Source organism: Sander lucioperca, chromosome 6 (assembly GCF_008315115.2).
Source record: "Sander lucioperca isolate FBNREF2018 chromosome 6, SLUC_FBN_1.2, whole genome shotgun sequence".
Lineage (NCBI taxonomy): Eukaryota > Metazoa > Chordata > Actinopteri > Perciformes > Percidae > Sander > Sander lucioperca.
In genome coordinates, this window is record NC_050178.1 from 1125001 (window position 1) to 1337500 (window position 212500).

General features: G+C 40.4%; 11 protein-coding genes and 4 pseudogenes across 18 annotated transcripts; 1 reads left to right on the top strand and 14 right to left on the bottom strand.

Moving 5' to 3' along the window:
- Positions 1-11863: 11863 nt before the first annotated feature.
- Positions 11864-26487, bottom strand: LOC116050315 (matrilin-4-like). The gene is made up of 8 exons (XM_031300292.2): positions 26407-26487; positions 24051-24126; positions 19255-19352; positions 17250-17381; positions 16561-16744; positions 16309-16461; positions 14697-14801; positions 11864-13603 (listed from the first exon to the last, which is right to left on the bottom strand). The coding sequence occupies exons 1-8, from the start codon at positions 26485-26487 to the stop codon at positions 13545-13547; spliced, it is 888 nt and encodes a 295-aa protein (XP_031156152.1). The 3' UTR covers positions 11864-13544.
- Positions 26488-27014: 527 nt separating this feature from the next.
- Positions 27015-30678, bottom strand: LOC116050316 (odorant receptor 131-2-like). The gene is made up of 4 exons (XM_031300293.1): positions 30533-30678; positions 29516-29656; positions 28680-28947; positions 27015-27425 (listed from the first exon to the last, which is right to left on the bottom strand). The coding sequence occupies exons 1-4, from the start codon at positions 30676-30678 to the stop codon at positions 27015-27017; spliced, it is 966 nt and encodes a 321-aa protein (XP_031156153.1).
- Positions 30679-31854: 1176 nt separating this feature from the next.
- On the bottom strand, positions 31855-34499 carry LOC116050317 (annotated as a pseudogene).
- Positions 34500-35611: 1112 nt separating this feature from the next.
- On the bottom strand, positions 35612-39294 carry LOC116050318 (odorant receptor 131-2-like). The gene is made up of 4 exons (XM_031300294.1): positions 39283-39294; positions 38447-38566; positions 37038-37847; positions 35612-35641 (listed from the first exon to the last, which is right to left on the bottom strand). The coding sequence occupies exons 1-4, from the start codon at positions 39292-39294 to the stop codon at positions 35612-35614; spliced, it is 972 nt and encodes a 323-aa protein (XP_031156154.1).
- Positions 39295-42387: 3093 nt separating this feature from the next.
- Positions 42388-44017, bottom strand: LOC116050320 (odorant receptor 131-2-like). The gene is made up of 2 exons (XM_031300295.1): positions 43862-44017; positions 42388-43185 (listed from the first exon to the last, which is right to left on the bottom strand). The coding sequence occupies exons 1-2, from the start codon at positions 44015-44017 to the stop codon at positions 42388-42390; spliced, it is 954 nt and encodes a 317-aa protein (XP_031156155.1).
- Positions 44018-59929: 15912 nt separating this feature from the next.
- LOC116050321 lies at positions 59930-61784 on the bottom strand (annotated as a pseudogene).
- A 109-nt stretch (positions 61785-61893) lies between these two features.
- Positions 61894-64276, bottom strand: LOC116050322 (odorant receptor 131-2-like). The gene is made up of 2 exons (XM_031300296.1): positions 64124-64276; positions 61894-62706 (listed from the first exon to the last, which is right to left on the bottom strand). The coding sequence occupies exons 1-2, from the start codon at positions 64274-64276 to the stop codon at positions 61894-61896; spliced, it is 966 nt and encodes a 321-aa protein (XP_031156156.1).
- Positions 64277-71149: 6873 nt separating this feature from the next.
- LOC116050323 (odorant receptor 131-2-like) lies at positions 71150-75989 on the bottom strand. The gene is made up of 2 exons (XM_031300298.1): positions 75837-75989; positions 71150-71947 (listed from the first exon to the last, which is right to left on the bottom strand). Exons 1-2 carry the CDS (start codon positions 75987-75989, stop codon positions 71150-71152), a joined length of 951 nt encoding a protein of 316 aa, XP_031156158.1.
- A 3617-nt stretch (positions 75990-79606) lies between these two features.
- Positions 79607-82154, bottom strand: LOC116050324 (annotated as a pseudogene).
- Positions 82155-83989: 1835 nt separating this feature from the next.
- LOC116050325 lies at positions 83990-92409 on the bottom strand (annotated as a pseudogene).
- A 3059-nt stretch (positions 92410-95468) lies between these two features.
- LOC116050326 (odorant receptor 131-2-like) lies at positions 95469-96880 on the bottom strand. Its single transcript, XM_031300300.1, has 2 exons — positions 96731-96880; positions 95469-96257 (listed from the first exon to the last, which is right to left on the bottom strand). The coding sequence occupies exons 1-2, from the start codon at positions 96878-96880 to the stop codon at positions 95469-95471; spliced, it is 939 nt and encodes a 312-aa protein (XP_031156160.1).
- A 7573-nt stretch (positions 96881-104453) lies between these two features.
- Positions 104454-107517, bottom strand: LOC116050295 (odorant receptor 131-2-like). The gene is made up of 2 exons (XM_031300277.1): positions 107368-107517; positions 104454-105215 (listed from the first exon to the last, which is right to left on the bottom strand). Exons 1-2 carry the CDS (start codon positions 107515-107517, stop codon positions 104454-104456), a joined length of 912 nt encoding a protein of 303 aa, XP_031156137.1.
- A 3657-nt stretch (positions 107518-111174) lies between these two features.
- Positions 111175-113592, bottom strand: LOC116050293 (odorant receptor 131-2-like). Its single transcript, XM_031300275.1, has 2 exons — positions 113443-113592; positions 111175-111942 (listed from the first exon to the last, which is right to left on the bottom strand). Exons 1-2 carry the CDS (start codon positions 113590-113592, stop codon positions 111175-111177), a joined length of 918 nt encoding a protein of 305 aa, XP_031156135.1.
- An 11513-nt stretch (positions 113593-125105) lies between these two features.
- matn4 (matrilin 4) lies at positions 125106-160505 on the bottom strand. Of its 7 annotated transcripts, none has more exons than XM_036002064.1 (17): positions 160168-160505; positions 142730-142853; positions 139860-140035; positions 139558-139716; positions 138779-139010; positions 136523-136645; positions 135111-135233; positions 133862-133984; positions 132046-132168; positions 131336-131458; positions 130777-130899; positions 129763-129860; positions 128939-129070; positions 128255-128438; positions 128003-128155; positions 126378-126482; positions 125106-125326 (listed from the first exon to the last, which is right to left on the bottom strand). In XM_036002064.1, the coding sequence occupies exons 2-17, from the start codon at positions 142800-142802 to the stop codon at positions 125268-125270; spliced, it is 2109 nt and encodes a 702-aa protein (XP_035857957.1). In that variant the 5' UTR covers positions 142803-142853; positions 160168-160505; the 3' UTR covers positions 125106-125267. The 7 variants fall into 7 exon arrangements, with proteins under 7 accessions (XP_035857957.1, XP_035857958.1, XP_035857959.1 ...); XM_036002065.1 differs by lacking the exon at positions 160168-160505 and adding an exon at positions 148013-148150; XM_036002066.1 differs by lacking the exon at positions 133862-133984.
- rbpjl (recombination signal binding protein for immunoglobulin kappa J region-like) lies at positions 142759-189747 on the top strand. Of its 2 annotated transcripts, none has more exons than XM_036002067.1 (13): positions 142759-142861; positions 154495-154585; positions 160073-160220; positions 168313-168447; positions 168787-168857; positions 169681-169796; positions 172562-172736; positions 174006-174143; positions 175634-175746; positions 180244-180384; positions 180595-180750; positions 182738-182841; positions 189244-189747. In XM_036002067.1, the coding sequence occupies exons 2-13, from the start codon at positions 154531-154533 to the stop codon at positions 189545-189547; spliced, it is 1656 nt and encodes a 551-aa protein (XP_035857960.1). In that variant the 5' UTR covers positions 142759-142861; positions 154495-154530; the 3' UTR covers positions 189548-189747. The 2 variants fall into 2 exon arrangements, with proteins under 2 accessions (XP_035857960.1, XP_031156131.1); XM_031300271.2 differs by lacking the exon at positions 142759-142861 and adding an exon at positions 153008-153384.
- The last annotated feature ends 22753 nt before the right edge of the window (positions 189748-212500 follow it).

Here is a 212500-nt window from a genome sequence, read left to right on the forward strand (position 1 = left end):
TAAACGAATTGATATCAGATAACCACATTGATTTATTCTGCCTCACCGAAACCTGGCTGGGCCATGACGAATATGTTAGTTTAAACGAAGCCACTCCTCCCAGTCATAATAATACCCAAATTCCACGAGGCTCAGGCCGAGGAGGGGGAGTTGCAGCCATATTTGACTCGAGCCTGTTAATTAATCCTAAACCTAAACTAAATTATAATTCGTTTGAAAACCTTGTTCTTAATCTTCAACACCCAACATGGAAAACAGTACAGCATATTATATTTGTTGTTGTTTACCGAGCACCAGGTCCATATTCTGAGTTTTTATCTGAATTCTCAGAGTTTTTATCATGCGTAGTCCTTCAATCAGACAAAGTACTTATTGTAGGTGATTTTAATATCCATGTGGACGTTGACAGCAATAGCCTTAGTACTGCTTTCAATTCACTGCTAGATTCAATTGGTTTCAGTCAGAGGGTGCATAAGGCCACGCACTGTTTTAACCACACCCTTGACCTTGTGCTAGAATATGGCATCAAAATTGACGATTTAATAGTACTTCCGCAGAATCCTTTATTATCAGACCATTCTTTAATAACTTTCGAATTCCTACTACCAAACTATACGAAATTAAATAAAAGTTTCTACACTAGATGCTTATCTGACAGTGCTATAACTAAATTTAAGGAAGATATTCCAACAGCACTTAACTCAACGTCATGCCTTAATATAACAGAGGACCGTTATGTTAACTTTAGTCCCTCCCAACTTGATAACTTTGTAGACGCTGCTACGGCTTGCCTACGGACTACTTTAGACTCTGTTGCTCCTCTCAAAAAGAAGATGATGAAGGAAAGGAAACTAGCACCTTGGTATAACTCCCAAACTCGCAAATTAAAACAAATCTCACGAAAACTTGAAAGTAAATGGCGTTCCACCAAACTGGAAGAATCTCGTGTGGATTGGCAAGATAGTCTAAAAAATTATAGGAGGGCCCTCAGAAATGCCAGATCAGACTATTACTCAACACTAATAGAAGAAAATAAGAACAACCCAAGGTTTCTTTTCAGCACTGTAGCCAGGCTGACAAAGAGTCATAGCTCTGTTGAGCCATCTATTCCTATAGCTCTGAGCAGTGATGACTTCATGACCTTTTTTAATGATAAAATTATAACAATTAGAGAAAAAATTCATCACCTTCTGCCCACAGCTTCTAACGGCCCACCATTGGGCGCAGGAGGGCTAGAGAGAACGATAAGACCTGATACTTATTTAGACGGCTTTTATCCTTTAGACCTCCAACAATTAATGTTAAGGGTCTCTTCAGCTAAGCCAACTACCTGTCTCTTAGACCCCATTCCAACGAGGCTACTTAAAGAAGCACTACCCGTGGTCAATACCATATTACTAGATACGATCAATATGTCCTTATTAACGGGTCACGTACCGCAGTCTTTTAAAGTAGCTGTGATAAAACCTATTCTGAAAAAACCCACCCTCGACCCTGAGGTCTTAGCCAACTATAGACCTATATCTAACCTTCCCTTTCTCTCCAAAATCCTTGAGAAGGTAGTCGCTAATCAATTGTGTGACTTTCTGCATAGAAATAGTCAATTTGAAGACTTTCAGTCAGGATTTAGAATGCATCATAGCACAGAGACGGCACTGGTGAAAATCACTAACGACCTTCTAATTGCTGCTGACAAAGGACTTGTCTCCATACTTGTCTTATTAGATCTTAGTGCTGCATTCGACACTATCGACCATACCATCCTCTTACAGAGACTGGAACATTTAGTTGGCATTAAAGGAATCGCACTAAGCTGGTTTAAGTCCTATTTTACTGAGCGATCCCAATTTGTTAATATTAACGATAAACCATCCAAATACGCCAAAGTTAGCCATGGCGTTCCTCAAGGCTCAGTGCTTGGACCAATTCTATTCTCTTTATATATGCTTCCTCTAGGCAATATTATTAGGAAACACTCAATTAACTTTCACTGTTACGCAGACGACACCCAATTATATCTGTCAATTAAGCACGACGAAAACGGTCATTTAGCTAAACTTCAAGCGTGCATTAAAGATATAAAATCCTGGATGACCCACAATTTTCTGATGTTAAATTCAAACAAAACGGAAGTTATTGTGCTGGGACCCAAGCACCACCGAACTTCATTATCTAAATATATAGCTACCCTAGATGGTATTGCCCTGGCCTCCAGCACTACTGTCAGAAATCTAGGAGTCATTTTTGACCAGGATCTATCCTTTAACGCCCACTTAAAACAAACCTCAAGAACAGCCTTTTTCCATCTTCGTAACATTGCCAAAATCAGGAACATCCTCTCGCAAAACGATGCAGAAAAACTAGTCCATGCATTCGTTACTTCCCGGCTGGACTACTGTAATTCTTTACTGTCAGGATGCTCAAATAAGTCCCTCAAGACCCTCCAGCTGATCCAGAATGCTGCAGCACGTGTTCTGACAAGAACTAACAAAAGAGATCACATTTCTCCTGTATTAGCTTCTCTGCATTGGCTTCCTGTAAAATCCAGGATTGAATTTAAAATCCTTCTCCTGACCTACAAAGCACTAAATGGTCAAGCACCATCATACATAGAAGAGCTCTTAGTACCTTATTGTCCCACTAGAGCACTGCGTTCCCAGAACTCAGAGCTACTTGTGGTTCCTAGAGTCTCTAAAAGTAGAATGGGAGCCAGAGCCTTCAGCTATCAGGCTCCTCTCCTGTGGAACCAGCTCCCAACCTGGGTTCGGGGGGCTGACACCATCGCCACATTTAAGAATAAACTGAAAACCATCATCTTTGATAAAGCTTATAGTTAGGGAGTGAGGAGTTGCAGCATAGTAGAGTAGAGGGAGGCAGGAAGTACAAGCCCGTTCCGGCAGGGGAGAGTACGAGCCCAGTCCAGGGCCCCTCTCTTTAGCCTGCCTCTCTTAGTTATGCTATTATAACTCTAGACTGCTGTGGGAAGCTCCTTCCAAGGACACAATGAGCCGCTCCCTCTTCTCTCTGTCACTTGTCTCCTTTTGTGTGCATCTTAATCCCAGAAATGCCTGTTACTAACCTAGCTCTGGGGAGTTTTCTCCCCGGAGTCCCTTTGCTTCTTCTTCACCCAGAACATCGCCTTGGAATTGGGTGGCACCTACACCGGGGTCCTGGGTGCAGCTGACACTATGGACTTACTACACCCTGCTACGCTCTGCGATTCCCCGCAGTGTCCGACTGCGTCCTGCCGCGTCCAACCGCGTCCACCCAGGCTGCTGTGCCACACTACACCCCGTAACGCACTGCTGTACCCTAATATGACATGAACTACTACGACTACCATTGTGATCACTGTTTCACTATCTTTATTATGACTATTATTGCCACCATTCACCACTCCCCCAACTGGTGCCGTCAGACACCGCCTACCAAGAGTCTGGGTCTGTCCGAGGTTTCTTCCTAACAAAAAAGGGAGTTTTTCCTTGCCACTGTCGCAATAGCTACTGCTAATGCTTGCTCTTGAGGCAACCACTGTAATAGTTGGGGCTTCGTAAACTACAGAGTTTGGTCTAGACCTACTCTATCTGTAAAGTGTCTCGAGATAACTCTTGTTATGATTTGATACTATAAATAAAATTGAATTGAATTGAATTGAATTGAATTGATCAGTCTTTTAAATATTTAAAAATCATAGTTGTGTCATTGAAGGTCCTTTAAGCAGCAGATGCAGTCATTCTTTTTACTATAAACTAATTTATGTAAAATTAGTGTGTCATGTTTTGTCAAATTGTTTATTTTGAGCTTTTGACCCAATTTATATCTACTTATTGCTTCATTCAGACTTGTGTTTTGGCAATCTATACGGACGAGAGAAGATATATAGAGAACACAAGTATAAACTGTCCTGAAACAGAAAAAAAGAATGACATTAAACATTTACCAATAAAAATTAAAATAAACCACAAACAAGCAATAGGCCTGTGCAAGCATATCTTACATTTGCTTTTTTTTAATTTTGTAGACATGGACAATACGGAACCAACCAACAATTTATGTATCAGTTGTGTCAGAACTCAGAAACAAGTACAGAAATGTTCAAAGAAACATGAATGAACTGATAAACAGTTAAACATGTTTCAATACTTTTTTTCAACCTCCAATCATTTCTACTGTGACATATTTTAAGCCAAATGACTCCACGGTACTTACCTCAGTCAACGCATTTAGACCAGGACACCAACAATGTTCCAAGCTAAGACTTTATATGTAGTTTGGTTGGCAATCATCAGAGGATTCAGGGATGTGCGTATGCATATTTAGATATCTAGTATATGTGCGTGTTTGTGTGTGTACTTGTTTTTAGAAGAATTAATGTAAATTAGTAAATGTACAATCTTGCAAAAAATAGTGGCATTTCCAGAAACACCATGTTGTGGTAAGGATGAGACGGGGAAGGGGAAAAACTTAAATAACATCTGGTCATTCCTAGGTCACATGTCATGGGACAAGAACATCTGGTTACACTTTACTTGAAGGTATCTACATACGAGTGACATGACACTGTCATGCACATGTCATAAACATTATAAACAAGTCATAAACATTTATGCCATAACGCTTCTTTGAGTGTCATTCGGTTTTTGTCATGACAAGTTATGGTTAGGGTTAGGGTTCATGTGTCATGACAGTGTTATGTGTTCATGACAGTGTCATGTCACTCTTATGTAGATACCCTCAAGTAAAGTGTTACCGAACATCTATCGGGCCATACCGTAACTACCAAACCTGTCCTGTGTTCAAGTATGAATGCATGTGTGTCTCTAGAGATTGAGAGAGTCTAGGCTGCTGCATGAATAAGGGAATGTTGTGTCTCAGGAGTCCTTTTGAAAGTCGACAGAAAGTAAGGGTAAAGAGATACTGATGTCACCCAAATCTTGTTGTTTTGCGAAACCCCCACAAAAAATGAATGGAAAGACCTGTGTGACTGTCTGACTGCCAATGCAGGCAGGGTAAATACGGCCTCAGTCATCAAAGTCTCCCGAAATGTGTCCAGAAGTATAGCTGCTCCTGAGTTTTTCCATAGCAAGTATAAATCTCAGTGTACTAAAATATATTTAAGTTATACAAATGAGGAGGAAATCCACAATATTTCTTCTATGTAAAAACATTAATTAGGCCTGCACGATATTGGAACAAACTGACATTGCGATATTTTCTTTTCCTGCGATATATATTGCAATATGAAAAAAAGACTGTAATTTTTACAAGATGACATAAGTAGCCCTATTTAGAAATACTAAATCATTCTCAACTACTGGGGTGATTTTGTAGGGGAGTGCATCTACATAGAAAATAAAAATGAATAAGGAAATGTTCTTATGTGAACCAGTCTTTGTAGAACTTTAATGCTTTACAAACACCAAAGCAAGTAAGTGTTGTGACTACTCTTCTGAAGTGATTTTGGAGAGGGAAATTAGGAAAAAAAACACTGCTTGACTGACCTGACACCATTGTATTAATATAATACTATCAATCCAGGCTAAAGTGAATGATATCAATAATGCATGGAAGTTGCTTCCTCTAAATTTCAGGTTGTGTTCAACTAGCGGGGCCGGCTTTGGTTGTTTCATACATTGATCAACATTGATTGTGATTGGTGGTTTGCTGTGCATGCAAAGCCTGCATGTCACACACTAGCAACAAACTGTGATTCCAAAAGCACTTAAATCAGTGTAAATTAGGTTATATCAGACACAGACTGCTGTTGTAGATTAATGTTACGTTTCCAGCATCGCGGCTCCGAACCGTAACGTTAGTTGGGACAAACGCCTTGTTTCTTTAGGCTACCTATATTAGCTTTAGGCTGGCTGGTAGCAGCTTTCTGCAGTGAAAAATGGCATTGACGTTAGCACTACTGTAGCTTCACTACCCATGGAAAAACATCACATCACATCACATCACATGGCTACGTGTCTTAAAGGGGAAGGCTCAGCCGGTAACAATCATGTAAAAGGCGAACGGAGAAAGTTTACTTTTCTATCAAGCAACAAAAAAGTTTTAGCATCAACATCGCAACGTGCTGCGATGTGACTATCGCACATGCACACATCGTGCAGCCCTAATATTAATTCAAATATTCGGTCTGAGTTAGCCAATTCAACTAGCCTGCATGTATTTTTGGCTGGTTTACTGTGTGGTTGGTCTGTTGGTCGGTCCACCACGTTGGTCCAGACTGAAATACCTCACCAACTATTGGATGGATTGCCATGAAATTTCAAACATCCATTCAATATCCTATCAGGAGAAAATGTAATAATTTTTGTGATTCTCTGACTTTGGTGCCATTATAAGGTGATGATCAAATACCAGAAAAACTAATGACATACTGTACATCAGAAAAATGACGCCAAAAGGGTACCCAGAGCATTGAATATTGCCGCTGATGGGATTACATTGGCATTAGTTGAAAGCCCCCTGCATCTGAATTAGACACTAAAGGAGACTTTTTGCATCAGTAACTAAAGCCAAACGTACCTGACCAAGCGTCAGTTTTTGACACGCTGGGAGTGTGACTGTGTTGATTAAACTGCCCTGGGGCAGCAGGGGTCACTGTGCAGATGCAATCCAGCAGCGCATTGTTTCAAGAAATCAGATACCTGCAGCACACAATTCTGGTAGATTACTTTGTGAGGTAATTGCCGCAATTAAAGATAAAATGATTGTTGCCATTAGAGCTAAACTGAGAAATGGTCAGCTGTCTGTGGATCAACCAGTTCCGGGGTCTGATTTCCTTCATGGCTGCTGTGAAAACATCAAGTAGTATTTTACTTTTTGTGACTAAAACTATAATCTAACTTAGACTGTGCTGTGATATAAAACGTACTCTGCTGTAGAACAAACCATATTGTCTCATTCATCTTTCAGACATCTGCATCCCCGTATTTGTGTTTTTTACTTCCCACTCAGAGTAGAATTGCACAAAGTGTCGCTGCCTTAATCTCTTTTTTTGTCAACATTGTTCAGGACGGGGGCGTCTTGTTTAAAGAAACTTTATTGGAATTATGAATGGACAAAAATCGATCATGGGTTGCGTGCTCACGTTCACTGTGATCTTCCTACCCGGTCACGTCCTCTAGTCAATTGATATGTTCAGTTTAAGAAGTTTAAAGTCGCAGGTTATGGCCATTAAGCAGAAAGGCAGATTAAAACCTGTAGTTCGAATTAGATTCAACGAAGATGCACTGTGTGTCTGCACAGCTTTACTTTATTATTATTGTTATTCATTCCCATTTTATTCTTGAAGAACTGTATAAAATGTTGTGTTACAGGGAGATTATGCCTACAGAATAATATCTTGTTTTGAAACCTCTCAGTGATTCCTGGAACTTTTTCCTGTTAAACAAAACTTGTGACTTCTTCTGTTTAGCAGCCCCGCTCTACACTTCCTCCGGTATTGCAGTAAACTTACTCTAAGCAAGTCTTGGTTGCGCTTTCCACAGAAAAGACTTCTGGGACCTCCTGACATTTTCAATAATCCTCTGTGTATTCAGCGAGTGAGTCATGCTGCAGGACACAGAATGAGCAACTGCCTCATCAGCCCTCATTATCAGTAAAGGTCACGCACACTGGGGCAGCTTGTTGTGTAGCATCCAGTACGCAGTGCGCACACACACACACACACACACACACACACACACACACACACACACACACACACACACACAGCATCAAAGGGATTTATTAGATATGTCTTCTGAGAGACTTTCTCATCACTGTCATTAAAAGAAACTGCAATTAGAAGGCGCCAGAGGCCACTTTATTAGCGGTGATATTTAAGATGAGTTACTTTAAATGGCTTTTTTAGTAAACTAAAAACAAGTTGCGGCCTTCTCAATGGAGAACAAGTAATTAAGTTCACTGACGTTAATAAGGATGTTTAAAAACAAAAAGAAATACAATGTGGACCCGCTCTTTATCAACTAGTAATCCATAAGAACATTGTTCCTCACATGTCTGACTTGTTTGCTCTTTTGTCAAACTTTTTCTTAGAAACTAATTAACAGAAACTTTCCTTTTAGAGCAGTTCAAAGTTAGTTTGCAATGATCACAACTTTGCCACTAATGTTTGCTCAGCTTGTTTCTCTGATAATTTAAGATCCGATCACTAAAATCCTTCATCTGGTTAAAATATAGAGTTAAAATCTACCAAGATCTAAAAAGTGTATTGTAAAAATGTTGCTTAAAACTGGATAAAAAGTCAAATTATGGCAGCTTCAGGCAGACGAGCACAATGCTGACACATGCACAATTATAACCCCCTCAACAGGCGACCACATATAATGTTTTATTTAATGTACCATTGTATAAAATGATTAATCTGGGTTTGAACATTGTTGGAAACATTTGGGATAATGTAGGTACACAACAACATATATAACATCGGTCTAGTCATTTTAGACACTTAAATATGAAAACTTTACATATTATACCTTCAAATATAACATTGGGCTCTGAGAGATTGTAATGGACGTGTTACTATTTTCTGACTTTCAATGCACGTCATGTACAATTCAAACTTTTTCTTTCCTGATTATTATTCCATTAAGTCAACTTAGAATATCTGCCTATACAGAGTACTGATGCAGGACTGTACCAGTGCTCTCTTTTCCCCAAATATAAAACCTGTGTACCTCACTGTGTGGAGTAATTTGAAAGTAAGGTAACATAAAGCCAGAGATTACTGTTGCACTCAAAATGGAGTCGGGCCGCAGTGAGTTCATTTATATAACCGGATGTGAAGGGCACTGACAAAGTTTTTGGTGTGGATCAGTCAGGTCAAAGCCGATAATCAGATCTGTTAATTACAGCCCAAATAACAAATCTGATAAATTTTAGTAAAACTATTGTTATAATTATATTTGTTCAAAAGAAAGAAAGACAGAAAGAAAGAACCACTGGAACAAACATGTCTTGCATCACTCTACTGAGCAACACGCTCAAATAACAAATCTGATCAATTTTAGTAAGACATATTGTTAGTTATAGTCATATAGTCATGTTTTGTTAAAAAGAAAGGATGGAAAGAAAGTTAGAAATAAATATTACTGCATCAGTCTACTGAGAAATTGTACAAAAGGTCATTGTCAGTAACGACGCTCTTTGTTTGAAAGCGGTAACTGGTCCCCACGGAGCTGCTCTTTAAACACAATCCACAAGGAGTTAGCTTCGTGCTCACTTGCATCTCTGCTCACCTTTTCAAAAAACAAACCTTACTGTCGACCTCCTGAGACTAAACTTTGATCATCAGGGCACTTGTCGCCTTTCACTTGAGTTGTGAAGAAATTCTCAACATTAAAAGTCTATCAAAGAAAAGTTTAGTAAAAATGTTTTGAGATCAGTAACTGCTGTTTTCTCCAAAAATATAAAAGCTTGAACAATCATCTTGGGTTATTTTACAGGTCCAAAACTTCCACATGCAAGTCTAATCATTTCCTCAAATAAATGATTTGGTATTTAGAGACCGTGTGTAATTGGTATTTCAAATTATTTAATTCAATTTAGACTCGAATAAAAAGTGAAATTTGTATGCAGGCAAACATACAATTAATAATTTGATGACTGACTGTCAAACTGGATAATAAAACAAAGTTATATGGCGTTCATTGTTTGTGTTTGTTCATGTTTCACAAAAAGTAGAACCTGAACCAGGCCGAACAACAGATAGTGATTATATCACATCCATAAAGGGATAGTAGTATACAGCTGTTGAAACATAATAAAATATAAAAATGGTATCAGACCATTTCTAGTATTTAGTATAATCTTCATCTCCAGTGTGAACTAATCAGTTTAGTTTATGAGTGTTGAAATTAATCATTGCATCGATGCATCACAATGCAGACCTGGGCGATTCTGCAGTGATGCAGTGACAGACCATAATTGATTATTGCCTACTGATGTTACTTGTTGATTTTCCGGTCACCTTTTTTTTGTTTTTGCCTTTTGTCTGTTGTCTGCTGTGTTCAGACTCCACTACATTCAGGAAGAGCAGATACAATAAAAAGGGGAGTTTATATCTATCTCACTGCTTGAAAAATCATGTGTAGCAATATAAAATAATATAGAGGTGATGCATCGTAATATCGATTTGAATCGTTGACAGGATAATTGTAATCAAATCGTGACACCAGTGAAGATTTATATCCTTACTTTAGTTGCAGTTTTTCAACCAACAGCAGCTCCTCAGCGAACTGATTTACCCACAAAATGTAACTGAAAGAGATGCAAAACATCCACAAACACGTTGCCTTAAGGCCAGGCACTTGTTTCAGACTAGTGTAAAGAAAACAACCAATATACACATTTACAGTGCTGCTCATGAGTTAAGGAAACCATGCTAAAGTTTACTAAAAAGAGTATTAAAAAATAATTTTTTGGAAATTGATCTTAATGCCTTAATTAAAGAAATTAGGAAAAATCCAACCTTTAAGGACACAAATTTTCTTTGTGAATGGATAATGTATCGTAAAATAAATAAATGTTCCTCCCTAAAATACAGGGGGCATAAGTATAGACACCCCTATGTTAAATTCCCATAGAGGCAAGCAGATTTTTAATTTTAAAGGCCAGTTATTTCAAGGATCCAGGATACTATGCATCCTGATAAAGTTCCCTTGGCCTTTGGAATTAAAATAGCCCCACATCATCACATACCCTTCACCATACCTAGAGATTGGCATGGGGTACTTTCCATAAAATCATCTCTCAATGCAAATCAAACCAGATATTAGGCTAACTGAAATAAAACCATGCCAATCTCTAGGTATAGTGAAGGGTATGTGATTATGTGGGGCTATTTTAATTCCAAAGGCACTTTATCAGGATGCATAGTATCCTGGATCCATGAAATAACTGGCCTTTAAAAAATAAATCTGCCTGCTTCTATGGGAATTTAACATAGGGGTGTCTATACTTATGCCCCCTGTATTTTAATGAGGAACATTTATTTTTTTACGATACATTATTCATTCACAAAGAAAACTGGTATCCTTAAAGGTTGGATTTTTCCTAGTTTTTTTAATTAAGGCATCAATTTCCAAAAGATAATTTTTTTAGTCAACTTTAGCATGGGTTCCTAAAACTCATGAGCAGCACTGTAAATGTGTAAAATAAACTGTGTTTATTTTACTACACTTTGCATATTTGCGCCTGTAGATGAAATTTTACAATTCATATCTTTTAAAGGTTATGACTCTGAGCCGGAAATCTCCACTTCAGTAGCACTTACAGACACCAGACCTTTCACTTTCATTGCCATCTATATTCTGAAGCTTTTTACACAGGACTTTATTTAGATATAATGTATAGCCTGATTTATAATTTTCAGAAAACTTGTAATAAAAACAAAATAATTGTTGTAATGTCAGTAATCAACTAGGGAAGTTTAGTTTTTACTTTATTCACATGTAGTGTCTCGCCTTTAAAACAAATATTGAATTGTCAAGTGAAAAATGAAACCTGAAATGAAGACTTCCTTCCCCAAGACAACACTCAAAAGTGAAAAGTTCTTTTATTGCCTTCTGTGCTGTAATACATCATCCGAGAAAATACAAAAAGGTAATAATATACAAAACATACAGGCATTCAAATATAAAGGGGTATACATTTGTGGTGGTCTTTTGTTTTTATACAAAACTACAAGAGAGAGACAGACAATCTACCAAAGTTATGTTGGTCATTAATTTACATACAGTGCCCTGTGAGACCTCTCATTCTCCGTTAGTCTGAAGTAACTAAATAATGTCAACAGACCACTTTAGGGCAAAGATAGACAAAATAATCTAATTTGAACCACTTTTGTTGCTATTAATAATACTGAGACATGTTTAGGGCACTGTAAGACAACATCTAGAAAGTGCAGAGTAGAGAACAAATTTGATTAACAAATGTGAGACCATATTTATTTTGAGTAAAATACTGGTTCCTGTCATATCTGGTTCATCACATTTTCTCTGTCAACAACAGACCACAGCTTTAGTGAACAGTGATACTTGAAACTTCTTAGCTTCCCTTTTTGTTTTAAATCTAAACCACTTTCCTCTTCATCAGTCCTCAGACCTGTTATCCAAACTAGTTTAGAGTTTCAAAACTAGTTTAGACGGGGAAACAAGTAATGATTTGGTATGAACATGACCCGAACCAATTTAATATTGGGAGTGGTAACAACACTTCTTTTTATAAAATCTCTTTTCTCTAAATTGCTATTCTACTGTAGTAGTAGAAAAGCAAACAAACAATCTGCTATAAATACATCACATTTAACAAACCGTACAAAACAGATCAAGTATAAACGGCACTAACAGAAGAATGGTGCGTGGCAGCGAATGAATACTGAGCGTGATGAAAACTTGTGTTTTCACTATTATTTTTTTTGTGCTTGTGTCTAATATCTACAGTACATTGATTACATCGAGTTTACAAAGATAGCCAACATGCCTGCAGTCCCATTTGTGTGTGTAACTGTTTATCCTTTATGTAGGTACACACAAATCCCAAAAGTTAAAGGGTAAATTTGGTATTTTCTCAACCCTATTTACTTCTGTTTTTGTGTCTAAGTGACTGATGTCGTAAAAAACACACTTCATTCAAAGTCAACAGAAACAAAATAAAACTATCAAAAGCCGTCTTGGTTCATCTTATAAATGTTCCAACAGTTACCACTCAGGTTTGATTGAAACTAAACCCCTTAATTTACCTAATTACATGTATAAATGTGTTGGCTCTATACAGGCTAAAAGTATTGATTATTTAAATGAAGTCTGGTGAGTTTGGCAATAGCGATTTCTAGGCTGTTTCTGCTTAATCAAAAAGGATCTTATTCTTTAACAAAAAGGTCTATCTCTGTAGGGATCCTCTCCATAATGTTGTCAGACACTTAGAATAATAATCGGAGCCTGTCGGTGGCAAAAACAGAACTTTTAGTGAACTGAAATTGCCGATTCACATTTGCCCTACGTATTTGATTACATTCCAGTTTGTGGCGGCCGGTTACAGCGTTCTTGCTCAATACCGGACCAATTTCAAAGATGTTTGTTCACATCAGCCACTTATACAGCAATGCATGGGAAAATAGGATCCATGTTGGAAAATACCGAAATTACTCATTAACAGATGTCCTGGGGAAACTTGGAAATGTAATCTGTTTTATGAAGGCATTTGTTTAAAGTTGTTTTGCCCAGTGATGGGTGGGAAAGTGGATGTAGTGTTTGTTGTATTTTGTATTCTTTTAAACAAAGTGTACAAATTAGGTAATTTACATCGATACCAGAAATATGATTCTATATCACAAGCTTTCAGATACATGACATCCTCATAAAGGTGAAGAGCAACGAGCCGACTGAAGGCTACAAAGGCTTTGTGAAAAGACACTTTGGTTTTGTCCATTGATTGGGAAGGTTTCTGATGTGCCCTCCTCTTCCTCACTCTGTTATTCTTTCTTTTTCCCTGTGGCATCCCGTCCGCTCACTGTGATGAAGATCACTTCCTCACTTCCTGGAGAGAAGCTGGTTCTCCAGCTTCTCCAGACGAGTAGTCATCCCAGATAGTAGACAGCTGATTAAGGAATAATAATGACATGCACGTGTTAAACAGTGTACCTTGCACGGCAGCTGGATTCTCGTGATATCACAAGATCATGCGAGAGTCAGAGGAAGAAGATACATCAGGCTTTCATACACACATAATACTTGTTAGTAGATGCAGTCATTGTTCTTTGTTGACAATTAGACAAGAGCAAAAATATCAGTGGCCTTATTGTTTAAATGTTCCCATATTTGTTTGTTACATGGCAGGAGGGGTTGATGCATAGAGTGTATAAGTGAAGCCAAAACACCTGGATCATCCCCTGGTGGCTGGCTGCAGTATAGGTCATAAGCCCCGCCCTCCTCCATGTTAGCAGATGGGACATGGACTGAACTAAAAAATATCAAAGTACACGTCAAATCAATTTTTCCCAAAGATGGTTTCCGTCATTTTAGATAGTTCTGATCACACGGTTTGGTCAAGTCTATTTTCTGACCAGTTTGGTTTTTATTAGTTACTTAATGCTATAGAAACGGGCTGAAACATCATGATTGACAGCTGTGATTGAGTTGCAATTGGTCGGGCAGGTGTATGGCCGGGACTTCGATACCGCGTCTCCACTGCACAATCACTACTGCGCAGACTCTGGCTACAAAATTACAAGATGGCAGCGCCCGTATCTGGGAGATTTTGGCTTCACTTTTGTACAGTGGGAGGAAGTGAAGACGTGTCGTCCATCTTTATATATAGTGTATAGGCGAGACCTGGAACAGTTGTGGTGAAGAATTTGGGACTGATGTAAGGTATATGTTTGCCAATAGACGTCAAATCAGTCAAAAGGACGATGTAGCTTAAGCCATAGTTCCACAACTGTAATATCCATTATCTTTCCATTATTATATTACCAGTGAATCAAATGTTGCACAGAGAAATGTATTTCCTGTCTTAGTCATTGGTAACTTTATCTGTTTGTTCCTGTTTTGAACTACCACCAGTTTCTTACCACCGATCCAAATTAGAAACTTGCCTGTCACTGAGGCTTCTAAAGAATATTAAATAATCAGTGTTTTGGTTCCTTGGTGCTTGGACAAAGACGTTTTATTTTTAAAGGATATGTTTCTGTGTGAGCTGCTCCAGGCTGCTCATGGTGGCCTGCTGGAACTCCACCAGACTCTCGCAGGCACACGGGTCCTTCACCTCGATCTCCCCCTGACTCTCCTCTGCAAAGACACAAAGAAAGATGGTTACAGACAGACAAACAATTTCACTTTTAGGTCACTTTCACACCTGTAGTTCGGGAGACTCAATCAAATCAAATCAAAAGAACTTTATTTTTCCCGTGAGGGAATTTCGTTTGTGGTCAGGCACATTCAATCACAACATACAATACATAGTCCGTATTAATCATACCAGAGAATAAATAAATGTTAAATTCTAATGCGACTCGGGTGTGAAGTTGCAACATTGTTGCATTTTTAATTTGGTTTCGGTTTGTGTTCACACTGCACTTTGTCAAACGCACCAAACATTGTAAACAAATGTCACTAAAATGTTTAAACACTCGCTGGTGTATTGGACAGAATATCCGAGTGAAACTCGCCAACACTTATATATACACTTATATAAATAATGGGGAAATACCAAATTTATAACGTCTTGGGTTTTCTGGTTTTGCTTAAGTGTGTTTCATTCAACACATTTTGTTTTTAAGATGCAGTTATTTGTTTATTAAAGAAGAAACTGATGATCATAAAACATAATGCATTGCTGCAGTTTAAACTGCACTTCAGCAGTTTGTGAATTATTTAGCTTTAGTGTCCCTTTGGACCACCTTAAAATGTTCACACATTAAGGCAACAAGTAAAAACAAAAAAAAACTACCTTTATTTTATTACGTTTCTTGTGTTTGACCTTTGTTCTTTGGGTATTTATTTCTTTAAGTGAGTGTTTTGGTTTTTCCAGCTGTCATCATGTACTTCTGTCAGCAGATGGAGCCAAAAAACATCATTACAGTGACTTGTCAGCTTACACTGGGACTGCTTTTACATGTGATCTTTTGAATGTAACTTTATGCTGAACATAATCTTATATTTATATTTTTGGGGCATTTTAGGCCTTTATTTTCATAGGACAGCTGAATACATGAAAGGGGAGAGAGCTGCACAAAAGTGAATTAATCCACTTCGTCCATTGGTACTTTTTTTTTTTTTACTAAACAAACGTGTTACTTTACAACTAATTTTCCAGTACGACCAAAGCTGTTTTCTAATATAAAATTTGGACAATGTAAGGTGAGTCAGGTCATTGACATTATCTTGTTTCCCTTTCTCACACGTTAGCACACAACAGGAGATTGTCCGTGTCAGACACATTCTCACATACTGGAATACTTCGTTTGGTTAAGTCGAGGGGGTGGCGTCTGGGTGCAGGAGGCAGGACGTGACACGGATAGCACCGCGGTCACGTAGCCAATAATGTTATTGTAATGTGGTGATTTCAGTTTTTCAGTATCGGGAGATGCGGCTCACGTACTGTGTGACGACAGGACATAGTCATTTCATGTATAGTTTTTTAGTTTGCATAACTGCAGTGTGAAACCAAAATTTACCAAGTCAAATGTATACAACGTAACAAAAACATGAACTTTGGTCTGGACCTTGGTTCAGACTTTTAGGTGTGATACGGCCCTATGCATTGTACACTGCGTTTGGATCTTGAGTCTTGTACCTGGGCAGACGTTGAGTTTGAGGTTCTCAGTGATGTTGCTGATGACAGTGAAGTCGGTGGTGTAATAGAAATGTTTCTCCTGAGGCTCAGATGCAATCACACAAAGCTCATCTTCCACAGCTTTTCCCACGCCCACGGCGTACATGGTGATACCTGTGTACACATTTCATGTCAGCATTATTGCGCAGCCAGGAACTGGAATAAGAGAATTACTGTAGATGTGGTTAGACCCTCACGGCAGTTGAGTCTTACCGGCTTCTTTGGCCTTCTTGGCATACTCTGTGATGTCGTCCTGCGAGCGTCCGTCTGTGAAGACCAGTCTGATTCGGGGGATGTTGCGGCTGGAAGGACGAGCGCCCTCTGACTCTAAGAAGCTGTTCTCCAGCATGTGTTTCAGGGCCCGACCTGTCATAGTGCCTTTCTCCATGTAGTTAACCTAGACGAGGACAGTAACAACAGTTCAAGTCCCAAGTGTTGGCACTTCTTTTACTATGACTTCAAAATAGACTGAGGAACTGTTCTTGTTGGACGGCCATGAAATAAAAGTCTGTGTAGGAATGATGCATATTATGATTAAGCAATATTGTGCTTCGCTTCCCTTTCACTTCGATGCGGCTAGACCTTGCGCCAAGGTCCGTAAGCATTACTGTCGTGCCAAAAATGACGTTAAATCAAACCCTCTTGTGTAATATTCCAATGAAACAACGATGGCGACCATTTTTTTTTAGGAGATTTCTTAGTTATAACAAGATTGAGCTACTTGTTACAAAATGAATGTAGGCCCGCTCCTGTTCCAACTTTAAATTTAGTTAATGAAGCTGACTCGTTGGCTTCATTTCAGGAATACTTGATAGCACATAGTTTATGCATATGGTATTAAAACATGACATTGAAGATAATTTGTTGTTTGTTTGAAAGAGACAGAAAGCCAACAACTCTACCTTCATGACTGCAGCTTTGATCTCTTCAGCAGTGTGGTACATGTTGAGGGGGAACTCTGTCCGGACCCGGCTAGAGTACTGAACCAGACCGACCCTGGTGCCATGAGCAGACACGTCCAGAGAGTCCACAACCTGAAGGAGGTGACACAAGAGACAGGTACTCTATTAGTGAGCTTCTATTGTTAAGTTTGTGTTTATTATTATTTTTAAATAAAGAAATTGTGATTTTCAAGCACAGTTCTGCAGATTTTGTGCTTTTGTTACTGATATGTTGACTCATTGCTTGTTACACAGTTTCATGTCCTTGTTTTGGGACCTGTAAACTGATGCACAGCTTACAGGTCAAGTAAGGTCATGTAAGCGTACAACTTAATTGGCACAGGAAACAGCTTGATCAGCTGTTAGCTGTAAACCAACAGCTGCTGTTTTGCCGGTGTCGCAGATCAACCTGTGTTCAGATTAACTGGCTGTGGATTCATCCATACACCTATTCTGTGTAGGAATTGGGTATTCTTGCAGATATTTAATAAGCAATAGCTCATGACAGGCCATGGTATGTTGTGATTGTATCACAGCTAAGGGGCGTCGTTTGGTCTGACGCAAAACCTCTTTTGTGCAACCCTAAAAAAAAAGTCACATAACTACACAAGCAGACTAACCGATCGATAGGGCTGGGTATTGTTTAAAGATTTCCGATACCATTTGTGATACCAATACATATATGCTACTTTTTCGACACCAATTTTTTTAACAACATTAGGCTATGTTCACACATCTTTTTTGACAGGAAACTGACTAAGGCGCTTTTGTAGTGAAACAAAAAGCTTGCTGCGTTTTTATTCCAAAAAGCAGCCGAAAGCGTCTTTTGTTGCTATAACAACAGCTACTGCTACAGTAGCCTAGCTAGAGCGCTATGTGGAGCGGTACTAACATTAGGTAAAACTAAGCGGTGGAGCGAGCTAGAGAAAGAACAGAGAGAGAGAGAGTGGTGCTGCTAAAATTACATAAAACAAAGCCAGTTCCCTGTCGAGGGAGAACCCGCTCATACCGTATAACTCGCTGTGCTCCGACTCCATTTTTTGTTGTTGTTATGGAAACAACAGGTCTGGCTACTCCACTTGTCGTTGGTCGGCTGTCAAAAAAGCACTTGACGTAGGGCGTTTTTTTTTCAGAAAAGTTAAACTTTTTTCAACTTCAAAAAGACGCTCAAGCTGCAACAAAAAAGTCGGCTGTGACGTTTAAAAAAGCGCTCAGGACGTTTTTGAAAACACGGTTTACTCCACAGGATTATAATGTTAAACAGACGCTGGCAGCTTAAAAAATTCGCCAAGTGTGAACATAGCTTTACTTTACAAATATGTTTTTTTTCAGCTTCTTTTGACCTATGTGACACACACACTGTAGTCCAGCCTCTTAAAATACAACAACACCCACACATGAGCCCCGTCTCCCGTGTGCGACGTAGTTTTTCCTGCCAGTCAGCAGCATTATTAAATCTCGGTAGAAGCATGCTGCTTGGCTCACTGATGCTGGTGAGACTCCTTAGGCATTATAATTTGGTATTGAATGACATAAATGGCTGTCTGACAGCAAGGTAAAGCGGTGAAAATATTTTAAATATACTGTAGAGTCCACATCCAGCGGGATACTTTGCCGATTTTAAACCAGCTCTGTGTCATGTTGGTGTGTTTTCAGATGAATGGCTTCCCGGCTTTATTGTGCAAAGGAATTCGAATCATAGTCGTTCTATAGACTAGACTGAGCTTAAATGCGCCCTGTCTTTATTTGGTTATTATATCACAGCTACGATCAATCAGATTGCTTGCTTTGATATATATATATATATATATATATATATATATATATATACATTTAATTTATATAAATATTTATATATAATTTTAGATTTTAAATAGTTAAATTATATTCTGTTTTAGGTAAAGTGTAATACATTCTGACAGGAAAATACTGTGGTTGTTTATAAAGTATGGAAAACATGCCTCACCTGGTTAACAAGCTTTTTGACCAGCTCAAAGTTTTGGGGTCGGACACTCTTGGAGCCGTCGATCAGAAGCACCAAGTCGATGTTGGCCGACTTGCAGGCTGAAGGAGAGAGAGAGATGAGAAGGAATACTAACAACATACATAGTCCTTATGTTCTAATTCTCAATGTTTGTCTTGAGAATTCACAGGTCTTTTTTATTTTGTACAGCCCGATTAAAAAAAAAAAAAAGATGGACTGATAAATCTACAGGACATATGCAAGAAACATCTCATGGATGCACTGGGACGCATCCTCAGTGATGTATCCTGGGATCATTGGGTGTTTTGGGTCTCGCAACATCATACACCCTCGCCCAGGCGACCCAGCCGGGGTTGATCAAGCCCCGACTTGGCCGCCCCTGTCACGCCCAAACGACTGAGGACTTTGCAAAGTGAACGTCCTGCAAAGCCTCTGCAGCCGACTTCTATAGGCTCATAGAAGGTTTTCCAGCCTCTCTCCCTGCACTCCTCCACCAGTTCCTGGTACTTAGCACGTTTCCTCTCATTGGCTTCCTCAATACGCTCTTCCCAGGGCACCGTAAGTTCCAGCATGATCAGATGTTTTGAAGCCTCGGAGGTAACTATCATGTCTGGACGGAGTCTTGTTGTTGCAATATGCTGAGGGAACCTCAGCTGTTTTTCCAGGTCGACCTGCACCAGCCAGTCAGAGGCTTTGTGGAGGAGGCCTGTTGTTAATTGTGAGCGTACCCGGGGTTTCTCTCCAGCTTTGATGAAGGGGACTGCCTTCTTTGGAGCATGATGGTGTTTGCTGGTGTTGATGGCTGAGGCTAAGCTCTCAGCAATTGCCTTAAGCACCTGGTCGTGGCGCCAACGATAGCGACCATCAGCCAGAGCCTTCGGGCAACTGCTGAGGAGATGTTCTAAAGAGCCTCTTCCAGAGCAAAGAAGGCAGGAAGGTGTCTCACTCTTCCCCCAGACATGGAGGTTAGCTGGACTTGGCAGGGCATCGTAGACAGCTTGTACCAGGAAAGGGACCCGATGGAAATCTGCCTGTAAGATGTTTGCCCAAGTGATCCTACGCTGCAGTGTACTCTCCCACCTTGTCCACGCCCCCTGCTGCCGGAGTCCCACAGTCCTGCTCACTCGTTCTTCCTCCACGCCTGCTCGAATCTCATCCTGGAGTAGATGGTGTCTTTCTTTGCCACGAGCCTGGCTGACCAGCATCTTTGGGAAATAGCCCAAACCCACTCTGCCTGTCGCCACGGTGCCCACCAATGCCTTTTGTCTGAGGCGTGACTCTGCCACCTCCACTGCTTTCCCAGCCTTCCATTTCCTTCCCGTCCTCACCTCAATGCTGGCTGATGACACCTTACAGTCCCTGGAGTCCCTGTACTGTAGGACTTCTCTGGTGCGTACCACCATGAATTCTTCAGTGAGGCTGCTGAAGGGCAGCTGCAGGATGTTACTTGTCCCATACAGTGCAGCGCTGGTAAGACTGCGTGGAAGGCCCAGCCACTTCCGAAGAAAGCCACTGATCTTCCTTTCTAGGGACTCAACTGTTGTCATTGGGACTACATAGACCAGCAGGGGCCACAGGACTCGGGGCAGGATGGAATGCTGGTAGATCCAGGCTTTAAATCTACCAGGCAGACCGGACTTGTCAACCTTGGTGAGCCAAGCTCTCCAAGTTCTTTATTGAACTTCTGGATGGCGACAGAGTCTTTCAGGCTGGAGTCAAAGAGCTTCCCCAAACTCTTGACAGGTTGCTCTGTGATGATTGGGATGACAGTTCCTGTGATGGAAAAACAGAACTTGTCAATCACTTTCCCCCTCTTCAGCGCCATGGACCTTGACTTGGAGGGCTTAAAACTCATCCTTGCCCAGGTGATGAGTCTGTCAAGTCCTTGTAGGATCCACCTGCTCCCTGGGACCGATGTTGTTGTGATGGTAAGGTCATCCATATAGGCTCTTATAGGGGGCTGTCGTACGCCTGACTTGGTTAAGGGCCCTCTGCATTCCACCTCGGCTGACTTGACCACCATGTTCATGGCAAGAGCAAAAAGAATAACAGATATGGTACAGCCTGTTATTATTCCTTTCCCAATGCGATGCCAGTCTGATGTTCCTGACCCAGAAGTGACCCGCATCCTGAAATTATTGTAGTAATCCAGGATCAGGTCCTTGATCTTACTGGGAACATGATGGAGGTGTAGAGCGAGCTCGACCAGTTTGTGCGGTATGGACCCATAGGCGTTGGCCAGGTCCAACCACAAGACAACTAAGTCACCTCTGTTCTCATGGGCCTCTCTGATGAGCTGTGTAACTACACCAGTGTGTTCCAAGCAGCCAGGAGCTCCAGGAATCCCCCCTTCTGCACTGAGGGGTCGATGTAGTTGTTCTTGAGGAGAAACTCTGTCAGTCTTCGTGACACAATGCTGAAAAACACCTTCCCTTCAACACTCAATAGTGAAATAGTTCGAAACTGGTTGATGTTTTTCGAGTTCTCCTCTTTGGGGATCCACACTCCCTCCGCCCATCTCCACTGGTCAGCAACTCTTCCTCTTCGCCAAATCACCTTCAAGATCTTCCACAGGTGCCGGAGAAGCTCTGGGCAGCGCTTGTAGACCAAATAAGGTACTCCACTGGGGCCTGGAGTAGATCCTGAGCGAGCTGCCTTGATGATCTCCTCAACATCCCTCAAACTTGGCTCCCTCAGGTTGAACTCTGTTGTTGGGGGAGCGGGGCTGATGAGCGCTTTGTTGGGCTCCAACTCTTGCTCTCTCATTGAATCGCTCACTGTATCCTGGAGGAAGCGATTCACTTCATCTTTTGAGCACTCAAGCCGGCCACTGCGCTTGTCCCCAAGCAGTTGTTTTGTGAAGCCGAAGGGATTGGCGATGAAGGCCGCTCGCTTCCTGACTCTCTCTCTTCCCCGTCTCTGGTGCCACTCTGCTCTGCGGATGATCATCAGCTTCTTCCGCAGGATGTTTTGCAGCTCTGGTATTGGTTGCCTCTCCTCAGCAGTAGCTTTCGTACTGTTTCTTGAGGGTGTGAATCTCCTGACGCAGGTGATGTATCCTGGTAGCCCTGCGGTTCATGGTGTAGGAGGTGGGCTTGGTTTTTCCCTTCTCTACCTGACCAAATCTTTCTGAGGCATAGCTGAAGATGATGGTAGTCATCGTTTGGAGTCGGCTGTCAGCATCTCCTTTTTGACATTAGCTTATCACGGATGCGGTATTTGTGAATATTTCGGCCGATTAATAACAAGAGACTGTGGCAAAGACATATTTTAGTAAAAGTAGTCCATATCGACAACGTTTTACTTCCGGGATTGCTCCGGTGCTGCTGGAAAGTCCGTTACCTGCTGCTTTCTTTGTGCCTCCGGTGGATTTATGACTACTCCTCAGATCTCTGCAGGGTAAATCCAGACAGCTAGCCAGACTATCTGTCCAATCTGAGTTTTTTGTTGCACGACTAAATCAACTTTTGAACGTACATGTTCCACCAAAACAAGTTCCTTCCCGAGGCTATTTTGCAGAGATTCTCCCGCCTTGCTTCGTCACCAGGCAAAAAGACAGGGTGCGTTCAGGAACTCCCAGAAAACAGACTCGCAGGCGAAAAACAGAAACTGAGGCAAAAAATGAACTCAGGAGGCGGAATTCATGACATAAATAGTGGGCTACATGTTGATGTCTTGGACTACAGTGATATTAATTCACAGACATGCATCCTCTTCAACTCTTTAATCTATTTATATGACAGGGTTGAGTGGTCTTCATCATACTCACTAGTAGACCTTACTGGATAACTATGGTACCTTGCTCAAGAGCACCTTGGCAGTGCCCACGAGGTGAATTGGCATCTCTCCAGCTACCAGTCCACACTCCGTACTTCGGTCCATACCGGGACTTAAATCAGCGACCCTCCGTTTCCCAACCCAACTCCCTACGGACTGAGCTACTGCAAAAGAACATCCCATCTTTTGGGATCATTTGGTTTATTTTCGCACACACATTTATTTCATCTTACTTCTTTTCTTACTCTAAAGGCCTCGTTCAGACCAGAAAAATAGATAGTTTATAGATCTTGACATTTCCGACCGCACTTGAAGGCAGTTTAATTTCACGGAGAAAGCAGACTGATCTCATTAAGTGGCTTATGTATGACACGCCAATTCGTATGCCATTTTGGTGTGTTATCAGGACGCATAATTGCTTTGTAGCGTGTTTATCAATGCCGTTTTGGCTCCATTGACTTACATTACCTTGCAATTGTGTGTCAATTTACGCCGTAGCGAGTAGTATGAAAGGTCAAAATGCAACGTGCTGTAGACGGCGTAGACATACACGCGGATAGCTCAAAATACGTACAGACAACACACCACTTGGTTTAAGAAAGTGGCATGTATGTTTACGTGAAGTTATGATATCACGTTGGAGTAAGAGAAAAAGAAAAGAGATGGTGGGACTGAGTAAACAATCAGCTGTTCCACAAACTCCCAGGCAGTTCACTGCTTGGGTTTGGTGTTTTGAGAATTTCTTGTGGCAGCAGTAGAGGCAGGGATGTTTCCTGTTTCCTGCAGGGGACTCTCACACCGCCTGAAAACACACTGACTGATTGCCGGTTACATGATTGGCCACCGCTGCAAGCTGTGTTTTATGAATCTGAGTAATCAGTCTTATAATCGGGTCTGCGTTGAAGAACACTGAACCTGTCCTGTTATGCCCATGCTGGGTTTGTACCTCAGCGACAGATGATTTTCTGTAACACAGATCATCAATCAGAGAGTTGACTTACTGCCGCAGCTCTTGCCGTCCTCCTGCAGCAGCTGTCCCTCCGGACAGATACAGTAGTACAATCCTAGAGTAGAGGTCTGATCGGGCCGAATTTTTCCGTCCGAACCCGGCCCGCGTCCGACAGAGCCGTGACTGAACCCGGCCCGAGCCCTACAGGCATTAAGAAATTTGTGTCCGAGCCCGACTCATTTTTTCTCATATTAATGACACACCTACGTTTGTTTGTGTGGAAAGCCCGCTTTTATTAAGCAGCTGTAGGAAGGCATTCAGAAATGTCAACAGATGAGCGCATCAGCGCACACGGGGCAACAAGGGTACGTTAATAAGCTGTTTAATTTAAAATGTTTAATGTGTTAACCTTTCCTGATTGCTTCTTTTCCGACCGTGATCAGAAAACCAGGGGAGACTCGTTACCTCAAGGGCCGACGTTATTCATTTTATAACGTTGGTCAAAATCCCGTTTCTGGAGAGCAGATGAATGAACTTGGCTTTCAGTCTGGAGTTTATCTCGGACACCACACACACTGGGTACAAAACTTCAACTTATTCCACCAACTCTGCTCCAGTCACATCTACACGTCTGCTTCCTCTTTCTCTATCTCTCTTCTGCCCACTTTACACACACACTGAGCTCTCTTAAAGGAGCCACAGCACCATTTTACAGCAAATGCCTTATCGCGCTGATGTGACCGAGCCCGACCCGAACCCGACCATAATTTCTATATATCTGTCCGAACCCGGCCCGGCCCGTCGGGTACCGTCGGGACCCGTCGGGACCCGTTGGGAACTTATACTGTCATATTTTGTGCAGAATTGTGTTCCTTGTCTTTTGAAAATGTTGAAGGTGGAGATTGTGCAACTTCAAAAGTGTGTTTCCTGTTGTAATTGCAATAGTTAAATAACTGGATTCTCTTAAGTGTGTTTTTCAAATGTTCTAATGAAAGCTCTGTGCAATTGAGAAATATAATTTTCTCTTTCACTTATGTTGTCATTATATATATAAATAAATGTGCAAAAAATATATACAATCAGATATATAAAAATTGTAACAATAGCAGAGAGCAACAATAATATAAATAAAATATTAAGAATAATATACAAATAGAATATAGAATAAATAGGCCTATTCTAAATAGCACAAATCCTTCATCACACAAATGTGAAAACACACTAAAGAGAATCTAACTGTTACACTATAGCACTAAGAACAGAAAACACAAACTAAAACTAAAACCTGACCTTTCTGGCCCTTCTTGATGCAAAATCATCAATGATGTTATTGTATGAAATCTGCTCCCCTATTGAATGCTCATGGGCGCATGCCCTTTAAAAAAAAAAGTAGTCAAAAAATTAGGATGTCCAGATCCGATCACGTGATCGGAAATCGGGCCCGATCACGTGGTTTCAGACTCGATCGGAATCGGACGTTACCTTCCGATCAGGACTCTGATATATATGTATATATATTCTCATTATTTTTTTAACACATCTATAGTTATGCGGTGGCACAGAGTTAGACCCTTTTGACTCCACACAGAAACAGCAACGCGTGCGGCATGACATCACTTTGTTGCAGAGACGCTATTGGTTAAATGCCGGCAAAGTAGAACACGGAAGCAGTTTGAAGCGGGAAGTGCGAGTATGTCTGCGGTCTGGAGGTATTATAAAGTTGATGACAACAACATTGCCAAAGCAAACTGTGAGATATGTAAGATAAGTGCTCTGTTTGTTAACAGAGTTGTTGAATGTTAAAATAAGGTGAATTAAATAAAAAATACCTTCTCAGCAAGCAGGGGCGCAAATTTGCCAATTCCCTACACGGTGAAATGATAGATAATACAGTAGAAAACCGCTTCGAGGATTTTTTTTTTTTTAAGTGCTCGTGCCGCCCCCCATGAGTCATAAAAAAATGCTCCCCGGGCGGCTGCCCGCTTCGCCCGTGCCAAAAACGGCCACTGGGTCCATGTCTGCAGACACAGAGACAATAAACACATGTTCCATGTGGTGGAAACTAACTGCCAGGTGTAACCTCATAAATGGCCAATGACCATTTCACTTTATTACACACAACTTAATTTATGGACTTATTTATTTTGATATCTTTGTATGTGTGGATTACTTGGGATGTTACTGACATCTGGTGAAAATTTCATGCCAATAGCCCCATTAGAAATATCTTTACTGAGAAAAATGTTCAATACTTATTTTCCCCGCGGGGAACTGACAAGTAGTTATTTATATCTCGTTGTACATTTGCCATCTTATGGACATAATGTGCAAAAATAGTAATTTCAATCATTTGAACCTGTGTGTCTTTTAGAAGGAACATTCAAATGTAATTTTTGACTAGTTTTGACAGCTCTTATGTGCCGCAGATGCAGAGTCAACGTGTTGAATCGGCCAAACAAAGGCATACGAAGGCCGACGCTTGGCGACATTGCGGGACACACCGCACAAAGTAGGCCGACGGTTGGCCGCTGTCAGCCAAACTAGGACCGAGGGCCGACGATCGGCTTGGTGTGTCAGGGCCTTAAGAGCGTGAAGATCCTCGTAGGGAGGAGGTCGGAGTGGATGTTTGGGTCATAAAACATAGAACTTTCAAGCCGGGGAGCAGAGTTCGTGTCTCTGGGAAAACAAAAGACTTTCACCAAGGAAACACGTGTTGGTAGTGTTTTTATCCAAACCACAATCTTTGTTCCAATCTTAACTAGTCATTTTGGTGTCTAAAGTTAACTGTCGTTGCTGCATGATGCTCACTTTTTGTCGGCGGAACTCAACTGCCACGGCCCCTCAAAGGACCTTCATCTTACGGGCTCCCAGTAAGCTTTCTCAGCAAAATTTAACTCATGTAACTGGCCGGTGGTCACCTAATTTTTAGGGGATTTCATACATGCCATTATGCATGAGTTTTTTGCACGATATCATACAAGCTTGTCCATGAGAATATGATGCCCCTTGAAGCCATTCAGTGTAACACCTGTTTGGATCTTCTCCGGGGTCCCACTCTCAGCTTCACCCTCTTTTCTACAGAAGTGCAGCGTTTACAGCTGAAGTGCAACCTCAGGTGGCGGCTGAACTTCTGGTCTCTGACGCCATAGATGAGCGGACTGAGCAGACGTGGAAACACATTGGTAAACAGGAAGAGGGTATACATGATATTACTTTTTTCATGGGGCCAACCAGTGATTAAAATGAGGGTGATGAACGGAGAGATGTATGACAACATGCAGATGAGGAGCTGGACTCCGTGCAGCATGATGGTGTTGTGGGCGTTTCTGGCCGCGGCCTGGTTTGAACCAGAAGCTGCCCGAGCAACACAGAGGACTTTCAGGTAGGTGATGATCACAGTCAGGAAGACGAAGGACAACAGAAGGACCTGGGGGTAAGACGTAAAGACACTTTAATCTGCCACTTGACATCAGTAAAGTCACGAAAACCAGGGAATGAAAAGAAAAACAGAAATGGATGATTTAAGAAAGAAAATTAACAAATTAACAATCAATATTTGTTCTTCAAAATTCTGTCCTTCCCAAAAAAAAGACCACATAGGTCGTTGAAGTTGTTCAATAACGACTCAATTTATGTTTATAGTGGCAGCGCCGTCTAGTGGCTGTTTTAATTATGACAGGAGCAAAGCAGGAAGTAAGGTGACAAAGTATAAGTATGTAAGTATAACTCAACAGAACAAACGGACCTACGTCACATTTTGCATCACGTGCATGCTGGAAGTGAATGTCTGATTTTAACCCAAACTCAAAAAGTCCTCCAAACCATACGACGATATGGGTTGTTTGTTCCTACCCTCTAAGATGACCCACAGCGTTTTATAAAGTAGCGCCCCCAGTGCTGGCAGGAAATACGTCCTCATATCTAAACCAGAGAACATCAGTCACGTCTTTTTGTTTGGCACCAAAACTGCTTAGTTAAGTTCAGCAAAAGATCGTGGTTTGGTTTTAAATCAGAAGTTACTTCACTTCCTGAAGGTTACTACACAGGTAGTATATATCCAGGATGTTTCACTTCACATTGCTCTACTTCTGCCGGAAATTCCGCTGGATGTCACTCTTTTCGGATGTTCGTTTTCGGATTTCCCATTGCCTTCCGCTTTGTTTGTGTTGTAATTTTAAAATCTGGTGGATTCATGAGGACTATGGTTAACTGCTCCTCAGATCTCTGCAGGGTAAATCCAGACAGCTAGCTAGACTATCTGTCCAATCTGAGTTTTCTGTTGCATGAATAAAACAAATTTTGAACGTACACACATTCCACCAAAACAAGTTCCTTCCAGAGGCTATTTTGTAGCAGCACCGGGGCTCCACTCGGCGCTTAGCACCGCCCGAGACAATTGTGATTGTTTTGTTTTTTTAATTTATTTTTAAACGGGACTCGAACCTCGCTCTCCCAGGTGAAAGTAATGTGTTTGTGTGACCCATTACGCGAAAAATTTGGCGCTCTTATACTTGGTCACCTTACTTCCTGCTTTGCTCCTGTCATAACTACTAGGGCCGCTAGAGGGCACGGCCACTATAAATCTAAATATAAATTGTAATTGCTGCTTGAACAACCAACCTCTGGGAGCGTTTTTCAGTCTTGTTTCATTAGAGGGGAGAAGACTTGTTGAATATTTCACCTGTACAACCACACTTTGTGCCTTGTGGTATGGCGTTGTGTACACGTAGTTAGGGTAACAGGTGACGACGGTACTTGAGAAGACAGAAAGGGGCTCGGTGGCAAGGACAACGATGATATCTGTAAGGCAGGGCATGAAGGAAATGAGCCAGATCAGTGCGATGAGGGCGTAGGCTCGCTGCAGAGTGCAGATCTGGACGTGATGAAGAGGTCGACACACAGCAATGTAACGCTCTACTGCCATGCCGGCCAGGGTCAGAGGGCTGTTCCTGAAGAAGACAATCACAAACACATATTTCATTAGTGTGGGATTTGCTGCTGTATGTGAAAACACAGCCCTTTCAACACGGGGGAGCAGAGTTCATGTTCCGGAAGAAATTAAGGGGAAAAGAAAAGACTTTCACCCATGGGTGTTTGTGTCCCAGGAGTACTACTTAAGGGGATCGGTGTTTTACTCCAAACCACAATTTTTTTTCTAATCTTAACTAGTCGTTTTGGTGCCTAAACTTAACACTCATCGCCCATGACGGTGACCTTTTGTCGGCTCAACTCAACTGCAACGGCCTCTGAAACGACGGACAGCTCATGCGCTCTGTACCCGACTCACAGTCACCTTTTTTTCTGCTAAATTTAACTGTAAAGACGGCTAAACTTAACTTTCACGTGACAGGTCATCACGTTGCCAATTTCGTACGATACCATACAAATTGTTGTGCATAAGTTTTCCTACAATATTATACAAAGCCGTTGATGAAAATGCATTGGTGTCAAACTGTGATCATTTTATTAAGTTCAAACTTGTCTCTCATTATGCATCAGTACAACGTAAAAACTTACTTGTTGGTGGTGACTGACAGGAGCATCATGATGCAACAGGGAGCGAATGTCATGGAAATGGCATAGGTCATGATTTGCAGCGCCACAGAAAGTGTCAGCATTATCATGTCATTTATCACCAGATGGATGTACAGCACATACCTGCAGACGAGTTAGAGGAGGGACAGTATTTGTGTCAAATCTCATCATTTTTATTGTAATCACTGCCTGTAAAGGGCCAATACTGAGTACTGGCCCTTTTGATTTTTGTCCACATGAGTACCCTTACTTCTAATTGTTATTAACAGTATTATTAACAGGCTAATATTTATACTAAAATAGGCTATACATCATGATTTGATGGGAAACATCAATTAATTTTAAACAGCAACTCTATGTAAAATCAGACATTCAGCACCTGCATATCGCTACAATTGATTAACAGATGAATCGATGAGTTGTCAACCAATAAATTAATCGCCAACTATTTTGATAATCAATTAATCGGTTTGAGTAATTTCTTTATTAAAAAACAGGTAAATATTCTCTGATTGCAGCTTGTTAAATGTGAATATCTTGTAGTTTCTTCTCTGTGACAGTAAACTGAATATCTTTGAGTTGTGGACAAAACAAGACATTTTATGACGTCATCTTGGGCTTTGGGACTGGGAACACTGATCCACATTTTTTTTTTACCATTTTCTGACATTTTTTAGACCAAACAAGTAATCCATTAATCCAGAAAATAATCCACAGATTAATTGACAACGAAAATAATTGTTAATCGCAGCCCTAGCCGAATGGAATGATCTTTTGTTTCATAACCAACAACATTTCCCGACACTGCGACGATCAGGCTCCTTAGATCGAAACGACCGGATTGTAGCTCATACAAGGGTCTCCCCTACAAGATATATGCATGAATATAAATCTACTAGATACGTGATGATCATGTCATTCAACTGCTGAATTAGGGTACTGCAACCATCCTCAAATATTAAGAACAGCTCATAGACAGAAATCCCAGCTGTCCTTCACCTGGGGTCTAGCTGGAAGACCTGGCTCTTAAAGTAGGTGTAGACAAACGCTCCGTTGATGCAGTTGATGACAAAGCCGAGAGAAAAGGTGATGAAGAGCTTTGTGAAAGCGACGTTCACGCTGTCCCGAAGACTGGTTGAGTTCATGCCGCACCTCGTCCTGTACTGGAGACAAAATACACACATCAAGAACAAAAAAAGGTTCCCAAGCAGTGTTTCAGTTAAGGTTTGGTTCCAGTGCCTGAATTGGCCCAAAAAAAGGTGTCTGTATCCAAATTCAGCAGTTGCATGACATGATCATTGCATGTGTCTTATATACATTTATATTCAGACGTATATCTTTTAGGAGAGACCCCGTTTAGTCGACTATTTGATTGATCTAAGGAGCCTGATTCGACTGCCAATCTCACAGTTGAATCGTCACAGTGTCTGAAAATGTGGTTATGAAACAAAAGATCATTCCATTCGGGCTATGTGAGGTGCTAAATGTTTGAGTTTAAATAGAATTTCTTGATGCTTCCCAATAAATCCTGATTTATAGCCTGTTTTGGTATACATATCATCCTCTTAATTATAATGTTAATAACAATTAGAGGTAAGGGTACTCATGTGGACAAAAAAGTGCAGATACTCAGTACTGTACTTTCAGGCACTGATTTGTTCCACAAATTAAACTTGCTGTCACATCCACAACTTTCACATCTCATACACAATTTATACATCAATAAGTAGATATGTTTGTCTTTCAGATGCATTGCATTGGAGATGATACAACTAACTTTTTGGATAAAAGCTTAGGGACTTTTCTGGGAAAAGAATCTCAATAATGTTACATGTGTGTTACAGTAGTTACTTAGGATAACAATGTTCAAAAGCCAAAGGTCTTCGTCATTGTTGTTCTCTGTGTGATTTCAATATATTTGCACAGTACAGTGTTTACATGCAATGTTTCTAATCAATAAGTGTCTGCCCTATGTTTCACCCCGGCCTCCTGACCAAGGGCCTCATTATTATAATTATTGCTCAATTTACGAGTTCAACATCATCCACATCCTCTGTTTTCATCAACATATTAGTATTATTACTTATTATCCCTCCCTTGAATGTTTTTCCTTCTTTTTATTTACCTTCACTGATCCTTGTTACATACAAACCTCACCTTAAGTTACATGTCATGTCACATTAGCCAAATCAAAATTTAACCTCCCAGATCAATATGAATTTTTGATTTTATTTGATTTTTTATTTATCTCAACAATCAACATGCTGTAAAAGAAGACAAGAAAAACAGATTCAAACACAAAGATAAAACACAGACATAAATCATATTTCATCAAAGAACGAAAAAGGATAAGTCAGAGAAGGATCTGAATCTAAAAGTTGTACTGTACTTTTCTTATGTCTTGTGTGTATTTTTTATCACCTTCCAAATGTAAACGTCTTCTTGTAATAATTTATTGCACCAAATTCTGATTTCAAAGAGAATAAATAATAGCAAATAGTAAATCTAACAATGCCTCTTACTATTCTAAATGTAATGATGTTGACTTAAATAGGAAACAACATTGTTCTTCTGGCAACATTATTGTAAGATAAACTTTTAAAAGTTAAGTTAAAAGAAAGAAACTCAAACTTACTTCAACACCACGCTGCTCAGGCCGCTGTTGAGAAACCAAACTGTCTGTAAGTTGTAAGTTGTGGAACAGGAAGAGATGCAGTTTATATAGATGCTAATAATGCAGCAAGAGTGTTCGAGAGGCGGGGAATGAGGAAGCTGCATTGTCATGTCTGTACTTAAAGTGTAAATGTATGATGTCGATTATGACAACCCTTAAGTCTGATACTATAGTTGTAAACTTTTAATCCAGTAGGCTATGACCCAACACAAAAATGCAGTTATTTATTGCAGCCGGGCAGTTGTTCTGCTCATTGTCTCATGAACGTAAAATGTGATCTAAAACTTAGTTTATTATCACGAATGTGGTTTGTCTTCATCAAAATGAAAGTTTCAGATATTGTAAAGCATAGAGAGACACAAAAGTATTGATAGGTGTACTATCAACCAGTCAGATTGCTAAAATAAAAGCTTCATTCTGAAAAAAACACCTTGTCGCCAAGGACAAAAGGCGTTAAAGTGCTCATATTATGCTTTTTGCCTTTTTCCCTTTCCTTTATTGTGTTATATTAGATTAAACATGCTGCGCAGCATCTTCATTTTTAAAGCCAAAAAAGTCCCACACAAATGACATGATGTTCCTTTTTGACACTAAAGTTTCCGCAGTGTCAGGTTCTGTCGAGTCTGAGGCCATTGTACAACAGGTGCAGGTACGGCGTAGCGTGCCAAGTTGATGCTTCCTCTGCAGACTGCTTTACACTCGCATGTCACGTGACCAGCTATTATTGCGAATGCAATTACTCATTCAGGTATACTGAATTCAGCTGAACTGAACCAAGAGCTCATGTGTAGACTGACAGTCGGTTGGCTGGATGTGATTGTTTTGCATCCAGGTTCACTGGCAGTAACACCGGTCTGACCCTGACGATACTTTTGCCCCGACAAGCCAGGTACCGGGTCCAGTACTTCCTGAGCTGCTCATCCCAAAAACCGTAGATGACCGGGCTCATGAAGCGGGGGGATGATGTAGACGACCAGGAAGAAGATGTAATGGATCTCTATACTGAAGCTAGGGAAGAGGGAGATGAGATCCGCCTGAAGGGAAGGAACCACGAAGGCAAGCAGGCACAGCAGCAGCTGAAACACAAGACAGATACATCTTAATAGTTGTGATTTAAGAAAATACAACATTTACAAAACCCAATCAGGTCAGCTAATGTCTTTAAACTTGTACAAACATATACATTTTTTACGTGTACCAAAACTTTGTAAACAAACTGTTAGTGAGAAAATTGCACCGACCTGCAGCCCATGAAGCAGCACAGTGTTTCTGGCTCTCTTCACTGATGAGAAGAGAAGTGGGTGGTCGCAGAAAATGGAGGTTTGGAAGAAACTCAGAGGCTGGTAGACAAGGGTGATGAGGAAGTCGGTGACGGGCGGGGCGGCGGTGAGGATGAGGATGACGCCGATGAGGAGGAGGGTGCGAGGGACAGTGCACATCTGGCTGTAGTGCAAAGGGAGGCAGATGGAGATGTAGCGCTCCACTGCCATGCCGGCCAGGATGAGAGGGGTGGAGCGGGTGGTGAGGACCGCCGTCATGATCTGAGGGAAGCACAGAGGTGGAAGAAGAACTCAGCTCTTTCACTTAAGTAAATATAGCAATAGCACAGTGTAGAAATACTCTGTTACAAGTAAAAGTCTTACACTTTTGGGGCGGCAGAAAAATACTCCTAAGATAACAACCCGTTCTCACTCCCAGCGCGTCAAAAAACGACGCTAGTTCAAGGGCCTTTGGTGTCAGATACTGACGCAAAAAGTCTACTCTAGCGTCTTTATGGAACGCACCAGGCATAGCAGTAGCTCAACTGCGGCACTGTAAGATGATGTAGTATAAAGAGCGACAAAGGTAGCAAGTACTACGAAAGGCTAAAGATCTGCGTAAGGACACAGGTTAAGGTGGTGGATGTTGTCAAACAACACATGGACTTTCACCCAGGAGACAGGGGTTCGTGTCCTGTTCTCATCCTGCATGTCACTGAAACTTAGACTTTTTTAACCCCACCCACGATCTTTCCCTAAACTTAACTAAGTGGTTTTATCTTGCATGTTGAAAACTGATGCCAAGTGTCCTGACCAAGTGCATTGAAAACTGACGCCAAATGGCGATACTATGCTGTATATCGACTTTTTTCTCCACCCCTACATTGAGTTGATGACTTACCAGAAAGCAGCAGACGGAGGCGTGGATCATCCTGAAGATATAGCTGACCACATAGATAGCCGTAACAAGGCTGAGCTGCAGAGCGTCGTTGATCACCATGGCGATGAACATGATGTACTGCGGGTTCGTATAGAAGAGACTGCAGTCAAAGATAAACGGGAGCTGAGAGAGATGGCAAAAGGGTTTTTCACCTCAGGCGCAACATTTGACCCACTTCCACCACTGGGTGGCGCTATAGCAGAAAAAAACGCGTTTGGCCCTATAACTCCCACACTTTACACCGGACATTCAAAAACCATCCACGCGTTCCCTGGATCCAACTGAACGATGGTTACGTTTTGTAACTCCAGATTCTATGAGTATAGGCACAGCCCTCTAAGAGCTATTGCTATTGGGTTTATCCCTTCGCACAGTCGTAAAGATTTTCTTTCGCGCCCTGTGCCCCGCACGGGCCTCTCTTACGTCCGCAGATACTGTATATTACAGTGGCGCGACCAGAGATCTGCTCCCAACATCAGCATTTTTCTTCAGCCAAAGCAGGTGGCCCGAATCATGGAGGGCAGTGCCTATATCTAATCTGGAGTTACAATACGTAACTATTGTTCTATTTCGTATAGGCTTCGCCCTCTAAGAGCTCTTGCTATTGGGTTAAGGGCGAAGCTGACGTAGTCAACGCCATCTGCGACACAAGGTCCACAAGCAGAACATAGACTAATTCAACTTCCGGTGGGCGCTTCATAATGTTCATAATTGAATTGAGACAGATTGAGAAGGGTTTCATTCCGCCCGTCTTTCCTGGTGTGAGAAGTAATGGGAACAGAAACCGTCATTCTCTTCTCCTGGAGGGACGCGGGGAAAAAAACATCCTTTGCCCGCAGCTCTGCCAGCTCTGACATCAGAGCAGCTATCTCCCCTGAGATGACACGGCTGTTTCCAAAACACCGTCGAAAAGGAAGGAGGATGCTGGTAAACTTGGGCGTATAGCCTTTTGTGATAAGCTTGACAGCCATGCATTCCTGGGTGGCAATTCCTTTCCCACACCGCGCCCCGCTCTGAGAGCGGGGGCGTGCACATCTGTGTGTTGTCTGTTGCCATAGCAACAGAGAGCACGCCACTATGCTGTGTATTAAGAGAACGCATGGCGGGGCAGTCATCGAGTCAGAGGTCTCCCCGTCCCGCTAGACGGCCGGGAGAGGAATGACTGTGTAGCACGCACATACTGAGTGGGCGCTCGCTCCCGTTGTTTACACAGTGTGGGAGTGACCGGGCTCCGCCTAAGGCACCACGTGTGCAAGGCGTCAGAGCCCTTATCTGAACTCGAGATAGCATGATAGCTTTCACCACGCTGGTAAGAGCCGGGGAAAAGCTGGCGAGTTGAGGCGTGTAGCCGCGTGTTGATTGTTGCCATAGCAACAGAGAGCGCTGAGCCTCAAAAAAATCCCCAGTCAGAGTTGGTTTTCAAATGTTCAAGTGTCCACAGCCAATGTGAACAGGCTCTGCTTTATCACATGTAAATATAGGATGAAATTCAATTGTTGGAGCAATAATAATAATTGAGTTCTCATTTATATGCCACTGTTACATTTTAGACCGCTTATTTGAATTCATCTTTGAATGTTTGTACAAATGTCATGGCTATCCATCCAATAGTTGTTATTGAGTTTGCCTCCTTGCTGCTAGCGCGGCTTATAATTTATATAGAATCAGGGGACATTTTTATTGAAGCAGAAGAAAGTACTTGGTTATCAGTCTTTTATTATTTTTTTTCATTCTAACAATCTGTAATCTATAAATATTCTAAAAACTTACAAAATAAAATACAACAGGGGAAGTTTCATGCTGATATCTAAGGGCGTTTTCACACATACCTCATTTGGTCCAGACTTTCGGACTATTTTTTTTGATCCGAACCAAAATGACAGGTGTGAAACCTTCCCCGCACCACGGTCCGGATCAAAAGACAAAATTTTGGCCCGAAAAAAATAGGTGGTCTCGGTCCGGACCAAACTGAACCATGGTCCGGTTCGTTTATAGTGTGAAAGCATTTTTTGGAAGGTTCGGACTTTCGGACCAAATACAAGAAACTCTGGCAGGCTCTCCTTGTGTTACAAGACCAGGGAAGCTCCTTTAAGGAATAGCTTAGTGCTTAGTGTGTAGGCTACATGAGAGAGTGACGGTGAATGCGCTCAGAGCAGACAGCTGTCGGCTATCAGAGCTGAGAATACATCAGCAGTTTATTTGTTAAGTGGTAGTAAATGTACAGTGTAGGTTTCCGTTTGTCTCTGAATAAATTCTCCAGAAAGAAAGTTTCCGTGTCTTGCTTCTCAACAACACAACAAAACAAAACAAAAAGAGCCGCGGTAGTAGGTGAGAGCAGCAGTCAGTTGAAAAAACTCAGACACAGAGAGAGGATACGAGAGGACGTGAAAGCCCGTCAACAAACCAATCAATTATAAGTCTCTGGAGAAGCAGGTCACGTATGTGATGATGGCAGGACGTAGTTTTGTCACGTTTAGATTTTTAGTGCGCTTGCATAACTGCAGTGTGAAACCAAAACTTACCGGATCAAATGTATACAATGTAACAAAAACATGAACCTTGGTCCGGACCTTGATTCGGACTTTCATGTGTGAAAACGCCCTAATAGTTCATTTTTTTTCTCCTGTTCACCTGGGGTGTCTTAAGGGGGGCCACTGTCTGCAGGTTGACCCTGCACCTGTTGCTTACAAGGTACATCTTGAGGTACTTGAACCTGAACTTTTCGTCTCTGACACCATAGACCATTGGGCTCAGGAACCTCGGCAGAATGTAGACGATTAGGTAGTGTGCATATTTGATTTCTGAGATTCGACCGGGGAAGATTAGCTGTAGAATGATCTCCACACTAGCGGAGATGTAGGAGAGCATGCACATGGCCATCTGGACCCCGTGGATCAGAATGGTGTTCCTGGCTCTCTGGGCGGACATCTTGTCCGTGGAGAGGGCCCGGGCTGCAAACAGGACCCTCAAGTAGGTAAAGACCAGAGTCAAAAACACACAGGAGAAGTAGATGATATCAAAAACTTGTCTTTTGAATGCCAGGATCGGGTCTTTGAACACATTTGGTCGTATGCACAACACAGACTCATGAAAGAAGCTTAGGGACTCCGTTGCTAGCGTAAGAAATAGATCTGTGATATCCGGAGCCACGCATATAAACCACATCCACCCGATAACAATGTAAGTCCTTCTCACTGTGCAGATTTGAGGGTGCCGTAAAGGCTCGCAAATGGCAATGTAGCGGTCTATGGCCATGCTAGCTAAGTTGACCGGCGTGATTCTGGTGGTGAAGACCACCACCAGAATGAAGAAGCAGCAGAAAGTGACGTTAATCTTGTAGAAGGTATAGTTGAGGACAAACAGTATGACTGTGATGGTCAGCTGGATGCCATCATTGATTGATTGATTGAAGAGGATGTAACGAGGGTCTTCATAAAATGTCTGCAGGAAGATAAAGGAAGAGAGAGGGAGTGAAAAACGTAGAGAGGATAAAACAATTCATGGATTAAGAAGGAAGAAGTGTTGGTGTTATTGAGTAAAGTCCTGGATGAAAAGTCTGGATGGCATCATTAACCATCCTGAAGTGAATTATTAATTGTACTATATTAATAATTGTTGATCAGCATGCTGTTTTTTTATATTAAGGGGAAGAAAGAATCCTCCGAGTGAAGAGAGAGAGAAACAAACATAGGTAGGGCTGCATCGATTAATCAGTTTGAGTAATTCTTCAAAGATTCTTTGATTGGATCTTGTTAAATGTGAATATGTTCTAGTTTCTTCTCTCCTCTGTGACAGTAAACTGAATATCTTTAAGTTGTGGAAAAAACAAGACATTAAAGGACGTCATATTGGGCTTTGGGAAACACTGATCCACATTTTTCACCATTTTCTGACATTTTATAGACCAAAATAATAGAGAGAAAATAATCAACAGAAAATAAGTAAGTTGCATTCCTAAAAATAGAAAATCCTCAAATTTAAGAAGCTTTTGTGTGTGTGTGTGTGTGTGTGTGTGTGTGTGTGTGTGCGTGTGTGTGTACCTGGTGTCTTAAAAAGATGACAACCAAGCTGCCGTTGACGTAACCGAGGATGAGCCAGACCATAACTACAATCAGGTTCTTCACCAACGCTGTGGTGAAGGTTTCTCTGACGAGCACCAACTGATCCAAACATAGAGGAAGTCAAAGAGAAAGAAATAGAAATTACTATCAAACACAATGAACCATAATTTATTTTTATTCCATCACTGTTTTATGAGCTGATCAAATAATATTAAAATTTTGTATGCACTATTTCCACTAAAAAGTAAGTTATCTTTCATGGGTCACTCTGTCTCGCCACGATGTAGGACATTAAAAAGTATTTATCAAAATGTTGATGAAATTCTTACACATCAGCCCATAAATGTATATATATTTCTGTGAAAATCAGCTGAGCTGCGAAAGTTATTTTTAAAGCAAACAACCCTTTATCTATTATCACGTTTGTGAATCAGGAGATAGAAGCATGTAAAAGTGAGTTCTCTCTTTAAAGGCTGAATATAATATTTGGGTATGAGGTACCAGACCAGGCTACAAATTGGTGATAGTGTGAGATCAACAACAGTTCATGTGAAGATGCTGTGATTAGACACTGGTGTAATGTTCAGGCCGGAAAGTTTTGCAAAAGCAGGGATTGATGATTAGTTTCAATGTTTATAAAAAAAAAAAGTACTTTTTAAATTTAGCAGTGAACACACCTAAGCCACATCTGCCTAGACCTAGAAGCTTTACATTTTAACATCTAAATTAGCAATACAACTGTACAAGCAAATCAATAATTGGTTATAGTTTTATTAGATGTAAAGATTATTTTCTGAACAATTTCTTCACCAAACCTGATATGTCATGTTGCCTCCAGGACTCACTGATGAACTCATACTTCACTCAGACCTGATAGAGAGGATGAAACACAGAAAATACATACATACATTGACAAATGTATAAAGTCATTGCCCAAAACCGCATACTAATCAATTAAATAAATCTCAAACTTTTATGTATTAAAATGTAACGTATTAAAATTATGATGAATGCACACTACTTTGGTCACAGAGTACGTGTATTTGAGATATCAAAAGTATAATAAAATTATTTGTCTTTATAGGAAATCACATGCTGTAGTTACATAAGTTTCATGTTCTGCTAACTCACTGCTGTATATCTGAGCAGAGACCTGAAGCTGCAGAGCTGAAGGCAATTTGTAAATCTAACCCTAAACCAACGTTGACCTTGTTTTTTAGAAATACATCAAACCACTTTGCTTGGATTTTTTTTACCAAAGAAATTATTTCCTGCTTCCTGCCATGCAGTGCTCTGCCATTATTCTCTTTTCACCTGCAGCCTGATTTGTTTTTTTTCTCCCTTGTCGGACAGCAATCAACCCAACATATTGTTAGAGCATAGTGTTAATTATGTCATTTCTATTAACACAACTGGTGCATAAAGGCAGAGATGTTCTTAAAATGAATATATCAACAACAGTTTGACGTTCCCTTGATTGAGTACACACATAAGAGAGAAAACAAGATTTATGAATATGGATATATCTCATTTAGCAAATTAATCCTTCATTTAAAATAAACCCAAATAACCTTAGCAAAGCTCAGTCAGCTGCTGAAATGTTACAGTTCTGCTGTTTATTTTTCCAGTGCAAAACGAGTAAATTAATCGCAAATGATCACAATGTGACAAAAAACTGGCAGCAGAAAAGTGACTGAGTTTTGGGATGAAAATGCTGGCAAGATGTTAGTCAAATCACTATCAGCTAAAATAATACATCACATGTATGTATTTATCCAAATGAAAAAGCATCTTCTGATACAATGAGTGTTTCAGTTACAATTTAAACACATTGCATTTAAAGTACATTTCTATTATTTAAATCTTGATTTAAAATGTGGACATTTGGATAGAATAGCTGCCAACATGCGAACAAACTCACGTTGTTGTATAGCTTGCCAAAGAGTTAGATTAGAAAGTCAGGAGGTACTGTACCTCACCACCGTCTGGTCCCGCTCCACCTACCTGAGTCCAGGTCACACACTGAAGGCAGACAGCGCGACAGAAGAGTCTTTATAAACACTTTGAAACAAAACTTAATTCATTTTCGCGTCATCGTCAATGTTTGTGAGAGAAGCAAAAAAAGATGAAGATAAGATGGAACTTTTATTAATCCTGAGGGAAATTGTTGTGCAGCAGTCTTGCAAATATACAGAGTTCAAATAAAAACAAAATATGAACACTAAAGATTATCAATAAGGTGCAAAAAACCCAAAAAAAACAATGCCAGAATGTATACATGATGATATTTAATGGCAGTCTTGAGGCTGACAGTGTGGTCAGTAGGACTGCAACTAATGATTATTTATTGATTGATTAAATCTGTTTATTTTCTTGAATAATCGATCAGTTGTTTGATCGATAAAATGTCAGAAAATGGTGAAAAATGTGGATCAGTGTTTCCCAAAGCCCCAGATGATATCTTCAAATGCCTTGTTTTGTCAACAACTCAAAAAAATTCAGTTTACTGTAACAGAGTAAAGAAACTAGAAATTATTCACATTTAACAAGTTGCAAGCGAGAATATATTTCTTTTTTTCATAAAAAAACAACTGAAACTGATTCATCGATTATCACAATAGTTGACAGTTATTTTTATAGTTGACAATTTATCAATTAATCTTTGCAGCTCTAGTGGTCAAAGCAGCGTGTTTCATCCTGTGATGAAACTTTTCTTTTATTCACTGAAGTTCAATGTTGCCAAGTAATGTTGGATGCACTGTAGCACTACAATCGTACCAGACCTAAACTATGTGTGTAAAACCATTTTACTTGGCAGATAGCCACGAGCAGAATAAAAAGAGCTTAAATGCAACTAGTGCAAAGTTGGGATTAGCAAGTTTTCTAAGAGTAAAAAAATAGATTGTAGAGCCTGTTTTTCTTTTACCGTGCAAAAATTTTTTCTAATAAACTTTATTTTTGTTTTAATATTATTGTTTTTAACTGTTTAAATGATAGTTTTAATCAGTCAAGATTCTTATTGTCGGTTAAAGGTCCCATGGCATGAAAATTTCACTTTATTAGATTTTTTAACATTGATATGAGTTCCCCCAGCCTGCCTATGGTCCCCCAGTGGCTAGAAATGGTGATAGATGTAAACCGAGCCCTGGGTATCCTGCTCTGCCTTTGAGAAAATGAAAGCTCAGATGGGCCGATCTGGAATCTCCTCCTTATGAGGTCATAACGAGCAAGATTACCTCCCCTTTCTCTGCTTTGCCCACCCAGAGAATTTGGCCCACCCATGAGAAAGAGAGAGACATCATGGCTTTCAAACGAGCAAAGTGGCAGTTGGTCAAGGCCACACCCCCACCCCCACCCTTCACCTTGCCCCCCCTCCTCAATAGCATTTAAAGCTACAGACACAGAAATGGCACATACTAAGGAAAGCTCATTGTGGGACTGGCTCTAGTGGCTGTAATTCTGCACCTAGGCTGAATTTCGGGAAAGAGACTTCAGATACAGTATTAGGGGACCACTAAGGTCTATATAAAAGAGACTTCAGATACAGTATTAGGGGACCACTAAGGCCTATATAAAAGAGACTTCAGATACAGTATTAGGGGACCACTAAGGTCTATATAAAAGAGACTTCAGATACAGTATTAGGGGACCACTAAGGTCTATATAAAAGAGACTTCAGATACAGTATTAGGGGACCACTAATGTCTATATAAAAGAGACTTCAGATACAGTATTAGGGGACCACTAAGGCCTATATAAAAGAGACTTCAGATACAGTATTAGGGGACCACTAAGGCCTATATAAAAGCATCCAAAAAGCAGCATGTCATAGGACCTATGACGCTAAAATGGTTAATGATTAACATCCCTATTGGTCTTCTACATTCAATTCAACTCTCACTGCAGTTTCATTGTAGGCTTCATGTTTGACATTGGATATTTTCTGTGCGGTTGCGTATGTTCACTTTACAGAGCAGGTACCTTCTCATATGTCTCCTGAAGGTCTGGTCTCGCAGTCCATACACAATGGGACTAACAAAGCGTGGCAGGATCTGGACAATGACATAAAAGGCAAAGCGTATGTCCAGGTACCGTTTGGGCAAAAAGTAGAGCAGACCTTGTTCAAACATGGGCCGCACATACGTAAGCATACATAACAATAACTGAAAACCGTGGAGAAGAATAGTGTTTCTGGCTTTTTTAATGTCTGGAGTTGCTTCCTTGGCAGCAAACAGAATCCTGAAGTAAGTGTAAAAGACAGTGAGCCAAACCAGGACAAGACAAATAATGTGTGACGCGTCCCTCTTCTTCAGGCTGTAAGAGCTCCTGAACACATAATCTCTGACACATAAAACTTCAGAGTGAAAGAAGTGCAGCGGCTCTGTGGCCAGGAGGATGAAGAGATCTGGTAGGATGGAGAACCAACTTGCCATCCAGATCAAACCAATCAGGATGTAGGTGTTCTTGACGGTACAGATCTGTCCGTGGCGGAGGGGGAAGCAGATGGCGATATAGCACTCGATCGCCATGCCGGCCAGGTTTAGTGGCGTGTTGAGGGTGGCGAGGATGGCAACGATCAGCAGGATGAGGCAGAAGGGTACACTGATTGTGTAAAGGGTGTAGCTGATGATGTGGAGAAGAGTTGTCAGGGCCAGCTGCATCATGTCATTCATCACCAGGTGGATGAACAGGATGTACCGAGGGTTTGTGTAAAATATCTGAGTAATAGAGAAGTAACCACACGATCAAATGTTAGACTTTATTAATACTTTCATCATGTTGAGAATAGTCAAATCTTTGTATCGAACAGCCAAATCCAGGTGCAGCCCTACAGTCGGCTATGATTGACTCACAAAATAGTTGAATTACTTGCTAATGATCAGAGCAAGTTTACCACGAATAAATGGCCATTAAATAAAAGCTAACTTGCCGCTCAGAGGTGGATGTTTTCTGTAAATAATGATGTGAAATTTGGTGTTAAGCCTATTTGATTAAGTAACAAAATCACAGATTTAAAGACATGTTTTCACTGAATATGACTGAATGATTCATAAAAAATAGAGAACGTTAAAAGCAGGGACCCAAATCACATGAAAATGATCTAATGCTTATATACACGTGTTTTTGCATTGGAGTAACATTTAGTTTTTAATGCTAAGCCTTTGCTTCAGGTTGATAACATTCTTGTTTCTTTTACAACCTTTTATTATCCTTTATATTTAAATGTTGCATGGTGCCTCATTTTCTAAAAATGTATTTGTTAAAGCTGTGAAAACAATGTACATGAGTTTCAAAATGTAGCACTCGCTTTCTTAAAGCTGAGTGGGAAAGATGAGGGAGAGAAAGTCTTAATATAGTGATAAATATAGTGTAAAAGCTAAGCAGATTTCACACCTGGTGCTTTCTGAAGGTGTGGACCAGAGTACTGTTGATGTAGTTGATGGAGATGCAGAGCGCTGTGACAATCACGTTCTTGATCACTGCTGTGGTGAAGTTGTCCCGCTCATACTCCGTTACAGTTGAAGTGTCGTTGACGGATGAAAAATTCATGTCTAAAATGTCAAAATTCTTTCCCGTCTGTAATAAGCAAAGATCATTATACTAGATTATTGTGTCAAGTTTAAAATGTGAAACGAGACACACTGATCCATGTTATAAATCACTGTTTTCTAAATCTTAATCCTTCTTTAAAACACAATTTGTAATTCCCTGCCTCTTAGTGGAGTATATTCTGGCTCTGTCCCAAACTATTTAACTTATTATGAAATATGTTGTGTTTAAAAACAGATTTTTTGATTCAAATCGATCTTCATTTGAATGATCCAATATTAATTCATAGAATCCTGAGATCGATCTTTTGAAAGGCACTGTTTTAAAGCTGGGGTGAAGATGTTGGTATCATATGAAACTAGACGATGTAAGGAATCCATGTCATGCTAAATACCACTCCAAAGAGAGGTTACATTTTGGCGAAGGAAGAGAAAAAAAACTGCCATGGCATTTTTTACAGATGTATGGCTTTAGGTCAGCTGTCTCTGCATCACATCCTCTGCACTAAAGAAAGCACTTTTTCTGTCTCTATTTAACTGCTTTGGGATCTTCAACAGGGGGTCTGGGACCCTTAGGGGGTCCTCGGAGTCAATGCAGGCGGGCCTCCAAATTATTGTTATTTTTTTTCAAAAATTGAAGTCTTAACATGAATCCAATATATTATCAGCAAATTTAAGTCCCCACTGCTGACTGGCTTATAGGTAGCCATCCACAGATACAGTTAATCATAAGGATTCAATGTGCCACATATTTATGTAACATTAAAACATTATTTATAAAATCATGCCAGCAATTATTAATTTAACAGCTTAGTATTCTATGCACTTAAAAGCTATGTATAAAGGTGTTAGGCCGCCCACACGTTATTGTAGGCCCAGTTTAATACGCAACTTAATTTTATACAATATTAATAGTAGGGGGTCCCTGTTCAGTCTCTCTTTCAGTTAAGGGGTCCTTGGCTTAAAAGCTGAAGACCCCTGGGTTAGAGGGTTCCTTTTACAATTTACAGCATTAGTTCACTGAGAATCTCTTTCACATTCAAGCGAAATTGGTGTTGTAACTGAAATATCAGTGATCAAATTGAATCGGAAATCAAATCGAACCTAGTTATTCAGATTCATATTGATTCAGGAAATCAGTGGCGATACCCAACCCTATTTTGAAATCATTTCAGAGCAGATTATAAAGCTGCACCGAGTATTTGCTTTGTCTAAGATAATAGTTGAGCATAATTCCCTCAGAGGAACCACAATCACTCTGGGAAGCCAGTAATATTTAATTTTACTGAATATTACAGAAAATATCCTTCTCCATCACAGACAGAATACATGATACAAACTAAAGTAATAAAACATGTGATATACACAATAATACAAACATACACGGTCCATATAGTATCAGTTCAATGCAGTTGAAGCAGTAGGCTTGACTAGACTATAGGCTACTTACCCAGCAGGACAACACATAACACCAGTCTGGTGAGGGTGTTGATGTTTATAGATGTTGATGGAACACATTTGGGATTATGTTGGCCCATATTGTGTGGGTGCGTGTATCATTACCAAACCGTCCAAGTCACAATGCATATTTTAGTGTTACGTTCTAATTGGAAAGAGTTGAATCGCCCCTGTCTGCATGTGTAAGATAAGAAGATAAAAAGATAAGTAAAAAAGAATCAGGGCTAGGGCTGCAACTAAATTTTCTCGATCAACCGATTAGTTGTTTTTTATATAAAATGTCAGAAAATGGTGAAAAATGTGGATCAGTGATTCCCAAAGCCCAAGACGGCGTCCTCATATGTCTTGTTTTGTCGACAACTCAAAGATATTCAGTTTACTGTCACAGAGGAGAGAAGAAACTAGAAAATGTTCACATTTAATTCTGGAATTAGAGTATTACTTTTGTTTTATAAAAAATGACTCAAGCCGATTAATCGATTATCAAAATAATTGGCGATTATTTTAATAGTTGACTAATTCATTAATTGATGTAGCTTTGTAGCTCTACTGTCTAGGGCTGGGTACTGAATACAAAACATTTTAAGCATAGACCGAATTGCCTCTAAAGTATCGAGTATCGAAAAAGTATCATTCAATACTCAATTTCAATACCTTTTATTAATAAATCTCATCAGCGTCAGTGAGCCAATCAGCACGCAGCATGCTTCTACCAAGCTCTAATAATGTTTGTGATAGGCTGTCTAACGTTACACATCGTAGAGACACGCACGAAAAACTCTTCGTTACACAGACTGGGCTCACGTAGTAGGTGCTGAAAAATAAATTAAAAGATATGTGCCATGTGGCTGGGTTGGCTCACTGGGTAGAGCAGGCGCATATATACTGAGAGGTTTATGCCTCGACACAGAGGTCCAGGGTTTGAATCTGACCAGTGATGATTTCATACAGTGCAATGTACATAGCGGAAACAACGTTGTGCGACTGCCCTATTTCTGATACTGTAGCGGCACAAATTTTACCGTGGTGGACCGTCGCGGTAATATTAACATAGAGGAAACACTGATTACTGACATTTGGGTGCCTGGAGGTTGCGAATTCGGTTCTGACCTGTAGCACTTTCCTGCATGTCATTTCCCCTCTCTCTCCCCTTTCATGTCTAAGCTGTCACTAATAAAGGCCTTAATGCCAAAAAGAAATATCTTAAAAAAAAAAACAACAACAATAAACATTACTGCATTTTAATCTTGACTTTCATAGGATACCACTCGCTAAGCTTCTAGCTGCCAATTAATTAAGCATATTAATTAAGCATGAATGAGCAGAATGAAAATACAGCGAGAGCAAGTCCCAAACCAACGGCCTCTTATTTATCTGGTGAACTCCAGCAGATGGATTTCATTCGTCAGTTCTTCAACACAAAGCAAATAAAGAGCATGTCAGGGTTCATGTTACACAGCAATTAAGTGAGGACAGACGTAATAACAGGTAATTCAAGCAGGGATCATTTGCACATGAGTAAACATGAGTGGTAGTTTCCCCTGGCCCGTTCTACAAAACCTCCTTAGTTTTAAGATATTCTTCAAAGTCATTTTTCTAGGTTTTCTAAGAAATTGCTCCTTAGTAGGAGTTATCTATTATTGTCCAAGATTAGTTTTATTTTAATAAAGGATTTCAGGGTTCAACAATAAGGGTTGCCCGATGTTCCAGGGGCAAGTAAATGTAACATTTTACTTGCCCGTTTGGGCAAATATGAGCGTTTGTTTAGTTTCCTGGGAAGAGATGAAAGGACAGCATTGCAAATGGGGAATCAATTATGAGCAGACCTAAGCAGACTAACACTGGGACACTACTGGCGAAGCGCTGCAAAGTGCTGAAAGTGCCGTAAAGTGTAAATGCGTGCGCGACCTGGCTGTTCATACCAGCAGCGCATTTCTCCGCACCGGTTACAAAACGATCCTTCTCCACTCTACAGAACGTCTCTCTCTTTCTCTCTCCCTCTGTGTGTGTGTGTGTGTGTGTGTGTGTGTGTGTCACTCTCTCTGTCTGTCCGTCCGTCTCTCTCTTTCTGTGTGCCTGATCACGTGTCTCGCTTTAGACACAGCTGAGAAGTCTAGACAGCCATGAACCTGGGTCTTTTTATTAGGGCCCGAGCGCCGACAGCGGCGAAGGCCCTATTGGAACAGAAGGAATTATTTTCTGCAAATGAATTGGCTTTTTGAGGGGCTTAACATATTCAAAAACTCATCAAAATTGGTAGTTGGGCGCACAAAAATGGCTCGCTGGCGCCCCCTACAAAGTTAAAGAAATTGAGCCCCTGCAGGGCGTTTAACGTAGACTCACGAAAGTTGGTACACATATGTAACATGTCAAGATGTACAACAAACGTCTTTGGTGCCATACCCTAAACCCAACAGGAAGTCCGCCATTTTGATTTCAAAGTTCGAAATTAGTGCGATTTTGGCCATTTCCACATGTCGTACTTTAACGAACTCCTCCTAGAGATTTCATCCGGCGGACTTCAAATTTGGTCTGTACCATCTCAACACCTTAAAGATGAAAAGTTATTAAAAGAACGCCCCCTTTCATAACATTTGAACCGTTTAAGGTAGAGTCTTGTGTGAGGTGTCATTGAACTCAGCAGAGAGTTCCTTCTTCATTGGTGATGGTTTGGCCCGCCCCCCTGTGCCTAAGCCACGCCCCCTTTCATAACTGGTGACCCGTTTAAGGTAGAGTCTTGTGTGAGGTATCACTGAACTCATCAGCGAGTTCCTTCTTCATTGGTTATGGTTTGGCCCGCCCCCTATGCTTAAGCCACGCCCCTTTCATAAGTGCTAACCCATCTAAGGCAGAGTCTTGTGTGAGTTATCATTGAAATCAGCCGAGAGTTCCGTTTTCATTGGTCATGGTTTGGCCCGTCCCCGATGCTTTAGCCACACCCCATTTCACAGCTAATTAACTGTATGACGAAGAGTTTTGTGTAAGGTATCACTAAACTCAGCGGAGACTTCCTTATTCATTGGTCATAGATTGTGCTTCCTGCTTTTTACAGTGCAGACACTTTGCTGCTTGCTCCTGCCTCTGCTTGCATATTTCTGCTGATAATCTTACTTTTCCTCTGAGAGAAACTATGAGCAGCGGCTCTTGGATACTTACAAATCACTGGACTATACATTTTTTGTAGACATAGTAGGCTATTGCCATATTTCAACATTTTTCTGCATGAGCGTGGCCTACCAATAGCTCAAGCCTGTCCTAAAGTGATTGTAGCTAAAGCTAATTAGCAGCAAGATGCCTCCCTTCTCCATGGAGGACTACTACAAACTCCTTCAGAAGATTGTTATTCTGGAAACCAAAATTCAACGGTTAGAAGTAAACCTGGAAGTGAACGGATCATGTGGAAATGACACCACTTTACCATTGACCCAAAACAATGGACAGAAGCATGCCAACACATGGCTAACTAGCACCAGCAAGACTACGGACAAACAGGAGGGCTGTGGAATAGGTAATAAATCAACAAGTGGTAGTCCTCCCTGGAACTCTTTTGGTGCAAAGCCTAAGAGTAAATCATTTTCCTGGGAAGGACGACTAACGGGCAGGGCACAGCGCCCTGAGATTTGTGATATGAACGGCTGGCCTGCATTACCATCCAGGCAGAGCGGCTCTTCAACCCCTGTACTCAGTAGGACACAGCCGTGGACAGCTGCAAAAGGGAGAATTAGCAACTAAATGCCTCCCCAACCAACCCGTTCTCATTCCGAACTCGTAAAATAAGGACGTTTGGACAGTGGCTGTCAGCGTCTGATGTGACGAAAAAGGCGTCTTTCAGCGTGTTTGTGTAACGCACTGGGGAGAGCAGCAGTTAGATAGGATTTAGCGAGTAGTATGTAAGGGCGAATTTCCGCGTATGGAGGTTGGTTGGGGTGGTGGATGGGTCAAACAAACACAGGACTTTCACCCAGGAGAGCGGGGTTCGCATCCCGCTTGTCTCGCTTGCTATAGTCACTTTTTATTTTCCTCCCGCGTGTCACAGAACCGTACGCCCACCCACGACCTTTTCCTAAACCCAACCATCCCGTTCTTCCCGTGTGTCACGGAACCGTAAGCCCACCCACGGCCTTTTCCTTAACATAACTGCGTCAAAAGAGACGGCAATAGTCCCGACCAAGCGCGTTTACTTATAGCGCTAAAGGGACGCCAATAGTCCCGACCAAGCGCGTTTACTTATAGCGCTAAAGGGACGCCAATAGTCCCGACCAAGCACGTTTACTTATAGCGCTAAAGGAGACTTTTAGCGTCAATAAGAACGACAAAGGCACCTCACCAAGCGTCCGTATTTTACGAGATGAGTGTGAGAACAACTGAATGTGCAACTGGATAACAGATTTGCTCCTCTGCTGCAGGACACTGGACATGACCTGGATTGCGTCTCATCGTCACACAGCATGGTAAGGACTGAGAGCAATTCAAAAAGTAAAAAGCTACAGGGAAAGCTAACGACTGGGCACCAAACTTTGATTGTGGGTGACTCTGCTGTAAAAGACATAAAAAGCAGTAAAAACACCAAAATTCTCTGTTTTCCCAAAGACATGGTGTCTGACTTAGCCCAAAGAATCCCGGATATCATGGCAGCACACCCAACTGTGAAAAACGTTATACTGCATATAGGGTCACATGATGTTGTAAAGCAACAGTCTGAAGTGCTGAATCGTGACTTTATGAATCTGCTGAACACAGTTAGCTCCCTAAACGCGAAGGTGTTTATCAGTGGCGCTATACCGCCAGTCAGAATAGGAGCTGAGAGATTCAGCAGACTGTTGGCACTGAACAAATGGCTTTCAACTGCATGTACCATCCACTCTCTGCGGTTCATTGACAATTTTAACATTTTCTGGGACCGCAGACATCTTTTTAAAGCAGATGGACTTTTCCTTAACAAGCCAGGAGTAAAGCTGTTCACCTCTAGCCTACTTTACTTTCTGCACCACAGATCGGCTCCCTCGGCCAAGGACACAGGACAAGATAAATCAACACAAACAAAACAAGAGGAAGACACAACAAAGTGTGGCAGTGAGCCACCACAGCCCCCACCTGAGAAAAGATTTGACCATGGAGGACCACAGAGCGGAGACGAGAAATCTCAACCCCCCTTTTCACCCGTCCAACACTCCTCAAACCCCCTTACCAACACCGACGCCTTTGAGGATCCATCGCTCTCCCCACTCACCCTTTCCCCTGTTTCCCCCTGCCACATGTTGGGGTTCACTGACCGGATGGAGCAGCTGGTAGATGCTGGAACCAAGTTTGCCCCACTACCTTCTCCCATCACTCGCCCCCAGCATCAAACTGACCCTGTTTGGACTCAACCACTGAAAGAAAAACACCAGGCACCTCTGCCCCCTCAAGGACGGCAGCTAACTCCTTCTCCCCAGACTGATAAGTATGCTTGTGTACAGAATGAAACAAGCTTCAACTGATATGTGCTGGGCCCAGGCTGCACGCCTAGTGGCACTCATGACTCTTTCCAGGACAAGCCTGGGCCCTGTGTATTCAATTCTTCGTCAATCAATGTTGTGATAGGTAATAGAAAAATAATGGTGACTCCGCTAAGTAAGAAAAAGAAGCACTTAACTGCCAACTTAGCAAATTTAGCATCCATTCCTCGTCAGCCACAGCCTGTCCCAAAAAACGAGACAGATAATTATTTTAACACACTAACATTAGCCTTACTAAACATCAGGTCTTTGGCAGGAAAATCATTTATAATCAATGATTTTATTATTAAGCACAATCTTGATTTTATGTTTTTAACTGAAACCTGGTTAGACCATAATAATAGTGACGCTGTTCTCATTGAGTCAGCTCCCCCTAACTTCAGTTTTATGAGTGAGAATAGAGCGAATAAGAAAGGAGGTGGAGTCGCCATTTTGTTTAACGACTCGTTCCAATGTACTCAAATAGCTTATGGAAACTTTGCTTCTTTTGAATATGTGGCTCTTCAGTTAAGGTCCCCCTCTCGACCTATATTTCTAATTATCTACAGGCCACCTAAGTACTGTGCATCCTTCTTTGATGACTTTAGTGGACTGCTGTCTTTAATCTGTATTAACTTTGACTGTGTAGTTATTGCTGGTGATTTCAACATTCATGTTGACAACCCCCAGGATAGAGGGACAAAAGAACTGTGTTGCATTTTTGAGAACTATGGACTGACTCAGCATGTGACGGAGCCCACACACAACAAGGGGCACACTCTGGACTTGATTATCTCTAAGGGTTTGAACATTTCCAAGGTTGTGGTGACTGATGCTGCTCTCTCTGATCATTCCTGTGTTTTCTTTAATGGCACTATCTCTGTGCACAAAAGTGTCTAAACAAAGTTAATAAGAAAACGGTATATCACTGACAACACCAGTGAAACATTCATTCAGCTTTTCTCGTTCATACCCACCCTCTCAGAGGTCTCAGTCACTGAGCTTGTAGACAATTGTAATTGTAAAATTACAAATGTTATTGATGCCATTGCTCCCATTAACATAAAAACTGTCTCTGATAAGAAAAGATCTCCATCTAGAAATGCCATACTGGTAAGAACAGAAAAAAGAGAGTGTCGAAAACCAGAATGCAGGTGGCGAAAAACTAATCTCCAGGTCTACTACAACACCTATAAAGAGAGACTTCGCACTTATAATTTGGAACTGAGGAATGCAAGGCGGTCCTTCTTCTCGGACATTATTGCCAAAAACAATAATAATTCACGTGCTTTGTTTGCTACTGTCGATAGGTTAACAAACCCTCCAGTACCAGTAGCATCTGAACTTTTATCCACGAAGGCCTGCAATGATTTTGCCACCTTTTTCAATGACAAAATTCAGAAAATTAGACAGTCAGTGCTTCCATATCGAGTACAGGGTATGTGTTGTCACAGTGTCCAGGCAAAACAGATTCCAATATGATCCAATTTCATATGACTAACCGTAAAAACCTGGAGGACATTATACAACATCTGAAAACCTCCTCCTGCTGCCTTGATATTCTACCAACGGGCCTTTTCAAAAATGTTGCAAATTGTTTGGCTACAGATCTTCTACAGATTGTAAACACGTCTCTTCTCTCAGGTATCTTCCCACAGGCCCTGAAAACTGCAGTCATTAAGCCACTCTTAAAAAAGAACAATCTAGACACGTCACTAATGAGCAACTATAGGCCGATATCAAACCTTCCATTTTTAAGTAAAATCATTGAAAAAACGGTTTCTCAACAACTCAACCTTTTCTTGTCACTAAATAACAGTTTTGATGCCTTCCAGTCAGGTTTTCGACCACACCACAGCACTGAGACAGCTCTTGTTAAAGTCTTTAATGACATTCACTTAAACCAACCTGATCTCACAGAATTCCGTGAAATGAACACGGCCCCTTAACTCAAAATCTGTGACAGTTTCATGGAATCGCTGAAAATTCCGTGACGGGCCCACGGATCCAATGCCTATGTAAGTCAATGACAGGCATCATCCGTGGTCTACACACAGATTCCCGGATCACAGCATGTTTCTTTCTGCCAGTCGGGCTGCCGCAGAGAAGCTGTATAGCTTTGCTATTATTGGTATTTTTAGCCCAATAACCGCTGTTTTAATCAACATTTATTCACCAGATCTTATCATGGTTTATTTATATTTCTTTTAATCTCATTATTTCGGTCTATTTCGGCCAGGGAAGCTGGATTGCTTGTTTGTTTATTTATATTTTTGAAACTATAACGCTAGATCTATCAACATTTATTTAGATGTTATCATAGTACACATTTCTTTATTTTAATAATATTATTTCGGTCTTATTACCGGTGAAATATTACAGTATGCTGTAATACAGAACATTACGATATGAGCCGAGCTACTGACATGCATTCAAAGCCGATATCCCACAATGCAATGCGGCCATTCATTCACAGAATCGGACAGCGATCAGCGGGTCTTAAACGACAGTATCGCTTCAATGTACATATATACAGTCAGTGGTTTAGTCACCAGCAACAACCTTCTTATATACAGTCTATGGCAACAACACGTTGCTCAGCTTTGTTCCAGTAAGTTATACACCGTAATAACGTTTAAAAAAATCCGCGGAAAACTCCGGAAATGACGTGATACGTGCCGCTCGGCGGATACGAAGATAAAAAATAAATAACATTCGTAATATTGATGTTTTTGTCTAACGTTGTATTTGAGGATGTAAACAATGAAGATATTAATAATAATAAAATACAGTTTCATGTATTTGTCTCATGTATTGTGTGCTCTGTCGGCCGGCCGGCAGCAGCAATCTGAAATGGAATGAAGCCAGCAGCCACGGCAGACAGCAGAAACACAAGAGTCGAACATGTCCCCCCAACCAGCCCGGAAGAACTACAAGTGCACACGTTTTGTAACAGGTTCTGGGGCCCATCTATAGTGGGAGTTGTAATTTATAAATATATTGGTATATTTCTCATAATTAGAAGTTGGTAGTGTAGAATTTTTGATACACCCTGGGGTTTTCTGGGATGGGGAACACACTGGTGTCATCAGATTTTAAAAATCTAATCGTTGAATAGGTGAAAATAGCTTATTACCATATTTGACAGTGCTTAGAGTGGGTAAACTTTGGTGACCATATCTACATGAGAGCTGAGGTCCAGAGCTTTCTACAGCTGGTCCTATGTGTCTAGCACCTCCTGTTGCTAAATGACAAGCCTTCAAACATGTACTGGGTTCAAGGTTCAGAGGTCAATATTTCAAAGCAGGAGTAATGTATCCTCTTCAGACTGACATATGTTACTGTCCAGATTGAGAAGTTTCCAACGATGTGTTTGCTATAGTCCTACTACAACGTTTTAATTTTTACACATCATGGAGACCACTTTGCAAGCGATACTTTATTGTCCACAGAGGGATTTCTGCCTTGAGTTCAAATGCTTCACACATAACACTTGGCATATTGTATTATCATACAGATGACATATACTTACAATAAAAAAACAACATAAAGTGATATGTAATCAGACTGAAGCACATCACACAGCCACAATCTATTGCTCATCTTTCACAAACAGTGACAAGAGCATCCTACACACAACCCTATATGCATTATATCATGAAGCTATTCACAACCAGCCTTAAGCATTTAAAGTTTTAATTGAGGTAGGTCCAAATTAGGCCTATAGTTTAGAAATATTTAGTTTACATTGGGGTGCCAGAAGAGGATAAGAGCTACTTGGCATGGAGAATAAAGATCAGACCATATTAATTGCTTGCCTAGAGAGACTGGTTTCTATTCCTCTCCACAACCTTCAGTCACCTGACAACCAAACTTTAAATGAGATGTTTTTGGATATTGTCATGCTTTCTGACATATGAATATGCCCTATAATGTAGCCTTGTATAACATAAACCCTCTGATTCACCGTGTCTGCTCTAAATGATAACACACACTTTGAACACGGGCCTTCCAGCCAGGTGTTGTCCACATGAACACCAAGGTGCCTATAGGAGCAGAGCCGATTAATTGGTTCATCATTTATGACCTTTGATACCCTCTGACCCATGTCACAACGTCACAACCAACTCCTCAGTTTGTGAAAAAAATGCCAAAACACATGTTGTATATGTACACAAACAAAGCTACATGCTTCCTAAAACTACTCCCTTCTTAATTTTGAAGGCTATATGGCTACAAGCTGTAACCACGGTGATTGATATGAGGATCATCTTCTGAATATAATAATTAATATGTTAAGCCTACCATAAATTGATATTTCAAAAAGTCAGTTATTTGCTCATTTTGTGTTTCTCTGTTCTGTGCACCATCCAATATTACCAGGTTCATATTGTGGAATCTGTTCTGTATATCTGAATGATAAATGGTGCTAATAAGAAATTGAACTAAAAAAAAGTAATTTATTTAAAACAACTAATAATGCAGTGTGATGTTAAATCAAAGTAAGTCCCACACATACATATGCTCATGTTTTTTTTTCCCTTTAGTCTTTGTTATTAACATTCATTAACCACAAAATTAGAAAAATTGTGTTTTTAAATAATGATACATGGAAAATAAGAAAAAAAAAATGCTTCTCTTTGTAAGTAGTCTATTTTTAGTTTTTAACAAGTGAACAACTCAAAACAAATGCTAATAAGTCAAACATAAGCACAAAACACTATTTTTTCATTATTGGTATATTTATTGTATAAATTCTCACGTAGGCTACAACATGCAGCAAGCTTTCAAAGACGCCGTGCGGTAATTACTACGTCACTTCCCAGAGTCTTCAGCTGATTTGATTTGTTGTCACAAACTCTTTATATTCTAACATTCACTGGGAATCAACATGGCTTCTACCGTACAAATTTGTTATCCCCAATAAACTTTTTAAAATACTGCACAATATTTATCCTACTAACAAAAAAATTGAAAATTATTTAAATATTCAAAAGAACCATGAAATTAAATTGGAAGCAAAATATGTCATTCTTAATTACGATAACAAAAACAAAACAATACATAGAATTGTCAAAAATTAATTCTACAAGGTAAATTTCATATCCATAAAGCAACATTTTTTAAATCTTTTTTTTCTTACTTTATTAAGTAAGGTTGTAATGTTCCCTGGTTGGAAATTATTATTTTTGTATATCATGCCGAATTGTTCTACACTATACTACATGTTTGTAAAGTTTTGCAAATAAAAACAAAAAAAAAAGATTTGTTGTAACAATACATGAAACAAATACATGAAACTGTATTTTATTATTATTAATATCTTCATTGTTTACATCCTCAAATACAACGTTAGACAAAAACATCATTACGAATATTATGTATTTTTTATCTTCGTCTCCGCCGGAGTTTTCCGCGGATTTTTTTAAACGTTATTACGGTGTATAACTTACTGGAACAAAGCTGAGCAACGTGTTGTTGCCATACACTGTATATAAGAAGGTTGTTGCTGGTGACTAAACCACTGACTGTAGACCCGCTGATCGCTGCCCGATTCTGTGAATGAATGCCCGCATTGCATTGTGGGATATCAGCTTTGAATGCGTGTCAGTAGCTCGGCTCATATCATAATGTTCTGTATTACAGCATACTGTAATATTTCACCGGTAATAAGACCGAAATAATATTATTAAAATAAAGAAATGTATACTATGATAACATCTAAATAAATGTTGATAGATCTAGCGTTATAGTTTAAAAAATATAAATGAACAAACAAGCAATCCAGCTTCCCTGGCCGAAATACACCGAAATAATAATTAAATTATTTAAACATTGTATTTGAGGATGTAAACAATGAAGATATTAATAATAATAAAATACAGTTTCATGTATTTGTCTCATGTACTGTTTGCTTGGTCGGTTGGCCGGCAGCAGCCATCTGAAATGGAATGAAGCCTTTTCACGGCAGACAGCAGAAACGCAGGAGTCAAACAAGTCCTCCCACCCACTCTGGAAGAACTACAAGTGCACAAGCTTTGTAACAGATTCTGGGGACCGTCTATAGTGGGAGTTGTAGTTTTTAAATATATTGGTATATTTCTCATAATTAGAATTTGGCAGTGTAGAATTTTTGATACTCCCTGGGTTTTTTTTTGGGATGGGGAACACACTGGTGTCATCAGATTTAAAAAAATCAAATTGTTAAATAGGTGAAAATAGCTTATTACCATATTTGACAGTGCTTACAGGGGGTAGTTTTTGGTGACCATAACTACATGATAGCTGAGGTCCAGAGCTTTCTAGAACAGCTGGTCTTATGTGTGTAGCACCTTCTATAACAGCTGGTCCTATGTGTAGCTCCTTCTGTTGCTAAATGACAAGCCTTCAAAGATGTACTGGGTTCAAGGTTCAGAGGTCAATACTTCAAAGCAGGAGTAATGTATCCTCTTCAGACTGACATATGTTACTCTCCAGGTTGACAAGTTTCCAACGATGTGTTTGCTATAGTCCTACGACAATGTTTTAATTTTTACTATATAATGGAGACCACTTTGCAGGTGATACTTTATTGTCCCCAGAGGGATATCTGCCTTGAGTTCAAATGCTTCACACATAACACTTGACATATTGTTTTATCATACAGCTGACATATACTGTACCAATAAAAAATATTCTAAACAAAGTGATATGCAGCCAGACTGAAGCACATTATCAGCCACAATCTATTGCTCATCTTTCACAAACAGTGACAAGACCTACACACAACCCTATATGCATTATATCATGAAGCTATTCCACAACCAGCCTTAAGCATTTAAAGTTTTAATTGAGGTAGGTCCAAATTAGGCCTATAGTTTAGAAATATTTAGTTTACATTGGGGTGCCAGAAGAGGATAAGAGCTACTTGGCATGGAGAATAAAGATAGATCAGATCATATTCTCTGTGCTAGCCTGGAGAGACTGGTTTCTATTCCTCTCCACAACCTTCATGACAGTCACCTGACAACCAAACTTTAAATGAGATGTTTTTAGATATTGTCATGCTTTCTGACATATGAATATGGTCTGTAATGCAGCCTTGTATAACATAAACCCTCTGATTCATTGTGTCTGCTCTAAATGATAACACACACTTTGAACACGGGCCTTCCAGCCAGGTGTTGTCCACATGAACACCAAGGTGCCTATAGGAGCAGAGCCGATTAATTGGTTCATCATTTATGACCTCTGACACCCTCTGACCTATGTCACAACGTCACAACCAACTCCTCAGTTTGTGAAAAAAATGCCAAAACACATGTTGTATATGTACACAAACAAAGCTACATCTCGTGAACAAAAACCTCAGCAACAATCTGCTTATCCTTTTAATTTCCTGAAATGCTTCCTAAAACTGGTCCCTTCTTAATTTTGCAGGCTATATGGCTACAAGCTGTAACCACGGTGACTGATATGAGGATCATCTTCTGAATATAATAATTAATATGTTAGGCCTACCATAAATTGATATTTCAAAAAAGTCAGTTATTTGCTCATTTTGTGTTTCTCTGTTCTGTGCACCATCCAATATTACCAAGTTCATATTGTGGAATCTGTGCTATATGTCTGAATGATAAATGGTGCTAATAAAAAAATGTAACAAAAAAAAAAAGTAATTTATTTAAAACATCTAATAATGCAGTGTGATGTTAAATCAGAGTAAGTCCCACACATACATATGCTCATGTTTTTTTTTCCCTTTAGTCTTTTCTATTAACATTCATCAACCACAAAATTAGAAAATTGCGTTTTTAAATAACGATGCATGGAAAATAAGATAAAAAAAATGCTTCTCTTTGTAAGTAGTTTATTTTTTGTTTTTAACAACAGAACAACTCAAAACAAATGCTAATAAGTCAAACATAAGCATAAAACACTATTTTTACATTATTGTTATATTTATTATATACATTCTCACGTAGGCTACAATGTGCAGCAAGCTTTCACAGATACTGTGCGGTAATTACTATGTCACTTCCGGAGTCTTCAGCTAATTGTTTTAAACGTTATTACGGTGTAGAACTTACTGGAACAAAGCTGAGCAACGTGTTGTTGCTGGTGACTAAACCACTGACTATATATATATATGTACATTGAAGCGATACTGACGTTAAAGATCCGCTGATCGTATTCTCTGAAATGAATGCCCGCATTGTATTGTGGGAAACCAGCTTTGAATGCGCCCAGCTCGGATCATATCGTGTTCTGTCTTACAGCATACTGTAATATTTCACCGTTAATAAGACCAAAATAATATTATTAAAATAAAGAAATGCATACTATGATAATATCTAAATATATGTTGCTAGATGTAGCGTTATAGTTTTAAAAATATCAATAAACAACAAAGCAATCCAGCTTCCCTGGCCAAAATAGACCGAAATAATAACATTTAAAGAAATACAAATAAACCATGTTAAGATCTAGTGAATAAATGTTGATTAAAACAGTGGTTATTGGGCTAAAAATACCAATAATAGCAAAGCTATACAGCTTCTCTGTGGCAGCCCAACTTTTTGGCGATTCCGTGAAACTGCTACAGATTTTGAGTTAAGGGGCCGTGTTCATTTCATGGAATTCTGTGAGACCAGGTTGAAAACATTGTAATCATAGCATGAGCAAACCAAAAACAGGACTTTACAGCATCTTTAAAGTTGCTTGTGGATGAGTGTTAGTGTTAGGATAATTATTTATCAAAGAATGGACAAAATCACTGGAGTTCTCTTAAAAGTTTGTTTTTACTTGCAAGTAAACAGTCAGTTTACAGCACTCACAGCATAATAATACAGAACGTGACTGAAGATTGTTCACAGTGTATTTTTAAAGGAGATGGGAGTCAAGTTAGTTATTCGGTTCATATAAGGTTAATGCAATCAGTAGCTTTCTTCTTATCTCTGGTCAGGCCCGGCATCTCCTCCACATTATGCGTTCTGCCCTCAGGGATACATCGTGTGCTCTTTGCTCTTTGACTCAAGGTCACTCAGCTTTCATGATGAAAGGGGACATTAACACATGAAAGACAGAAAATCTAAGACAGAAATACTAAAACAGCAGTTTTGATGCACATGGTTTAACAAATAAACTGAAGCAAAAAACGTTCTAAGCATAATTGTAAATAAACAGTTAGCCCTAGTTGTGCAGAGCAGATATCTTTTCAGGTAATTCCTGAATGTCTTGTCACGTAGCCCATAAAAAATGGACTGATGAGTCGAGGCAGAATCTGGACAAATTCCGAGACAGTGTAGCAAATGGCCAGCAACTCTTGCTTTTAAGTTTGTCAGACCCTGTAACATGAGATCATAAACGCAGGTGAGCATACACAACAGCAGCTGGAAGCCGTGGAGGAGGACAGTGTTCCTCGCTTTCTTGGCATCTGTGGCAGCTGCCTTTGCAGCGAACAGGATCCTGAAGTATGTATAGAATAGAGTGAGCCAAACAATGACCAAAAACACTGAGTTGGAAACATCTCTCTTCATTGTCAGATTAGAGTTTCTGAAAATATTTAGTCTGAGACAAAAAAGTGAAGAATTCCAGGGATTCTGTTGCCAAGGCCACAAATAAATCTGGTAGGATCGAGAGTATACTTATAGCCCAAATCAGGCCGATCACAACATACGTTTTCCTGACTGTACAGATCTGGGTGTTTCAACTTTTCATTCAATTTGTGCAGTATGCCTCATAAGTTTAGTTGGTATCCAAGTTGTAAATTCTAGCTAAAATTACAATAAAATTACATTACGGTACATTGATTTAGCAGATGCTTCCGTACAAAGTGACTAGCTGTAAGACTAAATATAATCTTATTTACACCTGTTACTCAGACAACAATACAACCACAATCATTATAATATGTCGGCACAAAACAAAAAACTATTTGTTTCTGCTTTGACTGTCAAATAGAAAACCCTGTATCAATACAGCAGCAGGTTTTTCCTCACATTGTGTAAACTAGCTGTGCCAGTTGAAAATGTGCCTGTTTGGGCGTGACCTCTAGATCACCCATTGGTTTGTGGCTGTGGCTGATTTGTTGGGTTGAATGCCATTTTGAAGCCAGCACTTAGCATTTTTTTCGGTCGGCATTTTGGAGCCAGATGTGACCATATTTCCGTCCTTCCAGAAAAATGCGGAGGTTTGTTGTGATTGTTGCGGGCAAAAATCCTTGATTATGCGGCACGTTTTCTTGAAAAATGCGATGGAATATGCGGGATATTCATGCAATTTTATGCGATGAAATTGCAGGAACTTGCAAAAATTGTGGGAACTTGCAGAAACTGCGGTTTCATCATGGCTTCATCACAGAGTTTGCAGCTTTTCGATGATGTTCACGTTGCGTAATTACGTCATGTCATAACGTTCCCATGGCAACAGGGGAAAATGGCTGCTCTTGTGTGAAGTAAACGCAACATTTTTCAACTTTCTGCTAAGATATATGTGACTTTTTTGCAACGAAAATGCGGGGATTATGAAATCATGCAAGCCCCACATATTTTGCGCGGAAATCGGCAATTTATGGGGCGAAAGTGCGGCGTATTTGAAAAAATGCGGCCCCCACATAAATATGCGGACTTTGGCTGATTATGCATTGAATTATGCGATCACATAATCACGTTATTCTGGAGGGACTGATATTTGGACAAAAGGCGAAGCCTGAGAGAATGTTGTGTTAACCCAGTGTTGTATATGTCATCTGCATGTAATGCGTTTAGCTGCTGCCTCCCTCCACAGCAGGACATTGCTTAGCTTCCTTGTCGGTACTCTTGCCTGCTTCTTCAAACTGAAAGCCGACCGCATTCTACTGTAGCTAATACACTGACTATCGAAAGGTAGCTCATACAACCACACTTCTAAACATCTGAACTATCCCTTTACTATGAAACCGTGTAAGCATAGCTTGAACAACTCAAAAACAGGACTTTATGCCCTGTTTTTGAGTTGTTAGTGGATGAGTGGTAGCACTAGTTGTACAGAAGAGATATCCTTTCAGGTAATTCCTGAATGTCTTGTCTCGTAGCCCATAAACAACCGGACTGATGAGTCGAGGCAGTACCTGAATAAATATCGAGGCAGTAAAGCGAATGGCCAGCATCTTGTTTGGTAACAAGTATGTCAGACCCTGAATTATGAGATGAAAAACGTAGGTGAGCATACAGAGCAGCAGCTGGAAGCCGTGGAGGAGGACAGTGTTCCTCACTTTCTTGGCATCCGATGCAGCTGCCTTTGCTGCGAACAGGATCCTGAAGTATGTATAGAATAAAGTGAGACAAACAATGACCATACACACTGAGTTGGAAACATCTCTCTTCACTGTCAGATTAGGGTCTCTAAAAACATTTTCTCTCAGACAAAGAACTCTGGAACGAAAGAATTCCAGAGATTCTGTTGCCAAGGCCACAAATAAATCTGGTAGGATTGAGAGTATACTTATCGCCCAAATCAGGCCGATCACAACATACGTTTTCCTGACTGTACAGATCTGGGTGTGGCGGAGAGGGAAGCATACGGCGATGTAACACTCTACTGCCATAAATCCTAGTGTTAGGGGATTGTTTAGACTTGCAATTGTAGCAATCATTACCAGAACGATACATAGAGAGACATTAAGAGTGTACACAATGTAACTCAGGACCTGAAGGAGGGTAAACAGGCTCAGCAGAATGATATCATTGATCACCAGGTGGATGTACAGGATGTAGCGAGGGTTCACGTTGAAAACCTGCAGGGGAGGACACAAGTGATTAAGAAACAAAGAGAAAGAGTAGAAACTGTACCAATTATTGTATTAGAATAAAAATGGTTGTATTTTGGCTCTCTGCAGAACTGATGCTGTAGCATTTGTAATTGACCTACGCCGTTGTTAGGATTTATTCTTCTGCGCTGGTGTGTCTGTGTCGATCTAACGTACCGACTCCGGCAGTGGAGATAGAGAGACAAAGTGTCTCCCCTGCAAATCTTACCATGGTTGGAAAGTTGTAGCAGGAAAAAGTTAAACCTCTCCTTGATTCCATGTTGTTCACGGAGAATGAGAACCCGAGAATGAGTAGGTGCAAAATAGGGCTGCAACTAACGATTATTTTCTTTGTCGATTACTCTGTTGATTATTTTCCTGATTAATCGATTAGTTGCTTGGTCTATAAAATGTTAGAAAATGGTGAAAAATGTCGATCATTGTTTTCCAAAGCCCAAGATGACCTCCTCAAATGTCTCATTCTGTCCTCGACTTAAAGAAATTCAGTTTACTGTCACAGAGGATTGAAGAAACTAGAACATATTCACATTTAAGGAGCTGGAATCAGATGATAAAAGTCACTCAAACCGGTTAATCGATTATCAAAATAGTTGCCGATTAATTTAATAGTTGACAACTAATCGATTAATTGATTAATCTTTGCAGCTTTAGTGCAAAAATGTGACGCTACCAGGTCACAGCCAAGCAGACCAATCGCATTTGTTGTGGTCTGCGTCGCTGTGACGTGTAGTTAAATATTGTGGGAGGTACACATCAGGCTACTCCGTACCTACGGGGTAGATTCAACGCAGAACCATAAATCAAACTTAAAGCCCAAGTTCAACCAAAGAGTCATAATGAGACAAGTTGAAACTTGCAACTACTATCAATGCTCTGGTCTGCATCGTTTTGAAACCTGCCAATTTACACCATTGCTACAAGCTGTATCATCTCCATAGCAATGACTCTCATTGTGCATGGTGCATTCGTTCTAACTTCCAACTTTTCATCCTTTTTTTGTAGCTGGATTTATCATTTTAAAATATGAACGAGGATAACATTAGTGATAGTCAGATACTTGCTACAGTTGCATTTGTAGTAGTGATGAAAAAGTGAAAACCTTTGATTGCTCTGATTCTGATTCGCTTTGTTCTTACACCACTCCCTCTCTTCATTCATTATTGTTAAAAGTTATATTTTAACGTATTTGTTGATGTTACCGTTTCTTTTACATTTTTTGTTTATTTCCTTTATTATGTTTATGTTTGCACCATACACCAAGGCAAATTCCTTGAAGTGTTACCTACTTGGCAAGATATACTTTTCTGATTTTGATGGGATGCAATTAATTTTAACTTGGTACATACATGCAAAATGGATTTCTAAAGATAGACGAGACTCATACCTGATGTTTTGAGAATGTGTACACTAGGGTACTGTTGACATAGTTGATGGAGATGCAGAGAACCACAGTAATCACATTCTTGATTATAGCTGTGGCTAAAGTGTCCTGATACACAGCTGTTGTGAAATTGCTGCCAGTATTTGAGAGGTCCATGAGTCGACTGTCCAAATCTGTTTCACCAGACAAAAACTGTTGGTTACTTTACAGCTGAAGAGAAAAGAATAATAGATTATTATTGATCAGAAGGTTGAGTTCTTTGCTGACAAAAATCAACAGCTGGAAAGAAGCTTCTCATATAAATAAAAAGCTTTACAATGTTACATAAAGAAATATTATATTCAAACTCATATAGGCCATGAAGATTAAATTACATTTGAATAAATATCACTTGCACTGTGTATTTATCAACAATACTCAGCTTTAGTTTAGTTATTTACATTTGTATGCTTGCAGTTAACTTTAAGTAACACTAATCCATTAGTTGATTTAATCAACAGATCTATAAAACTGAGTTTGTCCACAAAGAATCATGTACCGTAAGTCACAGCTTTACATCTTTGTCTACCAGAGATGAGCTCATAAGTAGAGCTGGCATCACCAATAATTTAATTGATGAAAGAGATTCTCAGAAAACTTCTGCTGTAAAAACACAAGAACGAAGCAACCCTCAAATATTCTTCATAATGCACCAGTTAATGTTTACATTAAGAACTGACCCTCAAAAAGTTTGTTTGAAGTATTGTTTACTTAACAGGACTAACTTGACAGTCTTAAAAAAAGGCATACATTAAAAAATATTAAAATATTGATTTCTGGATTTTCTGAATCAATATCAGATACCCAAACTAATGATTATTTTAACCCAGCCCTACTCATAAGTGCCTTGGTATTAAATCATTCAACATGAAAATATCATAAAAACTGACTAATCCACTGAAGATAACTTTTTGTCGACCAAGAGGGGGCAGTCCTAGTGAAGACTCATAGTTACATTTACACTCTGGATTCAGTATTTTCCTGTTACAGATCAAAGTATTTCTAATTCTCCTTGTGTCCCTTACAAGCTGATTAAACCCTTTGAGCTGATATAAAAAAGCTGTGAACTTAACTTAATTAAAATAAATAAAATACTTGACTTAAACCTGATATTTCCATCACTGCACTCCAAATCTGAACTACAATTGTCCATTTTTATAGGAGACATTTTGAAATGTTACAGTAAAACAAAAACACCGGTGTAAATAATACATGAAATAATAAGTACTTCAGTTTCAGGTTCCTGGTTTTGTTCATGCTGACTCACTTTCACACTGTCATAACTTACTGGGACACAGAACAAAGCCATAATAGAGGTTATTAGTAACACCTGGAGATTTCCTAATAGGTCAAAGACAGTCAAACAATCTGCTGAAGAAGGCACATCCCATAAACCCTTTTGTCAATCAGACATTATATGAATCTATAAAATACATGCATGACATTTATGAAGTTAATTTTAAGCAGCAATACAAATGTGACGATTAAAATTAATGCTGGCTTTGTTGCATCTGAAATGCAGTTATTAATTAGTTTTTTATTAAAAATATGCTAGTATATGTAACAATTATGGCTGTTCGAAAAATTGATTTTCTGATTTAAATCGATCTTTACCAATATCAATTCATAATATCCTGAGATTGATCTTTTAAGAGGCTCCGTTTTAAAGCTAGACTGAAGAAAAATAGATGATCTAATGAATTCATGTCAAAATAAATATAAATAATAAATATGTGTATATATATATATATATATATATATATATACGAGCACACAAATACTTCACGTTTTAAAGCAATCAAGAAGGGAAGATTCAAACCATGTTAATGACAAACAAACTGTTTAATTCTAGAGTTGAGAACATCTTTTTTCAAGTCTAATGTACAAAATGAGCCATACACACACCAAGTAATAGTGCAATCAAAATCAAGATATTGTCTCTTAATACACAGATAATAAAATTGAAGAAAGAATATGTACCCACCTTGGCAAAGGTCATATGTGGCAATCGCACAGTTAGTCAGATGTCTTTTGAAATTACCTATATATAGAAGTTCAGTGGAATTGTCACGGGATGGTGAATATGGATGTGGGTGTGGGTGAATGGGTGTGAGGTAATTAGTAAGTGAACATTACGGTAGGCCTAAACCTTTTCATGCCGTTTGTGCAGTATTTTTCATAAGCTTTATTTCCAAGTTGTTTATTGTAAATGAATTCAGAATAAAATAACATTAACGTACAATGATTTGCAGTGTTTCCCACACATAGACAAATTCGTGGCGGGGGGCCACAGAATCAAGACCGGCCGCCACACATTGTGTTTCGTTTTTATTTTTATTTTTAACGCTATTTAAAACACGCAGAGTATTCGTTCAGCTGCATTTCCTTTCCCTCCTCTCCCTCCGTCTGTCCGTCACTCAGGCGTCTCTCTCACACACACACACACACACACACACACACACACACACACACACACACACACACACACACAGCCCTTCCCCTTGGTCTCAAAAGGTTGGTATCTCGTGAACACCTTTACACAATCACACATTAAAAAGTGGTGTAAAAATATTTTATATTCTGAAAACAATGTTGTCAGTGTGTTAATGTAGGAGTCCCGACCCTTAGCAAACAAGCGATTGCGCATGCTTTAGAAAGTTAACTAGTCGCAGGTTTGCGGTGAAATGCAGTTGGGTTGTCAAGGTCAAAACACTATATGTAGTAGCTGTGAGTCAAATAAACATATTATGAATAACGTTATGTCTTTTTTTACTCTTACACTGAATGTTTAATGCTTCAATCCAGATATTGAATCCAGTATTGAAAAGTATTTTCCGCGACTGAAAAAGGCACATGTTGATGATGAGGACCAGCCTGAACTGGAGGTATCAGTCTCAAACAGAGCTGAAAAGTCCGAACAGTGTAGTTAGTTATGTTATTAGTTTGTTTACAATATTTTGAGGCTTCAACCAGTGCTGCTCAAGCAGAAAGACAGGGTCAGCGAGAGAAAGAGAGAGAGTTCTTTGTAATGAATTATTAACGAAGGAATTATTTAGTTAATATTCAGTTTGCATTCTGATGGTCGCCATCTTGGTATTTTTCGTGCCAGAATTGACCATATTTGGACAAAAGGACAGAGCTGAGGAGAATGATGTGTCTAAGCCAGTGTTGTTTATGGTTTCAATGGCACTGCGCTAAGATAAAGGCTAAATAAGGAAAGTAACAGATTTTCAACCCTTGTGACACAAGTATTCAGGCAGAGTTTTGCCGGTGAATAAATGCGGACCTCCGGGCTCTGGCAGTACATGTCGTACTTCAACGAACTCCTCCTAGAGATTTTATCTGATCAACTTAAAATTTGGTCTGTGCCATCTTAAGACATTAAAGATGAAAAGTCATTAAAAGAAAAACTTTTTGTCATACGGCATGGCCATGGCGGGGCGGCCGTTTTGTGCGTTTCGCCATTTAAACAGCAAGTGGGTGTAACTTGGGTGTACATTGTCCAATTGGTTCAAAACTTTTCAGGATTTCATTAGAGTCCAATTCTGAGGACAATTGCAGGCCAAATTTTACTCAAAGAAGTAGGCCCAAAACTATACGTGCTATACTTGAACGAGCTACTCTGAGAGATTTTATCCTATATACTAAAAATTTGCTCTGTATCATCTAAAGACCTCAACGATGAAAAGTTATTAAAAGCAAAACTTTCCTCCAATGGTGTGGGTGTGGCGTTGCCACCTTTTTGAGCATTTATCGATGAACAAAGAAGTTTGTGGAACTTGAGTGTACGTTGTTAGCCTAGAAATCTAGACGCACCCTAGCGGCAGCAAATTTAATTTGCAGCCAGGGGGGGGTCTAGGCACTCTCCGTTGGCTTGTGAGCTGGAAAAACCAAACTCTGGTCAGGCCAATCACATCGTGTATAGAGTCGGTAGGCGGGCTTATGGCTGCTGCTGCTGGGAACAGCGGTATTCTGGAAGACTTGGAGTTAGGCTTTTCTTTGAGAAAAGAACAAAGAATGGCACTGAAATCATTCTTAAAAAAGGAAGATGTGTTCGGAGTTTTGCCTACCGGATACCGCAAAAGTTTAATCTATCAACTAGCTTCGCTACCTTCTTCGTTGCTCTGCCTGGTTGTAGCGCTATCCTATTGCGTGCAGAGGGAATTTGAAAGACAACCGTTTATCCCGCCCCTCGGATTGAGCTCCGTCAATGGTGAGTTCCCGGCTTGTCAGGCTAGTACGTTGTCGTAGCTTCCCGAAATTTCTCACAATCGACAAAGGACCAGGCCTAAATTGACTTTTGGTCATACAGCCCCCCGCTGCCAACAGGAAATCGACCTTATATGACAAACATCATTCAATTTACATGACACTTATAATGTGTGGTCTACATGTGATTCTGAGCCACCACCTATACTTTCGCCACGCACACTTACCAGGCCACACCCCCTTTCATACCATTTGAACCGTTTAAGGTAGACCCTTGTGTGAGGTATCATTGAACTCAGCAGAGAGCTCCTTCTTCATTGTTAATGGTTTGGCCCGCCCCCTATGCTTAAACCACGCCCCCTTTCATAACCTGTGACCCATTTGCAGTAGAGTCTTGTGTGAGGTATCATTGAACTAAGCAGAGAGTTTCTTTTATATTGGTGATGGCTTGATCCGCCCCCTATGCTTTAGCCACGCCCTTTTTTTATAACTTATGACCCGCTTGATGTAGACCCTTCTTTGAGGTATCATTGAACTCAGCAGAGAGTTCCTTATTAGTTGGTGATGGTTTGGCTCGCCCCCTAATGCTTAAGCCATGCCCCTTTCATAACTGTTGACCCTTTTAAGGTAGAGTCTTATGTAAGGTATCAATGAACTCAGCAGAGATTTCATTTATTATTGGTAAAGCTTTGCCCCGACCCCTATGCTTTGGCCACGCCCCCTTTCACAGCTAATGAACTGTTTGACGTAGAGTCTTGTGTGAGGTATCATTGAACTCAGCAGAGAGTTCCTTATTAGTTGGTGATGGTTTGGCTCGCCCCCTAATGCTTAAGCCATGCCCCTTTCATAACTGTTGACCCTTTTAAGGTAGAGTCTTATGTAAGGTATCAATGAACTCAGCAGAGATTTCATTTATTATTGGTAAAGCTTTGCCCCGACCCCTATGCTTTGGCCACGCCCCCTTTCACAGCTAATGAACTGTTTGACGTAGAGTCTTGTGTGAGGTATCATTGAACTCAACAGGGAGTTCCATTTTTATTGGTGACAATTTGTCGCAAGGAGCGGTGTCCGCCAGTAACCCTGACACACGCAGAGGCGTGAGGGCCCGTGTATTCATCAACAATACACAATTTTATCTATTTTTATTTTGATATGTAGTTAACTTTATTACTGACATTTACACAAAAAAACACCATAAAGCAGTGTGATGACTAGGTCTAGAATAGAATGCCTTTTATTGTCATTATACCCATGTGCAACGAGATACTCATATACCCATGTACAACCCATATACAACAAGATTAAAAGCAACTCCTTTTCCATTTTTAACATGTACGTAAGAGAAATGTAACAAAATGGAATAAAATAAGTAGTGCAAAAGAAAGCGGGGTAAGGTGTACAGTCCTTGATTAAAGAAATTCTTAATCGACTAACACACAATTTTGTCGACTAATCAGTTAGTTGATTTAATCAACAGATCTGTAAAAACTGAGTTTCTCCTCAAAGAATAATGCAGAACACAACATCTTTGTTTTTACCAGAGATGTGATCATACGTTTCTTGGTAATAAATTACTCAGCATGAAATCATAACAAAATTACTGATTGATTTTAACAATGTCTGCTGTGAAAAGGCTATACTATGTACATTTGCTGTTGTTCATGGAGCACCAAAACAGAAAGAGTTAAGGTTTTGAAAATTATGAAAAAACAAATATTTAAGCACACAAATAATTTGCATTTCGAATCCATCGAGAGAGCAATATTCAAACCATGTTAATAAGAGATAGTAAAACGTTTTTTCCGAATACATGTACCCATCTTGGCAAAGGTCATATGTGGCAATCGCACAGTAAATCAGATGCCTTTTAAAATGACTTATTATATAGTAGTTGTGGTGTGTGTGTATATATTGAAGTTAAATACAATTGTCATGGGATCAAGATCTGTGTGTTTGTGTTTGTGTGTGTGTGTGTGTGTGTGTGTGTGTGTGTGTGTGTCATCAGTAAGTGAACATTGGGGAAGGCCTGAACTTTTCATGCAGTTTGTGCAGTATGCCTCATAAGTTTAGTTTGTATCCAAGTTGTAAATTCTAGCTAAAATTACAATAAAATCACATCACGGTACATTGATTTAGCAGATGCTTCCGTACAAACTGCCTAGCTGTAAGATTAAATATAATATTATTTACACCTGTAACTCAGACAACAATATGACCACAATCATTATAATATCTTGGCACAAAACTACAAAACAAAAAGCTTTTTGTTTCTGCTTTGACTGTCAAATAGAAAACCCTGTATCAATACAGCAACAGGTTTTTCCTCACATTGTGTAAACTAGCTGTGCCAGTTGAAAATGTGCCTGTTTGGGCGTGACCTCTAAATCACCCATTGGTTTGTGGCTGTGGCTGCTTTGTTGGCTTGACTGCCGTTTTGATGCCAGCACTTTGCATTTTTTGCGGTCGCCATTTTGGACACAGATGTGACCATATTTGGACAAAAGGTGAAGCTCGAAACAATGTTGTGTTAACCCAGTGTTGTATATGTCATCTGCATGTAATGCGTTTAGCTGCTGCCTCCGTCCACAGCAGGACATTGCTTAGCTTCCGTGTCGGTACTCCTGCCTGCTTCTTCAAACTGGGGCACGCCGACCGCATTCTACTCTAACTAATACACTGACTATGGAAAGGTAGCTCATACAACCACACTTCTAAACATCTGAACTATCCCTTTATTATGAAACAGTGTAAGCATAGTTTGAACAACTCAAAAACAGGACTTTATGCCCTGTTTTGGGTTGTTAGTGGATGAGTGTTAGCCCTAGTTATACAGAGCAGATATCTTTTCAGGTAATTCCTGAATGTCTTGTCTCGTAGTCCATAAACAACAGGACTGATGAGTCGAGGCAATACCTGAATAAATATCGAGACAGTGTAGCGAATGGCAAGCCCCTCGTTTGGGAACAAGTATGTCAGACCCTGAATTATGAGATGAAAAACGTAGGTGAGCATGCAAAGTAGCAGCTGGAAGCCATGCAGGAGGACAGTGTTCCTCGCTTTCTTGGCATCCGATGCAGCTGCCTTTGCTGCAAATAGGATCCAGAAGTATGTATAGAATAGAGTGAGCCAAATAATGACCAATAACACTGAGTTGGAAACATCTCTCTTCACTGTCAGATTAGGGTCTCTAAAAACATTGTCTCTGAGACAAAAAACTCTGGAACGAAAGAATTCCAGAGATTCTGTTGCCAAGGCCACAAACAAATCTGGTAGGATCGAGAGTATACTTATCGCCCAAATCAGACTGATCACAACATACGTTTTGCTGACTGTACAGATCTGGGTGTGGCGGAGAGGGAAGCATATGGCGATGTAACACTCTACTGCCATAAATGCTAGTGTTAGGGGATTGTTTAGACTTGCAATTGTAGCAATCATTAGCAGAACGATACATAGAGAGACATTAAGAGTGTACACGATGTAACTCAGGACCTGAAGGAGGGTAAACAGGCTCAGCAGTATGATATCGTTGATCACCAGGTGGATGTACAGGATGTAGCGAGGGTTCACATTGAAAACCTGCAGGGGAGGACACAGGTGATTAGCAAACTAAGGGAAAGAGTCGAAACTGTACCAATTATTGTATTAGAAGAATTGTATTAGAATAAAAATAGTTGTATGTTGGCTCTCTGCTGAACCAACGCTGTAGCCTTCGTAAGTGACCTACCCCGTTGTTAGGATTTATACTTCTGCTTTGGTGTGTGTCTGCATCAATCTAGCGTATCTCTTTAAGAGAATAGCAGAGCTGATGTGTGTGTGTGGGGAGTGTGAGGTAGAGCGAGTGAGAGAGTGATGGGTATTGGCTTTGGAGCGAGCATTTGTAATTGACCTACGCCGTTGTTAGGATTTATTCTTCTGCGCTGGTGTGTCTGCGTCGATCTAACGTACCCACTCCGGCAGTGGAGACAGAGAGACAAAGTGTCTCCCCTGCAAGTCTGACCATGGTTGGAAAGCTGTAGCAGGAAAAGTTAAACCTCTCCTTGATTCCATGTTGTTCACGGAGAATGAGAACCTGAGAATGAGTAGGTGCAAAATAGGGCTACAACTAACGATTATTTCTTTGTCAATTAATCTGTTGATTATTTTCCCGATTAATCGATTAGTTGCTTTGTCTAAAAAAATGTCAGAAAATTGTGAAAAATGTCGATCAGTGTTTTCCAAAGCCCAAGATGACCTCCTCAAATGTCTCATTCTGTCCATGACTTAAAGATATTCAGTTTACTGTCACAGAGGAGAGAAGAAACTAGAACATGAGCTGGAATCAGATAATTTTTACTTTTTTTTCATATAAATGACTCAAACTGGTTAATCGCTTATCAAAATATTTGGCAATTTATTTAATAGTTTACAACTAATCGATTAATTGATTAATCTTTGCAGCTTTAGTGCAAATATGTGACGCTACAAAGCCACGGCCAAGCAGCCCAATCACATTTGTTGTGGTCTGCGTCGCTGTGACGTTTAGTTATATTTTTTGGGAGGTACACGTCAGGCTACGAGGTAGATTTAATGCAGAATCATAAATCAAACTTAAAGCCCAGTTCATCCAAAGAGTCATATTGAGACAAGTTGAAACTTGCAACTACTGTCAATGTTCTGGGGCCTCATTTATAAAACCTGTTACGTAAGAAAAAGTTGTGTGAAGTAGGGTGAAATTTGCCGTCGCAACATTCCTCGCAAAAGTCAGGATTTATAAAGAATTTCCATGCGTAAAAATGTGCCCAGTTTTCCGCAACATTTTGACCATGCGTGTGATCGTGCGTAATGCTCACAAGGTTTTAGTGAACTCCGATGGTAACACAAAATATCACATTAATAAAGTACTCTGGATGCATAGTGCACAGCCTGCAGTGAGCACACTCTAAATTTTAATTTAGTTTTCGTGACAATCCATTAGGTCTATCCATGAATTATAAAATGGATATTTATATCCAACAAATAAATCTATTTAAGGCAAACAGGATTTTGTTTTGATGTTCTACCTCTGTTAGGAGCACCTTGATCTCACAATCACTGAATCGTGTTTTTTCCCCATTTTTCCGTTTCATGATTGGTCATCAAGGGCTTCTTTACAAGGCTGCAATATTCATTGATTGATTGACATGGACCTTATTAGGACAAATATGGGACGACCTCGGGAGGAGCTTGAGGCTCGTGCACGACCGCATAAGGTAACGCACGTCCGCATTTACAACGAGAAGAGTGCGCAAGGTGTTATAAATCAGAATTTTGTTTTTGCATACGAAAAGTTGGACTTTTCGTATGAAATCTTTCAGAATAGAATCTACGCACAGTTTTATAAATGAGGCCCCTGGTCTGCAACGTTCTGAAACCTGCCAGTTTACACCAATGCGACAAGCAGTATCATCTCCATACAGAGTCCTCGCCAGAGTAGATCTACTGGAGGGGCATTAGGTCATCGGCGGGGGGCACTGCCATTTTGAGAAATATTTTAACGCAGTGGCGACATATTCCAACACAGCAGAAATGTTGATCAAAAACGAAATACGTTTTGCTTTATTATTATTTCATTAGCAAATTTAATTAATTAATTTTTGTTGTTATTTTCATATCATGCCACCACGTAGCAGATCTATCTAGCTTTACTTACTCCACTTAATTGGGAACGCACCGCGTGCAGGAGAGAGACAAAGAGAGTGGCAGATTTCAGCTGGCTTGTCATTGTGTATCTCCTTTTTAATATACAGTAAGACACTTTTAAAATTAAATCCAGCAGTGCTATTTGCGCTTGTACTGAGTGATAATTTTTCCATAAACACCTTGTAAAATCCAACTAAAATCTTTAATAAAAATTCGTTATTAATGTCTAATCGGCGCTGTCTCACCATCACAGAGTCCGTTACAGAGCGCAGGAGGAGGAGATGGCCTGACTGCATGAAATACAGGATAGCATCAAATACCCAACCATTAGATAACTGCAGAACACAGTGTAAATAACTAAATATATATCTTTAATACTGTGCATATATCATCAAATGTCAAAATACAGCCGTTAAGCTCTCGCGCAATCGCTCTCGCGCAATCGCTCTCGCGCAGTCGTTACACTTATTGTCCTCATTATCGGTCCTAACTTTAATACTGTTCGTGACTAAACCTGCATGAAGAAAAGTGTGTTTGCCTATTTGACATTCATCTTCAAAGTGTATCTCGGGGTGAGGGATACCACTAGTTGATGCTTTGATTTTGGCAAGGTGTTAACAAATTGTTGTGAACATATAAATAGTGCGGTGATCCCGTGTGTAATACTGCATGATGGCACTGCTGGCCCTGCAGGAGGACTGCAATGGAAGAATCAGGAGAGGATGGGTCAGGGACCATGTCGATGACATTAAAGTTCCCTAAAGCTGTGCTCTTGGATCTATGTACTGAATTGGGTCCAGTAGAGAGGGCAACGCGCCGGAACCGTGCCATCCCGGTCCAAATACAGGTCCTCGCCACCCTGGGGGCAACCGGCTGTTTCCAGAGGGAAATGTCAGACAGCTAAGTGTTTTATATAAATATTATATTTAATCTTCAACTTTATCACTAAGGCTTGTTTGGATAGCCTATAATATATACTTAACTACGTTAAATCTTATCAAATAGGTCTAGTATTTCGAAGTTGTCCGCAAATCCCGTAATGCCTGATGTTTTGGAAGGTATTACTAATATAGGTAGTCTATAGATCAGGTTTCCCTACAATGTTCAAGAACAGGCCAAATTTTTAATTCCATTTGCAGCAATTCACCAGCGTCTGAGAAGTTTTTAGCTTTTTCCCCACCAGTCGTCATGAGGATAGTTTTTTGTCACGCCATGGCCTGTGGTAGGAGGGGCATCAATGACCGCTAGGGGCGGCGCGGCCCTCGAATGCCCCACCATAGCGCCGACACTGTCTCCATAGCAACGACTCTCTGTGCATTCGTCCTAACTTTACATCCTTTTTTTGTAGCTGGATTTATCATTTTTATCATATTAAAATATGAACGAGGATAACATTAGTGATAGTCAGATACTTGCTACAGTTGCATTTCTAGTAGTGATGAAAAAGCGAAAACCTTTGATTTCTCTGATTTTGATTCGCTTTGTTCTTACGCCGCTCCCTCTCTTCATTCATTATTGTTAAAACAGTTATATTTTAACGTATTTGTTGATGTTAACGTTTCTTTTACATTTTTTGTTTATTTCCTTTATTACATTTATGTATGCACCATACACCAAGTCAAGTTCCTTGAAGCGTTACCTACTTAGCAATAAATCCTTTTCTGATTTTGATTCTTTTCAGTAACTCAGTGTTATGAGTTGATTGGCTCGCAGATCTTTGGTCTGAACTGGGCTTGAAGGGATAAAATGAATTTCAACTTGATACATACATGCTGAATGGATTTCTAGAAATAAACGAGACTCAGACCTGATGTTTTGAGAATGTGTACACCAGGGTACTGTTGACATAGTTGATGGAGAGGCAGAGAACCACAGTAATCCCATTCTTGATTATAGCTGTGGTTAAAGTGTCCCGAAACACAGCTGTTGTGAAATTGCTGCCAGTATTTGAGAGGTTCATGAGTCGACTGTCCAAATCTGTTTCACCAGACAACAACTGTTGGTTACTTTACAGCTGAAGAGAAAAGAATAATAGATTATTATTGATCAGAAGGTTGAGTTCTTTGCCAGACACAAATCAACAGCTGGAAAGAAGCTTCCCATATAAATACAAAGCTTTAAAATTTTACATAAAAAAATATTACATTTGGACTCATATAGGCTATGAAGAGTAAATTTATTTGAATATATGTCACTTGCACTGTGTTTTTATCAACAATACTCAGTTTTAGTTTAGTTATTTACGTTTGTATGCTTGCAGTTAACTTTAAGTAACACTAATCCATTAGTTGATTTAATCGACAGATCTATAAAACTGAGTTTGTCCACAAAGAATCATGTAAGTCACAGCTTTACATCTTTGTCTACCAGAGATGAGCTCATAAGTAGAGCTGGCATCACCAATGATTTAATTGATGAAAGAGATTCTCAGAAAACTTCTGCTGTAAAAACACAAGCACGAAGCAACCCTCAAATATTTTTCATAATGCACCAGTTAATGTTTACATTAAGAACTGACCCTCAAAAAGTTTGTTTGAAGTATTGTTTACTTAACAGGACTAACTTGACAGTCATTGAAAAGGCATATATTAAAATATCGATATCTGGATTTTCTGAATAGATTTTAGATCACCCAAACTAACAATTATTTTAACCCAGCCCTACTCATAAGTGCCTTGGTATTAAATCATTCAGCATGAGAAAATATCATAAAATTGACTAATCCACTGAAGATAATTTTTTGTTGACTAAGAGGGGGCAGCCCTAGTGAAGACACATAATTACATTTACACTCTGGATTCAGTATTGTCCTGTTACAGATCAAAGTATTTCTAATTCTCCTTGTGTCCCTTACAAACTGATTAAACCCTTTGAGCTGATATAAAAAAGCTGTGAACCTAACTTAATTAAAGTAAATAAAATACTTGACATAAACCTGCTATTTTTCATCAATCCAATTCTGAACTACAACAGTCCGTTTTTACAGGAGACATTTTGAAATGTTACAGTAAAACAAAAAAACTCAGGTGTAAATAATACAAGAAATAATAAGTGCTTCAGTTTCAGGTTCCTGGTTTTGTTCATGCTGACTCACTTTCACACTGTCATAATTTACTGGGACACAGAACAAAGCCATAATAGAGCTTATTAGTAACACCTGGAGATTTCCTAATAGGTCAAAGACAGTCAAACAGTCTGCTGAAGAAGGCACATCCCATAAACCTTTTGTCAATCAGACATTATATGAATCTATAAAATACATGCATGACATTTATGAAGTTAATTTTAAGCAGAGTCTCAATTTAAAGCTAGACTGAAGAAAAATAGATGATCTAATGAATTCATGTCAAGATAAATATAAATAATATATATATATATATATATATATATATATATATATAAACGTAAATAATATATATATATATATATATGAGCACACAAATACTTTCAAACCATGTTAATGAGAAACTTTAAAATTGTTTAATTCTAGAGTAGAGAACATCTTTTTTCAAGTCTACTATACAAATTGAGCCATACACACACAAAGTAATAGTGCAATCAAAATCAAGATATTGTCTCATAATACACAGATAATAAAATTATGTACCCACCTTGGCAAAGGTCATATGTGGCAATCGCACAGTTAGTCAGATGTCTTTTGAAATGACCTATATATAGAAGTTAAATGTAAATGTCATGGGATTGTGTGTGTGTGTGTTTGTTTGTGTGTGTGTGTGTGTGTGTGTGTGTGTGTGTGTGTGTGTGTGTGTGTGTGTGTGTGTGTGTGTATGATCAGTAAGTGAACATTAGGGTAGGCCTGAAACTTTTCATGCCGTTAGTGGATATGATAAGTTTTATTTCCAAGTTGTAAATTCTAGATGAATTCACAATAAAATAACATTACTGATTTGTCAGATGTGATCTGTACAAAGTGACTTCCCATCAGTAGGGTTGTGTACCTTTCGCATCTGAACCAATATCAGTACCAATAACGGTACCTGAAATTCGGTTCCCGGTACCCAACGGTACTTTTTTCGGTACTTTCCCTCTGTAATTACAAAAAAATTATTTCAGTTGTAAAAACAATTCCAAATCTATTTATCCTATTTACTTAGAACATTGTTATTTATTTAGAATATTTTTCACTGACAGAAATTAAATAAAAATCCAACCCCTCCCTCTCTCCTCCCAAACCTGTCCCTACAACCTATTAAATTGAATAATTATTCAACTTTTATTCTTGTATTTGTATATTATTCTTTTCTAGCTTGTTTTATTTTCATCATTTGAATTGCCTTGTTGCTTAAAGGTGCTATAGAAATAAAGTTACCTTGCCTTAGAACCTCAGCCTGTCAGTCAGAGCCCCGGGCATAGAAACCACTGTTGTGCCTGCTTGTCTCACAGGAAGTCAACAGCACCGCGACTGCTTTCGGCTCGCCATTAATATCATATCACAGTGAAAGGTGTCTGCGTGAGGTTTTGAAAAACTGTAACCACACTTGAAACCACTTTATCGGCATTGCCGTGACTCACTGTGACTTCAACAAAACTGCAGAGGCGACGTAGTTTGCTCCGTCCGCACCTCTGCGCGTGTGTGTCGGAGCTCCCCTCTCTGTCAACATGCGGAGAAGACAGATAAGTTTGCGCTACGCGCTGTCAGGTACAAAAATTTGGCACCGTTTAATTTTACGTGAACCAATACTCGGTAATACTGATGTGATTCGGTCAGTACCGGTAAAAGTACAGGGTTCGGTACCCAACCCTACCCATAAGTACAAAAATAATCTTGTTTATAGCCTTTAACTCAGACAACAACACAACCAAAATCATTTACATGGCACCACAAAACTACAAAACAACAAACATGTTTTTCTGCTTCGACTTTCAAACAGGAAGCCCTGTATCAATACTGTAACAGTAGCAGGTTTTTCCTCACATTGTGTAAACTAGCTGTGCACGTTAAAAACTTGCCTGTTCGTGGCGTGACCTCTAGCTCACCCATTGGTTTGTGCCTGATATGTGTTTGTGGTTGGCTTGACTGCCGTTTTGAGGCCAGCAGTTTGCATTTTGCTGGTCGCCATCTTGGTATTTTTAGTGCCAGAATTGACCATATTTGGACAAAAGGGCGGTGCTGGGGAGGATGATGTGTCTAAGCCAGTGTTGTTTATGTTTTCAATAGTGCTGTGCTAAGCTAAAGGCTAAAGAAGGAAAGTTACAGATTTCAACACTTGTGACTCAAGTATTCAGGAAGAGTTTGGCCGGTGAATAAACGTGGATCTCCGGGCGCTGGCACCGTTCATCTGCATCTGAGTAGCTGCTGCCCTACTGTTCAAGGTGCCATCTCATCAGGAGGGGAGGGATAAACATTCACACTCACATCAATTTGGGTTTCGGTATCCTGCCCAGGGACACTTTGTTATAACCTGCCTGCTTATCCAAACTCAGGGTGTGACAACCGCCATCTACTGCTAAAACACTAACTATTAAAAAGGTAGCTCATACAATCACACTTCAAAACATCTGAAATATCCCTTTATTATGAAAAAAGCATAGCATGAACAACTCAAAAACAGGACTTTATGCCCTCTTTAAAGTTGTTAGTGGATGAGTGTTAGCACAAGTTGTACAGAGCAGATATCTTTTCAGATAATTCCTGAATGTCTTGTCTCGTAGCCCATAAACAACCGGACTGATGAGTCGAGGCAGTACCTGAATAAATATCGAAACAGTGTAGCGAATGGCCAGCACCTCTTTTGGGAACAAGTATGTCAGACCCTGCATTACGAGATCATAAACGTAGGTGAGCATACAGAGCAGCATCTGGTAGGATCGAGAGTATACTTATCACCCAAATCAGGCCGATCACAACATACGTTTTCCTGACTGTACAGATCTGGGTGTGGTGGAGAGGGAAGCATATGGCGATGTAACACTCTACTGCCATAATTGCTAATGTTAGGGGATTGTTTAGACTTGCAAATGTAGCAATCGTTAGCAGAACGATACATAGAGAGACGTTAAGAGTGAAAACGATGTAACTCAGCACCTGAACGAGAGTAAACAGACTCAGCAGGATGATATCGTTGATCACCAGGTGGATGTACAGGATGTAGCGAGGGTTCATTTTGAAAACCTGCAGGGGAGGACACAAGTGATTAGGAAACAAAGGGAAAGAGTAGAAACTGTACCATTGATGATATTCAGTGCCTGAATTGGACCGAAAAAGCTCCTAGTAGCCTAGTTAAGCAGTTGCATGACATAATCCTTGTATGTGTCTTGGATGTATTTTTATTCATAACCATATCCAGGGCTCAAGGCTAACTTTTTAAAGTGGTTGCCAGGCTTGGCAACCATGCATCAGCTTTTGGTTGTCGAAATTGACAATACGGTTGCCATGTTTTAAACTGCCTATATTTGGAGCTATTTATTTTTTTCTGTAACTATACCACACATTTTAACAGTGAAACAATGGAAAATGGCTTGCAATATAATTTTCCAGCCCTCTCAAATGCAACGTATCACAAAACTCACCGATCAGATAACAGTTTTGAATCACAGATTGGATCAATTTTCAAATCAGCACAAAAAAGGGGGGAAATTTAAATCATTATTAAAAATGTAATAATAACTTTTAACAATAATTACTTCTTTCACCAATAACTTGCTGTTAAACGACAAAAACAGATGAGAAAATGGTATTTTACAATAACGTTGAATGCACCACAAGGTTTACCAGTTTTAAGTAAACACAACTTTTTGTCCCGTCTGTGTTGTTTTTCCGACAACTGCAGTGACCAAGTGCGTGCTAGCAAAGATCCTGGTGCTACTTTGTGTCTATTAGCTCATAGCCTTAGCACCATCACAGACATTTAGGTGGCACCATAATGAGGCACCGAAATCCTCGTTGCCATTCCGTCCGGTAGATACCTGGCACCGGTGCCATATTACCACCGGATTTTAACATGGGCCGTTAATGTGAAGACGCGTGTGTGGAAAGCGGTCGCACAACAGCTGAAATGTTGTGTTGCGCATGAACATAGTGTTTAAGCTTTACGGAGACAACCAAATACAATATTGACTTCTTTTGAAATAAGAATTTCCAGTTTTTTATGTTTTTATTTGTTTTTATATATTTAAAAAAAACACTAATATTGAACAGGTGGTTGCCAAAGGGGCAACCAGAGGCCATGAATCAGTTGCAGCGGTTTGCCAGCGCACCAAGCAAGAGTATATGAGAGGACATATGAGTAAACTGCGTGAGAGGGGTTATTGTTGCAGGTTATTATGGACAATAGCAAACATGCAAATACAATTATAGAGCACAGAATATATTTTTGTTTGTTTATATATTTTGCTTGTGTATAATTTATTTTCAAAATGTAATGAATGTGCTCAAAATATACACTGTGTTCCAAATTATTATGCAAATGATATTTTACACAGATTTTCCTAAATAGTCAATGCAAATGACAGTCAGTATAATTTTCAAGTCACCAACCGTTAGGGTATAAGTCGAATTCCATTGAACAAACCACCCAATGAAAACAGTTTTTTTTAAATAAAAAACTCAAAATGCACTGTTCCACATTATTATGCATAACAGTTTAAAAACATTTTATAGGTTATAAAGAACCGAAAATGGTCATTGGCTGAATTTGCAGCTTTTGGAGGTCATATTTACTGAAATCAAAAGCTATTTCAATCAAACACATCTTAACAGGGCAAGTTACATGTTAACATAGGACCCCTTCTTTGATATCACCTCCACAATTCTTGCAACAATTGCTCGCTCAGGAATGAGGCACAAATATAACACCATACTAAAGTGAGTACCAGTCCATTTCAGGCACTGATTATATTAGAATATATCAAAACATACTGTTTAATCCTATGAAGTGATGAAATGATTTTCAACTTGGTACATACACACATACATGCTGAATAGATTTCTAGAAATAGACGAGACTCAGACCTGATGTTTTGAGAATGTGTACACCAGGGTACTGTTGACATAATTGATGGAGATGCAGAGAACCACAGTAATCACATTCTTGATTATAGCTGTGTTTAAAGTGTCCCGATACACAGCTGTTGTGAAATTGCTGCCAGTATTTGAGAGGTTCATGAGTCGACTGTCCAAACCTGTTTCACCAGACAACTGTCGGTTACGTTAGATAAAGAGAACAAAATGATAGAATATTATTGATCAGAAGGTCGAGTTCTTTGCCAGACACAAATCACCATCTTGAAAGAAGCTTCTCTCATAAATACAAAGCTTTACAATGCTAAATGAAAAACATTTTTAGATTTGGACTCATATAGGCCATAAAAAGTAAATTCAATTTGAATAAATGTCACTTTTACTGTGCATTCATCAACAATACACAATTTTAGTTATTTTTATTTTGTTATTTAGTTAATTTTATTACTGACATTTACACAAAAACCATCATAAAGCAGTGTGATGACTAGGCCTGTCCTTGATTAAAGAAAATCTTAATCGACTAACACTCGTATGATTTTGTCGACTAATCAATTAGTTGATTTAATCGACAGATCTGTAAAAACTGAGTTTCTACTCAAAGAATAATGCAAAAACACAACTTTAAATCTTTGGTTAACCAGAGATGTGATTATACTTGAAATCATAAAAAAATGTCTTGAAATGAGAACGTCTGCTGTGAAAAGACTATTCTCTGTACATATACATATGTTATTCATTTAGCACCAAAACAGAAACAGTTGACAGTTTTTGAAAATTATAAGTAATATATATATATTTAAGCACACAAATAATTTGCATTTCGAATCCATCGAGAGACCAGACCAACATTCAAACCATGTTAATAAGAGATATTAAAACGTTTTTTTCCGAATACTTTTTAATTCTAGAGTAGAGAACTTCGTTCTTAATGTACAAAATGAGCCATACACACAACAAAAGTAAAATAAAGATCAAGATATTATCTCTTAATACACAGCTAATAACACAGAAAAATATATGTACCCACCTTGGCAAAGGTCATATGTGGCAATCGCACATTAAATCAGATGCCTTTTTAAAATTACTGATTATATAGTAGTTGTAGTGTGTGTGTGTGTGTGTGTGTGTGTGTGTGTATATATATATATATATATATATAAGTTAAATGCAATTGTCATGGGATAAAGATCAGGCTGTGTGTGTGTTTGTTTGTGTGTGTGTGTGTGTGTGGTGTGTGTCATCAGTAAGTGAACATTAGGGAAGGCCTGAAACTTTTCATGCAGTTTGTGCCTCATAAGTTTTGTTTGTATCCAAGTTGTAAATTCTAGCTAAAATTACAATAAAATGATATTCTCAATCTCTCACAAACTAAATATAATCTTATTTACACCTGTAACCCAGACAACAATACGACCACAATCATTATAATATGTCGGCACAAAACTACAAAATAAAAAGCTTTTTGTTTCTGCTTTGACTGTCCAATAGAAAACCCCGTATCAATACAGCAGCAGGTTTTTCCTCACATTGTGTAAACTAGCTGTGCCAGTTGAAAATGTAACTGTTTGGGCGTGACCTCTAAATCACCCATTGGTTTGTGACTGTGGCTGGTTTGTTGGCTTGACTGCCGTTTTGATGCCAGCACTTTGCATTTTTCGCGGTCGCCATTTTGGAGCCAGATGTGACCATATTTGGAGAAAAGGCGAAGCTCGAGAGAATGTTGTGTTAACCCAGTGTTGTATATTCATCTGCATGAAATGCGTTTAGCTGCTGCCTCCCTCCACAGCAGGACATTGCTTAGCTTCCGTGTCGGAACTCCTGCCTGCTTCTTCAAACTGGGGGCGTACCGACCTCATACTGTAGCTAATGCACTGACTATGGAAAGGTAGCTCATACAACCACACTTCTAAACATCTGACCTATCCCTTTATTATGAAACAGTGTAAGCATAGCATGTGTAAACCAAAAACAGGACTTCACGGCATCTTTAAAGTTGCTTGTGGGTGAGTGTTAGCCCTAGTTGTACAGAGCAGATATCTTTTCAGGTAATTCCTGAATGTCTTGTCACGTAGCCCATAAACAACCGGACTGATGAGTCGAGGCAGAATCTGAACAAATACCGAGACAGTGTAGCGAATGGCCAGCACCTCTTTTGGGAACAAGTATGTCAGACCCTGTAACATGAGATCATAAACGTAGGTGAGCATACACAACAGCAGCTGGAAGCCGTGGATGAGGACAGTGTTCCTCGCTTTCTTGACGTCTGTGGCAGCTGCCTTTGCTGCAAATAGGATCCTGAAGTATGTATAGAATAGAGTGAGCCAAATAATGACCAAAAACATTGAGTTGAAGGCATCTCTCTTCAGTGTCAGATTAGAGTTTCTGAAAACATTTACTCTGAGACAAAAAACTCTGGAAGTGAAGAATTCCAGGGATTCTGTTGCCAAGGCCACAAATAAATCTGGTAGTATCGAGAGTATACTTATTGCCCAAATCAGGCCGATCACAACATACGTTTTCCTGACTGTACAGATCTGGGTGTGGTGGAGAGGGAAGCATACGGCGATGTAACACTCTACTGCCATAAATGCTAGTGTAAGAGGATTGTTTAGATTTGCAAATACTGAAATCATTAGCAGAATGATACATAGAGAGACGTTAAGAGTGAAAACGATGTAACTCAGCACCTGAACGAGAGTAAACAGACTCAGCAGGATGATATCGTTGATCACCAGGTGGATGTACAGGATGTAGCGAGGGTTCATTTTGAAAACCTGCAGGGGAGGACACAAGTGATTAGGAAACAAGAGTTTTCAGTTTCAGTGCCTGAATTTGACCAAAAAGGTCCTATTAGCCTAGTTCAGCAGTTGCACGGCATCATTCTCGCAATTGTCTTTGATATATTCATACCCATATCTTCTTAATGTATCACTTCAAATTAATTGTTGTATGCATTTCATTAGAAACATTTACATTTTTGCTCACCAGCGACTGTAACTTGTGGTTTTCCAACATTAGCCACGCAGCATTTTCACTAGCCACTATTTTGTTTGAAATTAGAAAGTTTTACTTGATCATAGTTGACTGTGGTGGGATACACTGAAGAACTAGATTTACAATCCTTTTAGATGTAAATGACACCAGCCAAATCAATAAGATGTAGGCTATAACACAGCAGTCACGATATATTCAGCTGTGATAGGATTGTGTGTAAAGCTCCTTTTGTATTAAAACGAACCGATTAAGACAGCACAGACGTAAAAAGAGAAGCTTCTTATTGCATACGTGGTACTGGGGTGTAGTAGCTTAATTGAAGCTAGCAGAATCAAGCAGAGTCAGCAGCTGGCACACGCCACAGTGACAAGAAGCAGAGCAAACACAGCAAAAGTCTGTTGTCCTGCTGCACGCGCACTATACTTAATTTACAAATCTCTTGTCAAAATGTTTTTCTGCCACAGGCTCAAACGTAGCCTCGGCTTCACCCCTCTCTTGTGTGCAAGACTAGGCGTTAGCTTCAACACAGGAGCACAGCTGTGATCCAGAGCTTAGTCCACGGTTGGAACACAGCTGTGCTCCTGTGTTGAGTGGTGGCACAGTAGTCTACTACTACTACTACTACTAATAGTCTATCAAATTGTCCATTTTAACAGTTAAACAGTCCATTTCTAGTTCTTTTTTAAGCTGCTATGTGAGAGACGCAGTTGCGCTGGTGTTTAGGGGTGCGTACCTACTCACCATAGGAGGTAAGTAATAAGAAGTAATGGTACTCGTGTATGGCTTTATATTTGTGCCTCATTCCTGAGCGAGCAATTGTTTATTTTTTTAGCACAGAGAAATATTTTTTGCCTGGGTAGGTCAGACCGTAGAGCGCACGCCCATATGAAGAGGTCTCTACCCTGACACAGAGGCCCAGGGTTTGAATCCAACCTGCGGTGATTTCCTGCGTGTCTTCCCCCTCCCTCTTCCCTTTTATGTCTGAGCCGTGATTAAAGGCGGAAATGCCCCAAAGATAACCTTAAAAAAATTATGTATTTTACTTTTTATTTTTTTTTTTTTTTATTTTGCAAGTACATACATTACATTTTGAAGAGAAAGTGAGTGTGTGTGTGTGTGTGTGTGTGTGTGTGTGTGTGTGTGTGTGTGTGTGTGTGTGTGTGTCGGTGTGCAAGCAGTGCGTGCACAGAGTGGAGATGTTGAGAGAGACATGACTGGTGTGCATCAGCGGTTTGCCGGGGCAACAAGCAAGAGTATATGAGAGGACATGTGAGTAAACTGCGTGAGAGGGGTTATTATTGCACATTATTATGGACAATAGCAAACATGCAAATACAATTATTGAGCACCGAATATATTTTTCTTTGTTCAAATGAAATAATTTTTTGCTTGTGTATAATTTATTTTCAAAATGTAATGAATGTGCTCAAAATATACAATTGCTTGCTCAGGAATGAGGCACAAATATACAGTAACACCATACTTGTGAACAAAAATCCAAAGAGAGTATCAGTCCATGTCAGGCACTGATTATATTAGAATATATCAAAACATACTGTTTAATCCTATGAAGTTTATGAAATGAATTTCAACTTGGTACACACATGCATACATGCTGAATGGATTTCTAGAAATAGACGAGACTCAGACCTGATGTTTTGAGAATGTGTACACCAGGGTACTGTTGACATAGTTGATGGAGAGGCAGAGAACCACAGTAATCACATTCTTGATTATAGCTGTGTTTAAAGTGTCCCGATACACAGCTGTTGTGAAATTGCTGCCAGTATTTGAGAGGTTCATGAGTCGACTGTCCAAATCTGTTTCACCAGACAACTGTTGGTTACGTTAGAGTTAAAGAGAACAAAATGATAGAATATTATTGATCAGAAGGTCGAGTTCTCTGCCAGACACAAATCACCATCTTGAAAGAAGCTTCTCTCATAAATATAAAGCTTTACAATGCTAAATGAAAAAACACTATTAGATTTGGACTCATATAGGCTATAAAAAGTAAATTCAATTTGAATAAATTTCACTTTTATTGTGTATTTATCAATACACAATTTTAGTTATTTTTATTTTGATATGTAGTTAATTTTATTACTGACATTTACAAAAAAAACACCATAAAATAAAGTGATGACTAGGTCTGTCCTTGATTAAAGAAATTCTTAATCAACTAATGTATGATATATATATATATATATATATATATATATATATATATATATATATATATATATATATATATATATATATATATATATATATCGACTAATCCATTAGTTGATTTAATCTACAGATCTGTAAAAACTGAGTTTCTCCTCAAAGACTAATGCAAAACACAACTTTAAATATTTGGTTAACCAGGGATGTGCTCATACATTTCTTGGTAATAAATCCTTTAGCATGAAAATAGTATGAAAAATGACTAATAGTAAAAATGTCTGCTGTGAAAAAAGACTATTCTCTGTTATTCTTGGAACACCAAAACAGAAACAAATAATATTTTAAGCACAAATAATTGCATTTCAAAGCAATCAAGAGCGCAAGATTCAAACCATGTTAATAAGAGCTATTAAAACATTTTTTTTTTCGAATATTGTTTCATTCTAGAGTAGAGAACAGCTTTCTTAAAATCTAATGTACAAAATGAGCCATGTACACAAAAGTAAATAAAAAATCAAGATATTGTCTCCTAATACACAGATAATAACACAGAAAAATATATGTACCCACCTTGGCAAAGGTCATATGTGGCGATCATACACACAGTGTCAGATGTATTTTGAAATTGCTTATTATATAGTAGTTAAATGCAACTGTCATGGGATCAAGATCAGGTGTGTGTGTGTGTGTGTGTGTGTGTGTGTGTGTGTGTGTGTGTGTGTGTGAGTGTGTGAGTGATTGTGTGTGTGTGTGTGTGTGTGTGTGTGTGTGTGTGCGCGCACGCTTGTTTTATTATATTCGTGGGGTCCAAAAACCGGGGAATACAGTATACTTGTGGGGTCTGCACAGCCGTGTGGGGCCCAAAATGCTGGACCCCACAAGGTTAAAGGTCTGTTTGAGGGTTAAGACTTGGTTTTAGGATTAGGGTTAGAATTAGGTTATGGTTAGGGTGAGGGTAAGGGTTAAGGTTAGGCATTTAGTTGTAATGGTTAAGGTTAGGGTAAGGGACTAGGGATTGTATTATGTCAATGACGGGTCCCCACAAAGACAGTGAAACAACCGTGTGTGTGTGTGAGTGTGTGTGTGTGTGTGTGTGTGTGTGTGTGTGTGTGTGTGTGTGTGTGTGTGTGCATGTGCACTATGCCTCATAAGTTTGGTTTCAAAGTTGTACATTGTAGATAAAATTACAAATAAAAACGAGACATTACTGTACATTGATTTGTCAAATGCTTCTGTAAAAAGTGACTTAAAATAATCATATTTACATCTGTAACTCAGACAACATACCGACCACAATCATTTTAATGCCAGCACAAATAACAAACTTATAAAACAAAAACGTTTTGTTTTCTGTACTGTAGGAAATCCACTCTTAGTTGTTAAATTCAGGGAAATAAAGAAGAGTTCGGTTGTCACATTAGTATATTCAACATCCGCGGTAAGAAACGCACACAATGAAAGACACTTAGCTGAGTTATTGATTTAAATACGCGTATTGGACGCTGGTAGCCCACAGCGGAAAACATGCTTGAAGTCCACGGAGCCGTGAACCCGCTAACAGCTGTTTGCGTAGTTTTGTTCAGTTTATTAAAATTGTACGCAATTACAAATTACATCAAATTCGACACTGTAGGCCATCGGCTCCCCAGCAACACTCCCGCCACGTGTGAAGTACATCGGATGAACAGTTCTTGAGAAATTTTAATGACAGACACACAAACTCATAGAGATTCCTTGCTTTATAGTTAAGCTCAGTTTAGACCAAATATTTGCAACATGATGAGTTGAACTTGCAACTACTTGCAACGCGCCGGTCTGCAACGTTCTAAAACCTGCCATTTTACACCGATGCGACGAGATGGAGTGTCACCTTTATAGCAACAACTCTCTTCAACTTCAACTTTATGTGTGTCCCCGAAGGGCGATTAGGTGTGCAGCAAGTATAAACACATACTTTATACTGTACTTTAGTTCTAACTTCAGATGTTCAGCTATTTTTTTAGCTAGAACATTTGTAGCAATAGAATTATTCAAAATATGAACGAGGATAACATTAGTGATAGTGAGATACTTGCTACAGTTGCATTTCTAGAAGTGAGAAAACGACGAAAACATTTTATTTTTCTGATTTACTGCTTTGTTCTAACACCGCTCCCTCTCTTTAGTCACTCTCTAGTTCGCTCGATCAAAAATCTGTGCTCGCAGGCGCTCTTTGAGCCTCTGTCTAAAACTCTGCCATTTCGACCAGTTGACAGTTTGTAACATAGAAATAAAATGGATTATGGATCATTTTATTTCTATAATTAGTAGCTGACTTTACAAACAGACTTCTCTACTGGCTGTTGAAACAGGTGACGTCTCTTACGATTTAAAACCAGCCGCCGGCGACTTCACAAGCTGAGTCGCAGCGACACCATCAGTTGGTGTGAGTCGACCTGAGACAGGCCAGTTCAGACCACTGCAGCTTTCCCTACAACGCTCTAAAATAGTTTTATCTGGTCTCGAATCTTTGGTCTGAACTGGGCTTTAGATGACACTATGCATGCAGTCTGATCCTGACACAGGATGATAATTATCTTGTTTTTGGAGGAAACTTAGCAGCAGAAATGACAGGGTTTGATTCCTTAATCATTTTCGCTGCAGTCTATGGTTTGTTTGCTTTTACTGAACACAGCAAATACTTTTTCAAATGCTGTCTGAATGTCTTGTCTCGTAGCCCGTACACAATAGGACTGAGAAACCTGGGGAGGATCTGGATGATGATGTAGCAAACAAAGAGTACAAGTACATAATGTTCAGGGAACCAGTACAACAGCGCCTTTTGTAACACGTGGGCTACGTAGGTTAGCATATACAAAAGTAGCTGAAAGCCATGGATCAGGATTGTATTCCTGGCCTAATCTGGACATGAATCTGCTTTAATATGACTGTGCTATTGCAAGATAAGGTTTTACAGCAGATTCAAAGAGTGTTTCACATGCTTCTGACCTAAAAAACTTCATTGACGTCAATTTTAAAATAAATGGGACTATAATTAACTAAATGGACATCATGCCGTATTGAAGAAGACTTGAAACTAGTGATTGAGGTTATAAACTCATTATGAAAATGTTTACTGCGATAATAAATATAGTGAGAAGTAGGCTTATTTTCTCATAGACAGTGGAGTGGCCCTCTGCTGAAGCTGTGTCCATTATTTTTACAGTCTATAGTTGTAATGGTGTAGCGTCAATATGTCTGTTAAAATTACCGTTTTTGCCATCAGAATTAGAAAATAGTATTTCAACAGTAAGTTCCACACCAGCTGCAGCCTTCACAACTCTCCTCTTTACTTAGCTATGTTAATGCTCGCCACAGTGTCACGCGAATGCTCCAAAAGTTGTCTGGCGTTGTCTGAAGCTCGCCCTATATTAGATAAACGGTTGCCATTGGCCCGACCTGGGCCAGGTCGGATGGAAATCTATGTGAACTGCAGGGGCACCAGACGTATTTGCCGTTTTAAAACAGGAGCTCACATATTTGTCTAACTCCCAGAATAATTGGAGCCTGAAGTTGTGCAAACCTTTTTTCTTTTACTTTTATTGAAAAGACCTATGTTTTACAGTATGCTGACTCTACACAGATACTTTTTCAAGTACTTCCTGAAAGTATTGTCTCGTACCCAATAGATGATTGGACTAATGGATCGTGGCAGGATCTGTACAATAATATAGCAAGCAAACAGAGAGTCCGTGTAATTCGTAGGAAACCATTGCTGCAGAACAGTTAAAAGCTGGGGGGCTGCATATGTTGTCATACACAAGAGCACCCATGGAGGAGGATTGTGTTTCTGGCTTTTTTAGCATCTCTGCTCGCTGTTTTTGCAGTAAATAGAATTCTGAAGTAAGTGTAAAAGATAGTGATCCAAACTAGAACTAGAAACACTGAATATGTGATATCTCTTTTTTTGATGATGATGGGATTTGGAAAGACAGTTTGTCTGATGCAGAATACTTTGGAATGAAAGAAGTCCATAGGCTCTGTGGCCAAAGTGATGAACAGATCAGAAAGAACAGAAAAAATGCTTGTGGCCCAGATTAAACCAATCAGCATTAAAGTTCTCTTGACGGTACAGATTTGCACGTGGCGAAGGGGGATGCAGATGGCGATGTAGCACTACACCGCCATGCAAGCCAGGTTCAGAGGGGTGTTTTCAGTGGTGAAAAGAGCAAACAGGATGAAGATGCAACAGAGGGAGACATTAATTGTGTAGATGGTGTAACTGATGACAAACAGGATGCCGGTCAGCGTCACTTGGAGCATGTCGTTGACCACCAGGTGAATAAAAAGGATGTAGCGTGGATTCATGTAGAAGATCTGGAGGGTAGAAGTATGGAGGAACGTTTCAACCATAGAGGGTAGATTTTTTTAGTATTGACATTAGCAAATTTTTGCTTTCAATTTTTGTGCTAACTTTTGCCCCATTTACAGTCGGAATTAACATGTGATCCAAATCTGGATGCTGAGTGTAATGGAAGGGCGTCATTCATTTTTAAATCACTTTTTTGCATGGAAAGACATGAGAGCTACTGTTACTTCAAGTAGCTTTTGTCACGCTTGCTTGAGCTTGCAGGAAGAAGCGGGGTCAGGTGACCCTTCAAGTTCCAGCTGTGAATTTAAACTTTCATTAACTTGCAGTTTTCTATGTCCAGACAGCATATACAGATACAGATTGCATGTTAATGCCAAGTATAAATGGTGAACTTTTACTTTGTGACTCTGTTTTATCAAAAGTTGACAAATCTATACATACTTGTCTATATGTAGACATGCATTGTCACCACTCAGACATCAAGGAGTGGATATTTTTTCTTTCTGTGTTGGATGTATTTGGTTAAAGTGTAGTTTTACTCTGTTTTGTGACTGACTGTTTCACTAACCTACCTCATCTTATTTATGTTTAAGAATGATCACTTACATTTAATGTATGTGTTATTGAAGAGTAAGGTCTATATAGCTGATGATGTGAATATTCATTTCTACCAAATATCTAAAGTAAATTATGTTTTACTGGTAGCACGGCATGAAAGATGTGTCAGACCTGGTGTTTGCAGAAGGTGTGAATGAGGCCTGCATTGATGTAGTTGATGAAGATCCCGAGAACCACAACAATCACATTCTTGGTCACAGCTTTAGAGAAGGAGTCTCGATACTGTAAGACTGCCGTTACGTTGGCAGATGTCACGTTCATCTCTCAACAGAAAATAAGATGATCCAGCACCTAAGAAACAGTTGCTGATGTCTAGGGCTGCAACAGATTAGTTTCATCATCGCTTAATGTGTTAATTATATTCTTGATTAACCGATTAGTTGTTTGGTCTCTAAAATGTCAGAAAATGGTAAAAACAAACGTGGATCAGTGTTTTCCAAAGCCCGAGATGACGTCCTTAAATGTCTTGTTTTGTCCACAACTCAAAGATATTCAGTTTACTGTCACAGAGGAGTGAAGGAACTAGAAAATATTCACATTTAACAAGCTGAGGATTTTTACTTTTTCATTAAAAATTACTTAAACTGATTAATTCATTGTCTAAATAGTTGGCCAATAATTTAACTTTAATTTAACTTACAAGATCAGGATTTTGGAATTACAAAACATTATTTATAAAGCAAAAGCTTTGAAAATAGTCTAACATATGGTATTGTTAAGAAGTTTTTAAATCAACCAAATCATAATCAAACAAAGTAGAAACAGCTGGATTTTGTAGAAAGTCAATCACTCAGTGATAACAGCATCAGAGACAGAATAACTCACCTCAGGCAGAAGATCAAAGCATCAATCTAAAATATGAAGGAATAAAGATTTACTTACAGGAATTGACATTAAAGCATTGAGACTCATTCAATAAAAGTATGATCATGGAAAAAACAATGAAGGATAATGAAATAAGCTACTCATTAAGTTTGTTAAAGTTTTACCAACAAAGGATTTTTTTAAACCGTGTCCTCAGTAGATTTAAAAATGTACATTCTATTTGCAAATAATTAGTTATCATCTCAACCAACAGTCAAAATTGTATTTTAGAAATGTGAATGGGGGAATTGAAAATATAAAAAGTTCTGCAACAGGAAAACATTTCACAATCGTTGAAAACAGACCTGTGTACACATAATCAACCAACAGAGCAGGTGACTACGAGATGATACACAGTATCAGTTGGAAAGTTAAAGAGGCATGAGTTAACTAGGTTTGTAGTACTTCACGTGACAGTTGTAGTAGATGATTAACCACAGTTACTTACCTAAGTTAATGCATTTAGACAGGGACACCAACATAATGACTCCAGTAAATCTCTGTCCTTATATGTTCGGGATTCAGGAGTGTGTTTGCTGGTTAAGGTGTGTGTGTGTGTGTGTGTGTGTGTGTGTGTGTGTGTGTGTGCGTGTGTGGCCTTGACTTATGACATCCTACTGCAGAAAGGAATAACAGAGCAAAAAAAAAACCCACTAGATATTGGCATTTTTCATTTATTTTAACACGTGATTAAAACATTAAACAGATTCTTTGGACAGCAATACAATATTTGCATATATCATAAAATCTGCCACAATATGATTTTGATTTGATATAATTCATGGGCCTGCGATCAATATGAGATAAAATATCAACACATTCTCATGAGTGAAAATGTAAGGTATCGTACGAAACTAGGAGACTGCCGGCTGGTCACATGACGCCAGCTACAATGGCTGGCTACAAGCTCCATGACACCAAGCGGCGGTTGCTAGTTGTTTAAGCCGCTACAGACCTCCATCTCAGCTCGGTTGTATCAGCGGCAGTAAGTAGATGTGTTTAGACGCTACAGAGCTCTGCGACGCCAGCCACGGTGGTCCACGTGGTGCGGCGTTGTATCAGCGGGTGTTCAGTTAAACCGAAAATAGGTGACTTTGGGCCGAGTACAGAGCACTGCGAGCTGCTGGTCGTTTTTATAGGACATTATGGTTAAGTTTAGGCGACAAAGTGAGCGTTATGCAGCCACGAAAGTTAAGTTTAGGCACCAAAACAACTAGTTAAGTTTGGGGTAAAGATTGTGGTTTGGATTAAAACACTCCCAAGGAACACACATTTCCAGGGCGAAATTCTTTTGTTTTCTCCGGGAAGCGATTGGGGTGCATACAGCAAAAAAACAAAACGTGGAATGCTTGCGAATTATTAACTTTTCATAGCTTTTTGAATGAATTTCAAAATTCAAAATTCAAAAAATATTTTCATGAAAAGTCGCTTATCAAATCACCATTCAGCACAATCAGTTAGTTTTATCAACCAAGTAATGTAACTAAAGATAATTTTATACTAAGCTCTTCCAGACATTAAAATGAAAAACAAACTATTCTTTTTCATAGAAGGAATAAATATGAAGTGGGAATTTCAAAATAAAAGCGCATTCTGTATCAATATTTACACTTTTTGTCGATGATTTTGGATCGTTGATCGATCATTGAATCGATCCACATCCATGTATCGTTACACCCCTACCAATCTGAGTATTTTGCATATTGTACAGCAGTCTCTCAGAAACACTAAATAACTTGACATACCGTACAGCTTCCACATGTAATGAGCCATGTATAAGTTTCGATTCACACAAGTTTCTAACAGCTGTGTGAACTTTACAGTGTCTGCATGTTACTTGGGCAAATTAACTCAAGTATTAATGCAAGAAAAGCACAGGAAGTTGTAGAGGCTGAAGCGTTTGCTTGTTTAAACTTGTAGATGACAAATGATTTAACCTTTATTTTAAAGGTGCACTATGAGTTCCAGCATGGTTTTAGTGCAATTTAATTTTTTTCTCAAATCGTAGGCATCTCTCCTTGATCCGCTAGCTGCCTGCCCCATAAATACACTATGAAAAAGCTTGGTCTCGGGAGACAACACAGGGGTCGTAAACGTCAAACAAACACCAAGTTCCAGCCAATCACCGACAAGATGGTTGGGGGAGGGGGTGGGGGTTAGTGCGCATGCACATAAAGGGGGGGAGGGGGGCAGTGAGCACTAACCCCCACCCCTCCCCCAACCATCTTGTCGGTGATTGGCTGGAACGTGGTTTGTTGTATTTTGGTACACAGCCTGTGCCCCTAGTGTTTGTTTGACGTTTACGACCCCTGTGTTGTCTCCTGAGACTGGGCTTTTTCACAGTGTATTCAGGGGGCAGGCAGCGAGAGGATCAAGGAGAGATACCTGCGATTTGAAACAAGAATGAAATCACGATGAAACCTTGCAGGAACTCATAGTGCACCTTTAAGAGCTTGTCATAATCTATGAATAGTTGCTTTATATGTGCTGAGTTTACATAACAGATATCTTTTCAGGTACTTCCTGAAAGTCTTGTCTCGCATTCCATAGATGATTGGACTAATGGATCTTGGCAGGATCTGTATAATAATATAACAACTAAAAAGGGAGTCTGTGTAGTTCTTAGGGAACCATTGTAGCAGAGCCTCTTTTAAAGGGGGATCTGCATATGTTGCCATACACAGCAGCACCTGAAACCCATGGAGGATGATTGTGTTTCTGGCCTTTTTAGCATCTTTGCTAGCTGTTTTAGCGGTAAACAGGATTCTGAAGTAAGTGTAAAAGATAGTGATCCAAACTAGAACTAGAAACACTGAATATGTGATATCTCTCTTCTTGATGATAACTGGATTTGGGAAGACAGTTTTTGTGAGACAAAAGAGTCGGGAATAAAAGTAGTCCCGTGGCTCTGTGGCCAAAGTGATGAACAAATCAGCAAGAGCAGAAAACATGCTTGTCGCCCAGATTAAAACAATCAGCATTAAAGTTCTCTTGACGGTACAGATCTGCACGTGGCGAAGGGGGACGCAAATGGCGATGTAGCACTCCACCGCCATGCAAGCCAGGTTCAGAGGGGTGTTTTCAGTGGTGGAAACGGCAAACAGGATGAAGATGCAACAGATGGAGACATTAATTTGGTAGATGGTGTAGCTGATGACGAACAGGATCACAGTCACTGTCACTTCAATCATGTCGTTGACAACCAGGTGAATGAAAAGTATATATCGAGGATTCATGTAGAAGATCTGGAGGGTGGGAAGAAAAGCACAAAGGAATTAACCGGAGGTCCCTGTTTACCTGCCATTAAATCTCCACTGGATGACTCGCTTCAGAAGGGTTTAAAATTGTCAACTTTCCCCTTTTAGTATTTAGCTTAGTGCATGATGAGATTGATGCAGGTGTACAGATTAGTTGACTCACTGAAATAATAAATGTCTTCTATAGTCATGAAAAACATTAAATTAAAAGTTAAGTCATAGCACTTGTTACAGCAGCTTCCATGTTAAATGAAAATGGCACAATGGAAACTTCACTGCCCCTGATTGTTTAGGACAGAACAAGGCAAAATCTCCCCACACAAGAAGAAATCTGTTAACATTAACACAATGTAAAGCTGAATTACTGAAGTCAAAGGAAATAGCAGGCTACTGAACTCCAGCCAGACTTAACAAATTTAGTTTTCATATTGTTAGTGCCTGCATGTCACTGAATTTTAGACCTGGTGTTTGCAGAAGGTGTGAATGAGGCCTGCATTGATGTAGTTGATGGAGATCCCGAGAACCACAACAATCACATTCTTGATCATGGCTTTAGTGAAGGAGTCTCGATACTGTAAAACCACTGTCACATTGGCAGATGACGCGTTCATCTCTGTAAATTGAAAAGAAAAGATAAATACTCTTCAGTTATAAGTTAGCATTTACAGCAATTATTAAATATTTGTGTGACTTTCTGAGCATAAGACACACTTTGACCAAAAGAAGTTAATAATAATTAACAATAAAACATACCTGACATTTTATGTTGGTTCACTAAGTTCAGAATTAATTCAGAATGGTGCATTTGTGTAAAAGAAAATGAGAAGAGGAGATCAGCAAAATGCATTCTATTTAATCATCAATACAATTTTAATCATTTCTGAATTATAGGCCCTTTGTAAGGTAAGATACTTTTTAGGTAAATATATTAATATTAACACACAGCTTTAAATAAACACTTAAGATTCAAATAAAAACAATGGACATATTGGAATTGTTAGAGCCAGCCTTAAGGGCTTTACACAAGGGTGACACTTTGCCTGTGTAATCGCGTGGATCCACGGCGTCTACTACGCTCCTCATGTGAAGGAAAATGCTCCGTGATTAATCGCCAGGCGATCAATATATGGAAATTCTGTGCACTACTGTATGCCTGCCATACAACTGAATGAAATTAGGGACCGTTCGGTATTTATGGAATGGACCACCGGAGGAAAATAGGGGAGGGTCATGTCTTTTTATTTTCTGCTGAGGGGAGGGTCATCCAATATTTTTTATTCATGAAAAGAGCAAAATTTCAAAGTGGCTTGTTTGGTGCATATTTATCCATGGAGCTCTCAGTCTCGGGCCCCTAGCAGATGGTCTGACCCCATACAAGGAGTTTGCTGGGGGGGCAGGAGGAGGCTCAAACGGGTAATTGCATTGTTTAAAAAATTTGTGGAATAATTACATCTGGCATGATCAGATATTAAATAAATATTTTAAATAACACAAAACAACTAAATTGTGATAGGTAATACATCTGATTTCATATACTGCTTTAGTAAAAAAAATTATTACCTGGCTGACGATGGGAGCAGCAGGACGCAAAAAACCGAAAATTACTGTTGCACTAGTCTGGACATCTTGCCGTGCCAACCTTGCAATAAAGGTTTCCTAAATGCCATGTATATAAATGTGATGTCAGCGTACTAATTGATTGCGGGTTTTGTGTAGATTTGGACTTTTATATGTTTATTCCACTTTGTTTAAACGGCGAAGTGGAGAGGCCTCGTTCACCTGTTTGGAGCTGGCTGGTGAATGTGACGCTCGTATCGGCCTTGCTGGATACACCGTATCATTTACCTTTTTGTGGATCTACTGATCGCTGTGGATTACTTTTTTTCCGTGTCATTGGATTATGACAAAATACGGGGTTTTTTTCTCAGTGTCTTAACATTTTATGGTGTGACTGTGCTTGGTTTCTGCGTTTGGAGAGGCATCTCAACAGAATGTAGGTCGAACACTGATTGTTCACTGTTACATTTTAGTTGAATTTAAGAATCTGTCTATTGCGTTCCAAAACAGCCGTGCCGCGATTGGATTTCATAAGGGCGAATTGTTAAATTGTTACAATGTAACTTAAAAACTTTTAAAAATAAACATGTGTTTTGGAATATAATGTTCAGCTTCGGCAGCTTTACCTATGTGCTAAAATATACAATGACGATAGTGACAAGTCCATAGCAACCAATGTTGAATTGGTTATATCCCAGTGTCCTTTGCTGAATGGTCTCAATGTTTTATTGTTTTATTTCATATGAATACTAGTTTACTAGAGGAGTAACTTAATATTTGAAGTAATGCAGTAATGCATGAAGTGTGCATTTAGTTTCCATGCTTATTGTGTTTCCACAACAATATTAGTGAGTAAATCTACTGAAATGGCCACCACACCATAACAGAGGAGTGGGATGTGTAAGATGAGAATGCAGAGGTTAACTCCTGCACGTCATGGCTGTAAAAATCAAATGTTATCTGTACTTCTTTGCTAAGCACAAACTTGCATGCAAGGGGAGGGTCATTCCTTTTTTTCAAATTGTTTTGGAGGGTCATAGGAAAATTATTACTGACGAGGGGAGGGTCAAGTCTTTTTAGGTTAGAGGCCACGAAACTCCTCCGGTGGCCCCTCAATTAAATAACGAACAGTCCCTTAGCTGACTGTGGTATAATTTCTTGTTAGTCACGGCGCGTCGCTCACATAGGGAAAAGTTCAACACAATTCAACTCTTGCGGCGGGCATGTGACGAACGTGACAGTTTCACGGCAGGGACGTCGTTAGGACTATTTTAAAGGTGCTGAAGCTACTCTAAAATGTTCCTAAGCCTCCCTAAACAACAACAATAATAATTAGATTTTTTTTACAGTGTACTCTGTATCACTAACTATGGAGAATCAATCTTTCTTCACCATTCATCTGTGTGTGTTGGTGTGTAGTGTGTCTGTTTTAATTGTATTTTACAACGGTCAGCTGGTTGAAATGGCATGTTAGAGGGTCAACGAGCGCCCATGTGCACGGTACCGGTATGTGGACGAGCGAGGTAGAGAGTTAGCTACTGAAGAGAGCCAAGCGGCGTTAAAACAAAGTAGAGAATGAAAGATTCTGCAACTGTATCAAGCATCTCATTATCACTAACTGTATCCCTGTTCATATTTACAAATGATATATATCCAGCTACAAATTACCCGAAAAGTCGGAAGTTAGACAGAAGAGAAAGAGTCGTTGTGCTATCAAGATTATGCACACACACACACACACACACACACACACCGATACACACGCAGATGATGGTGAAGGAAGTTTGATTACACGTAGTGAGTGATACAAAGGGAAATTGTGAGTGTGTTTTTAATGACCTGATTACCTTTTAGCTATGTTTTCTTGAGGTAAAGGAAAGGGGATATTTTGATTTACTATGGAAAACAATAGTCTAGCTCAGGGGTCGGCAACCTTAGGCACGCGTGCCACCTTGGGCAAGCAGCACCTTAACCAATATCACGCTGGCAATATGTGTGCAAAAGAGTTATTGATGTGTTGAAATCATTGGTTGAAATGCTGAAGCACTCTCTCATCCGCATGCCAAATTACAACGTTCACAGTTGCGCGACCTGTTATTTACGGTAGTTTGATTGACTTGTATCCCCACGCCATCGACATGCAGCAAAGACCCACCCTACTCTGTCTCTGCTCTGATTGGCTAGTAGGCTACTAGTAACGCTGCTGGGCTCATAGCGGTATGCTGGTTAGCTGGCTAAGAAAGCTAAAGTTAATGTTTGGGCATTCCAGCCCTCATGAACAGAAGAGTGGGGGTTTGTGTTTCACAAGGACTGTGCTGTGTACACTTTGTCTTGAAAATGTTGTTTGCTGAACATTGAGTGTTAAACGCCATTTTGAGACCAAACATGAGAAAACATTTCAAGGATGCGGCAGTCTTCGCCACGGCCAGTAATCATGCTACCAAAGCAAGCTATCACATTGCTTCAACCCAATAGCTTTGATGGAAATGAGCAGGATTTATGTCTGATGGACTGGCTGGATATACAGAATGTGGAAATGCAGCTGATTGAGCTGAAGACTTTAACACTGTGGGTGACAAATTGACAAAGTTTGCAGAGCTACGGAAAAAGCTGGCATGATTACGGAACTTGCATCTTCACCTGCCGGATATCTGTACCAGAGAAGTTTTGCTGTCGGATCAACATATCTCTGACTGGGAACAATACAAAGAGGATTACCATTTGCCGCTGGGGCAGATGAACTAACGCTAGTCTCGTTACTGTAAGTAGGCTACAATAAAACCTTTGTGAGTAAAAAAGCCATGCCTCACCTGTATAGACAGGCATAAACATGTAGAAATCGATATTTCAATCTGCTCTGTCTGCTCAGTACACTCTTGTCCACCGCACTGTTTTACGCAAACATAGTTCTACTCTGCAAATAGCAAATTTTTACAAACAAGCTAAAACAAAAGCTGTTGGTTTGTAGTCTGTTTATCTTAAACGTGGGGTATACTCGCCGCAGCCGACCTGTCGAGTGACAGTGTGACGTCATGGGAGCACCGTAACTGTTTATACTCGCACGTATTCTCCTGAACAGAGGTGGCGCTAATGAGGAAAGGCTACCGACTTTGCTATTTCTACGGACTAGAAGAAGAAGAAAAAGGTAAACAACGGCAGAACTGGCAGCAGCATTGACGTCAATGCTTCGATTTGATGCGATGACCTACTTCGTCGGATCAAGCCTTTCATTCACCATAAAAGAACTCATCTTAACCCAGTTAGTTTACAAGAGAGACTTGCAGTCACTCTGAGAGTCCTGGCATGAGCTCGTTCATCCTTCCTCTGGTCGTGCACTCAAAATCCTCGCGCGCCAGCGAGATCTACGTCATTTTGACGTCACATTGGCGCGTGCAAGCTTGGCTGCGGCAACTGTAAAACGGCCCTTAGTTTGCCAGGAATCTTGAAATTTGGAAAAAAATGTAAAAACTTAACCTCTTTGACAGTAACATTTTTACCTGACAACAGCCGTTTCTTTCTGCAAGCATTTTCCACCAATCAGGACGCTGCATACTACAACCATGTTTCCGTAATCATAATAATAATACACAATAATAATTACAATGTCCTGATTATGGGAAATAAATGTTATCAAATGTTGCTATGGAATAAAATTACAGATTCCCTGCATATACATTTTTTATGTGATGTCATAATTAAACTTAATGTTGACATGGCACACAACAAGAAATTTTGAAAAGGGCACTTCATATCAAAAAGGTTGCCAACCCCTGGTCTAGCTAGAGTGAACGAGCGAAATAAAGAAATAGTTAACCTAGCAAGCTATCCACAGCTCTTTATTCATTGCCAATAATATAGCCTATCTCTATAGTATTCTAAAACAATATCAGTCCCCATAGAATGTTGTTGTCACTGAAAATTAAATGTCACAGGGTCCCTGTTAATGCTATTGTACTGGTGTATCCTTCAGTTCATTGAGCAGATGGATTTTCAAAGATATTTTAGCAGAGAGAAAGAAAAGCAGGAGATTGGCAGGGCAGTTGATTCTGAGGGAGCTGGCGTGATTGAGGTCAGTAGTGGTCTATAGGTCTAAGGAAATGTGGGGTGTTTGTTTTCTTCTAACACTAAGCATTTTTTGGCTATTTCATTATATTTATTACATATGCTAGCTATATTCTGACCAACCTATCTTCTGCATTCATTGGCTGTGCTAAATTAAATAAATATCTAGATGTTGCCTAAATGTAGGCGTTAAAATTCTTGCTCTTGGGTTATACTGTATGCAAGCCAAACTACACAGCGAAATTACATTCTGATTGAACCAATCCACAGCGCAGTTACAGTAATTAGTGTAATTAAATAGCATTATTTGAACAACTTATCTCATAGAGAGAGGAATTAGATATATTATGCTATTACTTTATCACACATTTACATGAGCAGACAGATATCATTTATGTAATTGCCTACAGAAGAACTCATCAGGAGCAAAGTCTGGCCTAAATAAATTCCCCCATGCAGCTTTGATGTGTCTAAAAGCTAACATTACAGTAACGTTTGTTGAAAAGAGTAGAAATGGAAGAAGAGGATATGTCTGTCACTTTTTACTTGTTAACAGCTTGGTTTCTTGACTGGTTGTTGGCATAAGTGTATCTCTAATACAGTAACAAAATATGTGAGTGCAAAGATTTTGCAAACGCAAGTTACAAATACGCTGCGGGCTAAGCACCCGCAGTCTGTAGCCTAAATCCTAGTGACGTCCCTGTTTCACGAGATTGCGCCCACTTGTTGCATCGCCTGTCAAACTGCCGGCACCCCCCTCCCACCTGCCCGCTCGCCTCTCATTAAAAATGAATTACGAGGCGCATCAATCGCTCCCCGTGTGAAAAGCCCTTCATACTAAATCAAAAACATGAAATAGATCTATGTGAATATCATTTTAAAATGTAGTTACAATATATGCGCGACATACAGTAAACATGTTAACGTACAGGCAACCCACTCATATTTCTCAGTCATTTGTAAAATAATAAAGCGTATCAGAACTAACTGATTGATTGGTGTTTTGAACCACCTTCTTTATCAACATATTATATTTCCATCAACAGTAAAGACAGACAGACAGGAAGGGTTATAAATCTATAATGTCATTTATGTCTCGTTCTTAAAATGTGGTTTTCTAGTCATTAATTTGTCCTTCATAATCTAATTTTAGAAGCTTGGACAATAGGCTTACATCTTTTATTACCAGAAACATTAAGAGCTTCATTACAGCTTAAGGTAGATAGACAATGATAGACACTGTAGGACATTTAGAACTGGCGTTGTGAATTAAACATTTTAATGGATATTCATGCATAAAGCCATTTAAAGATGACACAAGAAAGCAGTCTTCACTCTTTCACCAACTTCAAAACTAAAAATCTAATTGAATTAAATGCATTTACAATCATACAATTAAAATGTAATGAAAATATCAACAGGTGTGTTTCAATGTAATTTCACAGTCTGTATACTTTCCAAACTTTCATAAAACTTATGCTAAAGCTGAGTACAAATTACAAAACAAGATATGGTTCTTTAAACGGCACCGTCAAAAGCATTACTTCCTTTGTTATTAGTATATTGTCTGTAAGATTAGCTGAAGAGCCATGTGTCTTAAACTGTCCATGTTTCAGGTTGGAATACATTTCTTACATTAAACTGATTTAAAACTGTCCTGGAAATCAAGGAACTATATATATTAAAGGTCAACAAGAAAAAAAACATTGAAAAATCATATTTATAATCATAACAAGTGAAAAATACACTACAAGCGTGCATCTTTGTATTCTGTATACCACAGTGATAAAATATTATTCCAGTCAGAACACAGTTCAAAATCTGTCATCAGTTCACAGCAGGTGGTACTTACCTTAGTTAATGCATGTAGACCAGGACGCCAACAATATGACTCCAGGAAATGTTGAACTTTATATATGGCTTGGTGGCGAATGTCCTCAAATTCCCAGGCGTGCATATGCATGTTTAGATGTACATTCATACATGAGTAGTGGGCGTGTGTTTTTAAAATGCCAAATGACAATACAATCTGAGTTGCTTTGAGGTATATGAACATGTTTTTCTAAAGACACCTTTAATTTCTTATTTCATTGAAAAGATTTTAAACAGTTTTCTAGAAGTCAGAGAAAAATATAAAATGTGTATTGAAAAACACATTCCAAACTGGCCTACTTAAGTAAAATTAGGATTCAAACCAGAATCTTTTTGTATACGTAATAAGAATAATTAAAAAAGTAATGTACAAAAAAAGGTTAGGAACATGAACAAGTATTCAATGCCACCTACTGTATCATTAAATATGATATTCGGTACCTAACAAGTATTGAGATTTAATACCCAGCCCTAATTTTAACATACCATTAGTTTAACAACTGTCTATAATTTCATAAACCAATCAAAAAAAATAAATTAAATCTCAATAACTAAATTATGACCAAACAATGGTTTTAAACGTGATCAAAGTAAAGTCAACTAAATAATTGGGCAAATTTTAGGATCTGACTTCATTTAAAGCTTTTGAATGTTTTTAAGAGGCCATCCATATTATATCACATGAATTGATACCTACTGTGGGCTCATTTTACACAACAGATATCTTTTCAGGTACTTCCTGAAAGTATTGTCTCGTACGTCATAGATGATAGGACTAATGGCTCGTGGCAGGACCTGTACAATAAGATGAACAGAAAATAGGGAGTCTGTGTAATTTTTAGGGAACCATTGCAGCAGAACAGTTGATAACTGGGGGGCTACATATGTTGTCATACACAGCAGCAACTGAAACCCATGGAGAATGATTGTTTTTCTGGCCTTTTTAGCATCTTTGCTAGCTGTTTGTGCAGTGAAAAGGATGTTGAAGTAAGTGTAAAAGATAGTGATCCAAACTAGAAACACTGCATATGTGATTTCTCTCTTCTTGATGATAATTGGATTTGGGAAGACAGTTTGTGTTTGGCAGAAGACTTGGGAATAGAAAAAGTCCAGTGGCTCTGTGGCCAAAGTGATGAACAGATCAGCAAGAGCAGAAAACATGCTTGTCGCCCAGATTGAACCAATTAGCATTAAAGTTCTGTTGACGGTACAGATTTGCCCGTGGCGAAGGGGGACGCAGATGGCGATGTAGCACTCCACCGCCATGCAAGCCAGGTTCAGAGGGGTGTTTTCAGTGGTGGAAAGAGCAAACAGGATGAGGATACAACAGATGGGGACATTTATTTGGCGTATGATGTAGCTGATGACAAACAGGATGACGGTTAATGTCATTTGGACCATGTCATTGACAACCAGGTGAATGAAAAGTACATATCGAGGATTCATGTAGAAGAGCTAGAAGGTGGGAAGAAAAGCACAAAGGAAGGGAGAAAAGGTTTGAACCCTTTAAGTATAAAACAGGGACATGCTCAAAATTTAAATGTGGAATTCTTACCACTCTATTAGCCAGTTGTAAATAATTTACATTCGACAGCTACCAAATCTCAGAACTCATCTGATATCAGTGTGATAACAAGTTGGCAAGGGCCAATATTTCTGGGGTTCCAGTTTATCCAGCATATATCCAGGCAAAGACTTTCTCTTCCATGCGCCCGTCATTTTTTACATTACAGTCAGCAACTTGAGTCACAAGAAGAGTTGAGAGATGATGTCTACGACCAGATTGTTTATCTACGTACTGTATGTATGCAGATAAACTCGGAAAAAAAATTGGAGAAAAAGCTTTTAGATAGTCGCTTTTTTCTTTCCTCCCGCGTGTCACAGAACTGTACGCCCACCTACGACCCTTTCCTAAACCCAACCATCCCGTTCTTCCCGAGTGTCACGGAACCGTACACCCACCAACGACCCTTTCCTAAACCCAACCATCCCGTTCTTCCCGCGTGTCACAGAACCGTAAGCCCACCCACAACCTTTTCCTTAACATAACTGCGTCAAAAGGGACGGCAATAGTCCCGACAAAGCACGTTTACTTAAAGCGCTAAACGGACGGCAATAGTCCCGACCAAGCGCGTTTACTTAAAGCGCTAAAGGGACGGCAATAGCCCCGACCAAGCGCGTTTACTTAAAGCGCTAAAGGAGACTTTTAGCGTCAATAACAACGACAAAGGCACCTGACCAAGCGTCCATATTTTACGAGATGAGTGTGAGAACCTGTTGCACTTTTACACCGTTTAGCTGGCAGCATTTTAACCGTGTTTAATCAAGCGTGACATTAGTGTTAACTAGCGTGACATGCAGTGATGCTTCTGTTGCCTCCAACGTCTGTTTCGGGGCACCAGAGAGCAGCGCAGACACTTAAGTGGCACCAAAATCTGCATTGCCATTTTGTCCAGTAGATAACGTTACCGGTCGTTTAGGCACCGGATTTTAACATGTGCTGTTCACATGAACAGAAAATTGCGTTGCCTGTATCTTTTCATGGCTACTCTCCATAGAGATTTATCAACCTACATTAAGTAACAGCGACAGTAAAAATGTATTTCACACTATTATTATGGTTAAACTTTGCAATTAATTCTATTATGTTTACATTCTTGTCTTCTCATAGTCATAATATCTAATAATAAGCTATTGCACTGTTCAATCCCTGCAGTGTTCATTTTTGCACTACCATCATTGCACACACTCTACCATAGCGCCTTATCAGGGCCATTGTATCACATGGTCAGTCCATACCAGACCTTTGTAATCACTTCACAAATTGTTAACTCTTTAAATTTCTGTGAGTGACTTTTATGTATGTGAGATATACTGTATGTGTGTTTGTGTGTTTGTTGTGTTATGGTTGTCTAAGCTACTGGATGCCTAAAATTTCCCTCGGGATGAATAAAGTATCTATCTATCTCTATAATCCGCGGATAACATGCATTCCGAGTGTCGATCCGTACAGACCACGGATCAGAGCATGATTGTGATTGGTTAAAAAAAAACAACCCAGAGCGTTCTTTTCTCCTATCCCAGAATCTATCTGTGATGTGGCCAGACATTACTCCACAGTGCTGTGAAAATAGTTCTGTCCATGCGAGACTAACACACAGGAACCGGAATTGGTGCAGTGATTCATAAAGATCGAGTGTTGCTCCCATTGACAACTAGTTGGACAAGTAATCAAGCAATCTTTTAGAGATGTCATCTCCCTGTCACTTAATAGCTACCTAGATACATCAGTGGAAAAGTAGACAGTAAAATGGCCACAGAAAATTTGCCAAGCGTCAATGAAATTGAAGCAGTTGTTCAGGTTCTGTGATTCGCTGAAATAAAAACTCTAAATGTTCTCCTATAGTGATGAAAAACATTGAGTTAACTTTTGTTAGCAACCACTACAACAACTTCCATGTTAACTGAAAATGACACGATGGATATGTCCAAATAAGCAAAATATTCCCACAATACCAAGAAATCTGCTAACATGAATCCGATGCAAAGCTGATAACTTCTTCTCTAAATTCATTTTTAGTGCCTGCATGTCAAATTAATATCAGACCTGGTGTTTGCAGAAGGTGTGAATGAGGCCTGCATTGATGTAGTTGATGGAGATCCCGAGAACCACAACGATCACATTCTTGATCACAGCTTTAGTGAGGGAGTCTCGATACTGTAAAACCACAGTTACATTGGCAGATGACGCGTTCATCTCTTGAACTGAAAAGAAAACAAATATTCTTTAGTTTACAATCATTATAGACTATACAAATTACAGACAATGACCCTATAAGACAACACTGATTTTAAGACCTGTTTGTGGTAGACTTACTTAGAATCCGAGACACTTTGACCAAAAGAGGTAGACTAATATAACATATCTGACATTTTTAGTTAGTTACCGGTAGTTCAGTAAGTTCAGAATGAATTCAGAATGGTGCATTTGTGTAAAAGAAAATGAGAGGACATCAGTGTTTCCACTAGGCAGCGACGTGCACAGACATTTTGGGTGGCAGGGGCTCAAAGAAAAAAAAAGGCCTAATAGTTAATAAATAATTATTTATTTGAAATTTAAACAAAACGTTAAATGTATTAACACAACTCTGACTACCTTACTAATTTATCTTATTCCCCTTATGCAATTGTTTAATATATAATAAATACTCAACAAAATAATCAGTTCATACAGGCTTTTTAGATTCACCAGGTTGATCACAAACACCAAAGGGAACTCTGCCACAATGTGCATGTTTTCTGTTTATATTTAGAATAAATGACTGCACCAAGGAGAGGGACATAGTTGTGTTTATTTTGCAAATGGCCATAAAAAATCTCAACAAAAATCTAACCTGAAAAAGGCTGTTGCGGATATTTTGTTAATTTTACAGGAAAAACACTGCACCACTAATGAAAAAACATTTAGATGGTATTTGTTTTATTCTGAATCTGTACATTTCTTCTAAATTAATCTACGTATTTAAACCTAACGTTTAAGGGGGAAAGACTATTAACTCATTAACTGGGCAAGTGCTGTGCGGATATGTTTTAGTTGTTTTGTTTATCCTGTTCACCTGCAGTGCCTTGTCAAATGTATGCATATTTGTGCATTTTAATTAGTTAATGCCCAATTTGCATATCAATGTGGCAATTGTAATTACGTTATTAGACAGATTTTACTATAACTGTTCACCTGGCGTGTCTCCATTAAGTACAGTACATTAGCCTGTATGGCCATGATATATATATATATATATATATATATATATATATATATATATATATATATATATATATATATATATATATATATGATAGCACATATCAGTGTTTTCCCTAGGATTCTTTTTTCAGGGGGGGTGGGAAAAAGGTTTTTCAATAAAAAATGCAATTGTACATAATTTTGCACCGTTATTGTTACCATATCTGTGTCTAAAAAGTTGGAAAACCTAGAGCAGATAATAAATAAATAACTCTCAAAAAGCTTAAAAACATGCCAAAGAGCTCTGCTGGAGAACAACTACTATCATTAGATCAGAAAAAAGTCATTAAAGTACTCATATTATGCTTTTTGGCTTTTTCCTTTCCTTTATTGTGTTATATATCTTTTTCGTGCACGTTATAGGTTTACACAGTGAAAAAGCCCTAAGTCCACCCCAAAGGGACTTACCATCTCCAACAGAAAACACTGTTCACAAACTGCTCCAAACAGCTCTACTGTAGTCCAGCCTTTACTTTAGAGACAAACATGGTCACTTTGTAACACACATTATAATGCTCACCTAGTTGCTAGCGTGGCACGCCCTCATACTCTGCTTCTGACTGGCTAGTAGTCCTTACCTAGCTCCTGCGCATGTGCGACTGCCAACAAAGATGGAACAGAAGTGTGATACCTCACTCCGTAGCTAAAACAGAGAGCTCAACACACAGGGTGAAAAATAAGGTTACAAAAAATGGTATTTTTTGAAAATGAAACTATGTAAACCTCTCCTGGTACAACCTCTAAACACAATTATGAACCTGAAAATGAGCACAATATGAGCACTTTAAGTTTTTATGCTCACATTGATTGTACATTCATTTGGCTTAGGTGGTACCCAAAACTGCTTGGGTGCTCTTCCTAAGCTTTAAAATGGTAGGGAATAAACTCTCAACATCATCAAAGTGTATTGTGAATCATTATTTTGAGTTCCAAAATAGGCCCTTTGTAGGTTAAGTTACTTTTTCGCTGGATATTCAGAAGAAGTGTTATGAGTTAAAAGAAAATTATGCATAGTCCTACATAAAGCCACTCAATAACAATAATGATGCAAGGAAAAAGTATTCACTTATTCATCAACTTAAAAACTGAAAATCAATATATTTCTCTTGTAATTGAATTTAATTCATTTAAAATCATACAATTAAAATATGATAATGTATATATTAAGAAGTGTCCTCATTATATAATTTTCAATGTAATTTCAGTTAACATGTTTATGCATACATGAGAGTAGTAGGTGTATGAATGTTGTTGCTTTCTTGAAATACAAATGTGAATTTTCAGAATGTTGCAAATCTGCATCGACACAATCATAAATATAAAAATAAATAAACTTAAAAGCGTCGGTTTCCATGGACAATCACATGTTTAACATTCCACACATAAAGGGACAAGATGTGATTGAAGTATACAAAATTTATTTCATGAATTCATACAGAATTCACCCTGCAGGTCAAATGAAAGTGTTATTTCAGGGTTTTAATATTTAAATAGTTCCGGGTATTGTTTGAAATGTTTTGGTGCAGAACGACAATACAATTTCAGTTACTTTAAATTGATATGAACAGTTTTTTTTACAGAAACCTTTCATTGCAAAGATAAAAGGTTTTCTAGGAGTGGGTGGAAAAAACAAAAGTGACAAATACCACAACCAGGCCTTGGTGTAAAATGATGACTTAAATGGGAATCTGTTTGAATTATTGGGGATACGATTAAGGGGGAAAAAGTCAAGGAAAAAAGAACATGAACAAGCATTCAATGCCATCTAATGCATCAGTAGATATGATATTCGGTTCCAAAAAGTGTTGAGGTTAGATACCCAGCCTGAACACCGTTAGTTAAACAACTGATTTTCCATGATTTCATAATTTCTAAAGAAAAAAGGAACAATTTTAATAATAATAATAATAATAATAATAATAATAATAATAATAATAACTTTTATTTATAAAGCGCTTTTCATGAAATCCAAGGACACTTTACAGAATTACAGTGGCTATACTAAGGGAGGTTGTAGGCCGTGGTAAACAGGTGGTGTTTCAGGAGTTTTTTAAAAAGGGATGTAGCATTTCAGATATCTGCGGGGGGGTGTTCCAGAGGAATGGGGCTGCAACACTGAAGGCTCTGTCTCCAAAGGTGCAGAGTCTGGTGTGGGGAATGGAGAGCAGGCCAGCGTCTGAGGACCGCAGGTTTCGGGGTGGGGTGTATGGATGGAGGAGGTCGGAGAGGTACTGTGGGTGTGGGGCCAGGGCATGGAGCGATTTGTAGGTGAGAAGGAGGATTTTATATGTGATGCAGGACTTAATTGGGAGCCAGTGAAAGTGGATGAGGGTTGGGGTGATGTGCTGCATACGTCTTGGTGTGGGTGAAGACCCTGGTGGCAGATTTTTGGACATACTGGAGCCTGTCTAGGGTTTTGCTGGGGACTCCAGACAGGACTCCATTACAGTAGTCCAAACGGGAGGGTTTTAAGGCTCAGTAACTCAATTTTGACCAAACATAGTAGTTTCTAACTGGAACAGAGTAAAGTCTGAAGAAATCATTGTTTGAGCATCCGACTCCATGTAAAGGTTTTAAATGTTTTTGAAATTATACTCCATGAAGTGATTCTTACTGGTGGCTCATTTTACACAACAGATACCTTTTCAGGTACTTCCTGAAAGTCTTGTCCCGTACGCCATAGATGATTGGACTAATGGATCGTGGTAGGATCTGTATGATAATATAACAAGCAAACAAGGAGTCTGCATAGTTCTTAGGGAACCATTGCAGCAAAGCAGATCTTAACAGGGGATCTGCATATGTTGCCATACACAGCAGCACCTGAAACCCATGGAGGAGGATTGTGTTTCTGGCCTTTTTGGCATCTTTGCTAGCTGTTTTAGCAGTGAACAGGATGTTGAAGTAAGTGAAAAAGATAACAAACCAAACTATAATTAGATACACTATATAGGTAATGTCCCTCTTCCTGATAATGTAGGGATTACAAAAGACAGTTTCCCTGAGGCAGAAGACTTGGGAATGAAAGAAGTCCAGTGGCTCTGTGGCCAAAGTGATGAACAGATCAGGAAGAACAGAAAACATGCTTGTCGCCCAGATTAAACCAATTAGCATTAAAGTTCTCTTGACAGTACAGATTTGCACGTGGCGAAGGGGGACGCAGATGGCGATGTAGCACTCCACCGCCATGCAAGCCAGGTTCAGAGGGGTGTTTTCAGTGGCGAAAAGAGCAAGCAAGATGAAAGTGCCACAAACGGAGACATTTATTTTGTAGAGGGTGTAGCTGATGATGAACAGCATGACAGTCAGCGTCACTTGGAGCATGTCGTTGACCACCAGGTGAATAAAAAGGATGTAGCGTGGATTCATGTAGAAGATCTGGGCAATGAAAAAAAGTGCACACAGGAGGGCAGTGAATGTTTTTAATCTACAGTAAATGTAGAAAAGCATTATACATTAAATTAGCAAATATCAGCTTACGTTAATTTATTGTTTGTTCCATTTCTGACAATCTGTTGTGAAATAATTTATCAATGAATACTTTTAAATCCAGCATAAATTAGTTGGACACTATGAAAATATTTATCACGAGACAATAAAACTTAGAGAGAACGTAGAGATAAGGGTTGGGTATTGTTTGTTTTTTTTCCCCGATACCGGTGCTGAAATGATGATGATGGAACGGTCTCTGAACTGATATTATTAACATTTAAGGATGATTTCTTTATTGCTAGGGCCATATGGTCATAGAATTTCTGCTAAACAACAAAAAGAAGAACAACTAGGTGGCAGAAGAGTGCTTTACATCAACAGCTTGAGTTTCTTGAGGTGCACTTGAATGCACCATTAATTTATGAGATGCAATTGAATGCATCTCCATTAGGTCCTGTCAGGGTTGTTTCTTATTTCCGACTCTGGCAGTTGTCCATAGAGTCTCAAGGTGCAGCCAGTCTCCTCTATGTCTTTAGCTGCAGACTGTTGTACGTCCTGGTGTTGGAATCCTTTCCAGTGAAATACAGCCACACGTTAAACTGTTTAGCTGTCAGCATTTTAACCATGATTTAGCCAGTTACTAGCTAACGTTAGGCTAACGTTCCCTGCTGCCAAGTGTAGGGTTAACTAGCGTCACATGCAGCGATGCTTGAGTTTCCTGTAACGTCAGTTTTGGAGCACCAGAGGGCAGCGCAGGGATTTCAGTGTGACCGAAATGAGGCAAGGAAATCCGCGTTGCTATTTGGTCCGGTAGATACCAGTCATTTAGGAACCTGTGCCATATTAGCACGGGGTTTCTGTGCCCAACCCTACTCAGCGATTGTTTGTGAGGAAAGCTGACTGGCTAGTTAAATAACGCTAGCTTACTAATTCCACAAAGCTTCCATGCTACACTAAATGAGTCTGACAGAGTTGTCCCTCATCAGGCGATAGAAATCCTGCTCTCCCCGCTCTGCTCGCTGAGAGATCCACAGCCTACGGCTACAGGTACAAACTAGTTTTGCACCAAATGTATCGCAAGAAGTGTTGCAAAATTCGAGGCGCGCAGATTTACCACTTTGTGATGCGAGAGAGCACATATGTGAAGTTGCAGTGACAGATTCTAGAGGTTGTAATGGTTCTGATGGAAAATGGACAAGTTAAAAAAAGAAAAATGAGTAAATGTTGCAAATGCAAATTTTAACATACAAGTTCAGGTTTTTTTTCTGCAAGTTCTCACATCGTATTCTACAAGGACTCACATCAGGTCTACAAGCTCTCGCATTTTGCACCATATTTACCTTTGTTTGTAAATAGACTGGGATCTGGCCCAAAAACACTTGGTCTAACATAATTCTTCAGGAAATCTTTCATTTCTGTTTTCATTTATTTAAAGGAATATCAGACCTGGTGGTTACGAAAAGTTTGGATGAGGCCTGCGTTGATGTAGTTGATGGAGATGCAAAGAACCACGACAATCACATTCTTGGTCACAGCTTTGGTAAAGGAGTCTCGATACTCTATAACCACAGTCACATTGGCAGATGACACGTTCATCTCTCGAACGCTGAAGATCTTGTAAAGGAGAAAATATTATTATGGAGTTCAAGGAATTGCAGTATAGACCCAAATATAAGACAATGTCATTTTGCGGTCCTTAAATCCAAATTCCCCAAAAAGAGTTTCAGTCCAAAGGTTCGGAAACTCTTGCCACAAAAGCTTGGTTGGGTACAGATAGATGTTATTTGGTATGAAGGGTGTGGAAATAAAATATTCTCAGTTCGCATAATAATAATAATCCGGTTGAAATTCATATTTTTTAAAGTGCTTGAGGATCCAATCATCACTTAAGCGTGTGTCATGCAAGAGAGACAATAAAAACAAGTAATGGTCAAAGTTGTCATAGTGTGGCATAGGTGATATCACATAGTGTGATAGTTGTGTTGATTCACGACGTCAACTCATGCATTGAGTAACATGCAAGAAAACATTCCACCTTAAACGTTCTACCAGCGGTAGTTTTTGAGCAGCCATTTAATTGAGTCATTTTTCTTAGTCCATAACTAACTAGTAAAGATGACAGGGCAGCAAAAATAACCTTTCATTTTGTAGCTATAGTTGAGTAATGTATGTAAATATGCCACCGTAGGAACAGTGGTTACATAACCTTTCAAAGGAGCCACAATTTAACCGTGCGCATGCATGAAGGGATGGATGTACATCATAGTTACGCACCGGTACTTAAAAAAATAACATCCCTGTTAATGGACTGACAAATCACAATTTAAACCTCTTCAATCTAACCACTGAGTAGAGTGCAGAGGGCCCACAGAAAAACTCTTACGCTTTTCTCCCATCATGCAACACTGTGGGGACATCCTCTTAATGGAATTTTGAATCATTTCATTCTTCTTCTTTTTGGGCCGAAACTATTTCAAATGGAAATAATTTATTTGGTGTCTGATTTATACTCTTTATCACTGTTGAAAGAGTTATTATTGAAGGAAAGAAGAAAAATGTCAATGCAACAGCTGAGTCCAAACTTTGGAATGGTAGTGTATGTACTCATTATTTTCATAACAATATTTATTGTTATACTGAGGAAACATTCAAAACGTTTTTGTTGAATGTATTTCTATTAAATAAAGAAGCACTACACATTTTGAAAAATACTATTAATAGTCAATCATTTAAATATGCAGAGAAAGTTGTACAACACACTCTTGTGTAAATCATTATATTCCATTAAAGCATCAATTCTCATTACTTTATGATGCATTGAATCTGAGATATACACTATTTAAACTGGATCGTGACGATTTCCACAGTTCTGTCATTTATCTCACTCATCGACAGTGTTTCTATCTATATTAATTATAGATTTTCAAATTTAAAACCACCCTTAATATTTGCACTACCAAAACATCTGAGGCAACTGTTGAAAATTTCGGGTGTGAACAATAATTTCTTATTAACAGTAAGAAAAAGAGTCACTCACCTCAGGCTTAGCATCAGGGCGTCAACTTGAAAGATGAAAATAAATGTATTATTTCATTTAGTTTTCACTGTTTTCACCTTTTCAAACTCATAAAACAAGCTGATTCGGAATTGAAAAATACTAGTAATTTAAAGCATCTGCATTTGGTATAACTCAAACATTTATTTGGTGATCAGTCTTTTAAATATTTAAAAATCATAGTTGTGTCATTGAAGGTCCTTTAAGCAGCAGATGCAGTCATTCTTTTTACTATAAACTAATTTATGTAAAATTAGTGTGTCATGTTTTGTCAAATTGTTTATTTTGAGCTTTTGACCCAATTTATATCTACTTATTGCTTCATTCAGACTTGTGTTTTGGCAATCTATACGGACGAGAGAACATATATAGAGAACACAAGTATAAACTGTCCTGAAACAGAAAAAAAGAATGACATTAAACATTTTACCAATAAAAATAAAAATAAACCACAAACAAGCAATAGGCCTGTGCAAGCATATCTTACATTTGCTTTCATTTAATTTTGTAGACATGGACAATACGGAACCAACCAACCAAACTCCAACATGGTTATACAATTTATGTATCAGTTGTGTCAGAACACAGAAAAAAGTACAGAAATGTTCAAAGAAACATGAATGAACTGATAAACAGTTAAACATGTTTCAATACTTTTTTTCAACCTCCAATCATTTCTACTGTGACATATTTTAAGCCAAATGACTCCACGGTACTTACCTCAGTCAACGCAATTAGACCAGGACACCAACAATGTTCCTAAAGCTAAGACTTTATATGTAGTTTGGTTGGCAATCATCAGAGGATTCAGGGGTGTGCGTATGCATATTTAGATATCTAGTATATGTGCGTGTTTGTGTGTGTACTTGTTTTTAGGAGAATGAATGTAAATTAGTAAATGTACAATCTTGCAAAAAATAGTGGCATTTCCAGAAACACCATGTTGTGGTAAGGATGAGACGGGGAAGGGGAAAAACTTAAATAACATCTGGTCATTCCTAGGTCACATGTCATGGGACAAGAACATCTGGTTAAACTTTACTTGAAGGTATCTACATACGAGTGACATGACACTGTCATGCACATGTCATAAACATTATAAACAAGTCATAAACATTTATGCCATAACGCTTCTTTGAGTGTCATTCGGTTTTTGTCATGACAAGTTATGGTTAGGGTTAGGGTTCATGTGTCATGACAGTGTTATGTGTTCATGACAGTGTCATGTCACTCTTATGTAGATACCCTCAAGTAAAGTGTTACCGAACATCTATCGGGCCATACTGTAACTACCAAACCTGTCCTGTGTTCAAGTATAAATGTATGTGTGTCTCTAGAGATTGAGAGTGTCTAGGCTGCTGCATGAATAAGGGAATGTTGTGTCTCGGGACTCCTTTTGAAAGTCGACAGAAAGTAAGGGTAAAGAGTATTTGTATTGATGTCACCCAAATCTTGTTGTTTTGCGAAACCCCCACTAAAAATGAATGGAAAGACCTGTGTGACTGTCTGACTGCCAACGCAGGCAGGGTAAATACGGCCTCAGTCATCAAAGTCTCCCGAACCTTCATGTGTCCAGAAGTATAGCTGCTCCTGAGTTTTTCCATAGCAAGTATAAATCTCAGTGTACTAAAATATATTTAAGTTATACAAATGAGGAGGAAATCCACAATATTTCTTCTATGTAAAAACATTAATTAGGCCTGTACGATATTGGAACAAACTGACATTGCGATATTTTCTTTTCCTGCGATATATATTGCAATATATTTTCTTTTCCTGCGATATATATTGCAATATACTTTTACAAGATGACATAAGTAGGCCTATTTAGAAATACTAAATCATTCTCAACTACTGGGGTGATTTTGTAGGGGAGTGCATCTACATAGAAAATAAAAATGAAAAAGGAAATGTTCTTATGTGAACCAGTCTTTGTTGAACTTTAATGCTTTACAAACAACTAAAGCAAGTAAGCGCTGTGACTACTCTTCTGAAGTGATTTTGGAGAGGGAAATTAGGAAAAAAAACACTGCTTGACTGACCTGACACCATTGTATTAATATAATACTATCAATCCAGGCTAAAGTGAATAATATTAATAATGCATGGAAGTCTCTTCCTCTAAATTTCAGGTTGTGTTCAACTAGCGGGGCTGGCTTTGGTTGTTTCATACATTGATCAACATTGATTGTGATTGGTGGTTTGCTGTGCATGCAGAGCCTGCATGTCACACACTAGCAACAAACTGTGATTCCAAAAGCACTTAAATCAGTGTAAATTAGGTTATATCAGACACAGACTGCTGTTGTAGATTAGTGTTACGTTTCCAGCATCGCGGCTCCGAACCGTAACGTTAGTTGGGACAAACGCCTTGTTTCTTTAGGCAACCTATATTAGCTTTAGGCTGGCTGGTAGCAGCTTTCTGTAGTGAAAAATGGCGTTGACGTTAGCACTACTGTAGCTTCACTACCCGTGGAAAAACATGTGCATCACTGTGTCAGTGGCACCTGCCGCTTACGGTACTTTTCTACACACGGAGAGCCTCACTTCCCATAACAAACCCCGTCGGACTAACGTTACATCACATGGCTACGTGTCTTAAAGCAGCCATATTATGCTCATTTTCAGGTTCATAATTGTATTTTAAGGTTGTACCAGAATAAGTTTACATGGTTTAATTTTCAAAAAACACCATATTTGTGTTGTACTGCACCGCTCTCTCTCACTGCTGCAGATCCTCTTTTCAGCTGGTCTCTGTTTTAGCTACAGAGTGAGACCTCTTTTCTTCTTCTTCTTCTTCTGTACTATCTTTGATTGCACTGCACATGCCCAGTAGCTCAGATGTAGATCATGTCAGCTAGCTAGCTCCATAGACAGTAAAAGAAAGGCTGTTTCTACAACTTCGGTCAGTTACAAGGCAGGATTAGCTGGGAGACTTCTAAATGAGGGTGCACATGTACGTAGTTCTTTTGTAGATTATGGTGAACTTGTGTGTGTTGTAGTAGTGCTTTGCTATTGAGAACGAGGTAGCATGCTAGCGTTAGCATGCTAGCGTTAGCCATAGCGTTAGCATGCTAATGCTACGAGCTAATGGTTGCGGTTAGCCTGCTCGTTTCGGCTTGTGACATCACAAGCCGTGCCGATTTTGAACAGCTCACCCAGAGACTGAAGGCAGGACACATTCAGAAACCGTATCTCACTCTAAACAGCATGGATGGATTTTTTTCAAAGTTTGTATGTGTGTGGAAGCACCAGAGACACAAAATAACACCCCAAATCCCAGAAAAAGTGATTTTTTCATAATATGGGCACTTTAAAGGGGAAGGCTCAGCCGGTAACAATCATGTAAAAGGAGAACGGAGAAAGTTTACTTTTCTATCAACCAACAAAAACGTTTTAGCGTCAATATCGCAACGTGCTGCGATGTGACTATCGCACATGCACACATCGTGATGTGGACGATGAAACAAAATATCGTGCAGCCCTAACATTAATTCAAATATTTGGTCTGAGTTAGCCAATTCAACTAGCCTGCATGTATTTTTGGCTGGTTTACTGTGTGGTTGGTCTGTTGGACGGTCCACCACGTTGGTAACATCCATTCAATATCCTATCATGAGAAAATGTAATCATTTTTGTGATTCTCTGACTTTGGTGCCATCATCAGGTGATGATCAAATATCAGAAAAACTAATGACATACTGTACATCAGAAAAATGACGCCAAAAGGGTACCCAGAGCATTGAATATTGCCGCTGATGGGATTACATTGGCATTAGTTGAAAGCCCCCTGCATCTGAATTAGACACTAAAGGAGACTTTTTGCATCAGTAACTAAAGCCAAACGTACCTGACCAAGCGTCAGTTTTTGACACGCTGGGAGTGTGACTGTGTTGATTAAACTGCCCTGGGGCAGCAGGGGTCACTGTGCAGATGCAATCCAGCAGCGCATTGTTTCAAGAAATCAGATACCTGCAGCACACAATTCTGGTAGATTACTTTGCAAGGTAATTGCCGCAATTAAAGATAAAATGATTGTTGCCATTAGAGCTAAACTGAGAAATGGTCAGCTGTCTGTGGATCAACCAGTTCCGGGTTCTGATTTCCTTCATGGCTGCTGTGAAAACATCAAGTAGTATTTTACTTTTTGTGACTAAAACTATAATCTAACTTAGACTGTGCTGTGATATGAAACGTACTCTGCTGTAGAACAAACCATATTGTCTCATTCATCTTTCAAACATCTGCATCCCCGTATTTGTGTTTTTTACTTCCCACTCAGAGTAGAATTGCACAAAGTGTCGCTGCCTTAATCTCTTTTTTTGTCAACATTGTTCAGGACGGGGGCGTCTTGTTTAAAGAAACTTTATTGGAATTATGAATGGACAAAAATCGATCATGGGTTGCTCACGTTCACTGTGATCTTCCTACCCGGTCACGTCCTCTAGTCAATTGATATGTTCAGTTTAAGAAGTTTAAAGTCGCAGGTTATGGCCATTAAGCAGAAAGGCAGATTAAAACCTGTAGTTCGAATTAGATTCAACGAAGATGCACTGTGTGTCTGCACAGCTTTACTTTATTATTATTGTTATTCATTCCCATTTTATTCTTGAAGAACTGTATAAAATGTTGTGTTACAGGGAGATTATGCCTACGGAATAATATCTTGTTTTGAAACCTCTCAGTGAGGAACTTTTTCCGGTTAAACAAAACTTGTGACTTCTTCTGTTTAGCAGCCCCGCTCTACACTTCCTCCGGTATTGCGGTAAACTTACTCTAAGCAAGTCTTGGTTGCGCTTTCCACAGAAAAGACTTCTGGGACCTCCTGACATTTTCAATAATCCTCTGTGTATTCAGCGAGTGAGTCATGCTGCAGGACACAGAATGAGCAACTGCCTCATCAGCCCTCATTATCAGTAAAGGTCACGCACACTGGGGCAGCTTGTTGTGTACGCAGTGCGCGCACACACACACACACACACACACACACACACACACACAGCATCAAAAGGGATTTATTAGATATGTCTTCTGAGAGACTTTCTCATCACTGTCATTAAAAGAAACTGCAATTAGAAGGCGCCAGAGGCCACTTTATTAGCGGTGATATTTAAGATGAGTTACTTTAAATGGCTTTTTTAGTAAACTAAAAACAAGTTGCGGCCTTCTCAATGGAGAACAGGTAATTAAGTTCACTGACGTTAATAAGGATGTTTAGAAACATAAAGAAATACTCTGTGGACCCGCTCTTTATCAACTAGTAATCCATAAGAACATTGTTCCTCACATGTCTGACTTGTTTGCTCTTTTGTCAAACTTTTTCTTAGAAACTAATTAACAGAAACTTTCCTTTTAGAGCAGTTCAAAGATAGTTTGCAATGATCACAACTTTACCACTAATGTTTGCTCAGCTTGTTTCTCTGATAATTTAAGATCCAATCACTAAAATCCTTCATCCGGTTAAAATATAGAGTTAAAATCTACCAAGATCTAAAAAGTGTATTGTAAAAATGTTGCTTAAAACTGGATAAAAAGTCAAATCATGGCAGCTTCAGGCAGACGAGCACAATGCTGACACATGCACAATTATGACGCCCTCAACAGGCGACATATAATATTTTATTTAATGTACCATTGTATTAAATGATTAATCTGGGTGTGAACATTATTGGAAACATTTGGGATAATGTAGGTACACAACTTAACAATATATATAACATCGGTCTAGTCATTTTAAACACTTAAATATGAAAACTTTACATATTATACCTTCAAATATAACATTGGGCTCTGAGAGATTGTAATGGACGTGTTACTATTTTCTGACTTTCAATGCACGTCATGTACAATTCCAACTTTTTCTTCCCTGATTATTATTCCATTAAGTCGACTTAGAATATCTGCCTATACAGAGTACTGATGCAGGACTGTACCAGTGCTCTCTTTTCCCTAAATATAAAACCTGTGTACCTCACTGTGTGGAGTAATTTGAAAGTAAGGTAACATAAAGCCAGAGATTACTATGGCACTCAAAATGGAGTCGGGCCGCAGTGAGTTCATATATAACCGGATGTGAAGGGCACTGACAAAGTTTTTGGTGTGGATCAGTCAGGTCATAGCCGATAATCAGATCTGTTAATTACAGCCCAAATAACAAATCTGATCAATTTTAGTAAAAATATTGTTATAATTATGTTTGTTCAAAAGAAAGAAAGACAGAAAGAAGGAACCATTGGAACAAACATGTCTTGCGTCACTCTACTGAGCAACAAGCTCATATAACAAATCTGATCAATTTTAGTAAGACATATTGTTAGTTATAGTCATATAGTAATGTTTTGTTAAAAAGAAAGGATGGAAAGAAAGTTAGAAATAAATATTACTGCATCAGTCTACTGAGAAATTGTACAAAAGGTCATTGTCAGTAACAACGCTCTTTGTTTGAAAGCGGTAACTGGTCCCCACGGAGCTGCTCTTTAAACACAATCCACAAGGAGTTAGCTTCGTGCTCACTTGCATCTCTGCTCACCTTTTCAAAAAAACAAACCTTACTGTCGACCTCCTGAGACTAAACTTTGATCATCAGGGCACTTGTCGCCTTTCACTTGAGTTGTGAAGAAATTCTCAACATTAAAAGTCTATCAAAGAAAAGTTTAGTAAAAATGTTTTGAGATCAGTAACTGCTGTTTTCTCCAAAAATATAAAAGCTTGAACAATCCTCTTGGGTTATTTTACAGGTCCAAAACTTCCACATGCAAGTCTAATCATTTCCTCAAATAAATGATTTGGTATTTAGAGACCGTGTGTAATTGGTATTTCAAATTATTTAATTAAATTTAGACTCAAATAACCAAGAGTTATTTAGTCGGTGCACAGCAGATCAGCTGAAGCAGAATAAAATGTGAAATTTGTATGCAGGCAAACATACAATTAATAATTTATTTAATAATGTTATGACTGACTCTCAAACTGGATAATTGAACAAATTCATATGGCGTTCTTTGTTTGTGTTTGTTCATGTTTCACAAAAAGTTGAACCTAGCCATCTTATCACATCCATACAGGGATAGTAGTATACAGCTGTTGAAACATAATAAAATATAAAAATGGTATCAGACCATTTCTAGTATTTAGTATAATCTTCATCTCCAGTGTGAACTAATCAGTTTAGTTTAGGAGTGTTGAAATGAATCATTGCATCGATGCATCACAATGCAGACCTGGGCGATTCTGCAGTGATGCAGTGACAGACCATAATTGATTATTGCCTACTGATGTTACTTGTTGATTTTCCGGTCGTGTTTTTTTTGTTTTTGCCTTTTGTCTGTTGTCTGCTGTCTTCAGACTCCGCTACATTCAGGAAGAGCAGATACAATAAAAAGGGGAGTTCATATCTATCTCACTGCTTGAAAAATCATGTGTAGCAATATAAAATAATATGGAGGCGGTGATGCATTGTGATATCGATATCGTGGGTATCGTTTGTGTTTTTTCCGATACTGGTGCTAAAACGATACTTTTAAAACGGTGCCGGTGCCTAAACTCTGCCTGAACAGAAATATATATAATATATTTATAATGTATATAATATAAAATATTTTAAAAAAGGAGCACAAAATGACAGTTGGCGACATTAAAGAACGTCTTGTTTATTGCTAAGGTTATATGGTCAAAATTAAATGATTGATTAATGATGATACATTACATAATGACAATGATACATTGCTTAATGTAAGCTGTCAGCATTTTAACCATTGTGTTTAATCCAGCTTCTAGCTAACGGTAACGTAGCGTCCCGTGCAGCGATGCTTCTGAAAAAAAAAAGTCAGGCACCGAAATGAGGCACCGAAATTTTTGTTCTTATTTGGTCTCGTTACTACTGTTTACGTCGGAACTGGTGCACTATTGGCACCGCGTTTCGGTACCCAACCCTAGTCAGCACAAAGAAACAGGGATTTATAACCTGGCATTATCCAATGTTGACATTTCTGTTCTGGAAATGTATGCAAATTTGTGCATATTTAATGAGATAATGCCATTTCAGAAAACTTGTAATACAAACAAAATAATTGTTGTAATGTCAGTAATCAACTAGGGAAGTTTAGTTTTTACTTTATTCACATGTAGTCTCGCCTTTAAAACAAATATGGAATTCTCAAGTGAAAAATGAATTGTCAAAGACTTCTTTCCCCAAGACAACACATCACTTAAAAGTGAAAAGTTCTTTTATTGCCTTCTGTGCTGTAATACATCATTTGAAAAAATACAAAAAGGTAATAATATACAAAACATACAGGCATTCAAATATAAAGGGGTATACATTTGTGGTGGTCTTTTGTTTTTTATACAAAACTACAAGAGAGAGACAGACAATCTACCAAAGTTATGTTGGTCATTAATTTACATACAGTGCCCTGTGAGGCCTCTCATTCTCCGTTAGTCTGAAGTAACTAGATAATGTCAGACTGGTCAGGCATTGCTGATGATATAACGGACCACTTTAGGGCAAAGATAGACAAAATAATGTAATGTGAACCACTTTTTTTGCTATTAATAATACTCAGACATGTTCACAACATCGAGAACAACATCGAGAAAGTGCAGAGTAGAGAACAAATTTGATTAACAAATGTGAGACCATATTTATTTTGAGTAAAATACTGGTTCCTGTCATATCTGGTTCATCACATTTTCTCTGTCAACAACAGACCACAGCTTTAGTGAACAGTGATACTTGAAACTTCTTAGCTTCCCTTTTTGTTTTAAATCTAAACCACTTTCCTCTTCATCAGTCCTCAGACCTGTTATCCAAACTAGTTTAGAGTTTCAAAACTAGTTTAGACGGGGAAACAAGTAATGATTTGGTATGAACATGACCTGAGCCAATTTAATATTGGGAGTGGTAACAACACTTCATTTTATAAAATCTCTTTTCTCTAAATTGCTATTCTACTGTAGTAGTAGAAAAGCAAACAAACAATCTGCTATAAATACATCACATTTAACAAACCGTACAAAACAGATCAAGTATAAACGGCACTAACAGAAGAATGGTGCGTGGCGGCGAATGAATACTGAGTGTGATGAAAACTTGTGTTTTCACTATTATTTTTTTTGTGCTTGTGTCTAATATCTACAGTACATTGATTACATCGAGTTTACAAAGATAGCCACCATGCCTGCAGTCCCATTTGTGTGTGTAACTGTTTATCCTTTATGTAGGTACACACAAATCCCAAAAGTTAAAGGGTAAATTTTCTCAACCCTATTTACTTCTGTTTTTGTGTCTAAGTGACTGATGGGAAGAACAATCTTTATCATCGTAAAAAACACACTTCATTCAAAGTCAACAGAAACAAAATAAAACTATCAAAAGCCATCTTGGTTCATCTTATAAATGTTCCAACAGTCACCACTCTGGAAACTGAAACTAAACCCCTTAATTTACCTATTTAAAAAAATAAATGTGTTGGCTCTATACAGGCTAAAAGTATTGATTATTTAAATGAAGTCTGATGAGTTTGGCAATAGCGATTTCTAGGCTGTTTCTGCTTAATCAAAAATGATCTTATTCTTTAACAAAAAGGTCTATCTCTGTAGGGATCCTCTCCATAATGTTGTCAGACACTTAGAATAATAATCGGAGCCTGTCGGTGGCAAAAACAGAACTTTTAGTGAACTGAAATTGACGATTCACATTTGCCCTACGTATTTGATTACATTCCAGTTTGTGGCTGCCGGTTACAGCGTTCTTGCTCAAAGATGTTTGTTCACATCAGCCACTTATACAGCAATGCATGGGAAAATAGGATCCATGTTGGAAAATACCGAAATAACTCTTTAACAGATGTCCTGGGAAAACTTGGAAATGTAATCTGTTTTATGAAGGCATTTGTTTAAAGTTGTTTTGCCCAGTGATGGGTGGGAAAGTGGATGTAGTGTTTGTTGTATTTTGTATTCTTTTAAACAAAGTGTACAAATTAGGTAATTTACATTGATACCAGAAATATGATTCTATATCACAAGCTTTCAGATACATGACATCCTCATAAAGGAGCAACGAGCCGACTGAAGGCTACAAAGGCTTTGTGAAAAGACACTTTGGTTTTGTCCATTGATTGGGAAGGTTTCTGATGTGCCCTCCTCTTCCTCACTCTGTTATTCTTTCTTTTTCCCTGTGGCGTCCCGTCTGCTCACTGTGATGAAGATCACTTCCTCACTTCCTGGAGAGAAGCTGGTTCTCCAGCTGCTCCAGACGAGTAGTCATCCCAGATAGTAGACAGCTGATTAAGGAATAATAATGACATGCACGTGTTAAACAGTGTACCTTGCACGGCAGCTGGATTCTCGTGATATCACAAGATCATGCGAGAGTCAGAGGAAGAAGATACATCAGGCTTTCATACACACATAATACTTGTTAGTAGATGCAGTCATTGTTCTTTGTTGACAATTAGACAAGAGCAAAATATCAGTGGCCTTATTGTTTAAATGTTGTGTATAAGTGAAGCCAAAACACCTGGATCATCCCCTGGTGGCTGGCTGCAGTATAGGTCATAAGCCCCGCCCTCCTCCATGTTAGCAGATGGGACATGGACTGAACTAAAAAATATCAAAGTACACGTCAAATCAATTTTTCCCAAAGATGGTTTCCGTCATTTTAGATAGTTCTGATCACACGGTTTGGTCAAGTGTCTATTTTTCTGACCAGTTTGGTCTTTATTAGTTACTTAATGCTGTACAAACAGGCTGAAACGTCATGATTGACAGCTGTGATTGAGTCGCAATTGGTCGGGCAGGTGTATGGGCGGGACTTTGATACCGCGTCTCCACTGCACAATCACTACTGCGCAGACTCTGGCTACAAAATTACAAGATGGCAGCGCCCGTATCTGGGAGATTTTGGCTTCACTTTTGTACAGTGGGAGGAAGTCCATCTTTATATATAGTGTATAGGCGAGACCTGGAACAGTTGCGGTGAAGAATTTGGGACTGATGTAAGGTATAGGTTTGCCAGTGGACGTCAAATCAGTCAAAAGAACGATGTAGCTTAAGCCATAGTTCCACATCTGTAATATCCATTATCTTGGCCTTAAAATCACATTTTTATTATATTACCACTGAATCAAATGTTGCACAGAGAAATGTATTTCCTTTCTTAGTCATTGATAACTTTATGTTTGTTCCTGTTTTGAACTACCACCAGTTTCTTACCACCGATCCAAATTAGAAACTTGCCTGTCACTGAGGCTTCTAAAGAATATTAAATAATCAGTGTTTTGGTTCCTTGGTGCTTGGACAAAGACGTTTTATTTTTAAAGGATATGTTTCTGTGTGAGCTGCTCCAGGCTGCTCATGGTGGCCTGCTGGAACTCCACCAGACTCTCGCAGGCACACGGGTCCTTCACCTCGATCTCCCCCTGACTCTCCTCTGCAAAGACACAAAGAAAGATGGTTACAGACAGACAAACAATTTCACTTTTAGGTCCCTTTCACACCTGTAGTTCGGGAGACTCAATCAAATCAAATCAAAAGAACTTTATTTTTCCCGTGAGGGAACTTCGTTTGTTGTCAGGCACATTCAATCACAACATACAATACATAGTCCGTATTAATCGTACCAGAGAATAAATAAATGCTAAATTAAAATGCAAATCGGGTGTGAAGTTGCAACATTGTTGCATTTTTAATTTGGTTTATTTGGTTTGTGTTCACACTGCACTTTGTCAAACGCACCAAACATTGTAAACAAATGTCACTAAAATGTTTAAACACTCGCTGGTGTATTGGACAGAATATCCGAGTGAAACTCGCCAACACTTATATATACACTTATATAAATAATGGGGAAATACCAAATTTATAACGTCTTGGGTTTTCTGGTTTTGCTTAAGTGTGTTTCATTCAACACATTTTGTTTTTAAGATGCAGTTATTTGTTTATTAAAGAAGAAACTGATGATCATAAAACATAATGCATTGCTGCAGTTTAAACTGCACTTCAGCAGTTTGTGAATTATTTAGCTTTAGTGTCCCTTTGGACCACCTTAAAATGTTCACACATTAAGGCAACAAGTTAAAACTCTAAAAAAAACTACCTTTATTTTATTACGTTTCTTGTGTTTGACCTTTGTTCTTTGGGTATTTATTTCTTTAAGTGAGTGTTTTGGTTTTTCCAGCTGTCATCATGTACTTCTGTCAGCAGATGGAGCCAAAGAACATCATTACAGTGACTTGTCAGCTTACACTGGGACTGCTTTTACATGTGATCTTTTGAATGTAACTTTATGCTGAACATAATCTTATATTTATATTTTTGGGGCATTTTAGGCCTTTATTTTCATAGGACAGCTGAATACATGAAAGGGGAGAGAGTTGCACAAAAGTGAATTAATCCACTTCGTCCATTGGTACTTTTTTTTTTTTTTACTAAACAAATGTGTTACTTTACAACTAATTTTCCAGTACGCTCTACAGACCAAAGCTGTTTTTTAATATAACATTTGGACAATGTAAGGTGAGTCAGGTCACTGACATTATCTTGTTTCCCTTTCTCACACGTAGCACACAACAGGAGATTGTCCGTGTCAGACACATTCTCACATACTGGAATACTTCGTTTGGTTAAGTCGAGGGGGTGGCGTCTGGGTGCAGGAGGCAGGACGTGACACGGATAGCACCGCGGTCACGTAGCCAATAATGTTATTGTAATGTGGTGGTTTCAGTTTTTTAGTATCGGGAGATGCGGCTCACGTACTGTGTGACGGCAGGACATAGTCATTTCATGTATAGTTTTTTAGTTTGCATAACTGCAGTGTGAAACCAAAATTTACCAAGTCAAATGTATACAAGGTAACAAAAACATGAACCTTGGTCTGGACCTTGGTTCAGACTTTCAGGTGTGATACCGCCCTATGCATTGTACACTGCGTTTGGATCTTGAGTCTTGTACCTGGGCAGACGTTGAGTTTGAGGTTCTCAGCGATGTTGCTGATGGCAGTGAAGTCGGTGGTGTAATAGAAATGTTTCTCCTGAGGCTCAGATGCAATCACACGAAGCTCATCTTCCACAGCTTTTCCCACGCCCACGGCGTACATGGTGATACCTGTGTACACATTTCATGTCAGCATTATTGCGCAGCCAGGGACTGGAATAAGAGAATTACTGTAGATGTGGTTAGACCCTCACGGCAGTTGAGTCTTACCGGCTTCTTTGGCCTTCTTGGCATACTCTGTGATGTCGTCCTGCGAGCGTCCGTCTGTGAAGACCAGTCCGATTCGGGGGATGTTGCGGCTGGAAGGACGAGCGCCCTCTGACTCTAAGAAGCTGTTCTCCAGCATGTGTTTCAGGGCCAGACCTGTCATAGTGCCTTTCTCCATGTAGTCAACCTAGACGAGGACAGTAACAACAGTTCAAGTCCCAAGTGTTGGCACTTCTTTTACTATGACTTCAAAATAGACTGAGGAACTGTTCTTGTTGGACGGCCATGAAATAAAAGTCTGTGTAGGGATGATGCATATTATGATTAAGCAATATTACGCTTCGCTTCCCTTTCACTTCGATGCGGCTAGACCTTGCGCCAAGGTCCGTAAGCATTACTGTCGTGCCAAAAATTACATTAAATCAAACCCTCTTGTGTAATATTCCAATGAAACAACGGTGGCGACCATTTTTTTTAGTAGATATCTTAGTTATAACAAGATTGAGCTACTTGTTACAAAATGAATGTAGGCCCGCTCCTGTTCCAACTTTAAATTTAGTTAATGAAGCTGATTCGTTGGCTTCATTTCAGGAATACTTGACAGCACATAGTTGATGCATATGGTATTAAAACATGAAATTGAAGATAATTTGTTGTTTGAAAGAGACAGAAAGCCAACGACTCTACCTTCATGACTGCAGCTTTGATCTCTTCAGCAGTGTGGTACATGTTGAGGGGGAACTCTGTCCGGACCCGGCTGGAGTACTGAACCAGACCGACCCTGGTGCCATGAGCAGACACGTCCAGAGAGTCCACAACCTGGAGGAGGTGACACAAGAGACAGGTACTCTATTAGTGAGCTTCTATTGTTAAGTTTGTGTTTATTATTGCTTTTTAAATAAAAAATTCCTACGTCACTTCCTGTGCGGCAAAACAAAACACAACATTTGTGATTTGCAAGCACAGTTCTGCAGATTTTGTGCTTTTGTTACTGATATGTTGACTCATTGCTTGTTACACAGTTTGATGTCCTTGTTTTGGGACCTGTAAACTGATGCATGTCCTTAATCGGCGCAGGAAACAGCTTGATCAGCTATTAGCTGTAAACAAACAGCTGCTGTTTTGCCAGTGTTGCAGATCAACCTGTGTTAAGATTAACTGGCTGTGGATTCATCCATACACCTACTCTGTGTAGGAATTGGGTATTCATATATCAAACAACACAGGACTTTCACCCAGGAGACCGGGGATCGTGTCACGTTTCCTAAACCTAACCGTCCTGTTCTTCTTTTCCTAAACCCAACCCTAACTATAGACTGGACTGAGCTTAAATGCGCCCTGTCTTTATATGGTTATTATATCACAGCTACGATCAATCAGATTGCTTGCTTTGATTTATATATAATTTTAGATTTTAAATAGTTAAATTATATTCTGTTTTAGGTAAAGTGTAATAAATTATGACAGTAAAATAATGTAGTTGTTTATGAAGTATGTAAAACATGCCTCACCTGGTTAACAAACTTTTTGACCAGCTCAAAGTTTTGGGGGCGGACACTCTTGGAGCCGTCGATCAGAAGCACCAAGTCGATGTTGGCCGACTTGCAGGCTGAAGGAGAGAGAGAGATGAGAAGGAATACTAACAACATACATAGTCCTGATGTTTGCTCTTGAGAATTCACAGGTCTTATTTATTTTGTACAGCTCGATTTTTTTTAAAAGATGGACTGATAAATCTACAGGACATTAGCTTATCACGGATGCGGTATTTGTGATTATGTCGGCCGATTAATAACAACAGACTGTGGCAAAGACATATTTAAGTAAAAGTAGTCTATACCGACGAGGTTTCACTTCCGGTGCTGCTGGAAAGTCCGTTTCCTTCTACTTTCTTTGTGCCTCCGGTGGATTTATGACTACTCCTCAGATCTCTGCAGGGTAAATCCAGACAGCTAGCTAGACTATCTGTCCAATCGGAGTTTTCTGTTGCACGACTAAATCAACTTTTTAACGTACACGTTCCACCAAAACAAGTTCCTTCCCGAGGCTATTTTGCAGAGGCACTGTGGCTCTGTCCGGCACTTAGCGCTGCCCAAGACAATTTTGATTGGTTTAAAGAAATGCCAATAAACGAGAGCATGTTTTTCTCCCATCCTGGAATGCTGTGTGGATTAGTCTGACCCCCTTCGCAGCGCTGTGGAGGAAGGTCTGGCAATGCGAGACTAAAGTAAAAGTAATTTACAAACAGTCGGCATTACATATTTTTTTTTCAACTGTAAAATGTCCTTTGTACACATCCTGGTCTCAATGCTTTAACAACTAAATTTACAGGATGTTCATTTAAAATATGTGTTTATGTTAAGGGGGGGAGGGGAAGTTGTGTTTTATGAATCTGAGTAATCAGTATTATAATCGGGTCTGCGTTGAAGAACACTGAACCTGTCCTGTTATGCCCACACTGGGTTTGTACCTCAGCGACAGATGATTTTCTGTAACAGAGATCATCAATCAGAGAGTTGACTTACTGCCGCAGCTCTTGCCGTCCTCCTGCAGCAGCTGTCCCTCCGGACAGATACAGTAGTACGATCCTAAGGTGCTCACACACTGGTGCTCACAGCCGTGCTCCACTGTGTTACACAGGTCCATGTCTGCAGACACAGAGACAATAAACACACGTTACATGTGGTGGAAACTAACTGCCAGGCGTTGGGGAGTAACCTCATAAATGGAACGGCGAAACTGCATCTGGTGTGTTCACATGTGCCACCTGGTGGTTGTTGGTGCACACTGCAGCTACTGTAGCTGCTACTTGAAAAAATGATTTCCCCCCCTTAACTGCCACAGCAATACCACGTCATTACAGCAAATATTACGTGAAATGAAAGCATTAACTTCTGTAGAGGTTATATATACACATTCAATGATGGGTGTGCAGACTCATGTTAGTCAAACACCTGGCCCTTTTTGGCCTTTTTCTTAAAATCTAAAAACAACAAAATGAATGTGCATTTTAAATCAGAGCAGTGACAACACACATCAGATGAGCTGAGGTGAAACACACAACATAAAGAACGATTTACTGACTTGTGCAGGTCTTTTTGTCTTTGTTGAGTTTGAATCCTTTGTTGCAGTCGCAGGTGAAGACACCAGGAGCACTGATACAGATCTGTTCACAGTCATGCTTCCCCTCGGCACACAGGTCAATGGCTAAATAACACACACACACACACACACACACACACACACACACACACACACACACACACACACACACCAAGTTATTTCCCATTTGTCAACATTTTTCTGTTTCTATGTGCGTTTGGTCCTACTTTTGTGTCTTCAAGTGCAAGTAAAGCCAGACGATCGTTTAAGAAATATGCTACTGACCAGCAATACAATTTAATTAATTTGTTCATTTTTTTTTTTTTAGATAACATTTTGTAGTCCTTTTATCCAAAATGGTGTTTTCAAACTGCTTATGTACTCTGATTAACGGTCCAGAGACCCCAAATGATTTAATTTACAGTGACATGAAACAGAAGTAGCAAGAATTCACATAAAGAAGCTGGAGGCGCTATTTTGGATTTTTTTACTTTACTATGTTACTAATTGATTATCAAAATGGGGAAAAAAAATGTAGCTACACTCCTGCTGCAGGAGACCGTAGATGCACCAGGAGCGATTTCCTTTCATTGTAAGTGTGCGTTGTTGGTGTGTGTACAGCTGTGTGTGTGTGTGTGTGTGTGTGTGTGTGTGTGTGTGTGTGTGTGTATTTGCGCAAGGGCCTGACTAACGTGTGCAGGTCTTCTTGTCGTTGTTGAGTGTGTATCCTTCGTTGCAGTCGCAGGTGAAGACGCCTGGCGCGCTGATGCAGATTTGTTCACAGTCATGTTTTCCTTCAGCGCACAGGTCAATGGCTAAATAACACACACACACACACACACATTGAATTAAATTGTGTGTTTTCTGGGCATTTATTTCCATACATACCCTACATACTCTCTCTTTAAATAAGCCAGTAATACCATATTCCAGTTTGGGGAGGGTTAAAGCTAGCCTGGCTGGCTCAATTTTAATTTTACTTCAGTACACCGTCTGGGTTTGCGGTATATTCGCGGGTTTTCTCCGGCCAAATCTTTACCGGTCCAATCAGCGAACAGAGGGAGTGGCTGAGAACGATGACATTGAGGTTGTGCGCTAGTTTGAGTTGTAGTTCCATAATGGCGGCAGAGAAAGATGCGAGCGAAGCCATTCGGTCCGTTGTGGCAACGCTGTCGAATATCCAGAAGTTAAAGCCCGAGCAAGAACAATCTTTGCTGAGTTTTGTTGGTGGCCATGATGTTGTGGCCCTCCTCCCCACAGGGTTCGGGAAAAGTTTGGCGAACGCTAGCGATGCTAAGCCGACGTCACAACCAAACGTTAGCGATTGGTTATGGCAGATCCAGAGTGGCTCTGGGCAGATCCAATAGTTTTAAACTTCAACAGAGTACTCAGGAAGTTAACACTTGTCAATGGAGTGGCCAGACTCTCTGTACAAATGAAACATATAAGCGTCTGATAGGACCAGGCTAGGTTAAAGCTGCAGTAGGCAAAAAGCAAACCAGAATTTGAAGTAGAGTGAGACCTTCTCTTCCTGCAGCTCTCCCTCTCCCCTCTCTGTCCAGTCCCGACCATAAGACAAGCACTGGCTTCATACAGTAACCTGTACGAGTACTAATCGTTCATTTCTTCCTAATGCCGTTATATAGCAGCAATAATATGAGAATTACCATCCTGTTTTCATTGGAAAGCCAATGTTAGATGACATACTGTGAATTGAGGCTCTAGTTAGCTACAGAAACATGAACTCGGTTAGCAGAAGGCTAAACTACCGGCTCGGCTACCGCATTCACACTTTCCTCTCACACGGCTTCCGGTGTCTCCTCATTCAGATTGCAACAGTAGGCGATGCTGCTCGCTGTGAGAGGAAAAACTTAAACCTGGTAGACACGCTTGTAGTTTAGCCTTCTGCTAACCCTAGCTCACTTCGAACAAGCCGATAGTCATGCTAGGCTAAAGGCTAATCCCAGGAAACCAGCTCTCCTGACTGATTTCACGGCAAACGTCTGCTCTCTGGACAATAAACTGGACTACATTTTTACACAGTTTCAATCCTCTATGTACAGTTCTGCACTACATATAGATACATGACAATACAGTCTCTTATCTACTAGTTTAGCCTTTAATTAGCTGCAGCCCTGAGTCTTTGGCCACGGTTAGCAGAACTTTCACCGAAGGGATGCACACGTGCATCTGCATCTGTAGAACAGCCAATAGGAAAGCTCTATGTATGCTCTATACCTGTGATTGGCCAAAGTCTCCCGTCACAAGCTAGATTATCTAAAGCCTGCAAACTGAGCCCAGAGGAGGTGCAAAAGTTTAGACCATTTGAGGTACAATTTGCTCCCCAGCTTTAAATCATCCTACTTAAATCATGCATGTGTGTAAGCAGCTCCATCAGGCAGGTTTCATTGTATTAAGATCTGACCCTCCCCTCCATTATATCAGCGGCGGATAACATAGTTCTGTTTTTATTTGTCATGAGCTTTGTCTCATGCATGCGGTACTTACCCTGGCAGGTCTTGCCGTCGTCCAGCAGCCTGTGTCCCTGGTTACAGCGGCAGTGATAGCCATTGAGCACACTCACACACTCATGATCACAACTGTGGTTCCCAAACGAACAGTAGTCGATCACTGAGGGGAGGAAAGCAGCGAGGCCATAAGCAGCAGGGCGACCAGCAGCAGCATGTGTGGGATTGCATCTATGTTCCCTCTGTCTCACAATAAATCTCGTCATAAAGAGTAACTTAATTTTTTTGTGTCGTAAGTGACTGACGGGAACAACAATCTTTGAAATTGGTGAAACAAGCTGCAATGTAACGTTAATGGGCAATTGCGCACCTTCAATGTATGTCCACTAAAAGTGCTTGTTTTACCACTGACAGGCTCAGATTGTTAGCCTGATTGATTATTTAAATAGAGTCCATTGGGTTTTTTGAGCCGTTTCTGGTTAAACAAAAAGGATTTTACTCTTCAACAAAAAGGTTTATCTCTGTAGGGATCCTTCTAATCTGAGCCTGTCAGTGGCAAAAACAGAACTTTTAGTGGACGAAATTGACGATGTATATTTGCATTATCAGATAACATTGCAGCCCGGTTCGCGGCTGCTGGTTACAACGTTCTCGCTCAATACCGGACCAGTTTCAAAGACTTGTTCACATTAGTCACTTAGACACCAATGCATAGGAAAATAGCGTCCAGGTTGAAAAAATAAACTAAACTTCCCTTTAAAAAAGCCAAGATTACAATATGTTAAGAGTTCTGTTAACTTATCTTAAATTGATATATCCTGTGAAAGCAGAATGAGAAATTCGGTTTCAAAGCCCAAAATTACAATTAAAGTTATGGCTGTACGGAAGTCAAGTCTTTAATATTTAAGAATGAGAATTAGGCTAGGTTTTTTTTTAAAATCTTGATTCATATATTTTACTGTTTCTAAATATCGTTCTTTTGGTAAAACAAGATGTACAGGAGTATAAATGATTTACAGTAAAGGGCCTTTTTTTATTAAGACTGACAGGAGGAACAAGAGTCAAACCCACACTCAGCTTCATGAATCAGCAGAGAAATCATGAATCGGCAGTTTGTGAAGGTTGAAATCCATTTCAGCATGAATGAACATGAATTCAAGCCTATCAGCAGTTATTACGGACATGTATATTGTGTAAAATGATGTGCTGTGTTACAGTTACTGTATGTGTGTGTGTGTGTGTGTGTGTGTGTGTGTGTGTGTGTGTGTGTGTGTGTGTGTGTGACTAACTTGAGCAGGTCTTCTTGTCATCATTCAGTTTGTATCCTTTGTTGCAGTCGCAGGTGAAAGACCCAGGTGAGCTGACGCAGATTTGTTCACAGTCGTGTTTCCCCTGAGCACACAGATCTATGGCTGTAACACACAAGCCATTTATTGAGTAACTATGTTCATTATAATTACTTGTGGATTTATGAATAATTTCACTTTTTGCATGCAAGCATCTTAACTCCAGTTACAAGCCCTTGTTTCTACACTGCCAGGGTAAATGTAACTTTCATCATCCCTGTGTCAAAGTGACATTTAAACTGCTAACAGTGTATACAGTCTTTCTCTATTATATTGGTCCATTGTGCCTTATTTACACCTTTAGCCAAATTAATATTATTGAGATCAGAGGGCTACATTAACGGAACATTGTAGTTTCACCCGACAGACCCACGTCAGGGTGTAAGTGCAGTCGGATTCACTGCGGTTGTCTCTTCCTTAAAGTGCTCATATTATGCTTTTCCCTTTCCTTTATTGTGTTATATTTTCTTTTTTGTGCAAAGCCCAAAGTCCACCCCAAAGGGACTTACCATCTCCAACAGAAAACACTGTTCACAAACTGCTCCAAAGAGCTCTATTGTAGTCCAGCCTTTGCTTCCGTGACGAACGTGTGCCACTTTGTAACACACGTTAAAATGCTCGCCTAGCTGCTAGCGTGGCACGCCCTCATACTCTGCTTCTGACTGGCTAGTAGTCGCATGTGCGACTCCCAACAAAGATGGAACAGAAGTGAGATGCCTCACTCTGTTGCTAAAACAGAGAACTCAACACACAGGGTGAAAAGAGGAGCTGCAGCAGTGTGCAGTACAACAAAAATATGGCGTTTTTTGAAAATTTAACCACGTAAACCTATTCTGATATAACCTCTAAATACAATTATGAACCTGCAAATGAGCATAATATGAGCACTTTAATGAATTCTCCTTCACGTCTTCTTTCCACCTCGATGGAAAATGTCATCAGGTCAAGGAAAAGGAAAGGTGGGAGAACGTAATTATTTTTTATTTTTTTCAACAGCTATGGTACACTTGCTTGGAGTCAAAACTTGGTCAAATCTGAACTCGCAGACATATGATGCACACGTTTTTAGATTCTCCTTATCACTCCAGAACTTGTCTTGAGAATCGTAACATTTTTAATTCTTCTTTAGTATCAAACAGGACCTGCTAATAGCTTATTCGGCATACATTTAATGGAGCCAAAATGTAAACAAATATAGGCAAAAAATGTGGCTAAAGTTGTCGCAGTTGTCTCGATTACGTCTGCCCATGATGTCAGAGCAAATTGTGCCACTAATGTAGAAACAACATGTTGTCCATGAATGTGTGGACCCAGTTTTCTATTGTTCTTTATCTCTGGTGCGTGTCTTTTGTTACCTGCACATGTTTTGCCATCTTCATTCAGAGTGTATCCAGGCAGACAGAGGCAGTGGAAGGAGCCCGGGGAGCTCTCACAGATGTGCTCACAGCCGTGGTCCGACTCCAGACACAGATCCATGCCTACGGAAGAGAGGATATCCACAATGCGTATTATCTCAAGGTTAAGAAGCTGCATGGTCATTATCAGGTTCTACATGAACTCAACATTTTCTGCCCAAGTTAAAAAAAAAAAGTTTTGGTGATTTCACTTTTGAAATTTGAAATAGGCTCAGTTAAAAGAAATGTTGTACTCCTGAACCGATCAGGAATCTAACATTTGAATCAAATCTTATGACAAGTTGTCGGGTTGTTTATGTTGCCGGGCCACCATCAGGTGCTTTTAGCTTTAAACTCTTGATAAATCATAACTAAGGATGTTTCTTCTGAATTTAAACTTTGATTAACTAACTTTTCTATTTAGTTATGAATATTTATTCCACTGAGTATCAAAAACCTAACCTCCTACATTACCCACAATGCCACTGCCATTACAAGCTTGTTATATTTCTTTCATAATTATTCCCTGTGTTAGGGGTCAGCCCATGTCTGCTACGGAGTAGTGTGGTTTCAGCCTGAGTGACAGGGTCAGACTGACGTGCACATATGAGCGGTGTTGTGTTTGAACCCAAAGAGCTGTAGGCTAACACACTGGAAGAGGACACTGATGAAGACTGAGGGGTACGTCCCAGGTCCTTAAATTCCATCCATGTTTCCTTCACTTGCTTTCCTTCCTCGCGTCTTAGTCTGTCCCCCTGAGGAAGCATGGGAGAGGCGCGAGGAAATCATTGGAGGAGAGAGGAAATGTGTTTCCAAAGGGATGAGACGTCCTTTCCTCTGAAGCGTCACAGGGAAGGCTGCTCTCGTGTATCCTCGCTCATAGCTCCTCGGAGATCCCTCCTCCATCCTCGCTCCTTGGGTCGAATAAGAGCTTTTAGACTACCTTTATGTAGGAGGGCCAGAACAACTTCTGTGTCAAGCGAGGAGATATCAAATAAGAGACTTGAGAAGCAGCCCTTGCTTTTTTTCCTCTCTCCTCGCGTGATTTCCACCCGTCTCATGCTTCCTCTGTGGGACGGACTGAGGTGAGAGGAAGGGAAGCAAGTGAAGGAAACAAGGATGCAATTTAACCACCTGGGACAGACCCGTAGATCAATAAAAAGAAGACTGAAGCTGTTCTTGTTTCCCACACACAACTTTAAACTGAACAACTACTCTCAGAACAGGCTGGTGGACTCTGCTGAGAGACAGTGGAGCGAGCAGGCCGTTTCAAAGCGGCAAAGAGAAGTACAGTAGCTGGGTGAGTCGCAAATACAGCACAACCCCTCTCACATGTGGGGAAAAGTGACACACTCACCCTCAACCTATTCAGCCTGCAGGAATAGGTATCTGCTAGGCTAGCCTTTCGTATGTGGGTCCTTAGGAGCCTAGGTTAGCTTAGCAACCACAAACTTTATTTGTCTGCTTTTACTCTTCTTTTCCATCTCCCACTGAGGGAAGCCAGCAACAGCCTAGAATAATAGCAGCACAGGGAAATATCTTGCACTTAAGGGATTTATAGAGGCTGTGTTGAAAAAGTATTAGGTTCTGTGGGGTTAGACGGGCATGGGATTTTATTTCTATCCAGGCTAGACATTCACTGTGTTTGTAATTCCAAAATCCAACAGCATGAAATTCCAGACTTGGCTCCAGGTTTGAACTTGTCTTATGTTAAGGTGACTTCAAATAAAAATAATCCATTAGTGGCATAAAGGTCTTTAGTTTTAGATCTTACAAAAAATATGATGTCAAATCCTTGAAGAATAACTCCTTTCATGGGTCAGGTATTTAATTTGATATATGAGCTGTATTTTTTTTAATCTGTATTTAATATGGTCCTGGGAGAGTGAAGATTTAAGTTTTCACATCCCAGTAAAATTGAGTTTTGTGCAATTTTTGTTTATTTCACGTTTTGTATTCTCATAAAACTGCACTTTCCAACAAGAAATAATGTAAATAAACCTTAAATTATACACTCAACCAAACCAAGTCAAAGTACAGCTCAAGCCAAATGTGATTTGATCTTTTGTTGTGAATGACATGTTAGTCTTAGGCAACCAGACATATTTTAAAGATCCTGCTGTGATTGGAAAAAAAGGTTTTGGCAAAATACGATCATAAACAATTGTATTCTTTGGGTTTTTACAGACAGTGAGGTTACTTCCTGTCCAGTCGTACCACAAAGCTTGTCCTGGAACTGCAGTCCAAACTGATGAATGAGGTCAAAGGACTCCACCAGGAAGACGTGGTCTTCGAAGGGCGGGGACGCCATGGCCCTCAGTGATGCCATGTCGGCTCTGGCCACCCCCACAGCGTAGATCTCGATGCCTTTCTCTCTGGCTTCAGCAGCCACCTCCGCCACGCGATCCTGAGGACGCCCGTCTGTCACGATCACGGCCACGTTGGGGACCTGAGGGAGAGAAAAGCTCAGGATCAGTGCTCAGGTAAGGTGGGGAGTAGGGTGGTGTTATAGTCTCGGAAAGACTATTTCATGGTCGGAAAATCTGACTCTTACCAAGTCGTTCGTTCAAGCAGAAAGTACAACTTATATTAACGTTGTGACGGGAGCAAAGCAGGAAGTAATGTGACAAAGTATAAAAGCGCCAAGTTCCTGCGTAAGGAGGGATGTTGGGGGGGGGTGGCCGGGGATCATTTCCCGTTTGAAAATATAAATAAACAGCAAGTTTTTTTTAACGTTATGAGCCGTCAAATTCAGCTCCACATGCATAACAGGAGGAGAAGTAACGTCTGATTTTAACCCAAACTAACGCCGTATTTGTGAATGTGTTGGTGAATGATGTCAGATCAGCTCTACTCTATGACAAAGTTTGATGGAAAGTAATTCAATCAAACCACTCTAACAAACTAAATAAATGTAATGAATCAAAATGCTGGCAGTGAGTCTGGAGTCTATGAACTAAATACATTTAAAAAAACTAGTGTCTTCATTGCACTACCTGTGGCCTGTCTCCCTCCTCGGCGATGAAAGCTGAATTCATGATATATTTAATGGCGAGTCCGGTCATGGTGCCCTGAGCGAGGGGGATGATCTCATTGATGCCTTTCACCATGGCGTCCAGCTTGGCGTGCGTCTTCAGAGAGAACTCATTGCGGAGCTGAAGAAGAAGAGCAGAGAGACAGCAGTTTGTATCCATGTCCTGCTCATCATCATGTTCATCAAAGTATCCTCCGCACCTTTATAATGCAAGCTTCACTGAAAACCATGGTTGAATGAATAAAGATCTGGATTCTACGGTACCTGGCTGGAGTACTGAACCACGCCCACTCTGGTGGCGTTGAGCCCGATGTCCAGGGTGCTCAGGATGTCGATCATGAACTTCCTCATGGTCTCAAACTCATGTGGTCTGACGCTGCGGGAGCTGTCAATGAGGAAGACCAGATCCACTGGACCAGACTTGCATTTCTGCTCAGGACCTGAGAGGAGGGACAAAACATTGAACACGGACGAATGAAACTGGAAATCTGGGGCTAAAAAATTAGATTTTTACTTGGGTTTCTGAAAGAGGCGAGGAGTACTAAGGACATGATTATTTTACAATTAATAATTTATTTATTTTTATGGGCGGAGTCAGTTGGTGTTGGAGTAGTTAGGCTTGGGAGAGCTGTGTTTATGTGTAAATGTATTTTGTGTTTTGTATTTTCTGTATATTTGTCTCAAAAATGTGATGATTCATCTCAAGGCGTTTTTTTCGACATTTTTGACACCTTTTTTTCACAGTTTGTTTTTGCTTTTTCCAACGTTTTAAATTGTTAAATTTTTCTTCTACACATTTTCAGCGCTTATTTCTACGTCCCATATTTTCTGATATAAAACAAAAATTGAAAACGGGTCAATGTGACCCAAAGTCAACACAAGGGTTAATCTAAGTCATAATCTGGGGAACTTTCTTGGTGACATCTGTTAAATAATCATTGATTTTACCCTATTCACCTGTAGTGTCTCGCCTGAACAAACAATGCTATACGTGGGAGAGGAATGTGAATTTTTCAAATCCTCACAGGTTTATGTGTGTGGTTTTCAGTTTGACATTTTTCTGGGATAAAGCAGCTGTTGAGGTCTTTGCACTCTGGTATAACGTTCAGATATACCATCTGAACTCACTCCTCCATGACTTCAGACACCTGTTTTTGTCTTTAATTGTTCAGCGTTACTGTGAACACACTCCCGTGTTGTAACATCATCTTGGTTTAAAAACACAGCAGTCATAGATGAGGTGAGTCTGTGTTCGTGGTGTGGCTTTATGAGTTATGGAGGAATTGTTTGATCATCCAATCTTCACAAAGGCTTCGACTGAAAGTCAGAGCAGAGACTCGGTGCCGGTAAAAGCAGACTTGTGGGATTGTTGTGGAATATGTCTTTAGTTTCAAACAGACATGAGGCTGGTTTTTAACATCTTATAAATATGTTCACGTCATTGTCTGGCCATATAAATCAGGTCAACCTTCAGCTGCAGATGTAACGTAAACCACATCGGATGAGTCAAAAACATTAGGTCATGATTCACATGAGACGACTCCTGTTGAGAACCCACGGAGGTGTCTTTCTCAACTTATCGGTCAAAGTTTCTTTCTTTAACTTAAGTTATTTTACATATGCACATCAATACAAAGAAGCAGTCGTTGGCAATCTTGGAAATCTTAGATCTACAGTATAATTAATTGATATTATTTTCCAAGTACATTTAGACATACAAAGAATTTAATTTAACCCATCTTACTATAACTAATTAGGATGGGTCCAGTTGTAATGCCAGTGTCTACATCAGGGCAATGGCAGGAGTTACGAGGCTGTCCTTCCCTGAGAAACGACCCCATAAATCGTTTGTTCCAGCAGCAATTACTACTCATATTTACGTTTATAGTGGCGGCGCCCTCTAGTGGCCGTAGCAGTTGTGACGGGTGCAAGGCAGGAAGTAAGGTGAGGAAGTATAAGAGCGCAAAACAAGCAGAGGACTTTCACCCAGGACCCTGTGGTATGTGTCCAGTTTGAAAATAAAAGTAAACGTTGAGTTTTTTTTTTACTTTACGGAACAAATGGAGCTAAACATAACCTAGTAGTTTTTGTGCCTAACTGTAACCAAACTGCAACCGTTTCACAACATTAACGAGGTGGTTTAATCCTGCGACAGTTACGTTCTCAGGTTTACATACGAGGACGGGAAACACTCCTGTGGGTCGTATTTCCTGCCACTGCTAGGGGCGATAATTTATAAATGGTTCTCCATATCGCCGTATGGAGGACTTGTTGGGAGTTAACCCAGCATGCATGTTTTTACGGTGGGAGGAAACCAGAGCACCCGGATGCATGTTCTTCACGCAAACACGGGGAGAACATGCAAACTCAGAACCCAGTACTCAGCACTGCTAACTTGCTGTCAGCCACTGTGTTGCGATCTCAGTAAAATTAAATATCTAAGACAAAAAACAGCGCATGAGTTAGAATATAGGAATAAAATATAACATGAAATAGAGCTGGGCAATATATTGATATTATATCGATATCGTGATATGAGACTAGATATCTTCTAAGATTTTGGATATCGTAATATGACATAAGTGTTGTCTTTTCCTGGTTTTAAAGGCTGCATTACAGTAAAGTGATGTCATTTTCTAAACTTACCAGACTGTTGTAACTGTTCTATTATTTGCCTTTACCCACTTAGTCACTATATTCACATTACTGATGATTATTTATCAAAAATCTCATTGTGTAAATATTTTGTTGAGAGCACCAATAGTCAACACTACAATATCGTTGCAGTATCGATATTATATAGGTATTTGGTCAAAAATATCGTGAAATTTGATTTTCTCTTAAATGAAATCAAATATATATTTGTGGTAGAAAGCGTGTTGTGAGTTTTGTCTGTTTTTTTGGTTGTCTAGTATTTATTTATTAAAATGACAATATATAAAATACATAATTGTACACAATCCTATAAAAAAGTAAAAACAGCAAAGTCTATTTATGTGGTCTCACTTTAAAAGTGAGATATATTGTATGCTAAAAACTTCCATTGTCCCCCATTTGGGAGGAAGATAATAAAAAAAACTTTAAAAACACAGTTTCTCTCTCTTTTTTTTCTCTCCCAGTATCAGCAGACTGACCTGCTTTGGGCCTGGCGGAGGCGAGGGCGGCCAGGGTCAGAAGACACAGCGCTCCGAGCTGTCTCATCTTCATCCTGATGATACCGATCTAACAGCTGGACTCCGGAGCTGGAACTGGATCAAACTGTGGCGGTGAGATAGACGGGAAGAAGGGAAGCAGAGAGAAATGCAAAAGAGGTTATTTGTGGGAACAAGAGAGGACCTGAGTTTATAACTCCTGCTGAAGTGTCCTCAACAGAACTGTACCCGCTTATTTAGTGATGTGTCAAGAGAAGTCCAGACATCAGGTTTAAAAAGGGACCAAATGTGTGGCCGGGTTAGTGCAGTTGGTAGAGCAGGCGCACATATGTGGAGGTGTATACCTCGACGCAGAAGGTCCAGGGTTCTAGTACCACCTGGACGATTTTCCTGCATGTCTTCCCCCTCTCTCCCCCCTTTTATATCTGGCTGTCCTTTCCATTAAAGGCTGACTATGTGAAACCGGTTATAACCACACAATGCACGTCAAGTTTCACCTTTTGTCTTGCTCCAGTTAGAGATGTTTATATTCAAAGTCTGGGTTTGGCTTGATCTCAAACAGATGCATGATGCTCTGTGCTAATTCTCATCTTCAACCCTGTGTTTTAGTGTCATTCTCAGTTTAGAGGAAAAAAGAATAAGTAACTGTACGATGGATTAGCTGATGGTGGAACAGAAACCACATATAAAAGTGTTGTGTTGAGATCACATCCACATTTAATGTCACCATCTACTGTTATTTTTTTTTCTTAACTTTATTCGCAGGGTGTTACAGTTAACCGTCAGTGGTAGGAACAATAGTGAAACATTATTGTTTGGAAAGGAGAGAGGTGAAGACTGAGACCATTACTGCTGAGGTGGGCCACGAAAAAACATTGTTTTCAACCATTTTTGTGATTGCTCACAAACCAAATTATTGTAGTTAGTTAATTAGTTTATTTAAATGGAGTCTGGTGGGTTTGGCAATAGCAAGTTTGGGGCTGTTTCATGGATCCTTTCCACAATGTTGTCAGACACTTGGAATAATAATCTGAGCCTGTCAGGGACAAAAACATTACGTTACGTCTTGCTTAATACTGGACCAATTTCAAAGATTGTTGTTCCCATCAGTCACTTAGACACAAAAAACATGGAAAAATAGAGTCCAGGTTAAAAAAAAATACAAGTTACCATTAAAGGGGGCCGGTGTTTTACCAAACCGCAAACTGTTTTCTAATCTTAACCAGTCGTTTTGTGGCTAAAGTTAAGGCATGTGGACCGCTCACCGTAATTTTGTAAGATATCATACGAATTGTTGTGGATAAGTTTTGCGTTGCACCAATGAGGCTATCTTAAGTCTTTAAGATAGTACATATTATCCGTTTGGTTTTCTACTCTGTAATCGCTTGTTGACGGGTGTGTTGCAGAGGGACATTCCAGTCCGTCCCCATCGTAAAACCCTCTGCTGCAAACACCTGGAGAAGGTGCACAGCAATTCCTGCTAATAGAGGGCTGTGGATAGACGCACACAGAGTCCCTAATCTGCCTGTTTGTCTGTCAGTATCCCTGCAGGCTATCAGCGCGAACCAGCAGCAGCACAGGGGTAATGATAACGTCTGTGTTTATGTTCAGGGCACACAGTCAACTCAAACAGGCATCATAAAAGCCACCTTCCTCTGGTCCTCCAGGGGTTTATCTGTGTCTGAGTGGCAGCCAGAGCATGTGGTCATCATGGCTCAGGCTGATTTTCTGGATTATCGGCTGGAAAGCCTACTCGCAACGTCCCCGCCCCCATATAACCCTAGACCACAAATTAATACAATAAATACAACGGTGTAAACTAAATGACTTTTAATGAGCCTTAATGTTTGCTATAATGAGTGTTTGCTAACTCAATTTTTGCTGAGGTTAGCAGCTAGAAACGGGATGGTCTCGCACCGAGAGGACAGATGTTTTGACGCATACACCATTTCATCCATTTTCAATTCAGTTGACTGAAGGCAGATTTATGGCTTTACACAGAGCCGACGGCGTAGCCTACGTAAGTAGCCGACGTCGTTGTGAGGATTTATATATGTGCGCTGGTGTGTCTGCATCGATCTAGCGTATCTCTTTAAGAGAAAAGCAGAGCCGGTGTGTCTGTGTATGCATGGGGAGAGTGATGGATATTAGCTTCGGAGTGAGTACCGACTCAGGCAGTGAAATGTCTCCCCTGTGCTTTATGACCATGGTCAGAAAGCTATTGGAAAAGCTATTGGAAAAGCTATTGGAAAAGTTAACCCTCTCCTTGATTTCACGTTGTTTTACGATGTGTAGTAGTTACATTTCTGAAGAGGTTCAAGCCAGGCTACGGCGTATGGTCCATATCTTTACGTACCTACCCAAACAACTCGCCTGACGTGCCATGAGTCACACTCAAGCTCACGTACGAACCATACCCAATTTATGGTTCTGCGTTGAATCTACGCCGTGGGTACGTACGTAAGCTCGAGTGTGACGAGTGACGCATGGCACGTCAGGCGAGATGTTTGGGTTGCCAGGTAGTACCGTGACATATCCTGCAGTCTGGACATATCACAGAAACCGTGAAACACCCATATTACTATGAAATCAGGAGATTAGCGGTACAAATAACCAATCTGGAGCAGGGCAGGAGAAAGGGTTAAAAGTAGGGAGACTCCGGTGTAAATCTGGAGTGTCTGCAGGCATTGTAACGAGTCAACAGATGTAGACAAGCACAGCGGCTCTTTTCTCTGTTGATGTCTCTGTTTGTCTCGTTGCCTTGCCCACTTTCTCTCATCTCTTCCACATATTTTCATCTCTGTAGTGAACAGACGGTCAGCCAAACATTTTGGAGCAAATCATTCATGCTTTTTGCAGTAATATCTCCTAAATGTTGGCTGTGACCGGACACAGTCGTCACCGGTCTTATATATGTATAACACCTATTGTTGATTCCTCCGACTCACTTCACAGGACGTATAGATTTGATTCAACAGATCTCGCAGACTTAAACAAAAGGTAACTGTTTGTGTTTCCACACACATTAAATCGGGAGGATCTGTTGAACTGTTTAAAACCTGAAATATCATTTTTGTCCAACTTTTTATACCATGGTTGGATGTCCTGTGGTTCCATGTGTACTCTGTGTGCATGTCTATATGTTTTTCTCATTTCCTCCAGCAAGAGGGACACGTTGGACCTGTTTATTTGTTAGGCCGCAAGATGTCCCAAAAACCACCTCACATAAAAAAAGTTGCTTGGCCAAAAGTACAGATTTTATTTCTTAATATTGTGATACATGGATCATATTTTACATCTCTTTCCCTTCAATCTAATACAAAGTCAAACCTAATGCCTGACAAAAAAATTTTTGGAAATTGATGAGTCTGTGGATCTGTAATAAAAAAACAGTTTTTGTGAGAATGGAATCATTTCTAATAAAGTTATTCCTCAACATTAAAACTAGGACCAACCAATAGAACACCACACAACAATGTCCACATTCTGCAAAGGCTAAAACTAAATATCTGAAGTAAAAAATGCAGAGACGCCTACACGCGCTCTCCCATGCCAAAAGATGTCATAGGTAGCCTGTTTAATGTCGAACATAAGAGAGTGGGAAGAGAGAAGAGAAGATAAGGAGTGGGAAGAAGAGACAGATGAGGGGAGAGAACCTGGTGATGAAAGGGAGGAGACAGGAAAAACACATTTTTAAAGCGTCATTTTCGGTATTTTTCAACCTAGACCCAGTTTTCTCACGTTTTTGCGTCTTAAGGCAGATATATTTATTTCCGACCACAGTTTAGAAAGCTGTTGCAGGAAAAGTTAACAATGATGTTTCACAACCTTAACGACGTGTTTGAAACTACGACGGTTACGTTCTCTGGTTTATATATATATATATATATATATATATATATATGTGAGGATGGAAAACGCTCCTGTGTGTTGTATTAGGCCGGCTGCACACTGGCTGCGTGGCGTGAGCGTGGCGTTTCTGTTGCGTGTCAGTTGCGTGGCGGCTGCGTGTCTTTGCACACCAGAAACATGTCTGACTGCTGCTAGCCGTGTCTGTACACATGTATGTTTCCCATTGATAAAATTAACAAAATAAACAAACATCGGCAGTATTTACGGCAAAATAGGCTACAGAATATTTCGTTCTGTATTGACAGGTGCACTATTTCGAATTACATTTATATCTGCATTTATGTCAAAACCTAGAGACTTTCAAACATCAAAATGTCATTTATTAAATGTATTTGTGTCAAAATGACATATAAACATCTTTTCGTATTCTATTTTGCCTGGAAACGCTTCCAACACGTCGCATGAAAAATAGGCGTCGGTCCTATTTCTAACATGCACGCGTTTTCGGCGAGGCTCGAGCCGCGCCTGAGACGTGCTCTAAACTGTTAACATGGGAGCCAAAATAAAAACGGACACGCCACGCAGCTGACACGCTTACGCCACGCAGTGTGCAGGAGGCCTTAGAGGGAGGGAACAAACGACCTATAATATCGTTGTATGCTTTGGATTAGTTGTTGGTATTTTTGAAAATATTGTCCGTCTACGTGCCTATCCTTCAAAACTCCACAGCAGTAATAGAGAGAAATAATCAGAAAGAAAAGGATGATTTGTTTGGGCAATTTGGAAATGAAATTAAAATGCACTGAAGCTCATTTTAACACACAGAGGAGAGTTTTCAACGAAACAACAGATTACAGAGTTTGGTCTCATCCAAGCCGTGTGTGTGTGTGTGTGTGTGTGTGTGTGTGTGTGTGTGTGTGTGTGTGTGTGGGACAAAGAGTCCTCAGTGTGACTTTCTGAAGCCCCCCCCCCACCTTCACCCCCAACACCCCTTTCCTGTCTCCCTCACCGGCTCCTCGCCGAACAACAATCTACGACCATCCCGCTGCTACTGAGCACGTGCACCGCAGACGCACAACCTCCCCCCCCCTTAGCGTGGGTCACAGACCAACATATGTTCTATAATTATCCACAAAGAGAATCATTCAGCTGAGATATTTTCTCATTAAACGTTTCATTGACTGGCTGGTGACGAAGGCTGCTGCGAGTCAGTTAACGCTGTGTTTCTTACTTAGCTGCTGAATATAGAAGTGGAGATCCTATTTCTTTCAATTAACACTTTAAACAAATTAAAACCATGTCTGCTCTCTTGCCACCTCTGGGAATACAGTTTATTTAACCCCCCCCCCCAAACTTTAAATGTGAACTGTGATGCACGTTTCATTCTAAGAACTAAAATTATAGGATCATTACCTGAATGATGTTTAATCTGGAAGAAAATGTGCTTTAAATTTAAAAAAAAAAGTTAAGCAAAAGAACAGCGGGTAAATGCACATCAGGGAGCAGTTTGATGCAGTTGATTGTTAACCAAGCGCAGAGTTTATAGAGCTGGTTGTTAAAAAGGAGTCCAAGAGCCGCAGCACTTGTTGACGTTGGCATGAATGTGAGATTACCGCGACATATCAAACAGTGGCTGTTTCTTTTAAAGGGTCTTTTCAAGTGCAGGCAGTAAAAATAAACTGTTGCTGCAGCAGAGATTCAAAGGAGTAGATGTTCAATTAATCAGTTTGAGTCAGTCTCTTCTCTCCTCTGTGACAGTAAAGTGAATATCTTTGAGTTGTGGAAAAAACGAGACATTTGAGGACGTCATTTTGGACTTTGGGAAACACTGAGCCACATTTTTCACCATTTTCTGACATTTTATAGACCAAACAACTAATCAATTAAACGAGAAAATAATCAACAGATTAGTCCACAAAGAAAATAAAAGAACATTCAAAAGCACACAACTCTAATAGTGCACAGACAAGTCAGTGGCACTGGCTGGCTTTTTCTTTGTGAGGTCAAATTGTTTTTTTCAAAGGAGTGTGGTGGCTTTGAAGAGAGCCGAGATAACGGCTTCAGTTCCCCGTCGTAAAGGGCTGTCTGAAATCCAGGCAAAGCAGTGAAAATATTCTAAATATAGCGTACACTTAAACTAATATAGATTTTCTTCTAGATGTCTGCTTTCACACTTAACTCGTTTGGTCCAGACTTTCGGACTATTCTTTTAGTTTTTAGGCCTTTATTTCCATAGAACAGATGAAGACATGAAAGGGGAGAGAGAGAGAGGGGGGAATGACATGCAGCAAAGGGCCGCAGGTCAGAGTCGAACCCACGGCCGCTGCATCGAGGAGTAAACCTCTATATATGTGCGCCTGCTCTACCACCTAAGCTAACCCGGCCACACAGACTTTCGGACTTTTCAGTTTGACCCGAACCAAAATCACAGGGTGTGATACCTCCCCCGCGTACCGGACCAAACGGACGATATTTGTTCCGACCAAAGGAGGTGGGCTTGGTCTGTATCAAACTGAACCATGGTTTATTACTAGTATGAAAGCATTTTTTTTTTGCATGGTTCAGACTTTGAAACCAAATACAGGAAGTTCTGGCAGGCTGTCGTGTGGTATAAGAGAAGCGTAGATCCTTTAAGGAATAGCTGAGTGCTTAGTGTGTACACGAGAGAGAGTGGACGGTGGATAGGCTCAGAGCAGACAGCTGTCGGCTATCAGAGCTAGAGAATACATTAGTAGTGTACAGTGCTGCAGCTCCTCAAACCCAAGTAAAGTTCCCGTGTCTTGCTTTTCAACAAAGCAACAAAACAAAAAGAGCCTCGTAGCAAAAAACTCTGACAGAAGAGAGGATACGAGAGGATGGGAAAGCACGTCTACAAACTAATCAATTCCAAGTATCGGGAGACTAAGCTTACATATGTGATGACGACAGGACGTAGTTATGTAATGTAGAGTTCTTTAGTGCGCTTGCATAACTGCAATGTGAAACCCAGAGTAACCACATCAATGTATACAATGTAACAAAAACATGAACCTTGGTCTGGACCTTGGTTTGGACTTTCAGGTGTGAAAAGTCCCTGAAACAGCCTTTAGCTGCTGCCTCCGTCCACAGCAAGACATTGCTTAGCTTCCGTGTCGCTACTCCTGCCTGCTTCTCCAAACTTGGGGGCGTGCCGACCGCCATCTACTGTAGCTAACACACTGACTATGGAGAAGTAGCTCATACAGCCATACTTCTAAACATCTGAACTATCCCTTTAAACAACTGCATCATCTGCCGCTGAACACTAACAAGTGCATAACAGGCCTGGAGTTTGTGCTGCCCCCGATGGAGCGGAACATGTTAATGTATTCTCCAGACTTCCTGTGCATCTGCCCCTGATGTCCACTCAAACCACAGTCAGTGGACTCTGACCCCAAAATCACTCTGTGGCTCTGCAGAACACATTACACACATTAGTACAAGAAGTTAAAACTTCATCAGGTGAGATGTCACAGTTCATCAGATTTAACAGCTTAGACGTGTGTTCGAGGAGCTAATTGTTGATTTATCTGGCGATTATTTTCTCAATTAACTGAGTTATCGATTTATAAAAAAAAAAAAGCCTTTAATGATTAAATAAAGATTACAGATTAAAAGATATCAGTCTAAAATCTAAAAATGTTCAATTTACTATTACATGTGCAGAAAAACTTCAGTTGAGATAAGCCTAAATGATGACACTTTCTATTTGTGTCTGTAAACTCCCTGAGAGTTAATCATTTAACTCAAAGAAGTATTAGTTGCCAATGAAAAAGAAAATAAATTTTCTTAGTGTTTTTTCCTCTTCTATCTTACACAACATTCAACCCCATTTTTGCACAATTGAATATGCTGATACACAATAATGATACATTTGGAACTTTGATCTGTTAATGTGCATTCAGGGCCAAAAAAAGAGCCAGAGACAAACACATTTCAGTCAAAACAGATTATTCTTCAGCGCAGTTTAGATCAATCTTTTTCTAACCCTTCCAAAAGTCTTTCCATTGCTGCTCGATTGAGTTTGACTGATGTGACTTCAAATTGTTCCTCTGGCGTCTCGTATCACCTCAAACAAAACAAATCTCTTTCACAGTAATGACTAAATACCCAGTGAATCCACAATTGCTCACAGTAAATAAACTGTAGCATGTTTCAGGTATGTATTTTTGGATTGATCACCACAACTGTCATTTGTCGTTTTTCTGCCTGCTGTCTGATTGGAAACACAGACATCTTGTTGAGTTCTTCTGTTGGTTTTCATCACATTGGGATGTTTCTAGCGGCCTCTGACTGTAAGAGACAGCAGGGCACGTCCGCCTGCAAGATAACAGTGGCTGAAGGTAAACAGGAATTATTGTTTCTCTGAGGGTAAAGAATTATCAACCTTGTTGCCTTTAAAATAAAGGGTTGGGTTGTAGTATATCACTGGTGGCGTTTGCTGTTTTAAAGTGCTCATATTATGCTTTTTGGCTTTTTCCCTTTCATTTGTTGTGTTATATATCTTTTTTTGTGCACATTATAGCTTTACAAAGTGAAAAAGCCCAAAGTCCACCCCAAAGGGACTTACCATCTCCAACAGAAAACACTGTTCACAAACTGCTCCAAACAGCTCTATTGTAGTCCAGCCTTTACTTCAGAGACAAACGTGGTCACTTTGTAACACACGTTATAATGCTCGCCTAACTGCTAGCGTGGCACGCCCTCATACTCTGCTTCTGACTGGCTAGTAGTCCTTACCTAGCTACTGTCAGGGTACACCCTCATACTCTGCTTCTAACTGGCTAGTAGTCCTTACCTAGGTACTGTCAGGGCACGCCCTCATACTCTGCTCCTGACTGGCTAGTAGTCCTTACCTAGCTACTGTCAGGGCACGACCTCATACTCTGTTTCTGACTGGCTAGTAGTCCTTACCTAGGTACTGTCAGGGCACGCCCTCATACTCTGCTTCTGACTGGCTAGTAGTCCTTACCTAGGTACTGTCAGGGCACGCCCTCATACTCTGCTTCTGACTGGCTAGTAGTCCTTACCTAGCTACTGCGCATGTGCGACTCCCAACAAAGATGGAACAGAAGTGAGATGCCAAACTCTGTAGCTAAAACAGAGAGCTCAACACAGGGTGAAAAGAGGAGCTGCAGCTTTTTTTTTATTAAACCATGTAAACCTATTCTGGTACAACCTGTAAATACAATTATGAACTTGAAAATGAGCATAATATGAGCACTTTACTATCCTATCCTAATTGCTTTTAATTTAATGTTAAAGGGATAGTTTGGATTTTTGAAGTGGAGTTGTATGAAGTACCTGTCTATAGTTTTAGACACCTAAAACATCTATCTCAGTTTAAGTGTACACTATATTTAGAATATTTTCACCGCTTGACCTTGCAGACAGCCCTTTCCAACGGAGAACTGAAGACGTTATCTCTGCTCTCTTCAAAGCCACCACACTCCTGACAAAAAGTAATTTTACTTTGCAGAACAAGGGAGTTGCTGCAGTCTACCACTGCTTCTGTCTGTTAGTTTGTTAGTTTCATTAGATCCTAATTATAGAAAATAATTGAGGGTTGCTTCTTGCTTGTACAATTTACAGCTTACGTTGTATTGTAACTGAAATTTCCCTAACCTAACTGAAATTAAATTGAAAATGTAATTGAATTGGGATGTTGTGGATTGGAATCAAATCAATAATTTGGGAAATCATTGGCCCTAGTAGAACTATTATGCGAATGCAGCATCTTTCAAAGTACTGTGATGATGTAGGTATGGCATAAATGAAAAAAAAGAGTAAATCTGGGCAAACATTGGTGCAATTATATGTGGTGTCATTCATTCTTGGTGTTTAATTACTAATCCTACATGTAGGCGCTCCAGTATATTCATTAACTACTGCATACTGACAGCCATGTCTGAAGGGCATTTGTGTGGAGTTATCTCATATCTACAGTATCTTGCATTAAAAGAGCAGACTTCAAACGGCTGCATGTTGTCAATTTATAGCAACTGGAATTAATTACAGCATTATTACAAATAAGGACACCTTTTATCCAGAGCCACATTTAAATTAATACCTAAAGAATGTCTCTATGGGTGTTATTAGAATCAGTTTATTGGCAAAGTGTGTATTTGTATTTAATAATACAAATGTAACGAACCAAATGTAAGCACCGCATGCAAAGTTTTAGTCTTGGGTTTAAGTTATAAATAGAAAAGAGCAGTGGTCAACCGAAAACCATTTTAGATCCAACAGATAACTTTTAAAAATAAAAAAGCTGTTTGCCTAAGAGAAAAGGTGTGTGTGAGAAAGCTGCCGTCCAGCAACAGGTGATTATCTCCTTATCCACACAAACTGAGAGATAGAGTAATGTGCGCACACACACACACACACACACACACACACACACACACACACACACACACACACACACACACAGAGCAGTGGTTAGATAACAGCAGATCCGGGGTGGAGGGCAAACATGAACACACGCACACACACACACACACACACACACAGAGTGACACACGTCTTTTCCACTGAAGTCTCTGTTACTGTAGTGTAGTACTTCGTACTGTACGTTGAAGTGGTAACATGTAACTGGTGAAAGTGACTGATGGACATTGACATCCTTTAAATAAACTAACGTTTACTGCTGTGAGGACTGTGGAACTGAGCGATAACTGTTACAGCATGTGGAACATCTGGATGGATAGAAACTGAACCTGCGCAGAATGAGAACAACAAGAGGATCTTAACCAACGTGATTTCAGGTCAGCTCCCACTAAGAAACCATGAAAGGAACTTCTTATTTGTTATCAATTGTAGTGATATTGTCAAAATGTGCAATTTAGATCTACAAAGGTTAATCAATTAGGGTCAACTATTAAATGAATCGCCAAATATTTTGATAATCGATTAGTTTCAGGAAAATTCTCCGGTTGCAGCTTGTTAAATGCGATTATTTTCTAGTTTCTTCTCTCCTCTGTGACAGTCAACTGAATATCTTTAAGTTGTGGACAAAACACATCTGAGGACGTCATCTGGGGCTTTTTGGGAAACACTGATCCACATTTTTCACTGTTTTCTGACATTTTATAAACCAAACAAATCAATTAATCGAGAAAACAATCAACAGATTAATCAACAATGAAAATAGTCGTTAGTTGCAGCTCTGATGCAAGTGAATATTAATGAAAATGTCATGTTTTCACTGCTTTTTCAAGTTCTGACCGTCTGCTTTTTGAGTCTGTGAGACATTTAAAGTTGTCTTTGGTTAGGCAGTTTTGTTTAGTTTACACAGATATCAACATTTCATCAGACCATCAAGCTGCAACACCAAGCCAACTTGACGTTAAGTCGACAGCTGCATTAGTTGAATTACGCAGCTCTTGGACCTGCTGATGGACACTGAAGTCATTGTTTTATTCCTCCAGAACAAAATCTGCCATCTGTGCATTTGTTTGTCCAACTATTGCTTACCGTACACCAGAAGACTCTGAAAAGACTAAAGTCTGACATCATCTCACATATAAAGATGATCTGTCATAATGTCACTGAGTTTTCAGTGACAGACCAGAAGAATTTACCACCAAGAGTTAAAACTTACGATAATACTTGATTTCGTTGGAACGCCAAGACGAGTAAAAGACTGACTTAAGACAGCTCAGACTTGGTTTTATGACCATCCACCTTACACCAATTGGTGCCCCAACTTTAGTAAGACTCTCAGGATTTCATTCCGATATTGAAAATGTGTCTGCGACAGTGGAATCGGATGAAAAGTCGTTTGTTGTAAGGTCGGCACAAGTCCACAACACTCATAAATTGTGGTGCAGCTCTGAGATCTTTCACTGTAAACACTGCAGTTCTCTTAAAATCAGCAGAGTGACGATGGACCGGAGCAACATCCCGTCTTAATGTCAGCAGAGCCAATCATGGACGAGTTGGGCATCACAGATCAAGGCAGGAGAGGTGAGTCAAGGATGATTTTGCCATCTTATAGAGAGGTGAAGTCCCTCCCCTTCCGGTGAACAACCATGGAAAATATGTATTTTTTAATCCTGTTTGAATTGAGCCATGAATTACACAGATGATGTTTGTCAGTTTAGAAGATCATTTTGCGAGAGAACAAAGTCTCAGTTTGTCATAAAACTTGTTAAAGTAGAACACTGTGAAAATACTATTAGAAAGACTACACACGTCAAAGTCTCTAAGTCACGTCTCTCGAGCTTCTGTGTTTCGTACCGGGATGTAATGTTACTCACACGAGCAACGGATCTTGCTCCTTCTTTTGCTTCTCTGCTGATAAAACTTTGAAGGATAAAACACATCAGGTAAGATAATGTAACGTGTTGTGGAACAGAGCTAAGCTAGCTAGATAGCGAGCAAGCCGAGCATCAAGCCAGGTGAAGTAAATTGTGCCAGACGAGCGGTTTCACACAAAACTAAGTGGTACTTTGACAAACTGAGACTTTCTTGCCTTGCAAAATTATCTTTTAAACTGACGAACGTTGTTTAATTCATGGCCCAATTCAAACAGGATCAAATAATTATTTGTCTCCCCGTTAACCACCATACATATTCATACATATTTTTCTGAAATGGTCCCATGGGGTCCACTGGAAGGGGAGGGACTTTGCCTCTATTTTTAGTTATTTGTGAGCAATGTGACGTCAAGCATCAACCAACAATTCAGACAGACAGAGCAAAACATCTGACGATGACAGGAACATCATTAGTTTTGCAGCTAGTGTTGGACCAAGCGGCAACTTCAAAAAGTGAATCCAAAGCTGAAGCTCCTTAAAGTTGCATTCAATCTAACTTCCAGCAGAGGGCGACTCGACTTTCTCCAAAAAGTTTCTATAGCAGTCTATGAGAAAATAGTCTCGCTTTGCCAGACCCTCCTCCAAAGCGCCCTGAAGGAGGGTCTAGCTACTCCACATAGCATTCAGGGATGGGAGGAAAACATGCTCTGGTTTAATGGCATTTCTTTAAAAAAAGTCAGAATCGTCATGGGCGGTGCTAAACTCCGCATAGCGCCGCTGCAAAATAGTCATGCGAGAGAAAACTCAGATTGGACAGAAAGTCTGGCTAGCTGTCTCAATTTACCATGCAGAGATCTGAGGAGCAGTCAACAATAGTCCTCAGAAATCCACCAAATTTAAAATTCCAACACAAAGAAAGCGGAAGGTAACGGAAAATACATGCATCCGGCAGAATTTCCTGCGCCACCGGAGCAATCCCGGGAGTGGAACGTCAAGGATATAGACTAATGAGAAAACAGCTCATCCAACCCATGACCCCCTGATAACCATCCTCTGAACCCGAGGTTGAGAAACCATGACAGGTGACAGATATTTGACCCCGCTGTTGAATTCATGTTGGAACTGATTGGACTCGGAAAGACTTAAAATATTTCAGTGGTATTAGTGCACTCAAGTGTTGAAGAAAAAGTCAGCGTGCACAGAGTGTCTGTTTCATATGACTGTGTTATGACTTTTGTTTGCAGATTTGCAGCTCAACAGCTTCTCCCATAGCAGATATTTGTAGTATCCACAGTTTTTGTTTGTCGCTGTGCTTCAGTCAGTGTGTTTCACTGCTTCTTGCACTGAAGTACCCTCTTGTTTGCAGACAATATGATCCTGTTAAATCAGCCAGTTCTGTAGTTTGACTGCATGCTTGTTTAATACTCTGCCGTTTCACACAACACAAATGCTTTTCTATGTCTTTGTTATAATAATAAAGACTGCATAGACTCTGTTAGACAGTCAGGATTAAAAAAAAAAAAGTGCTTTCCACCGGGAGGGTCGTTGGATAAATCTAAGATGATTTTCAAATGGTAAAAAGTAGCGGTGTAAATCAGGAGTTTTATCACGATAGGATATTATATTGATTATTTGGTCAACAATACAATATTTGCTGGTATCTTGAAGTCCGCCTGGATAGGCAACCAAGTCCTTGTGTAGGAGAAAAAGTGTATTTTGTCTAGAGCTGCAAAGATTAATGGATTAGTTATGAACTAATAAATTAATCGGCAACTATTTTGATAATTGATTGAAAAACAACTCAAGCCGATTGTTTAATCGGCTTGAGTTGTTTTTTATGAGCTTGTTAAATGTGAATATGTTCTAGTTTCTTCTCTCCTCAGTGACAGTAAACTGAATATCTTTGAGTTGTGGACAAAACAAGACATTTGAGGACGTCATCTTGGGCTTTTTGGGAAACACTGATCCACATTGACATTTAAGAGAACAAACACTTAATTGATTAATCCAGAAAATAATCCACAGATGAATCGACGATCAAAATAATCGTTAGTTGAAGCCCTACTTTTGTCACCTGTGACCACATCTGAAATCAATGTTCAGAGTGTGACTGAAGAAAAAACTCCTCTGGTTGAAAGAAAGACGTTTAGGATTAAAGCAGCAGGTGAAGGAGTGAAGGGAGAGGCAGGTAGGTCAGTATAAGTTACATAAACAGTAAAAGTCTCTCTGTGAGTTTGATTGACAGCCTGGGTTCACACTGAGATGCTCACATGTCAGCTCTGTGGTTCAGATATTAGAAAGAGAAGAAGACAGACAGACGGAGACCATATGTTCATCCAGAGAGCAGAGAGACGGGGTGGCTGTGTGCAGTGAGACGGGCAGAGAGCCTGTGGTTGGTACTGTAGGTGGTTTTGAGTGACAGCTGGAGACCACACTGAGATGAAGACACAGCACTTCTTGTTAGTAGCTGGAGATTAGAACCAGATGTGGACTCTGCTACTGTTAGCAGTTTCCCTCGCTTCCTGTACGGTCTACCTGCCTGCCTGCCTGTCTCACTGCCTGACTTCCTGTCTCACTGTTTGATTATCTGACTGTAGACCAAACTGAGGCTGCTTTCACAGAGATAGACTCTGACTGTTAAGAAACAGTCAGACTCCAGATAGACACTTGAAATGATCTGTTCAACCTGGACCCTATTACCTTTGGTTTTGTGTCTAAGTGACTGATGGGAACAACTTTGAAATTAGTCCAGTATTAAGCAAGACAGCTGCAATGTAACTTTAATGGGCAACTGTGCACCTTCAATTTGCATCCACTAAAAGTGCTGTTTTTCCACTGACAGGCTCAGATTACTATAAATTACTGACAATATTATGGCAAGGATCCCTACAGAGATTAACCTTTTTATTAAAGAGTGAAATCATTCGGCTCCAAAATCACTATTGCCAAACACACCAGACTGGTTGTGCATTTTCATTTTGCGCATAGAAAATCTGCGTGGAAGTGCTGGAAATTTGAAAAACAACGTTGAATAAATTTAAAGCGTGGCTGAAGTGGAAAAGTGTGTGTATTGTTTCAAACAAAATGTGAAAAAAAGTGCAACAGAAAAGGACTTGTCCACACACACACAGGTTTTTTTTCATTTTTTTCTACGCATTTTGGCATTTCGTCCATGCAAACTGTGTTTTAGATCACTGAAAACTGATTTTTTTTTTTGGAAAACTTCTTCCAGGGTGAAGATGTTCAAAAAAAGTTTTTGTCTTGTAACGAATGCATGCGCGCCGTTATCTCTCTTTTGTGAGTTGCACAAATAAGGCGAACATTTCATGTAATGGCAGATGTGGCCCAAATATTGCTGGTTCTAACCACTAAGAGGACTTTTTACATGTTTACACATACATTTACGGTCAATCTTTCACTTTATTGAGAAACAGAGGTGTCAGAATGCTACGAAGCGATCGATGCGCCATTGCCGCCAGGTAGCATTCAGGTAACAGCTTTTTTTCCTAGGCTTCTCATTGGCTAACATGGCTTTAGGTCATGGTTATTGCGCCACCTGTTGGTTCGGCATGCTCTTGGCTCGCTAATGGGTTTTTGCATTTTTCATTTGGACAGATAACAACAAACAGAAACATCTCATATTTCCATCATCTTTTCTTCCACGTGGTTTTCCATCGTTTATATTTCTACAAATATTTAACGGCACCAACTGTAGTATGTAATACAGTAGTAGTTCCTGGAAGTTGGTTCAAAATGTGCGCTTAACTTGGATGGAAACTTGGCTTTAGTTTTAAGTTAGTCTGAGGGGGGCAGAGTGGCTCATTCTTTGGGTTTAAGATAAGTTTTTACTTTTGTGAAACTGTCTAACTTTTATTAAAAAAATTATGGCTGTCAGTCTGCCATTAACCTGTATTACTGTGTCTGCCTGTCTTTCTTCTCTAACTGATCCGTCTTCCTGCCTGAATGCAGCACACAGAGCATCACCTCCAGGCAACCAGTGTGAACCCACGGCGTTACTCTTCTCTCTCCCCTTTCCCTTCCCTCCTTCACTCCCTCCCTCCGTCACTCACATCGTTTTAGAAACCTGCCAACAGCACTTCTGATTTTTTAGAGTTAGAAGACTAAAAGATGTCAGAAGATTTTTTAATGGTCTCTTTTCCATGAAACACTTAAATTATTTCACATCATTTCAAACACACTAAACAGTGCAGAAATGTGAAGAAATCAAATTAAATTGTATGTATAGTGTCATACCATTACAGAAGTTATCTCAGGACACTTTACAGATATAGCAGGTCTAGGTCACACTATAATAACGGACCCAACAATTCCCCCAAGAGCAAGTATTTGGTGCGACAGCATTGAGGAAAAACTTCCTTTTAACAGACAGAAGCCGGCTCTTGATGCGCAGAGGAAAGAGTGATAATCACAATAAATACAGACGTATTTCTCATAATAGAAACATTTTGATTTATAACTTCAAACTGAGAACAATCACAGAAACAAAGATACACATCTTTACAACAACCCAAATGTTCATGACAGCTTTGTATCAAACATGTAGCCTGTTATTTATACTACCATAAAAAGAGAAACCATTTTTTTTTCAATAATTTCTGATTTTGAATGTTGGTTTTATATGTCAGAAGCAGCTGATGTTGACTGCAGTTAACAGTATATCCTTGAATAATGAATTCATTGTTTTATCTATATATATAAAAAAAAAAAAAATGTCAGAGAACAGAACATGCTTACTCTTCCTCAGAGGTGACATTTGAGAAGCTGGAACAACATTTCCCTTGAAAAGTGACATGATTATCGATTAATCACAACAGCTGCTGATCTCCGATTTATCTTCGTCGACTAAAGATTTCAGCTGCTACAATGAGCATCTCTAATGATGCACCTTCGGTCCTAGTGCAGGCTGCACAGCATTCATATCACCCTGCAGAGATCTCATTACATTACATGTCATTTTGCAGACGCTTTTATCCAACCTTGAAGGTACAAACGCCAGACAACAAGTAGTAAGTACAGTGCATTAGCCAAACTACAAAGAGCCATATGAAAGTGCAACTGTATAAAAAAATGTGTCATCCCCTTCAGCTTCTCTTTGGTTTCAAAAGTTTAAATGGCGCGTCATGTAACAAATAATGCTCTTTTTAAACCGATCTTGTCTCTCTTAATCTGCCAGAAACCTCGACCACCCAACCAGGATTCTCCCAGGCGGACCCCGCTCTGTTTTACCCCCCTCCTCTCTCCCCAGACCCGGGCAGCACGCTGACTCACCTGGGGACGCTGCTGGCCGGACACGACGCACCGAGGACCGGCGGATGGGACAGGTAAGACCGGCTGGGTACTCACTCAACCTCCGCAACAAGAAAGTCCCGTAACACTCTCTCACACACACATACACACACACACAATGTCCCGGGTTACGAGAGGTCAGGTCACGGTTTGCTGTCGTTTATCCCAAACTTGTTTCCCCCCAGAGAAGCCTCGCCAGTGCCGTGAGGAATGAGCGCGCGGACGTGAAAATGCGTTCAGGACGGCGCGTGACCTTTCCTCGGTTTTACTCACTGGTGGAATGAGGCGGTGGAGGGATGTTGTGGAGGTATTGAAACGGCAGGAGGAGAAGTATTTGTGGAGGCAGAGACCCCACCCCGGTACCCCGGTACCCCCGCCCCCTGCCTTCTTTAACCCGAACACCGGGGAGGGAGAAAGGGAGTTTCTGCAGCGCTGAGGGGAGAGGTTTGGAGAGGTGGGCCCGTGGCCCACGAGTCAGGGATTACACCTATTATTTGAATTGTCAATTAATATGTTTTTTATTTTCTGGATTAATGGATTAGTTGTTTGCTCTATAAGATGTCAGAAAATGGTGATACATGTGGATCAGTGTTTCCCAAAGTCCCAAGATGACATCCTCAAATGTCTTGTTTTGTCCACAACTCAGAGATATTCAATTGCTGTCACAGAGGAGTGAAAAAAACTAGAAAATAATTACATTTAACAAGCTGACATCAGAGGATTCAAACTTTTTTTCATAAAATAACTCAACCCGATTAATAAAATAGTTGCCAATTCAATTTATTAAATGGAGTAAAAAAAAATACATGATACCAATTTCGGGTCTGTTTCATGTTAAACAAAAAGGATCTTACTCTTTAACAAACAGGTCTATCTCTGTAGGTATCCTCTCCATAATGTTGTCAGACACTTAGAATAATAATCTGAGCCTGTTGGTGGCAAAAACAGCACTTTTAGTGGACGGAAATTAAAGGTGCGCAATTGCCCATTAATGTTACATTGCAGCTTGTTTATGCTTAATACTGGACCAATTTCAAAGATTGTTGTCTCCATTAGTCACTTGGATGCAAAAACATGGGAAAATAAGGTCCAGGTTGAAAAATACCCAAGTTACCTTTTTAAAGAAATAATCTCAGGGATTTTTTTGTTAAATCACTGTCTACGGCTAAATGAGGTAACACAATGGTGGTTGAGGTCCACTGATGAGATCTTTTACATTTGCAGTATTCTGAACTGGGGTCTGTGGTGACATTCCCCGGAAAAATCAGAAGCAGTGCACACTTAGTGGCATGTTTTCCATCACCCAGCTGTGATTGGCCCTCCAGACAGGGTAGGCAGAGCCAAGCAACAGACTCGTTTTTACATTGTGTGCTTGCGTTACCAGTAAACGGTTACTTTGGCTGAACAAACAAAGAGAAGAGCAATGACTATAGACAAAACTTCAGAAGAAATAGTAAGGTTTTAATGCAGGACTTTTACTTGTAGTGGACCATTTTCACAGTCGGTGCGTTTACATGCACAGCAGTAACCGGGGTATAGTGAATAACTGGGTTGTGCCAGTTTTCCCCGTATACATGAGCAGGGAAGAATGACAGGAGTAACCCCACCTCCGGTGGCGATCTGCCAACGCATGACTCAAGTATCGGCCTCTCAAGTAGTACAATTTAACAACTTAATGTTTCATTAACACACTCTTGTCACAGCGTAGGAAAGCACAGTGTTCCCGCCAGATGACTGACAACTTGTTCGGCTCATTATAACGTTACCTGTAACCAGTGTCGGGCGGAATTATCAAGCTAACTTCGTTAGCTAACTAAAATTAACGTTAGCCAGCGGCCGCAGCATGTGCTGTTCGGTCCCTCCACTTTTTTTGCCAAGACACAACGTTGACAGCCCCGGAGATGGACAATCTGTCTAGCCATCTCCAGGTGTCGGCTGCTGCCTCGGCGGGGAGTAAAACCGATGGACCGCAGGCTTTTTGCTGCCGACGGCCCGCTGATTCGGGCATCGCTGTTTTGTTGTATGGTGTCATAGCAACGACTACGACTCACAGCGCGCTGACGGAGTATGTCCGGTTCAAAAACCACTGCAGGGGAGTGAGGAACCAATCGTTTAAACTGATCATAGCCCGGTTAAGGTGTATACATGGAGGAATACCCAGGTTACTGATGGAGTTCTCTACCTCTGTTAACCAGGTTATGAGAACTCAGATTTTAACCGGGGTAAGGTGTTTACATGGTGTTTGAGAAATCTGGATATTGCCTTAACCCGAATATTATCGTATTTTCAAACTGCATGTAAACGCACTGAGTGTGTTTATGTACTTTTACTGCAGTAAAGGATCTGAATACTTCTTGAGACTGTCCTCCCCCCAAAAAAGGCCCCCATAAGTCGTTTGTTCAAGCAGCAATTACGACTTATATTTACATTTCTGGTGGCGGCGCCCTCTAGTGGCCGCAGTAATTGACGAGAGCAAAGCAGAAAGTAAGGTGAGGAAGTATAAGAGCGCCAAGTTCCGAAGTAGACAGGTCGGGGTGGTATATGGGTCAAACAAACACAGGACTTTCACCCAGGAGACAGGGGTTCCTGTCCTGTTTTAAAATAAAATGTTTTTACTTTACGGAACAAAGAGGAAAAACCTGAGTCACGTCACGTTCAGCTCCATGTACGTAACCTTCAGGAAATGAAGGATCGTCTGATTTTAACCCAGACCACCATCTTTTTCTAAACTTAACTAAGTAGTTTTGGTGTATAAACATAACCAAACTATGACTGTTTCACGACATTACCGTTATGTTAAAAAAAACGCGACCGTTGCATTCTTTGGTTTAGATATGAGGAGGACCGAACCTCGAACCAGAAAATGTACTTTTTTGGAGGTCAAAGTGCATTCATCTCCTCCCCTCCCCCTCTTTGCTCTTCCTTCTGTCCATTCTATGTTGCCGGTGTGAAATGCCAGAGAGTCTGAGCTCCCGACACGCTGACCTCTGACCTTTTGAAGAGGGAACGGTCTAATTTAGACTGAGCACACACACCGCCTGTCAAGTGTGAACTGTGGACCATGGAGAGAGGTGTACTGGGTCAGGGGGATCCCCCCTCATATATGAACAAAACAGTCAGTATACAGTTCACCGGGCAGACTTTCCTCCCTTACAAGGAGCGCTCCTCTGAATACATGTAGCATTGTGTGAGCGCAGGAGCGAGGTGAGGGCCAGAAAGAAGAGTATTTAGCCAAGTTTTGAATGGAAATAGACATATACAGATATATAGCATGTTCAGCTCTTCCCATATTTTTTTTGGCTGTTCACATTACCTTTTAAAATGTGGCCTATATCAGATTCCAGTGTGAACCGTTTGCGGTTTCGAACTGACCCGCATACGCAAAAGAACAATAACAATGACATCAGACGCAGCACGCTGTTGCACCAAAGTTAGGGAGGTTATAGAGGAAGTAAGCATTTTCACTTTTCTTTCAAAATGTTTGTGTAATGGCAGCCGTAACATTAATGAGCATACACTAATTAGGTCTAACACCTCACTCTCCCTCCATGACTTGCTCCATCACTGTTCTCCATTTTGTAGGCCTAGTCAAGTTTTTAATTTTACTGTCTGTGTCTAGGGCTAGCTCCCGCTGGCGCATAATTGTGACGAATGTCGATGTAGATTGACGTAAAAGTCGCATCAAATCCGCCTTGGTTGTTCACACTGTGGCCGCATTGAAAAAAATCAGACCTGGGTCTGATTCCGGCCCACATATGGAAGTGGTCTAAATCTGATTTGAAAAAATCAGATCTGGGCAAGATTTGAGTGTTCACACTACTTGTGAAGAAGTCTGACCTGGTCACTTGACCCCAAAAACAAATCTGATTTGGGCCACTTTTGCCTGCAGTCTGAACGTAGCCTTGGCTTCAATAACAACGCCAAAGGCACCTGACCAAGCTTCTGTATTTACGAGTTGAAAAGTGAGGCGACGACAGCTAAGTTTAGGCACCAAAACAACTAGTTACGTTTAGGGAAAAAGATCGTAGTTTGGTTAAAACACTCCCGGGGGAACAATCGCGTGTTTCCTGGGTGAAAGTCTTTTGTTTTCAGGACACAAACTCCCCTCCCTCCTGCTTGAAAGTGCTGCGTTTAATGGCCCATCCGTCCACCCCGACCTCCTCCCTACACGGTCCACAGCGCTCTACATACAGCAGCAGTCAATGTGGGGCATACAGTGATAAATACATGGAATACATATAAATTACAGGGCTTGTACTTTTAGTATCCCTGAATGTCTGATTCCAGCATTACACTATTACATTCTTCATCTGTTTTGATTGTTGAGCGGTGAGGAGCCGCCCCTGTCTCCATGGAGGCAGGCATACAAAAAATGCGGAAGTACAATCTGTAGTTCGAACAACAGCATTAGAGCCAGCAAAAGTTGGCTGATTTCTTTGAGTGGGGTGCTGTGGGTGATGGGAACATGGAGGCAATTAAAACAACAAACTGCTCCTTTAATATCCCCTTTTAATCATTTGTCGATCATTTGTTTTTATTTTGGACACACATCTGCTGCTGCATGAACAGTTCAGCGGTCTTAGCAGAATCCATCTTACACTGTGATGTTAGAGACCAAGGCAAAGACTCAGTTGGCCTGGGTGAGACTTTTCTCCCTGCGCCGCATTTTAGAATTACTTGAAGAAAGGTTGAAAATGTTTCTACAAAAAGCTGCAGCCACATTTCACTGAAACTGAAGATCTTTGTTGTGACTTTACGAGCAGAGGAGAACATGGACCCTTGTTGTCTTGGCCCTGACCCAGCTGGCCTCTGAATGTCAGATCAGTCGTGTTCTCTGTGTGTTGTGACTGAGTGACGGTCGTGTTATTGGGCTGTCGTCCTTGTTAAAACCAGCACCCTGCTGCTTTTAGAGAGTCGCTCCGCTCTTCCCTCACCAAAACTAAATTCACCAACAAGTAGCCTGAATGTTCTTGTTGTTTTAGTCACACAGTTATGTCACATCCTTTTTCTTGCATTGACTTGCATAGGATTTGCAAAATAGAACTTGTTTTTATTTTGAAAGGACTTTATGGGCTATGGGTCTGATATCCTGCAGAGAGTTTACATCCTTATGTGTTGCGTTGAAAATGGTTTAAAGGAATAGTTATTTATCTGCCTCTTGCTGAGAGTTGGATCTTTAAATAAATCTCATTCTCGTGTCCGTATGTTAAATATGAAGCTAATGCCTGTTAGCACGACCGGTCACATGACAGTTAAGTTTAGCTGAGAAAAGAGGACTGGTAGCTGGCTACAGAGCACCGTGAGGTGACAGTCATTTCAGTGGCCGTTGCCATTAAGTTTAGCCAACAACAGGTGACTGTCTTGCAACGACGGTTCATTTTAGAAAAAAAGATTGTGTTTTGGGTTAAAACACCGGTCCCCTTAAGTAGTAATCCCGGTACACAAACACTCGTTCCCTGGGTGAAAGTCTCGTGTTTTCTCCTTAACTTCTTCCGGGACATGAACTTTGCTTTCCTGCTTGAAAGCCCTGTGTTTTAGGAGCCAAACATCCACCCCGACCTCCTCCCTACGAGGATCTTCACGCTCTTGTACAGCAGCAGTCAATGTGCTGCCGACTGAATTCTTTACTTTCGTAGCTATATTATATGTTTGAATGGTTCATGAGAACAGCCTGAGTCATACCGTACAGCGCTGTGGAGATAGGTCTCGTCCAAAGGCAACATAATCCACCTACCAGCATCTAAATTACGTCACTAATTAACACGTTATATCGTTTGTTTAAAAACCAAAAGTGTAATCACAACAAGTTGTGTTTTTACTTAATGTGGACTTTTTCTAGGCAGGCTGTCAAAACAAATAAGTATGCCTCCTAAAATGTTGAACTATTTCTTTAAGAAAAAAAAACTCTTCAGTTTTCAGCATTATTGTGCTACGAAAATCTTTTCGACAGATTTTTAGTGATGTGTTAATCCTGTTTCATGCACTCATTTTAGAACACTTTGTGACAAACATTTTTTTTTGTCATCATCCACAAAATTCGGGAGCATGCCTATGTTCCCACAGCTCTATGTTCCCACATTTCTAAGAATATTTTTTTCACTGAAAATTAGGCCCTATGTTCCCACAGCCCTATGTTCCCACATTTCTAAGATTTTTTTTCCAAAATTAGGCCCTATGTTTGCCTAACCCACCCTAACCCTTGAAGGGAAATGTAGGAACACAAGACCTAATTTTGAAAATGTCCTAGAAATGTGGGAACATTGGGCTGTGGGAACATAGGGCCTAATTTTCAGTGAAAAAAGAATTCTTAGAAATGTGGGAACATAGGGCTGTGGGACCATTGGGCTATGGGAACATAGGGCTGACCCCCAAAATTCTGCTACATCTTTTCTTCCTCTTTTTCTTCTTCCTCTTTTTCTTCTCCTTCTTTTTCTTCTTCCTCTCATGTCAAAAGTCTTCATTGCGAGTAGCATTCCAGCGTCGGGGCACACACCCTGGGGCAGTAACTCCTCATTACATTGTTACTGCAGAGAACAAACACAGCTAATGTGACAGCTGCTATTGTTAGCAGAGCTACACGGGGCCGCTCGGTCTGCTGATGTTTCTGTTCCTTCGCTCGCGTACCTGCTGTTCAGTTGAACTTTGGAAATCTAATCACACAGATGAGTTTGCAGAACATGTTTCATTTTGAATCAAATCACCAACAAACAAATGTCAAATTAATTGCTCGAAATGTGGAATTAATACAGCATCGAGCAAGACTTGCAAACCTTGATGACAGGGGTTTTTTGATCCAGTAGACACATGAGTAGAAATGTCATATTTCTGTCAGTTTAGAAAGAGATGACAAAAGTTCATCAAAAAGGTCAACCCTTGAAACAGTTTGGGGGTTCGTGTCTTGCTCAAGGGCATCTCGGCAGTGTCCAGGAGGCAAACTGGCACTCTCCATACTTCGGTCCGTATGGTGAATTGAACCGGCAACTCTTCAGTTCCTAAGCCAATGGTCACGTTACAACCTGTCAGTTTACTCACTCTTCACTTTGTCTTTCTACAGACGTGAAATATAGTAAATACAGACAGAAGGAATTTGTTGCTTTTTGTGTTTGAATTAAATCACAGATGCACAAATACTGTATATTTAAAAAAAAGTATACTACACTAATGACAAGTGAAAGCATGGATGATTTCATTAATTTCACAACTGCCTTTTGTCCCAGTTAGTTGTTGCAGATGTTATCTGCTGTTCACCTTGTTGTCAATGTAATGTCTCTGAAGCCCTTTAGTTGTAAATTTGAATAAATTAAGGAGACAAATGATGGAAAGAATAATTAAATCCCTCTGAACAAATGAAATGACCAAAATATTTTGTGAATAAAAGAAAAACGGACATCTAAATTCCCTCAAATGAGGTTTTACAAACAAGTTTTCTGGTACAGTTACTAATCATGTACTTCAGCTGTAAAATAATTTAGCAGATTTGTTTTTATTCGTAGAGAATTGTCTGGTCGGTAAAATGTGTCTTTATTTCTTTCACTGTGACTTTGTGTCTCCGGTGTCAGTCCAAGAACACGTCCAAGATATAAAATGAACTCTTCCGTTGTTTAATGGGTCGCTAATCTTTGGCACGTCTTTGTTTATGGACAAAGTCCATTATGAAGATGGATGGAGTGATGACTGAATGATGAGTCTGAGATGCTTTATGTCCCAGAGAAGAAAACTGAAAAGAAACTACGGCAACACTTTACTTGAAGGTAGCTACATAAGAGTGACATGACACTGTCATGAACACATGACACTGTCATGACACAGTCATGTCATCAAAAACCGAATGACACTTACTCAAAGAAGCGTTATGTCATAAACATTTGACTTGTTTATAATGTTTATGACATGTGCATGACAGTGTCATGTCACTCTTATGTATATACCTTCAAGTAAAGTGTAACCGAAACTACAGTAAGACTTCTTTATTGGCTAAGACCAACGTCTACTGTAGTTAACTTGCGTTTCAGTCAGTGTTCTTTACAGGGAAACACGTTTTTTTTTGTCTCACCATTTTAACCCACAAACACAAATATAGTATATATTCCTGGTTGTTTGTGACTGATAACATTTCTGTCCAATCAGGAGCCTGGACCTGGGGTTTCAAGGCTCCCAGTTACTAGGAACAACAAGGGAACCAGTAAGAGAAGCTCACGCAGACCAGAGTGTCACCATCCTGCACGCCAAGGTCGCTCAGAAGTCCTACGGCACCGAGAAAAGGTTTGATGAGGCTTCTGAGGACAGCTTTTCAGACAGTTAGCTGAATAAACATGAAAGAAATTTAAAATATACTCACTTAAAAAAAACTATGTTTTAAAGCTAGTTCAAATGTTACTGTTATTTTCTTTTTCCAAACTGATAATTCAGTGTTTCCTCTATGTTGATTTTGTAGCGGTGGCCTGTGATGGCAACATTTCTGCCGCCATGGTATCAGAAATAGGGCAGACCCACAATTTAGTCGCGTTGTTGTTCGGACAGACCTGCCCCCACTGCTAAAAAAAACACTGTAATTGATTCTGTAGTTTACGTAATAAGTCTGAACTGTCCCATGACTCACAGGTTCTTCTGCCCTCCTCCTTGTGTTTACATCAGCGGCCATGGATGGAGAGTCATGCAGGACCATCTGAAAGGTGAGAACAAAAGTGAAGTTTAGAAGAAAACATTGAATACAGCTCTTTGTACTGCACCTCTAAAGGGACACAGGGATTTTTTTTCCTGGTGCTCACCAGAAACCATTCTAACATTATGTGCCTACAGTTCATATTTCACATTCACAGCATGAAATTGGTTAACATGTACCTCATCATCTTCAAGTTTGTTGATGACACTATTAGGTACATTTTGTTACATTTTTGCGCTTTTAGGAAGACGAACACCTCCTCCTCTGCAACCATTCTGACTGGTAATCAGATTATTTGTATAGCACCTTTAAAAAATAATAGTTTACAAAGTGCTCTGACAGAAGAAACAAAAGCACATACTAATCAATACTTTAGAATGAATACATTTAATTAAATGAACAGATGATAGGGTAAAAAGACGATAATAGGACGACATCACATAAAAGCAAATCTATAAAAATGTGCTTTAAGAAATGTATTTACTGATTCAGCAAGCCTTATCTCCTCGGGCAGTTTGTTCAAAGCCGAGGAGGCCTGATGGAGACGGCACGATCACCTCTGGTTTTGAGCTTAGAATCTGGAACAGTAACATCTAGTAGGATCTAAAGCTGCGAACAGTCAGCATTTCGTGTTTATAGTTGGGGGCTAGACCCTGATGAGCTTTAATAAGTAATCAGTAAAATATTAAAATCAATTCTTAAACAGACAGGGAGCCAATAAAGTGAAGCTAGGATAGGAGTGATGATGTAGCCTTCCTCTGTTCCTCCCTTGTCTTTTTCCCCTTTCATCCCTCCATTGTTATTTTCTCTCTCTTCCTGTCGTCTCCCTCCAGCGGCTGGGTGCGGAGACTCTGTGTATCGAGTGTGTGGTTACATGTGTCTGGACAGCTCCAGTCAGTCTCAGGCCGACACATTCAAACTGGTCTTCGATGAGCAGCCAAACTCCAGGGTGAGATCCGTGTGTGTGTGTGTGTGTGTGTGTGTGTGTGTGTGTTTATCTGATGTAATGCCATGTGCATACCTGTCTGCTGTGTGTTTGACAGTTTCAGTCTCCAGCCCGTCTGTCAAATCCCTTTTAATGACAGAGACGCCAATTTTCTGGCCTTTGTCCCGGCTCAATTATCCCTTGAATTCCTCTCCAAACATCAGGAGTTCCACTGAATCCACAGTCCTCCTTTTTGTAGAATTATAGGTTTATAATGTCAACACATTATGTGTGTAAATCATGTCAAATAGATTTTTCTATTATGTTTGTTTTTCGATCACTACTGCACAAACTCTGGCTCCAAAATGGCAGCGATGGAACTGTGAGATTCTGGCTTCACTTTTGTACAGCGGGGGGAAGTGGAGACGCGTCGTCCATCTTTATATTCAGTCAGTGCTGTGGAAGAGGATTAGCCTAGAAATCTAGACGCACCCTAACGGCCGTTAATGTAATTTGCAGCCAGGGTCGTCTAGCAACTCTCCGTTGGCTTGCGAGCTGGAAAAACCAAACTCTAGCCGGGCCAATCACATCGTGTATAGAGTCGGTAGGCGGGCTTAACATAATGACGGCAGAGTTGTGACGGTTCTGCGTGGATTCCCTGCTACTTGAAAACAAATAAGATGGCTGCTGCTGCTGGCAAACAGCGGTCTTTTGAATGGGCTTTGGACGACTCTGGAAGACTTGGAGTTAAGCACTGAAGTCATTCTTAAAAAAGGAAGATGTGTTCTGAGTTTTGCCGACCCGATATGGCAGAAGTCTAATCTACTAGTGTTGCTCTGGTTGGTTGTGGCGCTATCCTATTGCATGCAGAGGGAATTTGAAAGACAACCGTTTATCCCACCCCTCGGATTGAGCCTTGCCAATGGTGAGTTCCTAGACCCAACATCTTGATGTGGGTCTGGCTTGTCAGGCTAGAAGAGGATCCTAAACTGTTTACCCAGACGAGACAATCGCCTCTTTTATTACAGTCTGCTGTTGACATTCTGTCTGACAGTAAACTACGCTGCTGTAAACCAACTGTGTGTGTGTGTGTGTGTGTGTGTGTGTTCACTGGCCTCTTCCTTATTTACTGAGAAGGACAAACAGACTTTCTACATCTGCATCACTGTACAGTGTGTCAGTCAGCACATCTTTCAAATGCTTAGGAGATATCACCCCAATCTTGTTATTATTAGTTTTCAGTTTGTGTGGTTATTTACAACAATAACAATCTCAGTTATATATTCCCATAGACTGTAAAAATAACAGACGTAAATTTATTGACGTCACCCATTGGTTTGTGGACTGCCTTTTTGTTAACCCTCCTGTTGTCCTCGGGTCAAGTTTGACCCATTTTCAAAAAGTGAGAAATTGGGGTTTCTTTCAACCAAATTGTCAAAAAAAATAAATAATGTAGATGGTTCCATACAACGCACTTCACAAGTAAAATAAATTGTCAGTTCACTAATTTCATTGAATTTGGGTGTTTAATTCAATTTTATAGCACTTGAAAAAAATAAATGAAACAACGTTGAAAAAAGTGACAAAAATGTTGGAAAAAAAACCAAAAAAAAGTGCAGAAAAAATCGACAAAAACATTTGAAAAGGTGACAAAAAATTGGGTGAAAAAAGTGACAGAAACGTTGAAAAAAAGTGTAAAAAACTTCAGGTAAAGCGACAAAAGTGTCGAAAAAGACGACCAAATAGTTTTAATTTTAGACCCAGAAAAACAAAACGTTGCATGGTTGATGGGAAGACAACACAAGGGTTAAGCAGTGAATTTGGCAATTTGGCCGTCGTCCTCTTGGTATTTTTTAAACCGGTGGTGAGGATTTTTGACGAGTGTGTGGAGCTGGGGGAGGACGACGTGGCCAAGCCAGTGTTGTTTATGGTTTCATGGCGCCGCGTGTGCTAAGCTAAACGCTAAAGAGGGAAAGTCGCTGATTTTCAACCCTTCTGAAGCGAGTCACACAGTGGCGATTCACCTACGGGTAAACATGAACTTCCGGGTACTGCCGCCATTCATCTGCATGTACTACAGAACAGAAAATCATCAAACTTTCACTTAAGTTACCAGCTAACGCTAGCGCTAGAGGGCTGAACAAGAAAGAAAACAAAGAGGGTCAAAGTTTAAGATGAAAACACGGACAACACCCAAAAACAAGTTGAGGTCTGTTTTAATGTCCACAGGGGGTCAGCCCTATGTTCTCACAGCTCTCTGTTCCCACATTTCTAAGATTTTTCTTAAAATTAGGCCCTAGGTTAGGGTTAGGGTTACATTCCATCTGTAGTCCATTGCTACTGGATAATAAGTTGGGTGTAATTGGCTACCAAATTGGGAGAAAGGGGGTTAAAATCTGATACAAATTTATGAAAAAGGAAATGTGGGAACATAGAGCCTAATTTTGAAACATTGTTTAGAAATGTGGGAACATAGGGCTGTGAGAACATAGGCACGCTCCCGTCCACAGTGTTAGCATGGTTAGCATTGCTGAGCCTCTGTCCTGATTGGCCAGTCCTAAAGCATCCCCTGCTTTATCGTTTATTTTGAAATTAATGGGACCATAATTTACTAAATGAACATCATGCTGTATTAAAGAAGACTTGAATCTCCTCTGTTTTATTAACACAGTTTTAGTCCGAAGTTTTCCAGACACATCCTGCTCTCCATCTCTCTCTCTCTCTCTCTCTCTCTCTCTCTCTCTCTCTCTCTCTCTCTCTCTCTCTCTCTCTCCATCTTTCTGCTTCAGATGTTTGCCTGTGCCAAGTCCCTGTTCATCTCTGACCAGGACAAGAGGAAACACTTCTGCCTGTTGCTGCGACTCTTCTTGGGCAACAGACAGGAAGTGGGTTCGTTCCAGAGCCGGATGATCAAAGTCATCTCCAAACCCTCCCAGAAGAGACAGTCCATGAAGAATGCCGACCGTGAGTCACGTTTATGTGTTTGTTCAATCCAGCAAATTGATTTTATTATTTGAGAGCTGCCTTTTTGGAGTCACATTCATATTAGGGATGTAACAATACGATTCGTTTCACGATTTCAAGTTGACGATGCAGTTTTTTTTCAGGATTTTCTTAACACAATGAGCTGCAGTCAAATGACTAATACAGTGTTTCCTCTATGGTGATTTTGTAATGGCGGCCCACCATGGCAAAATTTCTGCCACCACGGTATCAGAAATAGGGCTGTACAAAAAAATGTTGCCTTTTAAATTATCTTGCCGACATAATGCACTGTTATAATGTTGGCTGCCACTCACATTGCAATTTAACAAGTAGAACTATTCAGAGGTTGAGCCTGTCCCCCAATGTTGTTGTTCGGACAGACATGCCCCCACTGCTAAAAATAATCCTAAAGGAAACACTGAAATATTCCTTTATTTATATAAATTGTGCAAAAACAGATGTGTCCTCTAATCAAAAGTGCAACTCAAATTGTATTTGATCTTAAATAACAAAAATGTAATAATTAGATTTATTTTAAACAAATCCCACATTAAATCTTTATCTCGACCGGTTGAAATCTTTTTAACCGATTCATGATACGTTGTCACATGATTCTGGTGTTCAGTCTCTATTTTACTTCTGTGAACAAACTCAGACACTGGTCTCAGGTTTGACTGAGTGATTAATTCGTTAAGTGTCAGTGTTATCCACACACACACACACACACACAGCTCAGAGTGATGTCTCCTTTTAGTGTGAACGTGTGTGTGTTTACTTGTGCATCTATCGTTGTCAGGAACAATTTGAGTTTGAGATCTTTTTTTGGAGGACATTGTGGCCGGTCCTCATTTTGGGACGGACCTTCGACCCTCAAGTGCCATTTGAGGGTTCAGACTTGGTTTTAAATGGTTTAAATTCAGATTCTAATTCACTGTTTGTACTTATACCGACGTAAAGTAATGCATAATTGAGCTAGTACATAACCCACGTAATCTGGGGTTAGGGATTTAGGCATTTACTGTAGTTATGATGGTTAGGGTAAGGGGCAAAGGAATGCATTATGTCAATGAGTGTTCTCACAAGTATAGAAAGACAAAAGGTGTGTGTGTGTGTGTGTGTGTGTGTGTGTGTGTGTGTCCAACAGGTTGCAAATGAGGCATCAACCAATAAAATGCACATTCCTGCACTCAAAAAGGGGACTTTGTCATACTGTGTGTGTGTGTGTGTGTGTGTGTGTGTGTCTTCCAGTGTGTATCTCATCGTGCTCCAGAGTAGCTTTGTTCAACCGTTTACGCTCGCAGACGGTCAGCACTCGTTACCTCTCAGTGGACAGAGGAGCTTTTATAGCCAGCGCCAGACAGTGGACCGCCTTCACCATCAACCTGGGTATGTGTGTGTGTGTGTGTGTGTGTGTGTGTGTGTGTGTTGTGTGTGTGTGACTTATGCCACACTGTAAAGGTCATTGTGTGATCAGTCTCTCCATAAATTCCCTTTAGTTTTTACGTACCACGCTACATTCTTCTTTATTGTGCTGTACACATGATCACACAGTGTTGTTGGCCTATGATGTATGATGTATGATGAACATTATTCCAACAATACACATATTGCATGTGAAAAATAAGCTTTTTCTGCTTAAAATTAGCAGCTTGTTTGTTCAGTTCAACCAAACTCTCTGGCCCCTCCCTAACGGTGACGTAACAGGCAAGACTGTTACGTATGTTGACCCCCCCCCCTCACTGTTGTAACAGCGGTGAGTATAAAAAGCAGAACACTGGCTGACTGTAGCTCCACTTTGTGCCTCTCACACATAAACTTCTGGTAGCGAGACGACGTTCAGGAACTAGATACATTTTTCTTCTGTGGCAGTAAACCCACAACACAGAAACTGTGCTACATTCAGAGCTTTACAGCTGTGACAAACAGCGGGGCTATGACTATTTTTTTTTGGACCCATCCATCCACCTCGACCTCCCCAAGCCAACTTTATTGGATTTTGTTATGCATCAAAAACAAACGTCCAGGGACAAAATAAGTTTACATATTGTATGAACCAAAGGAGCACAATTATAAGCGATGTATCTATCCAACTGAATGTGAATTTCTTAAACCATAAATGATCTTTATTCACTGTCTCTAAGCCAATTTTTGCAGTAATTTATTATAAACCCTGTCATGGACGGGTGACCTGTGCAGCGTGTACCTCACATCTCACCCAGTGCATACTGGGAAAGACTCCAGATCCTCGCTGCCCTGAAACAAGAAAAAGCTGCCAAGAAAATGAATAGATGGGTGTATGCAAACGAGACAATTTCAGACATGTTTGGGTGTGTTTTTTCAGGAGTCACTCCTTTATATAAAACTATAGACATCTTAGTTTCTTCATTATATCTCATATATACCGTATATACACTACATCTGTGGAGTCAACACTACACAGCCTTTGACAAAGACACTGAAACAGGGATGAACAGTTACCTTCCAGTCACTAGACGGCGTCTCCCGCCACCCGGCCAGCCGGAATAAATACAGTCAGTGTGCGAGCAGCGATTCCCTCAAACGCGTCTGGAAAAGTCTGGAGATCTGAGAGGTTATTTATTTAACACAGTGCCCGGTGTGCACGGACCTCCCACCACCAAAAACCCAAACCTCATTCATTCATCCGTCTGCACGCTCTCCTCTCTACTATCACTACACACACACACACACACACACACACACACACACACACACACACACACACACACACACACACACAAACACACTTCTGTTGGTCGAAAAGTAGGCCAAAGTAGGAAAAACTTTTTTTTAAGGGAAAAGATGCTTGTTTGTGTGTGTGTGTGTGTGTGTGTGTGTGTGTGTGTGTGTGTGTTTAGTGCAGGAGCAGCATGCTGACCGAGGGGACTTTGTGCCGAGCGAGGGCTTCATCTGTTACGGCCGTGTGGTCCAGTTAGTGTGCACTGAGTCTGGAGTCGCTCTGCCTCTCATGGTAAAAAACACACACACACACACACACACACACACACACACACACACACACACACACACACACACACACACACACACATAAATGTACAGTAGTTTATGAGACACATGCGATAACATAAACATATTTATTAAAGAGCATTTTTTGCAAATCTTGCATCTACCTGCAAAAGATAATTATAGTGATAAAATGACCTGGCAAAGGTCCGCAGTGATGAACTGTCCTCACTGTTATCCAACTATCCTGTTTTGTGCTCTTCTTCTTTTTTTTGTTAAGTATCAGCTCAGGCACCGTCTTGAAAGTATAATTTTAACTAGATACCCAATCCTAGTTGCTAATACAGAAAACAATACCAAGTACAGAAACACGCTGCAAGATGCACCACACAGCTGAAATGTTTCCAGGGGACACTAAACTACTACTCAACTTTATTGTCAGTGTAGAGTACAAGAACAAAGACAAGGAAATGCAGTTTGCGTCCAACCAGAAGTGCAAAAAAGCAGAAACATGCATATACTTATTACTAGATTGTCAATTCAAATAATCTGATGAAATATATATAATTACAACAAGATATCTGCAATAATATCATGTGACCAAAATGTTAAAATTAATCAAAAAAAAATGGTTTAAAGAAACAATTCAAAAGGGGTACATTATTGAAAAAAGTTTGAGAACCACTGGTGTAGTGCAACGATGGTGCAGGGTGGGTCGATCCTTCTTCCAAAAAGTAATGAAAGTAGTTGTGTCATCAAAGAGGAGCCCCATACAAAGAGAGGAAAAAAAGGCTCTCTTGAGTGAAGCTGTCTGGTCTGATTATACACAGCGTTAAGGACCAATCACCACTCTGATCCTATATGTCTTACAGATGTGTGCCTGTGCAGCTGTTACATAACCCGCTAATCCCCAAAAACGCTGTTATTGCTGAGCGTGACCTCCACTTTAAATTAAACTTAGACCTCTTAGCAGAAGCCTTCACAATCCGCTGACTCTTTCTCCTCCTCACCTGCTGTCATAACAAGCTCGGCCGCTGCACGCTACACCTCCATGTGTTTTTGTGGTCGAGGCCTTTTTTCGCTGCACGCTTTGCTGCATCAGCAGCGGTGAAAAGACTTATATACTACTTCATATAGAGGTTTAGGTATCCTGTGTGCGGTGCAGTAAAGGGTGTGTTTGATTGAGTTAATACTTAGGATTCAGGCTCAAGGTCTGGAGATACCAGAAGTGATTTTTTGTGAAACCTCCAGCGATGTGCAAACCATAGGCGCCGATTTATGTTTTCCTCCGTGGGTGCTCATGGGTGCACTCCCTTTACAAAAAAAAAGTAGTCAAAAAATTTTTGCATTTCAGAACCTTAGGAAATGGACAGCGGCCAACACGAACACACACGCCTATTAACTCGATAGTAAAGCCGTAAAGTAGGCTATCTTTCATCTCAGGACAGCGCCACAGATAGGATTGGAGATGAAAAGTTTAACTGACACGTAACCGCGATCAGCTTCGTGGGAAATTAAGAATCACTAAAGAGTTTTCATCCGAGAGACGCTGTGATTGGTGGATAGGATATGGAGCAGGGGACTGACAGCGACATAACCAATCACACTATGACAGATGCTTCACTTAGCACCAACTGCAATGTTTAATTTTAAATGAATGTAGCCTACTGGCAGTCTGGCACACGTGGGTCCTCAGTATTTTCCGCGGGTGCTTGAGCACCCACGGTATCAGCGCCTATGGTGCAGACCGCCTGGTGTCCTGAAGCTTCCTGAAGGCACCTCTGTCCTGTCTGATTTAACTCTCTTTTGCTCTCCGTACATTTGTAAGCTAAACCAACTTCTTTCTGTCACTTTTGACCTGACTACTGATCTTAAAAAACCTTTTCCTCTTGATGTGAAGTGTGCAGCTTTGTTAATAGGCAAAGCAGAACGATAACTTCATCACAGTTTGAATTATTTGTTTTTCAAGCTTTGTCATATTTCCCTCAATAGCCGTCAGAGTTCAGTTTTGTCTGCCTAACCCAGCGCTCATTATACACACATGAGATTCTACTAAGTATACAATAAATGTGTAGCCTGGATGCCAGCCGAACTTAGCCCCGCCCACAACATTTGAGGTCGGGAAGTTCGGTCTGGACTTGATCCGTTGTGGAGCAACTATGCTCGAACCAGAGCTGTTCGGACCAATCAAATTGTCAGAGTGGGCTTTATACGATGATGGACAGATGATCAACAGTAACGTAATCAACCACGTCACCAAAGAACGCTTGGGTTGAATTTGTTTACAAGATGTGTAGATTCCGCCATCGCGTCTGTTATAGAAGATATCGACAGCGCATCTATCTATAAAATGCAGGAAGCTCTGTCTGTCTATGTGGGTGTTATGCGCATATTTCTTGAAGAGAGTTAGTCCGATGGATTTCAAACTTGACAGGTGTCTTGCTACGGGCACGAGTGCAGTGCCAAGTTTGACGTTGTTTGGATTAGAAATACAAAAGATATTGTTAAATATATAGGTAAAAGAAGCACACATTGGCTTTTGCCGCTCTAGCCGCTGGCCATTCCCCCTCTCACCCTGAGGACCAGAGAGCAGCGAAGTTTTGGCAGCTTAAATGTGATATACACCTCAGACCCACAAAAATGTGCAAAGTTGCACTACTTTGGACTGTCTTTGACTTTGAATAAACAAACTAAATCTCGGAGATTATTCCTTCAGAGCGCTGTGCAATGTGAGAAAATCTCAGAGTTGAACTGGGCAGATACATCAGTTTTCATCATACTCACCCTGGGTCGGGTTAATTAAGTCGCCAAAATGCCCCCGTGAATCAAATCCCCTACTTCACCGTTAACCACCAAACCACTAAACCTGTATGGAAATGAACACCTCTGCTGAAATGTTAAATTCGTTAACGATCATACGACATGAGACAACGTCTCTCTCTCTCTCTCTCTCTCTCTCTCTCTCTCTCTCTCTCCGCGCACACAAACGGTCCGGTTCTGGTGGTTGATGAACGCAGATAGGTGATGATTAGCTCTCATAATGGGCCAGTTGGGTAGCGCACTGCCATGAGTCCATGAGGCTAATGTCTGATTAGTACTCCACATTTTCATTGTGATATTTTGTGATTACATTCTGAATCTGCCCCGTTCTCTGTCAGGTAAATATAGTAGTACAATGTCTTCCTCTGATGTAGACGTAGCCTACACTGTAAGCCAGTAGCATAGGCTATACAGTGGAGTTGCATATTAAGTGATTTGGGGTCTTTCTGTAAGTCATTTTGGGGTACAATTTGGTTTTGAAGAATTGTACAAGCAGCAATACCACAGGCCAAGCAATCGACCGTTCCAAACAGGTACATTTTCAATGGGCACTGCACTAGTTCATTTTAAAAGAGGAACAGAGAACCGCGATCACGTGTGTGTGTGTGTGTGTGTGTGTGTGTGTGTGTGTGCGTGTGTGCGTGTGCGTGTGTGTGTGTGTGCACGCTCAGTTCCTCTTGTCCTCTCACTCATTGCCACACCCGTCCGCACGAAATGGAAACTGCCGCTTCTGCCTTTGCTCTGTCAAAGCCTGCCTTTGACTTGCAGCTTCTGTGGCGTCTCACATTGCTCTGATTGGTTGTAGGTCTATCCAATTGAGTGCAGAGGCATTTTCTAACCTGGTTTGGTTGAAACACGCCCCATAATCACAGCCCAATGGAGCAGTATCAGACTCATATTCTGACTAACCCTAGGAATCAATAAATGTGATTCGTAATTATGTCTTTTTATGTATGTTTCTCAGAAGGAAGATGCCCTCCTCGTGATCTGTTATCAGCTTTCTTACAGAAGCAAATTATTTTTCTCCAGAGTTGCAAAGTCACAAGTCACAAATATAAAGCAGCTAAATAAATATAAGATTATACAGGACTTTACTCTTTTGATTCCTACCAGAGACCTTTGTTGCTTGTCATTCTCTCATCTCTCTCTCTCCCTCCCCTCATTTTCGGTTTGTCTTTATACCATCAGCTGTCCAATAAAAAGGCAAAAATGCCATCAGCCCAAACATACCTACAGTGTGGGTGTGTCAGTCTTGACTGAAATGTCTCAACAACTGTTTGTTGTTTGTACATATAGTCACTGTCCACAGAGGATGAATCTTATTGGCTTTTATCGTATTTATTATATGTGTGACAAATCTAAGAGCTCCTTGTTTCATCACAATATCATCTTGAGTATACAGAGGACATTATATTTCCTGAAGTCCTGAAAACATTCCTGAGATTTTTGATGGAGTCAAGTTGACTAACCGGTCGTTTTGGTCTTTAGTCGATTAGTCATTTTTTTAATTCTTTTTCAGTGCAGTTATTGACTAATTTTCAAGAAACGTCTGAGCACATCTCTGGTAAACACAAGATCTAAAGTGGTGCTTTTTGCATGATTCTTTGTGGAGAAACTCCGTTACACAGATCTCTGTTGATTTAATCACGTTTGATTATTGATCTCGTCTCGTTCGTGTCTGCAGGTGATCCGTAAGGTCAACAAGCAGCACGCCATCTTGGACGTGGACGAGCCGGTCTCTCAGCTCCACAAATGCGCCTTCCAGTTCCGAGATGATCCACAGTCCTACCTGTGTTTATCCAACGACACCATCATACAGCACCGGGTCAGACTCCCCCACTCGCCCCCTCTTTCTGTTCTTTCTGTCCCCTCTTTATCTTCACTCCCTCCTTCTCTGTCTTCCTCTGCCCTCTCTCACTCTTACCTTTTCTGTTTTTCCTCTCCCAACAAATCTTCCATCCTTACCTTCCCTTCCCTCTCTTCCTCCCTCTGTTTCTTCCTTCCCTTCCCTTCCCTTCCCTTCCCTTCCCTTCAGGCCCCGTCCAGCGGCAGAGACCCGGGCAGAGTGGTGCTGAACGACGGGTCCTGCTGGACCATCATCGGAGTGGAAGCAGTGGAATTCACCTTTAATCAGGGTCCCGCCTGCATCCAGACACCAGTTACTCCTTTTCCTGTTATGACCGGGTTAGAGGTGAGTTGGAGGGGTACCAGGACTTAGACCAGAGGTCTGCAACCGGCAAACCCTCTCCAGTGGCTATAGCTTTGAAAAAAATAATGTGGAAGTAAATAACGGATATTCTTACATAATCAATGTACATAGCATTTAAAGGTCCAATGTGTGGGAATTTCTCCCATCTAGTGTTGAGATCTATATATCGCAATCAACTCTCTCACGCCACGCAGTTCAAAGTGCGTATTACAGCTACGGTAGCCTTCACGCTTCAAAAAGCCGGTGTCTTGCTCTTTTCAATATCTTTTTTCTTTTTCTGGGTGAAGAAGAAGACTCCTGTTACTGAAATTTGGATTTTGAATACGTGTGGTCCTCCATGTTTCCTTCTTCAAACTTGCCGGGGCCGGGAAGCTACGATACCCATTAGCAGCATTAGCAGCATTAGCAGCACCTGTGACTTTATCATGTGACAGCAAAAACGCGAAAGGCGGAGCAGTATGTCCTGTATATGTAACGTATTTGAAGATGGCGCATGAATATGGAGCGTCTTCCCCAGTTCCTGCAAACGCAAATGTAAAATTTTAAGCCATTGGAATTGATGGTGGTGGTAATTCATGAAATAGGACAAGTTTGTAAATGGGCAACACAGATTTTGAGAATGAACAACTAAAAACGTTACACGCTGGACCTTTAATTTCACTAAATTGTGTGTCTACGTACCTCTACGGCCTGGCACCTTATATTCTACAGTTTGCCCCTCTCTGCAAAGATGAGTGTGCTATCTTAGTGTAGAGGATCTTTGATATAGCTATGAAAAGTAAAGCACTGTTATTTGTATGTGTTCCACGTATTGATTGCTGTGACTGCCGCGTTATAAGAGCGATGTTGGCCGTGTAGAGAGGAGGTTGGGGTGGAGGTTTGGATCATAAAACACAGGGCTTCCAGAGTTCGCTTCCCGGGGAAAATACAAGACTTTCAGCCAGGAAACGTGTATTTGTGTCCCGGGAGTGTTTTAATCTAAACCATGATATTTTCCCTAAACTTAAAGGTGCTCTAAGCGATGTGACGCGTTTTTTAGGCTACATCATTTTTTGTGACATACAGCAAACATCTACTCACTATCCGCTAGCTGCCTGTCCCCTGAACACACTGTAAAAAAACACGGTCTCTGTAGACAGCCCAGGCTCCACAAACAGCAACAAAAACAAACTGCGCCAACCTGCGCAGGAAACATAACAAACAGTGTTCCAGCCAATAACCTACAAGAAGAATTTGGGGATGGGGGTTGGGGGGTTAGTGCCATGGATGTATTAGTGCGCGGAAGGGAAGGGGAGGGGACGGGATGAGAAGGAGGGAGGGGCGAGCTAGCCTCGTTTTGTTTGACAATACTTCGAAGGTCAACAAGAAGTAATGTCACCCAACATCGCTTAGATCAACTTTAACTAACGGTTTTGGTGCCTAAACGTAACTGTTGTCGCCGCATGACGCTCACTTGGCTAAACTCAACTAGTGACCGGCCGGCTGTCGCCTAATTTTGTGTGATATCATATGAATTGGTGTGCATAAATCTTTGTACCATATTGACGAAACCGTTGATGAGAATGCGTTAAAAGTCGATTAAATAGACTGTGTACCTTCATTATAGGGCTCAAATATGTTTTGCGGCTCTAAAAAGATTCCAAAAATGCTGAAAATGGCTCTTTTCATCATCAAACATAGCAAGATTAATGCGCTGCTCCACACAGATTTGTATTAATTCAAGCACAAAAAAATCATCCTCCAAAGACTGACATACAGTAGATAATCTGTCACCATCATTACCTTTAGCTCTTCAATCAAAGGTACTTCATCACCATGTGGTAATGTGAACAGTTGAAAAGCAAAACGAACGTGTGTGTGTGTGTGTGTGTGTGTGTGTGTGTGTGTGTGTGTGTTTGTGCGTGCGTGCGTGCGTGCGTGCGTGCGTGCGTGTGTGTGTGCGTGCGTGCGTGTGCGTGTGTTCCTGCAGGTGAATGGTGGAGGACACGTTGCCATGTTGGAGATCCAGGGAGACAACCTCAGCCCTCATCTCAAAGTGTGGTTCGGAAACAACGAGGCTGAGACAATGTTCAAGTGAGTTAACAGGAGACAGAAAGACAGCGTGTGAGAGGAGATTTATTCAGTTGAGCAGATGGTAAGAAGTGACCATAAGAGGAGATGAAGGGTGTTACCAGCCAGCTTGGGGGGGAAAGGGACACAACACAGAACCAGGTGGTTTTGATATATTAAAGATATTTATTAACAGAAAGAGTTTTTAAAAAATTTACAAACTCAGGAGCACCTCAATTTGAGCATGTGCAAGTGACGTGTAACAAAGATTTAACACAGATTTCAACAAAACATTACCAGAGTCACGTTGGCTGTTAAAGTGGAATCCCAGCTGCAGCGAGTGACAATCTGACACCATATTGTAACCACAGGTAAGCTTGATTGCTCCTTCTGGATTGGAGGGCGAGGCAGGGTGCAGGAGAAGAGTAGAAGAGACTCTAGAAGTGATGAGGGGGAGACAGGGGCTGTGTCTCAAACCGCCTACTTGCACACTTCAAACACTTAGTTTTAAGTATATAGTGTAGATAACACACTCAGTGTGGAACGATGGAACCTACTCGCACTAAACGGCCGCCATCTTGACTACAAAGTGGAAGGGGAGGGACCAGGGACGTCGGCAAGTTTATATTGCAAGCTCCACGCCCTTGACCGGCAGCTGATTGGACGAACGCGTCACGTGGGTCTGGCTGCTCCCGAATTTCAAAACCTCCCATAATGGCGGCTCGTTCGGAATACGATCTCGTATTTTACGAAAATAGTTCACCAAAACGTGTTTCTGAAAACATTTTAAGCGAGAAATAGGCCATGCAGTTGCAGAATCTGTCTGTTTTTTTGATCGACAAAGGACAGTTTAAAAGATTTTCGTCAGGTTTTGAGAGGTAGTGAGCCGAGCGACCGCTCCTCATTTGCATACAGGAAAGCCCGTATTTTTGGCGGGCTGGAAAATAGCGTTCACATGTGTTGCGTTCGTCGCGTTCGTCACTCTCATCCCGCTCGTCATTTCCGGTAAATGTTTTAACATAAGTGTTCCTGTTGGGAAAATACTAACTATGGAAAGTGGGCACTACGGCAGTAAGTGGTCAGTGCACATTAGCAGTGTACTGACGGAAATATGCGGAATGAGACACAGCCAGGGTCATACGGAGCTAACGGAGCTTTTATGACGTATAGCAACAGATACAAATCTCATCAATCATCAAACAGCCCCTGATAGGATTCATTTGGGAACTGTATGTGTGTTTCTGGTTTTCACGTGTCTGTAAACATGACTTCTTCTGAAGAAACTCCCCCAGAAACCAAACATGAGCGAAAGAAATCTAAACTGGTCTATTAACAAGCGTGCAGTACAGTATTACCTGCAGACACTCGGGCCAACAGTTATCATTATACTTTTATTGGTAGTCTGTTGTCTGCTTGCTTTTTATAGCTGGTGGAAAATACTTTGCTGGGGAAAATACTTTGTGTCCGACTATTTAACACGTCTCGCTCCAGATCTGACAGAAGATGATGATTCTTTAGATGAACAAAAACCTGTAGTTGTTTAAAAATAAACTGGAGAAATATTATATGCATTTTTTTTTGTCTATTTGAGTTCAAAGTGTCATCAAAGTCATGGAAGAAGTACTCAAATTATTTAAGGAAGTCATGTAAATAATACTCCATGATGAGTAAAAGTCCTTCGTTTAATATCCTACTTAAGTACAAGTGAGTTTTCTTGCTGTGTACTGAATGGAATTTGCTGTTTTAACCCGTGTATGACAGCGACTGCATGAGTAGCTTCTGTGTAGGTGGATTTTTGCTTTCACAATCAGTTTAGGGGCCCCACTTCTTGTATTTATGACTGTTTCGTGCCGTTTGCTCTCATGCTGCTTTACCACAGAGGCTCCAGGTGTAGAGCGCAGCAGCACCGAGGGCAAATTAAAGTTTTTGTCTTTTTTTAAGTGAGACCGCTCACGTCTGTGAAGCTGGCTGCTCATAAACGTTTGTTTTATGACAAATTAAGTGGCACCTCCACACCAAATATTATGTAACCAAGCAGGTTGAACCCAAATTATATTTCATTTGACCCAGAATGTGAAAGCAGTTATTTTGTTTGTTGAGGAATTTCAATAAAGAACAGCAGACCTGCAGCATGTCGTCCTGCAGAGATCTGTGGTTTTAGGAAAAGACGTCTGGCTTTCAGTTAGGGATGACCTCTCCAATAAGTTTAAATGTATAACTCACAAAATATAACAATATGTCACAGATGTCCACTCATTCGGAAAGGGAAAGGCGCTTAGCTTAGCAGAAAGACTGCTAACGGGGAAACAGCTATCCCGGCTCTGTCCAAACGTTGTAAAATCTGCCTTTCAGCCTGTCTGAAGTTCTCTGATTAACACATTCTATCTTGTTTGTTTAATCCGAACTATAGCCATTTGTAAAAAGCTAGCTTTCAACCTCGTTTCCAGTCTTCATGGCAAGCTAAGTCCCCAGACGGTCCAGCCAAAACGCAGGTCTTTCCATCCATTTTGAATGGTGGTAGTGCGTTTATAGTAGTGCGTTCCCACAGCCCTATGTTCCCATATTTCTAGGACATTTTCAAAATTAGGTCTTGTGTTCCTACATTTCCCTTCAATTTAAGACCTATCCTCCCACAACATTTTTTAGGGTTAGGGGGATAAAATCTGATTTTTGAAAAAGGAAATGTGGGAACATAGGGCCTAATTTTAAGAAAAATCTTAGAAATGTGGGAACATAGGGCTGTGGGAACATAGGCATGCTCCCGTTTATACTGTGGCGGTGGATGCCGCAGAGGGGAGCCAAAAAAAAAAAAAAAAACAGTAACCCATTCAAATGTTTAAGCGTCTTCATTCTGTTTCAAAAAGTTTTATTATGGCTTTGTTTAGAGACTCAATCTCCTCATTTGTTTGGGACTCTGGACATTGTTGGGGAAAGAAGGTGGGCAGTTTTCCCAAACAAGTTTGACAAAAAATATTCTCCACAGTTATGACATTCAACTTACTGAACTTTCCTACTGACTACTTACCTGCATTCATCCGTTTAAGAGTCTGAGCCAAGCCTGGACCTGAGAAGCATAAAGGGGCTTATGTTATATTCAAAAGTCACCTGGAGAAACTCAGCTCGGCTTCCAGGGAACAATCCTCTCTCTAACTCTTGTGCGGGGGGTCTGTAAGTTACCGGAGGGCCGCGGCAGCAGCTTGACATTCAGGCGTCTCTTATGACGCATCCCGGATCAAAACAACCTCTCTGACGTCAGAGTCCACCTCAGACCCCACACCTAAAGTGCTGAGGCATCGTAAGTCAGGGTCTCTGGCTAGGAGCGGCTCGCCACCAGCTTCTGCAAATATACCTCCCGTCAGCAGCAGCTCGGCAGCGTAGAGGAAAGCCGTATTTATTTAACACAGTCATCCACAATGTGCTGTTTGTACGAGGAGCTGCAGCAAATTAGGAACACGATCCTCCGCTGCCATGCGAGCCAGAGGTGTAGTGTCGGTTTAAATGAAATACCTATACACATGTATATATAAAGAGCATTCAAGATTTCTGCTGCTCGTGTTTCATATCAACCACAGAACTACATGTATGTTTAGTCTGTGACATAACCATCTAATTATTTACTTCCTTAGTTTATTTTTCATTTATTTTCCTTAGTTGTTATTGTTGCTCCTCAGGTTTGAAACAAATCTCCTGAAAAGTCAACAGAAGTGCAGATTAAAAGACCAAAATCAATTGTCAACTGGCGCACGCTTTCTAACTTGCAAAGAAAAGTTGAATAGCTGGCAACATTTTCTGTACTAGATGAAGGTCTAGTTAGACAGTGTGCTGTGTTTCTTTGCAACTTTTGATCTACTCGTCCCCCACCGGTCTCATGTTATAGATGTGCAAAGTACTTTTCTGTTCTGATGTCCACATTGTTAAACATTGTCTCGTCTGTTTGTTTAAAAAAAACAAAAAAAACGTATTTTTGCTGCTGAGCTGGTAGTGAACGGAAGCCTGATGTGGTCATACTCAGATTATAGTCAGAGTATGAGTCTGATACTGCTCCACTGGGCTGTGATTATGGGGTGTGTTTCAACCGAACCAGGAAAGAAAACACCTCTGCACTCAATTGGATAGACCTACAACCAATCAGAGCAACAGATAGACCTACAACCAATCAGAGCAACGGAGCATGTGACGTATGTTGAGCGACGCATAGTTGTCAACAGTGTTGGGGAAGTTCCTTTTAAAAAGTAGTGTTTGCTTGTTACTCGTTACTTCTTAAAAAAGTAATCTGTTACTTTACTTAGTTACCCCCTGTGGTGTCTTAAATAGTAATGCTGTGATGCTGTATGAAGAGGAATCCGCCGACACTGTTCTTGATTATAAAAAGGTTTATTACAAGCAAAGATTCAGCATCAATTTTACAAACTCCTGCAGAGAGCTTGGAGAACGACCAACCCAAATTCTTCCAAAAAGTCGCTCCGCCTTTTCTTTGTGTGAACAACGTATATATCCTATGCATTGTATCAACATAGGACGTGATATGTTCTCAGTAAATGTAGAGTAAAGTTCATAGGACTCCTTATACCAAACCTTTAAGCAAAGTTTATAGAAAGTTATAGAATGGTCATATACTACACCCCTATGGAAAGTAACTTTTTACTTTACTCGTTACTTTTACGTTACTTTTAAAAGCAGGGGTCGCTGGCAGAGACTGAAGTTAATTATACAAAAACTATCTTTGACCATAAAGCCAGTCTCTGGTTTATCAGTGAAGTGTCTGAACTACACTGCAGACTGGATTCTCTGCTCACAGAGTGACGGCTGATTCATTCATTCATTATCAGCGCGGGTTGAATGCACATCAGCAGGTCACCGGCGTTACACGGTGTTAGTGCATGTACCGGTCGCGCAGCCACGATGGTCCGTGCATTGTCATAGACACATTTCTTTCTTTCTTTTCTGGAAATCCTTGCGTGTCCGTGCAACCGACACAAGTTCACAGCGGTCCGCTGCATGTATCCACCGCATCCATCTGTGAGGTTGTCAGTTTTGTGTCTGCCTGGCTCAGAGCACCATCTAGCAATAAGCCATGAAGCTTAAAACGCTCTCAAAAGTTAGCTTTGGCTGCTCTCGCTTGCCATGATTACTTTGCTACCAGCCTCTGTCACGTCCCGTGTGGAGCTTGTGAGCGCGCAGCAGACAAGACAGTGTCGCTGTCAAATCTGTCCCTGGGAAAAGTAACGTTGCGCCGAATTGAAAAAGGAACTACGTTTCGTTACCAAATTTTCAGTAGTAGCGCGTTACACTACTTTTTACCCGAAAAAGTAGTTACATTACTGTAACGCGTTACTTTGTTACTTTGTAACGCGTTACACCCAACACTCATGTCAACAGAACTCAACTGCACGCATGCGCTGTCGATATCTTCTAAAACAGACGCGATGGCGGAATCTAGACATCTCAATTCTCCAGCGGCAGCCATCTTTGTTGTAAACAAATTCAAACCACTCACTCTTTGGTGACGTGGTTGATTACGTTACTGTTGATCATCTGTCCATCATTGTATGAAGCCTGCCCTGACAATTTGATTGGTCCAAACAGCTCTGGTTCGGGTGTAGTTGCTCCACAACGGATCAAGTTCAGACCGAACTTCCCGACCTCAAATGTTATAAATAAAATGAAAGACATAAAACTCTCTTGCGCTGCAGTCAGGTGATGATTCTATGAAATATATTGATTAGCGTAGTTTTTATAACCGTACTTACTTGATTTGGAACATTTTTGTTTACCGTTTCCCCTGGTTTTAAAGTCGTAGCCACCAGTTTCAGCCCTGGAACAGCCAGTGAGTGTGTTGAGTCAGGCCCATATGAAGTGGTCTAGGCTTTGAGGCAAATTGAACATAGCGGCCAAAACGGTTGAATTACACCTCCCGGCCCGTCACGTGATGCCCTCGGGCTCAAAGAGACTTTTTCACATAGACTTACATGGAGAAAGAGACGTCTGTAATAATGCCACAAGCCCCGCGAAATGACTAGTTTCACTATAAGACTTTGATCCATTTGGTCAAATAACATTTGGAAAGTCTAGAAGAGCCACACAATTAAATCATTTATAGATGGTAGAGGTCTCTAGTGCGCCTGCTTTATGGGCTGCATAGTGCGGAAGCAGCAGCGATTATCCGAGTAATTTTTGGCTCCATGGTGGCTTCAAACGCCACTAAGCAACTCTCATAGGAATGAACAGGGCTCCACCTCGATCACTGTATCCAGTTCTTATTATACATCCATGGCATTGAAGTGAAAAATAGGAAATACTTCAACTGTAGGACGGTGATGGCTGCCATTGTAACATGTACTTTATCCGGTTGAAATTGAAGGATCTGTTTTCCAGGTCGACCCAGCACCACCACATTTTATTACATCTTGTTTTTTTTCCTCCCAGGTCTCCCAAATCTCTGCTCTGCGTCGTCCCCGACGTCTCCGCGTTCAGTGACGGCTGGCGCTGTCTGCGACGCATCATCACCGTCCCTCTGTGTCTCATCCGATCGGACGGCCTGATCTATCGCACGTCCTTCAGTTTCACCTACACCCCGGAGCTCCAGCCGCCGCCGCCGTCCATCCGGGGAGCGTCAGGAGGAGGGAAAAGAGAGGGGGGGATGGAGGGGGACGAGCAGGACGACAGCCTGTTAGAGACCATACACCAGGAGTTCACCAGAGCCAACTTCCACCTCTTCATGCAGAGTTAGCTCATTGAGTCCTCAGGTGAATGTTTGGAGCAAAAATCTGATTATAAGCATGAAACTGTTTTGGATCAACACTGTGCAACTTTTGCCCCATGCTGAACTACCGGACTATCAAGGTTTATTTATTGTCTCTGACAGGGTTGCATGAAATTCAGTTGTAGTCCCTTTATGCTACACATTAAAACAAAACAAACAGAACTGTGTTCCTTTTGTGCATATTTTGAAAAATCAGAGCATGTGAGCAAAGTGGAGCTCTTCGCTCCCCCGCTCAAAGCCGCTCCGATCAATATCGCTCCGTGTCTTAGTCTCGCATTGCCAGATCTATCTCCACACGCTGTGGAGTAAGGCCCGGACTCAGCGACTGTGGCTCTGCAAAATATTCCCGGGAAGGAACTTGTTTTGGAGAAAGCAAAGCCTGAAATCCCTTGTGTGAGCCACACGGAAATGTACTTCCGTTGAGCCAGACTTCTCCGAGCTCAACTAAGATTTCACTCCGCTACTACTCAAATCGCTCACCACTCGCTCCAAATAAAAGAAAAAAAGCTGTGTTGATTGTTTATCAGATGAATGGCGCCCATCCTCCCTTCACGCCAAGAGCTCGGATACAGAGATGGGCTCGGGCATGCTTCAAACTAATGGTGTGAATTAGACTGGAGCCAAATTGGAGCGGGTTGGAGCAGGAGATTAGGCACAGACGCTCAAACATTATAAAAATCGTCTCCATCCAAAATCCTCAAGCTTCCCGCTTGTTCGCTCTCTGCTCCAATAAACCCTATAAAGAGTTGTAGAGAGCTATAGTGTGATCAAGAATGTGGTTTCTGGAGAATGGACACGCGAGCTGAAGGCCGAGTGTTGTGAGAGAAAGCAGCAGCTTCCCATTTTATCCTCTGAGAAACAGCAGTCAACTCAATATTCTGTGAAATGATTGTGTGTCTGTGTGTGTGTGTGTGTGTGTGTGTGTGTGTGTGTGTGTGTGTGTGTGTGTGTGTGTGTGTGTGTGTGTGTGTGTCTGTGTGTGTGTGTGTTACAGCCTCTGTAACTGTTATATGTGTTTAGCGGTGAAACAGCAGCACGAGTTTCTCCCGGAGGATCCCTCTGAATGTTTTCAATCACTTTACCATCCAAACTTTGGTGAGTGATGTAAGAACTATTAAAAGAAAAAGATTCTCTGCAAAGTTTGTGAAGTTAAGAGAGAATCCGAACGAGAATCCGATACGAGCAAACCTCACTCAAGAAAGTACGATAAGTTTAGGATAAGAATTTTTAAAATGCTGTCGCATGAGGCCCAATATACAGTATATTTCAGTAGTTTATCATCAGATCAGGAAACTGATAAACGTGTGCAGAACCAAAATCTTTCCCAGTACAGAGCTGCTAGAGCTTTGTGTCAGGAACAAGGAGGTTCATTGTATTCTGTTTTGTGCTGCTTGTGATCTTCTTCTGTACACGTTTATTAAACCGAAGGCCGCAGAGCACAGTGATGACAGAAATCCTTTGGCTCACGTCCAACACGTCCACGCCTGACTCACATTTTGAACCTTAAAGCTCTCCTCCTTCTTCTGTTAATCCAATTATTAAAGTGTCTGGAAGCAGCGAAACTCTACAAACCAACAAATCCGACACCACCCGACTTTGTTCCACACTTTGTTCCCACTGTACGTTTGATCTTTGGGAAGTTGAGTTAAGAGTAATGAAGTTTGTGTGCTTCTTTTGTTCCAAACAAGTGAAGCAGGAGATAATCACACAAGCATGACGGGGCCTCCCACGTGGCCATGTTGCTCGACAGTAAACCCAAAATTTCATTCTCTTTTCATCTGGATACATTCTCAATAACCGTTTATTATCAGATCAGACAGTATGTGAGGAAATCCTCTCTTCTTTTCAGAGTAATTAGTGAGAAACACAGACTAAGATTATCAGATTTCTTTCTGTCGACATGACAGTGTTTATATAAAGTTTGTAATCCCATCGCAGAGATATTCTCTGAGAGCAAACTAAGCGCTCACTCCACCTCTTCCTTAAGAGCACCAGGCCGATATGAAGTGAATGACCTGAGATGAACTCGGCAACAAAACTGATGTGTGAGCAACTTTAACTGGTGCCATCTTTGAACGCAAATACTGCACCAACATAGATCAGTGTTTTTATTGCATTCCTATTGTTTTCCTAACCCTAAGTAAATTATTTGCCTAAACTTAACTAGTTTTTTTTCACAACCTTAAAGATGCAGTAGGTAAGACTTATAAAACTAACTTTCTGTCATATTTGCTGAAACTGACCCTATGTTCCAGTAGAACTACATGAAGCTGGTAATTTAAAAAGAAATCCGGCATCTTTTGCACCACCTACAGCCTGTAGTGTGATTTGCAAAAATCCACAGCTCCCTGTTCAGATGCACCAATCATGGCCAGAGGGGGTGTCTAACATTCATTCTCCCTTGTGGGGGGAGGGGCTTAGGAGACCATTTGGGCTTTAGCAGAAAGGGGGGGAGGGACTGAAAAGTTGTCAATGTTCAAATTATTTGGCTAAGTCCTGGATCTTCACAATCCTACCTACAGCACCTTTAAATGCGTGTTTAAAACTGTAACTTGTTTCTTTTAATAGAACGGTCACATGGTTAAAATTTCCACCTCGGTCACATGTTTAAAATGGCCACTGTGCGGCTGTAAATAGTCTTTTTGACTAAGATTTATTCTGTCGTTCAGAGAAGAGGAAGTGTTGGAACATCAGGCTCCATGGTGTTTTAAGCCCCCAACGTCGACTTCAAGGCAGCGCTACGACCGTCAACTTCAAAGCACTTAACCATTGCCTAATCCTAGTGCCTTCCAGGCAGCACTGCCTGGAAGACGACGTTGGGGGCTTAAAACACTGAACATCAGCTATGGCGGTTGAGCCTTAGCTACTTAGTCCGTATGGGACTTGAACCAGCAACCCTCCGGTTCCCAACCCAACTCCCTATGGACTGAGATACTGCCACCCCCAAAAAGACTGATTATTTACACCCTTTCAACATCTATCTGTGTCTCAAACCGCCTGAATGGTTTCAACAATCCACCTCAGTTTCCCAAAACTCTTTCTGAACTTAGGATTTAATTACTGTAAGAGTATCTGCAAGGTTCCTTCTAATTTTGGACTGAAACAACAAGACATTGATCCCATTTGGGGTCCTGGCCCAAACTTTAGGCCTTAGTGCCCAACACATGTACAGTAGCTTGTCCGTCACGCAGCCGCCCAGACGGCAAGACGCCATGAGGCAGCCTATACGGAGGCCTCCACCTTCCCTCCAAACCTCCCGTGTCTAATATTCGGAGGGGAGCCGAGCGGCATGCGTCTCTCTTCCTGTACTCTTTCTCCCTTCCTCTCCTCCTCCTCTTCCTCGTCATTAGCAAGACAAACATGTGTGAGAGAGGAGGAAGGAGACGGGGAGAAACACAAGACCGTTCGGTCTCAGGGCTCCTAATCTCTATCATGTGGGAGAAACTTCAAACTGAGAGCTTCACGTGTCCAAAACACTGACTCGGCCCGCCACGTTTTCCCTTCCATCCTTCCATCCCTCCTGATGAATGAGAAGCCATATGAAAGGACCCATTCTTAGCTTCTCATCTGCAGGAACACACCTTCATTCTTCCTTCTCCACTGTTACGTAAAGAGTTCAATCACTTTAAACACTCCGCAGTTTAAGGTCATTTTGCGGTTTTGCTTCACGTTGAATATAGTCTCTTTTTGCTACCTAAAAACAGGAAGGACAATCTGTCATCACAACATACATTCTTCATAATCATTTATTGATTGTTTTAAGCAAAATAACAAACAGAAAGACAGCCTTTCTTTGTGCTACATAATGTGTAAAGACAGCGTTGTTTTTTGACCAAAATCTAAGACATCATTTTTATTTATATACTTGATGATGGCGATACTGAAATCTGTATCTTTGACAGTTCTTCTCCCTTTCATTCAGTGTGTTAGGATTTAGGATTTATTGCCATGTTTTCTGTTTGATAAAATATGGTAAAATACATTTCTGGTGTTACTGTAGCAGCTGTTCAGATGTTCATCCAGCACAAGTTTTCTCTCAGCCTGGGTGTATATCACGTTGTCCATAGATTGCCATCTTCTCATATAAACTTCGGACAATGTCTGACAGATCAGGTTGGGACATTGTCACAAGACAGCAGATTGTCCGTGTCAGACGCATTCTCCGTTTGGTTTAGGAGAGGGGTGGCGCCGTTCTTTGAATCCGTCTGATGAGTTCAGCGTCAGCGCTTTCTGACACAAGTTCCTGAATCTCGTCATCTGTTAATGACCCTTCTTCATTACCCTCAGATCACCCTTCCAAACAGTCTTTTTTCTAATCTTAACTAGTCGTTTTGGTGTCTAAACTTAACTGTCATTGCCACATGATAGTCACCTTTTCTCGGCTAAACTTAACCGTGAAGACCACTAAACTTGCTTGCTAAACGGTGAATGTGAACGGAGGGCGTTCACCTTCATTTTGTAGGATATCATATGATTTGTGGTGCATAGGTTTTTGTAAGATATCATACAAACTTATTCATGAGAACGCTTTGTTTTCGTTTCTTTTTTTAAGTAAAACAAGTAGTAAAGGTGAACGTTTGTGTCTGACTGCTCACAAAATGAAATAGCTTGATAGAAATGTTCCGTTGCCGTTGTTGGGACTCAAATCAGCAGACTGATATCATGAAGTGGCGTATGTATGTGTTATGAAGACGCACACTCACTTTTTAGCGTGTTTATCAACGCCGTTTGGCCTCCATTGACTAACATTACCTTGCGATTGCGTGTGAATTGACACCGTAGTGAGTAGTATGAAAGGGAGGTGTCGGGAGAGGTTAGTTGGGGTGGAGGATGGGTAAAACACAGGACTTTCACCCAGGAGAGCGGGTATAGTGTCCTGCGTGTGATATATCCTTTCCACTTTTGTTGTTTTGCTAAACCCAACCCAGTTCTTCTTTTCCTAAACCCAACTCGCGTGTGATGTTTCCTAAAACCAACCGTAGCCTCACGATAACACGCCACGTGGCTTCAGAAAGTGGCGTGTATGTTTACGCTGTGACGTTGCAGACTGCCGTCCGCTGTACACAGCGTAGACATACTTATATATTCCCATCGTCTTCCCCGAATCCTGCTTTGTTCCAGGACATGACTACCAAACACCATAGCTCAAAATGCGTACAGATAACACAAAAAGTGGAAAGCGGCGTGTATGTTTACGCAAAGTCATGATGTCATGTTGAAATCAGAAAGGAGGAAATCACAGAGAGTCCTTTTATGGCTGAAGTTTAGAGTAGAGGTGAAGGGGTTAAGGTCAGGATTAGGTTTAGCATTAAAAATAAGATTGGGGGTTAAACTGAGTGTTGTGTTTAATGTAAGAGGGAAATTGGATTGGAATCAAGTTTTAAATCCTCCCAGGGAGAACGTGGGTGCGTGGGTGCGTGCGTGCGTGCGTGCGTGTATTCTGTGTGCGTGTGTACAGGAGCAGTATTATGCCGGGGCCCTCGGCCTCATATCCCTCACAGTGTGGCCGGGGCCCCTCTGTCTCTCTGGGCTCTCTTTGTGTATTACAGTGGGATAAAGGAGCCTACTGTCCAAACCTGCTCTGCTTTACCACAATCCTTTTCCTGAATGTCATCACCTCGACATCACTGTGATGGACAGGCAGCGGGGCGAAGAAAGACAGGAAACATGAGAAAATGCAGACAGGTCCGAAAAAAAAGAGGTAAGCACTGAGAGAGGATATGAAAAGAGAAAGAAAGAAAGAAAGGAGATTGCTGGAAAGATGACTTGAAGATGCTAAATGGAATTGAGAATGTCATGGAAAAAGAGAAGGAAGACAGCAGATGAAAGTTATGTCCAACGAAAAAGGCAGATAAAAGACAAGTGGAGACAACAGATGACAGTCTTTGTCCAGTCATAGATCGGTCCAACATTAAGAAAGGCAGCGGGGGGTAAAGAAAGACAAGAAAACATGAGAAAATGCAGACAGAAGAGGAGAGGATATGAAAAGAGAAAGAAAGAAGGGAGACTGGCTGGAATAAGGATGCAGAAAAAGATTGGAGGATTAGAAATAGATAATTTGGACAAGAGAAGTAAAGGCTGGCAAAGACGAGACGTTACGTTAAAGACAATTTGTTACGTTACAGATGTTACATCAAAAGAATTAAAGACAGGAGAGAAAAGGACTCAGGAGAAAAGTTACGACCAAAGAAAAATGGATAAAGACAGGAGAGAAAAGGGCGAAAGTTACATTACGGAGACAACATATGACACTCTTTGTCCAGCCATAGATGGGTCTGACATTAGGACCCTTTCAGGTTGTCCTCAGAGCGGAGGACGATAGTTCATCAGCGGACATCGTCCTCTGTTGCTCACAGCTGTTCAGCTCCCGGTGCTGACAGGAGCTCTCAGTGAGGAATCTTCCTGTCAGAGCAACTAAAGAAATATGAGCAAGAATGCTAATTGTGAGGAGCTAACGGAGCATGGGAAATATGGGAGGAATGCTAATGATGGTTAATAGAGATTATACCCAGGTGGTGTTTGGTAGTCATGTCCTGGAACAAAGCAGGATTCGGGGAAGACGATGGGAAGATTGTGTAGACACTGACTGCCAGCTTCTTCTTTTTTTTCCCCTCAAAATGATTCTGTGATTGCTTCAGAGGGGTCAGCCCTATGTTCCCACAGCCCAATGGTCCCACATTTCTAAGAAATCGTTTTTCACTGAAAATTAGGCCCTATGTTCCCACATTTCTAAGATTTTTCTTAAAATTAGGCCCTACGTTAGGGTTAGGATTACATTCCATCTGTAGGCCATTGCTACTGGATAATAGGTTGTGTGTAATTGGCCACCAAATTGGGAGAAATGGGGATAAAATCTGATACAAATTTCTGAAAAAGGAAATGTGGGAACATAGGGCCTAATTTTGGAAAATTTTTTTTAGAAATGTGGGAACTGTGGGAACATAGGGCCTAATTTTGAAAAAAATTCAGACACGGGTTTATTCTGTGTTTTAAGCTTCTTCTTAACCTGCAGCACCAATAATTGATTTGTTTTCCACTTGCAACCAGCGTAACAAGCTGTAAACACAACACTGTCTTATCACCTTTTAAAGTTTTTTGCCCACACATGTGTTTTTGTTCTCCTAGTTTCGTCTTGCATTGCCAGACCATACTCCACAGTGCTGTGGAGTAATCATCTCGGGCGGCGCTAAGCTCCAGACGCAGCGACGGTGGATCTGCTAAATAGTCTCAGGAAGGTGGAACATTTGCACCCCACCAAAGAAAACGCCACATACAATATTAAATAAAGTTAACTGTTGACACAATATAGTAACATCAGCTATTTAAATTAGCTGGATACATGGCTAAACCTCATTAGCTCTTACCAGCGTATCGCTGTGTGTACTTCGTCCACAGCAATCCCACCAATCGGTCCCTGTTACGACCGGCTCACAGGCCACAACAAAAGAGGGAGATGCACAGTAACGTAACAATCATAAAGTGACATTTATTAAATAATACTGCAAACAAGAGAAAGATGAGGTGTGATTGTCAGTATCAGTGATGAATGAGGGTGTATGGATGTAATGGAGAATGTGAGGTGCATGTTGTCAGTAGTTAAAGGGAAAAACTAAACAGAGAGAAATCACGCTGGTACGCGGTCGGGGCAATGCGGGCGTCTGGTCTCGGGGCAGGCGGGGTTAAATAGTCTGGGAGGACCGGCCAGGTGATCACAGTCATCTCATTATCTCCTCCGCTACACCTGCAAGTTAACAAGACAAACCACAGTACACATGTACGACAGGCCCAGGGCCGTCACCAGTGTATCGCCGTGTGTACTGCCATCCCACCAATCAGTCCCAAAACGTCCCAGTTATAGAGGAAATGCCGTGAACAAATTCTTTGTAAATCTTCAAAAAATATCTGTCTCTTTTGCTTGTAGTTTACAAAACACCAACTCTTCCACCTCAGCCAAGCATAGAACGTCTTTTTTTGTTTTGTTTTTTGTTTCGGGAAAAATAAATTTGTTTCCACTTTCCACAACATGTGGAGTGAGACACACCTACAGCCTGTAACCAGATCATATAAAGAGATTCACAGCTTCTTCTTCTCTTTTTTTTTGAGGGGGGGGTAGCAACAGTATCCAGGGGGTCATGTGTCATGTCATCTCTCTTCCAGCCTGTCTGTACATCCAGCAAACATACAAACCTTCAGTCCTGACAAGAACAAATACAGATGTACATTCCTCCTGTTCTGCCACATGGTGTGTGTGTGTGTGTGTGTGTGTGTGTGTGTGTGTGTGTGTGTGTGTGTGTGTGTGTGTGATTAATGAGTTAGTAGTTTGGTCTATAAAATGTCGCAAAATGTCGATCGGTGTTTCCCAAAGCCCAAGATGCCGTCCTCAAATGTCTTTGAGAAGAAACTAGAAAATATTCACATTTAACAAGCTGGAGTCAGGAATGTTAACTTTTTCTTTGATGAAAAACGACTCAAACCAATTAATCGACTAACAAAATAGTTGGCGGTTAATTTAATAGTTGACAACTTATCGACTCGTCTTTGCAGCTCTAGTGTTTGTGTGATTGAGTGACTGTGCACTTAGAGGAAGTTACCCCAGATGCCGGGGTCATGTGTGGAGCTAGACCGAGAGCAGAAAGAATTTACGAGCCTCTGCAGACCATGAAACGCCTCGTATCGTGGTGCGAAAGAGTGTTTTTTACGAGCCAACAGCGAATATCATCCATCATCATCCAATAGTCAGACAAGCCTCAAACAGCCTGCGTTCTGAAAATCCCCTGGATGTGGAAATACCGCCGAGTCGTGTTAGCTAATCATACAAGTTGGTCGACAGGTCAGTGGATGATGAGATGGCATCGTTATGTAATGTTTCTTTTTTTTAAGTCAGCTGTTCGGAAGAAATGTTACTGAAGCTGCAGGTCACACAGTTTTCCTCTATTTGATTGACTTTCTTCTGCATGTGAAAGCCTGCGTGCTGTAAATTTACACTGCACACAGTCTGAAGTTTTTATGCCACAGACTCCCATTGAAAAGCTCCAGTTTAGTATTCCTCTCAGCAGGCACAAGGTGTCTGGCAAACAGATGTTGCAGTTTTCGGTTACATTGATAGGAACCAAAGTGCTGGTTGACAACGTTTGGGTGGTTTGCCAGCCCAGTCTCACGGCAGTTCGTGAAATGGTCACATTATTTAATCTATTGATACGTGTTCACAGGGACGTTTTTTTTCGTGGTGGCCAGCACGAAAATGTAAAGTAATGTATTTCAATGGGAAGCATATTGAGTGATCACAGCACAAAAACGGTAGGGAGTAGTATGAAAAGCCAAAAATCCGAGTAAGGACGTTGGTCGGGGTGGTGGATGGGTCAAACAATACAGGTTGGGTTTGCATAAGTTAAACATGATGACTTTTGGTGGATCTTATTTAAGATTTTTTCATTCTGGGCGCCTGTGTAGCTCACCTGGTAGAGCGCGCGCCCATATGTGGCGGAGGTTTACACCTCGACACAGCGGTCCCGGGTTCGACTCTGACCTGGGGCCCTTTACTGCATGTCATTCCCCCTCACTCTCCCCTTTCTGGATCAAGTTTCTTAAAGCTATAAAGTTAAATTTACTGAACCCAGATGTAATGCAAAAACACCCGTTTCTGCTTCACCTCTGCAGAACGCCAAAACAGTATATCTCATTTTACATCTTAGGCTTTTATTGGTCTCTAATCCAGATCTTATATAAAGGGAAAAGCAGTTAATTTTAATCCTGAACACAGAAATTTCACTGGAATATCCATGACAGTGTTCATGATCTCAGCGATTCTGGTGTAAAATCCCGACTGTTTGCTATCCTGGCTCCTAGATTTTGAAACGAGCTCCCCTTTGACATCAGGGCAGCTGAAAATCGACACATCTTCCACAGCAGCCTGAAAACATATCTCTTCCGACTGCACTTTGGCTATGAAGATGATGGTTATAGAAAAAGAAGTCACTCACATGTTGCACTTACAAACATGTATGTCACTTTGTTGTTTGGCTTACTGGAAGCTAATGTAGTTCTTCTACAGTATGTGATTCTTGTTGTTCCAGCTTTGTATCTTCATGGTTGAATGCCCTTATTGGAAGACGTTTGTGAGAGGAAAGTGGCTACTTAACTGTGTGTGTGTGTGTGTGTGTGTGTGTGTGTGTGTGTGTAAGGTGTAATATGTGTGTTTTAATGACCGTTGACCTGCAGTGGAGCTCCCTGACCTTCACATCCTCCCGTCAACCTGTGAACTGAATGCCACAGGACCTCTGGGAGGACACACACACACACTCACACACACACACACACACAGAAAAAGAAAGACCCAAATACACACGTGGATTCAAACACAGGCACCCACAATTGGACAAACGACATGAACCCCAACACAAATTTGCTTATTGTGGACAAGAGTGTCTGATTTTACAGCCAGAGTGCAGAGGAGCTGTAAAAAATGTAGTAGCATCTTTTGTTTGTCTTTCAAACTTTCAACACTGGCTCTGTTAAAAAAAAAAAATGTAGACGAGATTCATCTGTCTTCACAGACTGAGTAGCCCTCCTCATTGCAAGTACACTAACTTTGAAATATAAGAAATTCTCTTCAACAAACAGACAACGCATACAGTCAGGGTCAAAGAATACACAGTTAGCATCAGTTGTGGTCGAGGCAGATGGCCGCCCATCAAGAGCCAGGTTCTGTCCGAGGTCTGTTAAAAGTAAGTTTTTTATCTCCCCACTCTTGGGGGAATTGTTGGGTCTCTGTAAATTGTGGTCTAGACCTACCCTGTGTGTGTGTGTGTGTGTGTGTGTGTGTGTGTGTGTGTGTGTGTGTGTGTGTGTGTGTGTGTGTGTGTTTTCACTCTGAAAGGGAACCCATTTCCTGGCAGGAAGCATTTACCCATAGGGATACAGCCCAGGAAGGTTAGTGGCACGCACGCACACACACACACACACACACACACACACACACACACACAGAGTCACATGTACATACAGTCAAACTCATTACACACACGTGAACAATCACACGTCACTTCTTCTCACCCTCTTACACTCTTTCTCTCGCAGTTTGTGTTCAGTTTTATATGGACGAATCAAACTGAGAGAAACAGCACATCAGCTTTTGGCTCTTTAACACACACACACACACACACACACACACACACACACACACACACAAACAGACACACACACACTGCAAGCATCAGTGTCTCGGTCCAGCACCGTGCTACTGCTTCTGCAGTAAGAGAAAGAAATCAATATGTTGTGCTGCATTCCAGGTACAACTCTACATTGTTATGTTATCCTACAAAATATAAGATAACTTCTTAATATAGAATAAATAATTAAAGTTGTATGACCTGACCGAAAGAGCAGAGAATTATTTTATTGTGATAATATGGCATTAACCCTGTGAGGTCCTCGGTTGTAAAATGACATCCCTTTATAGCCTAAAAGGAGACCGGGGTGGAGGGAGGAGTGCAGAGCGGAGAGGGAGGGTTGAGGCCAGCGGAGGGCTCAGAGGAGATAGAGAGGCCTGCCAGGAGGTGCCTGTGTGGAGGGTACGACCTCCAGTTTATTACTGTGGAGCCAGCTGACTCAGAGTGTGTCTCTCTCTCTCTCAGGCTGCTCTCATGAACCATTCGCACATATTGCTACGTAAAGTAAAGCACCGCATTTCATATGTATTCCACGTATTTATTGTTGTCAGCACCACATTGACTGCCGCTGTATAAGAATGCTCTGGACCGTGTAAGGAGGAGGGCGGGTGGATGTTGGGTCATAAAACACAGGGGTGAGTTCATCTTCCGGAAAACAGTTCAGGGAACATGCAAGACTTTCCCCCTGGAAATGCGTGTTTATGTCTCTGGAGTGTTTTAATCCCTAAACTTAGCTGTTGTCGTTTGCAGATGACGCTCACCTTTTGTCGGCTAAACAAAACTGCCACGGCCCCTGAAAGGTCACAGTGCTCTGTACCCGGCTCCCAGTGACCTTTTCTCAACTAAATGTAACTGTAAAGACCGCTAAACTTAACTGTAATGTGATCAGTCATCACTTTTTCAACTAGCTCGAAGTTTGTTGTTTTCTGAAGCAAACAGAGTTTGAGAACGGCAGTACACAGAGAGCGGAAGCAGGAACCGGAGGGTCGCTGGTTCAAGTTCCCGTACAGAACGAAGTACGGAGTATGGACTGGTCACTTCTGCCTCACAGCAAGTTGGCACTGCAGAGTTCAATCCCCGGTCCGGGCCGGGCCTTTCTGTGTGGAGTTTGCATGTTCTTCCCATGTTTGCATGGATTTCCTCCGGGTGCTCCGGTTTCCTCCCACCATAAAGACATGCATGCTGGGTAACTAGGACTACAGTTGAAAATTAGCCATTTGGCTAACACTGGCGCACTTACAGAAATGTTGATTAATGAGCATTGTCCTAATCAAATAAAAACAAATAAATCATAAACCAATGGGAACAGAGTGAGTGAGTTTATGAAGCAGGTCAGTACTCAGTGTAAAAAATACTCTGTTACAAGTACAAGTTCCAGATTTCACTTGTGTAAATGAGTCGCTGGCAAACACTGTTTTAAATTTCACATTAAAACATATTTTACCAAATCTTGCGAACAACTCTTTTGAGAAATACTGATATAGACTTCTGCATAATGAGTACTTTTACTTTTGATACTCAAAGTATATTTTGATGCTGGTACTTTAACTTAACTAAGAGTTTGAATGCATGACTTATTTCTACACTGTAGTATTACTACTTTTACTCATGTTGTTAAAGAGTACTTCTTCCCCCTTTCTTAGTTTGTAGCCTTTTCTATCTTATCTTCAGTCAAGTCAGTGAGTTTGACTTTGGTTACTCACGTAGTTTTAGATCAGTTAGGACTCCTTTATATTTGCTGAAACAATAACCATTTTGCACTGAGATGTAGTCGATTTTTGTAGTGTGTAGATTGTAGTTGAATTGATTTTTGTATGTAACATACAATAAGTACTAAGTATATACATAAGTACTTTTAGCATCTAATGTTGTCCAATAAATCGCCTTAGCTAGTTTAAATATTTGACAGAAAACTCAAATCCAGCCTGGTTTTACCTGGAGCCGAGCAGCACACAGACCACCTCGAACTCTCTCCACCAGAGCCAGAATAAACGTAAAAGCCCTCTTTCAAAAGTTTGACTTTAATGACTTGCATTCCGTTTTATTTACTCAGTACTTAATACATTTAATCACGGGTGTACCACACTACACCAGAGAGGCCACCCTGCATGATGTAAAACTCATCTTTCACAACAAACGTGACACTGAGTTGCTGAGTCAGCGTTCATGAGTCGAGATGAGACCTTCTGCTCATCGAACATGTTACGATACTTAAAGACAAATAATACATCATGTGACTAATGCTACTCATATACTGATAGACAGTGGTGAAATGTAACCAAGTACATTTATCTGAAAGATAAGTTACATTACAGGTTAAGATTTTCCAACAAAACATGATCTGTTTATAAAATATGTTACTGGTACCCCATTTACACGTACATGGTTATTTTGAAAAACGTCGGCCAGAGTGGAGATTTTGGAAAACTTTGTTTGCATGTTTGCATGTAAACTGAGACAAACGGAGGTTTACGCAGCCGAGGAAGTGACGGCATTGACGGCATATATACAAGCGTACATGTAAACGAACACTTTTCTGAAAACTGACAGCTGTGCACAATGTTATTTTTGAAAACGGAGAGGTTGAAATGTCCGTTTATGAAAATAGCCGGCCACGTGTAATCGTAGCATGGTTTATAGATTAAACTATCAGCAGAATATTAAGTAGTTAAAATATGCTTCAACTCCACCAGCTGCAACATTAAACATTAAAATGCTGCTAACATGCTAGAGGATCGGTAATATTCCAATAATATGATATATAATGATGTTGCTTTTCTCAAATCCTTTTGATACGGGAAACAACAACACGCTGAAAATGTCAAGTTTTGAAGAAAGTTTGGATTGTGCGACAGGGCAGGGCTGCTTGGTTCTTTTGGGGAATGATTGTAAAGATTTACAAAGAATATGTTTATGGCATTTCCTCTCTACTCGGACATTTTAGGGCCGATTGGTGGGATTGCTGTGGACGAAGTACACACGGAGCTACACTGGTAAGAGCTAATGAGGTTTAACCATGTAGCCAGCTAATTTAAATAGCTCACGTTACTGTATTGTGTCAACAGTTAACTTCATGTAATATTGTATGTAGCGTTTTCTTTTGCAGGTTGCAAGTGATGAACAAAAACAAGTTCCTTTTGCAGAGCCACCGTCTTTTGAGTTGATTCTTAGCAAAAAACCCGTTGTTCTTTCACAAATATGTGCTCATTCATGTGTAATTACTTACACCAACTAATCAAAGTATTCTTGTAAGAGTAGAATCTGCCATTCAGAATCATTCAGAATACATATGAATGACTCGCTCGAATGAAGGCAGCCATGTAGCCATCTTTAAAATACATTAGCCAAAGAGCGACATACCTCTGCATTTCGCCCTCTTACACGTAGTGGCACCGTGATGAATGCCAGGGGGAGATTACTCGCCAGGGAAGCAAAAAAGAGAACAACAACGCGACAGGCAAAACAACAAAACCAAAGTTAATATTGGAGTGGCTAGAACAGCTGCGTGTAAACGATGAAGATACTAAGAGCTAATTTCGGGTTCGGCGGGAGTTAAAATGCGCTCGGAATGGGAGGGGCTAGAAAGTAATATTCAGTTGGTTGTCATATACAATTTCACCACTAGATGGGAGAAATTCTTACACAATATAGCTTTAAAGAAATGCAAACAACACATAGAATTATTTTTCTCCTATCACAGAATGTATCTGTGGCGTAGCCAGACCTTACTCCACAGCGCTGTGGAGGTAGATCTGACAACGCGAGACTGGCCTAAATGTAACCAAACAGCAACCTTTTCACAAAGTTAACAACATGTTCAATATGTTTAGATATGAGAAAAGAAAGCGCTCCTGTGGGTCATATTAGAGGGTAGGAACAAACGACCTATGTGGTCGTATGGTTTGGAGAACTTGTTGAAGTAATTCTACACTGGTATTACTACTTTTACTTTAGCAAAGTAACTAACTTCTATCTCCACTGCAAAATTCCCTCGATTTCAATTTATCATGTGTTAGGTTCATTGTTTTTTGGTGGAAGCAGATATCTCTGATATTTTACAACCTCAGTAGATTAAAAACCTGCACAACTACATACCACAAGTGTTTTGTTGGAGGAAGAAAAAAAGTCTGTGTAGTTTGATTGAACTAACCCTTTAACTCGCAGCAGATGGTTGCTTTGTTCAAAAAATCAAATCAAATTCAAAAAGAGACCGAAATGGACATTCAGGCTAAGAGTTCAGAGTTCTGGAGCCAGTCTACCTGCTGTGGTATTATTTCTATATCACATTATCTCATTACACAATATTGTATGGTCCAGTTGTGTTCGTTCCTCCCGCTGGGATGGAGGGAGCGCGGCCTTTCCACAGCAGCAGTCAGAGGGTTGAGGAAATGTTTCTGCTCACGCAACAGCGAACTCTCCAACAGAGAAGGCCTCAATTAAAAAACGAGTTCAAAGGCAGAGCGGGTTAGTTTGGGATAAGAGTATGAGCAGCAGGAGAGGTCATACACAATCCTGAACATCTCAAGAGGTTACAGGAGCGCTTCCCAGATGTTTTTCTTTGTTGAAATGTTGCAGAACCAAGACATTGATGATCCACAGTGTCATCCTTATTTCCACTTGACACAAAAGTGATTGCAGCTCCTACCATGGGCAGTGATCGGTGGGCGTTTTTATAGGATTACAGCAGCTATAGATCACAGATCTTTCCCGCTCCTTTTTCAGAGTCCATCTATGAGAAAATGAGCCTACTTCTCACAGGATTTACAGTATTATCTCAATAAACATTTTCATAAAGAGTTTATGGCCTTAATCACTAGTTTCAAGTCTTCTCCAATTATTCCATATCCGATCACTCAAACAAAGATTGATTTTTTTGGAGAATTTATTATCATGTTGCACTTAGTTCCTCTTCTAAAGAAACAAGTCATTTTAGTTTCTGGGAGTAAGTTATGTCTGTTTAAATCATCAAATCTGCGTAAAAATGTCAAGTGTTGTGCCAAAAAGTGATCATCTGTCAAAAGGTGATTGCTGTCTGCAGGAGCACTCTGTGCTCTAGATTACAACCAATCCGGTCCTTTTTTCCACTTGCCAAAACGTGATTTCAGCTCCTATACCTTGTCACTGAAAGGTTGTTTATGCCTCAAAATAACTTAATTACATTCATAAGGCTTCATCTGACATATCATAACCTACCTAGTAATTTCCACTTGTTGAAATACATTTTAAAGGGCCAATACCAGTAACACACAGTTTTCCAAGTAAACTGTGGCAGGCTGTTCTCATGAACCAAACGTTCATACAGCTACAAAAAGTAAAGCACTGTAATTCCTATGTATTCAGCATATTTTTTGTTGTATGCAGAGCATAAATTATAGTTCACACTCAGGATTATTGGATGATTTGGGAGTCTGGTCTCTCAGTATTTAAATGGTAAAATGTACCAACGTGTCAGCATCCCAAAGATTTAGTGAAAATCTTTAAGCGTGACAGGAAGAGTGAAGCAGGAGTTAGGAAAGAGGCCGAGGGTTAGCAGTTCTTCCGCCTCAATAAATGGAGTAACGTATATATACATCTGTGGAGCTCCGGTTTGTTGTCTTTGGCTCTGCAACTGCTCTCCATGCAGATATGAGCAGAAACTCTGGGAGACCGAGCTGCTGACAATGCAGCAAGTGTCCCCGACTGACCAACGGGAGCAGAAGATGTTATGTAACGCACTCATAGCATCACACTCAGAGCAGAACGTACAGTGGATGGCCACATTAGCCTTTAATTCAATTCGCCTGCTGGCTTCTTAGCTTGCGTGCAAAGCCAAAACTAACGGCTTAAGTTGAGGACCACTCAGGATTTTTTGATGATATAATTTAAAAGTATATTAACAAATATAATTGAAGAGTTTGACTCTAATAAATGGAAATATTGGCCTGTTTTGTCATTGAGTACCAGTACAATGAAATGCAGTTTAGCATCCAACCAGATGCAAACTGTAGCAAAAGTGCAGTTCTCTCTTAACAAACCTCACTGAAGTAGCCACACCTGGAACACCATCTTAAAGGTCCTTGCACACTGAGTCCAAAATTTCGCACCTTCATTAAAGTGCCCATATTATGAAAAAATCACTTTTTCTGGGATTTGGGGTGTTATGTTGTGTCTCTGGTGCTTCCACACACATACAAACTTTGAAAAAAATCCACCCATGCTGTTTAGAGTGAGATACGGTTTCTGAATGTGTCCTGCCTTCAATCTCTGGGTGAGCTGTTCAAAATCAGCACGGCTTGTGATGTCACAAGCCGAAACGAGCAGGCTAACCGCAACCATTAGCTCGTAGCGTTAGCGTTAGCATGCTAACACTAATGCTAACGCTAGCATGCTACCTCGTTCTCAATAGCAAAGCACTGCTACAACACACACAAGTTCACCATAATCTACAAAAGAACTACTTCCATGTGCGCCCTCATTTATAAGTCTCCCAGCTAATCCTGCCTTGTAACTGACCAAAGTTGTAGAAACAGCCTTTCTTTTACTGTCTATGGAGCTAGCTAGCTGACATGATCTACATCTGAGCTACTGGGCATGTGCAGTGCAATCAAAGATAGTACAGAAGAAGAAGAAGAAAAGAGGTCTCACTCTGTAGCTAAAACAGAGACCAGCTGAAAAGAGGAGCTGCAGCAGTGAGAGAGAGCACTGCAGTACAACAAAAATATGGTGTTTTTTGAAAATTAAACCATGTAAACCTATTCTGGTACAACCTTAAAATACAATTATGAACCTGAAAATGAGCATAATATGGCTGCTTTAATAAATACAACCTTACGTTGGGTCAATCAGGTTCACACGCTGCCTCCGAACTTTGCGTACATATAATTATTCAGATCGGGTGTAAATTGTCTGCGTTTTTTTCGCATCCGTCGCAAAAAATGTTGAGGTGTTTTTACACACAGCCTCTGTTCAGGATCAATTGGGACGCAGAAATTGTTGGACTTCTTTTTAATATGACCAACATTAAGTAAACTTTGAATGGATGGGGATAATCCTGTATCTCCTTGATAACGAAGTGGAACTCTCCTTGCTCTCTGCACAATCTCGTGAATGGACAGAGACAATATTTCTTATTTCTTCTTCTCTTTTTAAGAAGAGAGAGAACAACCAAATCATCTTACCTGCTTGAAGAATCCATTTTGTATTGTACGACACACACAAGCATCGTAGCTTCAGCCAGATGTCACCCATGCGACTTTGGGGTGAGTAGTCTTTCTAATTACATATTTTTAGTCTTATACTTCAACAGTTTTATGACAAACTCACTTTATGTTTTAAATTGACGAACATCATACGGTATGTGTACTACATGGCTCAATTCAAACTGGATCAAAAAGTCAGTTTTCTGTTCCCATAACGCACATATCTTTTCCGAAATATTGTCCCATTGTGGTCCACTGGAAGGGGAGAGACTTGGCCTTTCTATAAATATGATGGCTTTATTATACGTATGTAACCATTCTTATCTTCAAAGTGAACGAAGAAGCTAATCTTTCAGTTTAAAGCAGTTTGATTTATCCAACAAGAAATGTTAAATAAATAATTTTATCGTGTTATAGTGTATGCAGCAGTGTATGCAGCAGTGTCTGCGGTCCTAAGTTCTTCTTTTAAGGACTTTATGTATAAATTGTGGATGATAATCACTACATGTATCAATAGTAGATACGATGGCAGTGACATTAAGTTGTTATTTTGTAGGAAACCTCTTGGACACATTTCAAAGACCCATGGGTGTCCCTGGACTGGACCCCAGTTTGGAAACTAAAGCTCCACACCACACCACTGCTCATACTGTTTTGATTTCTTTATCAGGGCTAATTAATGCCAAAGTTAAAAATGTAAAGCCACGGACATGGTTCCATAGCTGTTTCTTCCCTCTGATCACTGCCTGTGTTCTGTACAAGTCTTTTTCTAGAAGTGAGGTTTGTTTCAGCCTCTTTTCTCAGTAATGTGGCGCCATCTGCTGTCCTGAAACCAACATTACTCTTTATTATGTGAAATCTTTGAAACTTGAAATCATCTCTCTCTCTCTCTCTCTCTCTCTCTCTCTCTCTCTCTCTCTCTCTCTCTCTCTCAGTTCAATTCAATTCAGTTTGCTGTATTTGCATGAACAAAGAAAACGTGTTGTTGCCAAAGCAGTTTACAGAAAATGCATATATAGTACATATCACATATTAATACATACAGTAGGTGTCACATAGATTATATACTACACTGGTAGTTATACAACACACTATATTACAAAACAATTACATAACACAATATAATTCTTAACAGTTTTGTATAATATAAGTATTGTACAATCCTAAACCAATCTGTAATGCTGGGATCTTATAGTGGTGAGTCCCTCAGGTTATGGCAGGCAGATACATATTTAACTGCCAGTGGAGCTGCTGTCCCTTCTCCTAGGAGAACTACCAACTTCTCTTCTGATGTTAACATTGGGAAACATTTTTTGGCTATTTTTCCAAAGTGTAAATCTGTTAGTGAAGATAATTTTTCACAGTGGAGGAGGAAGTGTTTCTCTGTTTCTATCTCCCCTGTTGAGCAGTGAGCACATATACGCTCCTCTCTGGGCAGCCATGTCTGTCTGAGTCTTCCTGTCTCTACGGCCAGTTGGTGATCACTGAGACTGTATTTAGTCAGGATCCATCTCTGCTTTAGATCTCTGACAGTGTGCAGATACTCTGACTAATTTATATTCTCTGTTAAGAGTCAAATAAACTTTTCCAATGTTCTAAATATTGATCTTTTGAATAAATCATAATCTGTTTTGTTCTGTTGAACCAGTGCTGATGGGAGACTGGTTAGTTAGCTTCACATTGCATTACATGTCATTTAGCTGACGCTTTTATCCAAAGCGACGTACAATTGCTATATATGTCAGAAGTCGCACACCTCTGGAGCAACTAGGTTAAGCGTCTTGCTCAGGGACACATTTGTTGATATATTGCAGTGGGAATCGAACCCCGGTCTCCCGCACCAAAAGTATGTGTCTTAACCACTACACCATCACCACCCCTTCACCATCAGCTGACTGAGGGCACTGTTTTCAGGATTCAGCTCTTGGGTTTTTAGTGCTTTAAAATGAAGTGTGTCTTTTTGGCTTAAATTAAGATTTGTCCAAAATGTAATAGCTGGTTTCTGTATATTTAGCAGTAATGGGAAACGGCCCAGTTCTGCTCGGCAGGTGTTATTTGGTGTTTTCCTTTGAAGGTTTAAAATTCTTCTACAGAATTCTGTGTGTAGGGTCTCTATTGGGTGCTTGTCCCAGGAGTCATGTTCCAATCTACTGAGTGGGCCCCAAATTTCACTTCCATATAATGCTATCAGTACAATTACACTATCAAATATTTTAGTCCAGATTCTAATTGGAATGTTAATGCTGAACAGCTTGGTTTTTAATGCATACATCCAATGTTTGCGTGGTGAGCTAGGTGGATGTTTGGAAGGGCTGCACAGCTCCTTGAGATTTCCATGTTGACCTCGTGGATGACATGTGGATGGGTGTCTGTTCTGGGGAGAAGGTTAGAAATAATCACCCTGCTGTCAGGGAATTCCCTGGAGGCCTTCTCAGCCATCTTGGCCACGGCCTTAGCAGTGCCTCGGTGTAGGGTGTGAAGGTCATTGGTGCCTGTGTGCACCACGATGTACTGGGGCCTCCCCAATGTGTCCTGTCTGAGCAGCTCCATGGCATGGCCTGTGTTTTTGCAGCGTTTGGCTGTGGTGTTGAGGCCAGGGAAAAGCCGTTTGGTGTTCAGGTATTTACCATTTCAGTCCATGAGTAGGACCATCTGTGCTTCTGGCTTGGCTGCCCTGTTAGGGCTGAGCTCTGTGTAATATAGGGGTTGGGCAGCAGGGAGGGTGTCTTTGCCTGGGGGGGAGTATCTGGGTGTCAGGGTTGGAAACCTGGGTAAAGGCTGTGGAAGGTGGGAACTGCTAGTGTCGGAGGGAGAGGGTAGATGTTAGGACAGCGGCATGTTTGTAGCTGGGAAGAGATTCATAGCAGCTCTTCTTCAGGAGTTGCTCCCTCATCTCCTGGGACTCTTTGCTGAAGCTCAGGTACTCTGTTGGTTGCATCCTCCTTTATTTTCAGGGTCTGGGCTCTGAGTGTGGTGTTCTCCTCTTCCAGCTTGAGTATCTGTGTCAGCTGTCTGAGTCTCCTCTGGGTCTCCTTCAGCTCTGTGGTGGTGACTTCACTCTCCCCACTCAGCTCTGTGATGGCCTCATGGCTGTCCTCCTTTAGCTGGTGGAGCTCATGTCTCAACTGATGGGTGGTTTCAGATTCAGTGAGTCTGGCCATAGTGAGCTCCTTGAACTCTGTGGAGTCCAGCTCCAGGAGGGACAGGCTATCTCTCAGTTGTTGAAAGAACTTGGAGGGTGTAATAAGTAACAGTGAGTAATGGGTTGTCTGTGTCGAGGGTTTCGACTCCTGACACACAGTTAAGCGGCCTCCACGACAAATGCCTTCTTTGGCAATGTGTTGGGTACTTGTAGGTGTACAGATTCAATTATTGGCATATTATCAAAGATGTTTATCAATATTAATAAAGTTATGAATATGGTTATTAATAACTTTATCAAATCAACAAACAATCAAAACGGGGCACCACCCTGAAACTTCAGGGGCCAATATTGAACTGTGGAATAGTCTCATTGTCAGTGGAAGGGTGAAATCCGAGCACTGACCTGTGTTTAACCAGCAATTAATACAATAAGTATATAAATAATCACAAACAACTGCTAATTAAAGTATAGTAGAATTTATTAACTTCAAAATTATCAATGGCCAATCAATAATCCTTTAATCAATTAAAACCAATATACGTTTCTTTTAAGTACAACAAAACAAAGCAAAAACAACACAGCATGTGGAGAGATCCTCTGTGTGTGTGTGTGTGTGTGTGTGTGGGGTGTGTGTGTGAAAGATTAGGGGGGGGTTGAGGTGTAGTCCAGCCAAAGACTACAAAAATGGCTACTCCTGTGAGCTGCACCAAACTGTATAACCCCAAGAGGGCAATATTGCTAGGCTAGGCCCAAGATTAGCCGTTAGCTCATTCAGGCTACCGTATGGTTGACACAAAGGGACACCCTGAGGAGCGTAGTTGTTAAGCAGTGTGCGTTCTGTAGCTAGCTACGTGACTAGCTGTTGGCCAGCTGTTCACCTTAGCACGTGTATGTAACTAGCTATGTGTTCATATATGTGCGTGTGAGAGAAAGGTTAGAGAAAGAGATATATTTTTACTTGGATCTTGGTTACCAATAATGACCAACCCTCTCAGTCAACTCACGTCTGGACTAAAGTGGAATTAGGCGCAGACTCTGAGAATTTCGTCTGACTGAGGGGACGTTCATTATAACCACTCCGGTGTACAGCACCTAAACTCCGTGGAAGGAGCTAGCAATGTAGCATTTACAGGTCACCTAAGCTAGCTACATATTCAACACAACATATCAACGATGCACCGTGATCAGTGTACATTCACAGAATAGATTTGACTCAGCGGTCACAATCCTAGATTAATACATTTACACGCGCAGCAATAGCACTGTATTAATCAGATCACATTAATGGAAACACAAAGTAGCAGCAGTAGCAAATTACTCATTAATAAAACACACTATTTATCTCTGCCCAGACGTAAGCCTTCTTACTGTGTGTTCAGTCCGTTTGTCCGTAGGTTTCCACGAAAGAAACGGGGGTCCGTGTCTGCTC

What these genes read in the sequence shown, in the direction of transcription:
- LOC116050318 (XM_031300294.1), bottom strand. An exon ending in TCATCTTTTTAAGACACCAG is followed by an intron (nt 37,848 to 38,446) that starts GTACACACACAC and finishes ATCTTCCTGCAG; the next exon opens with ACATTTTATGAAGACCCTCG. An exon ending in CCCCCCTTAAGACACCCCAG is followed by an intron (nt 35,642 to 37,037) that starts GTGAACAGGAGA and finishes GTGGTGCCTTAG; the next exon opens with GCGGAGCCCGGTCACTCCCA.
- matn4 (XM_036002064.1), bottom strand. Translation starts at nt 142,802, where the DNA reads ATGAAGATGAGACAGCTCGGAGCGCTGTGTCTTCTGACCCTGGCCGCC. An exon ending in AGGAGGGAGACAGGCCACAG is followed by an intron (nt 139,011 to 139,557) that starts GTAGTGCAATGA and finishes TCTCTCCCTCAG; the next exon opens with GTCCCCAACGTGGCCGTGAT. An exon ending in CAAGAAGGCCAAAGAAGCCG is followed by an intron (nt 128,156 to 128,254) that starts GTAAGACTCAAC and finishes ATGTGTACACAG; the next exon opens with GTATCACCATGTACGCCGTG.
- LOC116050295 (XM_031300277.1), bottom strand. Translation starts at nt 107,517, where the DNA reads ATGAACGCGTCATCTGCCAATGTAACTGTGGTTTTACAGTATCGAGAC. An exon ending in ACACCTTCTGCAAACACCAG is followed by an intron (nt 105,216 to 107,367) that starts GTCTGATATTAA and finishes CCCACCTTCTAG; the next exon opens with CTCTTCTACATGAATCCTCG.
- LOC116050320 (XM_031300295.1), bottom strand. Translation starts at nt 44,017, where the DNA reads ATGAATTTTTCATCCGTCAACGACACTTCAACTGTAACGGAGTATGAG. An exon ending in ACACCTTCAGAAAGCACCAG is followed by an intron (nt 43,186 to 43,861) that starts GTGTGAAATCTG and finishes TCTATTACTCAG; the next exon opens with ATATTTTACACAAACCCTCG.
- LOC116050322 (XM_031300296.1), bottom strand. Translation starts at nt 64,276, where the DNA reads ATGGACCTCTCAAATACTGGCAGCAATTTCACAACAGCTGTGTATCAG. An exon ending in ACACATTCTCAAAACATCAG is followed by an intron (nt 62,707 to 64,123) that starts GTATGAGTCTCG and finishes CCTCCCCTGCAG; the next exon opens with GTTTTCAACGTGAACCCTCG.
- LOC116050293 (XM_031300275.1), bottom strand. Translation starts at nt 113,592, where the DNA reads ATGAACGTGTCATCTGCCAATGTGACTGTGGTTATAGAGTATCGAGAC. An exon ending in AAACTTTTCGTAACCACCAG is followed by an intron (nt 111,943 to 113,442) that starts GTCTGATATTCC and finishes TTCATTGCCCAG; the next exon opens with ATCTTCTACATGAATCCACG.
- LOC116050316 (XM_031300293.1), bottom strand. Translation starts at nt 30,678, where the DNA reads ATGAACTCAACCAGTCTTCGGGACAGCGTGAACGTCGCTTTCACAAAG. An exon ending in CTGTCAGTCACCACCAACAA is followed by an intron (nt 28,948 to 29,515) that starts GTAAGTTTTTAC and finishes TGTCTTCTTCAG; the next exon opens with GAACAGCCCTCTGACCCTGG. An exon ending in CACAAAGTGTGGTTGTACAG is followed by an intron (nt 27,426 to 28,679) that starts GTGAAATATTCA and finishes TCTTACCCCCAG; the next exon opens with GTCCTTCTGTTGTCCTTCGT.
- rbpjl (XM_036002067.1), top strand. Translation starts at nt 154,531, where the DNA reads ATGTCAGCAGAGCCAATCATGGACGAGTTGGGCATCACAGATCAAGGC. An exon ending in CGCCTTCACCATCAACCTGG is followed by an intron (nt 174,144 to 175,633) that starts GTATGTGTGTGT and finishes GTGTGTGTTTAG; the next exon opens with TGCAGGAGCAGCATGCTGAC. An exon ending in GAGTCGCTCTGCCTCTCATG is followed by an intron (nt 175,747 to 180,243) that starts GTAAAAAACACA and finishes TCGTGTCTGCAG; the next exon opens with GTGATCCGTAAGGTCAACAA.
- LOC116050326 (XM_031300300.1), bottom strand. Translation starts at nt 96,880, where the DNA reads ATGAACGCGTCATCTGCCAATGTGACAGTGGTTTTACAGTATCGAGAC. An exon ending in ACACCTTCTGCAAACACCAG is followed by an intron (nt 96,258 to 96,730) that starts GTCTAAAATTCA and finishes CCCACCCTCCAG; the next exon opens with ATCTTCTACATGAATCCTCG.
- LOC116050323 (XM_031300298.1), bottom strand. Translation starts at nt 75,989, where the DNA reads ATGAACCTCTCAAATACTGGCAGCAATTTCACAACAGCTGTGTTTCGG. An exon ending in ACACATTCTCAAAACATCAG is followed by an intron (nt 71,948 to 75,836) that starts GTCTGAGTCTCG and finishes CCTCCCCTGCAG; the next exon opens with GTTTTCAATGTGAACCCTCG.
- LOC116050315 (XM_031300292.2), bottom strand. Translation starts at nt 26,487, where the DNA reads ATGTCGCCAAGCGTCGGCCTTCGTATGCCTTTGTTTGGCCGATTCAAC. An exon ending in TCAAAGCTGCAGTCATGAAG is followed by an intron (nt 16,745 to 17,249) that starts GTAGAGTTGTTG and finishes GTCCTCGTCTAG; the next exon opens with GTTAACTACATGGAGAAAGG. An exon ending in CAAACTCAACGTCTGCCCAG is followed by an intron (nt 14,802 to 16,308) that starts GTACAAGACTCA and finishes GTGTCTTTGCAG; the next exon opens with AGGAGAGTCAGGGGGAGATC.